Source organism: Oncorhynchus mykiss, chromosome 1 (assembly GCF_013265735.2).
Source record: "Oncorhynchus mykiss isolate Arlee chromosome 1, USDA_OmykA_1.1, whole genome shotgun sequence".
NCBI classification, from domain to species: domain Eukaryota; kingdom Metazoa; phylum Chordata; class Actinopteri; order Salmoniformes; family Salmonidae; genus Oncorhynchus; species Oncorhynchus mykiss.
In genome coordinates, this window is record NC_048565.1 from 26,713,510 (window position 1) to 27,001,867 (window position 288,358).

General features: G+C 45.3%; 3 protein-coding genes and 1 pseudogene across 6 annotated transcripts; 3 read left to right on the top strand and 1 right to left on the bottom strand.

Moving 5' to 3' along the window:
* Nucleotides 1-254: 254 nt before the first annotated feature.
* LOC110520060 (zinc finger protein 423) lies at nt 255-151,786 on the top strand. 2 transcript variants are annotated; one of them, XM_036974568.1, is made up of 9 exons: nt 255-1,201; nt 24,151-24,213; nt 34,759-34,965; nt 76,381-79,829; nt 80,544-80,628; nt 89,556-89,576; nt 134,166-134,297; nt 137,625-137,740; nt 150,977-151,786. In XM_036974568.1, the coding sequence occupies exons 1-9, from the start codon at nt 1,162-1,164 to the stop codon at nt 151,004-151,006; spliced, it is 4,143 nt and encodes a 1,380-aa protein (XP_036830463.1). In that variant the 5' UTR covers nt 255-1,161; the 3' UTR covers nt 151,007-151,786. The 2 variants fall into 2 exon arrangements, with proteins under 2 accessions (XP_036830463.1, XP_036830468.1); XM_036974573.1 differs by lacking the exon at nt 89,556-89,576 and having other exon boundaries at nt 258-1,201.
* Nucleotides 151,787-156,280: 4,494 nt separating this feature from the next.
* Nucleotides 156,281-187,047, top strand: LOC110532115 (annotated as a pseudogene).
* Nucleotides 187,048-212,788: 25,741 nt separating this feature from the next.
* On the bottom strand, nt 212,789-225,815 carry LOC110520062 (laminin subunit beta-1-like). 3 transcript variants are annotated; one of them, XM_036974585.1, is made up of 5 exons: nt 224,265-225,234; nt 223,556-224,145; nt 223,221-223,329; nt 222,045-222,222; nt 212,789-213,386 (listed from the first exon to the last, which is right to left on the bottom strand). In XM_036974585.1, exons 2-5 carry the CDS (start codon nt 223,654-223,656, stop codon nt 213,379-213,381), a joined length of 396 nt encoding a protein of 131 aa, XP_036830480.1. In that variant the 5' UTR covers nt 223,657-224,145; nt 224,265-225,234; the 3' UTR covers nt 212,789-213,378. The 3 variants fall into 3 exon arrangements, with proteins under 3 accessions (XP_036830480.1, XP_021452746.2, XP_036830471.1); XM_021597071.2 differs by lacking the exon at nt 212,789-213,386 and adding an exon at nt 225,552-225,815 and having other exon boundaries at nt 221,951-222,222; nt 224,265-225,004; XM_036974576.1 differs by lacking the exon at nt 212,789-213,386 and having other exon boundaries at nt 221,951-222,222.
* A 4,898-nt stretch (nt 225,816-230,713) lies between these two features.
* LOC110520069 (cerebellin-1) lies at nt 230,714-237,583 on the top strand. Its single transcript, XM_021597084.2, has 3 exons — nt 230,714-231,495; nt 232,208-232,327; nt 235,841-237,583. The coding sequence occupies exons 1-3, from the start codon at nt 231,244-231,246 to the stop codon at nt 236,036-236,038; spliced, it is 570 nt and encodes a 189-aa protein (XP_021452759.1). The 5' UTR covers nt 230,714-231,243; the 3' UTR covers nt 236,039-237,583.
* The last annotated feature ends 50,775 nt before the right edge of the window (nt 237,584-288,358 follow it).

Consider the following 288,358-nt stretch of genomic DNA (forward strand, 5'->3'; position numbering starts at 1 on the left):
TAATAAATATCGAAATTATGCATGGAAATAAACGGATGCGTTTCACGACCAGCTACTTTTAGAAAACGCATTTCAACATCACATGCAAACATTTAAGATTTAAAGGACTAAAACCAAATCCAGTCCGTATTTTTCATGCGCTCTTCAGAGTTCCTCTAAACTCCGTGTTTTTTCCCCAATCTGTGCTCAAAGTTAAGCTGCAGTTTCCATGGCTGACCATGGTTTGGTGCTGTTGGCTCGCTCTGTCTGCTCAACCCAGGCTGTGCAGTGCTCCCAGCGGGATCAGAGCGCTCCCCCGCCGGGACCCTACTCTCACATCCTCCTGCTGGGACACAGCTACATTTCCAGCCAAGCCTGGCTTTATTATGTGTGTCTGCGCTGCAGCCCCGCCAGTAGTCGGATCGGGAGGCGGAGGGAAGACCAGAGTCAGGACAAAGAAAAGGGGAGAAAGAGGCTAGCGACCGCAAACATTTCACTGGGTATATGAATGAAATTACAAAGGGAGATATTTGAACAAATCCCCAATGGAGAAAATGCTGGGTAAGGTTGCATTGCCCATGTCACCTTCTGAAAAATAACGGACGGACGGAGGAGGGAGGTTCGGTGTTCGCAAGATCAGGGAGAACGACTTAGTTCCGAGAACAACCTCAAGAAGCACAGGAGGAAAAATAAAACATGTAAAGCTTGTTTGAACAGAAATCTAGAATTGTGTAGTCAGGTAATCACATTATTTGGACGTAGTGGCTGGCACCTTTCTAACTGCCGATCAGGTGTTACCGCATCGCACGCCTGTCATTTGGCTTTGGCTGTCTCTTGAAACTCTACGGATAAAGTCGCGCTGTCGCCAACGAACATAAAAGGAACAAAAGATGCATTCTGTCGCTACGGACCCAGAGAGAAAGACAAGTTGTTCCGTCAATTCTACAGGTTGAGTCCAGCTGAAGAAGTTAAATTGCTAGAGTATCCGGGCAATGCGCCTCTCCACAGCTCTTAATTGCACCTACCTCATTTTAACTGGATTATAGGCTACTATCAGAGTCTGAAGTTGCCGCATTGCAACAGGCAAAGAAGTGAAAAACGCCAGCTAAAGTATCCATCTGTATGACTGTATTCGCAAAGCATTAGAGATCTACACGAGAAGAAAATACTATCAGCCCAGAGATGTCTAGACGAAAACAGGCTAAACCGCGTTCCGTAAAAGGTAAGTGTTTTGACATTTTATTTTATGGAGAGACTGGAGACATACTCACGAGTAGACGCATAACCAATAATAATATTTCATGGCATCATTTGCCGAATACTGTGAAATTCAAAGATTTAAATATAGTTTTAAATGTTGTCTTTATTATATATATTTTGCCAAACAATGCCTGAGCAACTAAAAGTAAAATAAATCATAGAAAATGTACCTGGTCTATCATAGACTACTCTCTGTACTGTTACAATAGTCACTCAGGCGTTCCCTGGTCCGCTAATTACTTGATCGATTGTAAAATGGGACCACATTCAATACCCGACTAGACTACAACGTGTTTGTTTCATTAGCTACTGCTCACCAGTATTGTTGATGTGTGCGTAATTATTGTCACCCGTGCCACGTGACCCGTTTGCTGCCCATGCATGCCCACATCTTGCACATGTTGTTTTCCCATCACCGTGATAAATGCATGGGCACATTGGTTTGTGTTTTACTTGATAGACCATTTTCTTGGTGACCCGTATTTTCTAGTAAAAGTTCATTTGGGCATTTGGCTCGTTTTGCCTCTGGCTGCGTTTACACAGGCAGCCCAAATATAATTTTTTTTGCCCAACATTGGCAAAAGATCTGATCTGAATGGTCAATTATTGGCAAAATATCCGAATTGAGCTGTCTGTGTAAACACAGCCTATGGAAACCAGATGGGCAATGGGGTAGCCATGTGGTCCAGAATTATTAGGTTACCCCTCCCCCAATTAGTCATTTTGTTCTATCTAATTGATGGCAACGATATGCAATGGTTATAGTGGAAGGATTATAAGGCCTACTACATTGTTTAAATTATTATATGTTTTAATGCATGCACTCTGTAAATGTAGTGACTGGTTCACCAAGACTAATGGCAAGTTGAAGCTGTGTTGATGACCACAGTGGCTGGTCTGGTTCTGAGTCACCAGAGATTGATGTCATGACCTCTCAGGATGCCTGTGTAAACGCAGCCAGAGGCAAAATGAGCCAAATGCCCAAATTAACTTTTACTAGAAAATACGGGTCACTTTATAATCTGTCTGTACTAAGGATCCACTGTTTCAAAGCATGAAAAAAGATAATGTAAGCTGAATGTGGGGAAAGAGATCACTTGATTATTTTAACCATTTCTTAAATTGATGAAGTACAATGATTACAAGTACATATTCCACGTCTGAAAGTAATCCTAATTTCCCTGCAGGGTAAAGAAGGCTAGTCTTTGTACTGTTTTGTATCCTAAGTGTGTTGAGCAGCTTCAGCTTGTGGCTTTGAATAAACAAAGCTTTTGCTTAGTCAGTGATGCACAGCAGCTCTATGTGTAACTAAGATGTGTTCTGTTGCTATCACCCCACAACACCTTTCCCACGGCCTGGCATGTTCTCAAATTATGAGTGAGCAGCAGAGTGGTTCAAGGCATTCACCGGGGATTATTCGTGTTTTTCATGTCCCGTTGTCTCTCACCTGCTCGCTCACTCAACTCCAAAGAGTGCCTGTCGATGCCAAAGCAGAAACAACACATTGAGAATCATATTTATTCCTAGTTTGCTACACACAGACAGTCAGACGTCCAAGATGAAAAAAGGATTGTGGAAACCACCAATCCTTGTTATTATCAGTGGTTTTTGTTGGGGGGATTTTCTATCCTAATTGTAGATGGCTAATTGAGGTTGTGTCAATATCTATGATTGGCTCTTTTATTAATGGGGAGGGATGGAGGAAAGAGGGGAGCGAGCGCTTCTTATCAAAATATTATTTATCCCCATTAATCCCTTTTTAATGTGTGTCTTTGCGTAGAGTGCCTGGCCGGGGCATTTCTGTTTCATATCTCCCCCATCCCCATGAGTATTTCATGCATTATGTAGTGATAATTACACATTAATAAATCCTCTTCATTTACAGGACATTAAGCGGGAATGAGTGCAGATGACAGGAAGGGAGGGAGAGAGCACTTATTTATTTTCCACAATGTTGTTTATAGTCAATCAAATCAAATTGGACCTTTAACCTGTGATGTGGGAGAAAGAGATGCTGGAACAAGGCTTGTCTAGGACTAGCTGAGAGAGTAGGGATCCAAGGCTAAAGGCATAATTTCCACTCCACCTCCCTTGTGCTTTTCCACCTCATTCCACATCAAATTCCACCAGTACTACTCTGTTTTCACAAGCTATCAATTCAACATTTTTCTAAATGGCAGTGAAATTTAAAAAAACATCTTAATCCATTGATAGCTTCACCTGGCCAAGACTTTAATGGCTGTCTCCCCTGGATTCGGTAGTTTAGATATTATTTTGTGTGTCCATTTTATGTTGACATAATAGTACTTAAATGTTGCAGTTGAGTTATGTCTCAATCTACATTATGGTTAGATTGTTAAATTACTTGTACACCTTTGTAGTAACAGTTAAATTACCTAAGTAACAACATTGTATTAACATGTGACATTGCACTTCAGTAATTGCAATTACATTTTATAGCAATAGTTGAGAGTTTATTTAATTATACAAGAAGAAAAAGGACTTATTTTATTGCATAGTTTGTAATAGCAAAAAGCTAAAGTCCATTACTACGCAATTACAAAGCAATTGACCACAATGTAACAACGATGTTGGTACTCAAATATACAGAATAAAAATATAAACGCAACATGTAAAGTGTTGGTCCCATGTTTCATGAGCTGAAATAAAACATCCCAGAAATGTTCCAGGTCCTCACAAGTGGCACAGCAGTCTAAGGCACTGCATCCCAGTGCTAGAGGCGTCACTACAGACCAGGGTTTGATCCCGGGCTGTATCACAACCAGCAGTGATCTGGAGTCCCATAGGGTGGCGCACAATTGGCCCAGCGTCATCCGGGTTAGGGGTGGGTTTGGCCGGGGGGGCTTTACTTGGCTCATCGCGCTCTAGCGACTCCTTGTCCGTTTGGCGGGTCATGTTTTGGAGGACTCATGACTCAAACTTTACCTCCTGATCCCGTTGGGGAGTTGCAGCAATGAGACAAGATCAAAATTAGGGAGAAAAAGTTCCATACGCACAAAAACCTTATTTCTCTCAAACTTTGTGCACAAATTTGTTTACATCCCTGTTAGTGAGCATTTCTCTTTTGCCAAGATTATCCATTGACCTGACAGGTGTGGCATATCAAGAAGATGATTAAACAGCATGATCATTACACAGATGCACCTTGTGCAGGCATTGTCACACAACACAATGCCACAGATGTCTCAAAGTTTTGAGGGAGTGTGCAATTGGCATGCTGACTGCTGGAATGTCCACCAGAACTGTTGCTAGAAAATGTAATGTTAATTTCTCTACCATAAGTTGCCTCGATTGTTGTTTTAGAGAATTTGGTAGTACGTCCAACTGGCCTCACCACCGCAGACCATGTGTATAGCGTTGTGTGGTCGAGCAGTTTGCTGATATCAACATTGTGAACAGAGTGCCCCATGGTGGTGGGGTTATGGTATGGACAGGCATAAGCTACGGATAATGAACACTATTGCATTTTATCAATGGCAATTTGAATGCACAGAGATACCATGTTGAGATCCTGAGGCCCATTGTCGGGCCATTCATCCACCGTCATCACCTCACGTTTCAGCATGATCATGTACGGCCCCATGTCGCAAGGATCTGTACACAATTCCTTGAAGCTGAAAATGTCCCAGTTATTCCATGGCTTGCATACTCACCAGACATGTCACCCATTGAGCATATATGGGATACTCTGGATCAACGTGTACGACAGCGTGTTCCAGTTCCCGCCAATATTCAGCTACTTTGAAGAGAACTGGGACAGCATTCCTCAAGTCATGATCAACAGCCTGATCAACTCTATGTGAAAGAGATGTGTCGCGCTGCATGAGGCAAATGGTGGTCACGTCAGATACTGACTGATTTTCTGATCCATGCCCCTACCTTGATCTGTGACCAACAGATGCATATCTGTATTTCCAGTCATGTGACATCCATAGATTAGGGCCTAAGTAATTTATTTAAATTGACTGGTTTCCTCATATGAATTCTTTCAGTAAAATCTTTGAAATTGTTGCATGTGTGTAAATATTTGTATTCATTATAATTACAGTGTTAATAATACACAGGTTAGCATCTTATTGCAAGTATTACTGCTGTATATTTTGTTTTGGATTGCTGTAGTTTAGTTTTTTTTTTAAACTATGTGTGCATGAAGCCTATCCCTGACATCCCTCTACCCTCTCTCTGCTGTCCTGAGACCATATGTTTTCAACATTCAATTGTTCTTTTATTGTCACCTAGGTTTTTGTCAGCATAGCCAAAGTTTCATTGGTCAATAGGCTGTTCTAAAACAGTGACGTGACGTGAATTACCACAGGACTGATTGAGTGTCGAGAGCCTGCTCCCCTGTCTTTATTCTGTGTGTGTGTGCGCACGTGCGTGTGTGTCTATGTGTAAGACAGGGAATGATACATAGTCTGGTCTGTCACTTTCACATTATGATATTATCATTGTGTGTTCTGTTAACTGGCAGCAGGCATGCATGTAATGTATTTTACCATTAATTGTTGCAATTTGTAAGTATAGAAGACTGTTGACCTGTGTTATTGGTAGGTGAACCTCAAAATAGATTTTTCTAAGCCTTTGTAAAATGTTCATTGACTGCACAGCAGGGAGAGCAATTTTGTCTAGTACTTTGTATTTTGATATGACAAAAAAAGTAATTGGTCATTGTTCAGCCACAGCGGTAGCCTTTTTTTTATAGAGCCTATTAGTTTGCCCAATATTATATGCATTTTGCACTTTTTCAAGAAGAGAAAGGGGATATTTTTAAAGGTACAGTGCACTCTACTTATAAGAGTCCTAGATATAGGAAATTTAATTAACCTGCTTATAGTGGTCCAAAATGTACAATAAACTTTGCTTGAGAATCAATCGCTTATTATCCTTCCTTCCTTCCTGTAATGTAGTGTAGTCTTGCTCTACAGCAGACCCTACTGGTGTAGAGATGTGCGCGTGCCCAGTTAGGGTGAGCTCCCTTGTGGCCAGTGTGTCTGCCAATGACAATTCCTTATCAGCAGCCTGCCTGCTAGTGTGTATGGAAGGATCTGTCTTAATGGACGGGCTCAGTCGTAGGCTGTGCCATTGTACCGGCTTAGCATCAGGGTTTATCAGCACTCTGGACTTACTGGGCCGGAACCGCCGCCGGCTCAGGACCCTCTCCGCTCTGTGCTTCCTTTCTAAAGAGCCAGCAACGCCAGGGTGACTTCTGTTATTAATTCTGTTTGTGTGGTTGGTTCCTGCTCCTCTGCTCCCCCCGACCCCCTCTACCCCTGGCCTGCCAACCACAGCTCCCCCACCAGTACCTCCCTGTGGAGTCTGTCCTCTCTGAGTTCCCTCGCTCTGAAACTCTGATTGTGCTGCTGCAGTGGGCGGATTAAAATGTGTTGGAACAATGCGTTCAGAAATATTTTTTTCAAATCTTCTCCTTCCTGTGCAAATTGTGTGTACAGGACCAGGGCATCACAACGGCCAATTCTCTCTACCCTATAAGCCAAATGTGAGATTAGATATGATTTCATATTTTGCTTAATGTAGTGAGCTGTTCTTTATTGTGCAATGTTAACCTGAGGACATTTGGAATGGCCCACCTGTTGTTTGATGTTGAACCAGGCTGATCTGTGGCAGACACCCAGAGTTAACCAGCCTAAACGCCTGAGCACGGTGCAGGCTCAGTAAATGGGATATGTCAAGCGCAGCCCTTTGTGAGCCAGTGAGTATGTGAGTGTAGTAATGGGTTTTGTGTGTAAATGTCAGTGCAGTGTCTCCAATGTGTACAGAGGGCTGTGACCCAGCTCTGCTCTGACCTCAGAGAGAGAGAAGGCCAAAACCATGAACCTTCTGGAGGGTAGCTGCAAGAGCCAGATCAGCACTAGCAGAAAACTGCTGTTTGTCTGATCCAACAGTGTAGGCAGAGGTCTTCATGTTCAGTTTTTCTTCCTATTTTGTCTCCTCCTCCTTTCATCCATTCCCATCTTCCTCACCTTGCTTCCCCGCTGCTCTCCTCTTTCCTCAGTCTGGTCTCAGAGCATGTTGTATAATTCTGCAAGTAAATCCGAGATACTCCATTTAGTATGATATGTTACGCTTCGTATGGTATGTTTTCATTTGTGGATGTCCATCACACATTTCGTATGATATGTTACGAATTACAATTCATATCATATGTTCCAAATTTGCAAAACGTACAATATGTTACGAATTTGCAAAAACATATATGTTACAAATTCTAGCTAGGTGGCTAACGTTAGCTAGCTCACTAATGTTAGCTAGGCTAGGAGTTAGGGTTAAGTTTATGGTTAGCGGAACGATTAGTTAAAAGGGTTAAGGTTAGGGCGAGGTGAAGGGTTATCTAACATGCTAAGTAGTTGGGCAGTAGCTAAAAAGTAGTAAGGAGTTGAAAAGTTGCTAATTAGCTAAAATGATAAAGTTGTGCGTGATTAGGTTCGAACTCGCAACCTTTGGGTTGCTAGATGTTTGCGTTATATGTGCACACATCCATCCCAACCTTTAGTTTTTGCCTTAATTAACAATCTGTCTTATGTAACCATACAAAATGTAGCATATCATACTAAATGGTGTTTCTCGGATTTACGTACAGAATAACATGAAATGCTCTGAGACCAGGTTGCTCTCCTTGGCCCTCCCTGATGTCAGTGAGGCTGTGTTCATGCTGCTTTCTCTAGGCAGCTGCTCCTCGACCCCACGGTGTCTCCGTAGGCTGTACATTAAACATAAGCAAAGGGGGCAATTAAGCACCTTCACCACACCTGGCTGATGCATATATTTATCGGGCAGCCTCCCCCTCGGAAGGCTCCTCGTCCCAGCTCTGATGATTAAAGGGTGGTTGTTGGGGAGGGGGGAGGAGAGGAGGAGGCCTGATGCTGAAGTCTAATGAAGAGCTTTGGTCCTGTGTTGACCCCTGCAGCCTGCCTTGAACTCTGGCCAGGGGGAGCTAGGCCTCCTGCTGGCCAGGCCCTTGCTCCTCCATCCTGTCTGAATCCGGACTGGTTCCAGGGCGTCTTCCAGGCTAGTTTGGGTCTCAAAGAGCTGCAGGAGCAGGTATCTGGAACAGTCCTGGGTCAGAGATGGGAGACTGACTGTGCCCACGCACGCACCAGGAAAAATCCTCCAAGAGCTTCCTTCGGCTCAACCTATTGATTCCACTGTGCCTGAAAACTTTCCCCTGAAAAACACACTGAGTTAAAAACATACAGAAATGACTCCAATGGATTGAGTGCCTTTGGCTGTGTGTATATATTAGCTGTGTTGGGTTGTTAAGGAGCTCTTTGAATCATTGAACATAAAGTACATTTAGGAAGAAGACAAAACAGAACAGCATTTCATAGTCTAGTCTTTTCAATGTTTTTCAGTGGTCCAAAATATATCTTGGTCCTGCTGCTTGGACTTTTAAGACAATGCTACCTGCTTGCATCCCCCAGCATGACAATGCTTGCTTCCACCATACCATGGACTTTGTTATTGTATAACCTGAAGTCATGGTTAAAAGGCTGTTGAACAAGGTTTCTTTGTCTTTTGAGCTTTAATAGAATTTACAAATGAGATTTGTGTTTTGAGAAAAGCGCTGCTCTGTGTTTTGCAGTATAGTGCTGTGATACAGCTTCTCATTAATCACAGTAAGAACCTTCTTCCTCTGTGTTTTGCAGTATAGTGCTGTGATACAGCTTCTCATTAATTACAGTAAGAACCTTCTTCCTTTGTGTTTTGCAGTATAGTGCTGTGATACAGCTTCTCATTAATCACAGTAAGAACCTTCTTCCTCTGTGTTTTGCAGTATAGTGCTGTGATACAGCTTCTCATTAATCACAGTAAGAACCTTCTTTCTCTGTGTTTTGCAGTATAGTGCTGTGATATAGCTTCTCATTCATCACAGTAAGAACCTTCTTTCTCTGTGTTTTGCAGTATAGTGCTGTGATACAGCTTCTCATTAATCACAGTAAGAACCTTCTTCCTCTGTGTTTTGCAGTATAGTGCTGTGATACAGCTTCTCATTAATCACAGTAAGAACCTTCTTCCTTTGTGTTTTGCAGTATAGTGCTGTGATATAGCTTCTCATTAATCACAGTAAGAACCTTCTTCCTCTGTGTTTTGCAGTATAGTGCTGTGATACAGCTTCTCATTAATCACAGTAAGAACCTTCTTCCTCTGTGTTTTGCAGTATAGTGCTGTGATACAGCTTCTCATTAATCACAGTAAGAACCTTCTTCCTCTGTGTTTTGCAGTATAGTGCTGTGATACAGCTTCTCATTAATTACAGTAAGAACCTCCTTCCTCTGTGTTTTGCAGTATAGTGCTGTGATACAGCTTCTCATTAATCACAGTAAGTACCTTCTTCCTCTGTGTTTTGCAGTATAGTGCTGTGATACAGCTTCTCATTAATCACAGTAAGAACCTTCTTCCTCTGTGTTTTGCAGTATAGTGCTGTGATACAGCTTCTCATTAATCACAGTAAGAACCTTCTTCCTCTGTGTTTTGCAGTATAGTGCTGTGATACAGCTTCTCATTAATCACAGTAAGAACCGTCTTCCTCTGTGTTTTGCAGTATAGTGCTGTGATACAGCTTCTCATTAATCACAGTAAGAACCTTCTTCCTCTGTGTTTTGCAGTATAGTGCTGTGATACAGCTTCTCTTCATCCCCACTTGAAACCTCGCACCACATAAAACTTTTAAGCTCAGACAGAATTATCCCTTATTGTATGGCCCTCCTTCATGCTGGCCTCTGTGAATGCCTAGTCCTTGATGTTAGTCAAGGACTCGTGTTTTTCTTATTTCTTTTCATTCAGTTCCTCTGTCAGAAGGCGAGAACCCCTTACAGAGCCCAGAAGAATTCACCTTGCAAACAGCAGGGTGAGGAGCTGGAAAGAAACGAGTCGCTCTTGATTTCACAAGTTGCTCTCAATTTCACAAGTCAATTGTAAATTACATTTACATCTGATAAGTTTTCATTTCCCTATTACAGTCTTGTCTATGGTGCATTCTCACTTAACACACATGCATTGTTGAATGGTGAGCTACTTACAGATGGTGTTCCCATGAGAGAAAGAGAGCGATTGTGGAAAGGTTCACTCTCTCTCTTTCCCTCCCCCACAATGTCACCCTCCTTTCTCACACAGAAATATTGAAAGTCAAATTAAATGATCTAAATGACGGTCTCGAAACATAGTGGGTGTGTGTGAATGGATGTGTTGATGGCCGGAAACAGGGAGGGCTTGAGTCCATATGTTTATGTGTGAAGATGAGGATGAGGCCTCTGCTCACAGCTCCGAGTCACAGCTCTTTGTTATTCTATCTCCAAGGCCATGAGTGACGGCAGGTCAGTTAAGGATAAGAAGTGGGTGGGAGAATGGGGTGCAGATGTGTGCGAGAGAGGTATCCAGGGGAGAGCTAGAGATGTTTGTGTTTAATAGGGCATGTTTAGTTGTAGTTTAATGTTGATTGAGCCAACCACGCAGCATCTATGAAGAGATGGCTGTTTAGCACTGTGCACTGGAACCATCTATCTGAGAATGTGCCACTCTGGGGCTGGCTTTGTATTGTCAGTGTCTCAGAGGCTTTTGAATCCATCACTCAGACTACACAAAGGTGTGTGAAGGAAGGAGTCAAAAGAGGAGAACATTCTAAAATCTGTTTTTTCTTGCTTGTTTTTCTTTCCCCTAATAAATGCTTAATGTCACCATCAAACAGGGGCTAAGAGATGGAGTGAGAGTCTGCAGAAAGAGACTAGGAGATAGCCGAGTGAGAGGACTGGGCTGTGGACTGTGGGCCCTGTGTGTTGGTTGATGGATCTTTGCTTTAAAAATGTAGAGTCTAGGCCTGTCTCAGCCTGCGGGTCCAGCCGTGTTGATGGGCAGTCCAGGGACCATCCTCTCCTCTTCCCAAAACATATAGTAGCAGTCTAAAGTTTGGACACACCTACTCATTCAAGGGTTTTTCTTTATTTTTTAAAACTATTTTCTACATTGTAGAATAATAGTGAAGACAACAGAACTATGAAATAACACATATGCAATCATGTAGTAACGGAAAAAGTGTTAAACAAATCAAAATATATTTTATGTTTGAGGTTCTTCAAAGTAGCCACCCTTTGCCCTGATGACAGCTTTGCACACTCTTGGCATTCTCTCAACCAGCTTCACCTGGAATGCTTTTCCAACATTCTTGAAGGAGTTCCCACATATGCTGTGCACTTGTTGGCTGCTTTTCCTTCACTCTGCAGTTCAACTCCTCCCAATCCATCTCAATTGTCAGGTGATTGTGGAGGCCAAGTCATCTGATGTAGCACTCCATCACTCTCCTTTTGGTCAAATAGCCCTTACTTGCTTTGCTGTGGCAATCCTCATGAGAGCCATTTTCATCATAGCGCTTGATGTTTTTTTCGACTGAAATTTTCCGTTTTGACTGACCTTCATGTCTTAAAGTAATGATGGACTGCCGTTTCTCTTTGCTTATTTGTGCTGTCCTTGCCATAATATGGACTTGATCTTTTACCAAATAGGGCTATCTTCTGTATAGCCCCCCTACCTTGTCACAACACAACTGATTGGTTCAAATGCATTAAGCAGAAAATAAATTCCACAAATGTACTTTTAACAAGGCACACCTGTTAATTGAAATGCATTCAAGGTGACTACCTCGTGAAGCTGGTTGAGAGAATGCTACTGAAGAGTAGTAGTTGGTAGTTATTAGGGTTTTGCATAGTTTCATGCACCTTTACCTCAACTTCACCTGTAAGCCTTTCCCTTTCTATGCATGGGCTATCTGGCTATACTTAGTGGCAGTGATTGAGGAGACTAGTGTTGGTGAACGTTGAATGTGTTTGTGTTTTGGGATAAGAGGAACCTTCCCATGCCACGCCAAGCATGCAGACCGGCAGCAGGCTGTGTGAGGAGTGTGAGGCGACGGGTCTCAGAAGGAGCGTGACTGCAGAGTTAATCTGTCCTCCAGTGATATGAGCGCCACAAAGCTCTTCCAGAAAGGGGCCTGCTGTAATGCCTAATCAAGTCTGTATCAAACTAAATAATGCCTTAGCGTGAAATTGGAATCTCAAGTCAAAAAGCACTCCCCAGCCTGTACTACAGGATAAGGCAATTAAGGGTCCCCATTCTGCCTCTCTCTCCCAAGCAGCCCCGGGTCCTCTGTGAGTCTGATGCCATTGTCATTGTGTGTTTCTGTGTGTGTGTATGCATCTCGGGGTCGGTGAATGTGTGTATCTCCCTAAGTACGTGTGTCTGTCTCTCTGCATGTCTGTGTTTCTCTGCATGTCTGTGTTTTTCTACATGTATGTATGTCTCTGCATGTCTGTGTGTCTCTGTGTGTCTGTTTCCCTCTACCTATGTGCATATGTCTCTCTGTGTGAATGTCTCTCCCTGTCTCTGTGCATGTCTTTATGAGTGTCGTCTGTCTCTCTGTCTGTAGGTGCAGCTGAGCAGTAGGGTACAGTATTGTTTGGTGTTGGTGTAACTCTGTGCAGCACATCTATTCCTGGAGGGTCTCATGAGGGTCTCTAATCCAGAGAGGCCTTCCTCCTCCTCCTCCTCCTCCTCCTCCTCCTCCTCCTCCTAGGTCACCAGTCAAATGCTGCCTTTTTGGATGGGGAGCTAGTGGGGGTGCAGGGACAGAATTCTCTTTTTCTTTGTCCCGTCCCCTTCTAACGGCATCATAGTGTAGTGTTTGGAACGTGAATACTTCGTCGCTCCCCCAGTGGGTTCTGTTGTGAACCCGTGTCGCATTCAATGACAGCGGGAGGCAGCCCTTGTGATTTAATCATGTCTGCTTTTGTCTTCACACGTTTTCCTATTCCTTCTTTCTACGCCCCTCTCCCTCCCTCCTTCATTCTCTCTTCCTCTCTCTCTGGTGTTTTATGTACATGCTGGAGGTATATTGAAACCATTTCACCCTCTGCTCTGACAGTTGAGAAAATAAACACATTTGAAGATCGAGAGGCCCTTTAATCTTCTCCGTTGCCTGCTCCCTAACATGACGGAGACGTGTTTATGTGAGTGCATGTCAGGGTGCCTGTGTGTGTGTGTGTGTGTGTGTGTGTGTGTGTGTGTGTAAATATAAAGTTGAGTGTGGCTCTCTTGGTGTTGAGAGGTGGATTTGTTGTCGGCTGATAAGCTCTTGGCGCTGTGTCTAAGGAGAAGTGTGTGGATTCCTTAGCTGCCTGAGACAAAGATGGTGCAGCCAGGCGCAGAGGGTACAGAATCAAAAGGAAGGGGGAGAGTTGACACTGCAACCAGGGCTTTCCTCAGGAAACGCCTGCTGGCGAGAAGAGCGAGAAACACGTCACAGCATAGCCAGGAGTGTGACATGTGTACAAAGGGAATGTGTGTGTGTGTGAAAATAAATACACAGGACCTATCCTGTGAGTGGAAACAACAGAATGGGCCTATCTAAAGGAAACCGTCTTCCATTTCCCTTTGGCCCTTTTCTCCCTTCCACTGAGTCACCAGTATCCCAGCTCTCACGTGACCGTGGTTTCAGACCCTGTACTAACAGAGCGTGTTTAGTGCACTTGTGTGTTTGTCTCTGTTTGAACCAGTGAACAGAGTGATCAGAGCCTTCCACACCTGACACCGCTCAGCTCTCCTGAGAGACCAGCCAGGTGGATCCTGTCCTGCTGTGGAACTCTGCTTTGTGGAGGAGTGTAGTAGGCATTCTGCTCCACCATTGACTCTCTCTGAGAAGAAAAGGCATAGGCCTGTATCTGGCAATTTGTGTCTGGGGTTGGTTCTGCCAGTGCTCCTCTAGTTGTAGAGCTGGGCCTAAGGCAGAGTCTTGGCGTGGGTGCTGCTGCTTGCGTGCTCCAGGCAAGAGAGAGAAAGTGAGTGAGTGATCAAGCCAGGGAGACGGCCTGCTCTTCACAGAGCTCTGCTTGGCTCCAACTAGCCAGGTTCTCCCCAGGGCATCAGCCAAGACCTGCCTGAGGAAACAGAACCTAAAACCCCACAACCGCTGCTAGTAGCCATCCACCCACACTTCCATCCTCAGCTCTTCCACCCCTATCCTCGCTTCCTCTCTCTCTACAGCTCTTTCCATTCTTGCTTGTCCTTCAGTTCTCTGGCATTCTCCAGCCTCTAGACCCATAAACCCTTGCTCCTGTAGAGAGGGGGTGTAGGGGTACAAGAGGGGGGGGGCTAGTGGGGGGTAGGGGGGTAGCAGCTGGACGGCTCAGCAGGATTTTGGAGCCGCAATGTCCTCTGTGAGAGAGACAGAGCTGTGGGCCCCGTCAGGATTTGTGTTCTTTCTCTGTGCTATCTAAGCTCTCTGCTGTTTTCCCCATTTACCCATTTGTGTTTTTTTGGCCAGTGGTGATGGTTTGTGTTTTTAGGGCTGTAGAGCAGTTTCAGTACTGATAAAAGAATTTGGTTAATCAGCTTCTGTCCCTGTCCCATGGCGGTGGCTTGGAGGACAGGCCATTGAAGTTAGAGCTCCGGACGGCTTGGGCTGCAGATTGGCATCACGCTTGGTCAGTGGTAACACAGTGCCCCACAGACCAGAGGGACACTACAGCCAGCCAATGAGAGATCCTCTCTCAGCCCGCCCTTGCGCAGGGGAGCACCCTGGGAATTGGCGTCCCTGCCATTGTGCCCATTTGATGGGGGTTTGGGGAGCAAGGAGAAGGTAGGGCTGACAATGTGGCCCTGCATGCGTTCTGGTGAAGCTGTCATACCGTGTTCGACCATGTTGGATCTTGCCTAGCCATCTTGTCTCAAGAGGACCACAATGGAAATAAGTCCCATACTTTATTGTGTTATCCTCCATGATTTTACTCATGTGCATATATGGCTTTTTCAAGTTGTACGCATGCTAGCTAAAACAAATGGTTGAATAATAAACTAAGCCACAGGCTGCTGCACACGTTTACATTTTAGTCATTCAGCAGACAGTCTTATGTACATTTTCATATTGTTCCCCCCTGGGAATCGAACCCACAACCCTGGCGTTTTAAGTGCCATGCTCTACCAACTGAGATACACAGAACCACATACAGCCATGGGCTGCCCTCTACTCTCCCATCACTGTGATTAATGACATTAGCTCTGTAAATATTCGTTTTGAATGGCATGTTTTCTCAGTTATGACTTCGTTGTTGTTGTCTTTCTGTTAGTGGTGAGTTGGTTTAGTCTTTCCCTGTGGAAATCACAACGTGCCAGTGGCTGCTGTCCTTCTAGTCAAGACTACAATGATGTTCAGCTCTCTTCACTGGCAGAGGAATCCTCTTTTATTCCAGTTGTGTGTGTTTGTGTGTCTCTCCGCACGATGCAGTGAGCCGCAAGAGTGAACACAGTCTAGCACCAAGCCCTAATCCCCAACTGTGTATGTATGTTACAGGATGAGAGAGGGTGAGACAGGCAGAGTGAATAAGTGTTTCATGAGTGAATGTCTGTGTAGGAGAATGGGAGAGCATTTGTGTGTGTGTGTGTGTGTGTTCAGTTAAGCAGCGCTGTGTGTGTGTGTCAGATCAGGTGAGCAGGGCTGTGTGTGTGTGTGTGTGTGTCAGGTCAGTTGAGCAGGGCTGTGTGTGTGTGTGTGTCAGATCAGGTGAGCAGGGCTGTCTGTGTGTGTGTGTGTGTGTGTGTGTGTGTGTGTGTATGTGTGTGTGTGTGTGTCAGATTAGGTGAGCAGAGCTGTGTGTGTGTGTATATGTATGTGTGTGTGTGTGTGTGTGTGTTTCAGATAAGGTGAGCAGGGCTGTGTGTGTGTGTGTGTGTCAGATCAGGTGAGTAGGGCTGTGTGTGTGTGTGTGTGTGTGTGTGTGTGTGTGTGTGTGTGTGTGTGTGTGTGTGTGTGTGTGTGTGTGTGTGTGTGTGTGTGTCAGATCAGGTGAGCAGGGCTGTGTGTGTGAGCAGATGTGTACAGTCAGTAGCATTGCTTGCTCCCTAGGGGAGTTTGGTCCATCAGATGCAGACTGCACTGTGCATGTCCACATCATTCTCCCAGCTATTAAAATCCATTAAGCCATGCAGAACAAGCCAGGCTTTTATCTTTTATTAATTATCTTGAAACCCAAGCCCTGCCGTCTTTCCCTCTGCCATGTCTATGGAAAAACTATATCTATAACTCAGTGCCGTGTGTGAGGACCAGTCATACAGGACCATTATGTTTGAGAAGACACAAGTGCACCATTAGTAAAAAGGACAGTAATCAGCCACACAAAATAGTCAGGCAGCCCTTAGATGTTAGTGTTCTGTCTGTCCTGGGTTTGTTCAGCTTGCATTATACCAGTCTGACCTGGTATGTGAGTTGAAGTGAAGTGAACACCCAAATGCTTTTAAAAGAGAACAGAGAACTTTCATGTTTCTGTCTTATGAGGATGAGGAGGGAGGCACTCTCTTTTTCTCTCTGTCTGTTTTACACATTTATAGTGATGGAGCTCCACCTTATGTGTGGAGATGAAACCGCCATCATTCAGGTACAATGGGATGGGGATTACAAATGGTGTGTGTGTGTGTGTGTGTGTATATGTGTGTGTGTATGTGTGTGTGTGTGTGTGTGTGTGTGTGTGTGTGTGTGTGTGTGTGTGTGTGTGTGTGTGTGTGTGTGTGTGTGTGTGTGTGTGTGCGTGCGTGCGTGTGTAGCTCTGTGGACAAGAGGCCTGATTGTGTGTGGACTGCACCATAGCTGCTTGTTGCGATGCTGTGTAGTGTGGTGGGTACGTGCTGTGGTAAGGTGGTGCAGGGCCTGGGTGGTGGGTCTGTGAATCCAGTGAGCGTCCATGTTAATGAAGGGATCTGACGGAGGCTCTAGCAGGGCTCTGCTCTGGACCACAACAAACTCCTGCTTCCTGTCGGGTAGGCTCCCAAGGTGTTGCGCGCAGTTTTGTTCTAAAAGAACCACGCATACACATTCTCTGGTACACACATACACACACGCAGGCCTGTATACTCACACACACTATCGGATGCATTGACATTCATACACTCACACATGCTCTGTACAACACACACACATCTGCAAATGGGGGGGCTGCTAATGGCTTCCAGTGGGAGAGGGGGAGAGCAGGATTTTATCCCTTAAGTGTAAAAGACAATCAGACAGAATGGCCGGGGGCCAGCAGCAGGGCTGTGCGGCCCTCCTCTCCTGGCCAGGGGAGCAACTCCACACACATTAGGTATTCTGTGTCTACCTCTCCTGCAGACGGCTGCAGTGGAGCTGGGCCCAGGTGAGACCACTTGCTCTCTCTCCCCCTCTACCACTCTCTCTCCAGTGCTCTCTTTCTCTCCATCAATCTCTCTCTCTGCTGCGCTCTCTCTCTGGTTCGGTCTGCAGCGCTCTCTCATCTAGCTCACACACTTACTGTTAGATTGTTCATTATCCGATCTGCATAATATAGCAGCCATTTATCTCTCTCCAGCCTGTCTTTCTGTCTGTGTCTAACACTATAGCACCGTACTCTGCAGTGTGCTAACAGAAGGACAAGGCTCTAGACTGAGGCTGCCTTACCTGCAGTCTCTTTGTTAATGAAAGGCCCTCCCCTGGGTAGACAGGAGCACAGTTGTGTGTGTGTTTGGGGTCGTATGAACAGGCTGTGGTAGGTTCTTTGTCTGATAGGGGGGTCTGGGTGTGTGCCCTGAGGTCCCTTGCACCCTGTTTGCTTTGTGTGGAGGTGCCATTCCTAGGGAAAAATTGAAGCTCTCATTTAGAAAGAGCACCCCCATGGGTACATGATCTTGTCGTGTAAATTCACGCTTTCTGTTTGTGATGTCGTCGAGAGTGACTCATTTGATCTCTACCCTCGCGCTATTCGCTGCTACGCTGATTTCTGTGTTGCCGACAGCAACGCTGCCATAGCTACATAATGTTGCAGCTTAACACTGTTTAACAGGGCCCAGAAATGCAAATAGCAGCACGCGCTCCAACCACCACAGCAGCAATTAACAGAAGAGGAATTTCAATAATATAGAAATAAATTGTATCAAGGATTGGGTTTGTGTGTTTGTGTGTGCCCCATGGGGGGGATCTGTGTTTTTTTCCTCCCTCCTCTTAAATAAAAGTTTAACGAGAGCAGGAGGGAGAGGTGCCTGCCCCTGCAATGTTGCTAAAGACAATGTGCTCTCTTTGGGAGCTAGGAGCTCGTTAACCCATCTATACCTGCCTCATATACTCAGCTCAACATTCAACATACAGGTGTTTCGAGAGGGGAGGGGACTGTTGAAGTGGAACAGTCTAGAGGAACCTGGTAGGAAGTTCTCATCAGCCTATACCAATATTGGGTACACCCAATCTAGAACTTAGGTTATGGTTTGTGGAAATGGTCCCAGTTGGTGAAAGAGGGGCTAAACCACACCTCAGTGGTGAGTTTCTGGTTGTTGAGTTATAGGTATCAGTTTCCCATTTCTCTCACAGCCTCGATGTGTGTTTTGGCAAAGGCTGGTCAGTGTGCGTAGGAAACCGAGGGTATCCAAGGTAACCAATTGAAACATGCTGGAGTCATTAAACCACCCGTTCCTCTCACAGGGCTGTTTTACTGTAGGTTAATGATGTCACAGAGTTTCTGAGGGAATTTAAAATCGGGGGAGGGACCTACTGTATAAAGTGGTCTGTATATACTTCCCCTGCCTTACATTCTCTCTCTGCCTCTGTCTAGCAGTCTCCCTCTCCACTCCTCTCCCACTCTCCCTACCTGCCGCTGGCTTCAGGGTTCACATGAACAGTGCTCGGTACTAGTGATGCACCGATATGACATTTTTGGCCGATACCGATATCCAATACTTTCCTTGCCAAAAAAACGATACCAATAACCGATATTAAGCATTTTAGTGGCCTTTTAAGCGCTCTAGGACAGTTAAATAGTTAACACACACACATGGACGCAGCACTCTAAGGCACCGCATCTCAGTGCAAGAGGCATCACTACAGTCCCTGGTTTGAATCCAGGCTGTATCACATCCGGCTGTGATTGGGAGTCCCATAGGGCGGCGCACAATTGGCCCAGTGTCGTCCGGGTTTGGCCGGGGTAGGCCGTCATTGTAAATAAGAATTTGTTCTTAACTGACTTTCCTAGTTAAATAAATGTTACACACACACACACACACACACACACACACCACACTGACCAAAAAGTTATTTTGTTGGAATTGACATATGTCCCCATTACCGGCAAAACATTATCAAAACCTTTTTATTTCACTTACTTGCTGTGCTGTTTTGTTGTTCATTTGTTCAGTCGTTTCATTCACAACCAGGATTTCTATGGAACGCTGTTTGGGTCTTTGTATGTCAAAAAAGAAACACGTCAAATAATACTGACTTGTCAAATAAGCTTGTTGACCAATCAGGACCTGAATATGACTGCACGTGACATAATAATTTAACGCGTTCATACATTTTTTACGTAGTTATTAGACATTGATTACAGTATCACACGTATTTTATATGTCACAATGATTTATCAATACGTATGCTATGATGCTGGTAAAGTTGTCTCGTGCACCTTCATTGCTGGTCATTTTAAAAAAGCTAGCTAGCTCATGGATGCAAACAATGTTCTTCCCCAAAAAGATATTAAAACTACATAATCTGTTTCAGTAGCTATAGTTAGCTAGCTAACTATATAGCTAGGTGTCATCATCTAAAATAACCCTAATTTATAAGACAGTTCTTATTTGATTAATGGAGGCCAGACCCATCTATGTGAAGCTATCCACAATAAGTATTAACCACAATAGTGGACTTTGCAGTTAGCCTTCAAAATAAAGGTATGCCATTGATAGTGATGCAAATTAATACAAATAGTAGAATTATGCCATAATTGAATAAGCCATGCTAAACCAGGTTAGAATGTTATATAAAAGACAGTCATTTGTTAATTTGACAAAATTCTGTTGAAATCACCCTGGATGTATTATACTTTAGAATTGCACTGGGGACATATTTATTTCACTGTACAGTCTGTCATTGATCCACAATCCATAGGTATCAGTCTACTCCGTGACACCCAGAGAATTAGTGTCGTAGCTCTTATTGCGGGACTCTGAAACATCTGTGAATTGAGCCACATGTATTATCAACCTATGTGTATTAAACACTATTCCAGAGGAAAACCAATACTGCGTGCATGTTTTGGAGTCTGATAACGCTAAGGACGTTGGGAAAAAATATATTGGGTATTGAGTAGACTGATACCCCATTTCATTGATTCCCAATTATTAGGTAAAACTGTACAGTGAAATATGCATGTCAATACACACAATAGGCTGACTGGGGGGTGATGTCACAGTCCCGCGATAAGAACTACAATGCTAATATTTACGTAAACTCTTCACAGTTGTGTTCTGTCGGTGTCACCGAGTAGACTAATACCTTGTTTAACCTTCAACCTTCTTTAACATTATCTAGTCTAAAAATGTCATGATTCCACTAATTGTAACCTTCTGCATCACTTTCAAATAGGTACTTTTATTTTGAAGGCAAACCGCAAATTCCACTATTGTGCCTAATCCTTATTGTGGCTATTTTCACAACACATAAGCTGGTACATCGAGCCTCACTAGCCAGATGAAGCTAGCTGGCTGCTTATAATGCTAGCTTTGGGCAACAGGGTTAAGTTGCTGACTAGCTATTTATTTTCATGAACTGAAGTTCAATTTCAATAGGCGAACAACAAGTGGCTATCTAGCTAATACTTACTCACAAGGATTCCTACATCTTTGCTAAGAATAATGAAAATTACTGTAGTTTCTACTGGTCATTGTTTTCAGGCTGGTTATATTGGTGCTAGCTAGGTACCAAACTAAAGCTAGCTAGCTACCCCAGAAGTTGTGGTCGAACAAATAATGCTTTATTACCAACGTGGTATTGTAAAGACATCGTTCGTGGCCGGTGTTTGCAGACTTTTCTTGTACAGCTTTGACCATGTTACGGATAGCAGTGGTGGTGCTTAGCTTGCATGTGCAAATTCAGAACACACAACATTCTATAATAGAACTGTGTTATCTGACGTGTCAAATTACAAGCTTATCTAACGCGTGTTAGCAGTGACGCAGTTACGCTATTACTGTGTAACTCCGGTAGGGCAACATAAATAGCGCACTTGGTAGTGTGTACTGGTGCTCGACCAGTCGGCAAAAGCCAACATCACCCATGACATAGAACGGTTGGTTGTCAAGGGCAATTAATTGTATTATCTTGACGTAAATGGATTTCGCCTTAGTTGTCTCTCTGAAATGTTCTTACTCTTTCAAATGACTGCTCAACTTGTTGACTGCTCAACCCACACAGAAGAAATTGTGGGTTAGGTTAGGAATGCTGTGTTGCACATCTACATTTTACGTGACATCATTTTTTTCATACGTTATATAGGTATGCACGTCAGCTTTGACATTGGTTTTGCATCTTCCGATTCCGATATGTTCACCGATATATCGTGCAGCCCTACTCGGTACACATGGGACAAAGGCAGGAGGAGGAAATCTGGAAATAAATAAATATATCCGCTCTGCTAATGAAGACGAGCATTTCCCCACAGTTAAATCACAAATATGATTTTATTAGAATGGTGTCTTTTATTAGAATGGAATCTCTTTCTAATGACCATTTTCTTTATCTTCCCCCTGCTTTTTCTGTCTGTTTCTCTTGCTTTGTTTGGCTGCCTGGTAATCGTGGTGTGAGGTCTGTATCCTCCACCGACTCTTTTCAGAATGTGTTCCTAGGAGTGTGGTGTTGGTCTCACCCAGGACCCATCGCTCCGGGAAACGTCTGTATCCCATCCTGTGGTCCACATCTTTAGGGCCAAGACCCAGAACTGGCCTTACCCTGCACCCCTCTCTACCACTCCCTTACCCTGCCTCTCCATAGCAACAATACTCAGTGTATGGCTGTTTGGTTGTATGATATCTTGTGTATGGCTGTTTGGTTGTATGTATGATATCTTGTGTATGGCTATTTGGTTGTATGATATCTTGTGTATGGCTGTTTGGTTGTATGATGTCTTGTGTATGGCTGTTTGGTTGTATGATATCTTGTGTATGGCTGTTTGGTTGTATGATGTCTTGTGTATGGCTGTTTGGTTGTATGATATCTTGTGTATAGCTGTTTGGTTGTATGATATCTTGTGTATGGCTGTTTGGTTGTATGATATCTTGTGTATGGCTATTTGTTTGTATGACAAGCTTGAAAAAATAACTTGTGTATTGAGTAGACTGATACCCCATTTAGTGTGAGTATCTGCATTTCCTCTGAACTCCACCCAATGACTGATTTATGCAATCTCAGTAAGGTAAAAACAAAAATATGGCAACATTTAGTGAGAAATAATTCCAAGAAAGCCCAGGCCGATCAATACATGTCTGTGTTTTCTCCACAATCTAATTGAGGTTTTAAAGTGGTTAAGGATCCTGTCCGGTTCCCATCAGAGATGGATAGTTTTGCTGTATTACTCCCAGTACACTGTAGCTCTGAGTGGGAGGCTGGGGTCTGGTAGTGCTCCGAGCTTCACTTGTTTTAGCTTGGGAGCTGTGTGGAGAGTTGTGTGCGTGTACGAGGTTGTTGTGTGCTGTTGCCTGCAGGTTAACTGAGCACAGTAGTACTGGGTAGTTGTGTTTCTATAAAGCACCATCCCACCTTCTCTCCTCTACCCTGCTCTGCTCTCCTCTCTGCCTGACTACACTCCACTATTTCCCCTCTAATGAAGCGCTAAATGGAAGATGAGTGGAGCCCTGATTGGGTGTAATTTAGCGGTTTTCTTCCTGCACTGGGAAAGCAGTGTCTTCAGGAATTAACAATTCCACTGCAGGCTAGACCTATTTAAAGAAGACCTCAGGTCAACTTTCTCTAGACTTCTACAGTCGTTGGTATTGGATGGCTTGACAAATTATATACTTTCTGAAAACACCTCAAGCTCAGTAACAGTCCTCTAGGAGGATCTAAGAGCAGGGTGGGCCCATACCACAGTCCTAATGGGACCATGATCCTGATCCAGCCCATAGTTTCCCACAAACATGCCTGAAGAGTTATCTCTCCTCAGAAACACCCAGACAGGTAACTCACTAACCTAGGATGGAAAAATAGAAATATGGCCTCTGAGTCTCCTGTACTATGGGAATACTCCATTAATGGTGAAAAGGTACTACTGAAAGACACTGTCGAGAGAGTGAGCTGCCAAATGGCAGTGCTTCAGCTTGAACAGAGTCCTGGCTACCTCAGGGAAGAGAATGAGAAATAGAGAGGATGGGAGCGATGGAGAGAGATGTTATGGAGCAGAGTTGACCCCGGTCTTCCCGGGGTTTGGAAGCCTGCTGGGTTTTTAGCTCTAGGCCATCAGCTCCAAGGTCAGTCCTCTCTGAATTTGGAGTCTGAACTAGGCCTTCTGGCCTACACACTGGTCCCAGCACTGGATCTCTGGATCGCACTCATGAAATGAACATGGGATGGTTGTAGAAAGGAAAACTGAGACTGTTGCCCTTGGCTTTGTAGGGGAGTCAAATCTGACCAACTCTGAGGAGGAGGGAGGGAGGGAGGAAGTCCTCATTGTGTCCTGACTACTGTCATTTCCTGTTTGTGTGCCAGCGGAGCTTCCTTCCTCTGCAGTGCCCAGGAAAACCTTCATCACACGTCACTGTTCTGATCTGGTTGTTGTTGTTACATACAGTGTATTTCACTTCTGAAATTAGTACACAAAAACAAAACACAGAGAGCGCATTTACAGGCACACAGTCACCTCAGGATAGACAGACAGACAGGGGAGCTTTGATGTTTTCTCCCACCCAATCACCGAGCTAATGATTGATTTGAACACTTACTTTGATGTCTACCTTTGTGTTTTTAAGGCATGGTCATATGTGGAGTCAGATAAACCAAATAACCAAAGGATTTAATCCTACAGATACTGTATGTATTTCTAAGCATCCTCTCTCTCTCTCTCTCTCTAGCGGTGGAAGAAGGCGAGTCGTCAGAGTTTGCAGGGAACTGGGATTCATCGTCCGCCCAAACAGGTATCATCTTTGTTATTGGAAGTGTGCAGCCAGGCAGGCAGGTCCGCCACCCGGATTAGATTCTATACTGTATGTCACATTCCAACTCTCCCACCATACAACCCACTGAATAGGAATCTATAATATCAATTCCACATGGCCCATAGTGTTCTGCTGGGAGGGGCGCAGGGAGAGGGGAATGAAAGAGGGATGTATGGAGCGAGGGAGAGAGAGCTTTTCACAAGACTCAGGAGGCTGATGTCCAGACCTGGCAGGCAGGGCTCTGGCGCTCCACTGGTCTCACATCCTGTTTGAGGTTTTGGTGGTAAAGTAGTTGCACTGAATCAACGTCCCTGTCCTCCCTCCCAGCCTGCTTCTCCAGCTATTCACATAGGGCCTACAGCACAGCAGTAAGATGGGTTCATGATGGGCCCAAATAGCCTCATGGTGAATGCAATCAAGATTATTTTGTTCAATTTAATTTAAGGGTCCCTTTGGTTAAAGCATGGCACCCACTTCAATGGTTTGACATGCAGTGCAGATCCACCGTAGCACCCTACATGGAGTCATTGGTATGGCTGTATCAGGGCCTACCTGGAGATAATGCCACAGACAAATGGTTCCATTGTACAGAACACTGTATGGTGTTGTATGGATGGTGGCTGCTTTTGGTGATGGTGACATGTTGGCCATACTCTAGTCTGAATCAGCCTGCAGTGTAACATTATGGAGGGGAATAGTACTTGTCTTATTGTAGATGTTCTATATGTAAACGGTGCTCTCTCTCTCTCTCTGCCCTCCCTCACTCTGTCAGTTCTTCTGGGAGGGGAAATGGAAAGTGAGGCCCTGGGGTGTGATGACGTGCCCCCCCAGACCCCAGCCCTTTGTTAACCCCCTCAGGGGGCAGGGGTTGTTGCTGCTGCGGGGGTGCTGACTGAGGTCCTAGGTGGCTGGAAAGTGCTGTGTGTGTGAGATACAGCAGGAAGCGGAGTCCCAGTGCTCTCACTCTAGCTCTGCTCTCTTCCTCCCTGCTATTTCTCTTCACCTCTTCCCCACACACACACGTTATCTATCTATCTATCTATCTATCTATCTATCTATCTATCTATCTATCTATCTATCTATCTATCTATCTATCTATCTGTCTGTCTGTCTGTCTGTCTGTCCCCCATCTCTCCTATTTCAATTCAAATTAAGGGCTTTATTGGCATGGGAAACACATGTTTACATTGCCAAAGCAAGTGAAATAGATAATAAACAAAAGTAAAATAAATCCCAAAAATTCACAGTAAAAATTACACTCACATTCGTTAAAAAATAATAGACATTTAAATTTCCTTTTTCTCTCGTTCTCTCTCTTTTCTCTATCACTTCTCTCGTGTGTGTTTGTGCTCCTGTGTTCAGGCTCAGGGGGGCTGCTCGCCATTTCTTATTTAAAAAGATAAAACATCTTCCTTCCCTTTATTCCCTAGGAGATGATGTCGACAAGGACACCGGCAGGCTTTTCTTGGTATTAAATTCAAATCTTTCCCCCTTCTCTGGAAAATGTGTGTTGAGTTTGGAAAGAGCAGCAGGGGGAGGTTGGGGGGGAGACCCATGGAAGAGCCAAACAGCCCCACCCCCCCTGCCTGCGTACCCCTAAGGACATCCAAAGGTCCCTTTGGTCCGTCCCACAGGGGTATTGGCCGGAGGTGCCTGCCCCCCCTCCACATCCATCCCTCCACCCCAGCCTCCCTGAGAGAGAAAAACAACCCGTCCCTCTCTGGCCCAGAGGGGAGAAAATGCAGAAAACGAGCCAGGACTGACACAGGAGGGAGGGAGGGAGGGAGGGAGGGAGGGAGGGAGGGAGGGAGGGAGGGGTGGAGAGGAAAGCAGGGAGAGGATGAGTGAGATGGAGTGAGAGAGAGGGAGGGGGGAAAGGGGGACAGAGGGTGAGTTTTTGGAGAGGGTTACAGACGTTTGTCATTTCTGTGGGTTGAGGAGAGGGAGGAGAAGGAGGAGGGGCCGTTAGTGGTGATGTTTTTAATAAGTGCCACCGGAGCTGTGAAGTTCAGCCTTGTTTTGCAGGCTTCCTGTTGGAAAGCCAGTCCTGCCTCGCTGTGTGTGCTTAGATTTCACACACACACACACACACACACACACACACACACACACACACACACACACACACACACACACACACACACACACACACACACACACAGATAGGAAACACCACGGTTACGCACATTCTACTGGCTGTCTTCTAGGCTGAATTTAGTGAGGCAAAGGTTTCTCTATGACCTCCCCTTACATACACAATCAAACAAGCACACTACACTCTGTCCATGTGGACTGTGATTCAGGGTGGAAAAAGACATCTCATATCCCTGAGCATAGGGCCGATAAGGGGCTGTAATGGAGCTGAATTAGATTTTTTTCTCCCTTAGCCTTTGGCTGGGTGTTGCATCAGCGACACCAATGAGAAGGGCTGTTTTTCCCGGCCCAGCCATCACACCACAGAGTTTCTAAACCCAGCGGCGCAACATCGTGAGATTTCTGGGAACGCTTGCAAAACAGACCAGGCTGGGGTTTGGGAAGTCATTGAGAGAAGTGAAAAGTTCTTCCTTACATTTTCAAGAAATCTAAAGGCACAACCTAGATTCGTAGTTAAACATGTTATTACGCCAACCTCGTCAAAAACATATTTATATCGAAGGAGGGCCTTTGATTTGGCCGGCCTGCACAGGCACAGTTCAGCGCAAGACGACCGTTAGACCCGATGACGGGTTTCTGCGCATGAGCTCAGCTAGCCAACGTTGCCATGACATCGCCTACAAGTGTGATCAGGGATTTTCTATTGGAGAAGCAGTTTCTGCCTATATTCATACTGTACTGTCTTTTGATTACACCATTGGGCTGTGGGTGTTGTAACCTCACTATTGAACCTCCACAGTATGGTGTCACCGCTATAGGAACAGTATGGTGTCACCGCTACAGGAACAGTATGGTGTCACCGCTATAGGAACAGTATGGTGTCACCGCGACAGGAACAGTATGGTGTCATCGTTACAGGAACAGTATGGTGTCATCGCTTTTGGAACAGTATGGTGTCATCACTATAGGAACAGGATGGTGTCATCGCTTTTGGAACAGTATGGTGTCATCACTATAGGAACAGTATGATGTCATCGCTTTTGGAACAGTATGGTGTCATCGCTTTTGGAACAGTATGGTGTCATCACTATAGGAACAGTATGGTGTCATCACTATAGGAACAGTATGGTGTCATCACTATAGGAACAGTATGGTGTCATCGCTTTTGGAACAGTATGGTGTCATCGCTTTTGGAACAGTATGGTGTCATCACTATAGGAACAGTATGGTGTCATCGCTTTTGGAACAGTATGGTGTCATCACTATAGGAACAGTATGGTGTCATCGCTTTTGGAACAGTATGGTGTCATCAATATAGGAACAGTATGGTGTCATCACTATAGGAACAGTATGATGTCATCGCTTTTGGAACAGTATGGTGTCATCGCTTTTGGAACAGTATGGTGTCATCACTATAGGAACAGTATGGTGTCATCACTATAGGAACAGTATGGTGTCATCAATATAGGAACAGTATGGTGTCATCAATATAGGAACAGTATGGTGTCATCACTATAGGAACAGTATGGTGTCATCGCTATAGGAACAGTATGGTGTCATCAATATAGGAACAGTATGGTGTCATCAATATAGGAACAGTATGGTGTCATCACTATAGGAACAGTATGGTGTCATCGCTATAGGAACAGTATGGTGTCATCGCTATAGGAACAGTATGGTGTCATCAATATAGGAACAGTATGGTGTCATCAATATAGGAACAGTATGGTGTCATCACTATAGGAACAGTATGATGTCATCGCTTTTGGAACAGTATGGTGTCATCGCTATAGGAACAGTATGGTGTCATCACTATAGGAACAGTATGGTGTCATCAATATAGGAACAGTATGGTGTCATCAATATAGGAACAGTATGATGTCATCGCTATAGGAACAGTATGGTGTCATCGCTATAGGAACAGTATGGTGTCATCGCTATAGGAACAGTATGGTGTCATCAATATAGGAACAGTATGGTGTCATCACTATAGGAACAGTATGGTGTCATCACTATAGGAACAGTATGGTGTCATCGCTTTTGGAACAGTATGGTGTCATCAATATAGGAACAGTATGGTGTCATCACTATAGGAACAGTATGGTGTCTTCGCTATAGGAACAGTATGGTGTCATCGCTATAGGAACAGTATGGTGTCATCGCTATAGGAACCGTATGGTGTCACCTCTATAGGAACAGTATGGTGTCATCACTATAGGAACAGTATGGTGTCATCGCTATAGGAACAGTATGGTGTCATCACTATAGGAACAGTATGGTGTCATCGCTATAGGAACAGTATGGTGTCATCACTATAGGAACAGTATGGTGTCATCACTATAGGAACAGTATGGTGTCATCACTATAGGAACAGTATGGTGTCATCACTATAGGAACAGTATGGTGTCATCGCTATAGGAACAATATGGTGTCATCGCTACAGGAACAGCATGTTGTCATCACTGTAGGAACAGTATGGTGTCATCGCTTTAGGAACAGTATGGTGTCATCGCTATAGGAACAGTATGGTGTCAATCGCTATAGGAACAGTATGGTGTCATCGCTGTAGGAACAGTATGGTGTCATCGCTATAGGAACAGTATGGTGTCAATCGCTATAGGAAAAGTATGATGTAAGGCAACGACAGGAAAACAGTTTTAATGTTTGAAGTGGAGGTACGTACCTGCGTGTGTGTGTGTGTGTGTTCGTGTGCGAAGCCACAGGCTGGAACAGGTGATGGCATTGGTGAGCAGCTGTCAGGCTGTTTGTGTGATTTAATTTGCTCTCTTCCTTCCATGACGCCTGTTGGTTTTCATCATCCTCTCTGGGTGAAGGCGATGGTGTTGGGTGCTGTGCTCCCCTGCCTCCCTGCCTCTCTGGGGGGGTGGGGGTTTGGGTAGAAACACAATCTGAGCCTGGTACACAGCCTCTGCTGGCTCCCTGGGGGGCACCCTTATTGTGAAAACACAGTTGCCAGAGGACAGTGTAGCTGTGGAGAGAGGCCTGCTTTAAATAGGTCCCCCTGTTTACTGGTAGAAGGAGAGGGCTCCCCAGAGAGATAGAGGCAATGCGGCCGCATCCAGCTGCACCTGCTCAGTGACCTTTTGTTAGTACCGATACTGTATGCACCTGACAGTGGACGTGAAGCCTTTTGGCCAGTTCAGTTGGTTTACAGATCCATACATTGTTCAAATGAACTTTTCTCACGCTGTAAACCCAGTAAATTGTCCACAGCGATTAGAGGTTGCTTTTTAAAGTGCACAAGGTGTTACGTGTTTTCCTTTACGGTGAGAGTCACTTGCCTTGGGCACACTGAATGTCCGTAACAAAAACATGTTGTTTTCACTCAGGAAATAGTCCTGACATTCTTTTTGAAATAATTTACCAGGCAGAGTGAATACAATGGTATGCACCTCAAACTTAATTCAGAATATCCCATAATATCTATCTGCTGTTGCCATTTATGCGCTGTAGCCTTCCTGACTCATGCTCTCAGTAAAGTGGTGCATTCCTTCTGAATCCCCTCTCAAACATACTCCAGCTAGAGCTATTTGCAGCCAATCCATGTTATACTTCACTTGGCTGCCTCTGGTTTCGTTTGAAGGTGTGTGTGTATAAGTGTGTGTGCTGTAGAGAGTTGAAAGGCAGCCTTGTACTCTAGTTGTTTTTTATAAAAACACTGGACTGGTGGAACTTGGAGCTCGTATTTTTCCAGCTCCCAGGCTGCAGGCTGGGCAGGGATGGCAGTGTGGTGGCATTCCGGCCATGTTTGGCTGACCCAGAGCCAGGTGTCCTTCAGATTTACGCCTCTCTCAGCGCGATCGTGTCCCAAACAGGCCTCCGTCTTGGCTCACAGCAACGCTCCAACATCTAGATCTGACTCAGGAGGGGGTTCTGTGCTAAAACTGCTAGGCCCATACAGTTTCTCGCTCGCTCTGGATCACTGAGGACTCCATTAAAGTGACTGTGTATTCCCCTTCCGTTTGCCTCCCTCTGTATTACTGTACTTCTGTTGCGTGCCCACTGTACTGTGTGAGTAATAGGATACTGCCTCCAGAGGTCAGGGCAGAGCAGAAGGCTGGGGCTGGATCTAGCCAGGGTGATCGTAACAAGTTTCACTTTAAATGTCAAAATTCAAAAGGCACTGTTGGTTTTGGTTCTGAGCAGGTTGAGTGGAGGGGAGGGAGCATCTATGAAAAATGCCCAACCATTTGACTGATATTTTAGTTGGGTATTTTTTCCAAAGTAGTGAGAATAGATTGCTTTACGTGCCCACTAATTCACTCTCCTCATTGTAACTCTAGGATGGTGATAGCTGGACTCTGATGGTGGAGTGAAAGAGATGAGGAGAGAAAATGAAGAAGACCGAAAGACACTCTTGGTCATTGCCATTGCCTTTGTCTTGTGGTGTCTCCCCCGTCGCATGCCTGGCGGTGTCCATTAAGCCCACATCGCTCAGCACCTAATTATTTCCCAGATCTCATGTTGGAGCTTTGCACCGTTAAAACAGGGGGACAAAAAACATATCAACCTAACGAGCGATAATTAGCGGGTCCCAGCAAGGCGGGGCCTCTCCTCGGCAACACCACTGCTCTGTGGATTCTGTTAATTCACTTGTCTTCATCTAATTACCCCACACAAACATGTCTGTTAGAGGGAGGGAGAGAGAGAGATGGGCATTATCTGCAAGCATTAGACACCATCCTCCCTCTCATAAACACACACACACACACACACACACACACACACACACACACACACACACACACACACACACACACACACACACACACACACACACACACACATAGATTTTTTCGCAAGTGTGTATTTGTGGATGTGTGTGTTTGGGTGCACGTTTTGTGAGTATCTTAATGTGTTTATAATATTACAATAATTTTGTGGGTGCTTATATTTGTCCTATTTCACACGTAGTGTGGGGTCACAGCCTGCGTCTGCCATTATCAACGGCTACCCTGGAACAAGTGCCGTGCTCAAGGGCACATTGGCAGATTTTTCACATTGTCAGCTCTGGGATTCAAACTAGAAACCGTTTGGTTACTGGCCCAACACTCTACCTGCCGTGTGTGTGTGTGTGTGTGTGTGTGTGTGTGTGTGTGTGTGTGTGTGTGTGTGTTTATCTGACTGTGCTTGTGAGTGTGTGATAGTATGTGTTTTTGTGAGAGAGTGTACGTTTGTGTCTGTTTTGGTCGGCCTCTTGGCGTGGGGACAGTCTGTGACTCAGAGATAATGGCACTCTGCAGAGTGGGGGACCGGAGCTCCAGCTGGCACAGGGAGACGTGACGTGTGCTGCTGGGACTGTTGCTGCCCGCCACACAGATCGTGCCAGTGTCCCTAGCGCTCCCCCAACGCCCCCCCCCCCACCTCTGGGAGCCCCAGGCCCTCATTAAGTGTTCCTACTCTGGACGGGAGACTGGGGAGGGGGTGCAGCTAGGAGTGGACTATAAATTAGTGATAAAACTACCATATGCAAGCAAAAGTAGAGAGCGAGGAATAGAGTGAGGAATTGAGAGAGGAGTATTGAAGAAGGTAATGGGGTCAGCTGAAACTGTCTTCATGAGACCACCAATGAGTTATCAGGTAGGTGTTTTTGTTGTTTTGAACCATGTTTGGTTCCAGGTAGAACCCTTATGGGTTCCATGAAGAACCCTCTCTGGAAAGGGTTTCTACATGGAACCCAAAAAGGTTCTACCTTGAACCAGAAATGGTTCTTCAAAGGGCTATGCTATGGGGATAACCGAAGAACCCTTTTAGGTTCTAGATAGCACCTTTTTTTCTAAGAGTGTTATTGACCTCACACATGCATGCAATTTTTGTTTGCTACATGAAATCTAGGAACACTGCTGTTTATTAGTGGCAGAGGAAAACTGAACCTTAGCAGTGTTGTCGTTGCATAAAATATTGACAGAACGCTGTGCATATTTGGCTCTCCAACCTATCAGACAGGTAGGAAGAAAGTAGGCTTTCTGGGTGAGAAATATGGGCTCTAAGAATATACCTGGGGGCATAAAGAGGCCTTGTTCTTCTGAATGGCCCTTTAGAAATCATTAATTCCCTTGGACACCACTTCCAACGTAAGCCCTCATTTCATTTCGGTTTCCTCCCCTCAAATTGAATTATGTTTGAAAACACTCTCAAACGACTCTGCAGAGCCTTATTAGTAATGACCTCAGCACACATTACGGCACATCTAGTTCTTTGTGTGTACGTGTGTGGCTGTAAGCATGTGCATGCTGACTGTGGTTGGGTGATTTTGTAGTGTATTTTTTGTCTTTGCCTCTGAGGGCAGTGTTGCTGTATGGATGATAACGTTAGACTATAGCTGCTCTGTATATTCATGGTGCCAAAATGTGTCTTTGCATCTGTGTCTGTAGTGTAGCTATAAACCCCTTGCCATGCATTGTGACTCATATTCCAGTGGTGTGGTCTAAACTTGGTAGAGAAACCAGCTCTCTTTGTTTACGTCAACTGGTATGTCACCTCTTCTGAAAACGAATCTCCTCCAATCAGGACCATTATCCTGCAGCGACATACACACACATATGTACATGTACACACACACCACCACCACCACATTCCCCCACCTGCTCCCCCCAGCCTCCCTCTCGTCTTCTCTCCTCCCTCCAGATAAATAGTGTGCTCTGTGTTTATCAGGGCCGCTGCTTGAGCTGCAGTGGGTACAGCTGGGGCGCGCGCCACAGCCGTATCAATCTTCCCCAGTAGCAGGCACATCCAGGGAGGCCTAATGACGGAGGCAGCAGCAGCACTGTGTAGCAGGCCTCTAAATGAAGTGTGCGCCGGACCCCCTCCTGAGACCCCCTCCTCCCTCAGAGATTGGAAACACTTACTGGAGGGGAGGGGGTATGCTGCAGAGCGGGGGTGACGGGGGGCTGGGGAGGGCGTGCTGGATGGCATGGGGCGCCCCCCTACACCAAACACCCTCCCAACCGTGCCAGGCACTCTCATCCTCTCCTCTTCCTCCTGCCGAGCCCCATCCATCTCCCTGAGCCCTGTGGAGTAGAGGGAAGGAGAAGGGGCAGAGCAAGGTCCCATCTGACTCCTCCCTCGTTGTCATGGTAGCAGGTTGTGCTGGCATGTACTGGAGTTGACAGTAGCCATACCTCTGGCATGAGGGCACCTGGGGGAATGAGGGTTTGTGTGTGTGTGTGTTTGTGTTTTTATTGTTTGATTGTGAATTAATTTGCGTGTGTTTGACTGCTAATATGAAATATTGTTTATTTAAGGCGCTTGGCAAACAACGTGCGTATGTTTATGTCTAGATGTGTAGTCTGTGTGTAAGGCGCCTGTGTCTCTGTAATAGCAGTGTAGACTGTGTCCGTGTAGCATCAGTTAGGGGCTACTCTCCTCCCTGTCCAGACGGTGCTTTCACCACTGGACAGATGGCCGTAACCCTCCCTCCCCCTCCTCTCCCCCCTAAACGCCCATCTATCCCTCCATCCACCCTCAACACCTCTCCCCGAGAGGACGAGTGTAGAATTGGAACACCTCCACCGCCAGTATCTATCTATTTGATCCAGACCAGACCCCCACATCTCTCTCTCTCCCCAACACCACCTACCTAACACCTAGGCTGTGCTGTGGGGCTTCAGTGTTGGGCTGCAGTTGGCTGGGGCCAGGCCTAACCCACCCGTGGGTCAGAGCCCATTACCAGAAGCAGAGTGGCAGGCAGAGTGCTGGGCAGTGGGCACTGCCAAATTAGAGCTGATCAGAGCTGTGGAGCGCAGGAATGGCCTCCTCCTACTCTCCTCTGATTGCACAAGTCCACCATGATTAGAGAGGATGTGGAGCCTTAGGGAGCCAGCCAGCAAAACCACACTCACTCCCTCTTTCCCTTTACCTCCCTCTTCTTCTGTACTCACGTTCCCTTCTTTCTTTCTCTCAATTCCTCTCTCGCTCTCTTCCCCCCCCTCCCTCTCCCCATCCCCTTCTCCCTCCCTCCCTCCTCAGTCTTCAGTGCAGTCCTTTTGGAACAGACCGTTAAATGTGATAATATGGTGTGAAAATGGAGCCACAATGGTGGAGGAAGGACTGCGGAGCAGATTTTACCACTGGTCCTCCTCAGTCCTCACTGTGTGCTATGAGTGGCAATGTGGGCACATAGGCTGTCATGAGCCTTGTCCCTCCAGAGTCCTAAGTCCTCGTACCTCCTTCAGGTGCCACCTCACATATACCCTCTATTAGAAGGTGCACACACAGATAATGTGAGCGAAGACATCTTTAGTATGAGATGAACCTGAAATAATGTTTGTCCGGGTCAATTCCTGGTACAAATTGACTCAATCAAAAACGAATCTATTACCTCAGATGGTTCTGCAGTAGATCAGTAATTCCAGCTGTCTGTGTTCCATGCTGATACTCAGTGTCTCTCTCTCTGCGTTGTTGTCCTAGATGTCCCTGCTGTAGCAGACCGAGAGGCGGAGAGGAAGGAGCGGCGTGCAGCCCTGGAGGACGGCGACCATAGTGTCACCAGCCATGACGATCGCATTGGGGACGATGACCTGGACGATGAGTCCATCTTCACCTGCGATAACTGCCAGCAGGACTTTGAGTGTCTTGCCGAGCTGACTGACCACCGCACCAACCACTGCCCCGCAGGTAAGACATTATACACACATTGAAATAAATCCACCACCCTGCAGGTAAGACATTATACACACATTGAAATAAATCCACCACCCTGCAGGTAAGACATTATACACACATTGAAATCAATCTTCCACCCTGCAGGTAAGACATTATACACACATTGAAATAAATCCACCACCCTGCAGGTAAGACATTATACACACATTGAAAAAAATCCACCACCCTGCAGGTAAGACATTATACACACATTGAAATAAATCCACCACCTTGCAGGTAAGACATTATACACACATTGAAATAAATCTTCCACCCTGCAGGTAAGACATTATACACACATTTAAATATTTCCACCACCCTGCAGGTAAGAGATCCACAGGGTGGGTTACATCTACAAACACAGGGTGGGCTACATCTATAAACACAGGGTGAGCTACATCTACAAACACAGGGTGGGCTACATCTACAAACACAGGGTGGGTTACATCTATAAACACAGGGTGGGTTACATCTGCAAACACAGGGTGGGCTACATCTATAAACACAGGGTGGGTTACATCTACAAACACAGGGTGGGGTACATCTACAAACACAAGGTGGGCTACATCTACAAACACGGGGTGAGCTACATCTACAAACACAGGGTGGGCTACATCTATAAACACAGGGTGAGCTACATCTACAAACACAGGGTGAGCTACACCTACAAACACAGGGTGGGCTACATCTACAAACACAGGGTGGGCTACGCCTACAAACACAGCGTGGGCTACATCTACAAACACAGGGTGGGCTACATCTACAAACACAGGGTGGGCTACATCTACAAACACAGGGTGGGCTACATCTACAAACACAGGGTGGGCTACATCTACAAACACAGGGTGAGCTACATCTACAAACACACGGTGAGCTACATCTACAAACACAGGGTGAGCTACATCTACAAACACAGGGTGGGCTACATCTACAAACACAGGGTGAGCTACATCCACAAACACAGGGTGAGCTACATCTACAAACACAGGGTGGGCTACATCTATAAACACAGGGTGGGCTACATCTACAAACACAGGGTGGGCTACATCTACAAACACAGGGTGGGCTACATCTACAAACACAGGGTGGGCTACATCTACAAACACAGGGTGGGCTACATCTACAAACACAGGGTGAGCTACATCTACAAACACAGGGTGGGCTACATCTACAAACACAGGGTGGGCTACGCCTACAAACACAGCGTGGGCTACATCTACAAACACAGGGTGGGCTACATCTACAAACACAGGGTGGGCTACATCTACAAACACAGGGTGGGCTACATCTACAAACACAGGGTGGGCTACATCTACAAACACAGGGTGGGCTACATCTACAAACACAGGGTGGGCTACACCTACAAACACAGGGTGGGCTACATCTACAAACACAGCGTGGGCTACATCTACAAACACAGGGTGGGCTACATCTACAAATACAGGGTGGGCTACATCTACAAACACAGGGTGGGCTACATCTACAAACACAGGGTGGGCTACATCTACAAACACAGGGTGAGCTACATCTACAAACACACAATGAGCTACATCTACAAACACAGGGTGGCCACATCTACAAACACAGGGTGGGCTACATCTACAAACACAGGGTGGGCTACATCTACAAACACAGGGTGGGCTACATCTACAAACACAGGGTGGGCTACATCTACAAACACAGGGTGAGCTACATCCACAAACACAGGGTGAGCTACATCTACAAACACAGGGTGGGCTACATCTATAAACACAGGGTGGGCTACATCTACAAACACAGGGTGGGCTACACCTACAAACACAGGGTGGGCTACATCTACAAACACAGGGTGAGCTACATCTACAAACACACGGTGAGCTACATCTACAAACACAGGGTGAGCTACATCTACAAACACAGGGTGGGCTACATCTACAAACACAGGGTGGGCTACGCCTACAAACACAGCGTGGGCTACATCTACAAACACAGGGTGGGCTACATCTACAAACACAGGGTGGGCTACATCTACAAACACAGGGTGGGCTACATCTACAAACACAGGGTGGGCTACATCTACAAACACAGGGTGAGCTACATCTACAAACACACGGTGAGCTACATCTACAAACACAGGGTGAGCTACATCTACAAACACAGGGTGGGCTACATCTACAAACACAGGGTGGGCTACATCTACAAACACAGGGTGAGCTACATCCACAAACACAGGGTGAGCTACATCTACAAACACAGGGTGGGCTACATCTATAAACACAGGGTGGGCTACATCTACAAACACAGGGTGGGCTACACCTACAAACACAGGGTGGGCTACATCTACAAACACAGGGTGGGCTACACCTACAAACACAGGGTGGGCTACATCTACAAACACAGGGTGGGCTACATCTACAAACACAGGGTAGGCTACATCTACAAACACAGGGTGAGCTACATCTACAAACACACAATGAGCTACATCTACAAACACAGGGTGGCCACATCTACAAACACAGGGTGGGCTACATCTACAAACACAGGGTGAGCTACATCTACAAACACAGGGTGGGCTACATCTACAAACACAGGGTGGGCTACATCTACAAACACAGGGTGGGCTACACCTACAAACACAGGGTGGGCTACATCTACAAAAACAGCGTGGGCTACATCTACAAACACAGGGTGGGCTACATCTACAAACACAGGGTGGGCTACATCTACAAACACAGGGTGGGCTACATCTACAAACACAGGGTGGGCTACATCTACAAACACAGGGTGAGCTACATCTACAAACACACAATGAGCTACATCTACAAACACAGGGTGGCCACATCTACAAACACAGGGTGGGCTACATCTACAAACACAGGGTGGGCTACATCTACAAACACAGGGTGGGCTACATCTACAAACACAGGGTGAGCTACATCTACAAACACAGGGTGGGCTACATCTACAAACACACGGTGAGCTCCATCTACAAACACAGGGTGAGCTACATCTACAAACACAGGGTGGGCTACATCTACAAACACAGGGTGAGCTACATCCACAAACACAGGGTGAGCTACATCTACAAACACAGGGTGGGCTACATCTATAAACACAGGGTGGGCTACATCTACAAACACAGGGTGGGCTACATCTACAAACACAGGGTGGGCTACATCTACAAACACAGGGTAGGCTACATCTACAAACACAGGGTGAGCTACATCTACAAACACAGGGTGGGCTACATCTACAAACACAGGGTGAGCTACATCTACAAACACAGGGTGGGCTACATCTACAAACACACGGTGGGCTACATCTACAAACACAGGGTGGGCTACATCTACAAACACAGGGTGGGCTACATCTACAAACACAGGGTGAGCTACATCTACAAACACAGGGTGGGCTACATCTACAAACACAGGGTGAGCTACATCTACAAACACAGGGTGGGCTACATCTACAAACACACGGTGGGCTACATCTATAAACACAGGGTGGGCTACATCTACAAACACAGGGTGGGCTACATCTACAAACACAGGGTGGGCTACATCTACAAACACAGGGTGAGCTACATCTACAAACACAGGGTGGGCTACATCTACAAACACAGGGTGGGCTACATCTACAAACACAGGGTGAGCTACATCTACAAACACAGGGTGGGCTACATCTACAAACACACGGTGGGCTACATCTATAAACACAGGGTGGGCTACATCTACAAACACAGGGTGGGCTACATCTACAAACACAGGGTGGGCTACATCTACAAACACAGGGTGGGCTACGCCTACAAACACAGCGTGGGCTACATCTACAAACACAGGGTGGGCTACATCTACAAACACAGGGTGGGCTACATCTACAAACACAGGGTGGGCTACATCTACAAACACAGGGTGGGCTACATCTACAAACACAGGGTGAGCTACATCTACAAACACACGGTGAGCTACATCTACAAACACAGGGTGAGCTACATCTACAAACACAGGGTGGGCTACATCTACAAACACAGGGTGGGCTACATCTACAAACACAGGGTGAGCTACATCCACAAACACAGGGTGAGCTACATCTACAAACACAGGGTGGGCTACATCTATAAACACAGGGTGGGCTACATCTACAAACACAGGGTGGGCTACACCTACAAACACAGGGTGGGCTACATCTACAAACACAGGGTGGGCTACACCTACAAACACAGGGTGGGCTACATCTACAAACACAGGGTGGGCTACATCTACAAACACAGGGTAGGCTACATCTACAAACACAGGGTGAGCTACATCTACAAACACAGGGTGGGCTACATCTACAAACACAGGGTGAGCTACATCTACAAACACAGGGTGGGCTACATCTACAAACACACGGTGGGCTACATCTACAAACACAGGGTGGGCTACATCTACAAACACAGGGTGGGCTACATCTACAAACACAGGGTGAGCTACATCTACAAACACAGGGTGGGCTACATCTACAAACACAGGGTGAGCTACATCTACAAACACAGGGTGGGCTACATCTACAAACACACGGTGGGCTACATCTACAAACACAGGGTGGGCTACATCTACAAACACAGGGTGGGCTACATCTACAAACACAGGGTGAGCTACATCTACAAACACAGGGTGGCTACATCTACAAACACAGGGTGGGCTACATCTACAAACACAGGGTGGGCTACACCTACAAACACAGGGTGGGCTACATCTACAAACACAGCGTGGGCTACATCTACAAACACAGGGTGGGCTACATCTACAAACACAGGGTGGGCTACATCTACAAACACAGGGTGGGCTACATCTACAAACACAGGGTGGGCTACATCTACAAACACAGGGTGAGCTACATCTACAAACACACAATGAGCTACATCTACAAACACAGGGTGGCCACATCTACAAACACAGGGTGGGCTACATCTACAAACACAGGGTGGGCTACATCTACAAACACAGGGTGGGCTACATCTACAAACACAGGGTGAGCTACATCTACAAACACAGGGTGGGCTACATCTACAAACACAGGGTGGGCTACATCTACAAACACACGGTGAGCTACATCTACAAACACAGGGTGAGCTACATCTACAAACACAGGGTGGGCTACATCTACAAACACAGGGTGAGCTACATCCACAAACACAGGGTGAGCTACATCTACAAACACAGGGTGGGCTACATCTATAAACACAGGGTGGGCTACATCTACAAACACAGGGTGGGCTACATCTACAAACACAGGGTGGGCTACATCTACAAACACAGGGTAGGCTACATCTACAAACACAGGGTGAGCTACATCTACAAACACAGGGTGGGCTACATCTACAAACACAGGGTGAGCTACATCTACAAACACAGGGTGGGCTACATCTACAAACACACGGTGGGCTACATCTACAAACACAGGGTGGGCTACATCTACAAACACACGGTGGGCTACATCTACAAACACAGGGTGAGCTACATCTACAAACACAGGGTGGGCTACATCTACAAACACAGGGTGAGCTACATCTACAAACACAGGGTGGGCTACATCTACAAACACACGGTGGGCTACATCTACAAACACAGGGTGGGCTACATCTACAAACACAGGGTGGGCTACATCTACAAACACAGGGTGGGCTACATCTACAAACACAGGGTGAGCTACATCTACAAACACAGGGTGGGCTACATCTACAAACACAGGGTGGGCTACATCTACAAACACAGGGTGGGCTACACCTACAAACACAGGGTGGGCTACATCTACAAACACAGGGTGGGCTACATCTACAAACACAGGGTGAGCTACATCTACAAACACAGGGTGAGCTACATCTACAAACACAGGGTGGGCTACATCTACAAACACAGGGTGAGCTACATCTACAAACACAGGGTGGGCTACATCTACAAACACACGGTGGGCTACATCTACAAACACAGGGTGGGCTACATCTACAAACACAGGGTGGGCTACATCTACAAACACAGGGTGAGCTACATCTACAAACACAGGGTGGGCTACATCTACAAACACACGGTGGGCTACATCTACAAACACAGGGTGGGCTACATCTACAAACACAGGATGCTTATGGGACATGGAGCTCCGGTCAATACAACTTTTCAAATCAATCAATATAATACTTTGTGCAGTGTTTAAAACAGTAGAATACCAATAACCCTTTTCCCATAGTCATTTGGTATTTTATTAGGATCCCCGTTAGCTGTTGCGAAAGCAGCCACTGCTCTTTCTGGGTCCCACAAAAAACATGAAACATGACTTAATATTGAACATTAATAGACAAGAACAGCTTAAGAACAGAATTACAGCCAATTTTAAAAATGCACAGTTATTATATTGTGGAATGGTGGGAAATATGTACAGTAAACACTAGGTGGACTCTCTAGCTTCGGAAATTAGCTTTAAAACAGCAACATTTTCTCTGTCTCATGGAAAAATGTGTAGAATAGTATGAGGTTAGCTATAAAACTACAATTGTGTTCTCTCTGCCCCATGGAACAATTTGTTGAATTGCTAGACGTTAGCAGTTTTCCAAAACAATACTGGCCTCATTAAACTGCGGGGGAGGGACTTTACTCGGTGAGGGCTGAGGAGGAGAAGTGACGAAGTTCCAAATGTGTATTCCGTACCAGTGACTGGCACAGGGAAAAGGGGATACCTAGTCAGTTCAACCTAAATGTATCTTCTGCATTTAACCCAAACCCTCTGCAGCGTGGTACGTGTCCATACTTTTATTTGAACTGAATACTGAAATAACAAAAATAACAACGAGAACGAACGAAACCGAAACAGTTCTGTCTGGTGCAGACACTAAAACAGAAAACAACTACTCACAAAACACAGGTGGGAAAAGGCTACCTAAGTATGGTTCTCAATCAGAGACAACGTTAGACAGCTGCCTCTGATTGAGAGCCACACCCGGCCAAACACACAGAAATAGAAAACATAGAACACAAAACATAGAATGCCCACCCCAACTCACGCCCTGACCAAACCAAAATAGAGACATAAAAAGGATCTTTAAGGTCAGGGCGTGACACCCTCTGAATCAGAGCGGTGCGGGGGCTGCCTTAAATGACATCCAAATCGTTGGCGCTTGGGGGGCAGTTGTTAGGGGTTAACTTCTTGCTCAAGGGTAGAACGGCAGATTTTTCCACCTTGCCGGCTCGGGGATTCATACCAGCAACATTTTGGTTCCTGGCCCAACGCTCTTAACCGCTAGGCTCGGTATGGCTGCCAAATGTGGCACAAAGAGCTAAATAACCTTTACAACAGTGTTGTACCCAGACAGATTATCCAAAGTAAGTTAGGTACATATACTATGATTTATTTTATTCAATATGTATTATTATTTTATATATATTTTAATTGCAGTGGTGGCAATGATTTTGCCGTGGCGATGCACCCCAGCTAAATAAATGCAGCGGAAGCACCGCTCCCATCACAGGTAGCTAGACGCCTGCAGTTTTCAGAATATGAAGGTGTGTGTATACATAAACATTACCGTGGTAGATGGAATATAGATCCAACCTGTGTCTGTGTCCTGGGTTGAGGTTGTTTTAGTATGTATATCCAGTCTTACCTTTTGGACCCGTCTCAGTTTCATTCCATTACACATTTCCAGTACTCTGAAGTCTGATACCAAACGACTGTGATATGCAACCACGTTTATATTGATTTCGCTTAAATTCCAGCCACATGATTGGTTCTAAGTGGCTAAGGGCCGCCCCCACCTCTCTGGACTCCTATTGCAGTTGGCTGTAGTCATATGCCACTAACGCCAGTGTTGTTATTGTTCCTAAGGGACAGACTTGTTTAAAGCTAACACAGGGCACACACGCACACAATAGGCGTTATTAGGAGCAGTGTAATTAATGAAATGCTCAAAGGCGCCCTGCAGGGGCATCTGTTTCCTAGCAGATTAATCAAGGCCTGCTCCCTAACGAGTGCAAAAACGATCGACAGAGCCACTCAAGCTCCTAACACAACAGCCCTTAGCGTGTGCTTTTTGTGTGTGTGTGTGTGTGTGTGTGTGTGTGTTTGTGTGTGGATGTGTCCACAAGAATAGCAAACAAACAAAGATTTGACCAACTTGGGACATTTTGTTGGTCCCAACAAGGTCAAATGCTATTTGTAGGGGATTTAGGATTAAGGTTAGAATTAGGGTTAGAAATAGGTTTAAGGTTAGGTTTTCAGGTTAGGGTTGGGTTCGGGGTTAGTGAAAATAGGATTTTGAATGGGACGGAATTCTGTGTCCCCACAAGGTTAGTTGTACGTGTGTGTGTGTGTGTGTGTGTGTTTGATGGGGGAGGGGGAGACAGGGTGGGGGCTAGGGGCTTTCAGACAGGGAGAGGGAGTATTGCCTGAACTGTAACACAGTGGAGAGGAGGGAAGGTGTATGATTATAAGTGACCCAGGGGTTGCCTGGACATTAGATACTGTGCATTTACATGGTGTCTACTCTAATGCTGATAGACAGAGGATGACCCAGAAGATGCGTCTCACACTGATGTTCCTCTTTGACGACTCCCTCCCTCCCTCTCCTCCCTCCATCCCTCTGCCTGTCAGATTGAAGGCTGGGAGATGTGATTTCAGCTCAGTCGAGGGAGAACTACATGTTGCTGAGCTGAGAAAGAGTGGAGGAAAAGAAACAAATGAAATGAAATGATAAAACATACGGTCCCCAGGGAGTGAGTGGCGGAGATTGCAGAATAATCCCAGGCTTGGACTGGGGGGGATGGCATTTCCCCCCGGACTTCAGCTTTATTATTATTATTGAAAAGAACAGTAAATTAAAAAACATTCACTGACGAATCCTTTTAAGTTCACTGTGGCACCCCTGGGAACCTGCCTTGTGGGGGACTGTGGCGCAGGATGCTGGCTCCCTCTATCTGTTGGGGATGAACACAGGCCACCAGTGTGTGTGTGTGCGTGCCTGTGTGTCTGCCTGTGTGTGTCTGTGTGTGTGCTCCAACATGCTCACTTGATTAAGGAACAACAGAATCGGAGGCCATCTTTGTATGAGTGGTAGTCAGAGCTGGGAGGCCATCTTGGTATGAGTGGTAGTCAGAGCTGGGAGGCCATCTTTGTATGTGTGGTAGTCAGAGCTGGGAGGCCATCTTGTGGGGATGACAGTAGACTAGAGGATGGGACCCAGGTGTTTAGACGAGTACCAGATAAATCAGGCTCATAACGTGGCTCCATTCATTTGATATTACTCTGATCACATGTGGGTCTGGGAGGCCATATTGACTGCAAGGGGACTGACCACAGGCACAATATGATGGAGTAATTCTATTCCACAGCTGACATAAACCAGTGTGACTGGTGAATTTCACCTGGAATCCTGTAATATCCCCCTGTGTGCTGCGTGTGGGTCTTGCGCCACAGTCCACACAGACCTGTCTGGGCATATCAGAAAGGGGCAGTAACTCTAGACTGTGTCTTTGTATCAGGGGGCTGTGCAGCTGTGTTGGTAGGGGCCTGGTGGGCCGGAGCTTTGTTTGGACAGCCTGTCGAGCCGAAGGCCTGCTCTGCTCCCTCCCCCGCCCGCCCTGCGCCTGCCTCTCACCCGCCCACCCGTCCACACCAGAACCCTGCGCCATGCGCCTCTTAACTCACCCAAGCCCCTTTTCAACACGTTGTTTTCCTGCCTGCCCCCTCCACCCTCTAAGCCCAAATGGGGTAATGGTCTCCTTTGCTCTGGCCCCACTCTCGCTCGCTCTCTTGCTCTCGCTCTACAGCCAGATATTTTTCTGCTAATAAAAGTCCCAACAGGCCACGTTAGATTTTGTTTTAGTTTTCACCCTTGAAATGTTTTTATGACCAATAGGCCACCCAGTGTACAGAAGCCCTGTGAGCAGCCAGACTGTGAGCTGCTCTGAGCAGACTGGCCGCCAAGCCACACCAGTCCAGTCCTGGACTGGGCGTTTATAGAGTAAAACACACTGCAGTACCTCTTTCCTCCTGCTGCTGTTGATTGTTCTGGAGCGGCCATGTTTGTTTTAGCTGAGTGGAAGCAGAAGGACAGTGTGTATGTGTTTATGTGTTAGAGAGGATGTCTTTATTTCCTTGCCACAAGACATAGGCCTATGCCATGTTTTTGGTGTTTAATGTTATCTGTAGTTTGAATTTTTGTTGTTGTCTATTTCTAATTCTGTCTGACACGGTGTGTGTGTGTGTGTGTGTGTGTGTGTGTGTGTGTGTGTGTGTGTGTGTCAGAGAGACAGATAGTGTAGGAAGAGTCTGGGGAGAGTCAACAGGAGGAGAAATCTGGAGCACTGGCTCCCTGAGGAGCGGTTGAAAAACCTTGAGATCAAATGGAGAACATTCGGTGCTCCGCTCCGCTGCCCAGCGACCGGCCAAGGTTTGACTCTGGCTGTGAGAACCCTCTCACCTCCCTCTGCATCCCCTTTCTCCCCTGCGGCTCTGCACAGCTGACCCCGCCCCCTGCCCCTCAGCCCCCTGCCTCCCCACAGCCTGTCAGGCCTGGGCTGGAGCCGAGTGCCCTGGAGGGGGCGGTGGGGTCAGGAGGGGCCCTGGGGTTAAGACACCATAGGCACCATCACAGAACCAGTGGATCAGTTTGAGCCAATGGGGCCATTCAGACTCCCCTCTCCCTGCGGCCAGTACCACCTCTCCTCCGCCCCATGCAGTCATCCTCCGTTTAGTTTGGCTGGTTTATATATAGCAGACTCCCCCCTCCCCTCTCCCATCACAAACACACTCCTCTCTTTAACCCATGTGGCATAGCAGCGGACAAGTGGGGGGTAGAGAGTTGGCACATTGACACACACACACACAGACGTGTCCAGGGTGATCTCTGGACTGCAGCTGAGCGTCATGCCAGAACTGAATGCATCAGCTCACAACCTTTTCACACCTGACCTCCATCACATTTCCATCTGCGACTGCAAAATCAACCCTGAGACAAACAGTAATGGACGTGTATCATACGTGTACTACACAATGTAGGCTGTGTTTGAATGACTAAACCGGAGACTAAAGAAGGTTGAAGGAAGCACAGTGTGAGGAATAGAGGGAGAGTGGGAGTGAATAGTAGAGGGAGAGAACAGGCGAGCGAGCGAGAGTTTCGAGGCAGGCAGTGACAGGGCTGCTGATGCTGAACAGCGGTGCTCTGTGGGTGGGTGAAAGAGCTGTCAGTCAGGAGAGGGGGTGTTGCCTCGGCCTGTCAGATACAAATAGAAGGTGAGCACTAATTAACCCACCTTCAGGAGACGGAGAGGAGCTGCTAGGAGCACAGACAAGGAGGGGGGAGCTTGTGTGTATATGGGTCTGTATGTGTGTGTGAGAGGGGGGCTATAGACTCGACAGTGAGAAAAGCACTGCACTGCACACACTATCTTTCACCTCAGAAAGAGCGAGGGAGGAAGACGGAAAGGGGAAAGTGGGGAGTGGGAGAATGACACTTTCTTTCAGCATCCTTCTAACAACACTGCAGTTGATGTGTAGTTTCCTCTCACACAGATACGCATTCAGTCTCATACATACAAATGTGTAACATGCATGCATTCTACGACATAAGACTAATGAAAGTGCTAGCGCAGGCTGTATTTGTTTGGTACAGGGTGTTGGGATATTTAAGTCGAGCTCTGGCCCTGTGCCCTGTGTCTGCCTGGTACCACCACTCATGACCCTGGTAATGAGACAGACTGGAATATGACACTCACTACGGCTCACTTTATCTCTCTCTCTCTCTATTTTACTCTACCTCTCTCTCTCTTCCTTCTTAAGATCATATAAACATTTACCCACGTCTCTCTCTATTTTACTCTACCTCTTTCTATCTCTCTGGGTGCAGCTGTGCCCTCTCCTCAGTACGACGGTATAGTGTTGGAGCCCCCAGCCTGCCAGGGAATCTTTCTTGAAAGAGAGGAGGGTTAGGAGAATGAAGACGCTAGTGTGTTTTTTTGAGGCGGTGGCCCCTGGGTGATTGGGCATCCCTAGGGTGCCCCGCCCCCCCCTCACCCCAGGTTCCCCAAGCCATGAATACATTTCCGTCCTCCCCCACCCTCTAGCAGCCCCCAGCCGCCCCCAGCAGCCCCGATCTCCTGCCTGTCGTCACGGCGGCAGCTGAATCCTGTGAGGCCAGGGCTCTTATTAAAGCCACAGATCACTTTCCTCCACTAAGAGGGAGGGAGATAAAGGGAAGGCGAGAGAGAGCGAAAGAAAAGGATAGAAAGAAAGGGAGGGAGAGCGAGAGAAGTGAGGGAGAGAGAGAAGAGCGAGTGGGAGGGAGGGGGGAGGGAAAGATACAGAAGGAGAGGTTGAAACAGAGAGAGAATAGTAAGAGGAGGTTGGGATGAGAGTCCTGCAACCTGAGCCAGAATCGCCATACGGCTCCTTTCTGTCTATACTGTGCATGTTCATGTGTCCGCGTGCATATGTGTGTACACACAAGTGTTTGTACTGTATGTGTGGGGTTTTTATGTGAGTGGTTTTGTCTATCTATTGAGTAAACACTATTTTGAGTGTGTTTGACAGAGTAAATGCGTTGGACTGTGGGTATCTTACTGGTGTTAGCTGGGTTTGGCTGCTTTCTCTTATCTCTCTCCCCCTGTCTCCTTCTCCCTCCCTCGCACGCTCCTTCCCTCCCTCTCTCTGCTCGGAGCCCGAGGGTGGCCTGAAGATTCCTCCACTAAGCCCTTGGCACAGATACAAATGCAGTCACAGCTGGTTGTAAACTCAGGTTTTCCAGGGAGAGCAAGAGATCTGCCTCCATAAGAGAGGGGAATTGGGGGAATGGAAGGGGGGCACAGCATGCAGGGGGAGGGAGAGAGGGCGAGAGGGAGAAGGGGGTGAGACGAAGGAGGGATGTTGTGAAGCACACTGGAAGTCATTTTTCATCACAGGGTTCATTTCTCAGTTCTCACTCCCTCTATTCCTCCCTCTCTTTCTCTCTTCCTTGTTCCCCTCTCGCGTTCTCCCTTAGTTTTTTCTATTCCTCTTTTCTATCGTTCTGTCCCTCTCTCGTTCTTCTTCCCTTTCTCTTTCTCTCTCTCCCCAGCCTACTTTCCTCTCCCTGTTATAAAATATGGATGGTACCAGTTTTGGGCACTGAGAGCTTTTCTGGCAGAGTGTGGTGCTCTGTCTCTGAAGAGACCCGCCTTGTGCACCTAAACACTTCACTGAGCAATCTGTCAACATGTCAGCAACACATGTTTTGTAAAAAAAATAATATATATATATATTTTTAAAAGCTTCCAGAGGGAGTAATGGCTCCCACCAGGGCTCCGAAAATGCTTTGAATTCAGCAGATTTCTATTGAGGGGGGAACTCCCCTGGAGTGCCTTTTTTACAATGCCTGCATTTCAGAAATTTGAGCCAAAGACCCCTGGGGGTGTCCTTTCATAATGCCTGAAATTGTAGGGTTATATTGTGTGCAGTTCCCCATGGGTCCTTTTATTAATACCTGAATTCTGAGGGACTGGAAATTACACAGGGGTTCAGCGGGGGCCCGCGCTCGCACCAGGAAGGGAGAAAAACCCTGTGGGGACGTTTTCTCTTCCCTTTCCTTCTCTTCTCCCTCTTAATTTTTTTGTACTTCATGCAAGAGTAAAAAATAAGAGTTTGCCAAAGGACACAAAAAGTGTGTGTGTGTGTGTTGGCGCTAACCTCCTTGTATTCAGCCTGTTTGCTCTCCCTCTCTTTTCTCCTTCCCTCTCCTTGTGTGCCGTCGTGTTCAGCTTGCAGTCTGAAGAGCAGAGAGTAAATATTTGTGTTGTCTGTGTGTGCCCAGAAAAGCCCAAATCCGTTTTTTTTTTTCAGGGTCTTAGGAGTGTGTGTGTGGGGGGGGTAGCGTGTTTCCATACATTCATTTGTTTTCCTGTACTACAGGGTTTTAGTGTATATTTATTTAATATTTACTCATGCAGCTTGTGAAAATATACACGTACAAGACATAGTAAATTACAATGTGTTTGAAGCCAATATATTGTTATGTTTGAATTCAGTGTAGTTTACTCTTTATTTGACACGCTGGTTCAATGTTCAGACTATGGGACTAGATGATTGTGTTTGTTGTCAGTAATTTACTGTAGGCTGTCATAGCAACAGGTATTCACAATAGCTGAGGATTTCAGGAAGAGAATGGGCCTATTATTTATTTGTCATTGTTCACAGCAGTGTATATGTATGTTTGGAGGCCTAATGTGTAAATATAGTTTGGGTCAGGTGTTTTTGTCCCCTAGCTGTTTAGATAGTAGTGTATGTCTGGTTGGTAGTGATTAGTGTGGTTGAAGTGTTTGTGGGAGAGTTGACCCCTGTGGGCCGTGCTAACCCTGTGACCTAGAGGGGGGCAGAACGGAGCCGTCACCAGGCCCCTCACAGGGAGCAAGGATAATGAGACACAGACTGTTTCCTTGGAATCTAGTACCCCTGTCGAGATGCTCCCCCACCCCCTGTCTCATACACCCTGTTGAGTCTGCCCCAAAGCTGCCCCTCTCACCCCCCTCTCCCCCTCTCCCAAGCACCCCGTTGAGTAAGCCCCAAAACTGCCCCTCTCTTTCCTACTCCCCCCCGCTCCTATGCACCCTATAGAGTCTGTCCCAAAACATGCCCCCCTCCCACCTCCCCCCATCTCTCCCTCCTCTCACCCTGTTGAGTCTGTCCCAAAACCAGGCCCCCTCCCACCTCCCCTCATCTCTCCCTCCTCTCACCCTGTTGAGTCTGTCCCAAAACAGGCCCAACTCCCGCCTCCCCTCATCTCTCCCTCCTCTCACCCTGTTGAGTCTGTCCCAAAACATGCCCCACTCCAACCTCTCAGCATCTCTCTCTCCTCTCACCCTGTTGAGTCTGCCCTAAAACCTGTCCCCCTCATCACTCTCTCCCTCTCTTATCCGTCCTGTAGTCTGCTCCAAACATGCCCTTCTCTCTCACTTCCTGCCTAACCCCTTTCCTAACATCACTAGCTTGTCTGACCTCTCTTGTCTGAGCATTACACCTGGGCCCAGTCTAGTCCCCATGGGCTGTAGGCCTGAGATGGATCCCTGTATGGAAGAATTTTCTCCTGCCTTGCGTCACTGTTCCTCCCCTGTTGGAATTGACATAGCAAGTTTCTGTGGAGGATCTCAAATTATAATGACTACTCCTGGCTAGCGGATGACTACTCCTGGCTAGCGTTTCCATCCCAGATGCAAGCACCAATTAGCTTGAAGCTAGCCCGGCCAGGGCTCCTGTGCTACCACCGAAGCATACTCCTGGGCTACAATATCGGCCTGCTAGCTACCTAGAGCTACTTGGAACCCTACTAATTCCACGACTGGTCTATCGACGTCACCGCACGAAGAGGCAAAAACAGACTTACCCCCAACGCGACGTCCCCCAAAAGGCTAACTTTCTAGCCCCTGCTATCTGCTAGCTTGCTAACCCGGTCTGCTAACTGCTAAACTGCCGGGCCCTGGTCTGCTAACTGCTAGCTTGCCTGACCGGTCTGCTAACTGCTAGCCCTTGCTAACTGCTTGCTTGCTAACCCGGTCTGCTAACTGCTAGCTTGCCCTGGTCTACTAACTGCTAGCCCATGCTAACTGCTTGCTTGCTAACCCGGCCTGCTAACTGCTAGCTTGCCCTGGTCTACTAGCTGCTAGCTTGTTTAGCTCCGGCCTACTAACTGTTAGCTTGTTAGTCTGCTAACTGTCTGAATCGCCGTGTCCCCAGCCAGCCCAACCACTCACTGGACCCATATGTTCACTTGGCTACGCATGCCTCTCTCTAATATCAATATGCCTTGTCCATTACTGTTCTGGTTAGTGATTACTGTCTTATTTCACTGTCGAGCCTCTAGCCCTGCTCAATATGCCTTAACCAACCATGTTGTTCCAACTCCTACATATGCGATGACATCACCTGGTTTAAACATCTCTAGAGACTATATCTCTCTCTTCATTACTCTATGCCTAGGTTTACCTCCAATGTACTCACATCCTACCTTACCTTTGTCTGTACACTATGCCTTGAATCTATGCTATCGTGCCCAGAAACCTGCTCCTTTTACTCTGTTCTGAACGTGCGAGACGGCCAGTTCGTATAGTCTTTAGCCGTACCTTTATCCTACTTGGACTCCTCTGTTACTTGAACTCCTCTGTTCCTCTGGTGATGTGGAGGTTAATCCAGGTCCTGCAGTGCCTAGCTCCACTCCCACCCCCCAGGTGCTCTCATTTGTTGACTTCTGTAAACGTAAAAGCCTTGGTTTCGTGCATGTTAACATTAGAAGCCTCCTCCCTAAGTTTGTTTTACTCACTGCTTTAGCACACTCTGCCAACCCAGATGTCTTAGCTGTGTCTGGATCCTGGCTTAGGAAAACCACCAAAAACCCTGAAATCTCCATTGCTAACTATAACGTTTTCCACCAAGATAGAACTGCCAAAGGGGGCGGTGTTGCAATCTACTGCAAAGATAGCCTGCAGAGTTCTGTATTACTATCTAAGTCTGTACCCAAACAATTTGAGCTTCTACTTCTAAAAAGTCACCTTTCCAGAAACAAGTCTCCCACTGTTGCCGCTTGATATAGACCTCCCTCTGCCCCCAGCTGTGCCCTCGATACCATATGTGAACTGATTGCCCCCCATCTATCTTCTGAGCTCGTGCTACTAGGTGACCTAAACTGGGACATGCTTAACACCCTGGCCATCCTACAAACTAAGCTTGATGCCCTCAATCTCACACAAATGATCAATGAACCTACCAGGTACAACCCCAAATCAGTGAACACGGGCACCCTCATAGATGTCATCCTAACTAATTCGCCCTCCAAATACACCTCTGCTGTTTTCAATCAAGATCTCAGCGATCACTGCCTCATTGCCTGCATCCGTAATGGGTCTGCGACCAAACAACCAGCCCTCATCACTGTCAAACTCTCAAACTCTGACTCTCCCGTCAGTAGATGATGCCTGGCTATTCTTTAAACGTGCCTTCCTCACCATCTTAAATAAGCATGCCCCTCTCAAAAAATGTAGAACTAAAAATAGATATAGTCCTTGGTTCACGCCAGACCTGTCTGCCCTTGACCAGCACAAAAACATCCTGTGGCGTTCTGCATTAGCATCGAATAGCCCCTGTGATATGCAACTTTTCAGGGAAGTTAGGAACAAATATACACAGGCAGTTAGAAAAGCTAAGGCAAGCTTTTTCAAACAGAAATTTGCATCCTGTAGTACTAACTCAAAAAAGTTCTGGGACACTGTAAAGTCCATGGAGAATAAGAGCACCTCCTCCCAGCTGCCCACTGCTCTGAGGCTAGGAAACATTGTCACCACCGATAAATCCACTATAATTGAGAATTTCAATAAGCATTTCTCTACGGCTGGTCATGCTTTCCACATGGCTTCCCCTACCCCGGTCAACTGCCCGGCACCCTCCACAGCTGCAAAATCTGGACCCCTACAAATCAGCCGGGCTAGACAATCTGGACCCTCTCTTTCTAAAATTACCTGCCGAAATTGTTGCAACCCCTAATACTAGCCTGTTCAACCTCTCTTTCGTATCGTCTGAGATTCCCAAAGATTGGAAAGCTGCCGCGGTCATCCGCGGTCAACCCAAGCTGCCGCGGTCAACCCAAGCTGCTACAGACCTATATCTATCCTATCCTGTCTTTCTAAGGTCTTTGAAAGCCAAGTTAACAAACAGATTACTGACCATTTCGAATCCCACCATACCTTCTCCGCTATGCAATCTGGTTTCAGAGCTGGTCATGGGTGCACCTCAGCCATGCTCAAGGTTCTAACCGACATCATAACCACCATCGATAAGAGACATCACTGTGCAGCCGTATTCATCGACCTGGCCAAGGCTTTCGACTCTGTCAATCACAACATTCTTATTGGCAGACTCAACAGCCTTGGTTTCTCAAATGATTGCCTCGCCTGGTTTACCAACTACTTCTCTGATAGAGTTCAGTGTGTCAAATCGGAGGGCCTGTTGTCCGGACCTCTGACAGTCTCTATGGGTGTGCCACAGGGTCCAATTCTTGGGCCGACTCTCCTTTCTGTATACATCAATGATGTTGCTCTTGCTGCTGGTGATTCTCTGATCCACCTCTACGCAGACGACACCATTCTGTATACTTCTGGCCACTCCTTGGACACTGTGTTAACTAACCTCCAGACGAGCTTCAATGCCACACAGCTCTCCTTCCGTGGCCTCCAACTGCTCTTAAACGCAAGTAAAACTAAATGCATGCTTTTCAATCGATCACTGCCCGCATCTGCTTGCCCGACCAGCAACACTACTCTGGACGGCTCTGACTTAGAATACGTGGACAACTACAAATACCTTGGTGTCTGGTTAGACTGTAAACTCTCCTTCCAGGCTCACATTAAGCATCTCCAATCCAAAATTAAATCTAGAATCGACTTCCTAAATCGCAACAAAGCATCCTTCACTCATGCTGCCAAACATACCCCCGTAAAACTGACCATCCTACCGATCCTCGACTTTGCCACCATGGCCTATTTATTTCCTTAACTTACCTCATTTGCACTCACTGTATATAGACTTTTTGTTTTCTTTTGTTCTACTGTATTATTGACTGTATGTTTTGTTTATTCCATGTGTAACTCTGTGTTGTTGTATGTGTCGAATTGCTATGCTTTATCTTGGCCAGGTCGCAGTTGCAAATGAGAACTTGTTCTCAACTAGTCTACCTGGTTAAATAAAGGTGCATTTTTTTATTTGTTTTAATAATGGCACAAACTGCAAAAAAAAAACTCTCGGTCATCAACAGCACACAGCCTCACACATATCTACAGTAAATACTCTTTCAAACACACCGCTGAAGACACACCAGCACATTAACACACACTCACACACACATACACAATCGTCCACACATATTTGCACACAAATCTTTTTTTATTGCTGCTCTTTAATTACTTGTTACTTTCATTTCTTATTCTTATCCATATTTTTTGAAACTGCATTGTTGGTTAGGGGCTCGTAAGTAAGCATTTCACTGTAAGGTCTACACATGTTGTATTCGGTGCATGTGACTAATAAAATTTGATTTGAGATATACACACACACACCAGGGCAAAGGCCAGTGTGCCAGGGGGGAAAGCTGTTATAATAGTTGTAACCCTGTGCACAGGTGTGGCTCGCCTTTGTCAAGTGAAATGTCAAGGAAAAGCAATGCCCCTGAGAGGCCCACACGAAGAGCGACAGAGAGAGCAAGGCTGTCTGCTCCACAGTCTTTTCAAAGACCAGAGACATGCCCCCTTTACTGCAAAACCATTAACTAGAGGCAGACACACACACCATCTCTCTCAATTCAATTCAAGGGGCTTTATTGGCATGGGAAACACATGTTAACTTTACTAAAGCAAGTGAAGTAGATAATAAACAAAAGTGAAATAAACAATAAAAATGAAGCGTAAACATTACACTCACAGAAGTTCCAAAATATTAAAGACATTTCAAACGTCATATTATGTCTATATACAGTGTTGTAACGATGTGCAAATAGTTAAAGTACAAAAGGGAAAATAACATGGCTTGTAATAACAAGGGTGCTTGTTCTTCACTGGTTGCCCTTTTCTTGTGGCAACAGGTCACACATCTTTCTGCTGTGATGGCACACTGTGGTATTTCACCCAATAGATATGGGAGTTTATCAAAATTGGGGTTGTTTTTGAATTCTTTGAGGGTCTATGTAATCTCTCTCACTCTCTCTCCTTCTAACGCCCCCAACGAGACACACACACATGCACACACACACACACACACACACACACACACACACACACACACACACACACACACACACACACACACACACACACACACACACACACACACACACACACACACATACATACACACTCATACACTGCACATTATGTTGATTTATACAGCTCTCTGTCAGACAGTTTGGCCATTTTTATGTGCTTTTTAGAGTGGACTGTTGTGAATCTGTAAGAGGGCGGCTTTGAGGTGTGTGTGTGTGTGTGTGTGTGTGTGTGTGTGTGTGTGTGTGGGTGTGTGTGTGGGTGTGTGTGTGTGTGTGTGTGTGTGTGTGTGTGTGTGTGCGTGCGTGCGTGCGTGCGTGCGTGCGTGGATGGAATCTGAGGCTGCAGGCTGGCAGTAAATGTGATGTTTTAATCGTGAGACAGGCGGTTCGTGTTTGGGTCAGGCTAGACCACTCAGCTGCCATAATGTTGGGGCACTGCACTAGGAAGTGGAACGACACTGAGAGAGAGGGAGGAAAAAGATCCACTGTGATATGCAGGGAGATGGCAGAGTGGACAGCGTAGTATATTTAGGAAGCAGCACTAGTACAGACAACGGACAACACTACAGTGAGGGTGGTGAGAGCAGCCAGCCACAGAGGAGGTTGGATGGGGGTTGGGGGAGGCTCTGTTCTCCAGTTCTTCCTGCATGAAGGGCTCCCCTGGGGGCCTGGACCAGCCTCTGGCATCTCTCTCATACACCCACTTACCCCCACCCCACCCCCTGACGTCAGCATGTGACTGGCTGCTCCCCTGGGTGCCTGGAGCAGCCTTTGTTTCCCCTCCTCCCCCTCCCTCCCCCCAGCTCTGCTCCACACTGTTCCTCTCCCTGTCCTTTGTCCCTGGCAATAGCCGGCCTGCTTAGTGCCTGATTGGAATTCGCTGCTCTTTGGCAGTCACTGGAGATGACGGGGTGAGGGGTGATGTTGTGGGGGTCCTTCCACACAGGGTGAAGTAGAGAGGAGGGGTTGGCTATGGTGTGGGCTCTGAGTGGAGTTTTTTTCTAGGGGAAAGAACAAAATGTTTCTAGGTGAGTGAGCATTGATTTGTCAGTAGTTGTGACATTGGAGCCTCCCCAGGGAGGTGGTACAGGGTAGGGGGTGAGGATCACTGTGGGGCCAGGCAGTGAGCTCAGAATTGGGGTTAAGGACCAAGAGAATCCTCCCTCTATTCCCTCTTCCCCACATCCCACGCACAGAGATGTTTTGAAATATTTAAATCTGCTTTTCATTTTCAAATATGATAGAAAACATACTCCTAAATAAGTAAGCAGAACCGCGGGGGATAGAATCAGACAAGCCTTCAAATACACAACAAAACACACAACAACAACCCCCCCAAAAAGCGGTCACGTTATTAGTCTTGCTGTGTCCTCGTCTTTTCAGAGGCAAGAAGTCTCTTTCCTTTCTTTCATTCTTCTTTCTTTCTTTCTCTTTCTTTTTTTCCTTCTTTTTTTTAATGAGAGCAGCTCCAGTGGAGCGCGGTGGGGACGTGGCGGGCCTGCACTCTGGCTCACTGGTGGGAGCCCCCTACTTGAGTAATGAATTCCCCCAGGACGCGGCACAGCAATGTGGGCCTGTTTCCATGTGCTGTTCCCAGGGAAGGCTGGGGTGGTGCTGCTGTTGATGTGGGGGGGTCGCTTTGGAGAGAGACTTGTCCCCCACACCCCCCTTCCGCCAAACTGTGCGGCCTGTGAGTGAGCAGATAAAGTGGAGGGGGAGGCTGGGTGGAGAGGCGGGGGGGGGGGGCTGACAGCTGTGAGGAGCTTGGGACTGACTGGTGAGGGGCTGATAAGGGTCGGTATGGATCGGAGGCATGGGGAGAACACTAATAATCCTCCAGCACAATGCCACTGTGTGAAAAAGTTTAGGAAAGCTACAGGGAGTGTAGAGACCAGCGGTGTGGGGTGATGTGTGTGTTGGGTGAGGAGGAGGCCGAAGCATAGCTTGTTCAGATAGTCAAAATACTATTAGTCCAATCACATCGAAGCAAACTGGAGGTTAGAGTTCAGTCACTGGTTTGTTATCCTCTTTACAGTCGGCCATCTTCCATTCTTGGGTCTCTGTATTGTTGTCCTGGTTTGGTAAGTCCACCTGGAGAGGAGAGGCCTGCTCCCCTCTTTGAAGCAGGCAGCATGAAGCAGAAAGAAGACGTCACTCCATATAAAGGCTTACTGTCTTTCATTTGGTTTAGTCTAAGTCACTCACCAGTGCATACTGTATGTGCTCCCTCTCACTGGTCATGTACAGTGGTTCGTCCTTTAAAAGTTGCAGCATACTGCAGCACAGCTTGCGCAGAATTCTATGGCACGTTATTTGTGCCAACCACTGGTACCGTTAATGCTAGTTATTTCTAGTTTGGCCACCAGGGGGCTTCTTTGAGAAGCATTTGATAGCCTTCAATAGTGGCTGTACTAAAACCCTCTGGGTTTTTGTTAGAATGTGATGGAAAATAGGGCGCTGTACAACGTGACGGTCAGGAGTAGGCTACAGTGCTCCACTATATAGCTAAAGAATCCCCGTGTCATGCAGGCACGCGGGAGACCAGGGTTCAATTCCCTGACGGAGAGGAAGGAGTAGGCTGTCCTTGTAAATAATGATTTGTTCTTACCTGATCTGTTCTTACCATGTGTTATTTCATAGTTGTGATGTATTCACTATTATTCTACAATGGCGAAAATAGTAAAGTAGGTGTGTCCAAACTTTTGAGTGGTACTTAATTCATTTGATTAATATTATGGTGTTTCTACTCCAAGAAAACAAAAAACCCTCTGGGTTTCGTCAGGATGGAACGGAAAATATGGCGCTGTATAACGTGACAGTCGGGAGTAGGCTACAGTGCTGGGCTATTTAGCTAAAGAATCCCTGTGTCGTGCGGGCACGTAGGAGAGCGGGTTTCAATTCCCCGACGGGGAGGAAGGAGTAGGCTGTCTGTAACGTCTGCGTCCAACTCACACTCCCAAACACTTACATACTCGGAACACAGCCCACTTTCCAGATCCCAATCACCGGAATTCTAATCACCTTTTTACACACCTGCATGTCATCATCCTACACTATTTAGTTCAGTTCCTTGCACCCCATCAGTGTGAGGTATTGTTTGTTTTTGAGACACACTTTTTCGGAGCTCTGTTTTTTCCCGTCCTTCTCGCCTCCCATGTATGATAGACCTACCGTGTATGACCTTCTGCCTGCCCCTGGACCCAACTACCTAACTCATCCTAAGGTTCCTTTCATTAAACACCTGCTGTGCTCTGCACTTGAAACCAGTTCTCTGTCTTCCCCGTGTTCATTACACTACCCTTTTGAATAAGAATTTGTTCTTAACTGATTCCATATGTGTTATTTCATAGTTGTGATGTCTTCAATATTATTCCACAATGTAGAAAATAGTAAAAATAAAGGAAAACCATGGAATGAGTAGGTGTGTCAACTACTGACTGGTACTTTCTTTATTAATTTGGTTAATATTATGGTGTTTCTATTCCAAGAATAATGAAAACCCTTATTTTTCACCATAATTTGCAAATAAATTCATTACAAATCCCACAATGTGATTTTCTGGATTTTTCCTCCCATTCTGTCCGCCATAGTTGAAGTGCACCCATGATGAAAACCACAGGCCTCTCCCATCTCCCCAAGCGGGAGAACTTGCACAATTGGTGGCCGACCAAAGCATCTATATCCACAGTTGAACGAGTCCTATATCAACATAACCTGAATGGCCGCTCAGCAAGGAAGAAGCCACTGCTCCAAAACCGCCATAAAAAAGCCAGACTACGGTTTGCAACTGCATTTGGGGACAAAGATTGTACTTTTTGGAGAAATGTCCTGTGGTCTGGTGAAACAAAAATAGAACTGTTTGGCCATAATGACCATCGTTATGTTCGGAGGAAAAAGGGGAAGGCTTGCAAGCCAAAGAACACCATCCCAACCGTGAAGCACAGGGGTGGCAGCATCATGTTGTGGGGGTGTTTTGCTGCAGGAGGGACTGGTGCACTTCACAAAATAGATGGCATCATGAGAAAGGAACAGTATGTGGATATATTGAAGCATCATCTCAAGACATCAGTCAAAAATGGAAGTTAAAGCTTGGTCGCAAATGGGTCTTCCAAATGGACAATGACCCCAAGCATACTTCTGAAGTTGTAGCAAAATATCTTAAGGACAACAAAGTCAAGGTATTGGAGTGGCCATCACAAAGCACTGACCTCAATCCTATAGAAAATGTGTTGGCAGAACTGAAAAAGCGTGTGCGAGCAAGGAGGCCTACATAATTGACTCTGTTACACCAGCTCTGTCAAGAGGAATGGGCCAAAATTCACACAGCTTATTGTGAGAAGCTTGTGGAAGGATACCCAAAACGTTTGAGTGTATGTAAACTTCTGACCCACTGGGAATGTGATGAACAAAATAAATGTTGAAATAAATCATTCTCTCTATTATTATAGTAGTGGTAGTTTACTTTGTTAGTGGCACTATAGCCCTAGTAAGCTTCACGGTCGTTTCTTTGTTTCTTGTTTTGTTGGCGACATTTATATAAATAAAGGATAATGTATGCTCACCACACTGCACCTTGGTCCGGTCATTTCCACCCTGACGACGTCCGTGACAGAACTACCCACCACCAAGGGACAAAGCAGCGTGGCCAGTAGAGGCAGCCCCCCCAAATATATTTTTTGGGGGGAGCCACACGGGACGGGGTTGTAACCAGAGCCAGTCGAGGAGAAGAAGGTGAACTTGGAGGGGAGTGAAGGGAGTTAAGCAGAGACAGTTAAGGAGTTGATGGGGAGATTGGAGGAGAGAGTTAGGAGAGAGCTGTTGTGTTGGTGCATGAGGCACGACATTCGCCCTACGGACCGTGTCCTCAGTTTAATGTCACCAGAGCCAGCTCTCCATACTCGTCTTGAGGTGTGTGCTAGCCGTCTGGTGAAGACTGTGCCAGCCCCACGCACCAGGCCTCCTGTGCGCCTCCCCAGCCCTGCACGTCCTGTGCCAGCTCTACGCTCCAGACCTCCAGTGCACCTCCACAGCCCGGTGAGTCCTGCGCCGGCTCTGCGCACTGTGTCTCCGGTGAACTGTGACAGCCTGGTTCGTCCCACTTTTAGTGGAGCAACCACTGTAGAAATGTCTGAACTTCAGTAGCTCTCCATTTTGCATCTCTGTAGTATTGATGGTGAAGACGTCTTTGTGGGACACAGAGTTGCAGTGTGCTGTTGTGTCTAGTTCTGTTGGGCAGTAGTAGCTACCTAGCATTATGGCTATAGTAAAACCCAACATAACATCTTACCTTCACCCCCCTTCCCCAACTCTTACCCCAGGCCTGACCCTGTAGTCCCTTCATAACCCTTAGGTATCAATCAATGTCAGAGCAGAGAGAGGATCAACAAGAAAACCCACATTAAATAAGACAAGAGGATTTTTTTTTTTCTAGATGTAATAATACCCACGTCTTTAATTATATATTTTTTTGTAATACATTTTCAGTAATGGCACGAAACACTAGTAAGTAATAAAACACTAGGGGGTTTGATTTAATTTAATTTTCATATTAATTTAATTTTGGGGCAGGCATGTGCTTTTAGTCTTGCCTGCCGTGGAGCTGAGTGTCAGAGATGAGAGGTGGAGGGGTGGTGGTGTGTAAAAGGAGAGATCTCTAACAGGTGGCAGGACTCTAACAGGTGTAGCAGACAGACAGGTTTGCATCCAGGTACATTTATATGCGTTTGGCAGCTTCTGTCTTTCCTGTCCTTATTCTCACTGGTGATGTTGAGTGATCATATATTTGATTAGAATCAATCAGTCAAATCCTTTTAATAAAATAAAGAGATGGAATGACATTTTCCCGTCCTGCCAGCCAATGACTATATAGTCTATGATTGTGAAATGGGAAAGGGAAACGGGGATACCTAGTCAGTTGTACAACTGAATGCATTCAACTGAAATGTGACTTCCGCATTTAACCCAAATGGAACGCAATATTACTGCATTAACCTACTGGCGCCAGTAATTCAGGTATTGTGCTGAGCCCAGGTGGTCATGTGATACTGTAGCCCAGGTGGTCATGTGGTACTGTAGCCCAGGTGGTCATGTGGTACTGTAGCCCAGGTGGTCATGTGATACTGTAGCCCAGGTGGTCATGTGCTACTGTAGCCCAGGTGGTCATGTGGTACTGTAGCCCAGGTGGTCATGTGGTACTGTAGCCCAGGTGGTCATGTGATACTGTAGCCCAGGTGGTCATGTGGTACTGTAGCCCAGGTGGTCATGTGATACTGTAGCCCAGGTGGTCATGTGGTACTGTAGCCCAGCTGGTCATGTGGTACTGTAGCCCAGGTGGTCATGTGGTACTGTAGCCCAGGTGGTCATGTGGTACTGTAGCCCAGGTGGTCATGTGGTACTGTAGCCCAGCTGGTCATGTGGTACTGTAGCCCAGCTGGTCATGTGGTACTGTAGCCCAGCTGGTCATGTGGTACTGTAGCCCAGGTGGTCATGTGGTACTGTAGCCCAGGTGGTCATGTGGTACTGTAGCCCAGGTGGTCATGTGATACTGTAGCCCAGGTGGTCATGTGGTACTGTAGCCCAGCTGGTCATGTGGTACTGTAGCCCAGGTGGTCATGTGGTACTGTAGCCCAGGTGGTCATGTGGTACTGTAGCCCAGGTGGGTGTATTATTATTATGTATTATTATTTTAGCTCAGGTGGGTGTGTATTTTAGTGTGGTCTAGGTGGGTGTATGATTGGTGTAGCATAGGTGGGTATATACAAGGCTTTTAAAAATATATAATTGGTAGCACTGGTGCTCCCAACTTACAATGTAGGAGCACCAGAATATATACATTTTTGTGTTGATTGAGATACAGTGCCTTCAGAAAGTATTCACAATTGTTTAAGGTTTTTTTGTGTCACTGACCTACCATACAGTACCCCATAATGTCAAAGTGGAGTTATGTTTATTTTAGTAATTTTAAATAATGAATTAGAAATGAAAAGCTGAAATGTCTTGAGTCAATAAGTATTCAGACCCTTTGTTATGGCAAGCCTAAATAAGTTCAGGGGTAAAAATGTGCTTAACAAGTCACATAGGAAGTTGCAGGGACTCACTCTGTGTGCAATAATAGTGTTTAACATGATTTTTTGAATGACTACCTCATCTCTGTACCCCACACATTATCTGTAAGGTCGAGCATTGAATTTCAAACACAGATTCAACCACAAAGACCAGGGAGGTTTTCCAATGCTTTGCAAAGAAGGGCACCTATTGGTAGATGGGTAAATATATATATATATCCCTTTGAGCATGGTGAAGTTATTAATTACACTTTGGATGGTGTATCAATACACCCAGTTGCTACAAAGAGGAAGTAAACCTCTCAGGGATTTCACCATGAGGCCAATGGTGACTTTAAAACAGATACAGAGTTTAATGGCTGTGGTAGGAGAAAACTGTACAAATTCTGGCTACTATTGAAGCACATGTTGTTCTCTAGAAATTAATATTTAACCCTGTAAAGACATTTTTTTTATTATAAAAAGCAAAAATGTAGATACAAAAACCTGTCATTGAAATTATAAACTCATTTGTGGAATGTTTCTTTGTGTAAAAGCACTAGCTGTATATATTATTATAGCTCAGGTGGGTGTGTGTTTTAGTGTGGTGTATGTTACTGCAAGACCTGGTGAGTGTGTGCTGTCTTTGAGACGTGCTGTGGTCTACTGTACCTTGAGTCTTGACAGTCTGACGGGCGGCCGGACAGGTTAGCTGTCATTACAATGCCAAGGGCAGGCAGCATCAAAAAGCTGGGTAGGCAGGGGGGTGAGGAGTCCATAGAAAGGCACGGAAGCACAATGAGTCAAAAGCCAAACTTGCTTTTTTTTATAACATGAACAATTTTCTGTTTTTGTGCTTTATTAAAAAGTAGATGTGGTAAGGTGTTTGGAGCCAGGATGGTGCTGTGCTTTATTAAAAAGTAGATGTGGTAAGGTGTTTGGAGTCAGGATGGTGCTGTGCTTTATTAAAAAGTAGATGTGGTAAGGCGTTTGGAGTCAGGATGTTGCTGTGCTTCATTAAAAAGTAGATGTGGTAAGGCGTTTGGAGTCAGGATGGTGCTGTGCTTTATTAAAAAGTAGATGTGGTAAGACGTTAGGAGTCAGGATGGTGCTGTGCTTTATTAAAAAGTACATGTGGTAAGGTGTTTGGAGTCAGGATGGTGCTGTGCTTTATTAAAAAGTAGATGTGGTAAGGTGTTTGGAGTCAGGGTGGTGCTGTGCTTTATTAAAAAGTAGATGTAGTAAGGTGTTTGGAGTCAGGATGTTGCTGTACTTTTTGTCTGGTCCCTCTGCAATCCTTTTTTCTGCTGTGGAGTCAAACCAGCCAGGGGTCATCATTGATCTATTCCTTTCGCCATGCATCCCCAAAACCCAACTGTGTGTGTGTGCATGAACGTGTGTGTCGGTGTGTATGTGTAAGCATTATGGTTTTGTGTTGATATTTATGTGTGGTTTTGTCCATGTTCTTGTGTGCGTTTTGTTGCGTGCATGTGTGTTTGCGTGCATGTGAAGGTCAGCTTGATTTCTCCTTCTCAGAGAACAGCCCCTGGGGCGATGCCAGAAGTTCCCAACAAAAGTTTTTTCTCTCTCTGTGGGGCAGTCACAGTGGACAGCCATCCCCCCGCAGGTCAGTGGGAGGACCCCTACGTGGATTGGGGCCTCGCTGGCGGGCAGGGGGGAAGGGGAGGGGGGCCAGGATGAGATCTGGCACTGTTTGTGGGTTTTTTTGGGAACCCCCAACCTCCCTCTCTCTCGCCCATGGTTTGGCGGATGTAGACCGTAATTACAGGACCCCCTGGCCTCTCATTCTCCCAGCCTCTCTCTTTGATCTGCTTCATGTCGGGCAGATATTTTTTTCCCACTAGCTCTACTTTTGTCTCGTCCTCTGTTTCTTTTCTCTGTGGCTCCTCCCTGTCCGTGCCCCCTTTGATGCAGACACTGTGCGTATCTGCACTGTTTAATACACAACGATCATTATTTTTTTCCCACCCATTTTGTTTTAAAGTTGGACCCTGTTTTGTTGACGACCACATTGAACTTGATATAGATTTTTTTCTCTCAACCTTGTAGTCAAAAGGAGAAAGCTCCTCTCTTAGGTCTGCTATTGTGTGAAAATGTGAAGCGGACCCACAAAGCTAATAACCATCCCCTGGTTGGGCCGGCCCTGACTGATTCCCAGACACATGCCCCTCCTAGTTCTAATACCACCTTGTCCCTCGTTCAAAGGTCCTATCTCTTGTTTGAATAGTAAACAATTATGAGGCACATGCATGATGAGTGTATGTGTGTAGGGGAGATAGCTTGGTGAGTGTATGTGTGTAGGAGAGATAGCTTGGTGAGTGTATGTGTGTAGGAGAGATAGCTTGGTGAGTGTATGTGTGTAGGAGAGATAGCTTGGTGAGTGTATGTGTGTAGGAGAGATAGCTTGGTGAGTGTATGTGTGTAGGAGAGATAGCTTGGTGAGTGTATGTGTGTAGGGGAGATAGCTTGGTGAGTGTATGTGTGTAGGAGAGATAGCTTGGTGAGTGTATGTGTGTAGGAGAGATAGCTTGGTGAATGTATGTGTGTAGGAGAGATATCTTGGTGAGTATATGTGTGTAGGAGAGATAGCTTGGTGAGTGTATGTGTGTAGGAGAGATAGCTTGGTGAGTGTATGTGTGTAGGAGAGATAGCTTGGTGAGTGTATGTGTGTAGGAGAGATAGCTTGGTGAGTATATGTGTGTAGGAGAGATAGCTTGGTGAGTGTATGTGTGTAGGAGAGATAGCTTGGTGAGTGTATGTGTGTAGGAGAGATAGCTTGGTGAGTGTATGTGTGTAGGAGAGATAGCTTGGTGAGTGTATGTGTGTAGGAGAGATAGCTTGGTGAGTATATGTGTGTAGGAGAGATAGCTTGGTGAGTGTATGTGTGTAGGAGAGATAGCTTGGTGAGTGTATGTGTGTAGGAGAGATAGCTTGGTGAGTGCCAGGAACTGTCAGGTAGAAAATAATAATGCAATTCTGAAAGTGGACATGCAGTAAACACGAAACCCCACCTGTTGTCTGTTTGTAGCTCTGTCAGAGGCATGTCCTGCCAGGCATTGATCCTGCCTTGCCAGGCCTGCCCTGGCTGTGGCTGTGTGGGTGGAGGCAGGGACAGGCATTGTGCTTGTTTGTAAGGTAATGACCAAGTTACAATAATGGCCCATTGATTCACCACCCTGTGTATTTGATATAGCCATTCTGGTCAGTTAATTGCAAGTGTGTATATACACACAGTTCATAGGCAGCTCAATCACATCAGTATTGTTAGCTACTACGAGGCAGTTCTACCTTGGCATATTCAGTACACGTCTCTAAACCATAATTGCAGTTGAATTGAGGTGGTGTACTAGTTCCATTGGACGGGAAATGAGTGGAGAGTATTGCAAGTGTATTTTGACAGGTGACTGGGCTTATTTTCTGATATGTACAAAGTGTGTGTGTGTGTGTGTGTGTGTGTGTGTGTGTGTGTGTGTGTGTGTGTGTGTGTGTGGGTGTGTGTGTGTGTGCGTGTATATATATATATAAAAGACACACAGCTCCTGGACATGGCTTTACTCCAATCAGCTGTCCCACTACCTTCCAGGAGAGGAGATACTCTGATAAAGGCAGAAGTTACAGCAACATCTCAATATTTGTGTAAGGAAATTATTGTGCTGCACAGTTCTACATCTCTCTATACAATCTATTTCTCTATTCCTCAACACCCCCCCCCCCCCCCCCCATGTGTCCTCTCTGTCTGTGTGACAGGTTGAGGTGGTGTAATGACAGTGTTGAGGTGGAGCTCTCTCTCTCTCCGTCCTCTCTGTCTGTGTGACAGGTTGAGGTGTGTAATGACAGTGTTGAGGTGGAGCTCTCTCTCTGTCCTCTCTGTCTGTGTGACAGGTTGAGGTGGTGTAATGACAGTGTTGAGGTGGAGCTCTCTCTCTGTCCTCTCTGTCTGTGTGACAGGTAGAGGTGGTGTAATGACAGTGTTGAGGTGGAGCTCTCTCTCTCTGTCCTCTCTGTCTGTGTGAGAGGTTGGGGTGGTGTAATGACAGTGTTGAGGTGGAGCTCTCTCTCTCTCTCTCCTCTCTGTCTGTGTGACAGGTAGAGGTGGTGTAATGACAGTGTTGAGGTGGAGCTCTCCTCTCTGTCCTCTCTGTCTGTGTGACAGGTAGAGGTGGTGTAATGACAGTGTTGAGGTGGAGCTCTCTCTCTCTCCTCTCTGTCTGTGTGACAGGTAGAGGTGGTGTAATGACAGTGTTGAGGTGGAGCTCTCTCTCTCTGTCCTCTCTGTCTGTGTGACAGGTTGAGGTGTGTAATGACAGTGTTGAGGTGGAGCTCTCCTCTCTGTCCTCTCTGTCCTCTCTGGCTGTGTGACAGGTAGAGGTGGTGTAATGACAGTGTTGAGGTGGAGCTCTCTCTCTCTCTCTCTCCTCTCTGTCTGTGTGACAGGTAGAGGTGGTGTAATGACAGTGTTGAGGTGGAGCTCTCCTCTCTGTCCTCTCTGTCCTCTCTGTCTGTGTGACAGGTAGAGGTGGTGTAATGACAGTGTTGAGGTGGAGCTCTCTCTCTCTCTCTCCTCTCTGTCTGTGTGACAGGTAGAGGTGGTGTAATGACAGTGTTGAGGTGGAGCTCTCCTCTCTGTCCTCTCTGTCCTCTCTGTCTGTGTGACAGGTAGAGGTGGTGTAATGACAGTGTTGAGGTGGAGCTCTCTCTCTCTCTCTCCTCTCTGTCTGTGTGACAGGTAGAGGTGGTGTAACGACAGTGTTGAGGTGGAGCTCTCTCTCTCTGTCCTCTCTGTCTGTGTGACAGGTTGAGGTGTGTAATGACAGTGTTGAGGTGGAGCTCTCCTCTCTGTCCTCTCTGTCCTCTCTGTCTGTATGACAGGTAGAGGTGGTGTAATGACAGTGTTGAGGTGGAGCTCTCTCTCTCTCTCTCCTCTCTGTCTGTGTGACAGGTAGAGGTGGTGTAATGACAGTGTTGAGGTGGATCTCTCCTCTCTGTCCTCTCTGTCTGTGTGACAGGTAGAGGTGGTGTAATGACAGTGTTGAGGTGGAACTCTCTCTCTGTCCTTGAACCACAGCTGGGTGTACTGGTGTCACCCTGGGGAGAGAGAGATTAATACAATGGGGATTATCCTGTCCTTGCTCACTATGCACAGTCACAGTACCAGGACCGTCCAGGTGTCTTCTTCACCTGCTCCCTCCCTCTCTCTATCGCTCGCTGTGTGTGTGTGTCTTGTGTGTGTGCATGTGTTTGTATCTCGCTGTGTGTACAGTAGGTGCCTGTGTGTGTCCGTGTATCTGTGTGTGTGTGTATCTACCAGTGTATGCGTGGGTCCCGCTCACCGTCTGTACTCTACTCCCTCAGTGTGTCACTAATGACAGGTGCAGGTGTTCCTCTCAGTGCCGCACCTCCCCAGGGGTGCCGGGGGCTCCCATGGTGTTGCAGTGGGCAGGAGGTACCTGCCTCTCTCTGCCTGTGCCGGGGGCCCCCTGGGCCCGCGCCTCCCAGGAGCATCAGCCCTAAACCCCATTTCTCAGCTCAGCCCAGGCAGCTGCCTGCCTCTCTGCCTCCGTCCTCTGAAACCACAGAACTCAGTCTACTGCTTCTGCTCAGCTCCAGCTGCCTGCAGGACTTATTTACATACCGTACTACACAAGGTTGGGGTTTGGGGGGCTACAAACATGAGGTAACCTCAGAGGAACAGAAAAACTGGCAGAATGACAACTAGCTCGGCTCCACTGGTGGAGGAACAGAGGAGTGTAGCCTGCTTGTAAACTCCCACAAACATGAGGACATTTTGTTTACAAGTCTGTTAATCGACAGCCAATATATAATAGTGTAATATCTCCCTGAATTTCCTCATCTCATTCAGTGGATATACGGGTGCATGGTTGTGGGCCTATACAGGATATGGGAGCCCTCTGGCTCCATCCACTGACCTATATTCTACCAGACAGACTGTAGGTGGCCTTGTCGCTAGTTGTTGGGTTAGCTCTTTTTTTGAAGCAGATTTTGTTTTGGTGTTTCTTGCCAGGCCTGGACTGTCTGCAAAGGGTTGTTTGTAGCATTTTCCATTAGTGTTTACTAAGGGGCCATATGTCTCTCGTTAGATGACGAAGTGGACATGGCTGTCATACTGCAGATAGATAGTAGGAGTGACATTACATAAGTAATGTCTCCTGGTAACTCCTCTATCCCATGGCCCCTCTTTCTGAGTACACACACTAACCCCTCCACTAAACTCCTTTTCTGAACCTGCTGCCGGCGATGCCAGCTATTTTTAACAATGATGTTTAGTTGATTGAGCTCCGTTGAATGATGGTGAAAGAAGAGAACAGCAGAGATCTAAGCTAGAGAATCTAGAAAAAGCATACACCTTAGTCACAGCACAGAGACCAACACACTGTACCTGACCAACTCCCAACCCTAAAGAACAGAACAACACCATAAGACATGAGTCACGGGGTGAGGGAGAGAGAGAGGGGCACGGGGAGAGAGAGAGAGGGGCACGGGGAGTGGGAGAGAGAGAGGGGCACGGGGTGAGGGAGAGAGAGAGAGGGGCACAGGGTGGGGGGGCGTAGGGTGAGAGAGAGGGGAACGGGCAGAGGGAGAGAGAGAAAGGGGCACGGGGAGAGGGGCACGGGGTGAGGGAGAGAGAGAGGGGCACGGGGAGAGGGAGAGAGAGAGAGGCGTAGGGTGAGAGAGAGGGGAGAGGGAGAGAGAGAGAGGGGCACAGGGAGAGGGAGAGAGAGAGAGGGGCACGGGGTGAGGGAGAGAGGTGTAGGGTGAGAGAGAGGGGCACGGGGAGAGAGAGGGGGGGCACGGGGTGAGGGAGAGAGAGAGGGGCACGGGTGAGGGAGAGAGAGGGAGGGGCACGGGGAGAGGGAGAGAGAGAGGGGCACGGGGTGAGGGAGAGAGAGAGAGGGGCACAGGGAGAGGGAGAGAGAGAAGGGCACGGGGAGAGGGAGAGAGAGAGAGGGGCACGGGGTGAGGGAGAGAGAGAGAGGGGCACGGGGTGAGGGAGGGAGAGAGAGGGGCACGGGGAGAGGGGGAGAGAGAGAGGGGCACGGGGTGAGGGAGAGAGAGAGAGGGCACGGGGTGAGGGAGAGAGAGAGAGGGGCACGGGTTTAGGGAGAGAGAGAGAGGGGCACGGGGAGAGGGAGAGAGAGAGAGGGGCACGGGGTGAGGAAGAGAGGCGTAGGGTGAGAGAGAGGGGCACGGGGAGAGGGAGAGAGAGAGTAGAGGTATAGAGTGCATGATAGAGTAGAGGAAAAGCGGGAGAAAGAGGAACCAGATGCCAGCCGTCTTCCTCCACATGGCCTCTGTAGCAAGGCTTGTTTTGGTACACTTCACATGTAATTAATGTGCAGCTGTTTAACAGTGCTGGCTCCTGCAGCTCTCACAGACTGAGGAAGACTGGAGTCAAACACATCTTATCCAGCCATGGTCCCTCTCTGCTGCACGCCAACTCTCGTATTCTTTCATTCTTTCTTTCATTCAATCTTTTTTTCTTCGTTTTTCTTTCTTTTTCTTTCTTATTTACATTCTTGGATCACTATTTGAGGTTGTGTTCTAGTTTCCTCTAGTTGTGTAGATATCCCCCTACATGCAAGGGACGATGGAGAAAGATCTGTGGCTCCAAGTTGTCTTTATAGGACCCAATGTCTCATATAGTGGTCAACCTCCCATGTTTGTCCCAGTTCCCCTCCTGTCACCTGGATGTCTCTGGGACGGAGGGGAGAGGAGAGGCCTGTCAGCTGTTGCCGCCCCATGCCCCCCTCACCCCTATGCCCCCTGCCCCTCACCTTCTGCCCTGGGAATGTGGCCGGCTGCTTGGGCTCTTTTGGGCGCCAAATGCTCCATATGAGCTTTGGGCAGCGTGTGAGTGTGTCCTCCAGTACTCAGGTCCCTGACAGACTGCCTCCACTCTGTGTCTGTGTGTCCTCCAGTACTCAGGTCCCTGACAGACTGCCTCCACTCTGACATCACCCACCCTGTGTCTGTGTGTCCTCCAGTACTCAGGTCCCTGACAGACTGCCTCCACTCTGACATCACCCACCCTGTGTCTGTGTGTCCTCCAGTACTCAGGTCCCTGACAGACTGCCTCCACTCTGACATCACCCACTCTGTGTCTGTGTGTCCTCCAGTACTCAGGTCCCTGACAGACTGCCTCCACTCTGACATCACCCACCCTGTGTCGGTGTGTCCTCCAGTACTCAGGTCCCTGATAGACTGCCTCCACTCTGACATCACCCACCCTGTGTCTGTGTGTCCTCCAGTACTCAGGTCCCTGACAGACTGCACCCACTATGACATCACCCACCCTGTGTCTGTGTGTCCTCCAGTACTCAGGTCCCTGACAGACTGCCTCCACTCTGTGTCTGTGTGTCCTCCAGTACTCAGGTCCCTGTCAGAATGCCTCCACTCTGTGTCTGTGTGTCCTCCAGTACTCAGGTCCCTGACAGACTGCCTCCACTCTGACATCACCCAACCTGTGTCTGTGTGTCCTCCAGTACTCAGGTCCCTGACAGACTGCCTCCACTCTGACATCACCCACCCTGTGTCTGTGTGTCCTCCAGTACTCAGGTCCCTGACAGACTGCCTCCACTCTGACATCACCCACCCTGTGTCTGTGTGTCCTCCAGTACTCAGGTCCCTGACAGACTGCCTCCACTCTGACATCACCCACCCTGTGTCGGTGTGTCCTCCAGTACTCAGGTCCCTGACAGACTGCCTCCACTCTGACATCACCCACCCTGTGTCTGTGTGTCCTCCAGTACTCAGGTCCCTGACAGACTGCAACCACTATGACATCACCCACCCTGTGTCTGTGTGTCCTCCAGTACTCAGGTCCCTGACAGACTGCCTCCACTCTGTGTCTGTGTGTCCTCCAGTACTCAGGTCCCTGTCAGAATGCCTCCACTCTGTGTCTGTGTGTCCTCCAGTACTCAGGTCCCTGACAGACTGCCTCCACTCTGACATCACCCAACCTGTGTCTGTGTCCTCCAGTACTCAGGTCCCTGACAGACTGCCTCCACTCTGACATCACCCACCCTGTGTCTGTGTGTCCTCCAGTACTCAGGTCCCTGACAGACTGCCTCCACTCTGACATCACCCACCCTGTGTCTGTGTGTCCTCCAGTACTCAGGTCCCTGACAGACTGCCTCCACTCTGACATCACCCACCCTGTGTCTGTGTGTCCTCCAGTACTCAGGTCCCTGACAGACTGCCTCCACTCTGACATCACCCACCCTGTGTCTGTGTGTCCTCCAGTACTCAGGTCCCTGACAGACTGCCTCCACTCTGACATCACCCACTCTGTGTCTGTGTGTCCTCCAGTACTCAGGTCCCTGGCAGAATGCCTCCACTCTGTGTCTGTGTGTCCTCCAGTACTCAGGTCCCTGGCAGACTGCCTACACTCTGACATCACCCACCCTGTGTCTGTGTGTCCTCCAGTACTCAGGTCCCTGACAGACTGCCTCCACTCTGACATCACCCACCCTGTGTCTGTGTGTCCTCCAGTACTCAGGTCCCTGACAGACTGCCTCCACTCTGACATCACCCACATCAGCCATGTCCAGGAGCTGTGTGTGTGTGTGTGTGTGTGTGTGTGTGTGTGTGTGTGTGCGCGTGCGTGCGTGCGTGCGTGTGTTTTATTTAGAGAGTAAACAGATTTTAACACAGCACTCATCTTGATGGTCACCAACAACACAAAATGGCTCCAGAACCCCTGAGTCTCCTCTCAGAAATCATTGTCTTGTGATGACTGCTCACTGAGGAGTAAGGAATGAGTTATAACATAGTATAACACAGGGTTTAGGTTGAGAATTTTACACCCAAAAAGAGGAGATAATTAGTAAAAGGAAAGGATGGATTGCTACTGAGAGTGAGGAAGAGTGGAGAGGAGGAGAGGTGAGAAGAAAGGACAGAGGGAACAGAGAGCTGAAAAGTGGAGAGAGGTTCTCCTCTTGAAAGCTCCATTCCCCCTGTCGGTCTGTCCGTTGCTCCAGGCTTGTCAGGCCTGCGTGCTGCGCTGCCATGTCAGAGACCTGGGTGGAAGTTGTTTTTCTGCCCCCTACGGTGCGTCTCTGCTGCCTGGGGCCATGGGAAGGGGGCCAAGGGGATGGGGTTGGAAGCCAGGCAGGGGGCTTGGTGGGAAAGGTGGAAGTTTGGGCAGGGAGCCAGACTGAAAGGTGGAAATGTTAGTTAGAGAGAAGGAGGGGTGTGAGTGGAGGGCAGGGGAATGTGACGAGGTGAACATGTATAATGAACACACACATATACTGTCAACCAGGGTGGCCTGCGTTTGTTTTTGTTTTTTGTTTTTTTGACATGAAACAACCAGCAAATCAGCTCCAAGTGATTTGGATTTGGAAATCTGTTACAATGTATTGCCATGTATAATAGGGAGATATACACTGGGTGTAGAAAACAAATGACATAGACTGACCAGGTGAATCCAGGTGAAAGCTATGATCCTTGATTGATGTCACTCGTTTAATCCACATTTCATCAGTGTTGATGAAGGGGCCGTGACAGGTTAAGGAAGGATGTTTCATCTTTGAGACATGGATTGTGTATGTGTGCCATTCAGAGGGCGAATGGGCAAGACAAAAGATTCAAGTGCCTTTGAACGAGGTATGGTAGTAGTTGAGAGGCGCACCAGTTTTGTGTCAAGAACTGCAACGCTGCTGGGATTTTGATGCTCAACAGTTTCCCGTGTGTATCAAGAATGGTCCACCACCCAAAGCACATCCAGCCAACTTGACACAACTGTGGGAAGCATTGGGGTCAACATGGGCCAGCAACCCTGTGGAATGCTTTCGACACCTTGTAGAGTCTATGCCCCAACAAAGAATTCAGGCTGTTCTAATCAATCGCTACGATTGATTAGCCATAGATAATGGTTACCCCCTTTTGTTTTTGTCCTGCTCCAAACCATATTGTGTGTTGTTGACTAGATGTAAAGTGCATATAATAGAGACACCACAGTTCTCCAAGGCATGGGTTCCAGACTGCTGTTTTCTCTAAACACCTAGAAACAGACCCCTGCTTCTAATCAAGTCTTAACAGAGAGATGATGTCAGCCCAGTCAAGCTGGCTGTTTGCTCTTGTTTTCCACCCGAGGGAGCACGTTGACACTGCAGATTATCTCCATATGCATATGGAACAGGTTTAGTGGCATTACAGTTGATATAACATATTATTAATGATCACATTGTTTTGGTGTCTTGAAAGCTAGTTGTAACCATTGATGGACATGAAGGAAGGAATTAGTCAGTCAGTCTGCCAGTGTTGTAGACATCATGTGGAAGCAGAGGGAGCTTATGTCATCATCAGTACTTGCCTCCTGGAGGTGTCCTGCTCTAATGAACAGCCTGGCTACTATCTGAGGCTGTTTCTACTCTACTTCAGAGGAGAAACCACAAAAGCAGGCGCTCTGGGTTGGCATGGGGAGACCGACCTCTGTCCTCGTGTCTGATGAGGGGAAGAGCGGGCGAGAGACTGGGGACGCCAGGCTGGGCGCGTCTTCATTACCACGTTTCCCCCACGCTCTGGCCTCTGCATGCCGGCTGGCTGGCCAGCCTATTAGACGGGGACAGGCGTCATCGGGCCGGCCCAGCCTGGATGGAGCATGGTGGTGGGGGGTGGTGCGGCATGGGGCCTCCTCTTGAACCTTACACCAAAGTGGTCATCCATGTTCCATCCACCATCACTCTGCTCAGGCTCGGGTAGAGCTGAGTTTGGGCCTTCTTCTTTGGCCATGTGTTTTCTTCGGCCGGTTCCAATTACTGGGCCCTAGTTGGAGGTGGGATGGCCGCTCTTCCTCTAAGAGTGTCTCCATCTGCCAGGCCCTTCCCTCCTCCCTGCCAGGCCCTTCCCTCCTGCCTGCCAGGCCCCACCCTTCCACATGGGCCAGGGCAGCAGAGGTGAAGGCCAGCGCCAAGGGCAGCCATGAATGCAGCCTGTTAATTCAGTAATGAGTCACAACATGAAAGACGTGGTGGACGGAGTGGGGAACGGACATGGAGAGTGAGATAAAGATGGAGAAACTGTCAGGGCTGCCTCGGGAATGCTGGAGCGAGGAGACATGGCAGCAGCGTGTGTTTGTGTGCCCATTCCAGTCTTTTCTCGCTTTTCTCTTGGCTTCCCCCTCGCCTCTCCCCCTCTTTCTTTTCGCTTTCTTTTCTAATTTAACTTTTCGTAGACGTTTCTTACCCTGTTTAGTGCTCTTGCCAAGTCCCCCGGCGGACGGATGACAAAAGCCCTCTAAAAGCCATGTGATCTTCCATTTTCCGACAGCCACACTTCTGAGGATTAAGGCTATTTAATGACTATAATCTCCTTCTTTCTCAAAAGTGATTTCTCACATTCTGTCTCAGTCAGAGGGATTGCATTAGCATTAATAGATTTATAATTTGCCTGAATGACCAAATGTGCCAGGATTTTTTTTTCTCATTCCCTCACCGTTCTTTCTCCCTCCTCCTCCCCTACTTCTTAGTTATCTTTTTTTCCCCTTCTACTTCTTCTTCATGCTCAAGCAAGTGTTCCTTTGTATGTGGTGTGCTGTGGGGCAGTACATGGCTGGGGCTCAGCAGGACGGCGTACCTGTCAGTCGTGAGCAGCTCTCCCCTCTGCTCTCTCACCTCCGCTCGGCTCACATCAGAGACCAACCTGTCAGGGGCCACACTTTCATTGTGTAGCCAAAGAATTCACCTCAGTTAAGGCCCTTTGGGCTTTTCTTCCCCTCACTTTCTTGGGGCTGCCGAGGGCTTCTCTCTCTCCTGTGTTGCCAGGGTTTAACTTGTGACAGGATGACTCTTATTCTGACATGGACACAAAGACATTAGAGAAGGACTGGGGGGAATGGCTACAGTAGGGAGGGGCTTGTCCAGACACACCAGCTGTGGAGACAGCGGTGTACAGGCCTTAACTGTAATCTGAGAAAAATAGTTGTTCCCCCTTCCATCACTCCGACACACACATATAAATACATCACACACACAATACAGGCGGCGGTACTTGGATCTCTATTCAAGCAATTCCAGTTACTACACGTCTGGGCTCAAAAATAACATTTATGTTTAGATGTAGGTTCTCAACAAAGCAGTGTGCTCCTGGTATGCGGTGTAGGAAAGAAATAAAACCATTTCAGTCATTGTTAGTGTCTCCTGAACAAATCCTCTTAAAATAGTTTTATTCACTATCTCTGTCCGTTCTCTTTCTTCTTGTTCATGCTCATTTCTTAATTTATCATTTTCTAATCCTGTAATATTCCTCTCTCCTGATATTGGCTGCTGGATGGCATCTCTCCTGTTGCCTTGATGGTCTATGTGATATCTCTATTTTATAGTCTTTTACAGCGGAGGATTCTTTCCTTGCTCCAAGCTAAATTCATAATTCATGTTTTTATAAAAATCTTACCCACAAACCCCCGTGGAGTTTTATTTGCTCCGCACACCACCTACATTTTCAAGTGTATCGATTCATCACATGAATTTATTTTCCACCAAATATGCTGTGCACACCTTTGTATAACACATACTGTAGGAGGGGTGGTGGGAGGGGGACATACTCACAGTTGCTTACAGGGAGAAGTCTGTACCAAGTGCTTTCAAGGTTAGGCTATTCTCTCTCAGAATTGGTTTTTGTTGTCAATATTTAAATATTCCTTGCCCCAATATGGGGCTCAGCAGGACGCCTTTTGTTTTGTTACATAATAACATTGAGAAGACAGTCATTTATTTGAGAGTGGTCATGCCAAAATACAAATTAGATTGAGTCACCTGCCATCCAGCTATATAGTCGTTTACAAAGGAGGGTTTTATAAGATGTAGTATGTGTGGATAGGGGAAAGGGGGAGGCTGTGTACTTATTGTAAACATTTGGTTATGTGTGATGAGGAATACCAGAGGCTTCTCTATTCATCCATTTAGAGCAAAGTGTAAAACGCAGTCAAATAAAGCAAACAAACAGGCTGAGCTGGAGAATTCTGGGTTTGTCTGAGCCACCGTGGGATCCAGGCTCGCAGCATTCCTGCTCAATAAATCATGAGGATTTCTCCTCTCCCATCCCCTCCTCTCCTCTCCTCTCTTCTTCTCTACTCTAGTTTAGATGCTAAATAGATGACGTGTGGGCTGTCAGGCCCCCTCAGAATGCACAAAGCAGGGCAGAATGAATATATGATCTGCTTTGTGTGTATTTATATCATGTATGCATTAATATACTTTTGTCTGAACTAAACTGGAGAAAAGCATGCATAATCCCATGTTTTATTTCATTCACTTTGTCATATAAGAATATCCTCATTATTTGAGTGTCTTCTAATAGGTTTTTGGAATTTCAATCTGGTCCCTATAATGAAAATATGATGAGGCAGATGTAATTCTAGAGGGGAGTGAGGGATGTTTTCTAAGGGATTATAAAGAGAGAGAAAATACACTTTGTCCTTATTTATTCAATCCTGTGGGAATACGTGTCTTTAATTCTTAGCTTCTATTTAGATTTTTTTTCTTGTCCTCTCTAACATTTGAATTCTGTCTGTGTTTTGCATTGCAGATGGTGATGATGACCCTGGGCTCTCCTGGGTAGCGTCCTCTCCCTCCAGCAAAGACGTGGCATCGCCGTCACAGATGCTGGGGGATGGCTGCTGTGATCTGGGCATGGGCACAGGGGAGGAAGAAGGGGGCGCGGGGCTGCCCTACCCCTGCCAGTTCTGCGACAAGTCCTTCAGCCGCCTCAGCTACCTGAAGCGCCACGAGCAGATCCACAGCGACAAGCTGCCCTTCAAGTGCACCTTCTGCAGCCGCCTGTTCAAGCACAAGCGCAGCCGCGACCGCCACGTCAAGCTCCACACCGGAGACAAGAAGTACAGCTGCCAGGAATGTGAGGCGGCTTTCTCCCGCAGCGACCATCTCAAGATCCACCTGAAGACCCACAGCTCCAGCAAGCCCTTTAAGTGCAGCGTGTGCAAGAGAGGCTTCTCCTCCACATCCTCTCTACAGAGTCACATGCAAGCTCACAGGAAGAACAAGGAGCACCTTGCCCTGCGTGCTGAAAAGGAAGGGGGGAAGCGTGGCAGCAATGCAGGCAGTGGAGGGGAGATGGACCAGGACCCATACATGTGTGACTACTGTGAGGAGACCTTCAGCCAGACAGACGAGCTGGAGAAGCACGTAGTGACCCGCCACCCCCAGCTGTCTGACCGCGTTGACTTACAGTGCATCCACTGCCCTGAGATCTTCAGCGACGAGGGCCCGCTGCTCTCCCACATCGAAAGGTCCCACGCCAACCGTAAACACAAGTGCCCTGTGTGCTTGGAGCAGTTCCCCTCTGTGGAGGACGTCTATTGCCACCTGGACAGCCACCGGCAGCCCGACTCCAGTAACCACAGTGCCAGCCCTGACCCAGTGCTGGGCAGCGTGGCATCCATGAGCAGCGCCACCCCAGACTCCAGTGCCTCTCTGGAGAGGGGTTCCACCCCTGACTCCACCCTGAAGCCCACCCAGAGCCGCCGCAAGCTGGCCCCCAACTCTGACCACGACGATGGGGGTCACTGGATGGCCAAGGTGACCTACAGCTGCCCCTACTGCTCCAAGAGAGACTTCAACAGCCTGGCCGTGCTGGAGATCCATCTGAAGACCATCCATGCAGACAAGCCCCAGCAGAACCACACCTGCCAGCTGTGTCTGGACACCCTGCCCACGCTCTACAACCTCAACGAGCACGTCCGCAAAGCCCACCGAAGCAGCGGGGGCGCCTCAGCGGCCTTCCCCCTGCTCCAGTTCACCAACGTCTCGGCCTTCCACTGCAACTACTGCCCAGACATGTTTGCAGACATCAACACCCTGCAAGAGCACATCCGCATGTCCCACTGCCTGCCTGGAGGAATGGTTGCAGGCTCCACCACCCTGGAGGGCAACCACGCCTTCTTCTGCAACCAGTGCTCCATGGGTTTCCTCACAGAGTCCTCTCTCACAGAGCACATCCAGCAGACCCACTGCAGCGGAGGAGGGGTTCCCAAGATGGAGTCCCCCGTTCTGCAGCCCTCCCAGTCCTTCATGGAGGTCTACTCCTGTCCCTACTGCACCAACTCACCCATCTTTGGCTCCCTGCTCAAGCTCACCAAGCACATCAAGGAGAACCACAAGAACATCCCACTGGCCAATAACAAGCGGCAAGCCAAGGTGGCTGACCTTAGCCCAGCTTCATCTGATGTTGAAATCTCCTCCCCCAAACGCCATAGGCTGGCTGGGGACTCTACCCTGGCAGGGTCCAATGGAGACTACCCCTGCAACCAGTGTGACCTACACTTCAGCAGCTTCGAGAGCTTCCAGGCCCATCTCAAGTCCCACCTGGAGATGCTGCTGAGGAGGCAGTCCTGCCCGCAGTGCAACAAAGAGGACTTTGACTCCCAGGAGTCTCTGCTGCAGCACCTGACAGTCCACTACACCACCACGTCCACACAGTACGTGTGTGAGAGTTGTGATAAGCAGTTCTCTTCTGTAGACGACCTGCAGAAGCACCTGCTGGACATGCACACCTTTGTGCTGTACCACTGCACGCTGTGCCAGGAGGTGTTTGACTCCAAGGTGTCCATCCAGGTCCACCTGGCTGTCAAGCACAGCAATGAGAAGAAGATGTTCCGCTGCACGGCCTGTGCCTGGGACTTCCGGAAGGAGAGTGACCTCCAGCTGCATGTCAAGCACAGCCACCTGGGACACCCCACTGGCCCTGCGGTCGCCGGCAAGGCCCGCAAGTGCATATTCTGTGGGGAGACGTTTGGCACCGAGGTGGAACTGCAGTGCCACATCACCACCCACAGTAAGAAGTTCAACTGCCGCTTTTGTGGTAAGGCCTTTCACGCTATTGTGCTGCTGGAGAGGCATCTGAGGGAGAAGCACTGTGTCTTCGACGGTGGCAATGGCACTGGGAATGGGGGCAGCCAGAATGGTACACCCAACGGGGTGACCCAGAGCTCCAAGCGTGGGGGAGGAGGCGAAAGATCGACAGTGACCACGGAGCAGGCAGACCTGCAGAGCATGCTGCTGAAGAATGCCAGCCAGGACGTAGCCAACAGCCATGAGGCCAGCGGAGGAGAGGAGGAGCTGGACAACTCAGAGCCCATGTACGCCTGTGACATCTGTGGAGCAGCCTACACCATGGAGAGTCTTCTGCAGAACCACCGGCTGAGGGACCACAACATCCAGCCCGGGGATGACGACGCCGGCACCCGCAAGAAGAAGGCCGACTTCATCAAGGGCAATCACAAGTGCAACGTGTGCTCACGGACCTTTTTTTCAGAGAATGGCCTGAGGGAGCACGCCCAGACCCATCGTGGCCCAGCCAAGCACTACATGTGCCCCATCTGTGGAGAGCGCTTCCCCTCCCTGCTCACGCTCACCGAACACAAGGTCACCCACAGCAAAAGCCTGGACACGGGCACCTGCCGCATCTGTAAGATGCCCCTGCAGAGCGAGGAGGACTTCATAGAGCACTGCCAGATGCACCCAGACTTGAGGAACTCTCTGACGGGCTTCCGCTGTGTGGTATGCATGCAGACCGTCACCTCCACCCTGGAGCTCAAGATCCACGGCACCTTCCACATGCAGAAGCTCTCGTCCGGTGGGGGCAGTGGGGGCGGGGGTGGATCGGCCTCCTCCTCCCCCAACGGCCAGCTGCAGCAACACAAGCACTACAAGTGTGCCCTGTGCCTCAAGGAGTTCAAGAACAAGCAGGAGCTGGTGAAGCTGGATGTGAACGGGCTGCCCTATGGGCTGTGTGCTGGCTGTATGAGCCGGGCTACCAACGGCCAGTCTCCCAGCGGGGGCACCACGCCCCAGGAGGCCGGGGGAGAGAAGGTTGCACCGGTGCTGCGATGCCCCGAGTGTGCTGTGAAGTTTGAGACCCTGGAGGACCTGGAGAGCCACGTTCAGGTGGACCACCCCGAGATGAGCCCGGAGACCAGTGGGGCCAAGAAGGTGACGGATGCCTCGCCTGTCCCTAAAGTAAGAACACTCTCACCATATTCTCCACTATGGCTCAGCATACAGATTTATATTAAGATCTACATACAATATGTGAAAATTCTAAGGTTAAGGTAACTGAGGTTTAATTTAGTAATTGATAAATCAATCACATAGTGAATACCCAACATTGTCCTCTGTGGTATAAAAGAAATAGAACACATTACCAATTCAACAAAAAGTTAAATGGCCCTGCATTTAGAAACATCTAGTGAATTGATTAAAACTTCAAAGCGAATTCATATTATTCAGTCATTCCTAATGCTTCAAGAGTGATCTGAAATGTTGTTCCCACTTTTTAAAATCCCTAATATTTTAGCAGTATTTTCTAGCAGTGTGTCTGTTCCCAGTGTGTAGTGTGTCAGTAGAAAGTCGTGCTCAGTTAGATGTGTGAATTCATGGCTGCGTTTCAGTGGGCCCTAGTGGTTCCTGCAGCTCAGCCCAGCTGAGGCATTGTACGGCCTGTTCGCTCTACTAGATATTGACAGTGAGGTCCCAGGGATGCTCAATCTTTACCTGTGCCTTTGTTTCAGTTCAATGCAACAGCAAGGAGAAACCTCATAACCCTCCTCTCCCCACCAGCACATTATTTTTGTGTCAGGAGAGCGCGTGTGTGGGTGCACGCTCTGGCTGTGAATGAAAAAGTAATTTGATAACCTCTCTAAAATTCTTGTCTACCTGTATGTTGCATTGCAGAAGAAGACGTACCAGTGCATCAAATGCCAAATGACCTTCGAGACAGAGCGAGAGATCCAGATCCACGTCGCCAATCACATGATCGGTGAGTCAGCCTCACCATTTCCTGTGTGTGTGTTTATCTTTGTGTCCGTCTCTTCTTTGGGTTTCCTCTCTGCACAGCCTTCTCTTTGGCCTAGCCCTCGCCCTCTCTCTCCCCGTTCTGCACAGCACACAGGTGTGAGACAGACCGGTGAAATGAACAGCTCTATTTCTGAAGCTGCCACCGCTCTCGACAGCTGTTCCATTGTTTAACACTTGACTGCACAGCTGAGGCCACAGTTGCAGGTCTGATTGTGTGGCAGGTAGCCTAGCGGTTAAGAGCATTCGGCCAGTAATTAAAAGGTTGCTGGTTCAAATCCCCAAGGTGCTCACCCTAATTGTTCCTGTAAGAAAATGTATTAGGTTGTGGAAAATGTTCTATGATAATAGACAGATTCCCAGAACATTAAAACTGCCCAGTTGTGCTGACATTCAGATAATGTTTTTGTTAGGTTCCACAGGAAATTCCTATAATGTTGTAAGAATGTTGACACAACACCTAGAACATCTAATTACGTTTTTGGAGTTGTTCTTTTGATATTTACATAGGTTGCACAGAACATTCCCACAATATTCCACAATTTCCAGATAAGTCTGTTTGTTTGACATTCAGAGCATATTTGTTTTAGGTTTAACATATTATTACAATTATGTTCACGCAATATACATTTTACCTTGTCTTGGAGGTCCTCAGAACATTTCAAAAACATTTAGACAATGTTATACTTAAGATTGACCTAATATTACCACAACATTCTCAGCATTAGAATGTATAGCTCCTTAAAGCATGATAATGCAGATTGGAGTACATCCCCATTATGTTTCTCACCAGATTTAATAGCAATTTGCATTTGAAGAGACACGTGGCATTTTAATTTAATTCATAGGACATACAAACGCATCCATATTTTGTACACTTCATATGTTGACAGTCTGCACATGTGGAGTTTGAACCTGCAATGTTTGGTCCCCAAGCCAGGTCTTTTATCCTCTGTGCCTCCAGCTCTCTTACATGTTCTTGTTTCAGTATATAGCAATGTCGGTATGGTCAATCAGGAATGTAAATCAGGAATTCCACGCTGGGTTGCGTTAAATGCGGAAGACTGACTAGGTATCCCCCTTTCCTTATCCTTTCTAGCATTCTTATACATAACTAACACAGGGAAATACAGGGACTGGGTTATTCACCATCACTTCCCCCATCCTCTTTATATGCTGTATACTTCTAGGCCCATATTTACAAGGTATCCAAGACTATGAGTGCTGGCTGATACAGGACCTTTTCAGATCATGAAAAATAAGAGGGGGGACCATATCAAGGGTCTCAAAGTAGGAATTATATCGTCTGCGTTTTTAAAAGTTGAACGGTCCATTTTTACAGCGTTTTATTTTTTACAGTTAGTCTAATTTCTGCATTTCTGACTGGATTCATACATCTGGACATGCTCTCTTAGTAGATTATATCGGAGCCTCAAATTATTTTTTACTTTTATTTTATGTGGGATTGAATCTGCAATCTTCAGCTTTGCAGTTAGATCATTAACCCACTGTGTCACCAAGGGATAGCTGTAGTACAGAGGTATTTTCTCCAGTCTAATATGGTCAATCGGGACATAAAACATCATTAAAATGTCCCCATCCTCTTCTCGTGCTGTTGTACATATAACACTGTATTTTATTTCATGTTCAATCTAAAACCAATATGCTATGAATGTCATAAAAACGGACTTATTTGGAAGTTATTTAACATTATGCAACATTGTGGGAATGTTTTGTGCAACCTTCGTGAATATCATTAAGGGCATGTCCTGTGCAACCTAACTTAAACATTAGGAAACCTACCTCTTAAAGATAGGAAACCTATCTCTTGTATCGTGTAATGTATCCACACTGTTCCCACAACCGAATGAAACATTCTGGGAAACTTTTTAAAGAACAGACTAAATGTGTCTGGGAACATTCTTGTAACATGAATGGAACATTTTATACAAACATTGTATAATCGTCAGCATGACTGGACAGTTTTTGTGTTATGAGAACGTTTGCCGCAACCTAACGAATGTTCTGGGAACTTTCACAGAACCAATTTTGGTTTGCTGGGAAAACATTACTGGTAACATTACTGAATATTACATTACCTGGAAACCTAATGAGAACTTTGGGAATATTCTGTGGTGGTTGTTACAGATGTTACAGATGTTGTTCACAACATTTAGTGAATGTTAGGAGAACATTCTAAGGGTATTTCATGAAACAATGTATAAAAAATGTTATCAAAACATTATATCATCTTAATGTTAGATAAAACATTAACTCAAATTTAATGGGAATCTTAGCTAATGTTCTGAGAATGTTCCCGGTTTGCTGGGATGTGCGTTTAACTGAAAAGTTCCTCTGTAGTTTTTACAGGCTTCCTCTGTGTTGTTATTCTGTGAAGTAATAATTGCTGCAGCAGCGTACTATAGTGTAGATTAACGAGCTTGGCCTGTGAGTAATTTGGGAGAACAAACGGCAGATCGCTGGGAGCCGCAGCGACTCCCTATCCTTCTCCAGGCCTGACAGCTGATACTAGAGTTGTGTATTTTCAGTGCGTGGGTCCTCCCGAGTCCTGCAGTAGTTGTGTCTTGAGAGAGAGGGCTGGTACAGAACCACAGCTATCGTATACAGGCCTACTGCCTGCACCAGCCCAGAGTCTGGCTGGGAACATACATTCTCCATTGGATTCATTCACCAGCCCAGTTTTCTTTCTTTCTTTTTCTCTCACTTCCACTGTTGACTTAATTTCCTCCGTTCCTCCTTCCCCAGCCTCACCCTGTGTTCATTTTCTCTCCGCTCTCTGATGAGGGTTGAAGACCCATCCAGGTTCCCATGCTCTCTCTCATCTCCATCTCCTCCACCCTGAAAATCCTCTCCTTTCAGAGTTCTCTCCCCCTAAAAGACTGTTCCGTGATGGGGTGATGGGGTGGCTGGAAGAGGGGCAGGGGGAGCGCTTTTAAATGCTTGGCTCTCTCTCTCAGCCGCCATGGAGGGAATTTTGGGTTAATTAACATCATAATTGTTACAAAAACTGGAGGAGATTAATTATGGAATTGAGGAAGATTATTTTAAGTACTGTTATTATTTTATTATTTCTTTCTAACCCCTCTTCAAAGATGGATGACGTCTTTTCAGCAGTAAAAAAGAGCAGTGTCTTAACCTTTATCTGGTGAGGCGTCTTTGGTGAGAAAATTGAAGAGATCACAGAAGAGGAGAGTTTTCTGCTCTCCCTGTCGCTACTCTCTTTCTTGGGCAGATTACGAAACAATCATTAAAAAGCTACACTATCTGTCAGGTTTGATATATGACTGTTGAGGTTTTCGCTGAGCTTTGATATTTACTCTCCACATTTCTCCTTATAGAAACCCTTCAGAATGCACAAGTATTAGTTCTCACGCGTTTAAAGCCCCAGTGAAGTAAAAAGTGTGATTTTGCTGTGTAATACTGCAACATTGTGAAAATGATGATAATGCCCCTTTAGTGTAAGAGCTGGTTGAAAAGACTGCCTGAAATGTCAGGGATGGAGTTTTGGTCTGCCTTGAGACATTAGTTAATATACAATTAGACAATTAGTTAATAGACCAATAAGAGTTCCTAATCTCTCTGCCAACAACAAGCTTTCAGTTTTCCCCTCCCCACTTAGACAGCAACCAGACAGTCTTAGCAAAGAACAATTTCTCAAGCAAGAATTTTGCTTAGAAGCTATTTATTTTTTAACCATTTTAATTGAAAACAATCACAGTAAGGTACTTCATTTTTACCCAGAAATGATTTGATATTGCGATAAAAACAGCTGCATTGGACCATCAACACATTTCTAACCTCCTAAAACATGTTGGGATTTTGTACTTTTTAATACTTGAAATCAGTTTGTTCACTAGAAGAGTAGCAACAGTCAACACATTCTTCATTCTAATCCATTGTTCACCGTTTGTAAGGTGATGGATACTGTCTTTATCTCCATTGTGGCAGAGAGGCTGTTTAGGAGAGAGGGATCTAAAACAAGATGACTCCAGTCAGTGTGTTTTCTGTACGCCACATCACTAATGACAAAGCACCAGCGATGTGGCCTGCCCTTCTGTCTAACCATTTGTCAGCTGGGGTAATCATGTCCACTTCATTTCTTCCTCTCCGCTACTTTGCAGGTGTTCTGACACTCACCTCCCATTTCCATAAATGTTATTGATGTTCGTCTGCCATCCCAGGTCTGTGTGTGGTAGAGGTGTGTGTGTTGTGGGTGCACTTTGGTGGGTGTCTTTTGTCATTTATGCTATCTCAGCCCCTCCCCTGATGTAACTGAGAAACCTGAAATAAACTAACTTGCAAACACACACACTTCCCCTCCCCAGTGTATGTTCCCTGCACTCTTCACATTTGCACAGTGAAGATGTGCAGAGAGACACCCCACATACCCACCCACCCTGCCCTGTTATCCACAGTGATGTTTGTGAAGGTATGATCGTACCACTGCTCTCCCCCTCACAGCTTTGTGTAGGAATGATCATTAACAAGGAGGTGACACTGCATATCATTCAGTTTACATCCTGAACACTCCAACATCTGCTGAATGCTGGCTGCTCCCAGCCCCTTCCTGTGTGAGCCCAGCCCACCCCACCCCACACGTGTGTGTAGGATCTATGTTTGACTTCCCAATTGTCACTTTTCCTCTTTCCTCATACACGTCCACCCCACAGAGCGTGTGGATGGGCAGCCCCCCCCCCCCCCCCACACACACACACACACTTGCTTAGCTTTGAAGATGTATTTAGCTGAAGTTGATGATTTCCTCAGATGGCTTGTTATTCATGCATCCTCACTAGCTGTGGTTTCATTTTTGTGTTGCTAGCCAAGCTCGAGTGCGGATGATAATCGATGAGACTGGGAGAAGTGGAGGTGCAGGCACGTTCTGCTGGAAGAGAGCTTAATCAAGCTGGAGAGAGGGGGTGTACAAAAGCGGGTGTTAATTAATCAGAGTGGTGCGCCAGGCAAACGCCATGCGAGCGGTGTTCTCCAGCAGGCAGTGGGCCTGGAGGAATGTGGGTTTATTTCTCCTGCTGCCTGTTGATTGAACTGCTCTGATTATTTAATGTAGACATACCACTGCTGTGTGCCTGGGTGGAGAGGAAACTGCTTAACAACACTGCTCAGACAGTGTCACACAGTGTCACGTATGATTACGCTAGCAGGATTATCATGATACACACGGCACACGCATACATACAGTATACACACACACACAGATAGATAGATAAACCTGTTTACTTGCGTTACAGCCTCACTCCCCCTGTTAAAGATCTTCCCTATCAGATTGGCCTGTCAGCCTGTCACTCAGTATCCAAGTCATTGACCTGTCAAGCGTCTCTCCACTGTGAGGTTAGACTGGAATGTGATTATACAGCAGCATCCTCAGGGCAGTGCCAGTGTTTTACTCTGTCCTGGAGGACAGGTGATTTGAAGGGAGGCAGAGAGACTTCCAACTGTATAATCTAATCCAGTAATGTGATAGAGTCCTCCAAATCTGCTCTAACTGCACACTGGGCAAAGTAGAGTGTAGTGTACCCATGGCCTCTTAAACCCCTGTCAGACGACATCAGCTGTAATGGGATGAACAGATGGAAACTGACTGAGAGAGAGGGAAACTGCTGTCTGTTCTTAAAAACGTCATTAATGTAAGGTATCGTTTTTATTTTTAATACTATGTTCCGTAATAGGACTAAATAACTTGATGAGTTCCTTGAAAGGAAGTAATTAATTTTACAAGATCTGTTTATACTTTTTTGAAAAGTATAAACATGTCCATGCTAACACCCACCAACCACTACATTTGTGTACACTCTCCACCCATGATAATTGTCTACACACTCCCATAGTTAAACAGCCAGCCACACAAAATCCCATTTCTCACACAGAGAAGAGGAGAGAGAGAAGACATTTTGGCCCGGGGTGATAACCTGCCTGTAGAGACACCCCAGTGTTCTGCTATTGTGTTGTAAAGCCCTGCGCCGTGCCTGCCGTGTGGGCTGTGACTGATCCCCATGTCTGCGTGCCTGCGCAAAGATGGAAATAATCACAATAATAATAGTCCACCCCTTCCAGGGCCACATGCTGAACAATAGGACTGGTGGACCAGAGCCTCTCATTTCCCAGGGAGAAAGAGTGTCAGAGGGCCAGATCATTTTCATTTCCTTTACCCAGATGGAGGGATATCACAGGCTGGTCTCATAAACTAGATGTAACATAGTAAACAAAAATATAGGACTATGAAATAAATAGGAAATGTTATGTTTGACTTGGCCACATAAGACAAAAGGTTACTTAAGTCAAAAACAAAGGGGGGGGGGGGGGGGGGGGGTGTAACACAAACGTCTAGCAGCCCAAAAGTTGTGTGTTCGAATCTAATTTTTGCTCATTAGAAATGTTGCAACTATTTACTACTTTTTAGCTAATTTGCAACTACTTAGCATGTTAGCTAACCATTCCCTTAATGTTAACCCTTTAACGTAACCTTAACCCTAACCTCTAGACTAGCTAACTTTAGCCACCTAGCTAACATTAGCGTTAGTCACTTAGCAACCTAGCTAACATTAGCCACAACAAATTGCAATTCGTAACATATCGTATGAATTGTAACTCATAACATTTGTAATATATCATAGGAAATGGATGATGGACATCCACAAATTAATACATACCATACCAAAAGTAACATATCATACTAATTTGAGCGTTACGGATTTTAATTTACTATGTTACGTATAACCCTGAGTCCAGGTTGGATACCAAGGAGACAATACATTGGGAAGGCTGAGGTGAGTAGGGAACAACTGAAACTAATATTTGAAAAAGTGTGTGGAGTCATTAGCAATGGCTGCTTTTTCAGTGTCTCAGCTGAGTGGTATTGTGGGCATGAAGACTAACTATTAATTAGTCTTGACAAAATTACTATTGAGATAAATTGTAAAATGCCTTTTTCATATTATTTTTGTTATGACATACGTCTTACACTTATGTGTATGATGTGGTAAAGCCTTCACATTTGAGACAAAAGCTCTCAGCAGTGTCGACGCCATCTTGTTTTCCTCATAGTGACAAGGGAATAGGGATGGAAGGACTGTTCTAAGAAACTGGATACAGTTCCGTGGTTCTGCATCTTCCCTATTTATAGGCTAGCCGTGCCATAGCGGGGTGTGAGGTTGGGGGGGGGGGTGCTGTGCACCACAGTGGGGCCACCCCCCAGGGCCCTAGGCTGGGGATCCCACCTGTGTGGTTAATCACAGTGCTCTATGCATTCAGAGCGTAATTTTAGCCCTGGTTTGGCAGGGCTCAGTGGTGCAACTGGCCCTGCACGTCGGCCTCCCCTGCTGACAGGGGTGGGAGAGTCAGGGGGGAGGGACAGAGAAGGGAGGCAGAGGGAAGGGGGGGGGGGGGGCAGCCTTACCACTCACACCTGCAGGGGGCTCCTCCATGGTTTGCAGCTGCACAGTGGAAAACAATAAAGCCTGCAAAAAAAAATGCCAGTGTGGTCCTCCTGAGAGACCCCAACACACAAAGAGAGGAGAGAAGTGAGGGAGAGAGAAAAGACAGAAAAGGGAATTCTAAGCAGGCAAAGACTGCCTTAGCAACTCAACCGACAGCAATAAACAAGGTAAAGAGATACAGATTGTGGTTGTCGATACCCAGCTATATCTTTCTCTTCTAAAAATACTCATGGTAGCTGATACAAATATTTGTGCGGTACAACTGCTACTACTACTGGTATTTGGTCAGAATATGCAAGCACCATTTTGTGCGTGTGGATGCATGTGCTGCTCTCAGTATTTGTGGGCTTACACACTTCAGGACAGGCTGAGATGGGAGAAATGAGGAGCTTACTCATTTCACCTCACATTACCCCCCCCCCCCCCCCCCCCCTCTCTCTCTCTCTCCAAATTCAAGGGGCTTTATTGGCATGGGAAACATATGTTAACATTGCCAAAGCAAGTGAAGTAGATAATGTACAAAAGTGAAATAAACAATAAAAATGAAGAGTAAACATTACACTCACTCTCTCTCTCACACACACACACACACACACACACACACACACACACACACACACGCACGCACGCGGCTCTGCTCTCCAACACATCCTGAGGAAAAGCATGCAGACACTAATGCCTCACTAATCACCGGCACCCAGAACTCACAGCATGCCCACTCTCCTCTCAATCGCCCTTAATCAGCCAACACATTTCAATTAGCATATTGTGTTTAACCTCACTTTCATCTGCTTTTATTAGTAGATTGAGCTGTACTCTCTCTCCCCCCCATTCAGCCCTCTCTCTCTCTCCACCTCGCTCTCGCTCCACCTCCCACCTCTCTCTCTCCACCTCTTTCTTTCTCTTTCTCTCTCCCTCTACCCCCGTCTCCTCTCTCTCCCCCTCCTTCCATCTCAAGGCTGGGTGTCTCTCTCTTCCCCACTCCAGTAACAGTACCCGTGGAAGAGAGCAGTGTAATAGATACATCTATTAAAGCATATACTGGAGTCAGACTGTTTCTCCCCTCAGCAAGGCCTAAACTAAGTCTGGATATACAATCGCATCAGTTGAGCACTTTAGTCTTATGACTCAGTTTCTTCATTGGTATTTCCATCATATTCATTTCCTGGTGGACATGAATTGTGATTTTAATCTTGGTCTTGTGACGACAGAGTAGAGTGAGTTGGTTTGATATTGAAGGATGAGCATCAGTCCGGATCTGGATAAAGAGAGAGTGTCAGGTGCATGGTATGGTAGCTGCTGCCCCACCATAACCCCCCATGTATGAACCCCCTAACCCCCATCTAATCATGGACCTACTGACTAACTGTCACCCTGCCTTCTCTTTCCACCCACCTTGCCTGTCGGACGCCTGTAGGAGAACCTGCCCAGCTGCAAGGTTTGTCCCCCTTCTCTCTCCATACCAAGCTGTGTGAATGGAGACCTGCCTCACTGCCTGTTGAGCACTGGGAAAGAGTAGGGAGGGGGACCAGCCCATATGGCTAAATAGGGCTACAGGCAGGACACTGCATGATGCACACAATAGATAATATTGTACAATACTCCAAATAAAAAATAGCAGAATGCTCAATTGGCACTGCAACCGTGTCAAGAGGAGCTGTAGCCCCACTCTCAATGCAAACCCTCTCATATTATTTGCACACCAACATAAAGGTTCACCCCCACCCCTGATGATGGCTGTGTATGCATGATGAACCCCCCCCCCCCCCCCCCCCCCCCCCAGCCAGGCCCAGGGTACAGCCAATCACCTGAATCTAAGTGCCCCTGGGGGAGCCCAGCTAATGATGCATCTCATTCATGATTCTCACTTATTCATTTCAATGAACTTAGCGAGCTAGCGCCCCGAGCATGAACCCAGTTGAGCAGAGTGGCGGAAAGGCATCCCGGCTGATCCCTTTAACCCAGAAGTGATCTCACAATACAGTAGTGTAGTCATGTTATTCCTCTCCTCCTCTGGCTCAGACCTGACCTCTCACTGGTAAATCAGTCCCTACTATAAGGTCAATGCTCCCAACTATAGTCCTGCTGTCTTGGACTTGAAGTCATATGTTAGCCTTAATGCATGAGTGATGTTTAACGTACTATCTATCCTTTAGAGACATCATGAGACTAACCCTTTATACTGAGGCCAGACCTGTACTCTGTTCTCTTCCTGTGACAACCCAGCTATCTGCCTCTAGTGATGTCTGTCTGTGCTGCAGTTGGGCAGTGCTTGAGCAAACTCCTCGTAGTGTGTGTGTGTGTCGGTGTGTGTGTGTGAGGTGTTGAGAGAGCAAGGGAGAGAGACTGGTGAGAGAGACCTGGTGTGGGCTCTGTGTCACTGAAGACTTAATGAGGCAGCACACAAGAAGCTTTAGGAGTCCATGGATGTGGATAATGTGGATGATGGCTCACTCCACTGGGTGCATGAGTGTGTGTGTTCGTCGTGTGCCAGCCTGATAGCCATAGGGCAATGTTTTTGACAGATGAAAGCCGCTCTCTGCGTTCAGTCCAGGCTCATTACACCATTGCTCATGAGTAAGGTTAATTAATTATTGTATCATACATGATCCTCATTCAAATAGTCACCATCTCAAATATGCCTCTATATCTGCCCTTCCCTTGACTGTAGAACATGATAGTGTTAATGAGGTGTGTTGGAGGATGTTGGTTGTCTACTGGTCTCCACTGAACACACAGTAACACACTGTGGTGATGCTATGAACATGGGAACAGATGACAGGCCCCTCATGCATATCCCTCACCACCTGGAGCCAGCCAGCCAGAACACCAGAGGGGAGTGAGGGAGGGAGGATGTAGGGGAGAGAGGGTATCAGGGAGGGAGGGAGGGAGGGAGGTTATCATGGAAGAAGGGAGGGAGGGAGGGTATCATGGAAGGAGGGAGAGAGGGTATCATGAAAGGAGGGAGGGAGGGTATCATGAAAGGAGGGAGGGAGGGTATCATGAAAGGAGGGAGGGTATCATGGAGTGGGGGAGGATGAAGGAAGGCAGGAGGGCATGTATATTTGGTATTTCTCCTTTAAGGACCTTCTTGACTGCTTCATTGCGATTGGATATGAGGGAAGTCGATTGTTTAGCAGAATGTCAGCTGACCTCTCGTCATACAGACAACATTAAGTAACAGGAACACGGGTGTGCACATGGTCGTATGCTGCCAGCCAGACTGAAGTGCTTATGAGTCAGAGAGCCTCCCACAGAATCTAGGTAGCAACTAACCCAATAACAGTAACTACTTCACGGCCATTGTGTTCCTGTCATTCTTTCTTTCTCCCTTTCTTTCTCCCTCTCTTTCTCCCTTTCTTTCTCCCTTTCTTTCTCCCTTTCTTTCTCTGCCGCTCTCTTCTGTGTTTCTCTAGTTCCCCCCCCACTGAGTATGACATGTTTGTAAGTTTTAAAAAAGCAGGAGGAGAAATAGCTCAGATGTTGGTGAAGTGTTTGTTTGCAAGGCTGAGTGCTGTTTGATCCCCCTGAGAGCTCATTTTTCCACGTTTGCGCTTGATTTGCTTCTTATGCTGTCTATTAAAAGTAATTACAAGCTGTTTGGAGATCTATAAGAGAACTGCTCAGGGGGAGCTCCTCCAAAACGTATGGGAACAGAATGGAAAATTGCCACACTTGTGTGTGTGTGTGCGTGTGCGTGCGCGTGTGCGTGCGTCTGTGTATCGGCATCTCAGATCCTGATGAGGGGGGGTGCATGAGAATAATGATGAGAAATTAAGAGGGGCTACATGTAATCCATTTTTCCGTGTGTGTTTTATACAAAGGTAAATGTAATTTGTGTCTACAACCACTAATGCCAGCCCTTGATGTCTGTGTTATACAGTAGTAGAGAGTGTATTTGCGTCTCATACCTTAAGTCGGCCTGTGCTTGTTTTAGTGATGTCAGAGGTGCACCTGCCCTTCTCTCCCCCTTGCTCCGCCCGGCTCTCACACCCGCCCAGGTGTGGCTGAGCCAGCTGCTGGGAAGAATGGGACAATTAAACTCCCTCCTCCCCCTCCCTGCCTCCTCTCCCTGCTTTGTCTGGTAATTGTTAAAAGACAAACAAGCCGCTTGCCTTTCTGCGCATGATAAACACGGGCCAGCCACAATTAGCTCCTCGCTTAATTCGTTAAGTATTCTGAATTTATTTTCTCGAGTGACGGCGACATCTGTCGAAGCCGGTGAGGAAGGTTCTGGGTACAGTGGTGAGAGGCGGTGCGGGGGGTGTGGGAGGTGTGGGGAGGGTGCAGGAGAGCAGAGCATCACACACCATAATAAATCACATTGACCTGAGTGTGTGAGCTCACAGCGGAGGACAGAGTACATAGGAGAGATGGAGGGAGGAGAGATGGAGGGAGGAGAGATGGAGGGACAAGAGATTGAGAGATGGAGGGAGGAGAGATGGAGGAAAGGATGAGGCAGTCATGGACGGGGAGGAGAGTAATAGAGACAAGTTCATCAACAGAGAATAAATCAGTTGATCTTTGACCTCCAGGGTTCTCTAATGGTCTCTGTTAAGGCTCCTAATGACCTGCTATCTCATAGTTAATTTAGAATGGAAGATGTGCAGATTGGGTTTTAGATCAGTCTTTCTGATGAAGTCAGATAAAATGCTACGTTTCTAACTCCTCTGCGCTAATTAGCGTCTCCTGTCTGTCGGAAGTGATTTGAGTCTGATACGTCAGCGGGGAGCCAGGTGGGAGGCATGAGAGGATGTCACAGATCATCTTTCTCCAGATCAAGCAGAATGTCAGCTAGAGATGATTGGGGGAAAGTTTCCCCAACGCCCCCTTCCTTTTAGCTGCTGAGTGCCGGGGGTGGAGATCCCAGCGCGGCACAGGCCCCCCACCTGCTATTAGCTTCTCCGTATGTGCCTCTGTGTTTGTGTACGCTTGTGTGTGTTTGCACTTGTTTGTGTGTGTGTATGTCTGGGTGGGAGAGGCAGGTGCTCGACCTCTGTATTCAAAGCCCCACTCCCAGGATGCAATGCGTGGCTCCCAGAAAGGTGACAGGCTGACCGATACATGCAACTTTGATACAGGGTTTTAGTGAGCATCACACGGTTAAATAGGAGTGGGGAGTCGGGATGCAACAGGAGGGAAAAGGTACAGCTGGCAACCTGATGTGATTTAGCACTCAAGCTACCATGGGTTTTCTGGGGTTTCACTTTTTAGGGAAAATATTTGTTACAAACTTTTTTATTATACTTTATATTACACCCCATGTAATATAATTACTCCCGAATTCAAATGAAGAAGGTATGGCAACTTTGTGGTTACATTATGCTTTAATTGGTCTAACTGGAGTAAAAACAGACAGAAGCAGGGAGGATGGAAAGAGTGTGAAAGAGATTATTAGGGCAATGGAGAGATGGAGAGCGAGAAGTGGGAGTTGGCAGGAAGATAGAGGGAGAGATGGAAAGAGGGAGATGAAGAGGGATCAGTTGGACGGTGGGGAATGAAGGGAATTTGGCAGTGAGAGGGAGTGAGAGAGAAGAGGTGGAAAGTAGTGGAGGACTGCATGAGCAGTGTTTTTGATGGTGAAGAGGTGGAGGGAGGGCAGAATGTACACTAGGCCACTGGCAGGGGGAGGCCACTGACAGGGGGAGGCTGACCTTCCAAGCCAGGGAGAGGTTGAGGACAGGGGGTTGATGGAGAGAGGGATAAGGGACAGACACAGGGATGGGAGGATAGAGAGGGGAGAGGAGAGGGGTGGGGGTGTGAGGAGAGTGATAGCTGCCTGACAGGGGCTCTTCCTGTTTTTGGCATGCGCGGTGAGCAGCTGGACTTCATTAGGCGCTGGTGTTAATTACTGGGACCAGACTGGAGCAGCGCGAGGAAAACACTCGCCTCAATTCAGCCAGGGTCACCTTGAAATCGTTTAGCATCACAGAGAGAGAGAGGGATGGAGAGACAGGGAGAAGTGGGCGCATGTGGGAGAGTGAGGCACCCATTCTTTTGTTTGTAGTGAGTAGCGCACTGATTCATGGTTGTGATTCAGGCTGTAATAAGACGCAGTGTTGGTTCATTAGTGATTAGTGATCACTGATTGCTGTTGACGGCGTTTACAAATGACCATTAAATGATGCAGCTGCTGCTGATGTGGAGGGTGGTGGAAAATGGAAGCAGATCAAAACAGGATCATGCATACAGAATACAGCTCTGGGTGGATATGGACTAGACACACTGCATTTCACTGATCTAATGTTGCTGTCCGGTCAGTGGCAGGGTAGTAAGGCTAGTTGTAGGACACAGCGTATGAAGACATTGGATACACTCAGGCATGTTCTGTACACACACTGAGCGGTTTTAGCAGTGAAGTGTGCAAGGTTTATCTTGGCTGTGTTTTCCTGATTACAAAGTATGATGACAGGAAGAGACTGAAATGAAAGGAAGAGAGGGCAGAGGAGAAATGCTGAAGCAATAGTATTCCGTTCTTATCTTCTCCCTATTAAACAGTTGTGTAAAATGGTGTTCTCTTGATGCTGCTCCCTATTATAATACAAAGGTATCCTACAATTTCCTCCCTAATACTCAACCATGACTGTTTTTCAAGGCTTTTTTTGACTTTGAATGCTTTCTTCTCCCCAGCGAAAATCAATGCATTCTGATTCAATAATTTCCCAAAGTGCATTGCTCTGGGCTCCCTGTGCTGAGAGAGGTGACAAATCCCACCATGGCGGCGTGAACCTTTCCCCCTCTTTCTCCTTCGTCTTCCTCCATTTCCTCCCTGCTTTTGGTTTTCTTTCTCTCATCTCCCTTTCATCTCTCTCTCTTTCTCTCCCAACACTGTGTTGCGACATAGCTCCAGAATTCATTGGAATTTCACAGCCTTCCCGGGCTCTCGTGAAAAACACTCATTTGTGACGGTGCCAACCTGTTAATGGCGGATGGCGGGGTCTTGCCGAATCCCACCTCCGCTCCCCGGTGCTCGTTATGGTGCGCTTGGCGCCGCGTGCTGCCTCCCATACATCTGCCAAACTCAGCTGCCAGGGAGTGGCGTAATTATCCCGTCGGAGCAAGCGACGCCTTCATATCGCCACAACTGGGGTTTCATTAGAGACCTGCACCTGTGGAGATGCTATGGTGCCCCCAATGTGTGAGGGTGTGTGTGTTATGCATATTGCGGGGCATGAAGCTGTGGGTGTTAGGGCCGTCTGTGTGAATTAGTTTGAGGTTGTTTTTTTCTCCTGTAACAGAATGATTTCTCACCATGGTGTTTGGGAGTTGAGTTTAGAGGCTGTCTGCGCTCAGAGCTCCATACTGGGTTAGTACAGTTCTGATCTTACACAGTTGTCTTAGTTCACAACTATTTTAGTCTCTAGACTGCATGTCGGATCAGTATTTTATTTTGTTCCCTCTCCCCTTTACTTCAGCAGACCTGTGCGTATCCCTGATATTGTAATTGTAGTGCCGTGTTCGGCAGGCCTAGTGCATAGTGAGGCAGTAACTGCAGTGCTGTCTGGGGCTGGGACGGCTGGGAGGGTTCGAGAGGGGAAAGGTGTCGCTGGCGGTAAGTGCAGGGTCATTAGCATCTCCTGACTGAGCTGAGACCTGAGAGCACAAATTCTGCTCCTTGCCTGGGCCGTCACACACACCAGCTGTGGCTGACTACATTTCAGTGCATGAGGTCATGTGTAGAGACTTAGTAGTCTACTTAGTAGACTGTGCCGGAAAGTCTTCCGGGTTAGTTCAAAACATGTGTTTGAGTGGTTACGCTAGGTTTACCAGCAGAGCTCTTTACTGAGCGATGTGTCTTTTTACAGCTATATGTAGTTTCATGGATGTATCCTCTCCCTCCAGCTAGAACCCCCCCCCCTGACAACTAGTATGTATCCCAGTGAGGGCCCAGGCACAGGTAGTGCTCTGATTTCCCCTGCACCCTCCCAAACAGGAGTATCTTCATCTATTACTGCTGCAGGAGACAGGAGAGACGGGGGAGGTGAGGAGAGGGGAATTGGGGGTGCAGGGGATTTATGTGGGGGTCACTATGGAGAGAACAGAGAGGGCAGTTAGAAGGCTAGGGGGCAATGGAGTGTTCCTTTTTCTCTCTGTGAGTACTTGCAGACCTCTGTTTACAGTCAAGCTATGACGACGCCTGGTCCACAGCAAATCTGCCCACTAGCAGAAGTAAAGCCATGGCAAGGGAGTTAAATCAGTTTGTGTTACTGTGTGTTTGTGTGTTTGCGTGCATGTGCGCATACATGTGTATGTGTTGGCTCTGGGCGGTATTATTCCGATTTTCCCTAATAGGTGGACCATGGAGGAATCATAAACCCCTTCTAAAGAGCCTCATAGACCCACTGGACTCACAGACTTCCTCTTATACATGCCAATCTAAGCACAGGGTGATTCACACTTAATGGTACAACTGCAGGAAATGTGAAAATGAGACACTGTGTGTGAGGCAGAGAGCAGGCTGAACAGACATTTCATGTCTAGATCACTGATGTGAACACTGGTGTAATAAAATGTCAGTACTACTATAGGTTTAGTCCAGTTTAGTGTGGAGCAGAGTGGTGGATGGGTTTCAGACGACTCTATCTAGCCCTGTTCATCTTGAACATGAGATCTCAAGGGTTAAAGATGAGGTGTCGAAGTGTCTTGCAACATTGTCTGGTTTACACATTTAATTGCTCAACCCTCTTGAACAAATAAATCTACATTTTCTCTGCAAGACTGAGGGGATTTGGCGGGAGAGAAAAGAGAGGGAGCGTGAGGGACTGAGTGAGGGAGGGAGGGGTCTGGTGGTTGGTCCATCAGTCACATTAAAACACGCTGACAGCCTTCGGTTCCACACTAAACTTTGGACAAATAGCTTTCAGATCGATAGTTTCCCAACAGCAATATTTGGTATCAATGCATGTCCTTCTCATTACACCATGTGGCGGCCGTCTCCACGGGCGTGAATAATTTATCCGCCCGACGTGAACTGACTGCTAAAAGAGGGGAGGCCGCTCTCTCTCTCTCCCCCTCTCTCTCTCCCCCCCCCCCCCCCCTCTCTCTCTCTCTCTCTCTCTCCCTCCCTCTCTCACTCGCTCTCTCTCTCTCTCTCCCTCTCTCTCTCTCTCTCCCTCCCTCCCTCTCTCTCCCTCTCTCACTCCCTCTCTCCCTCTCTCTCTCTCTGTCTCTGCCTCTCTCTCTCTCTCTCTCTCCCTCCCTCCCCCTCTCTCTCTCTCTCTCTCTCTCTCTCTCTCTCTCTCTCTCTCTCTCTCTCTCTCTCACTCCCTCTCTATCTCCCTCTCTCTCTCCCACTCTCCCTCTCTCTCTCTCTCTCTCTCTCTCTCTCTCTCTCTCTCTCTCTCTCTCTCTCTCTCTCTCTCTCTCTCTCTCTCTCTCTCTCTCTCTCTCTCCCTCTCTCTCCTCAGCCCAGGGCAGAGGATGAAGGACCTAATAACTACACTATTTCTCTACATTTTGAACCTACCTACCTCCTTCTCTCTTGCTTACTCATGCAAACTCACTTCCTTCCGCAATTTATTCCCTCACTTTTTCCCCCTGCAATCTGCACTCTGTAATTGTGTTGGTGTTACATGTTGGCATTTTTAGTTTGTCGCCGATATTAGTTCACTTTGACCTGATCTGATGTTCAGGTTGTACTAATATTGACTTCAGTAATCATTACTTTTAATGAGTCTTTGTGTTTTCATTGAGTCTTAAGCTATTTCAGATAGCTCACTACACACTGAGGCTACAACTAAGACATTAAAGCATTTCCCTGCTTTTTCTCAGGTAGATGGGGAGGCTGGGGGTTTCACCCCCTCTTCCTGTACCAGTAGTGTGACAGCCCTGGAAGGGTGGGCTAAGGTCAGTCCTGCCCACTGCAACGCATCAGAGCTGAGGATAACGTAGGTCCTGAGACAGACAGGGCTAAAGCAAGCGAGACCCCCCCAGCCTCCCTCCTCGAGCCTTCCCCCTTTGTCTTTCCGCCCCACGCGATGCTCATCGCTAAGTATTATAAATGTTAGCTCAGACGCTGCAATAATCTTCCCCCATAATAATAAAGTTTTATTGCCGTGTTCCTATTAGCGAGTTAATGTTGTCTGCTGATGGCGTGTAATTGTGCTTCTTCTCTGCTTTGCGAGTCCCACATTCCCTCATGCCCAATCAGCTCCGCACGGGGAGAGGAAATAAATAGCCTAATGCTGTTTTAATTACAGAAAACATAAAGCTGGCAGCCCACGCCCTAACTTCAGCTCTCTTCTCGCCCTGTATACCTGCAGATCACTACACCACCCCCCACAACCCTACATACAAGGGGGGGGGGGGGGGGGGGGGGGGGGGGGGGAACTGACAGGTAGCCCTCAGGGCTGAGCAGGGCTGATCAGGGCTGAGCAGGACTGAGCGGGCGGGCGGACGGACGGACGGACGGACGGACGGACGGACGGACAGACAGGAGAGCAAACACTGGTTCAAATGGGTCACAGGTTGAGCCAGTGACAGTGCTGTATGTGTGACATACTTGGCCAAATTGTTGTATGTTGGGTTTATTGACAGCGCATTGATTGGTATTGGCCAACTAATACCGAGCCGGAGCCTTCTAACGCATAAATGCAGAATGTCATAATACGAATACACACACAAACGTGGGCAAACAAGAACAAAGGCATCTTCTCTCACACACATACATTCTTCATATCTTACACATACTGTAGACATATTACACATATTACACATATCTTACACTGACTATATACATATTACACATATTACACATATCTTACACTGACTGTACACATATTACACATATTACACATATCTTACACTGACTATATACATATTACACATATTACACATATCTTACACTGACTATATACATATTACACATATTACACATATCTTACACTGACTATATACATATTACACATATTACACATATCTTACACTGACTATATACATATTACACATATTACACATATTACACATATCTTACACTGACTATATACATATTACACATATTACACATATCTTACACTGACTATATACATATTACACATATTACACATATCTTACACTGACTATATACATATTACACATATTACACATATCTTACACTGACTATATACATATTACACATATTACACATATCTTACACTGACTGTATACATATTACACATATTACACATATCTTACACTGACTATATACATATTACACATATTACACATATCTTACACTGACTATATACATATTACACATATTACACATATCTTACACTGACTATATACATATTACACATATTACACATATCTTACACTGACTATATACATATTACACATATTACACATATCTTACACTGACTATATACATATTACACATATTACACATATCTTACACTGACTGTACACATATTACACATATTACACATATTACACATATTACACATATCTTACACTGACTATATACATATTACACATATTACACATATTACACATATTACACATATCTTACACTGACTATATACATATTACACATATTACACATATCTTACACTGACTATATACATATTACACATATTACACATATCTTACACTGACTGTACACATATTACACATATTACACATATCTTACACTGACTATATACATATTACACATATTACACATATTACACATATCTTACACTGACTATATACATATTACACATATTACACATATCTTACACTGACTATATACATATTACACATATTACACATATCTTACACTGACTATATACATATTACACATATTACACATATCTTACACTGACTATATACATATTACACATATTACACATATCTTACACTGACTGTATACATATTACACATATTACACATATCTTACACTGACTATATACATATTACACATATTACACATATCTTACACTGACTATATACATATTACACATATTACACATATCTTACACTGACTATATACATATTACACATATTACACATATCTTACACTGACTATATACATATTACACATATTACACATATCTTACACTGACTATATACATATTACACATATTACACATATCTTACACTGACTGTACACATATTACACATATTACACATATTACACATATTACACATATCTTACACTGACTATATACATATTACACATATTACACATATTACACATATTACACATATCTTACACTGACTATATACATATTACACATATTACACATATCTTACACTGACTATATACATATTACACATATTACACATATCTTACACTGACTGTACACATATTACACATATTACACATATCTTACACTGACTATATACATATTACACATATTACACATATCTTACACTGACTGTACACATATTACACATATTACACATATCTTACACTGACTGTATACATATTACACATATTACACATATTACACATATCTTACACTGACTATATACATATTACACATATTACACATATCTTACACTGACTATATACATATTACACATATTACACATATCTTACACTGACTGTACACATATTACACATATTACACATATCTTACACTGACTATATACATATTACACATATTACACATATCTTACACTGACTATATACATATTACACATATTACACATATCTTACACTGACTGTATACATATTACACATATTACACATATTACACATATCTTACACTGACTATATACATATTACACATATTACACATATCTTACACTGACTATATACATATTACACATATTACACATATCTTACACTGACTATATACATATTACACATATTACACATATCTTACACTGACTATATACATATTACACATATTACACATATCTTACACTGACTATATACATATTACACATATTACACATATCTTACACTGACTGTACACATATTACACATATTACACATATTACACATATTACACATATCTTACACTGACTATATACATATTACACATATTACACATATTACACATATTACACATATCTTACACTGACTATATACATATTACACATATTACACATATTACACATATTACACATATCTTACACTGACTATATACATATTACACATATTACACATATTACACATATTACACATATCTTACACTGACTATATACATATTACACATATTACACATATTACACATATTACACATATCTTACACTGACTGTACACATATTACACATATTACACATATCTTACACTGACTATATACATATTACACATATTACACATATCTTACACTGACTATATACATATTACACATATTACACATATCTTACACTGACTGTATACATATTACACATATTACACATATTACACATATCTTACACTGACTGTATACACACATAGCAGCACGCATGCTCACCTAGCCTCTCACTCCCACACGGCTCCAGAGGGAATATATTGTTCAGTCCACCCTATATGGGCTAAAAAGAAAATACTTTCTGGACATTTCTGACGAGTTATAAATAGCTATCTAAGGTCTGTAATGACTGACATGACAAGAGGAACTGATGATGCAATACCCAATTAAAAAATTGCACCTTGTACATTCTACTATTACCCCGCGCCTCCCCTGCCGACCCGCGCACCACACAGTTTGGAAAGCACTGTTCTAGACTCTCATCCTGCCCATGTCACACAGACACGCTGTTCCAGACGCCCGCCACTGTTCTTATTTTATCCCACACTTTGGCCCCTCTGAGAGGCGACGGAGCACGCTCCTCAATAGGCCTGACACTCGACCAGATGTTAAGAGCACTCCTGCTGTAATTAATCTGATGAGAGAGAGAGAGAGAGAGAGAGTTTCCATCTCTGGAGGGCACAGGGCTGGATTGAGTGGGCCGCTCATCAACATATTTAACAAAAACTAGGGCCCCTTAAATTTAAGGCCTGCCTCTGTCATTAGAGGTAGTGTCAACCCTGGTGGACCGTGAAGGCACAGGGTTAAGTGTTATTTTCTGTGTGTGAGAAGGAGGCTGCTCTTCTCTTTAGTATGTGTGTGGGGGCCAGGCTCAGAGGGCTTGTATGCAGATGAGAGAGAGAGGGATGGAGGGTTTGATTGAAGGCGCTGGGGCTCATGCCCTGAGGCCTTGGTCCTGTGTGGCTGGCTAACGGGAAGCAGAGCGCTTGCCCGCCCCCACCCTCTCCCCTGGATCGATATGGCCTGCGTGTGCACTGCTCGTTAATGCATGGCAGAGGGGAGCCAGGGGCTCTCGGAGGCCCTGTCCGGGGAACACAGCAGTCCCAGCACCTGGACAGAACACGCACTGAGCAGAGCTGAGAGCACAGCACAGACAGGTAGGATCAAGACGGACACAAAGAGACAGACCATGCTGGATTACACACTTTCTGTCCACAAAAAGAACAGACAGACAGACAGACAGACAGACAGACAGACAGACAGACAGACAGACAGACAGACAGACAGACAGACAGACAGACAGACAGACAGACAGACAGACAGGAGAGCAAACACTGGTTCAAATGGGTCACAGGTTGAGGCAGTGACAGTGCTGTATGTGTGACATACTTGACCAAATTGTTGTATGTTGGGTTTATTGACAGAGCAGGGATTGGTATTGGCCAACTAATACCGACGCAAGATACTAAAGTAAGACAAAGAGAAAGTGACAGAGCGTTTAGGTGTGATTGTGAAGGAGTTGTTACATTTGTCACGTTAGTCTGGATGTGCTCATACAAAGCCACAGTCACACATAGAACATCTAATAATAACAGTTGTTAGATACCAGTGTGTCCTCCTAACACATTCACCCAGGCATTAGCACCCCCAATCAGATCTGGACAGAGCTCATCTGTGTGCGCCAAAACGATACCTTACAATTGACCCTGGTGTGTGCATGCATGTGTGTGTGGAAACAATGGGTGGTCTTTCGAGCAGAGCTGTTGAAGTGGAAGGGTCCATGAGTGTGGAAAGCTGTTCATCTTACAGTCAAGGACACCTCTAATTACAGCAGCAGGGGGTTGTGGGAAGAGGGTGGGGATGCGGGCCGGGATTCCAACAGCACTGGCTTATGGGTAGAATGGGGGTATTTGTCATTTTTAGGCTTTTTGTGTTGTGTTTATGAGCCCAATATGTAATGTTTATGTTCATTAATGTAATGTGGCTGTATCTGCTGTGTCTGTCTGTGGGCGGTGGCCTGTAGGGGCAGTGCTACAGGAGGCAGGAAATGAACTAGCGGGACTAGAGTGATGCCGAGAGGATAGAGGTGTAGGGTAGTGTGGTGAGGGGCAGTGATAGCTGTGGTGAGGGGCAGAGATGTGGTGTAAGGGGGTTAGTGTGTTTTTCACATTTTGAGAGTCTGGTCTCCTCACCTCTACGGAGTGCTGCTGACGAGGTGCCGAAACACTAATGGCCTCTGCTCTCCCCTCTTCCTCCAACCTCTCACTCACTTCCTTCTCCTTCTCAGTTCTCCTCTCATTCTCGGCTCTAATGTGACGATTAGGACGTTTACCTGTTAATGAAGCCCCTGGCTCGACATGGCCAGGATGGGTGCTGATTGGGCTGGGTGGGGGGGGGGGGGTGTCTGTTCCCCTCTGATCACATCTACTTTCCACACACAGAACTGTAGAATGTCTCGCGCCTCTGCCCTCTAGTGATTTTGTGATTAGAGGTGAGTGTTAGCACATCATTAGTAAAGGATTTTGCAAAAATAACCCCTAGTCGGAAAAGAACAAGCTGAAGGACTTGATTAATGAATTTATGTTGTTGCCGCAGAAACAACAAGATTCAGAATCCTGATCTTGCGTTGTGTGTCCTCAGCAGACCATCGTTATTAGCATAATAATAGTTTCCATTGTTTACAAGAAAGAAATGTTTCAATTGTATGCTTTGGTAGTATTACAAGCTCTGCTCTTGATTAGAGAGTAATGACTCAGGGTGAGGTGAATGTTAGGTCAATGGCCTAGGACTGTCTCAAAGCACAGACACACAACCTCTGGTCTTTCAATCTCCCCTATCCCCACTTTCCCCACTCTCTCCCATCCCCCCTATCCCCACTCTCCCCACTCTCCCATATCCCCACTCTCCCCCATCCCCCCTATCCCCACTCTCCCCACTCTCCCCCATCCCCCCTATCCCCTCTCTCCCATATCCCCACTCTCCCCACTCTCCCCCCTATCCCCACTCTCCCATATCCCCACTCTCCCCACTCTCCCCCATCCCCCCTATCCCCACTCTCCCCCATCCCCCCTATCCCCACTCTCCCCCATCCCCCCTATCCCCACTCTCCCCTATCCCCACTCTCCCCACTCTCCCCCATCCCCCCTATCCCCACTCTCCCCCATCCCCCCTATCCCCACTCTCCCATATCCCCACTCTCCCCCTATCCCCACTCTCCCCACTCTCCCATATCCCCACTCTCCCCACTCTCCCCCATCCCCCCTATACCCACTCTCCCCTATCACCCCTATCCCCACTCTTCCCCATCCCCCCTATCCCCACTCTCCTGCCCTCATCCCTCACTCCCTCCCTCTACATAGCTCCAGCACTCAGCATTGTGCACCCGGGGGCATCAGGGTTTGGCCTGCAAAGACTTAACTCCCTCCTCCCATTCTGAGGGCTGAGACAGGGGTTGGAGGTTTTAGGAGTTGGCAGGCAGACTGGTGAAAAGGGGACACCCAGGGGGACCATTGCAGAATAGGAGGTGGGTATTGAGTATGGATCTGTAAGAGAACTGGACTGTAGCTGTTTATATTTGGCAGGTGATTGGTTGTCCGTGAGATAGTATATGTACGTTGGTGTGTCCGTGAGATAGCGTATGTACGTTGGTGTGTCTGTGTTGAACCTCGTCAGTATAAAAGCTTGGTGTTGTTGCCGAGCTGTTAGTCTCTGCTGTTTATCCCTCTCACGCTGGCTTGTGAAACGCCAGATAAATGCGGATCTTCTGTCACCACGGAGCTCCCACTAATTACGGCAGCTTAAGTGCTTTAACCACTGTTATCACAAACTGTTCAATCCTGAGACCTTGTCAAAATACCCTCACCCCCTCCCCTCCACTGTTCGGGTGTGTGAGTGTGCGTGCCCGTGTGCTCGTGTGCGTGCGTCTGTGTGTGTGTTTATGCTCAGAGACCATGAAAGACAACTTCCAGCCAGTGCAGCAGAGTGTCTCTGTGTGTTCGACAGATCCTGTGTGTGAAGAAAAGTAGAACGTGGTGGCACTTGACGAGCTGTTGAACACAGATTTTACCGTGCATCATTTTAAAGTTTCCTCCTGTTATTGTATCCTGCCATTCAGTGATTTTACCTCAGTGACTGCCCCACACACACCCGGCTGCCTGTGGTCTGCCTATTAGCAGCAGCGTTGCCGAGGCCATACCGCTTCATTTATTTCATGTGAGAGAGCCCAGAGAGGAGAAGGTTTGGGCACACTAATGTATTTTTCTGCATCTTTTTTTCCCCTTTTGTCTTGTTCTCTTTATCTCCCTCCATGCCGCTCGCTCTCCTCCCGTTTAATTAGTTGGGTTCCTGGGAAGAATGAACAACACCAAGTTTCAAAAGGAAAAAGTGTCAGGAGAGAAAGGGAAAGAGTAGACGGTGTGCAGTAGCAGGCAATGCCTCAGAGTTTGGTGTCTTTTTGTCTCTGGTGGAGGGGGAAGGTGTAAACCCACCAGGGTAACACCGAGCAAGGAGGAGGAGCTAGCTGGATCTTAATGGCGTGTCGGGCGTGTGTTTATCTGTTCCCTAGTCACTGTTTATCACCCAGTCATGTGGAACTAATTTACTAATTGAGTTTGAGGCTGGGAACAACGTGGCAAGAGGGGGTCCACGTGGGGCAAGAGGGGTCTGCCGAGGGTCCACGTGGGGCAAGAGGGGTCTGCCGAGGGTCCACGTGGGGCAAGAGGGGTCTGCCGAGGGTCCACGTGGGGCAAGAGGGGTCTGCCGAGGGTCCACGTGGGGCAATGTGGGCCGCCACTGCTCCCTCTACAACTGTCTGTGTGCGTGTGTGCAGTGTGTGCAGTGTGTGCAGTGCACACGTGTGTGTGCATGGTAGTGCATGTGTGTATGCATGTAATGTTTAAGTGGACTGGGCAAGTGATGGACTCCCCAATCTGTGAGTGACAGCTGGGCAGTTTGGGAAGTGCCATGGGAGTCATAAAGGGCTGAATTAAACTCTGCTGTGCCGGGCCGCTGCCAACAGACTCCGCCATTTTAGGAAAGACACTTCTCCCGCTCTCTCTACCTCTTTTTCACTCTCTTTCTTGTTTCTCCTTGTCCCTCCCTTCTCAGTTGACCTTGTTAGTGGGTGATTTGACCTGGGATTTTAACGAGGGGTAGTGGGGTGCAATGGTCAGCAGTTGGCTGTGGCCCTGGTGGGTGTCAGGAACAGGAGACAGGGAGGGGGGTGACCAGGGGGGGTCCTCTATATCTGACATTCTACCACTGATCTCTCCTGTCTGATCACATACAGGGGTCCATTCTGGTCACAGAGGAAGCGGGGAAATGACCATAATAAACCAACCGTGAAAATGTTCTGGGTTAGAATCAGCTTTGATCTTATTAGTAGCTGGCAGACTTGTGGTCTGGTGCGGTGGCCATGTTGCATTGGCAAACATTCTGTAGGAAAATGGAAGGCGGGAACATGAATAGCAGAGGAGAAAGACAGAATGGGCACCAAGAAGAGAGAAGGAGAGGGAGCGCGTGGGGTGCAGGCAGGCAGTGCTGAAAGGGTTACTGGGGGTTGAGCAGGCGAGCAGACTCTTTTGGGCTAACTTACAGCAGCTGCAGAGCCCCGCTGGTAGATTAAAAGCGGCTCCCGGGCCCCGAATGAAGTACATCGGCGCCCCCACCGGGCCGGGGCCGGAAGCCGGGAGGGGCCCAACACAGCTGTCACCCAGGTCAAACTTTCCCAGCAGCCCCGGGAGCACAGAATGGCCAGGCCCCAAAGAACCAAGCCGCCACCCCCAGATTTGGGCTTCAGAGGGGCAAGCCTGGGGGTGGAGAGTTGGAAGGGTAGTTGGTGGCTAATCGTTTGTTTACAGAGGATCATGGGGCATATGCGAGGAGGGTGGGGTTGAATATATGGGCGTGTTGGGGTGCAGGTGGAATTTAGGAGAGGAGAATGTCTTGTGCTGTTGTTCTGTGTTTTACCGCATGCTTTACAATGGTAATGTGGCTTAAACCCTGGGCAAATGGTTGATTTAGAGTTAACAGGCTCTCCACAATACCTCTCCAGTCTGTCACTAAGGTCCAGTGGTCAGTGTTGAACCCGGCCTTCGTCACAGCTCAGTGGTACAATAGTGATCCACAGAGGCCAGACTGGAGGGAGGAACAGCAGCGAGATCAGCCACATGCAACGAGTGTGACACATAGCAAACAGATGCTGCTCACATCATATTGTCTTGTCAGATTTGTTTTTGTTTTTGTGTGTGAAGTATTCTCTTGTACATTGACATACAGGCACACACACACTGACAGGCTCATGTCATGAGGGACTGGGGCTTGCTGAGGAGGCTGGAGTCAGTGGGTCTCTGTGGGCTGGGCATGAGGGACTGGGGCTTGCTGAGGAGGCTGTAGTCAGTGGGGCTCTGTGGGCTGGGCATGAGGGACTGGGGCTTGCTGAGGAGGCTGGAGTCAGTGGGGCTCGGTGGGCTGGGCATGAGGGACTGGGGCTTGCTGAGGAGGCTGGAGTCAGTGGGGCTCTGTGGGCTGGGCATGAGGGACTGGGGCTTGCTGAGGAGGCTGGAGTCAGTGGGGCTCGGTGGGCTGGGCATGAGGGACTGGGGCTTGCTGAGGAGGCTGGAGTCAGTGGGTCTCTGTGGGCTGGGCATGAGGGACTGGGGCTTGCTGAGGAGGCTGGAGTCAGTGGGGCTCTGTGGGCTGGGCATGGGGGACTGGGGCTTGCTGAGGAGGTTGGAGTCAGTGGGGCTCTGTGGGCTGGGCATGAGGGACTGGGGCTTGCTGAGGAGGCTGGAGTCAGTGGGGCTCGGTGGTCTGGGCATGAGGGACTGGGGCTTGCTGTGGAGGCTGGAGTCAGTGGGTCTCTGTGGGCTGGGCATGAGGGACTAGGGCTTGCTGAGGAGGCTGGAGTCAGTGGGTCTCTGTGGGCTGGGCATGAGGGACTGGGGCTTGCTGAGGAGGCTGGAGTCAGTGGGTCTCTGTGGGCTGGGCATGAGGGACTGGGGCTTGCTGAGGAGGCTGGAGTCAGTGGGGCTCTGTGGGCTGGGCATGAGGGACTGGGGCTTGCTGAGGAGGCTGGAGTCAGTGGGGCTCTGTGGGCTGGGCATGAGGGACTGGGGCTTGCTGAGGAGGCTGGAGTCAGTGGGGCTCGGTGGGCTGGGCATGAGGGAATGGGGCTTTCTGAGGAGGCTGGAGTCAGTGGGGCTCGGTAGGCTGGGCATGAGGGACTGGGGCTTGCTGAGGAGGCTGGAGTCAGTGGGTCTCTGTGGGCTGGGCATGAGGGACTGGGGCTTGCTGAGGAGGCTGGAGTCAGTGGGGCTCTGTGGGCTGGGCATGAGGGACTGGGGATTGCTGAGGAGGCTGGAGTCAGTGGGGCTCTGTGGGCTGGGCAGGTGGGACTCCTGTCACACACACACATGCCCTCACCCATGAAAACAGAACAATGACACAGGAGCTCAGCTCATAAACAAACCATGCACATGTCTCTTGCCTATTCTAAAACTGCAGCACCACTAGAATACTAACCCTGGTGAGAGTACCCTCCTTCTGTTGATGCTGTGTGGTGTGGGGAGGTTGTGTGTAGTGTAGTGTTGTGTGTGTGTGTGTTTGTTGTGTGTGTGTGTGTGTGTGTGTGTGTGTGTGTGTGTGTGTGTGTGTGTGTGTGTGTGTGTGTGTGTGTGTGTGTGTGTGTGTGTGTGCGTGTGTTTGTGTGTGTCTGTGTCTGTGTCTGTCTCGGCATCTCAGATCCTGATGAAAGCGTGCGGGCGGTGCCAGAGTCCTGTCCTATGGATGAATGGGGGTCGACCTGTCCGGCCACCCTGGACTCAGTTGGCCCTGCCACGCTGTGGCCCCTCCCCTCCTGGTCTCTGCACGCTGCCCGGCAGGACAGCCAGACCAATCGAAGGGCTGACAAGAGAGCCTTTTGATTTGTGGGGAAAGGCTCTGTCCAGCTGGGAGGGAGAGAGTGGGGGGGTGGGACGACACGCTGCTCACCAGTGTGGGCATACAGCCCTACTAAGGGAAGGAGGGGAAGGGGAGGAGAAGAGGACATTAATTTGGCGGCACACAGACCTGGTCTCTCCATAATATGGTGGATTTAAGCCATTCAACCCACATCCCTTTTCTGTTGATCTCATCCACTGTGGAGGCATGCTAGAGCTTTATTCCTCTGGTTTAAGACATGCTAGAGCTTTATTCCTCTGATTTAAGACATGCTAGATCTTTATTCCTCTGGTTTAAGACATGCTAGAGCTTTATTCCTCTGGTTTAAGACATGCTAGAGCTTTATTCCTCTGGTTTAAGGCATGCTAGAGCTTTATTCCTCTGGTTTAAGACATGCTAGATCTTTATTCCTCTGGTTTAAGACATGCTAGAGCTTTATTCCTCTGGTTTAAGACATGCTAGAGCTTTATTCCTCTGGTTTAAGGCATGCTAGAGCTTTATTCCTCTCGTTTAAGACATGCTAGAGCTTTATTCCTCTGGTTTAAGGCATGCTAGAGCTTTATTCCTCTGGTTTAAGACATGCTAGAGCTTTATTCCTCTGGTTTAAGACATGCTAGAGCTTTATTCTTCTGGTTTAAGACATGCTAGAGCTTTATTCCTCTGGTTTAAGACATGCTAGAGCTTTATTCCTCTGGTTTAAGACATGCTAGAGCTTTATTCCTCTGGTTTAAGATATGTTAGACCTCCATTCTTCTGGTTTAATACATTCTAGAGCTCCATTCTTCTGGTTTAATACATTCTAGAGCTCCATTCTTCTGGTTTAATACATTCTAGAGTTCCATTCTTCTGGTTTAATACCATCTAGAGCTCCATTCCTCTGGTTTAATACATTCTAGAGCTCCATTCCTCTGGTTTAATACATTCTAGACCTCCATTATTCTGGTTTAATACATTCTAGAGCTCCATTCTTCTGGTTTAATACATTCTAGAGCCCCATTCCTCTGGTTTAATACATTCTAGAGCTCCATTCCTCTGGTTTAATACATTCTAGAGCTCATTCCTCTGGTTTAATACATTATAGAGCTCCATTCCTCTGGTTTAATACATTCTAGAGCTCTATTCCTCTGGTTTAAGACATTCTAGAGCTCCATTCCTCTGGTTTAAGACATTATAGAGCTTAATTCCGCTGGTTTAATACATTCTAGAGCTCATTCCTCTGGTTTAAGACATTATAGAGCTTAATTCCTCTGGTTTAAGACATTATAGATCTCCATTCCTCTGGTTTAAGACATTCTAGAGCTTAATTCCTCTGGGCTAAGACATTCTAGAGCTCCATTCCTCTGGTTGATACATTCTAGAGCTTCATTACCTTGGTTTAATACATTCTAGAGCTTCATTACCCTGGTTTAATACATTCTAGAGCTCCATTCCTGTGGTTGAAAGGCTCTCTAGTATGTGTGCTTGGTAATAGTGCAGACAGTTTCAGTCGATCAATTCCTGCCTCAGATAAATATTGACCTAAAGCAAGTGGTCTAACCTTCCTAAGACCCTAACCCAACCTAGAGAATGGCGAGCAGTTCATACTATCTGCCAAATATGACTCCTATTGTCCACGGCTTCCTTCTTTTTTTTAATGGCATCCATTTTATCTCAGTCCCTATCTCTCTCTCTCTCTCCCAATGCTGTTTTCGACTCCTGCCTCTCTTCTTCTCCAGCCTCCCTCCATCTCTCTACCTCCCTTGGAGAGTAAATCCCTCTCTTCGGAGGAGTGTTTGGAGGAGTGTTGGGGCTTAGATGTGACTTCCCGCTTGGTTTCTTCATGAGCCCTCCTCCTGTCCACCCCCTCCTCCTCCACCCCCGTACCCCCCAACCCTTTCTGCTTTAATCCAGAAGCAGCACAGGCTGCTTTTTGTGTTTTTGAGGGGGGAGGGTTATTAGGATTTATTTGTCTCTTTCGCTCTGTTCATTTGAACTTGCTCTCCCAGCTCTGGGCTGAGTCTGTATGTCTGTTTGTCTCAGGGAAGTGTAGTGTGCTTGGCTATGGAGAGATGGGGGAAGAGGAGCAGACAGAAAGGATGAGAAGGAGAGGTCTCTGTCTTTTTGTGATAGGCCTGTCTAATGTATTTGGAGTGTGTGTGTGTCTCCTGTACTGTGGTGATACTGGGTATGAGCCAGTGTAGTGTGGCAGGCCCAGGCCCTATCCACATGTCTGAGACCTCAGACTATCAGGATATCTGTACCGCCATGGTCGGGAAGCTGTCCCAGTGTACGGCTATTACCCCAGTAACCCTGTATAACTTTGGGAAGCAGGCAAACTGTGGCAGACAGTGAAGCACAGGCCCGAGGCCTGATCATAGAGGGGAAGGATGTCTTTGATGGTGTGGGGTTATTTTCATCAGGCTCTACCTCTGTGTAGGTGTTGAAGTAGGGGGGAGGAGGGCACCCTGACCCTGGAGGGCTGAAAGTGTTTGTCCCCTCCATTCCCTCGTAGTACCAGAGCTGGTGAAAAATACCCACTCTCCCACTGTGAGGTACTTATGGATTAGCTCAGGTGTGACAGGCAGAGCTCCCCTGGCTGGTGCGTGGATGTGGATTTGAGATGTGTGTGTGTGCATGTGTGGATGTGTGTGTAGGGCCTTATTAGCATGCTGTGGGAGGTGTGTTGTAGAGCCGGGCCTGGCAGGGATTAAAGAGACTTTACTGTCACCATCCCCAGGAGAGTGAGCAGAGAGCACACACTGACACAGGCATACAGGAGCCAGATTAGAGCTCAGCTCCCCACAAACACAGAGGGATAAACACACACACACACAACCTCGCACACATGGGCACACACACGTCCCCGCACAATCTACAGAGGCCAGATTAGAGCAGAGCCCCCCGCAATCAGAAATGGATAAACACACATGAGCACAGGCTCACACACGTATACACACACTGTGTTCCTCCATACCCCACCCCAGCTCCCAGATGCCCCCCTGATTGGCCCATCTCCTGGAGCAGACTTTGGCATGAGGAGGAGGAGGACGAGGGGGTGAGAGTGCCAGGGGAGAGGGGGTGGGAGAGAACAGAGAGAAGCTGAAAGAATGTACCCCTCACTGTGGATCACGCCAGCCTGCTCCAGGCCCCCAGGGGCCCCCTCCCTCAACCCTCACCCCTTCCCCCCTCCCTCTTTCTCGGGTCTCTCTCGCTCCCTCTCTCCCCCTGGTGTTTGGACAGCTGTGGGCAGAGATCGGGTTACTGGTGGCGCTGGTACTTCCTCTGCGCTGGCAGGCAGGCAAGCAGGCCTCTCACTGAGTTGGGCGTCTGGTTGCCATTACCGCCGTGGCTCCACAGGAAGCCAGACCAGCTCTTCTCTTCTCTTCCTGTGCTACATGGAGGTAGTGAGGCAGTGTGGCCACTGCTGCTGTGGCATGGCTGTACATCAGGGAACAGACCCTGCTGGGCGGCAAGGAAAACCCTGTCCTCTCCAAACTCGGTCTCAGTCTGTCTCAGGACAATGTGCTGGCTGGGAGAGGAATTGACAGGCTTCTGGACCACTCACTGGCTCCAGTAAGGGATGATGCTAATTTACCCAATACTAATAAATAGTTATTGTTTGTTTCATTAATATCCCCATAAAAGCAAACCATTTAGGTTAGTAATCTTAACTAATCTAACATTTGTAAGGATTTTAGTTATTTGCAAGTAAGTAACCCATTGGCTTGGCCTAGATATCAGACTTCTGTGGAGGGAATCAGTACTGACACACAGACACGGGTCTGAAGAGTCTCCTCTTTTTAGTGTGTATTTATTAACACCTTCTCTGTATGCCCAAGAGCTATACCTGTTAATGAGGTCTCCCAGCACCATGTGGCCCAGTGATGACACTGAGACGGCATGGCCCCTCGCTGACTGGGACCCTTGTGTGCGTGAGTGGGCTTTTAGTTTGCTCTTTTCCTCCCTCTTCCCCTTTTTCTCTCCCTCCCTGTCCTCCTTTCTCCCTGCCTTTTTCTCACACGTCCTCACCATCTCTCCCTCCTCTCCTCCCTCCGCTATCACTCCATCTCATCACTCCGTCTCTACTATCTGTCTCTATTTTATGAATGAATTCCCCCTCTAATGGGCTGCAGCTGGGGAGCAAGGCAGAACGTCACCCTGATGGTGTAGGGGCTATTGGTCAAGGTATTACTATAAATGATGAATAGAAGGATAACATAAGGATAATTCATATGTGTTGTGAATTGGGGAACCAATCCATTATTGGACGAAATAGTATTCTAGGAAGACCTTACGCATGTGTTATCTTAACAAAGACACTAGAAGACAAACATAGTAATAATTGATTCATCTGAAGGTATACCTGATGAGCCTAATATCAGATTTGTGAACTCGTACTGTTTTCTACAGCTTGTTTTGTATCAGAGAAACACACAACAACAAGTCAAATACAAAAATGTCAATAATAATAAAAAAAGTCAGATGAATCAATGGTTACAGGGTGAGTGATAATGGCATATGATCAATACATCAATGGTTACAGGATGAGTGATAATGGCATATGATCAATACATCAATGGTTACAGGATGAGTGATAATGGCATATGATCAATACATCAATGGTTACAGGGTGAGTGATAATGGCATATGATCAATACATCAATGGTTACAGGATGAGTGATAATGGCATATGATCAATACATCAATGGTTACAGGATGAGTGATAATGGCATATGATCAATACATCAATGGTTACAGGATGAGTGATAATGGCATATGATCAATACATCAATGGTTACAGGATGAGTGATAATGGCATATGATCAATACATCAATGGTTACAGGATGAGTGATAATGGCATATGATCAATACATCAATGGTTACAGGATGAGTGATAATGGCATATGATCAATACAGTGGGAAATGATTCATTCAATAGGTTGTTGAACAGCAAATTGTTTGAGGATGATATTCTCAATTTGGATACAGCAACATGTACCCACTCAAGACGATACTTAACAGATCACGCGGGTGCATACTGCCAAAAGAGTATGGTCTATGAATTGTGAATGGAGGAAGCAACTTCAAAGGTGTTCAGTTCTAGTGTTAAAGTTATGAGGTTGTTTACCGTCAACCTAAAAAACTCCACATTACACATCATGCCAATGCAAGAGAGAGAAAAAGGCAATTAGCTGTATAGTTCTCATCAACGGAGCTGTAGTGGATCAGGTTGAGAGCTTCAAGTTCCTTGGTGTCCACGTCACCAACAAACTAACATGGTCCAACCTCACCAAGACAGTCGTGAAGAGAGCACGACAAAACCTATTCCCCCTCAGGAGACTGAAATGATTTGGCATGGGTCCTCAGGTCCTCAAAAGGTTCTACAGCTGCACCATCGAGAGCATCCTGACTGGTTGCATCACTGCCTGGTATGGCAACTGCTCAACCTCCGACCGCAAGGAACTACAGAGGGTAGTGCATACAGCCCAGTACATCACTGGGGCCAAGCTTCCTGCCACCCAGGACCTCTATACCAGGCGGTGTCAGAGGAAGGCCCTAAAAATTGTCAAAGACTCCATCCACCCTAGTCTGCTTCCGAACGGAAAGCAGTACCGGAGCGTCTAGGTCCAAGAGGCTTCTAAACAGATTCTACCCCAGAGCCATAAGACTCCTGAACATCTAATCAAATGTTTTTTTACACCGCTGCTACTCTCTGTTGTTATTATCTATGCATAGTCACTTTAATAACTCTACCTACATGTACATATTACCTCGACTAACCTGTGCCCCCGCACATTGACCCTGTACCGGTATCCCCCTGTGTATAGTATCGCTATTGTTATTGTACTGCTGCTCTTTAATTATTTGTCACTTTTATTTCTTATTCTTATTCATATTATTTTTCAACTGCATTGTCGGTTAGGGGCTCGTAAGTAAGCCTCGCCTGGGGTTGGCATGTTTGTGCCAATTGGAGAAATGAGGGATTGATCCATAAGTGTCCAGAACATGTTCTTCATGTACTGTACTCTCACAGAAATGGTCAAATAGGGAATGAAATGAAGTTTGCACTCTGTAAGCACCAACATGCCTTGGTTAGGTTACATGTTGTGTGGCTACTTGTAGTAAGCATATTATACCTTGTAATAGCATAGGCAAAACAGAATAATATCACACAGCATACTTTACACTAACCCCAACATTTGATGAGTCCTCCATTTTTGATCTGCTGTTAGGAAAGGTGTTTTAGATGACATCTTGGTCCATTGTTGAATGAGTAGGCCTATTTTCATAGAAAAGGGTTGACACTTTCTGTGTTCAAGAGGAGGTATGTGGATCTGGACTTTATTGCCCTGTCGTGTACTGGAGCAAAAAGCATTCCAGCGTGGACGTTTCTGCTTTGTTTCGAATACGTGATACAGCAGGCTGATTGGGGCCATATCCAGGCCCTGCTGGTTAAACGTGGCACTTCAAAAGGGACTTCTTCTGGCCAGTGGGGTCAACCAGGGTTCCTGGTCTGAAGGGGGTTGATGGGCCCCTGTCCGGTAGAACTTGTTTGTGCTGATCTTACGTGAGGGTCCACTCCTACAATAGAATGTTTATACGCTGTGTAATCACCCCTGCCTTTGTCCCGGCCCGTTCATAATAGATGGAGTGAGGGGGACAATGTGTTGTCATCATTAAGGAAGTGCATTCCTAGCTATTCATCACACAAGGAGCATTTGAGTGATAGACTCAAGTATACCACTGTCTGTATGGGTCTCTCTGTGTGATCATGTGTGCGGGTTCCCATGTGGGAGTGAGTTAATGGGCTTCATTGAGTGTGTGGTGTGTGGTAATTGTGTCAGGTTGCTGTCAGTGGAGTCGGATTTCAGTGGCACAAAAGATGATCAATATCAAATAATCAAATCAAACTTTATTTGCCACATGCGACGAATACAACAGGTGTAGATTTTATCGCGAAATGCTTACTTTACAAGCCCTTAACCCATAGTGGGTTCATGAAGTAGAACACATTTATCAAGTAGGCTAAAATAAAAAGTAACACAATAAGAATAACAATAACAAGGCTATATACAGGGGGCACCATTACTGAGTCAGTGTGCGGGGGTACAATATGTTTTACTAAATCATGCTAAGATCAATATTCAGATTATTCAGAATTCCTCATACACACAGACATGTTTTGTAGTCTGATTATGCACAGTAAAAAATATCATGAGACAAATGGCACAACACATCCATGCTGCAGACACAATATGTTAGACACAATGGACACTACGGACACAATGAACACTACGTACACAATGTACACTGCGGACACAATGGACACTACGGACACAATGGACACTACGGACACAATGGACACTACGGACACAATGGACACTACGGACACAATGGACACTACGGACACAATGGACACAATGGACACTACGGACACAATGGACACTACGGACACAATGGACACTACGGACACAATGTACACTACGGACACAATGGACACTACGGACACAATGGACACTACGGACACAATGGACACTACGGACACAATGTACACTACGGACACAATGGACACTACGGACACAATGGACACTACGTACACAATGGACACTACGGACACAATGGACACTACGGACACAATGGACACTACGGACACAATGGACACTACGGACACAATGGACACTACGTACACAATGGACACTACGGACACAATGGACACTACGGACACAATGTACACTACGGACACAATGTACACTACGGACACAATGTACACTACGCACTACGGACACAATGGACACTACGGACACAATGGACACTACGGACACAATGTACACTACGGACACAATGGACACTACGTACACAATGGACACTACGGACACAATGGACACTACGGACACAATGGACACTACGGACACAATGGACACTACGGACACAATGGACACTACGGACACAATGGACACTACGGACACAATGTACACTACGTACTCATGACACTCACAATGTACACAATATACAATTGACCACACACATACAACAGACACAATTCTATAACTTACAACTACATAGCAAACACAACACATAACACAAGAGACACAACAAATGGCACACAACATAGCTGCCAACACACAACAGCCTGTGCAAGCTAGGCAGGGAGGGAGACAGGGAGGCAGGCGGGCGGGCCGGCGGCCCCTGGGAAGTGGGGAGAGTTGCTGTTTGATGTTGGCAGCTGATTAATGAGATGTGAGGAGTGAGCTCTTGACGGGCGCTCTCTGGGCGCCTGTTTCAGGATTCGGGTTGGGGGGTGGAACCAAGGATGGGAGAGGATGGGGGGGGACTCTGCACCCCCGCTGGATACCCTTGAGCACTCTGTGGAGGTGTTGACGCGCCCCGTGCTCTGCTGGCTCATGAGGGTGCTGTCGCAATTAAACCAGCACAGCAGAGCTCCTACAGGAGAGGAGAGCCTCCTCTCCACACGCAGCCTGGCCCCACCGCCGGGAGGGAGGGAGGAAGGGAGGGAGGGAGATGCATAAAGAGGGAAGGGAAAAAGTATGGAGCTAGAGAGAGAAAGGCATACATAGAGGAATTGAGACAGAGAGAGAGAGAGGGGAGAGAGAGAGAGAGAGAGAGAGAGAGAGAGAGAGAGAGAGAAGAAAGAAAGAAAGAAAGAAAGAAAGAAAGAAAGAAAGAAAGAAAGAAAGAAAGAAAGAAAGAAAGAAAGAAAGAAAGAAAGAGAGGGAGGGAGGAGAGACAGAGAGAGAGGGAAGAGAGACAGAGATAGAGAGACAGCGAGAGAGAGGGAGGAGAGACAGAGATAGAGAGACAGAGAGAGAGGGAGGAGAGCATGATTGAGAGAGTAATGAATGGGGGAGTGCAGATGGAGTGAGTGAATGGGAGATTGACAGCGGGAGGGAAATGAGAGTATAGATAGAGAGGACAGGAAGAAGCAGAGGTTACGGAGAGGTGAAGAGGAAGAGACAGTCAGTCCCTGAGTTGCCTTTGGTTTACCTACCCTGTGTTATACATTAGTCCTAAGCCTGTGTTCTGTTCTGACGCATCAGGCCTGGTTGGCAGTGAGGGCTCATACTGGGACCAGCTCTTTAATTAGATCCTGATGAGGACCTTCAGCAAAAGAACCAGGTGATTGGACTTCTTATCCAAATAATTACCTCAATTAAGTCATTAAGACCCTGGGCATAGCCTAGCCCAGAACTGCCTCCTCTGTGCCACAGCAGGTATCCATCCCTGATCTCCCTCTCTCACTCTGCAAGGGCTGCCTGCAATCTCTGTTCACCAGTAGGTGTGTGTGTACTAAAGGAAGCCTATTATGTTTTTGTTTCCTGCAAGATAGTGAGATACTGAAATCTCATGCACACACACAAACACACACACACACAGATAGGTAAGTTAATTACCTTCAGCATCTGGATGTCTGTATGTGTGCTAGCCCCTAGCTGTTGCATGGGTCTTTGTGGTTCTGAAAGTGCCCTGGTGTATCATGGGGGATTAGGCTGGGGCTGCTGTGTGTGGGGATTGGAGAGGAGAACAGGCAGGCCAACTCTCCCTCCTTTTGAGTCCCACCTCACCTCACCCAACACTGCATAGCGAGAGAGCGAGAGAGAGAGAGAGCAAGCGGGAGAGAGGGAGAGATGGAAACTAAACTGCACTTTCTAATCTCCTGCCAAATTTATGACCATATTAGAGACACATTTTCCCCTCAGATTGCCAAGACCGACCCACAAATAAAATTTAAAAAATATCACATTTTGATAAACTCCCATATATATTAGGTGACAACAGTGTGCCATCATAGCAGCAATATTTATGACCTGGAAAGGACAACCAGTGAAGCACGAACACCATTGTAAACATATTTATGTTTATTTATCTTCCCTTTTGCACATCAACTATTTTCACATTGTTACAACACTGTACCTGGCATTATAGAACATTTGAAATGTCTCTATTATTTTAAAACTTTTGTGAGTGTAATATTCCTGTTCATTTCTAATTGTTTATTTCACTTTTGTTTGAACTATTTCACTTGCTTTGGCAATCTTAACATATGTTTCCCAATGCCAATAAAGCCCTTTTAATTGAATTGAGAGGGAGAGATCTGTGTCCCATCAACATCCTGCAATCAGCATACACCTTGCAGAAAACCACCAGCTCACCAACCCATGCACACACACACACACACACACAAACACACACACACACACACACACACACACACACACACACACACACACACACACACACACACACACACACACACACACACACACACACACACACACACACACACACACACACAAACACACACACACAAACATACGCAATCTATTTGTCACGTTCACCTTCCATGAAATACCAAGCTCCTCTCCCATGTATTTGGTTAATTGTGTGTGTTGAGTATTTTGTTGTTGTTTTAGAGGGGGGTGAGGGTGTAGTTCCCCCCTCGTTGTGTCTGGCTGCTGACGGTGTCCAGGTGGGCGTTAGGCTGCAGAGGATGGAAACACACATCTGGATGAGGTTGAGCGCTCTGTACCCAGATGTGCTCTGACAAACACACACACAAAGCTCCCTTTTTGGGCAGTGGAGCAGGGGGGTGACATCAGCTGCCTGTCAGGTGTCTGTATGATGCGAACAGATGTTATTTTGACGAGGGACTGAGAGGCAGGGGAGAGAGACAAAGAACAAAGCAACGACATGTTCTGAACTCAGCCGTGACAATTGTTGAACCATCCGATGGCGTTTAAAGAGTAATCATACACACTGGGATGGATGAACAGGCTCCCTCTCTGCCCTCACGTTAACTGCAGATCCAGCTGTTGTCTGTGCATAATGTGTTTGTGGTCATGTGTGTGTAATGTATGTTAATGTGTGTCAGTTGTGAAATGCACACACTGTTGGACAGACACACCAAAGACGTTTTTTATACAGGTCCTTTCTGTCACGGTTGTGTCTGTACCAGTCAAGTTGTTCCTCTCTTCACTTGCCAGGTCGTCAGAAGGTCAAGTGAGCAGCTTCTGTAGGTACACCATGGCAACTGTAATCCAGGCATTTTTCAAGGAACCTCTGTCACTCCAGTCCAAAGTCCCAGAATCCAACAGAACAGGATGGAGGCTTTCAGATGGGATTTGGTGCCAGTGACACTGATTCCCTCAGTCACAATTAAAAGACTCCAAATCCCTTCTGCCATTTTCCAGCCCACTTACTCTCCTCTCTCCCTGTCTGCAGTCACTGTGCAGCTGTGAAGACAGACCCAGACAGACCCAGTAGAACAGAGGCAAGTAGAGGAAGAAAGTAGGAGGATGAGGAGGATAGGAACCTCTCCGCCCACGGCCTCCCTACCTCTACCTGGCATCAGCCACAGTGTGTAGGTGATAGACCACATTTGCCCTGACGGGAGAGCCTTTGATTTGACTGAGGGACTCCTAGCTGGGACAGATGAGCTTGCTTAGGGGGATAAACAGCCTCCTCCTCCTCCCTCCTTCTATGGGGAGAGAGAGGGGGGCAAAGTTAAGATGAAAAAGCGTCCTCTAAACAGGGTTGCTGACATCTCGTCCTTTGTTGTGGATGTGTGTGCATTAATATTGATTTATTTTGACTGCGGGTCTTTCAACATCTTGTTTGGTGTCAGCCCCAGGGAGAGGCCTCCCTCCACACATGCCCAGTCATCTTTAATAACTCCCATCCTTCACACACTGATATTAATATTAGTGTGTTGCTTTACCCCTGCTAACCTTCAAACAGCCCTGGCATTGGATTAGGAGGCCCTGTCTGGCGGCTAAGTGGTGCCGTTAGTACACAGCGCCTGGCGAGGCATGCTGGGGGGCTGGGTAGTAAGCTGTGTGTGGATCACTGGTGCAGTCTCATTCTGTGGCCCGTGTGTGGATTCTGCCGACCGAGGTTGCAATATCTCTGCAGAGTGATGGCCTTTGTTCTGTTCTGTCCTCCCCCGCTCCACACTGAAGCTAGTTAGGCTTTAATTATCTCGTCTTGTATCAGTGGGGAATCCCAGCATCATTTGTGAATTCTGGTCACGATGAGGCCCTTTTAAAAGTCTCTACTGCCCTACACTTACTCACAAACAAATCTCCCAACATATGTGTATTTGATTCCTGCCTCGGAATAATGAATGGGGAAGTTGTTATTTATTTGTTTGTATTTCAATGTGGTGGTAGCAGCAGGGGGTGGGGCTTGAGGGCTCATGGCAATTCCTCTCTGTGCAGTCTCTTTCTCTGACCCAACCAGGGACAGAGTGGCATAGTAGTGGCGCATATAGGGACAGTGAGGACTACGCTACTGTAGAAGTCAATGCGGCATTCTAGCAGAGAGAGACCCAATGTAGACTGAAGAATTCTGGTAGAATGAGTTCCAGAGGAGTACGAAAGATGCCTCAAGGGAAGGGTGTGGGGGCCCTTAGCACAGCCCTGAGTCTCTCTCTCCTCTCTCTTCTCTCTCTCCTCTCTCCCTCCCTCTCCTCTCTCTCTCTCTGTCTCTCCTCTCTCTCTATGTCTCTCCTCTCTCTCCCTCTCTCTCCTCTCTCTCTGTCTCTCCTCTCTCTCTCTGTTTCTCCTCTATCTCTCCTCTCTCTCCTCTCTCCTCTCTCTCCTCTCGCGCTCTCTGTCTCTCCTCTCTCTCCTCTCTCTCCTCTCTCTCTGTCTCTCCTCTCTCCCTCTCTCTCTTCTCTCTCCTCTCTCTCCTCTCCTCTCCTCTCTTTCCTCTCTCCTCTCTCTCTCCTCTCTCCTCTCTCTCCTCTCTCTGCTCTATCTCTCCTCTCTCTCCTCTATCTCTCCTCTCTCTCCTCTCTCCTCCCTCTCTCCTCTCTCTCCTCTCTCTCCTCTCTCCTCTGTCCTCTTTCCTCTCTCTCTCCTCTCTCTCCTCTCTCCTCTGTCCTCTGTCCTCTCTCCTCTCTCTCCTCTCTCTCTCCTCCTCTCTCTCCTCTCTCTCTCCTCTCTCTCATCTCTTCTCTCTCTCTCCTTTCTCTCTACTCTCTCTCTCCTCTCTCCCCTCTCTCCTCTCTCCTCTCTCCTCTCTCTCTCTCTCCTCTCTCGCCTCTCTCTCTCCTCTCTCTCTCCACTCTCTCCTCTCTCTCTCCTCTCTCCTCTCTCCTCTCTCTTCTCTCTTCTCTCTCCTCTCTCTCCTCTCTCTCCACTCTCCTCTCTCCTCTCTATTTCCTCTCTCTCTCTCCTCTCTCTCTCCCCTCTCTCTCCTCTCTCCTCTCTCTTCTCTCTCTCTCTCTCCTCTCTCTCCTCTATCTCTCCTCTCTCTCTGTCTCTCCTCTCTCTCTCTGTCTCTCCTCTATCTCTCCTCTCTCTCCTCTCTCCTCTCTCTCCTCTCTCTCCTCTCGCGCTCTCTGTCTCTCCTCTCTCTCCTCTCTCTCTCTGTCTCTCCTCTCTCCCTCTCTCTCTTCTCTCTCCCCTCTCTCTCCTCTCTCGCACCTCTCTCTCCTCTCCTCTCCTCTCTTTCCTCTCTCCTCTCTCTCTCCTCTCTCCTCTCTCTCCTCTCTCTGCTATATCTCTCCTCTCTCTCCTCTATCTCTCCTCCCTCTCTCCTCCCTCTCCTCTCTCTCCTCTGTCCTCTGTCCTCTCTCCTCTCTCTCCTCTCTCTCTCCTCCTCTCTCCTCTCTCTCTCCTCTCTCTCCTCTCTTCTCTCTCTCTCCTTTCTCTCTCCTCTCTCTCTCCTCTCTCCTCTCTCTCCTCTCTCCTCTCTCCTCTCTCTCTCTCTCTCCTCTCTCTCGTCTCTCTCTCCTCTCTCTCTCCACTCTCTCCTCTCTCTCTCCTCTCTCCTCTCTCTTCTCTCTTCTCTCTCCTCTCTCTCCTCTCTCTCCACTCTCCTCTCTCCTCTCTATTTCCTCTCTCTCTCCTCTCTCTCTCCCCTCTCTCTCCTCTCTCCTCTCTCTTCTCTCTCTCTCTCTCCTCTCTCTCTCCTCTCTCTCCTCTCTCTCCTCTCTCCTCTATCTCTCCTCTTTCTCCTCTCTCTACTCTCTCTCTCTCTCCTCTCTCTCTCTCCTCTCTCTCCTCTCTCTCTACAGATGGGCACATTTGCAGGTTCACTTGAACAACTGGAGGTGCATTATTAGCATCCTGCTGCTTCCTCATATTTTATTCTCCCTTGGTGGCCAGATAATTCTCAACCAGCCGACCAAAGACTGGGTTGGTGTTCTAATGAATAAGGAACAACACAATGGGAAGAGCAGGGCAGCAGGCACACACGACCCTGGCTGCCGACCCCTAGCTACAAAGTAGGGTGGGATGTCTTTTGCATATCTGTGTGATCGCTCAAATCTTCTGCCGCTGGGGTTGTTGTTTGTGATTATTTCCCCTCACAGCTGAGAGAGGGGGGCAGTTGGGCTGGGGGACAGGAAATGAAGTCCCAGGAATCTGCCCTCTCCCTTAGGGAAGAAATGACAATGAGTAATTGTTGTGGAATGGTTCGTGGAGATTGGCTTTTTAGATGCATTTGGGAGTTGTACCGTGGATAAACCCCCCCCCAGTGCACCCAGGGGCGTAGGATTAGACATTCACATGCATACACACATGTATACAGATGAACACACACACACACACAGATATACCACAGCAGGGTAGGATGAGATATTCACACATAAAAGCACAGAAAAGCTCAAACGTGGACGCACACACCCCAGTACACACACACATACAGTTGTTGGCTGTGTTGTGTGCTCTGTTGTATTGAAGGGAAACATATATTGAAGGGAAACATTCTATCAGATCAAGCCGTCATGCCTGTCTTCAGTGTAATGATGGTCAACCACCACTGTGTTAATGATCAACAGTGTTCCAACACAGAGTCTCCTCTCACGTCCTTTCCCTGGTCTGTCTCTTTGTGCAAGTGTGTTTGCATTACTGTATTACTACTGACTATCTCTGGCAGCTAGTGAGGGTAGTGGAGCGCCCCTGTGTCTTGTGAAGGTTGATGACCAGTCTGTGAGGTTGGGTTGTGAGTCCGGCCAGGTGCCTTGCTGCTCCAGCAGCCCACAGCGCCAGGCCTCAGATTCAATAAGGCTCTATCAGACCAAGGCTGTCCAGAAACACAGGCCAGCAGCAGCCAGGCAGCAGCCTAGACCTCCATTTACAACACACCTAATTACACTATCTTCATTATCTACATGATCTTCAATCACCTCAATTAGCAATCTGGGATGGGTGTCTGTGTGTTTGTGTGTGTGTGTGTGTGTGTGTTTCTGTGTGTGTGTGTGTGTGTGTGTTTGCACCTATTAAAAGTTATGTATTGGGCATGGAATAAGTGCTGTGTTTCACCTTGAGGTCTGTGGGCAACTGGTTAGGTCAGCGGTTGAATGTTAGGCTGCAGTGCATTTTGCATGACCAATATCAGTGAGCAAAATAACCATCATATTTGGCTTGGTTTACTTGGTTTAGTAATTGTCTTCTTATTTCAGATTATTAGTAATGGCTTTGCAGTGTTCTGGCACAGATCTATGCTGAAAACCTTGTCCCTCAATCTCAGAAACAGCTGTGTTTGTCAGCAAGGGCCAGAGAAAGCTCCAGTCACACAGATGCCGATCAGAAGAACTCATTATTCACACCAGCCTTGATTACAGGTTATAGTCAATTGCTGTTGCCGTGGTGATTAGCCCTAGATACAGAACAGAAGTGCTTGGTAACCTAGTTGGATGGGTGGTGATGATGTATGAGTTGCTCTTGTGGGAACTACCACAGACTCACAATGCCTTCCACTGGAGAGAGTGACAATAGTCGGCTAATGTCAATTAGAGCATATGTTCCCACATAGAACCTTTAATTATTACTGAAGCGTTTTGTAGGGCCTGTGTGTGAGTGTCTCGTAATGTGGCCTATCGGCAACCTTTATGGACAGCACACGGCCTGCTAATGTGGGCTGTAAGACAGAGGCATATGGAAACATATGGATGGAGTCAGTGAGAGGCAGAGGGGGGAAGATGTAGAACAACACTTGAAGTAAATGGAGGCCCTGGGAGTGACTGCCACTTATAAAGACTTATCATGTGGTGGTTTTATTGGTGCACTGATTACAGCTATTCCCACATGGGCACTTTAGAGCATTCCATTAACATTCAAAACACAAATACCATGCATACATTATACTCCCTCACACTCTCCCTCTCACAATCCATGTGTGTGTGTGTGTGTGTGTGTGTGTGTGTGTGTGTGTGTGTGTGTGTGTGTGTGTGTGTGTGTGTGTGTGTGTGTGACCAAGCTCCGAGATATTTATTTTTTGACCCTGAGATTTAAATGCACATATAATTTCCTTTTTGATTTCCTTTTCATATGGCTGCCATTATTATAGAGTGTACTCAAGATGCCTAAACATAAACATCTTGTTTCCATCTGCATATAGGCTGCTCGGTGTAAGCCGAGGACACGCAGCACATGCAAGCTTATGTCGTTGATTATTTCCCATTTCTCTGGTGTTGGCTGGGGGGCCCCTGCCTGTGTCTCTGTGTGCTGCCTCTTTATCTGCGTGTGTGTGGAGGAAATGAGAAGCAGCTCTCCCAGGGAGAGAGGCCTGGATGGACAGCGGGCGGCCAGGGCCAGACAGGGCTGCTGGGCGGGGGCGCGGGCCTACTGCCTAACCCTGATTTGGTGGAGCCCAGGTGTTGTGAAGGAAGGAGGAAATGTGATTGGTGGAAGGTGGGGAGTTGTTGTGAGGTAGTTCAGTAGAATAGGACTAAAAGGATTACGGAGGACCTCGTCAGATATAAGGGTGGTCTTTGACATGAGGGATTCCAGTCTCAGAGGCCTTAGTACCATCAGTGGTGTAAAGTAAAAATACTTTAAAGTACTACTTAAGTAGTTTTTGGGGTATCTGTACAGTACTTTACTATTTATATTTTTTGACATCTTTTACTTCACTACATTCCTAAAGAAAATATTGTAATTTTTAGTCCATACATTTTTCCTGGCAACCAAAAGTAATTGTTACATTTTGAATGCTTAGCAGGACCAGAAAATGGTGAAATGCACACACTTATCAAGAGAACACGTGGTCATCCCTACTGTCTGTGGTCTGGCGGACTCACTAAACACCAATGCATATTTTGTAAATAATATCTGAGTGTTGGAATGTGCCCCTGGCTATCCGTACATTTTTTAAATAAGAAAATGGCTTTGCTTAATATAAGGATTTTGAAAAATAATTGATACTTTTACTTCTACTTCTGATACTTTTAGCAATTACAGTATACTTTAGCAATTACATTTACTTTTGAAACTTAAGTATATTTAAAACCAAATACTTTTAGATTTTTACTCAAGTAGTATTTTACTGGGAGCCTTTCACTTTTACTTGAGTGACTTTCTATTATTTGAAGGTATCTATACTTTTACTCAAGTTTGAGTTTGACAATTGGGTACTTTTTCTACCACTGAGTACCATGGCTTCATCATGGCTCCTGCAGTTCAGAGTGGCCAATTTGGGCCATTGACCTTGCAGTGTGTCAACAGACCCAATAAGAATGGAGAACCTTGGTAATCAGACCTGAAGACTGGTCAGTGGACACCAGTCCTTAGGTCAAAAGCCCACATAAAGTACAGTTGAAGTCAAAAGTTTACATACACCTTAGCCAAATACATTTAAAAGCAGTTTTTCACAATTCCTGACATTTAATCAGAGTAAAAATTCCCTGTCTTAGGTCAGTTAGGATCACCGTTTTATTTTAAGAATGTGAAATGTCAGAATTATATTAGAGATAATGATTTATTTCAGCTTTTATGTCTTTCATCACATTCCTAGTGGGTCAGAAGTTTACATACACTTAATTAGTATTTGGTAGCATTGCCTTTAAATGGTTTAACTTGGGTCAAACGTTTCGGGTAGCCTTCCACAAGCTTCCCACAATAATTTGGGTGAGTTTTGGCCCATTCCTCTTGACAGAGCTGGTGTAACTGAGTCAGGTTTGTAGGCCTCCTTGCCTGCACACGTTTTTTCAGTTCTGCCCACAAATATTCTATGGGATTGAGGTCAGGGCTTTGTGATGGCCACTCAAATACCTTGACTTTGTTGTGTTAAGCTATATTTCCACAACTTTGGAAGTATGCTTGGGGTCATTGTCCATTTGGAAGACCCATTTGCGACCAAGCTTTAACTTGCTGACGGATGTCTTGATATGTTGCTTCAATAAGTGCACCAGTCCCTCCTGCAGCAAAGCACCCCCACAACATGATGCTGCCACCCCCGTTCTTCACGGTTGGGATGGTGTTCTTCAGCTTGCAAGCCTCCCCCTTTGTCCTCCAAACATAACGATGGTCATTATGGCCAAACAGTTCTATTTTTGTTTCCTCAGACCAGAGGACATTTCTCCTAAAGGAGAATCTTTGTCCCCATGTGCAGTTGCAAACTGAGCGGCCTTTAGTATGTCTACTCGTTTTACTGTGGATATAGATACTTTTGTACCTGTTTCCCCCACAAGGTCCTTTGCTTTTGTTCTGGGATTGATTTGTACATTCATCTCTTGGAGACAGAACGCGTCTCCTTTCTGAGTGGTATGACGGCTGCATGGTCCCGTGGTGTGTATATACTTGCCTACTACTGTTTGTATAGATGAACGTGGTACCTTCAGGCATTTGGAAATTCCTCCCAAGGATGAACCAGACTTGTGGAGGTCTACAAAAAAAAAATTCTGAGGTCTTGGCTGATTTCTTTTGATTTTCCCATTATGTCAAGCAAAGAGGCACTGAGTTTGAAGGTCGGCCTGGAAATACATCCACAGGTACACCTCCAATTGACTCACATGATGTCAATTAGCCTATCAGAAGCTTCTAAAGCCATGACATTTTCTGGAATTTTCCAAGCTGTTTAAAGGCACAGTCGACTTCTTACCCACTGGAAAGGTGATACAGGAGGATCCAGGTGATACAGGAGGAGGATTGTATTTTACCACAGGAGGGGGTAGAGGGTGGAAGGTATGGAGAGACAGAGGGAGATGGAGGAGTAGAGAAGGAGAGGGTGGAAAGGTGAAGAATGTAACAGGGTCCGTGTATTAGCAGCTCTGCTATTTTATGGGTGAGATGTTATTATATGTATGTGAAAGGGCAGAAATGTGTTGGGGCCTGCGGCTCGAGTGGACCATGTGTTCAAATTGTCTCTATGTTTGTGTATGTTAATGTCGGTCAGACACTGAAGCACCTTGACTGCCCTCCACCTGTCCCCCCTCCCCACCTGTGAAGCAGACGGGACACTTGAAGGTGCCGCCCATGCCCTCGAAGCTATGCTGGAAACTTCTGACCAACTGGAATTGTGAAACAGTGAATTATAAGTGAAATAATCTGTCTGTAAACAATTGTTGGTAAAATGTATTGTGTCATGCACAAAGTAGATGTCCTAACTGACTTGCCAAAACTATAGTTTGTTAACAAGAAATGTGTGGAGTGGTTGAAAAAAGAGTTTTAATAACTCTAACCTAAGAGTATGTAAACTTCCGACTTCAACTGTATGTCAGGAAAGAGTAGATGGGTGTTTTTTTATAGAAATGACTGCGATGGAGGGAGTTGGGGAGAAGGAGGGAAATGGAGCGACGAGTGGCTAGTGTGCTTTGGAAGGACAGTTTGTTTGTGTGTTTGCATGAAGGTCGGTTTCTACGGGGTGGAGAGATCCAGCATCCTACTGTTATGTAATCTGATAGGAGATTCCAAGCTGGTCAGCTCCATATGCCGTCCACGTCTGCCAAAAATATCTGGAGCCGGAGACTCCATCACGCTTGGCCCGACGGAGAGTGCGCTCCGGAAATATTTACTGCAGATAATAGGAAACGTGTGAACCAGAGCCGTGGCCAGGAGAGAGGGAGAAGGAGAGGAAAGAAAGAGGGAGTTGAAGGGAGAGAAGGATGGTCCCAGGCAGAGTCAGTAAACTGGTGGATGAAGAGTAGTGAATAGCTATGACAGAGAAGTGGCATACAAAGAGTTTGTGTCAGAGATAGATTGAGTGAAGGCAAGTGAAAGTCTGTGTATGTGTGGGTGTTAGGAGCTCCAGGGTTCATCTCAGCATTGCAGCTGTGTGTGTGTGTGTTTACGTGTTTGTTTGTGTGTTTGTGTGTGTGTGTTTGTGTGTGTGTGTGTGTGTGTGTGTGTGTGTGTGTGTGTGTGTGTGTGTATACGGGTGTGTGTGTCTGAAAGGGAAAGCAGAGGTGGAGAGCTCTTGGGACGCCTCCAGCTCTGCAGCAGGGTGCGTGTGTGTGTGTGTATGTGTGTGTGTGTATACTCTGGCCCACATTGCCGCCCCCACTACCATGGGTCAAGCTCAGCATGCCTCAATTTCTCCCTCCTCTCTCTGTGTGTTTCCATGGCAACACACCTTGAGCTATCCCCCTAGAGGAGCCCAGCACCTCCACCCCCTTTTGCCCCCTCAACCACAGAGTCACCCCCACCCCCCCACCCCCCCCTTCTGCTCTCCCCTTGTATCTCTCCCGCCATCCTTGCCATCAATCGCCAGGCCAGGCTTTAGGCCGCAGGGCGAGGGGTGGGGGCCTGGGGCCCTGGGGAAGCCCAGCTCACAACCAAGGAGCTCATTTATGTGCCAGTGCACACTGCAGGGGGTTGTGGGGAGAGAAGCTGGAGTGGGAGGAAGGGTGCGCCTGTGTTGACAGGGCTGTCCCCGGGGAGGGCTGCGAGCGAGGGCTCCACCTGACTCCCCCTGGTCAATTAGCTGGAAGCACATTGGCTAAGCAGCAACAGAGGCAGCCGCCCCGTTGTACCGCAGCAGTGTTTGTACAGGATAAGACTCCTGTTCAGTCGGTGGAATAACAGTTTAGGAATAATATATAAATAGTTTTTTATTTCCTTCACTTGGCGTCTTTCCTCTCCATCACTGCAAGGCCTTCCATCTCTCCACCCACCTTAGACTGTAGTCCTTTACCTGCTTTCTTTCAGTGCATCCCTCTCTTTCTTCTAGGGCTGGGAATTGCCATGGACCTCACAACACAATATCAGCATGATACTTAGATGCCAATATGATATGTATTGCGATTCTCAGATTCAATGTTCCAAACACATTGCTCACCATATGTCTGCTGCAGAGGGACAAGAGAGAGCCGTGAGAAAACGAGTTTTGACCAGTCATGGAAATAAGTGCTGAAAACAAATTGGCTCCCTATTTAAAAAGAAGATGGAGAACAAGCTATGAAGGAAAAATACTGGAGTTTTGGTGCAGCTACAGCCAACTAGCACAAAAATAATTTTGCGATATGATATATCGTTAGAAATAATATCTTGTTATGTAATTGTACCGATTTTTTTTGTCTCGCATCACTTCCTCTTCCTCACTCTCGCTTCCCCCTGCTTTCTCTCACACTGTCTCTCTTCCCCCTGCTTTCTCTAAGACTGTCTCTCTTCCCCCTGCTTTCTCTAAGACTGTCTCTCTTCCCCCTGCTTTCTCTCACACTGTCTCTCTTCCCCCTGCTTTCTCTCACACTGTCTCTCTTCCCCCTGCTTTCTCTCACACTGTCTCTCTTCCCCCTGCTTTCTCTCACACTGTCTCTCTTCCCCTGCTTTCTCTCACACTGTCTCTCTTCCCCCTGCGTTCTCTCACACTGTCTCTCTTCCCCCTTGCTTTCTCTCACACTGTCTCTCTTCCCCCTGCTTTCTCTCACACTGTCTCTCTTCCCCCTGCTTTCTCTCACACTGTCTCTCTTCCCCTGCTTTCTCTCACACTGTCTCTCTTCCCCCTGCTTTCTCTCACACTGTCTCTCTTCCCCCTGCTTTCTCTCACACTGTCTCTCTTCCCCTGCTTTCTCTCACACTGTCTCTCTTCCCCCTGCTTTCTCTCACACTGTCTCTCTTCCCCCTGCTTTCTCTCACACTGTCTCTCTTCCCCCTGCTTTCTCTCACACTGTCTCTCTTCCCCCTGCTTTCTCTCACACTGTCTCTCTTCCCCCTGCTTTCTCTCACACTGTCTCTCTTCCCCCTGCGTTCTCTCACACTGTCTCTCTTCCCCCTTGCTTTCTCTCACACTGTCTCTCTTCCCCCTGCTTTCTCTCACACTGTCTCTCTTCCCCCTGCTTTCTCTCACACTGTCTCTCTTCCCCTGCTTTCTCTCACACTGTCTCTCTTCCCCCTGCTTTCTCTCACACTGTCTCTCTTCCCCCTGCTTTCTCTCACACTGTCTCTCTTCCCCTGCTTTCTCTCACACTGTCTCTCTTCCCCCTGCTTTCTCTCACACTGTCTCTCTTCCCCCTGCTTTCTCTCACACTGTCTCTCTTCCCCCTGCTTTCTCTCACACTGTCTCTCTTCCCCCTGCTTTCTCTCACACTGTCTCTCTTCCCCCTGCTTTCTCTCACACTGTCTCGCTTCCCCCTGCTTTCTCTCACACTGTCTCTCTCCTCCTTGCTTTCTCTCACACTGTCTCGCTTCCCCCTGCTTTCTCTCTCTCCCTCTCTCTCTTTCCCATTAGTGTCCTGGCAAGCCCTCATCAGTAATTCTGCGTATGTTTGACGGCATCATGCTGTTTCTCAATTAAGATTGTGCATACCTTAGGAGGTGGGGAAGGTTTTTCCCTCTCAATCACTTAAATATTCTCTTTCTCTCACTGTCTTCCTCCCGCTCTCGCTCTCGCTCCCTTTCTTCACTCTGCATACCGATCAAGCCTCTTAACAGATCGGTCTGTTTGTCCTTCTCTTTTTTCCTGTTGTCCGTGTCTGATCTGTGGTGCAGATAGCTGAAGTGAGGCCTTTAAAGGATGAGATGTGTTGTAGCTATTTAACCTCTCTCTGCTGCCATGCTAATGACTCTTCTATGGGCTGCTTGTACAAAACATCCATACACTCATCTAACAGGCCAAGTCCGCGACCACTTACTTGTGATGAATGAATCCTTTATTGTAATTGTAATGGTCATGTAGTGAGAAAAGAAAAGAGGTGACACACTAATAGGGATTATGTTTATTCATGATTGTCTGCATCAGTGATTTGTATAGCAGTACAGTATATACTCTTAATATGTCATAGCGTAATTAGTATGCTATAAACTCTGTACAAGTTGAGTACAGTTTGGCTTTGTGTGCTAGTTTAGTGAAACTCCCAGGACTCACCTTCACCAAACCTCTGCTCTCCCTCCCTGCCCCAGTGCGGGTCTCCCAGAGTAGGAGCTGTGTGGCTGTGTGGCTGCCTCACGGATCAAATGCTCTCTCAGACACAAAGCTGGCCGGCAGGACGTTCCAGGGTCCTGTCATCTCGCCATGGTTCCCCCACACACACACAGCCCGCCCGACCCAGCCCGCTTTGTGTCTGATAGAGCTCAGCCCACCAGCCCTCCCTCTGTGCGCTGAAAGGGAGGACAGACAGAGTGCACTCCCCACTCACTGATCAAAACAACTGTATTTGTATAGAAAATACATCACTTTCATAGGACCCACACATACAAATGCTCTGGGCCCCCTCGCTCTGCGCCCTTGGACTGGCGGACAGCCCAATTAACCCCCTGCTCTCTGTTCTCCCTCTCTCTCTCTCTCTCTCTCTCTCTGTCTCTCTCTGTCTCTGTCTCTCTCTGTCTCTCTCTGTCTCTCTCTGTCTCTGTCTCTCTCTGTCTCTCTCTGTCTCTGTCTCTCTCTGTCGCTCTCTGTCTCTCTCTGTCTGTCTCTGTCTCTGTCTCTCTCTGTCTCTGTCTCTCTCTCTCTCTCTCTCTCTCATAGTTTGACAGAATTCTCCCAATGTTTAACTCATACATAACCCTCATTTCACCTTATTTTCACTTTTGGACCCGTATGCAGTATGCTAGATCTATTGTCAGTTTATGTTTGTAGATCAGTATTCTATGGGTCAGTTGGTGCTGTTGGTCGTGTTGTGGTTATCGCTGTAGGGTTTATTCTCTCTCTTCTCTCTCTCTCTCTCTGTGTCTCTGGGTTCATGGGAAGTTCCACCTGCTGCTTCAATCTTGCCACAATTTAATATTTTAAATGGTAATCAACCACCATTTCAGGGTGGTTTGGGACAGAAAGGCATCCCACCCAAACACGATGTCTTTGAGGAAGCAGCAGCGGGGAGGGGCAGACCAAAGGAGTACCCTCGCCAATGCCTCTAAGCCCCGTCCGCACCCAGCTCCACACCCCCCTCCTTCCCGTAGCCATTCAGACAGGGATTAAGGCACCCTTGTGCAGGCCTTTGAGACGGAGAGGAGATTGGAGTCAGTGGATGTGGTTTTGGTATGGGGGGTGTTGGTGGGGTGAGGTGGGGAGGTCAGGGGGGTGTTAGGGATGTTTGATTGAAGACTTTATTAACTCTGCGTGCCACTGTTGCTGAGCAGCGGGACACCTCGGGGCATGGGGGACACTGTCTGCGGTGGGACAGCGGGGTAGGCGGGAGGTTGCCTTGAGGGGGGACAGGGACCGGCAGCGGTGTCTTCCACGGTTCGGGGCTTGGCGAGAGGCTGCGATTGGGGCGCAGTGGAGGTAATCTGATGGCACGGGGACGGGCGCGGCTCGGTCCTGTGTGGCGCTCGGCCGATAAGACAGGAGCGGAGGCGCCCAGCCAGGACCCAACGCCCACCTTTCATCTGTCCCACGGCGGAGGGGGCCGCTGATGTCATTCATGCAGGCTTAAAATAGAGCGGCGAGCAGGGGGAGGGCACATAGCCCAGACCACTGGGGGTGGCAGGCAATTACCGGCCGGGAGAGAAGAGGCACTGGGAGAAGGGGAGGGGGGAGCGGCTGGTCACACAGGCCAGTTCTGAGAGAGAGAGAGAGAGAGACAGAGAGAGAGAGAGAGAGAGAGAGAGAGAAGCGGATGGACATCCCTTTCTCAGTAGTATTCAGACTGGACATGTCTCCCTCTCTGGGCATATGGGAGAGAGGCAATGATGGAATTGAACCGCTATACTTTAGTACACACACACCTGTACATGAGCTGACGCTTTTAATTGTGTGTGTTTGATAATAATGTATGTGTATAATGTGTTTCCCCTGCCTTCACCCTCTGACCCTCCTTGTTGTATGGTGTGTTCTTCTTTTGCAGAGGAAGGCATCAATCACGAGTGCAAGCTGTGTAACCAGATGTTTGACTCTCCGGCCAAGCTCCTGTGTCACCTGATCGAGCATAGCTTCGAGGGCATGGGCGGCACCTTCAAGTGTCCCGTCTGCTTCACAGGTGGGGAGGGGGGACAGGTGGAGGGCAGTCAAGGTGCTTCAGTGTCTGACCGACATTAACATACACAAACATAGAGACAATTTGAACACATGGTCCACTCGAGCCGCAGGCCCCAACACATTTTTGCCCTTTCACATACATATAATAACATCTCACCCATAAAATAGCAGAGCTGCTAATACACGGACCCTGTTACATTCTTCACCTTTCCACCCTCTCCTTCTCTACTCCTCCATCTCCCTCTGTCTCTCCATACCTTCCACCCTCTACCCCCTCCTGTGGTAAAATACAATCCTCCTCCTGTATTACCTGGATCCTCCTGTATCACATTTCCAGTGGGTAAGAAGTTTACATAAACTAAGTCGACTGTGCCTTTAAATGGCTTGGAAAATTCCAGAAAATGTCATGGCTTTAGAAGCTTCTGATAGGCTAATTGACATAATTTGAGTCAATTGGACGTGTACCCGTGGATGTATTTCAGGGCCGACCTTCAAACTCAGTGCCTCTTTGCTTGACATAATGGGAAAATCAAAAAAAACTTGTAGACCTCCACAAGTCTGCTTCATCCTTGGGAGCAATTTCCAAATGCCTGAAGGTACCATGTTCATCTGTACAAACAATAGTAGGCAAGTATAAACACCATGGGACCACGCAGCCGTCATACCGCTCAGGAAGGAGATGCGTTCTGTCTCCTAGAGATGAACGTACTTTGGTGAACAACAGCAAAGGACCTTGTGAATATGCTGGTACAAAAGGTATCTATATCCACAGTAAAACGAGTCCTATATCAACATAACCTGAAAGGCCGCTCAGCAAGGAAGAAGACACTGCTCCAAAACCGCCATAAAAAAGCCAGACTACGGTTTGCAACTGCACATGGGGACAAAGATTGTACTTTTTGGAGAAATGTCCTCTGGTCTGATGAAACAAAAATAGAACTGTTTGGCCATAATGACCATCAATATGTTTGCAGGCAAAAGGGGGAGGCTTGCAAGCCGAAGAACACCAACCCAACCGTGAAGCACAGGGGTGGCAGCATAATGTTGTAGGGGTGCTTTGCTGCAGGAGGGACTGGTGCACTTCACAAAATAGATGGCATCATCAGGCAGGAAAATGATGTGGATACATTGAAGCAACATCTCAAGACATCAGTCAGGAAGTTAAAGCTTGGTCGCAAATGGGTCTTCCAAATGGACAATGCCCCAAGCATACTACCAAAGTTGTAGCAAAATGTCTTTAAGGACAACAAAGTCAAGGTATTGGAGTGGCCATCACAAAGCCCTGACCTCAATCCCATATAACATTTGAGGGCAGAACTGAAAAAGTGTGTGCGAGCAAGGAGGCCTACAAACCTGACTCCGTTACACCAGCTCTGTCAAGAGGAATGGGCCAAAATTCACCCAACTTATTGTGAGAAGCTTGTGGAAGGCTACTCTAAACATTTGACCCAAGTTAAACAATTTAAAGGCAATGCTACCAAATACTAATTGAGTGTATGTAAACTTCTGACCCACTGGGAATGTGAGGAAAGAAATAAAAGCTGAAATTAATCACTCTCTACTAATATTCTGACATTTCACATTCTTAAAATAAAGTGGTGATCCTAACTGACCTAAAACAGGGATTTTTTACTCTGATTAAATGTCAGGAATTGTGAAAAACTGAGTTTAAATGTATTTGGCTAAGGTGTATTTAAACTTCCAACTTCAACTGTAAATCCATATAGTAAAGAATGACCTAAATAGGAAAAAACTCACTCCACACATCAGAGTCAGGGTGCGAGATAGTGAAAATATTATGATAAATACCCAAGCTGCAGTTGACCGAGCAGAGCCAGTCCACAGAGGTCAACTCTGTGCTTCTGAGTAGGAGAACTCCGGTCCTTCAAGAGTCCTGCCGTGCTGATGGGAACGTTAATTAGAGCTGATTTACCCATGGTGCAACCTGGTCAGACGTCCCCCCTGAGTGGCTGAGACACACACAGTCCACTCTTTTCAGTCACAGTCACAGCCACAGAGTTAAGCACAGGGCCAAGGCCGGCCAGGCGTAGCACAGAGACTAGCCCAGCCACTATCAGCTTGATAATGGCACATGCACAGTCACAGGGCTGGACAGGTGCAACACAGAGACTAGCCCAGCCACTATCAGCTTGATAATGGCACATGCACAGTCACAGGGCTTGACAGGTGTAACACTGAGACTAGCCGAGACTAGCAGGCCGAGCAGAATGGCTCAAGGTCCTTCAGGCTTGGCCGTGGTCCCCTGTGTCTGCTGTGCCCCAGATCATAAAGGCCCTGAGAGGTCAGAGAATAAAGAGCAGTTTGAAAGAGGAGGGCAGCTAATCCTCTGTGGCCGTCCGGATGGTTTAGGGGCCCGCTGTACGTGTCCTCAGAGTTAAGCAGCCAGGGCTCTACAGGCAGCAGGCTGAAAGTCACATTGGACCTCCGGCTCCCCTCTAAGAATCAGAAATATTATTTCCACTGAAATACAGATATGGTTGACCGCAGCTGAGATGCCATTTTGTGTCCTTCTTTATCCATTGTCATCTTTCTGTTTGTCTTTCAGTATTTTTTTGTTGTCTGTTTTTAGTTTCTCTCTATCTATCTGTTTCTCTAGTAATTGGACATCCCAATCCCTCCCTGTCTGTCTAAGAATCTACCTGTTTGTCTGTCTGCATCAGAAGACTTACTGTAAGCTCAGACCATGTAGCAGCCGCCCTTCTCTCTCTCTCTCTCTCTCTCTGTTCCTCTCAGTAGATGTGTGTCCCCCTTCCCCCACAGGTACACAGCACTCTTTTAAAGTTTAACTCTATTCCTGTGCGGGTTATGAATAAATTAGGGGTGCTGCTCCTTTGGGGAGGGTTAATAATTCAGACTTTCCACACACACAGCAAACTTAAGTTTACTGAAACAAAACAGAAGAAAAAAAACAAAGGAGTGAAAATTAAAAAAACAGGAATGGAGGATAATTTATTGATAAATATCACAAGGTTTGTAGGGGATAGTGTAGTCTGCTTGCTGTCTCCCCCATCTCTCCATCTCTCCTCTCATTCCCGTAACGGCTCTGATGGAGCTTCATCCACTAATGCTCATGTGAGAGGGGTCCTTTTCCCTTTATTTGTATTGACGCTGTTGAAGTTGTTGTTTTAGTTGAACTAGTATGACTTTGTCTCTAGCCTCAGGATTTGCAATCAGGGAGAGTGAGACTTGAAACCTTTCCCTTTTCCCTCGCATAATTGTATTCAAAAATCTAGTTCTCTAGCTAGCATAACTTATCACCAGTCTGACCAATCATCTAACCTATCCTCCTACTTCTCCCCTCCCCCAGCCTTTGTCCAGGCCAATAAGCTGCAGCAGCACATCTTTGCCGTCCACGGTCAGGAGGACAAGATCTACGACTGCTCCCAGTGTCCACAGAAGTTCTTCTTCCAGACTGAGCTCCAGGTCAGTACACTAACACTAATTTCAAAACAACAGAGTGATGGCATCTCTCAGTACCATACAGCATCTTTTGCTGGCCAATATAATCCAAAATCATAAGATATGACTTCAATATGAATTGCTTCTAATGGACTCCTGAGTATCTTAGCAGAATTTTTGATAAACCAATATTTTTGTCCACCTCAGTTTATGGTCTTCACTACCAGGATTCAATTCCAGTCTTAAACAGGCTGTTATGACAGGGTATAGTTAAATGTCTTCTGTGGAATGATTGATAATTAATAAGGAAATTATCAGCAGAGTAAATGAGTAGCTTCCTTTTGGGCAGTAACGGTTAGACTCCAGTCCATTGAGCTAATCAATCAGCTCTCCTGCTGGGCTCTCTGGTGCGCACACACACACACACACACACACACACACACACACACACACACACACACACACATACTACCCCTGACACAAGCACACACACTCCTCCTCTCATTCATACATACTCTTACAGGAATCCATTTGATTATCATAGTGAGAGGCCATCATTTAACTGGGCTACCGCTACCACATACACAAACAAAAGTATGTGGACACCTGCTTGTCGAACATCTCATTCCAATATCATGGGCATTAATATTGAGTTGGTCCCCCCGTTGCTGCTATAAAGCCTCCACTCTTCTGGGAAGGTTTTCCGCTGGATGCTGGAATATTGCTGTGGGGACTTGCTTCCATTCAGCCACGAGCATTAGTGAGGTTGGACACTGATGTTGGGCGTTTAGGCCTGGCTCGCATTCGCCGTTCCAATTCATCACAAAGGTGTTGGATGGGGTTGAGGTCTGTGCAGGCCAGTCAAGTTCTTCCACACCAATCTCAACAAATCATTTCTGTATGGACCTCGCTTTACGCAAAGGGGCATTGTCATGCTGAAACAGGAAAGGGCCTTCCCCAAACTGTTGCCACAAAGTTGGAAGCACAGAATAGTCTAGAATGTCACTGTATGCTGTAGCATTAAGATTTCCCTTCACTGGAACTAAGAGGCCTAGTCCAAACCATGGATAACAGACCCAGACAATAATTCCTCCTCCACCAAACTTTACATTTGGCATTATACATTCGGGCAGGCAGCATTCTCCTGGCATCTGCCAAACCCAGATTTGTCTGTCAGACTGCCAGATGGTGAAACGTGATTCATCACTCCAGAGAACACGTTTTCACTGCTCCAGACTCCAATGGTGGTGAGCTTTACACCACTCTAGCTGATGCTTGGCATTGCGCATGGTGATCTTAAGCTTGTGTGCGATTGCTCAGCCATGAAACCCATTTCATGAATCTCCAGACGAACAGTTCTTGTGCTGACATTGCTTCTAGAGGCAGTTTGGAACTTGATCGGTGCTTCAGCACTTGGCAGTCCTGTTCTGTGAGCTTGTGTGGCCTACCATTTCGCGGCTGAACCATTGTTGCTTCTAGACGTTTGGTGACACATGGTGCCACGTTGAACGTCTCTGAGCTCTTCAGCAAGACCATTCTACTGCCAATGTGTTGCTATGGAGATTGCACGGCTGTGTGCTCAATTTTATACACCTGTCAGCAAAGGGTATGGCTGAAATAGCCGAATCCATTAATTTGAAGGGGAGTCCACATACTTTTGTATATATAGTGTACTACTTGTAGTACGACCACACCTACATATACTTATACACACTGTTTTAACCACTGAAGACGCTGACACACTGTACATGTACATGCAGACGCAAAGACATGTGGATCTAGCCACCCCTTCCCTCCACCAGGTTTACTTTCCTCCATCCGTCCACTCCTCCCTCCCTGTCTCCCCCCACCCTGTCCTGGCAGGGTTCAGGCTGGGTCGGGTCATTAGGGTCCAGACAGATCGTGGAGGGCCAGGCTCTGTATAACTCACTCCAGAGTGGGTCCAGTGGGCAGCTGGGATCAGTGTTATTCTGCCCTGCCCCTGGCTGGATCCATCATCCTGAGCTATCGGTCTAGTACTACCAAAAACCCTCCCTCTCCCCCTCTCTTCCTCATGTGTTCTCCCTCCTTCTCTCCCTCGTCCTCATGTGTTCTCCCTCCTTCTCTCCCTCATGTCCTCATGTGTTCTCCCTCCTTCTCTCCCTCTTGTCCTCATGTGTTCTCCCTCCTTCTCTCCCTCTTGTCCTCATGTGTTCTCCCTCCCTCTCTCCCTCTTTTTCTCATGTGTTCTCCCTCCCTCTCTCCCTCTTGTCCTCATGTGTTCTCCCTCTCTCTCTCCCTCTTGTCCTCATGTGTTCTCCCTCCCTCTCTCCCTCTTTTTCTCATGTGTTCTCCCTCCCTCTCTCCCTCTTGTCCTCATGTGTTCTCCCTCCCTCTCTCCCTCTCTTGCTCATGTGTTCTCCCTCCCTCTCTCCCTCTTGTCCTCATGTGTTCTCACCTCCCTCTCTCCCTCTTGTCCTCATGTGTTCTCCCTCCTTCTCTCCCTCTTGTCCTCATGTGTTCTCCCTCCCTCTCTCCCTCTTGTCCTCATGTGTTCTCCCTCCCTCTCTCCCTCTTTTTTGCATGTGTTCTCCCTCCCTCTCCCTCTCTTCCTTATGTGTTCTCTCTCCCTCTCTCCCTATTTTTCTCATGTGTTCTCCCTCCCTCTCTCCCTCTTTTTCTCATGTGTTCTCCCTCCCTCTCTCCCTCTTGTCCTCACGTGTTCTCCCTCCCTCCCTCCCTCCCTCTTTTTCTCATGTGTTCTCCCTCCCTCTCTCCCTCTTGTCCTCATGTGTTCTCCCTCCTTCCCTCCCTCTCTCCCTCTTTTTCTCATGTGTTCTCCCTCCCTCTCTCCCTCTTGTCCTCATGTGTTCTCCCTCCCTCTCCACTCTGGTAGTTGGTAGAGGAGTGGGTGGGTATGCTAGCCCTAGGAGTGAGCTGCCTGTGAGCATAATGGACAAATAATATCCATGGCTCCATTTGGGGCTGTAACCTAAATCTCCTGACCATCCCACAGAGCCCCCCCCCCCTCCTCTAGCCCCGGACCCGGCCCCCCCACCCTGACGTGACAGTGATGTAGGGCTGATGGGGGTGGGCATATGGCCAGTCAGTCCATTTAGCAGCAGGAGGAGCGCTGAAACCTGTCTGTCACTGTCTGCCTCACTCCGATTCCAGGCGACCGAGAGATAAACACCAACTGATCGCACAGTGTGGCATGGCCCCATCTCACGTCTCTCCACTTTTCCACACTCCTCCATTTTTCCTCAATTCATTCCATCCTATATGGCCACACCTCTCCCTCCTGACCGGGTCACGCTCTCTAAAAGAGGTGATGTTCCTCTCTGAGCTCGTCTAGGTAGGACCACTCGCTCCATCACCAAGCTATAGGAACGCCACACTCACATGGCCACAGCAGCATCCTCTGATGGGCTTGAGTGTGTGTCCTTCTTCACTTTTACTGGCCCTGTTCCATGTTTGGACATTGCCTCACCCATCCCGCCCACAAGCTCCCCAGCCCACCCCTGTGCTTTGCTCCAGGAGGAACAGTTGGGGATATGCAGTGGTCTGAGTGCGGAGATGAACTGGGCTGGTCGTGGAGGTTAGTGGTGGGGCTGGTTGTTTGGGTGTTTGTGTTAATGAGGTCTGAATGGATGGAGGATGGAGGAGGCGGCCTGACCTGTCTGGGCTGTGCCCTGCTCCGGGCTCCCTACCCCAGCCCTCTGAGGGCCCAGGCAGGGCCACCCTCCGTTAATCTTTCAGCTGGCCCTTGGGCCTGTGGGGGGACACGTCACTGCATCATCCCTTCTCCCTCATGGCCACCTACTCCACGCTCCTCACTTTTCAAAACTCTCTCTCATGCCCCCTCTCTCTCTCGCTTTCTCTCTCTCCTTGTCCCATATGTACCAGCCCCCATTCATATTTTAGCCCATCTCAGCTCCTCTCGTCTCTTCTCTCCTCATCTGTGCCTCTCCCCAATGCCCCATAAATAGTGCAGACGTAAGCTGGTAAATAAGTGATGCTTCGCCCCTGATCAGCGCTGTTAGACCCAGCCTGCCGGATCTGGATTCCTTTACTGGAAACTTCAGAGACTTGGATGTTTTTTGTGTGTTGTTGTTTGTCTCCCCCAGGTGCCGCAGAGTGCCCCCCCCCCCCCCCCCCCCCCACACTCACCAACCCTCACCCCTCCGTGGTCTGCTGTCATTCGCTGACAGCATGGCTGATCTTTACACTATTTAATTTAACCCTCGGGGGAGGGGGGGGGGGGGGTGCGCCACCCAGCACTCCCCCTCTGTTCGCACGTGTGTACACTATTTCCTTTAGCACTAGTAAATATTTAACTCCAGTCAGCAGTTTGGAATGAGAGGAGGGAGGGGTCTCTGTCCTCCGGCTTGTTTGTTTTTTGATTCCTCCTCCTCCCTCCCGCTACATCCAGAAAGTGTTGAATATTGGAGGGCAGCGCATTCTCATCCACAGCTATGCTGCTATGACAGTACTGTAGGAGCTGGGGTTTGGGTCTTAGAGCAGAGATACAGAGAGCCGGGAACATGGGCTGCAGCGTTTACACAGGCAGTCCAATTCTGATCTTTTTCTCACTAATTGGTCTTTTGACCAGTCATATCAGATCTTTTCACATCAGATCATTTTCAGAGCTAATCCGATTGGTCAGAAGACCAATTAGTGAAAGAAAGTTCCAAATTGTAAATGCAGCCATGGAGGCACACCACTAACATACAGTGTGTGATCTGTGTCTGCTGTGTTTGATTAGCCTCATGTACATTCACGTTAGCAAAGGTATTGCCTTAGTTAGTCCTTGTCTATGTTCTCTGCTGTAGCTATGCTACGGTGTGTGAATATTGTAGTGTTTGTCTGTCTGTGTGTGTGTGTGTGTGTGTGTGTGTGTGTGTGTGTGTGTGTGTGTGTGTGTGTGTGTGTGTGTGTGTGTGTGTGTGTGTGTGTGTGTGTGTGTGTGTGTGTGTGTGTGTGTGTGTGTGTGTGTGGGTTACTGGGGAGTTCTTAGTTTGCTCATTATGGCGTGCCACGGTGTGGAGGCAGGATTTGATCTAGGTGTCCCAGTGACAGTCTCTGGTTGTGTCCCCGCTGCCCCACTGTGCAGAGTGGCGCTCCATGTTATTAGAATGGGGACCAAGAGATCTCTCTGCAGACCTCCCCACCCCAGCCCCCCGCCCCTTCCCAAAACCTCCTTACAAAATCATGGCCAGCTCAGAGCGTTGCAGTCTGGGGACTGCATGCACCACATGCAGGATGCATACAGCTGTCTGGCATACCTGGGTCTGTTTGAGCTGCACCACAGAACACTATGGTCCACTGTGGTAGCCTACACGGCTCTAGTTGTCAGGCAGCGGTGTGAAGCTGTGGTCACGGTATCAATGGTGTAGTCTTACACAGCTCGATAAACATATTGTACAAAAACGACACTTGAGATGAGAACCAGGATTTTGGTTCAGTCTTTGTGTATAGCATAGCAAATGTATCAACTTCTGAGGAGATGGAGCGTGGAACATACTAGAGGTTGACCGATTAATCGGAATGGCCGATTAATTAGGGCCGATTTCAAGTCTTCATAACAATCGGAAATCTGTATTTTTGGAAGCCGATTTGCCGATTTTTTTATGTATATATTTTTTTACACCTTTATTTAATCTGTATTTAACTAGGCAAGTCAGTTAAGAACACATTCTTATTTTCAATGACGGCCTAGGAACGGTGGGTTAACTGCCTCGTTCAGGGGCAGAAAGACAGATTTTCACCTTGTCAGCTCGGGGGATCCAATCTTGCATCCTTACAGTTAACTAGTCCAACGCAATAACGACCTGCCTCTCTCTCGTTGCACTCCACAAGGAGACTGCCTGTTATGCAAATGCAGTAAGCCAAGGTAAGTTGCTAGCTAGCATTAAACTTATCTTATAAAAAACAATCAATCATAATCACTAGTTAACTACACATGGTTGATGATATTACTAGATATTATCTAACGTGTCCTGTGTTGCATATAATCTGACTGAGCATACAAGCATACAAGTATCTAAGTAACTGACTGAGCAGTGGTAGGCAGAAGCAGGCGCGTAAACATTCATTCAAACAGCACTTTCGTGCGTTTTGCCAGCAGCTCTTCGTTGTGCGTCAAGCATTGCGCTGTTAATGACTTCAAACCTATCAACTCCCGAGATGAGGCTTGTGTAACCGAAGTGAAATGGCTGGCTAGTTAGCGCGCGCTAATAGAGTTTCAAACTTCACTCGCTCTGAGCCTTGGGGTGGTTGTTTCCCTTGCTCTGCATGGGTACCGCTTCGATGTGGTGGCTGTTGTCGTTGTGTTGCTGTTTCGAGCCCAGGGAGGAGCGAGGAGAGGGATGGAAGCTATACTGTTACACTGGCAATACTAAAGTGCCTATAAGAACATCCAATAGTCAAAGGTTAATGAAATCCAAATGGTATAGAGAGAAATAGTCCTATAATAACTACAACCTAAAACTTCTTACCTGGGAATATTAAAGACTCATGTTAAAAGGAACCACCAGCTTTCATATGTTCTCATGTTCTGAGCAAGGAACTAAAATGTTAGCTTTCTTACATAGCACATATTGCACTTTTACTTTCTTCTCCAACACTTTGTTTTTGCATTATTTAAACCAAGTTGAACATGTTTCATTATCTACTTGAGGCTAAATAGATTTTATTGATGTATTATATTAAGTTAAAATAAGTGTTAATTCAGTATTGTTGTAATTGTCATTATTACAAATACATTTGATTTTTTAATCATCCGATTAATCGTTATCGGCTTTTTGGTCCTCCAATAATCGGTATCGGCCTTTTGGTCCTCCAATAATCGGTATCGGCGTTGAAAAATCATAATCTGTCGACCTCTAGAACATACTATGGTCCCTCACTACCTCAGCCCCAGGACCTGTTTAAGTTGTTCACCTGTTTTTCTGTGTTTTGTTTTCGTTCTCATCCTGCACTGCGAAAGAAACTCAGACAAATTTGAGTGTGGTGAATTCAAATGAAAAACGCTCTACATGGGGTAAGCTAATCTTCTGAGAAAATCAAGACATTCACATCCTGTCATTTTACCATGTTGTGTGTGCACGTTATTTCCTACAAGTCTCTGAAAGGGGCAATGACACCCTGTATAATACCCACACACACATTCCCCATAGAGATTCTGTCACAAACCTTCCCCTCGTGAAATTACCCTCCCTAAGTGACAGTGTGGAATGAAGAGAGAAGGAGGGAGGCCATGGCTGCCCTGACTCCCAGAGAGATGAGGTGTCTGGGAGAAATTGGGGGCCAGCGTGGAGGTGGGAGAGGAACCCTGGGACAAAGAGGAGGAAAGATCCACAGGGATAGTCAGCTATTCTATGTCTCTGTTCTTCACTCTCCATCCTTTCCCTTTATCTGTCTGTTGCATTCCATTATATGTATACTATCAAACACATAGAGCTGGAGAGGGAGATGGAGGGAGAGGGGAAGGAAAGAAAGAGCGAGAGATGGAGAGAGAGGGGAAGGGAAGAAAGAGAGAGAGATGGAGAGGGAGATGGAGGGAGAGGGGAAGGGAAGAAAGAGAGAGAGAGATGGAGAGAGAGAGGAAGGGAGAGGGGAAGGAAAGAAAGAGAGAGAGAGGAAGGGAAGAAAGAGAGAGAGAGATGGAGAGGGAGATGGAGGGAGGGGAAGGGAAGAAAGAGAGAGAGAGATGGAGAAAGAGAGGAAGGGAAGGGGGGCAGTTCTCTCTTCCTGGACCCTGTCTCTGTTTCAGTGTGTCTGCCTCCACAGAGCAAAGCGACGTCCCTAGTCAGATATAACAGTTCAAAATAATCAAATCAAATTTTATTTGTCACATGCGCCGAATACAACAGGTTACAACACCTTACAATTAAATGCTTACTGCTTATATGCTTACTTACATAACCAACAATGCAGTTTTAAGAAAAATAAGAGTTAAATGTTTTTAACTAAATAAACTAAAGTAAAAAATAAAAGAGCAACAATAAAATAACAAGGCTTTTACATGTGGTAGTGGTACAGAGTCAATGTGCGGGGGTACAGGTTAGTAATGAGGCTATATACATGTGGTAGTGGTACAGAGTCAATGTGCGGGGGTACAGGTTAGTAATGTGGTAGTGGTACAGAGTCAATGTGCGGGGGTACAGGTTAGTAATGAGGCTATATACATGTGGTAGTGGTACAGGCCAGTCCAGATCATTGAGGTAATATGTACAACTGAGATGTGTTGTTGCGGTACAGGACAAGCGCTGCGTGCTGTGGTTCCACTCGTTGCCAAAACAGGACTGTCATGGCTTTGACAGTGACATATGAGCTGGGGGTATTGTCTATGAGTGGGTTCTCCTGGCACTGAACAGTGTAGAGACGTGGTTGCACTGTGATCTGATCAACCACAGTAGAGATGTGGGCTCGATCACTAGATCAACGTCATACATCACACCACTCACCACACTGAGGGTGTGGTAACGACATGGAGGTGATACTCTATGTGGGGTCTCTGTCTTTCTCTCTCACTTGGTCTGTATGTCTCTCATTCTCTCTCTTTTCCTCTTTCTCTCTCTCCATCATAGAGAACACACAGGACGGGGTCTTTTACACCCTGATGTTCTCCATTCAGCAGCTGGAGGCTGACACAAACACACTATAAATCACACACCACTGACAGCTCTACTAGGGAGAGAAGCTCACAGTCACACCATCAAACCTCCTCTTGAATATTCCCATCCCTTTCTCTTTCGCTCTACTCCTGTCTCTCTCTCCATTTCCCTCTCTCTCTCTCTTCCCTCTGGGTGGTCATTTTGTTGTGACACCACAAAGCGCAGCCGACTACATCAAACCCCTCCACTCACCTCTCTCTATATGCTTTGTTCGCTGCTCTTACCTTTTTTTGTTTTTTTGTTTAGGGTGCGTTGTAATCAAATAAGCGGGGTCCCCGGGGACCTGTGGGGATTGGGTGTGTTATGACAGTGACACGGAAAGGGAATGGGAGTGTGCTCTGGTGATCTGGCCCGGAAGAGCGAATGGGAGAGCAGCGCTGCATGTCTCTCTGTACTCTGTCACCCATGGCACAGTCCGTCTGGGGCCCCTGAGCTCATCTGGCCCTCAACACTCCTCTACGCCCCATAGAGTCTGTACGGATCTCACTGCTGTGCCTCAGGCCCCCTCTCTGTTCTCTCTCTGGGTGTGCACGTGCATAGTATGTGAGTGCACATGTTTATATCATATTGTATATAGCTAACCCCATGTTATATTCCACAGGATATACTTACACCACTTTGTGTCCCATTCTATAGTTGGAACAGGATGTCTTGGTAGGTGTGTTATTGTGTGATATAGGGAAGATGAGGGACTGAACCCCATAGCTGTAAGGCCAAGGAGGGATTCATTAGTTACACCAGCTGTATCAGGACAGGACCTGTAATACTGTATATCTACAGCCATTTCAGTGAGTGTGTGTTATGTTTAAATAAGTCTAACCAGGTTAGTGTGTTTCTGTGTGGTTGTGTGTTATGGCTAGCCAGTTCTATGGGTTTGTGTGCGTGTGAGTCTTTTGGATGTGTTAATGTCTCTGAGTCTGAGCTTGGCTTAGCAACAGGGGAGGGGAAGTCCCTCTTGGGTGAGAGGGTGGCAGCCGGCAGGATCATGACGAAACAGTACATGGCTGGAGAACGGGCACATTTATTTGGTGGGGTGGTGGGGTTAGGAGAAGGAAAGAGGGAGTGCGGGGGGGTTATTTGTAGCGCACTCCCCAGTGAGTTTCCTGTCTCTCGGAGGTGAAAACCTGGGAACATATGAAGCTTTAAGACAGCCCATCTGTTAGTCTCCGGCCCTTGGAAGACTGTCAACGGTCTAAAAATAAGCCACACTAAAGTGAACCAGGCGGCAAAGGTGATTTTTCATTTTGTGTTAAAAACAGAGCAGAGCAGAGAGGGACATGCTAGCGCCAAAAGCAGTATTTCCTCTTCCTGTGGCTGTTTGAGATCGGGCCATATAGGCTAATCAGAGTATGCTAGACTTGCTCAGCGATGCTACTACAGTAGATCATGTCGGTATGTTATATCACCACAGACAAGATTTAACGCCCTAGCTGTTCAAGTGTTCCCAAATAGTGGACACGTCTGTTAAGGCTGCTGCTATTCTGCAAAAGCAAAAAAATTGGTGTGAAAGTTGTTGTTCTAGTACATTGATGTGCAGAGCAGAGGACTGTTTGTTAGAGGATTCCTGGTGAACTGACATGTTTAAGTCTCACCACCCCTGCCTGCTCCCCAGAGGACTGTGTTTGTTAGAGGATTCCTGGTGAACTGACATGTTTAAGTCTCACCACCCCTGCCTGCTCCCCAGAGGATGCCACAGAGCCTGGAGCCGTGAGGTGCCGGGGGGCCAGGGGGCCCTGCGGCGGCGCCTCAGACGCCTGATTGAAAGTGACATGATGGCAGCTCTGTCTAGGTCCTCGCGCGTTGTAACACAGTTAATAAAGTGTGTGTGTTGGAAACGTAGATTTCATTTTCCTTTATCTTTATCTCCTGCCTCCCCTCTCGCTCCCCCTCTGCTCTCCCCTTTCCCTCCTCCCTCTTCCTCCCCCCAGTGTGTGCAGCAGTCTCACAGTCTCTGCATTAGTAATGCGACTGGGCCATATTTCCCATGAGCCCACAGCTCGGCAGGATTTAGCCTCTCTTTTATAACCAGTTTAGGAAAACAATGACAGCCTAGATATTGACTGAGCAGTGAGGGGCTGTTCTGCCCACTGCACAGCCTGCCTGTGTAGAGGGGCGCTGTTCCATCCATCACACAGTGTCCCCCTGCTACACTGTGACATGCAAGCATGCTCTCTCTGTTTAGTTTGATGGTACAATACAAAGGAATAACACTGTCTGTGATGTTCTACCTTTGTTAGTACAGTGGTTATCTTGTCGACTTGATGTCTTTTGTCTTGGCAGTGAGGGAGTTGAAATGTGATGTTTTCTATTTAGATATGTGTAATGTGGAGTTGTTAGCCATTGATGTTGTGCAGTCTGATGGGAGGAGGAGGTTGTTTCAGGATCAACTCTTTGCTAGTTCTTCAGGTTGAAGGGGTGTAATAGTAATAGTGTTTGTCAGGTATTGGGTGATGTGTGTGTTCTCTGTCCGATGACAGGGTGTGTTTGTGGTCTCAGTCTCCGGTCTCCTCCTGCTTAAAGAGTGAAAGCAGAGCCCTCGATCTCCTCATCCTGGAGAATATATCAATTATAGCTGCATAGGACTGATGTCACACTGAGAGTCATTATCAGATTCAGAGACACACACCATTCGCCCCATCGATCGCATACGGCTTGATCAATACCCCAGCCCCTGACGACGCTCTTAAATGAAGAGAGCTGAGACTAGCATCACAGTGTGTATGACTGTCTGTGTGTGTTCACACTGATTAACACATTTAACAAGAGCTACTTTTCCATTACACCAACCCAATATTGCAGGCTCTAATGTGTGTGTGTGTGTGTGTGTGTGTGTGTGTGTGTGTGTGTGTGTGTGTGTGTGCGTGCGTGCGTGCGTGCGTGCATGGGTTCTCTTCTAGTTTGAGTTGTATGGTAAATATCCATCCTGTGGAATGTGCAGCAGTGTAGGTGAGGGTGTTTGTGCGGCTCCTTCCTCCTCTCCTCTCCTCCCCCTATCTGTGCTGTTTCCATCAGGCCGCTGCAGTGCTGGTGTAACCCAGGACCCCAGGGACTCAGGGAGCAGCCACTGCCTCTCAATCCCCTCTTTCTGCAAATCAATACACACCAACAAAACCCTGGAAACCTGGGGGAAAACATGCACGCACACACACTCCCTCTCTCTCTCTCCCTCTCTAACACACACATACACAAACACATTCACGCACAAAGATGGGGCAAGGCTACGTCCCAAAAATGATATTTTCTGTCACATAAGGAGACAATAGACTCAAAGGAAGCACACATGAAACTGACATATGCCTATACATGATGATGATGAAATCAAGATCTAATATTCTGTTTTGTGTAAAATGTTCTGCCTCTCTTCTGGCTGGAACTCTCCTGTCTGCTGTGGCCTGAGAAACAAGAGAAGCAGGCAGATGGAGAGCCAATCCTGACCTCTGCTGGAGGGTTGTGGAACTGCAGGTGTCGTGGATCAGAGAGAGAGAGAAGTGGTTTTCTCTCATAATGGGGTCAGTGGCTCCCAGTGAGAGACGGCTCCTCGCTGAAGAGCCCTCGGTGTGCTCGTTCCCACTCGCATACGCAGGGGAGGGGTGCAGGAAAAGAGGGAGATGGAGAGAATGAGCGAGAGACAGAAAGAGGAAAAGAAAGACTGACCCTGAATGGCTGCAATCAGCCAGTCTAGAGCTTTAAGACCCGGGCGCTTGGCCTCCTCTGCTGAACTAGTGCAGCCTGGCTCTGCCAACAGTCGTGTGCAAAATATGTGCACCAAGATAAGGCCCAAAGAATAAGTATTTATCAACGGAAAACCATGTTTAATCCTTCAGATTTTTTCCCCTTTCCTTTTTTCATAGTGGTGCACAGAACCATGGGCCTATCTGTGAGAGATTAATCTTGGAAAGCAGCTTTTAGCGGGAAGAGGGGGATGATTGCTGAGCTTTCCCTGGGAATTGGGTTTATAGTCCCGGGGAGAGCGCAGACGAACCAGCCAGCCTACCAGAATTCTCCCTAACACAGGCCTCTGGGAGCCCCATATCTGCTGTGATTGATAGTTTAACTCTTCACATCTATTTGATCTGGTATGAAGTTATATACCCTCTGGTTGAGGTGTGCAGAGAAACCAGGCTCCTGCAGTTGTTGATGGTGGTGTCGTGGATGTAATTTTGATAAAGGTGTTTTGTGTGTTATTATGAATTCATGTGTTGCGCTCAAGTGCTGTTGGAATGTGGGCCTCATAAGGTATTGATATGGTGTTTTCAAATATTTATAAGAATATCAAAAGGGATGCGAGCCTCATAAATCTGAATAAACAAATCATTGTTTCATGTTGCCATGGATAAGGAAGACCGCAAAGCAAAGACACAATGAATATAATATGACGTTTGGGTTTATCTGAAGCTCGATATATGATATATAATGGGTGTGTGTGGGTAGAGCAGGTAGTCCGTGTTACAGGAGGCTAGGGTCCTCTGATGGACACACAGACATGACTGTTGTGTATAAAGAGAGGTGTAGGGATGTGGGGTAGGTGGCTGTGGGGGCTCGGAGGTGTGGGCACGTAGCTTATTATTTCTCTCCTCATGTGTTCTCCTCTCTTCCCTTCCAGAACCACACACTGAGCCAGCACGCGCAGTGAGACTGGGCCCGGCAGGACTCCTGGCTCAGCCCAGAACCCCGACCCAGGCCCGGTGGGGGAGGACCATTTCAACATCACAGCCAATCAAAGTGTCATTTGCTACTCACATGTAAAACTCTAACGATTCCGCCACCAGGCACAGCTATTACGAGCAGTGGGGAATGAATATTAATGGGATATGCTATTAAAAAAGAAAAGGATATTTAAAAAAAAGGAGATGGAGAGAAAAGGTATTGTACGTGCAGTATTTTTTATCGTCCCTGCTACCCGGTTGTGCGTTTTTTTAACAAAAGAAAAAATTGTACAAAAAAGAAACGCCCTTTAGTCTCTGATTTTAGTCTCTAGAAATGCATAATTTACCTTGTCCTCTGTTGCTTCTTGTATCAAACTTCATAGGTGCCAATTCTTTTCAATTTGTTTTGCATATGTTTTTACTCTTTCGTTATTGTACCTTTTTATTTCTTGCAGTAACTAGGTACTTGTGCTGTATTGTGATTGTTTGTCGTAATATTTCTGAGTTTTCCTCCTTTTTATGATTATTGTTATATATTTTCTTTTTTGTAATTACAAAATAAAAAGACAAACAAAATAAAGTTAAGAAAAACATAATGGTGTGATTGGATTTTCCAGTCTATGGACCTAATGGTTATTGTAAAAATGAATATCATCAATTTCAGGGCAACTGGATGATGTCTGCTTTTTAAATGTGAATTAACCAGATTGCAATAACTAGTACAGTCAATAAAAAAATGCTAATAAATCATGAAGAAAAGGAATGTGTGTGTGTGTGTTGTGAGTCTTGTTTTTCTCATGAAAACCAGTGGCAACCAGGAGAGAATAACATACCTTCACTACAGCAGCTTTCAATGTAAGCCAGAGGTTGGAACCTCTTCAGCGAACAGAACTGAAAACCATAAAATAATGAAAATATTAGAGGAACAGAATCAGAACCGGGAACAAAAGAGATCTTTACTGTTCCATTATTTTAAAAGCATGGGAACCGGTTAATAACTGACTGCTATGCCCTCACTCTGTCACCCAGAAACATATTCCAGCGTCTGCCTGCCAGCTGGAAATCTTTACCAGTGGGTGTGTGTGTGTGTCGGCTACCTTCCCCTCCCCCTCCGAAGCATAGGTTACTGTAGCCTACTGAAGACGATACAAGCATCATTCAGAAATTGGGAGCAATTTATTATTTTTATGTTTTTATATTGTTTTTTTATTAGTGAAGAATTAATTAACTTTTTATATGCTAGCTAAGGATATTATAGTTCACATAAGTTTTATTAACTACAAAAAGGTTAGATGTGTTTTTAACTCTAGTGCTTCTTTGGTCCAATGTTAAGTCAACTCTCAGAAGCTCAGACATTCAAAGTTCTCCATAGAAGCCACTCCTCCGTAGGTATAATTCCGTGGGCCTAATTCAGATAATGCATGTCATAAGATGCCCAGTGCTTCAAGAGAAGCCGCCTCCACCCTCTCTCGCTCTCTCCCCACCTGAAAAATGTCAGTAGCATTTTGCATCCCTTCTTGTCTGTCCAGACATAACATGGTAAACCTAACCCACTCCAATTAGTAAGATATGTTATGTATTCATTTGTGGATGTCTGTCCAATTCATGTATGTTACAAATTAGATTTTTTTTGTAACCTTTATTTAACTAGGCAATTCTGTTAAGAACAAATTCTAATTCACAATGACGGCCTAGGAACAGTTTTTCAGGGGGAGAACGACAGATTTTTACCTTGGCGGCTCAGGGATTCGATCAGCAACCTTTCGGTTACTGGCCCAACGATCTAACCACTAGGCTACCTGCCGCCCCAGGTAGCCTAGCCAATACATATGATATGTCACATATTACAATTTGTAAGATATGTTATGAATTACAATTCGTACAATACTTTATGAATTTGCTAAAAGTGTTACAAAATCCAATTTGTTGTGGCTAATGTTTGCTAGGTGGCTAATGCTAAAGTTAGCTAGGTGGCTAACATTAGTTAGGGGTTAAGGTTAGCTAACATGCTAAGTAGTTGCAGAGTAGCTCAAAAGTAGTAAGTAGTTTCAAAGTTGCTAATTAGCTAAAATGCTACAGTTGTTCGTGATGAGATTCAAACACGCAACATTTGCATTGCTAACATGCCCATCCACCCTGACCAACCACCCTACTTTTGTTTTGCCTGAATTATCACATAACATATCATCCTAATTTTAGTGTCTTGGATTTATATTTACTATGTTAAGTCTAGTCTATGAGATCAGGCTGCATCAGTGACTCTTCAGGGGAGATATTTTTCTATATTAAAATTGATCATAACACATTTATGAAATGCAATATGCAAAGACATGACTTTTGTTTCTCAGAACACTTAGGGAAAAGAGATGTTTGTGGACATGATCATAAACTAATAGTGGATCTTGTTTATGATTCCCCCCCCCCCCCCGCCCGCTTTTAGATAATTACGTAGGGCATTATATAATGTATATAACTGCAACAATGTATGTACTATTTATAAAACATTTATAATCTTTAAGTGGAAATGAAATGCCTAGTATAGCAGGATACAAATATTTACTCCACAAATCGTTCACTCATGATTGAATGGACTTATCTATAATACATGTAATATCATATTTCCCTAAATCCTACAACAGTTATTGTTTATCATATCAGACAAACTTAGTTTCAATATATGACATTGACATCTGGATTATACTAAATATAACCGAGCAAAATATACTTTCACATCATCTAAAAACAGGCATCTAAACCTCTCCTCTCTATGAATAATAGACTATTGGTTTGACGACCATACGGCCTTCTGCTTTAATTGCATCCATGTGTTTAAGCAGCTGTTTCAGCCGTTGAATCTCATGGTTCTTCTGGACAGAAGGTCGGTACCGTTCCCAGAAATCAGTCATCGGAACACATTGATATACCACAGTGCCCTGGGAGCAGTTGAACTTCTCTGTTTATGGGCGAGAGTCAACTTGCCATATTACTTATTTTTTAACTAGACTACAACTGACAAGTCCATGTGTATCTTTTAATATTGTCTAACTTTCCTTGAGAAGTTAAGGGAAATGTTTTAATAATTTACTATTTTCGTTTTACAATTCAAAAGGCTATTTTTTGAGCCCAAAATTAATCATAATCAAAATGTATATTTGGTAGATGTTAGAAAATATGTATCATAAAGACAATGCGATGGTTATAGCAGGTTATAAACAATCAGCCTATGCTTAATGATATTTGATGGACTGCGTGATGGTACTGTTCATTGGACCATGAGAGGTCAGCAGAACACATTGGGGCTCCTGCCAGCACACACAACCGGTGCAATTGGAAACGATTTTTAGGCCAGGAATGGGCAACTTTGATGGGGCTGGGGGCCACAAAAAAATCGGAACTTATCAAGAAGGGCCGAAGTGGCTTGTGGGTCTGTGTACCCACATCCATACCCCTAGCCTTTTGGGGGCCCTAAGCTAGACTAACTTACCAATGGAAAAGCATGTAGCTGACATGGGCTAATTGAGTGACTGTCAGGGAATGACATAACAAAATAAAAACCGCTGATGCACAACCACATTTCAAAACTTCACCTTGTGTATTATATTATTGTAACTCTCAACATTAAATTGAGACCACAACTGAGTTTTCGTTTTTTTGGTGTGGGTGGGGGGGGGTTGAGGGCCTACAAAAGGGGGTAGCGGGCCACAAATTGCCCATCCCTGATTTAGGCCATTTTTGGTCACTTTGTCAGAATTAGCCAACAGAAAGTTATCGCTATCATGTTGTCCGTTTTGTTCATTAAACCTAGATGAGAAATTGAGATATTGAAATTAAGGAAACAATATATAATTTGTAACATTACATTTCAACAATTCTGCATGAGAAAGTCAGATGCTGAGGAGAGGAATCATCAGTGTAATTAAGGTTACAGGAAAGAGAATAGTCTACTAACCATTCCAACCAGCTTGAGTTTAAAAACGTGGCTAAAATGTAATTGAATAAGCTTTGTAAAGAAATAGAGACTATACAGTGTCATATTTTAATCATTAAAGTTTCTGAAATAGCAACAGGTCTTATTTTTGTCCTGCACTGTTGGATCTGTGCCAGCGGGCGAGAGCGCGTCAATGGCATCGCACCACAGCGTGTATCAGCTCAAACCATGGCACACTGTTGCGCCAGGACGTTAGGGATCCTCAATATTTTACAGCAGCATTTTCAAAGTGTTAGAGGAAAGGAAAGTGTGAGATCTAGACACTCAGAGGCGTTCGCTCTGATGCCAGGTATTTACGGCGGTGGTTTTGTCATTCTCAGAGGAAAGACATATTTGTTCTACCTATTTAAGTAGTTTCCATTAACAATATTAGCTATTGTTGCCCATGGAGAAAATAAATTGCATTTTTGTAGAGGTTTTGGATAAATGCTGAAAATATGTTCTGTAGTAAACACAGGCTTAGGACATGTTATACATTTTGATCTATGAGATATCAGCTAACTTCACTTTTGGTGAATTTTGAAGCATGTAATAATGAAAAACACATGAAACACATTGAGATTTCATAATTCATAAAGGTCATATTAACTGACTGATATTATCTCATAGAACAAAACATATAAGATCTCCTAAGCCTGTGTTAACCTCAGACCTTATTTTCGGGGTTTATTCCAAAACCCTATTCATTCCCAATTCATTTTTCCCATAGGGATGGTTTAACGAACCAGAGGTAACTCATTTCCATGTTTTAGGTCTACGAGCTAACGAGTTCTATAAGGAGCCCTCCACATTGTTACAACATTTGAGAGGCGCAAGGCGATGCGGTATGTGGCTTGATTTGGCCTCTGCAAGCCTCCAGAGGCTCCGCAATTGAGACATACCCTCTGTACAGAACCTCCGGACCACATTGCCAGATCAAGCATAAATCGGCTTTAAGAAAAGAGAGATTAAAAAAACTAGTTTTAATAATTAGCAGAACATGAAAGCGCCACTCTAAAACTCGCCAGTTGTACGATATTTACATAAACACCATGCTGTTTGTTGTCTTTGAAGAATGAAATAAACAGTTGGATCAATCTGACGAAAGGAAAACAGTAGCTGCCGTTGTATAGTTCTGTGTGTCAGAGGCGTAGTTCCGGGTTTTATTGGTTAGCTCCGGTGCCGAAAGCATCACTCCACCACACTGACATAAACATTCACTATCAAATAACTGGCATCGTTTAAAATAAAATAAAATAAACATGATTTAAGCATTTTAGTTGAAACCGGGGGAATGGAAGGGAGGATTGAGTTGGAAGTAGCAGTACTACTGTTTAAGAGAGAGATCCAACATCGGTCTATGGAAGAAGAGGATCCTAACGGGCAGCATGGCGTCTCGCTGGGGACCGCAGCACGCCCCGGGGCCCAACAACTTGCCAAACTGTACTCTCCTGGTAAGACAATGTGCTGAGTAGACACTAAACCTCGCTAAGATTAGGACTGTCACCCGACCACGTGCACCGAGCTACTGATTTTTTATCTATTTATTTATTTCACCTTTATTTAACCAGGTAGGCCAGTTGAGAACCAGTTCTCATTTGCAACTGCGACCTGGCCAAGATAAAGCGTAGCAATTCGACACATACAACAACACAGAGTTACACATGGAATAAACCAAACATACAGTCAATAATACAAAAGAAAACAAAAAGTCTATATACAGTGAGTGCAAATGAGGTAAGTTAAGGAGATAAATAGGCCATGGTGGCGAAGTAATTACAATATAGCAATTAAACACTGGAATGGTAGATGGGCAGAAGATGAATGTGCAGGTAGAGATACTGGGGTGCAAAGGAGCAAAATAAATAAATAAATAAATACCAGTATGGGGATGAGGTAGATAGATAGATGGGCTGTTTACAGATGGGCTATGTACAGGTGCAGTGATCTGTAAGCTGCTCTGACAGCTGGTGCTTAAAGCTAGTGAGGTAGATGTGAGTCTCCAGCTTCAGAGATTTTTGCAATTCGTTCCAGTCATGGGCAGCAGAGAACTGTAAGGAAAGACGACCAAAGGAGGAATTGGCTTTGGGGGTGACCAGTGAGATATACCTGCTGGAGCGCGTGCTACGAGTGGATTCTGCTATGGTGACCAGTGAGCTGAGATGTGAGCTGATGATGCACCGAAGCTGTAATAGGCAGTGAGGGATGACATAAACACCGGTTATTGTACAGATGAAGTAGCCTAGCCATAACAATGTTTAACAATTGGGTGAAAGGGTAATATATTTTTGTCATAGAAGGAAGAGACAGCCATTTCCCTGAGTGTGTTTGTCTATTGTCAGGCAATAAACAAAGTATTTTAGACATATGCTGCTGCTACTGACAAATATTATGAATTACTGTAAAAGTGTGTATAGATGGATGGAGTGATGAGTGCATGATTAATAAGATAATGTAGTAATTAATGCAAGTTCTTTTTAATGGGGGATTGGAGATGGCCTTGTATTTTCTTTGGGCCAGATGTGATGCTGGTTCTCAGTTTATAACTCATCTCTTACTCTGCTTAGTATAGAAATGTGAGACAGCATTACTGAGAGAGGGAAGTGGAAATCTATTAGTATGTGACATTAGACCACACATTGGCCTGGAAGTAACAAATAACCACATCTCAGTACCCTACATCATCGCAGGTGTTCACAAGAACATTGATTCCATTCCATGATCTCCTTTAATGGTCTCTGAGAGGTTACTACTGTATCCATCTGTAGTGTTAATGAACTGACAGGGTAGACTGATGTTATTGTTACAGCACAGTGATGAAAGGGACATGATCTTGTAAAACCAGAGTCGCATGTTTGACTCTTTGAGTCCATGATTATGAATAATTATTATGAGGATTGTCCATACATTTAGGATCCAGAGATTTGGGCTCCAGGCTCCCAAGTGGCGCAGCACTCTAAGGCACCTCAGTGCTAGAGGAGTCACTACAGACTCTGGTTTGATTCCAAGCAGTATCACAACCAGCTGTGATTTGGAGACCCATAGGGCAGCGCACAATTGGCTCAGCGTTGTCCGGGTTTGGCTGGGGTAGGCCATCATTATAAATAAGAATTTGTTCTTAACTGACTTGCCTAGTTAAATAAAAATACAAAATAAATAATAAATCAATTATCCAAGTCACTAAATGGTTGGGTGGGTGAGTGAGCCATATACAGTGAGACAGAGTGAGAGAGAGACTGGGACAGTAGTAGAAGGAGGAGAGGTATGTCAGAGGTTTGTGGTCCATGGCAGCAGACCTAGCAGATGTGTTGAGGTGTAGGTGAAGAGTGATCGGAATGAGAGGGCTGTGTTTGTGGACATGTTGAGGCTTAGCGACAGGAAGGGACTGATGATGCTTTGGTAGGCTCAATGGAGGCTAAGGCTCATTACAGCAACCCCAGGGCAGGCAAACAGCTGGACGTATCTCTCTGCCATTTGTAGGTTTGACACGCACGGCTGACTGCTCTTTGAGCTTTTTATCCCACTTTACGGATTCTCCAGTAAGTAAAAAGGATTTTCGTATAATTTCTGTTTTCCTGATTACTTTCTCCAGTCGTGTTGGTCTGGACACAAGGGCACTGCCTTCAAGTGTGTGTGTGTGTGTGTGTTCTCACATTATTCCTGGTCATTTCCATGTAAAAGGACCAATGAGCACCAACATGTGAAATTCATAGGAACATGTCAAATTGGGTGTCAAATGAAAGCTAAGAGTCTATATTTGAATGGAAATTAGGGCATTTACATTTTTCACCAATCTTAAAAAATAGACCTATCAAATAGTCATAGTGGTTTTACTGATATCAAATGTATTGATTAATTATTAGGTGGTTAAAACTCGAAATTCCTTCAGAACCCACAGTTGGGTTCATACAGTATGTTTGGACAGTACAGTAAAGAGGAGTATAGTTCAGTACAATAGAGTTTTTTTGTTTATTATTTATTACTCCTTTTTCTCCTCAATTGGTAGTTACAGTCTTGTCCCATCCGGATTCGGGAGAGGCTAAGGTCAAGAGCCATGCATCCTCCGAAACACGACCCCACCAAGCCACACTGCACACCTGTTTGCTTAACCAGGAAGCCAGCCACACTAATGTGTCAGAGAAAACGCTGTACAGCTGGTGACTGAAGCCAGTGTGCATGCACCTGGCCACCACAAGGAGTTGCTAGACATGGACATCTCAGTTGACCAAACCCTCCCCTAACCCAGACGACACTGGGCTAATTGTTCACCTCTTCATAAGTCTGCTGGTCACAGCCAGCTGCGACACAGCCCAGGATCGAACCCGGATCTGTAATGACACCTCTAGCACCGATCAGTGCTTTAGACCGCTGCACCACTCGGGAGGCCCAGAAAAGCACACTAGATTTAAGTCAACTATAATGTACTATATTCTACTCTGTACTGCACTATTGTGAGGGAAAAATGTGTTCACCTTATTTCTTGGATATCTAACTTAACAAACAGTAAGATATTTCTGTCCTGCTAATGCTGTGTTTTAAGGTCTCCACTCTAGCACTCCTGCAGCTAGTCTGGGTGTTGAGGACATGGGTTCTACTAGAAATAGTTTTAAGCTGACAATTGATTTGTGTTGGTGATAAAAACCTAAAAGCTAGCATTCTATAGACAAGATGTGGTGTGTGTGACTCGAGATAGAGAGAGCCTGGAAGAGTTGAGAACAATGCCTTATTGTCTCATCTTGGGATGAGGAAACTAAGCAAAAGACCATCTGTGTAGACAACCAAGGTGGATTATGGGAAGGTTAGAAATAACTGACTAAGCAATCTTGGTATCAGCTATAGAAAAACTGTGCATCGTCAGTAAAGGCTAGACTCTCAGCCTAACAGTCAATCAAGACTGGTGGGCTGACGGTCTCATTATTTCAATAATTCATCGATATTAAATAAAGAGGATTGTTTGAAGAAAAGACCAAGTCTCTCTCAGTACTGAATTTCCACGACACTATATTCTACATTACCGTACTGTACTGTACTCTACTTTACTGAACTCTGCTGTACCGTACTGAACTCTACTCTACTGAGCTCTACTGTGCTGTAATTTGATGGCCAAACTTGTGAAACGTAGACGTCTATGATTGGTTCAGATTTGGTCCGGACCAAATACATTTGGTCTTGTTTGGGGGCAGAGCTCCCATAACAGTGTAAGCCCTATCTAAGCTATATGGAATTGTTTTAAGAAGGTCATACCAAGGATAATTTAGCTATTTGATTTTGAGTTTTAAGACCTCTTGAAGTATGAAAAAAAATATTAAAAAAATATTTTGGGCCTTACTGCTATTAGCCCATACAAATGCATTGAATAACAGATTCACTACATAGAACAACAGATAGTCCCCCCCAAAACTCTAAGGAAGTTTGTTCTGAAGTGTCTGTCCTACACAAAATATACATAATTATGTGGACTCTTGAGCAGTAAAAAACACGTTCTCTGGAGTGATGAATCACGCTTCACCATCTGGCAGTCCGACAGACGGATCTGGGTTTGGTGGATGCCAGGAGAACGCTACCTGCCTGATTGCATAGTGCCAAATGTAAAGTTTGGTGGAAGAGGAATAATGGTCTGGGGCTGTTTTTCATGGTTTGGGCTAGGCCCCTTAGTTCCCCTTAGCCCCTTAGCCCCTTAATCTTAATTCAGAGCAGATATTTTACATATAAAACTGAGGGAGATTTTACTGAAATTCTGCCGCTAGCATGGAATTGCCCTCCTCGAGATCTAGTTTCCCTCGTTGTAAGTGGTCTAGACTGTGATAGTAATCTTTTCCCTTGTCCACGTCTGAGGCCTGTTCCTGTGACTCACTTCTTCAACTTCTTCCATTTATAGATACTAAAGGTGTGGTTACAGTCAGATAGACTGACCAACAAGCCACTACACATAGTTCACACGGGCTCCCGAGTGGCGCAGCAGTCTAACGCACTGCATTTCAGTGCTACAGACCCTGGTTCGATCCCAGGCTGTATCACAACCGGCCGGGATCGGAAGTCACATACGGCGGCGCACAATTGGCTCAGCGTTGTCTGGGTTAGGGGAGGGTTTGGCCGGGGTAGGCTGTCATTGTAAAATAAGAATTAGTTTTTGCCTAGTTAAATAAAGGTTCAATAAAAAAAAAAGACAAAATAAAGTAGGTTAGATAGAAGGACCTCATTTGAAATGTGGAAGGGGCTCTCAGAGAATTCATGGTTAGACACTGAATTGCCTGAGAGTCACAGGATTGTGATAGAGCTGATATAATTAAAGATGGACTTTGATAACTAACTCTGACTTGTGTTGTGGTTTGCTCCCATGATTTGGTAAATAGAGGAAATTTCCACCACACTACCTATTCTTATCCCTCACATGTTTTCGTGTAACAGACAGTTAGATGGACACGTTAAGTACAGTAACCACGTAGCTATCACTGAACTGACCCTCTGTAAAGGTAAATCTATAAGAGTAAATCTCATATTCTCTTACTGTCCTGTAGGTCAGTTTGTCAGCATGCAGTTGACCTCTGGACATTGGAGGAAGATCCAGCCCACCCGAGACAGTGAAGAAAAATAATCTTATCGTCAACAGAAAATTTTCATAACAAGTCTGGTCGTGACTTTGTTACCAAAACAACATCAGAAATGTCTCTCATCAAGGATTTATGAAGGTGACCTGAGGTGACTTGGATTCCATAAAGATAAAATACAAGAGCTCTTTCTACACTAGCGAAGAGCTCTATTAGCGAAGCACATACACACTTATTATAAACCTTTATAAAAAAAATACTCTGACCTAAGACTTATAGACAGCTGTGAGACTGAGAAAAAGAGCTGTGGAGGGTGAGGACAGAGAGTGTGTTATCCAGTGCCTCTCCATAGCTGGCACAGGGCCATGCGTTTGTGTTGCAGCTCAGGAGTCAAATCAAATCAAATCAAATGTATTTATACAGCCCTTCGTACATCAGCTGATATCTCAAAGTGCTGTACAGAAACCCAGCCTAAAACCCCAAACAGCAAGCAATGCAGGTGTAGAAGCACGGTGGCTAGGAAAAACTCCCTAGAAAAGCCAAAACCTAGGAAGAAACCTAGAGAGGAAGCAGGCTATGTGGGGTGGCCAGTCCTCTTCTGGCTGTGCCGGGTGGAGATTATAACAGAACATGGCCAAGATGTTCAAATGTTCATAAATGACCAGCATGGTCAAATAATAATAAGGCAGAACAGTTGAAACTGGAGCAGCAGCACGGCCAGGTGGACTGGGGACAGCAAGGAGTCATCATGTCAGGTAGTCCTGAGGCATGGTCCTAGGGCTAAGGTCCTCTGAGAGAGAGAAAGAAAGAGATAAAGAGAGAATTAGAGAGAGCACACTTAAATTCACACAGGACACCGAATAGGACAGGAGAAGTACTCCAGATATAACAAACTGACCCCAGCCCCCCGACACATAAACGACTGCAGCATAAATACTGGAGGCTGAGACAGGAGGGGTTAGAAGACACTGTGGCCCCATCCGAGGACACCCCCAGACAGGGCCAAACAGGAAGGATATAACCCCACCCACTTTGCCAAAGCACAGCCCCCACACACTAGAGGGATATCTTCAACCACCAACTTACCATCCTGAGACAAGGCTGAGTATAGCCCACAAAGATCTCCACCACGGCAAAACCCAAGGGGGGGGGGGGGAGATCACATCAATGACTCAACCCACTCAGGTGACGCACCCTTCCCAGGGACGGTATGAGGGAGCCCCAGTAAGCCAGTGACTCAGCCCCTGTAATAGGGTTAGAGGCAGAGAATCCCAGTGGAAAGAGGGGAACCGGCCAGGCAGAGACAGCAAGGGCGGTTCGTTGCTCCAGAGCCTTTCCGTTCACCTTCCCACTCCTGGGCCATACTACACTCAATCATATGACCCACTGAAGAGATGAGTCTTCAGTAAAGACTTAAAGGTTGAGACTGAGTTTGCGTCTCTGACATGGGTAGGCAGACCGTTCCATAAAAATGGAGCTCTATAGGAGAAAGCCCTGCCTCCAGCTGTTTGCTTAGAAATTCTAGGGACAATTAGGAGGCCTGCGTCTTGTGACCGTGTAGGTATGTACGGCAGGACCAAATCAGAGAGATAGGTAGGAGCAAGCCCATGTAATGCTTTGTAGGTTAGCAGTAAAACCTTGAAATCAGCCCTTGCTTTGACAGGAAGCCAGTGTAGGGAGGCTAGCACTGGAGTAATATGATCACATTTTTTGGTTCTAGTCAGGATTCTAGCAGCCGTATTTAGCACTAACTGAAGTTTATTTAGTGCTTTATCCGGGTAGCCGGAAAGTAGAGCATTGCAGTAGTCTAACCTAGAAGTGACAAAAGCATGGATTAATTTTTCAGCATCATTTCTGGACAGAAAGTTTCTGATTTTTGCAATGTTACGTAGATGGAAAAAAGCTGTCCTTGAAATGGTCTTGATATGTTCTTCAAAAGAGAGATCAGGGTCCAGAGTAACGCAGAGGTCCTTCACAGTTTTATTTGAGACGACTGTACAACCATTAAGATTAATTGTCAGATTCAACAGAAGATCTCTTTGTTTCTTGGGACCTAGAACAAGCATCTCTGTTTTGTCCGAGTTTAAAAGTAGAAAGTTTGCAGCCATCCACTTCCTTATGTCTGAAACACATGCTTCTAGCGAGGGCAATTTTGGGGCTTCACCATGTTTCATTGAAACCAGACTGAAGCATTTTGTATACATTGTTTGTCTTCAGGAAGGCAGTGAGTTGCTGCGCAACAGCCTTTTCTAAAATTTTTGAGAGGAATGGAAGATTCGATATAGGCCGATAGTTTTTTTATATTTTCTGGGTCAAGGTTTGGCTTTTTCAAGAAAGGCTTTATTACTGCCACTTTTAGTGAGTTTGGTACACATCCGGTGGATAGAGAGCCGTTTATTATGTTCAATATAAAAGGGCCAAGCACAGGAAGCAGCTCTTTCAGTAGTTTAGTTGGAATAGGGTCCAGTATGCAGCTTGAAGGTTTAGAGGCCATGATTATTTTCATCATTGTGTCAAGAGATATAGTACTAAAACACTTGAGCGTCTCTCTTGATCCTAGGTCCTGGCAGAGTTGTGCAGACTCAGGACAACTGAGCTTTGAAGGAATACGCAGATCTAAAGAGGAGTCCGTAATTTGCTTTCTAATAATCATGATCTTTTCCTCAAAGAAGTTCATGAATTTATCACTGCTAAAGTGAAAGCCATCCTCTCTTGGGGAATGCTGCTTTTTAGTTAGCTTTGCGACAGTATCAAAAAGGAATTTCGGACTGTTCTTATTTTCCTCAATTAAGTTAGAAAAATAGGATGATCGAGCAGCAGTAAGGGCTCTTCGGTACTGCACGGTACTGTCTTTCCAAGCTAGTCGGAAGACTTTCAGTTTGGTGTGGCGCCATTTCCGTTCGAATTTTCTGGAAGCTTGCTTCAGAGCTCGGGTATTTTCTGTGTACCAGGGAGCTAGTTTCTTATGAGAAATGTTTTTAGTTTTTAGGGGTGCAACTGCATCTAGGGTATTGCGCAAGGTTAAATTGAGTTCCTCAGTTAGGTGGTTAATTGATTTTTGTCCTCTGGCGTCCTTGGGTAGACAGAGGGAATCTGGAAGGACATCAAGGAATCTTTGTGTTGTCTGTGAATTTATAGCACGACTTTTGATTTTCCTTGGTTGTGGTCTGAGCAGATTATTTGTTGCAATTGCAAACGTAATAAAATGGTGGTCCGATAGTCCAGGATTATGAGGAAAAACATTAAGATCCACAACATTTATTCCATGGGACAAAACTAGGTCCAGAGTATGACTGTGACAGTGAGTGGGTCCAGAGACATGTTGGACAAAACCCACTGAGTCGATGATGGCTCCGAAAGCCTTTTGGAGTGGGTCTGTGGACTTTTCCATGTGAATATTAAAGTCACCTAAGATTAGAATATTACAGTGCCTTGCGAAAGTATTCGGCCCCCTTGAACTTTGCGACCTTTTGCCACATTTCAGGCTTCAAACATAAAGATATAAAACTGTATTTTTCTATGAAGAATCAACAACAAGTGGGACACAATCATGAAGTGGAACGACATTTATTGGATACTTCAAACTTTTTTAACAAATCAAAAACTGAAAAATTGGGCGTGCAAAATTATTCAGCCCCTTTACTTTCAGTGCAGCAAACTCTCTCCAGAAGTTCAGTGAGGATCTCTGAATGATCCAATGTTGACCTAAATGACTAATGATGATAAATACAATCCACCTGTGTGTAATCAAGTCTCCGTATAAATGCACCTGCACTGTGATAGTCTCAGAGGTCCGTTAAAAGCGCAGAGAGCATCATGAAGAACAAGGAACACACCAGGCAGGTCCGAGATACTGTTGTGAAGAAGTTTAAAGCCGGATTTGGATACAAAAAGATTTCCCAAGCTTTAAACATCCCAAGGAGCACTGTGCAAGCGATAATATTGAAATGGAAGGAGTATCAGACCACTGCAAATCTACCAAGACCTGGCCGTCCCTCTAAACTTTCAGCTCATACAAGGAGAAGACTGATCAGAGATGCAGCCAAGAGGCCCATGATCACTCTGGATGAACTGCAGAGATCTACAGCTGAGGTGGGAGACTCTGTCCATAGGACAACAATCAGTCATATATTGCACAAATCTGGCCTTTATGGAAGAGTGGCAAGAAGAAAGCCATTTCTTAAAGATATCCATAAAAAAGTGTTGTTTAAAGTTTGCCACAAGCCACCTGGGAGACACACCAAACATGTGGAAGAAGGTGCTCTGGTCAGATGAAACCAAAATTGAACTTTTTGGCAACAATGCAAAACGTTATGTTTGGCGTAAAAGCAACACAGCTCATCACCCTGAACCCACTGTCAAACATGGTGGTGGCAGCATCATGGTTTGGGCCTGCTTTTCTTCAGCAGGGACAGGGAAGATTGTTAAAATTGATGGGAAGATGGATGGAGCCAAATACAGGACCATTCTGGAAGAAAACCTGATGGAGTCTGCAAAAGACCTGAGACTGGGACGGAGATTTGTCTTCCAACAAGACAATGATCCAAAACATAAAGCAAAATCTACAATGGAATGGTTCAAAAATAAACATATCCAGGTGTTAGAATGGCCAAGTCAAAGTCCAGACCTGAATCCAATCGAGAATCTGTGGAAAGAACTGAAAACTGCTGTTCACAAATGCTCTCCATCCAACCTCACTGAGCTCGAGCTGTTTTGCAAGGAGGAATGGGAAAAAATGTCAGTCTCTCGATGTGCAAAACTGATAGAGACATACCCCAAGCGACTTACAGCTGTATTCGCAGCAAAATGTGGCGCTACAAAATATTAACTTAAGGGGGCTGAATAATTTTGCACGCCCAATATTTCAGTTTTTGATTTGTTAAAAAAGTTTGAAATATCCAATAAATGTCGTTCCACTTCATGATTGTGTCCCACTTGTTGTTGATTCTTCACAAAAAAATACAGTTTTATATCTTTATGTTTGAAGCCTGAAATGTGGCAAAAGGTCTCAAAGTTCAAGGGGGCCGAATACTTTCGCAAGGCACTGTATCTGCTATGACTACAAGGTCTACGACTAAACAGTAGCTATAAAAAGTGATTGAGTAGGCTGCATAGATTTCATGACTAGAAGCTCAAAAGACGAAAACGTCTTTTTTTTTTTGTAAATTGAAATTTGCTATTGTAAATGTTAGCAACACCTCCGCCTTTGCGGGATGCACGGGGGATATGGTCACTAGTGTAGCCAGGAGGTGAAGCCTCATTTAACACAGTAAATTCATCAGGCTTAAGCCATGTTTCAGTCAGGCCAATCACATCAAGATTATGCTCAGTGATTAGTTCATTGACTATAATTGCCTTTGAAGTAAGGGATCTAACATTAAGTAGCCCTATTTTGAGATGTGAGGTATCATGATCTCTTTCAATAATGACAGGAATGGAGGAGGTCTTTATCCTAGTGAGATTGCTAAGGCGAACACCGCCATGTTTAGTTCTGCCCAACCTAGGTCGAGGCACAGACACGGTCTCAATGGTGATAGCTGAGCTGACTACACTGACTGTGCTAGTGGCAGACTCCACTATGCTGGCAGGCTGGCTAACAGCCTGCTGCCTGGCCTGCACCCTATTTCATTGTAGGTCACAACTCACAGGGGTCACAACTCACAGGGGTCACAACTCACAGGCTGCTCTATGGCTGCTCTACGGCATTACACCAGACACTGCCCTCCCACTTCATTCTGACTGAACCTAACACCCTGCCAACCTGAATCACAGAACCTTACACTAGCTCAACCCAGCCCAGCAATACAGAACCTTACACTAGCCCAACCCAACCCAGCCCAGCAATACAGAACCTTACACTAGCCCAACCCAACCCAGCCCAGCAATACATAACCTTACACTAGCCCAACCCAACCCAGCCCAGGAATACCACACCTCAATAGCAACACATAATTTGACACCGTCCTACCACAGCCCAGTTCAGCCCAGCATCACAGAACCTTACCCAGCCCAGCCATGTGGAACCGCAGACTGAATGAGGCAGAGCCCACTAGCCCAGTGCTGCCCCCTGTCTGTGAGCAGAGCTCATCCTCACCCGGAGCTCCTCCCTCCACCTCCATCACCTCCATTAGAGAGATGAACCTGCTTTACTCTGGCAGAGGTGCTGAATTATTGAAGCCCCTCACCAGACACACTCTGTCAGGCTGACCTCACCCCAGGTGTCGAATGGCTCTGAACTCCTGACCGCAAGGTCATGAAAGCGGATTTCAGTGCGCTGGCCGTGACTCACCCGAACTCTGTGTCTGACCCGGGTCGGCCTGGGCCAGCCCGGGCCTGTGGACCAACGGTTTCAGGCAGTCGGAAGAAGACAGGAGACATGCATTAAACAAGACCAGGCCATTTGTTAGAGGCTGTGTGCTACTGTAAACCTGACTACACTCGCATTCCTGCATGTGCACTGGCTGCTGTAAAAGCCAAGTAGACCTGTGGTGGGAGAGATAGAGAGAGGCCGAGAGACAGGAATATATAAGCAGAGAGAGAGAGAGAGAGAGAGAGAGAGAGAGAGAGAGAGAGAGAGAGAGAGAGAGAGAGAGGAGAGCAAAGAGGATAAGAAATAGGCTACCTGCCATTGCCCCTGCTGAGCTCCTCAATTATACACACACCAGGGCAGCTAAATACATTAGGCTGAATGCACAGTCGCAAACACACACACACACACACACACACACACACACACACACACACACACACACACACACACACACACACACACACACACACACACACACACACACACACACACACACACACACACACACACACACAGGTTCTGCCAAATACATTAGGGCAAAGCCTGTTATTAATATTTGATAGAACTCTCCTTCGGTCCCCTGTATTGTCTGGTGACTTTGCTATAGTAAGGATGGAGGCAGTGGGAACCTGGTCTAATTACTGTTATTAAATATAATATTTCCCTCCCCAGGAGTAACTCAATCAGTATGCAGCTGAACTTGGAAATGGGTTGGGAATGTTAGAATTTTTATAGCTCAGTCTACTCAGATAACTCATAGAATTGAGTTAATGTAAATGCAGTCTTAAAGACCTTCTCTATAGAGCTCATCGTTCAAGTGAGGAGCAATAGAGAATTATTTTCAAAATCCTCTCATCATAGAGCCAAACGATCTGAAATTAGTATAGAGCACACTTTCCATCTAGCAATATGTATGAATGTGTGTGCATCCGTGTGTGTGTGTGTGTGTGTGTGTGTGTGTGTGTGTGTGTGTGTGTGTGTGTGTGTGTGTGTGTGTGTGTGTGTGTGTGTGTGTGTGTGTGTGTGTGTGTGTGTGTACTGTGTGTGCTGTGTGTGTGTGTGTACTGTCTGTGTGTGTGTGTGTGTGTGTGCGTGTGTGTGTGTGTGTGTGTGTGTGTGTGTGTGTGTGTACTGTGTGTACTGTGTGTACTGTGTGTGTGTGCATGTGTATTGTGTGTGTGTCTGTACTATGTGTGTGTGTGTACTGTCTATGTTTGTGTGTGTACTGTGTGTGTGTGTGTGTTTGTGTGTGTGCTGTGTGTGGGTGCATGTGTATTGTGTGTGTGTGCGTGTGTGTCTGTACTATATGTGTGTGTGTACTGTCTGTGTTTGTGTGTGTACTGTGTGTGTGTGTGTACTGTGTGTATCTGTGTACTGTGTGTGTGTACTGTCTGTGTTTGTGTGTGTATGTGTGTGTGTGTGTGCGACATTGTATTGTATCTCTCGGGCATCCTACTCATCTGCGGCCCTCATCAGGATCTGTCGACATCCCCCACACACCGCGGGATCTGTCCATCCTCCTTTCTCTCCATGTCCACTGGGGAAAGAGGATGGAGCCTGGAGCCAGGCCTAGATACCGCTCACTTCGGGCCGTGTGTGTGTGTGTGTGCGTGTGCACGTGTATGTTCGTTCATTGGTGTTTGTTTCATTCATTCGTTTCGTTCCATTGTGTTGGTGTGCAGTCATTGAATCTGTCTCATTTGTCCCATTCATTTCTTTGTTGCAGTTCTGTCCATGGGGTAATGTATGTATTAAGTTTGTCTGGCAGGATTGGATTCTCTGTGTTTGGTGCTTAGTGTGTGTATGTAGTGCTTAGAGAGTGTGTGTGTGTGTGTGTGTGTGTGTGTGTGTGTGTGTGTGTGTGTGTGTGTGTGTGTGTGTGTGTGTGTGTGTGTGTGTGTGGTGTGTTGTGTGTTTGTGTATGTGGTGTGTGTGTGTGTGTGTGTGTGTATGTGGTGTGTTGTGTGTTCATGTATGTGGTGTGTGTGTGTGTGTGTTTCGTGTCCCAGGATCAGACGTCTACTGAGAACAGATGAAAGGAACGAGGCCTGTGACTGATCTGTTGGTCCTGATCAGGGGAATTCTACCTCACTCTTTTTCTCTTTCTCTGCTTCTCTCAGTCTCTCCCACTCTAAGCATGTGACCCACTTTTACTACATCCCCCTCCACCCCTCCCAAAGTCCCATCTGAAGATAGGCCTACAGAGAACTGGCCAAGGGACAGAGAGACAGAGAGCAAGAAAGAATAGCAGAGAGGTGTCTATTCATAAAGAGAATTATGCATCTATCTACACTATTGTATGTCTAATGTTTTAGTAATTACCATGAATAAATGTTTGTAATTGTATTGTGAATGTGTGTGTGCGAACTTGCGTGTGTGTGTGTGTGCGTGTGTGTGTGCGTGTGTATGTTTGCGTTTGTGTCTGCGTGTGTGTGTGTGTGTGTTTGTGTGTGTGTGTGTCTGTGTGTGTGTGTGTGTGGGAGAGATAGGGAGAGAGAGAGAGAATGATGCTGTCATGGTATGTTGGCACCACAGACTCTGTCTTTGTGCTGTGAAAGGCAGCCATTCTGGGTGTGAGTTAGTTTTTGTCTGTGACTCTGGAGGAGGTGAGAGGCTGTCTTTCAAAGGGACTCTGTTCTGAGAACACAAGGCCTCAGAGTTTGGGACAACACGCTCAGGCGAGAGGGAAGAAAATATCCTTTTGTCCAGACCAGATAGAGGTGGAATACTGGGCAAGCTTTGAAGTGCTGTACAGAAAGCATGCAAATCATGAATCTATTTACACAGGACTTTGACTTACATAGGACAAGCAAGATGTTGACTACTTTGATAAGTAACTCGGGCTCTGCTCAATATTCACACAACGGCATAGTACATTCTTGCAGATTCACTGAAGACATCTGTACAGTAGACTGGGCCATGTACACGGAGGGCCTGTCATGGAAGAGGCAGATCACAACCACACCCAATTAGACCCACGTATCAGCAAGAATTATATCAAACCTGGTTTCCTGGTTCATGTATCTCCCAAAACATAATTGCACAGAGATCCATGTCACAAGCTACTCATAGTGCAAGATTCCTTGACTTGAGATGCTTAGAAATCCCTTCCTATGTCTGTGTGATGCGTCACTATGGCAGGAGAGATGGGGCCCGTTCTGCTGCTGCACTGTAAAGCGGAGCGGGAGGTAAACGGGTGAGATGGAGCGAGGGAGAGAGGAGAAGGCCATTAGCATTCACAGGGTGTTGTTTGGTGCTGGCGCCGTCCCTCTGCGCCGAATCAGGCGTCGTTGATTAATTTCAGCCTATTAGCACCCCCCCTTTCCTCATCTTCCGCCCCTCCCAGGTTAATTCCATGCCAGCGTGCAGAGTCGGGGGCTGCTGGTGTGAGCGATGGTAGAGGGGTTGCCAGGGAGCGTGTTGTTGTCAGGACTGTATTAATGAGCACACCACTCTGGTCCTATGGACAGGGGGACTGTGTTTCTGGCTGCGCGCAGTTGCTCTGTCGAGGCCTGGCCTAGTTTCTCCTCTCACCAGGGAGCAGGAGGATCCAAGGACTGACGCAGATCACCTGACAGCGGCCCCACTGCGCAACCCTGTGTGTGTGTGTGTGTGTGTGTGTGTGTGTGTGTGTGTGTGTGTGTGTGTGTGTGTGTGTGTGTGTGTGTGTGTGTGTGTGTGTGTGTGTGTGTGTGTGTGTGTGTGTGTAGTTAGGGGGTGTGTGATTGCTTGTGTTGATATGAAAGTGTGCTTGAGAGTGAATTTTTGTGCAGTGAATCTCTGGTGTCTGTCTCTCCTGTGTTATGACAGAGTGGTAGAAATGGTGTCATATTTAGTGTGGAGACAACAAAACGATGGTGTAACAGTTAACCTTGCTGTAAATGCTATGTCTAAAAATAGTCTGAGGCCAAAGTTTGTGTTACATAGAGTTGTCATTGGTCACTGCAATCAAAGAGGTACTCAGTGATTTATGTTCTGTATTATTAGATTACACCCCCCCCCCCTTGATAAAAGGTAGCATCTCTTACATTTTGAATCACATTCTGCAAGAATTACAGACCTTTGACAGGATCTTGCACACAGAGGAATTTCGTTAGCATGTGTTTGTATCAGTGGCTAGTAAGAAGTGAAGTCAGACAGTCGCTAAGTGGTAGAGGCCTGTCAGTCTCTGAGGTCATTCCTCTGCAGGAGCCTCTGCTGCCCCACACCTGTCCTCCACAGCTGGCACACCTGGCCTCGCTGCCATACAGAGCGTGCACACCTGGATGCTTCTCACTTGATTCATTTGTTTCATTTAAAGCAGCTCATAACAGCTAAGAGCACTCCAGTCTCCTCAATCAACACTACATGGCTAGGCTAGTACAGCGTAAACAGGTGCTGTGTGAGAGATGAGGGCGGCAGTACACAGGTGAAGGGTTGTGTGTGAACTCTCCTGTGATGATTGAGGACCAGTTCTATGTATTATGAGAGGGAGGTGTATTGGAATGGTTGGTTAACTTGCTTTAGTTGGGCCTGAGAGACCCTATTAAAACTTTCATCAATACCCCATAACCTCCTGGCACTCCAATCTACTCCTTTGGAAAAATCTAATGTCATTAAACTTTCAGATGGCTTGACTTCACTGTGGCACATGACGCCTTGCATCTGCAGAAAGGGAGATAGAAAGAAAAAAAGAAGAAGATCTGAATAGGGAGGAGAGAAAGAGATGTGGAAAGAGAGACACAAAGGTTAAAAGAAGGAAAAGAAGGGAAATAGAGAGGTAGAGTGAGAAGGAGAGGGTGAAGCAGAGGGGATCAGGCTGGTCTCAGTGGATGTGGTGATGACGTACTGTACAGTACAGTACAGTAGTGGCTGGCTCTAACTTAAGCAGCTCTGCACCGCTCCGTAGCCTGCTGAATTATTCACTAGCCCTCTAATCGGCTCTGTGCCTGCAGGGGCAGAGTGGCGACACGGTGGTCCTCCCGCCCGCCCGCCCATGTCCGGCCCACCGTCTCTCTCTTTCATCTGTCACAGCTGAACTGTGAGTTTAGAGCTGTGTCAGCGGTGCTCTGCACATGAGGGGTCACGACCCCAGTCTCGGCATACACTTGTCTTCATCGAACCGATTACCACTTAACATTGTGGATGATGGTTCGCACACACACTGTGACGGACACCCACAGATGTGGCGGCGCCCCCAGCATTTGACCCAATGACCCTACAGAGCTGAGAGTGGACGTTCTCCTGCTACCAGGGCTGACCTCACTCTGCTCATTAACACAGAAGATCACAGGTTACTCTACACTCTCTTCAGAATGTGGTCCTCAGCACTATTGTACAGTACAGAGGAAAGTGCAAATGTACGGTAGCTTTATTACTTTACCTGTGTCTCTGTAACTGTGTGACTCATATCGTGTGATCTGCTGTTTTCCTCAGGTAAGCGACTGCAGGAGTGGATCAGTGTGGTTCTGTGAGTCTCTCTCTTCATTATCAACCTCTCCTTCCTCCTCCTCAACTTCACCACTGTGCACATCTATCAAAATCACATCTATCAAAATCATAGTTATCCTCAAACATTTTCAGTTAACTGTTTGTAATGACCTTGAAATAGTTACAGGATGTCTCCCCCGAAAAATCTGTCCGATGTAATGGTAAAAGATTTGTGTCTTCTGTTTCCTCCTCTCTTCCATGCTCCCCACTCCAGTAATGGGGATAGTGATGGCAGACTTTGCCTCTGGTATGGTGCACTGGGGAGCAGACACCTGGAGCTCTGTGGACATCCACAGAAGGTAAGGGACAGAGTTTCGAGTTCAAGGTCCTTTCCAGACCTCAGACTCATCCTTTGACTCTTGAGAAGTATTCCAAATGACTACATATCAGTCATATGAGGGATTGTTAGGCAAAACAGAGGCTAAACCTAATACCATCCCATTCCCCAATGAGTTATATCAGTGAAGTCACACCCAGACTGTCTGTATACCTCTGCTTAGGACTGTGACGGTCTTGGAATTTTGGATGACGGTTATTTGTTTGTTATAATCGTTCTAATAGCATACTTTTTGTTTAAATCTTGTTTGCTACAACACCTTGCTGAAACAAGGAGCAACAAAGTTTCATCACGTTGTAAAGAGTCCATGTTGCCGCGGAAACAGACTCAACCGCACATAACGTGTCATCTGTTTTGAATGCCCAGCCGTCCAGTCGTCAGTCAGCTGTTCGTTCCAAAAAAACAAAATGAGTTTTGTCTCTCCTTATATTGTCTGTTAAATGTAAACCAGGCTTACTTTAACCTTGCTGCTTTTGGGTAAAGTACTGTATGTCTACCTGAACATGAAGGAGATTTTTAAAGTAGATAAATGAAGGCGGTTATTTTATTTCACAACGGTCTTCATCCATAACCGCGCCAGTGCTACTCTGTGGTTTTACAATCCACCACCCTGTACACCCAGTACACCCAGTACACCCAGTACACCCAGTACACCCACCATCCTGCTCCTGCGCTGAGCAGGCCACATCCAGCCACTCTCCCGCAGTCCTGTCCCACCTACATCCCAGTCGTGTGAAGGGCACAGCCATCCAGGGTTATTACCAATATAGTAGCACTGGGCTTTATTGGTCTGTAGTGGTTAATGCTCCCATGGCTACCCCAAGCAAAACGTCATTCTCTTCCCCAGGACATACCACTCCCTCACTGCCTGGACACCGTCAGCCAGCACCACAGCCACACCAGGCCACCCCCCACACTTTGCCCACCCCTGTGGGACCTGGGTTACAGCATCTGGGCTCCATATTTATGCATAAGCACAAATTGGTCATGCTACCCTCATCCAATTAGAGAAAAGGCAACTCTCACCTGTTCAATTAAATGGGCAGCTGGTGGATGTGATCATCTTTGAGTTGATGAATTGCTGGGTCTGTGTGTATTTCTGCTAATGATGGGCCTATTGTTCTGTTGTCAGGGATTAGGGGTCAGGGGGAGGAGATGGTGGGGAAGGGAGGGGGTCAGGTGGGATTGTGTATCAATAGGTGTCATAACATCAGTGATCGTCACAATGACTTCTGTTATGCATAATACATCATCTGAAGTATGGTTCTTGACTCAGTACTTGACTCAGTATCTAACTCAGTATTTGGTCTGCATTCAGACTTACAATTTCTATGACCTATGCACAGCTGTGTGGTGAAGCCAGGTGTAGTACTGAGACAGTACCACATTAGACTACACATGGACCATAGTCACTAGGAATATCCAAAAATATTGTAAAATAATATACAGTACCAGTCAAAAGTTTGGATACACCTACGTATTCAAGGCTTTTTCTTTATTTTTTATAATTTTCTACATTGTAGAATAATAGTGAAGACATGAAAACTGTGAAATAACACATGTGTTTTTCAACAGGACTCAACATACCTCCAGGCTTTGTAAGGGCTATTTCACCAAGAAGTAGAGTGATGGGGTGCTGCATCAGATGACCTGGCCTCCACAATCACCCGACTTCAACCCAGTTGAGATGGTTTGGGATGGGTTGGACCACAGAGTGAAGGAAAAGCAGCCAACAAGTGCTCAGCATATGTGGGAACTCCTTCAAGACTGTTGGAAAAGGATTCCAGGTGAAGCTGGTTGAGATAATGCCAAGAGTGTGCAAAGCTGTCATCAAGGCAAAGGGTGGATACTTTTAAGAATCTCAAATCTCAAATATATTACATTTGTTTAACACTTTTTTGGTTATTACATTATTCCATATGTGTTTTTTCACAGTTTTCATGTCTTTACTATTATTCTGCAATGCAGAAAATAGTTTTTAAAAAGAAAGAAAATCTTGAATGAGTTGGTGTGTCCAAACTTTTGACTGGTACTGTACATTCTGAACACCTGGATCATGGGTGTTGAAAGGGTTCACTGAAACAAAAAGGAATTGGGAAATAGCCCAAATGTTGGACAGTGGTCTACATGTTGGCTGCTGTATGTTACTGTACTGCAACAAATGCCTTGTGTTCTCCTCCTGTAGTATATCCTTCATACATACCTGTGCCCTGGTGAGGGGGCCATTCTACTGTACCAGAGCAGCGTGCCTGCCCCCTGTGACTCCAGTCAAGGGGCCCAGGCCTGCTGCCTTCTTTCATCAGCAGCCTGTCTGGTCGGAGCTTCAGAGCGGCCCAGCCTGCCACACGCTGCGCAGTGGTTACTGCTCTGACTCTGCAACATATCTGCTACTCGCTGTCAATCCTATTGCTGTCTTGCATAATTAGGATTTGCCACCTTGGGACGATCAGGCTTCAAAAAGAGCGGGGTAACTGACAGACATCTTGAAAGGAGTGTTTTAAGACCCTTAACCAGCAGATTAAAGGATACAATTAGCGGATAGATACGCCATTTTGTACCGAGGTTCAAACAGAAGATGTTCACTTGAGGGAGAATTATTATTGAGACTAATTAGAGGAGAAAACTCTAATTGAACATCTTAAACCTGTTCAGTCCGTAGTCGAGGGTGAAGGGAGAGGAAATGTCCTTTCGATGGCGGGTTTGCCAGGACGATGGTAGATGTGATTCTTGATTAATGAAAGGCGGGCAAGGCAGGCCGTTAAACGATGTGGGATTAGTGTTGATGTGGCTTGGGGCGGCTGCAGTGTGCAGAGGAGTCCACACACCCGCTCTGTGTGCCATCTGGGGCTTAGTGCTCCTTTAATCTAGCTGACAGACCGGGAGAAGAGAACTAGAGGAACGGAAAGGAAGATAATTGTCTAAATATAAACAGATAGTTTCCCTTGCTCCAGCAGAGCATCTCCATGCGTCCTCAGATATACATGTGATTGAGTTCTTCCCACAAACACAGGATAATGACTTTTTACCGTCAGTGACACGCTATGGTAATGTAGTGCCAAACGATTCCTCTTTCTATATGGGAAATAAATTACCTTCCTTGTGTATTTTCTCTTTGTGATTATGCGATTCTCTCGCTCAGTCCCTTTCATTTGTGACACCCGCGCCGTCACAGGCAGGTGTCTGTCTCAGCGCAGGCGGGTTGTGAATGACGAGCACCGCTGTTCCAAGGTTTATTATGATGCTGGATCAGAGCCGTGGGGCCGTGCGGTTTTATGGCAGGTTATCTATCTGTTCTTTAATGTGTTGTGTGATGGAGAGATTTCTCCTCCAGCTATCATGTACGCTCCTCTATGGGGCCATGGATCATGAGTTAAACTGCGAGACCAACTCCAACCTCTCACCCTTTGGAGGTGGAACACATGTTATCATGCATGTCTTGCTGCAGGGTTGTCAGGAAGTTCAGAATCCAGTTGCAGAGGAAGGTGTTCAGTCCCAGGTTCCTGAGCTACAGACCAGGTCAGAGATAGGTTGTAAATGTAAGTGAAGACACTTGCCAGCTGGTCAGCACCTGGTATTCCCTGGCACACGTCCAAGTATTCTGTCTGGCCCCGTGAATGTTAACTTGTTTAAAGTTGACTCACACCGGAACAGCTGGTGCTCTCATGCATGGTTCAGTGTTGCTTTCCTTGAAGTGAGCATAGAAGACATTTAGCTTGTTTGGTAGGCTCGCGGCTGGGTTTCCCTCTGTAATCTGTGATAGTTTACAAGCTCTTCCATATCGTCGAGTGTCATTGATGCATTCCTGATTTGATGGCACGTCAGAGGTTGCAATGGGATTTTTCATAAGCGTCCAGATTAATGTCCCTATCCTTGAAAGTGGCAGCTCTACACAGCTCTAACTCAGTGCGGATGTTGTCTGTAATCCATGGCTTCTGGTTGGGGTACTTACAGTCACAGTGGGGACGACTTTGTCATGCACTTCATAAAAAAAGCCGATGACTGATGTGGTAAACTCCTTAATGTTATTGGATGAATCCTGGAACATATTCCAGTCTGTGCTAGCGAAACAGTCTTGTAGTTTAGCAACCGCTTTGTCAAACCACTTTCGTATTGAGTGTGTCACTGGTACATCCTGATTGAGTTTTTGTTTGTAAGCATGAATCAGGAGGATAGAGTTATGGTCTGATTTGCCAAAGGGAGGGCGATGGAGGGCGTTTCTGTGTGTGGAGTAGGGGTGGTCAAGAGTCTTGTGTGGAGAGAAATTATCATTAAATGATCATAATGATATTCCTCCTCTAACTACCTCCCCTCCTCTTCTACATTGTTTTATTTTTCTCCAGCCATTCATACGTCCTTTCCGGGAAAACCACATTGACCCCACAGCCATCACGCGACACAACTTCATTGAGACCAATGGGAACAACTGCATGCTCACAATACTGCCTCTGGCACATATGGCCTACAAGTTCCTGACGTACCAGCGAGGTGAGAGAGGGGATAGACTCACACAAACACACACACACACATACACTCGTGCATTACAATCTGAACAAGGTCTCATCCATAAATGATGTGTGTGTGACAACGCGGAGAGGAGCTGTAGACAGAGAGACACGGGCGCTCTCAGGCCATGACAGGGTGATGCATTTTACCAGAGACATGATGTCAGGGCTTCAGGGTGGCTCGGAGCAAACCAGAGATCACTGACCCTGTCATGAGTCGTGTCACAGTAAGAGGAGACAGGGAGGAGAGCGAAGGGCAGCGAAGCCTGGCGGGGTGACGGTGACATCCACACCTGTCATGTCTGTTGCTCGCTGAGGGTCAGGGGTTCAGGGTGAGAGTGGAGAGGGGAACATGGGCATAGCGTGAGAGTGGAGCCAAGCAGAAACCAGACCACAGCTATCTAGGTTGTCTAGTCAATCTCACCAACACTGGTTCTCCAAAATACTGTATGCTGACAATGCTGTACTGTTTCATACTTGCAAGTGAATATCTTAAATAAAGTAGTTTTTTACTCACTGTCGTGAAGTGAAGATGCTTCAGACGTATACTGGAAAACATTGAAACTACCTTGTCATTTACAATGAAAGTCACATTTATCTCTCTGAACAACAACTGCCTCTCTTCCCTCTTTCTCTTTCATCTCTCTCTCCACCCCTTCTATTTCTCTCCCTCTCTCTTTCTCTCTTCCCCTCTTTCTCTCTCACTCTCTCTTTCTCTCTCTCGCTACCTTGCGTCCTCTCTTCATCTCTCTCTCTCTCTCTCTCTCTCTCTCTCTCTCTCTCTCTCTCTCTCTCTCTCGCTCTCTCCCTCTCTCTCTCTCTCTCTATCACTCTCTCTCTCTCTCTCTCTCTCTCTCTCTGGAGTGCTTTGTGTTTGCGCTGGCAGTCTGTCACATTGACCAATCAGATCTATAAGTGGTCTCACTCCGACTTTGGTCTTCCCTGCTGGGTGATGCTACTGCAGGACTGTCACCTGGTGTTATCCCAGAAACACCACCGCCTCCACCAGACTTACTACTGCATCACAACAGGTACTATATGCTATTGTGCTGATGTATACCACTCACTGCTCTCACTTCAGGTACTATACACTACTCTATATATTATCTAAGAGGTACTATAAACTTACTCTATATATTACCTAAGAGGTATTATACACTACCCTGTATATTATCTAAGAGGTACTATACACTACTCTGTATATTACCTGAGGTATTATACACTACCCTGTATTTTACATAAGAGGTACTATACACTACCCTGTATATTACCTAAGAGATATTATACACTACCATGTATAGTACCTAAGAGGTATTATACACTACCCTGTATATTACCTAAGAGGTATTATACACTACCCTGTATATTACCTAAGAGGTATTATACACTACCCTGTATATTACCTAAGAGGTACCATACACTACCCTGTATATTACCTAAGAGTTATTATACACTACCCTGTATTTTACATAAGAGGTACTATACACTACCCTGTATATTATCTAAGAGGTATTATACACTACCCTGTATATTACGATAGAGGTACTATACACTACCCTGTATATTATCTAAGAGGTACTATACACTACCCTGTATATTACGTAAGAGGTACTATACACTACTCTATATATTATCTAAGAGGTACTATACACTACCCTGTATATTATCTAAAAGGTACTATACACTACCCTGTATACTACGTAAGAGGTACTATACACTACTCTATATATTATCTAAGAGGTACTATACACTAACCTGTATATTATCTAAGAGGTATTATACACTACCCTGTATATTATCTAAGAGGTACTATACACTACTCTGTATATTACCTAAGAGGTATTATACACTACCCTGTATATTACCTAAGAGGTACCATACACTACCCTGTATATTACCTAAGAGGTACCATACACTACCCTGTATATTACCTAAGTGTCACACCCTGGTCAAAGTATTTTGTGTTTATCTTTATTTATTTTACTTCCGGTTACTAGTCCAACGCTCTAACCACTAGGCTACCCTGCCGCCCCAATGAGGAATTAGGATAGTTTTCTTTTTAGACCAGAGGAAAGAGTTCCTCATACTGGCCCATTAACATCACGTCCAGCAGCATCTGATCCCCCATCCAGGGACCTAGCTAAGTCTATGGCTGTCTGAAGTGGTTCTCAATCAGAGGCAGGTGTTTATCGTTGTCTCTGATTGGGAACCATATTTAGGCAGCCATATTCTTTGAGTTTGTCGTGGGTGATTGTCCTTAGTGTCCTGATGTCATTGTTCTGTGTTAGGTTACACAAGTATAGGCTGTTTTGGTTTTCGTTAAGTTTATTGTTTTGATAGTGTTTGTGTTTAGTGTGTTACTTCATTAAACATGGATTGCAATAGACACGCCGCATTTTGGTCCGACTCTCCTTCTCATCAAGAATACCGTTACAGAATCACCCACCACAAAGGGACCAAGCAGCGTGTCAACAGGCAAGAACAGCCCAAAGTGGAGTACAGTATGGACTATACTTCTTGGGAGGAGATAGACAGGTGGGCGGTCGACCCAGGGAGAGTGCCGGAGCCCGCCTGGGATTCGATGGAGCAGTGCGCGGAAGGATATAGGAGAATGGAGTTTGCGAAGCAAGCAAGGCGGCGCGGACGGAGGCCCCATAGTCAGCCCCAAAAATTTCTTGGGGGGGGGGGCTCAGGGAGAGTGTGGCAGAGTCAGGAGCCAGACCTGAGCCAACTCTCCCTGTTTATCGTGAGGAGCCAAGGAGGAGACCAGAGCCGGTGTTGGAGGTGAGCGAAACAGAGACTGTGAAGGAGTTAATGGGGAAATTGGAGGAGAGAGAAATGAGGGAGTTGCTGTGTTGGTGTTTTAAACATGGAATTCGCCCGACGGAGCGTGTCGGGGATTTGATGGCACCTGGGTCAGCGCTCCATACTCGTCCTGAGGTGCGTGTTAGTCGGCTGGTGAAGATGGTGCCAGTCTCACGTACCAGGCCTCCTGTGCACCTCCCTAGCCTTGCACGTCCTGTGCCAGCACCGCTCTCAAGATCTCCAGTACGCCTTCACGGTCTAACCCATCCTGTGCCACCTCCACACCCCAGCCCTCCGGTAGCAGCTCCCCGCACCAGGCTTCCTGTGCGTGTCCTCGGCCCAGTGCCAGCACCACGCATCAGGCCTACAGTGCGCCTTGCCTGTCCAGCGCTGTCGGAGCCCTCCTCCTCTCCAGCGCTGTCGGAGTCTCCCGCCTGTTTAGCGCTGTTAGAGCCTTCCTTCTCTACAGCGCTGCCGGAGTCTCCCGCCTGTTCAGAACTGCCAGTTAGCATAGAGCTGCCAGTCTGCAAGGAGCTGCCAGTCTGCAAGGAGCTGCCAGTCTGCAAGGAGATGCTAGTCTGCATAGAGCTGCCAGTCTGCATAGAGCTGCCAGTCTGCAAGGAGCTGCCAGTCTGCAAGGAGCCGCCAGAGCTGCCAGTCTGCAAGGAGCCGCCAGAGCTGCCAGTCTGCATGGAGCAGCCAGGGCCGCCAGTCAGCATGGAGCAGCCAGGGCCGCCAGTCAGCATGGAGCAGCCAGGGCCGCCAGTCAGCATGGAGCAGCCAGGGCCGCCAGTCAGCATGGAGCAGCCAGGGCCGCCAGCCAGCATGGAGCAGCCAGGGCCGCCAGCCAGCATGGAGCAGCCAGGGCCGCCAGCCAGCATGGAGCAGCCAGGGCCGCCAGTCAGCATGGAGCAGCCAGTCAGCATGGAGCAGCCAGTCAGCATGGAGCAGCCAGAGCAGCCAGTCAGCATGGAGCAGCCAGAGCTGCCAGTCAGCATGGAGCAGCCAGTCAGCATGGAGCAGCCAGAGCTGCCAGTCAGCATGGAGCAGCCAGTCAGCATGGAGCAGCCAGAGCTGCCAGTCAGCATGGAGCAGCCAGTCAGCATGGAGCAGCCAGAGCTGCCAGTCAGCATGGAGCAGCCAGAGCTGTCAGTCAGCATGGAGCAGCCAGTCAGCATGGAGCAGCCAGAGCTGCCAGTCGACCAGACTCTTCCAGATCTGCCAGTCGACCAGACTCTTCCAGATCTGCCAGTCGACCAGACTCTTCCAGATCTGCCAGTCGACCAGACTCTTCCAGATCTGCCAGTCGACCAGACTCTTCCAGATCTGCCAGTCGACCAGACTCTTCCAGATCTGCCAGTCGACCAGACTCTTCCAGATCTGCCAGTCGACCAGGATCTGCCAGTCGACCAGGATCTGCCAGTCGACCAGGATCTGCCAGTCAGCCAGGATCTGCCGAAACCACCAGCCAGCCAGGATCTGGTAGATTCATCAACCTGCCTGAGCTTCCTCTCACTCCTGAGCTTTCCCTCAGTCCTGAGCTTTCCCTCAGTCCTGAGCTTTCCCTCAGTCCCGAGCTGCCCCTCAGTCCCGAGCTGCCCCTCAGTCCCGAGCTGCCCCTCAGTCCCGAGCTGCCCCTCAGTCCCGATCTGCTCCTCAGTCCAGTGGGGTTCTGGGTGAGGACTACTAGGCCATGGTCGGCGGCGAGGGTGGACTATCCAGGGACGCGAGGAGAAGGGACTAAGACATTGATTGAGTGGGGTCCACGTCCCGCGCCGGAGCCGCCACCATGGACAGACGCCCACCCGGACCCTCCCTATTGTTTTGAGGTGCGTTCGGGAGTCCGCACCTTAGGGGGGGGGGGGGTTCTGTCACACCCTCGTCAAAGTATTTTGTGTTTATCTTTATTTATTTGGTCAGGCCAGGGTGTGGCATGGGTTTTTGTATGTGGTGTGTATGTATGGGGATTGTAGCTAGTGGGGTGTTCTAGCTAAGTCTATGGCTGTCTGAAGTGGTTCTCAATCAGAGGCAGGTGTTTATCGTTGTCTCTGATTGGGAACCATATTTAGGCAGCCATATTCTTTGAGTTTGTCGTGGGTGATTGTCCTTAGTGTCCTGATGTCATTGTTCTGTGTTAGGTTACACAAGTATAGGCTGTTTCGGTTTTCGTTAAGTTTATTGTTTTGATAGTGTTTGTGTTTAGTGTGTTACTTCATTAAACATGGATTGCAATAGACACGCTGCATTTTGGTCCGACTCTCCTTCTCATCAAGAATACCGTTACACTAAGAGGTACCATACACTACCCTGTATATTACCTAAGAGGTACCATACACTACCCTATTACACTACCTTATTTAATTTGTATTAGTTATACTATTCTACATATTCATTACTGCGCTGTTGGGTAGAGCTTGCAAATTAAGCATTTCGCTGTGCCTGGTACAATAAAACTTGAACTTGAACTATTACTATTGCATAGCCACAGGTAAAACAGTACTGGAATGTTCTGAACTTTACTGACATACTGCCTCACGACAGGTACTGCACAGACTTCGTACGGTAACACATTACTGACATACTGTAGCCCCTGCTACTAACAGTAAGCACCTTTTGCAGAGGTCTTGTCACTGGTCACTCATTAGTGACATGTACATCAGTGCAATGTTGAACTGCATAAAGGTCTATTGGAAGGATCCACCAACCAAGATCATGCACCATTTCATAGAAGCTTTTTATTTGTTTTACCTGGTAAGTTGACTGAGAACACATTCTCATTACCAGTGACGACCTTGGGAATAGGTACAGGAGAGATGAATGAGCCAATTGTAAACTGGGGATGTTTAGGTGGCCATGACAGCGTAAAGGTCAGATTTGGAATATAGCCAGGACACCAGGGTTAACACCCCTACTCTTAAGATAAGTGCCCATGGGATCTTTAGTGACCACAGAGAGTCAGGACACCCTTTTAAAGTCACCCTACACAGGGCCATGTGCCCAATCACTGCAATTTTTTTTTTTTTTTTTTTTTTTTTTTATTTAACTAGGCAAGTCAGTTAAGAACAAATTCTTATTTTCAATGACGGCCTAGGAACAGTGGGTTAACTGCCTGTTCAGGGGCAGAACGACAGATTTGTACCTTGTCAGCTCGGGGGTTTGAACTTGCAACCTTCCGGTTACTAGTCCAACGCTCTAACCACTAGGCCTAAAAACCCTGCCGCCCCAATGAGGAATTAGGATAGTTTTCTTTTTAGACCAGAGGAAAGAGTTCCTCATACTGGCCCATTAACATCACGTCCAGCAGCATCTGATCCCCCATCCAGGGACCGACAAAGACCAAACTTGCTTAGCTTCAGAAGCAAGCCAGCAGTGGGTTGCAGGATGGTAAGCTATCCCCCTGAGACCAACCACTATGAAAAACATACAGGTTTATATGACAATGTACCAACCACGGCTGAGCTAACAGCCATGATTATAGAAACAGAGAAATCACATCAAGAAGAACCACTATGAAAAACATACAGGTTTATATGACAATGTACCAACCACGGCTGAGCTAACAGCCATGATTATAGAAACAGAGAAATCACATCAAGAAGAACCACTATGAAAAACATACAGGTTTATATGACAATGTACCAACCACGGCTGAGCTAACAGCCATGATTATAGAAACAGAGAAATCACATCAAGAAGAACCACTATGAAAAACATACAGGTTTATATGACAATGTACCAACCACGGCTGAGCTAACAGCCATGATTATAGAAACAGAGAAATCACATCAAGAAGAATTCAAATAATATCTTCCACTGAAAGGTCCATCCAAGGTGGCTGATACAATATAAATAACCTGCAAAGGCAATCTATTTGTGTGTGTGTGTGTGTGTGTTTGTGTGTGCTGGCATTAGGCCCCAGTAAGAGATCACATTGGGTATTCAGTGTGTGTCTGAGAGGGTGCACTGGAAAGAGGTTACTTGTGTGTCACCCTGTTCCCCTATGGGCACCAGATGTGCGTGTTTGTGAAGACAGGAGTGTGTGTGTGCATGTTTGTGTGAGCGTGTGTGTGTGTGCACTGTCTTTCTGACCCTCCCTCCTTTTCCTGGTCCCTAACCTTAGTGGGGGCTGTGATGAGTAGAGTGGAGACGGAAGCTGCCACAGGGGAGCGCCACAGCTCTGTCCCCAGTCCTCCACCCTCCCTGCCTGTGTCCCCGGAGCCCGCCGCCTGCCTTTGTGTGTGCCAGTGGCTGGAAATATCCATGTATATTTAATGCTAACCTGCTGTCAGTGCTAACAAATAGGCCTGCATGGGGAGAGAGAGGGAGCGGGACAGAGAGCAGAAATCAAACAAACAAGCAGAGCTGCTCTCCTCCTGCAGAGAGGGTGTCACCTGAGGGACAGGGGGACTGCAGACATACTGCAGTCACAACACAACACACTCTGCTCTGTGGGTGTACAGACCTACGTAAACAAATGCATGCACACACTGTAAGCACTCGCAGCATGTGGATGCACAGGTAACTGCCAAAATAAAGGAAACACCAACGTAGTGTCCTAATAGAGTTTTCGGTATCTTGTTACAAAATACATTGGAGTGTAGTTCAGCCTAGCGTAATACAAATGACAAAATAAGAGAAGTAATTGAAATACATGACACAAATGTTGCCCATCTCTGCCCATTAGTGTTCAATTGGGTTGAGATCTGGTGGCTGAGACACACACACACGTTAAACCCTATATGCTTCTTTGAGACCCCTCTTTCAAGGTCTGAGATATCTTCTAGCCATGATGGCCAAAATAATTAACTCAGCAAACTCACCTGTGTGGAAGCACCTGCTTTCAATATATTTTGTGTCTGTCATTTGCTCAAGTGTTTAATTTATTTGGGCAGATACCTGTATGTATTGTATGCCTATATTTAATGTGAGTATGCACAGTGCTTATATATAGTGAATGCCTTAATGTGTATGTGTATTTAAAAAGAAATACTGTAGAGATATGGTTATGTGCAATTCCTCCAATATGTCTAGTATCTTTGTGGATAGAAATAAAGTATTAATATGTGGGTGTGTGTGTGTGTGTCTTTGAGTTCATACAGGGGTGAAGGTTCACCAGTTCTAAAATCTCTGGAGAGACCTGTAAATAGCTGTGCAGAAACGCTCCCCATTCAACCTGGCAGAGCTCGAGAGGATCCGCAGAGAAGAATGGTAAAAACTCCCCAAATACAGGTGTGTCAAGCTTGCAGCGTCATACCCAATAATACTTGTGGCTGTAATCGCTGCCAAAGGTGCTTCAAATAAGAACTGAGTAAAGAGTCTGAATACTTAGGAAAATGTGATATTTCCGTTTGTCATTTGTAATAAAATGTGCAAAGAAATATAAAAACCTGTTTTTGCTTTGTCATTATGGGGTATTGTGTGTAGATTGATGAGGATTTTTTTCGTTGATTCATTTCAGAATAAGGCTGCTATGTAATTATTATTAAGTCAAGGGGTCTGAATACTTTACGAATGCACTGTACATGTGTTTTCGTGCATGTACGACCACCTACGTTCGCTCCCTTCCTTCCTGTCTATGTGTAATACTAAAACATCGTTGATGTACAACCCTCCTAGGAATGGGTATCCGATTCTATAGCATGGATACGAGTGGATGGTGAATGTGAGGTATTTGAGTTCAGCAGTCCTTGTGTGATGTATGGTATGTGGAGATACAGTACATATTTATAAATGTAAGTGTGTGCATTACTCTGGTGCCGAAGCCAGATCTCTTTCCTCTCCCCTGGCAGCAGAGATCCTCTGAGAGCTGATGTATCTACTACCACTGCTACCTGGAGCACAGTGCTGTGTGTGGGATGTGTGCATGTTTCATTTGATGTCTTCCTGTTAACGTGCCTCATGTATTTCTTCCTATTCCCATTCCCCTCACTCTCTCTTTTTATTTTTATTCCATCCCCCTCTCTCTCAGGGTGGTCGAACTACCCTCTGGACAAGATGAGCTTCTGGCGGAGGATGGAGAGGTTGATAGAGAGAATGACGGGTCACAAGCCTCAGAGTGATGACATGGAATGGACCAAGAAAATGAAGTGAAGGGCTCTGGCACGCTTGCCATGTTCACGTGCTAGTCGCAACTAGGAAACTCTGAAATGTCCCACTTGCTAACTGGTTGTATACGGCATGTCTATAACTACAACCAGTTAGCAAGTGGGACATTTCAGAGCTCCGACGAGCACGTCAACACAGCAGCTCTCTGTATCAGCAGGACAGTGGGGTGTGGGTTTGTGGCTGGAGGACAGAGGGTGGGGTGTGTTTCTCTGCTTTTCACCCTCTTCCTCCATATCTCTCCCTTACCCCTTATACTATAACACGCCAACATACTTCCTCGTCAGAGCACAGCACCTCAGCAATGACACTGGTAATGTGGCCTTCTAGATATTTGCAAGATCCAACCATTCTTTACTTTTGTGTGCTGTTTGCTTTTTTTGTGTTGCAAGAGAAGCAGTCAACAGTTTTAAAGACTATTTGAACCTAAAGGTCCAGTGGCAGACTAGAGGTTGGCCTTTGAGATGAAAACTGGCTTTTGTGTCCTATTTCTGAACCCATTAATGTCAACTGCTCATCCTTCCATCCAATGGGCTTGCATCTTCTTACGTCTCTTAACCAATGAGCTTTAATTTTATTGTGTCAGTGTAAGAGGTTTCTGGAGGATGGGCTCTCCAAGAAACAAACCATGTTGCCTTCTCAGGCATTGTCTTACATGACACAGAGAATGAGGCTGTCAGATCTGGATCCCAAGTTCAGCTTGATGAAAGAAGGCCATTACGTTGCTCCATACTTGGGGCGAAACAACCAAAAACAACACATAACCTCAAAACATGGTACAAACTATAATTTTGATGTCATGGATGGTCAGTCCTTGCATCCATAGTTCTGTCTATGAATTTGAGATTTCTCTAGCCCCATCCCTCAGCTTTTTACAGAAACAGTGGCAGGGAGTCTGTTTTGTTGTTTCAACTGCTGATTGTCGCTGGGTCATGCCAACATTTATAAAACCTCAAAATTCCAGGACGAGGCCTTCCGGGTGGCGCAGTTGTCTAGGGCGACCGGGAGGTCCATGGGGCGACGCACAATTGGCCTAGCATTGTCTGGGTTAGGGAGGGTTTGGCCGGTAGGGATATCCTTGTCTCATCGCGCACCAGCGACTCCTGTGGCGCTAACCAGGTCGCCAGGTGCACAGTGTTTCCTCCAACACGTTGGTGCGGCTGGCTTCCGGGTTGGATGCACACTGTGTTAAGAAGCAGTGCGGTTTGGTTGGGTTGTGTTTCGGAGGAAGCATGGCTTTTGACCTTCGTCTCTCCCAAGCCCGTACGGGAGCTGTAGCGATGAGGCAAGTTACTGACAATTGGATACCACGAAATTGGGGAGAAAAGGGGGTAAAATTTTAAAAAATAAATAAATAATCCAGGACGATAGGATAGAGCCTAAAGACGATAGGATAGAGCCTAAAGACAATAGGATAGAGCCTAAAGCCAGAGGGACAAGAGTATGGACAAGAGTATGGTTGTAATCATTCACAATCTCTTGAGTAAACAGGTATTTTAGATTAAATGCTTAATCTTATGTGATACATGGTTCCGAACACATGTTCTCTGTCTTCTGTAGGTTGTGATTATTTCAGTGGATGAACCATCCAGACAGGTTTTGTCTAGATGCAATACAGCTTTTGTAAAAATGTACTTTTCGTAGCAGGTTAGGATCATTAATGCAGCAGGTTAGGATCATTAATGCAGCAGGTTAGGATAATTAATGTAGTAGTTTACAGACAGACAGGTGATCCTGAACCCACTCTGCTGCTTCACCAGCTCCCTCTAGTGGCCTTATGAAAACACTGCACATTCTGATGTCATATTTTGCCATCCACTTCCAAGTTAGGTTATTTTTCCATGACATGACTGAATGTTTTTGTTAATTAATTTTGCTACCTTTATTTTAGACACAAAGCACACACAAAAAATAAGTCGTTTCTAGTATTTTGTTTTTGAAGATAAAGTACAGATCACAGTTTTCAGTTAAGAACAAATAGATATATAATATCTTATTTTCAATGATGGCCTAGGAACAGTGGGTTAACTGCCTTGTTCAGGGGCAGAACAACAGATTTGTACCTTGTCAGCTTGGGGGTTTGCAACCTTTCGGTTATTAGTCCAACGCTCTAACCACTTGGCCTCCCTGCCGCCCCAAGGCTATATGTATTTATCATGTATATTTAGTGCTAAATACGGCTGCTAGAATCCTGACTAGAACCCCAAAATTGTATCATATTACTCCAGTGCTAGCCTCCCTACACTGGCTTCCTGTCAAGGCAAGGGCTGATTTCAAGGTTTTACTGCTAACCTACAAAGCATTACATGGGCTTGCTCCTACCTATCTCTCTGATTTGGTCCTGCTGTACATACCTACACGTATGCTACGGTCACAAGACGCAGGCCTCCTAATTGTCCCTAGAATTTCTAAGCAAACAGCTGGAGGCAGGGCTTTCTCCTATAGAGCTCCATTTTTATGGAATGGTCTGCCTACCCATGTGAGAGACGCAAACTCGGTCTCAACCTTTAAGTCTTTACTGAAGACTCATCTCTTCAGTGGGTCATATGATTGAGTGTAGTCTGGCCCAGGAGTAGGAAGGTGAACGGAAAGGCTCTGGAGCAACGAACCGCCCTTGCTGTCTCTGCCTGGCCGGTTCCCCTCTTTCCACTGGGATTCTCTGCCTCTAACCCTATTACAGAGTCACTGGCTTACTGGGGGCTCTTTCATACCGTCCCTATGAGGGGTGCGTCACTTGAGTGGGTTGAGTCACTGATGTGATCTTCCTGTCTGGGTTGGTGCCCCCCCTTGGGTTGTGCCGTGGTGGAGATCTTTGTGGGCTATACTCGGCCTTGTCTCAGGATGGTAAGTTGGTGGTTGAAGATATCCCTCTAGTGGTGTGGGGCCTGTGCTTTGGCAAAGTGGGTGGGGTTATATCCTTCCTGTTTGGCCCTGTCCGGGGGTGTCCTCGGATGGGGCCACAGTGTCTCCTGACCCCTCCTGTCTCAGCCTCCAGTATTTATGCTGCAGTAGTTTATGTGTCGGGGGGCTAGGGTCAGTTTGTTATATCTGGAGTACTTCTCCTGTCCTATTCAGTCCTGTGTGAATTTAAGTATGCTCTCTCTAATTCTCTCTTTCTTTCTCTCTCTCGGAGGACCTGAGCCCTAGGACCATGCCTCAGGACTACCTGACATGATGACTCCTTGCTGTCCCCAGTCCACCTGGCCGTGCTGTTGCTCCAGTTTCAACTGTTCTGCCTGTGATTATTATTATTTGACCATGCTGGTCATTTATGAACATTTGAACATCTTGGCCATGTTCTGTTATAATCTCCACCCGGCACAGCCAGAAGAGGACTGGCCACCCCACATAGCCTGGTTCCTCTCTAGGTTTCTTCCTAGGTTTTGGCCTTTCTAGGGAGTTTTTCCTAGCCATCGTTCTTCTACACCTGCATTGCTTGCTGTTTGGGGTTTTAGGCTGGGTTTCTGTACAGCACTTTGAGATATCAGCTGATGTACGAAGGGCTATATAAATAAATTTGATTTGATTTGTATATCATGTATATGTGGAGGGGGAGAGTCCTTGAACAGCTTGCTGATGTCAATAGCAGAGTCTTTCATATGAGAGTGGATGTCAATACTGATTACCTGCGTCCTTACACTGCTGGAGCAGAGTGTGGATGTTGCTCTCAGTACTTGTACACACACACACACACACACACACACACACACACACACACACACACACACACACACACACACACACACACACACACACACACACACACACACACACACAGACACAATGCATTATGTACTGCAGCAGTCATTACAAAATGCAACTGTTGCACTGTAATCAGTGCCAGTCAGCTTACAATATGTATTCCAACCACTTTATCAGTGATTGAATTTAATATTTTGGTACAGCCTGAAGGCTGCTGTATAAAGTATTTTGTGTAGGATTTGTGTACACCTGCAGCGCAGGGCCTCCAGGGGGCGCAGTGTTTCTCCTGTCTCTCCTGCTCAGTGTTTCGTTCTACCGACACATGTACTTCAGTGTACTAACCTCTGTGGCTGGGTCATGGGGAGGGGGCAGAAGTGCTCTGGGGGGTCCTGAACAGAGGGCTGTTGAGGGAGCAGGAGGAGCAGTCATCTTGGCTGGACTACTCACAGTATATTACCACACGCCATATTACCTGGAATAATGTTTGGCTTTTGAAAGTAGGAGAAATGCTAGCTAGTCTCCTCAGGTTCTTTTAGACCCTCCTCTCCTTCTGTAGCCAGCATCTCTTGTGGAGACTCTCCATACTGCTGAGGGCCTGGTTCAGCTTCTTCAACTGACAGAGACACATACTGTACCAGGAAGTATATCCTCCCTCTGACACATATTGATTAACCAGCGGAGGCTGCTGAGGGTAGAATGGCTCATAATAATGGCTGGAATGGAGAGAATGGAATCGCATCAAACACATGGAAGCCATGTTCTCCCCAATGAAGGTGCCACCAACCTCCTGTGTGAGTAACACCCCTTTGCACACACCATTACATAGGCCTATGCACTACTTGAACCACCTAGTTCTTTCAAACCTTTGACTTTATTATCTCACTCCGGGGGCGGTAGTATCCTAACCCTGAAAGGGTCTTTGTGGCTGGCTACTCTGAGTAGGTCGACATGTCACTCTCTTTGGGGTGGACATTGTCCTCACTGCAGTTTGGTCTGAGCATCCAAGGCTGTGGGAAGCTCATATGACAGGGATGTAGTACCAAGCAGATTTGTTTCTCTAGCCACAGAATGTTGAGCAACACAAGGTTTCCTCAACTTTGTGATGTCAATGAGAATTCTATGGATGTTCAGCTATCTATGATGCATTGAAAGAGACGTGCCATCCTCCCTCCTACAAATAAAAAAACGGGTGAGAGTCTGGTCACTCTCTACGTCATGGTATTGTTGAGACCTTCATTCCTAAACTCCTTTAGTCATAACTATTCACTCTTGGTAATTGTATCAGCTTATGAAACATCTGATTATTATATGAAAGGTGTGATGAGAGTATGATGACCTGAGTAACGATGTGAAGGTGAGGTCACACTTGTCAAAAAGCACGCTGTCTATCTCACTCTATCTACAGTGTATATATCTGCTTCTCAGCTGAAGTGATTAAGGAAACAGAGAAAGTAAATGATTAAGTCATACAGGGAGACACCAGCAGAAAGACTGAGCGTTTCAGAGAGACAGTACAGTACTGCTGGAGTCTGTGATGGTTGGTGTTTGTGTGTTCCTCGTTGGTATATTGATGTTGGTGTGGGCAAGGGGGTCAGTGGTACACAGATACTGGTGTGGCCAGGCGTGGAGGCAGGGAGCAGGGGGTATTGGGAGACCCAGAGATGAATTGCTGACATAGGGATTTGGGGACCTGTCACATCACTCACACAATGGGAGGGACACTATGGGAATGCAAATCACACAGAGGGGGGTGTCAGTGTGTGTGTGTTTGGGGGAGGGGGATCCCAAACTTGGTGAAACCCAAACCACTGCCTCGCCCCTATCAAGTTGCTCAGAGGTCCCTCTGTTGTCAAGTAGTTGACGAAACTCAGAGGGTGACTTCCAGAGAGCGATGAGGGGATCAGTAAACCCATCAACTTCAGGACACACTCATGACTTGAATAAGGCAATCCATGTTCCACTTTTAAATAATAAAACAAGCATTACATTCAAATTAACATTTGTCATTTTACAAAATCTAAACCTCAGTAACAGTTCCACATTTAATTGAATCTTTTACATGTGTCAAGTCTTGTCATCAGACATAAACAAACACACGTGTCATATAATTAGGCACTCTTTTCCATTATTTTCTGTGAAATTGCAGAAACTCAAAAATAATGCGGTGCCTTATGGGATTCCACTTCGCTATGAAGCCGGCAATGTGGCAGGCTAAGACAAAGTGCCTACTGGCTAATCAGCCCCTATACCCCTCTTGTGCAAGTGGTGAAGGTGCACGTGAACGCGCAAATGGAGGGGTGAGCGCAAAGGGGAAGGGGGGCATTTGAGATTAAGCCAGAGTTATGCAAAAATGGCCTCTCACTCCCCTCCAGTCCATTAGATGGCAGTGTTGCACCTTAACTTTGGCCCAGACTAGACAGTGTATTTGAATACACTGTGGCCGTTATTTGCTCTTAGCATTGGCAGTGTGTGTTGCTGATGGGGCTGAATATGAATCCACAGTACAGAGAGCGAGAGAGAGAGAGAGACAGAGAGACGGAGACAAAGAGAGAGACAGAGAGAAAGAGAGAGAGAGAGAGAGAGAGAGAGAGAGAGAGAGAGAGAGAGAGAGAGAGAGAGAGAGAGAGAGAGGGGACAGGCTGGTGGGTGGAAGCAGTGCTCTGGGTCCGTATGTTTTTATCCATCTCTGTGTGGGCCTCAGCCTCTATCTGTCATTCACTCTGGAACACACATTTGGTTTACCACAGCACTGTGTGGTGGGTGTGTGTGTGTGTGTGTGTGTGTGTGTGTGTGTGTGTGTGTGTGTGTGTGTGTGTGTGTGTGTATATGTGTGTGTGTGTGTGTGTGTGTGTGTGTGTGTGTGTCTGTGTGTGTGTGTGTGTATGTGTGTGTGTGTGTGTGTGTGTGTGTGTGTGTGTGTGTGTGTGTGTGTGTGTGTGTGTGTGTGTGTGTGTGTGTGTGTGTGTGTGTGTGTGTGTGTTGTCTGACACAGAGCCTATAGAGTGTACGAGGTAGTAGGTGTGTTCTGACCGTAAGGTACTCTTAGAAAAAGAGGTGCCATCTAGAACCTAAAAGGGTTATTTGTCTGTCGCCATGAGAGAACTCTTTGGTTCCAGGTAGAGCCCTTTCCCCAGAGGGTTCTACATGGAACCCAAAAGAGTTATATCTGGAACCAAAAAGGGTTCTACCTCAAAATCAAAAGGGTTATCCTTTTTTCTAACAGTGTAGTGAGTGAGTAAGAAAGTGAGTGTGTGGGATTGATTAACTCAGTCTACCCGCTGCACCTGAGCTCAAGGCCTGATTATGTGTCTAATCAAAGCATGATTAAGTTTCCTATTCAGAGGTCCAGTCGGCCAAGCTGAGACACTGGGCGACCGCACTGCCGTGCTGCTGACAGGTCTCTGGGGCTCCGAAGTGATTTGGTTTTAATTTGCTAGTCAAGGGTCGGGACACAGAGTGTGTTGGCTCAGCGCAGCCTTGTCTTAACCAACGTGTTTGTTCTGGTATTGATCCCTGATCTGCAAACTAAGGTCAGCCTGTCCTCAGCAGCAGGGGGGTTGGAGAGGAATGGAGTTGATCTGGAGGCAATAACGCAGGTTCAGGTCTGCAGGGCCGGCTAGCAGACAATAGGAATATCAATCCAATGGACTTTAACTGGTGGCCTCTCGTTGCTAAACACATCACTCCTGATGGGAAGGGGGACTGCTGTATCGGGTGTGGACAGGGGGAGGGGAGAATGGGAAAAGTGGGAAGGGGGGTATGACATAGATCAGAGAGCAATGTCTGTTCTCCTCTCCCAACATTGTTAGAGACCTTTGATCAACTTCAACACTCAGTGACACTTAGTGTGACAGTCACATGATCACACACATCCCTACAGGTGTCGGTGTCATTAGACTGCCCCAGGAGGCTGACCTTTCTGAGACAGACAGACAGACAAACAGCATATTGGTTTCAGCATGCAAAGCCTTTGTAAACACTTACACCACATACTTAGCACTTTGCTTGTCGATTTAGCTACCCTCACTCCCTAAAACTCACTTCCAAAAGCCACCAACATTTGAAATTAAGTTTCAAGGCTTCAAAGCTATGAATCCAAATAAATGTTGGTATTGAATGTTTTTAGATTGATGCCAGGAATTGATAATGTGTCATAGAGCTGCTGTTTGTTGTCAGTGGTGTTAAGGGATGTGGTAAACCTCAGTCCGATTGGGTGGCTGTACCCCCTGGCGCTGGCTCTTATCAGCTCCAACACAGGGACAGCCAGGGACAGACACACAGCAGACAGCAGCTAGCTGCAGGTCCCCTCCCTGACTGCACTAATCCAGCTAGCCCACCCCTGGCAGCATGTTGTCTGTCTTGTCTTGTGTTCAGCTGCCTGCCTGCCAGCCTGCCAGCCTGCCAGCCTGCCTGCCTGCCTGCCTGCCTGCCTGCCTGCCTGCCTGCCTGCCTGCCTGCCTGCCTGCCTGCCTGCCTACCTGCCTGCCTGCCTGCCTGCCGTCACACGTGACTGAGCGAGAGGAGCTGCTGTAACTAGAGCTGCAATGTCTGAGGTTGATGATGTCGTCATGGGCATGCTCTGATGAGCTCATGGTCAGGGGCCTCTGTCATCTCCAATGTCTTAAGGGAGCCCACATCATTTCTCTCTCTTTTTCTCTGCTCTATCTGTGTTTGAACTGTGTGTGTGTTGCTGTATTCCATGCGGAGCACTAGGGAACACTGAGAAAGGAGAAAGACAGATGACAGGCCCTGAGTAAGGTGACAGCACATTCCTCCTCTCATCAGCCCAGCACCTCTGGAGACACACAACGATGCGCACTACCTGGGCCATCAAGGCCGCATGTACTCCTCTACAATACTTCATCTTCATCTCCCTCCTCCCTTCCTCCTGTTCCTCCCTCCTCTGCTCAAATTTCCTTGTTTCGTCCAGTTCATACATCGTTATTTATTCATGTCCATATTTTCTTATTTGGAGGTACAGGCTGCTTTCAGCTCCCCAGCATCTCTCTGGGGAACTATTTGGGAGATGCGCCTGGTCTGCATTCCTGCAGTGCCACAACACTTCAGTAGACCAGCAAATGAACTTAAATGGAGAGCATGCAGGTGGCGTGAAGGCTACAAAGCAGATGTGTTTTGGTCTAGCTACCTACCACACACCTTTGAACTGTAAGATATAGTCATTGATTTTATGTTCATATGTAAATGTACTCCTGATTTAGAGGTAACTCAATAACCCGCCCAGTGCCATGGTGAGTAGATTTCAGTCAGTGAGTCCCTTATCCCCTTTTCCCTAGCAGTTAGAGGGCTGCAGTAGAGTGGTGATCAGACAGACAATACAGACAGTGTCACACTGACAGTCTGTACATACTGTAGTCAGCTGAGTCACAACAAAGATCTTTGGCCCCAACCTGCAAGCTACAGTTCCTCTATTATACAGGTGGACATGGCAGTTTCAACCACTTCCACAAGGTGGCAGTATATACATGACTCACTCGAGACTGGCTTTCCCAGGGTCATTGAGTTCCATCAAGTGCATGGGACTATGGCCCGTGATGTGAGCGGGCAGAATCTGTGAGGGAGGAGCGCCCTTCTCAAATGGAACAGTAATCTGCGCCACCCAGTCATGATGTCAACAAGGCAGCAAGATGCATCGTTCAGAAACATACATACATCTCTTTTCCATTTCAAAATGTTCAAACTAGTTTTCATTGGAAAGGCAGATTAAGCTTTTTTTTAAAATCAAAAGCCATCTCTTTTGCATGGGACAACACTGAATCCAGCTCATTACTCATTACTCCACATGCTTAACCTATGCCACCTATGTCACCTGACATCGCAGTCGGCCAAAATGTGGCACCTGGCTTGGTTCCAAAACTGAGGCAGCTTGCCAAAACTAATGCAATCAACACTAACCCACTTCACCCAGGGCATGCCAGGGGCATGAACAGAACTACCTCATTTACAAAAACCCTTGAATGAGTAGGTGTGTCCAAACTTTTGACTGGTACTGACTCTCCAACATACACACTCACACACACAAAACACACACACACACATGCATATTGACGCCACATATACACACACACTCACACATAGACACACTTTCACATTCTTTCACACTCTTCACATATACTGCTGCTACTCTGTTTATTATCTATCCCAATTGCCAAGTCACTTTAACCCCTACCATGTACAAATGACCTCAACTAACTCGTACCCTTGCATATTGACTCGGTACCGGTACTTCTTGTACTGTATATTGTTGGGAAAGGGCTCGTAAGTAAGCATTTCACTGTAAACTCCACACCTGTTGTATTCGGCACAATAAAATGGGATTTGATTTGATAAAACCGGAGAGCAACATCTGTCCTGTTTAAGTCCACAAAGAAAATACTGCATGTAACAAACAGTTACATGACCTACACAGCATGGTCAAATGCAAGGTAAAGTTAGTTGGCAAAGTTCATTTCTCCATCAGCTTGCTCAAGTTGTAATAACATCCTTACTAAAAATGTTCAACTTTGACATGTTGCAGACTAACTATAGGGAGAAACCCCGAAATTAAGGATGTGAACCTGTGGTAACCCCAAGATGTGCATTAAAACAGCACACTCTAACTACTGATTCAGGACCACGGAGAGTTAACAGAGAGCGGCCTCCCGCCTCCGCTATTTGCCAGCACCACCAGCTGGACAGTGCCTCTCTGGCAGAGGCAAGATCTCAACGAGCACATTCCCACTGACTCATCACAATAATATATGCAACTTTGAATAAACCTGTGCAGTATAGACTGGGTATACAAAACATTAGGAACACCTGCTCTTCCATGACACAGACTGACCAGGGGAATCCAGGTGAAAGCTATGATCCCTTACTGAAATCCACTTCAATCATGAAAAGGAGGAGACAGGTTAAAGAATGATTTTTAAGCCTTGAGACAATTTGGACACATTGTGTATGTGTGCCATGTGTGCCATTTAGAGGTTAAATGAGAAAGTCAGTGTAATTTGTAACACAGTCATCGTTATCTGTCAAGGGGGCCTGGGACATCAGCGTTGTCCCAGCGATTGAATCAGCGCTCAGAGCCATCCCAGCCATCTTTTCCGTCGGTCATCTTCCCTTCCAACAGTCTGGACAGTGACACTTCTGAAAGCGTTCAATGCATTCAGTGTACTATCAAGCCGTGCACATGGATGTCTTAAGTCACGAAATTTCCTCTGTAGGGCCTGAAACAGTCCAAAAATAAACCGTTTCTGTTTCAGAGCCCTGCTCTGGTTGATTCATTTGCTATGTCAGCCGTTCAAAAACAATGTCCAATGATCTCTGGCCTTCATGTACAGAATGCACTGCTCTACTTTTGAAGTTCCAACGAGTGGGACAACCTCCCAGCACCTGAATGGCGTTGTCAATCTCAGTAAGATGGCTGTCTTTTTGAATGACCAGATAAAAACATTCAGAAAACTGTAAATGGATGCAAAGAACCTGTACGTCTTGAATCTTGCTTGTCCCCTGTGCTAAAACCAAGTTTAGTTTGTTGGCTTAACAATCAACAGGGCATATTGACAGTGCGTTTTCATGAGCGCCTGAATCCCACCTCGCTGCCCACTCATGCAGCTTGCCCCATCGTAAGTCTGGCAGATGAGTTTGGCTGCTGGGTTGTATTTGCCGATAGTTTGCATTACAACAGCAGGGATCACCTCAACGTTTCTATCTGCGCTTACATCGGAAAACCCCAGAGGTTTCTCACAACACCTTTATCGTTGATACAGGGAACTATGATTGATAACGGACATTTGCAGTGTTTGTATCTGTGGTGTCATCCACCTGGACTGCTATGAAAGGGGCTGAACTGATCTCACTGTCCAGCTCACTTTGCGACCCACTGGGCACAGACGTCAGTTCAACGTCACATTTGTATTTAGATTTGGTTGAGTTGTCAACTAACTTGAATTCAACGTGAAATCAAAAAAACAAATCAACATGACATTGGATTTATTAGATTAAAGTTTGGGTGAAAAAAATATGAAATTCCCTTAGGTTGATGAATTTTTGCAAATCCAATTAGATTTCCACATTCATTCAACATCATCGCATTTACCTTTTTAATATAAATAATGTGAAAACAATGTTGATTCAACCCATGTTGTCTTCCAGTGGGGATGCTCTGAATGATGCCATTCTTTATGGTGTTTGACATACCAGTAAATATGGTGCATGTCCCACGGTGTTCGTTCAGCAATGGCAGTATCGGATTCCACAAATGCATTGACAAGTTCCACAAAATTACATTTACATTTAGCATTTTAGTCATTTAGCAGACGCTCTTATCCAGAGCAATTTACAGTTAGTGCATTCATCTTAAGCTAGCTAGGTGGGACAACCACATATCACAGGCATAGTAAGGGGGGGGGGGATTATAAAAGATACTATTTGAAGAGGTAGGGTTGCAGGTGCTTTCGGAAGATGGGCAGGGACTCTGTCCTAGCTTAAAGAGAAAGCTTGTTCCACTATTGGGTGCCAGGACAGAAAATAGCTTGGACTGAGCTGAGCGGGAGGGCCAAGAGACCAGAGGTGGCAGAACAGAGTGCTCAGGTTGCGGTGTAGGGTTTGAGCATAGGCTGAACTGGAAGCCAGACTTGAAGCCAGTGGAGTGTGCAGAAGAGCGGGGTGACATGGGGAGAACTTGGGAAGGTGGAAAACCAAGCGGGCTGCAGCGTTCTGGATTAGTTGCAGGGGTTTGATGGCACAAGCGGAAAGCCCAGCAAACAGCGAGTTGCAGTCGTACAGACAGGAGATGACAAGTGCCTGGATTAAGACCTGTGCAGCTTCCTGTGTGAGGTAGGGTCGTACTCTCAGATGTTGTATAGCATGAATCTGCAGGAGTGATTCAGTGCTTTGATGTTTGCAGAGAATGACAGGGTGTTGTCCAGGGTCACGCAAAGGTTCTTTGCACTCTAGGAGGGCGACACTGTGTAGTTGTCAACCGTGATGGAGAGGTCTTTGAGTTGGGCAGGTCCTGCACGGGAGGAAGAGAATCTCCGTCTTGTCTAGGTTGGTGGTGGGCCGACATCCAAGCTGAGATATCTCCCAAGCATGCAGAGTTGCGTGTCACCACCTGAGTGTCAGAAGGGGAAGGAGAAAAGTAGTTGAGTGTCATCCACATAGCAATGTTTAGGCTTGTTGCTGACTCGTAGCGCCCCCTGAAGGCTTGCTCCTGTCGTCCCAGGTGCATTACTGCGATGACCAGTTTCTTCAGAATATCTATTTTTTGGGGTGAGTGCCGAAGAAGGCATATATCAATGTTCTCAGGACCTAATTCAAAATGTATTTCTAGGACTCTGGCTGGCATAGAGTCCTCGATCATTCTCTATGGTAGTGACTATAGATTTACTCCTTGCCCACAGATTGCTACTGTGATACTTTGGCCTGTCTATCAACATTGTTTGTGTAAATGCGTGTGTGTGTGTGTGTGCTTGTGTGTTTGTGTGTGTGTGTGTGTGTGTGTGTGTGTGTGTGTGTGTGTGTGTGTGTGCTTGTGTGTGTGTTGTGTGTGTGAATGTCACTCAGTCAGGCAGTCAGTGATGGCATTAAGGCCCAGGCAGGTAGTCTGTCTGTCTCTGTCTCAGTGTTCAGGGCATTGTGTTTTTCTGCCTGTCTGCTGGATGCTCTGACAGCAATGCTGAAGACCTGTCATCAGTGACCTTTCTCCAGTAGCACCATACTGCCTCTTACTGTCTGCACAGTGGGCCACCAAGACAGAGAGAGGGAGAGTGAGATGGGATTGATTTCTCTGATCTGGAAGAGGTGTGCAGAAACCTCCCATTTCCCTGTTGTCTGTTTCCTTGCCCCCAGAAACCTCCAATTTCCCTGAAATATTTTTCCTTGCCCTCAGAAACCTCCCATTTCCCTGTTGTCGGTTTCCTTGCCCTCAGAAACCTCCCATTTCCCAGTTGTCTGTTTCCTTGCCCCCAGAAACCTCCCATTTCCCTGTTGTCTGTTTCCTTGCCCCCAGAAACCTCCCATTTCCCTGATGTATGTTTCCTTGCCCTCAAAAACCTCCCATTTCCCTGTTGTCTGTTTCTCTGATCCTCCAGGTCTGGGTTATATAGTATGTTCACAATCCCAGGTGTTGTGTCTGAGCGCTATGTGTCATGTGTGTTGTGTGTGGGGGACGGCGAGCGGGTGTGTGTGTGCATGCATGTGTGTGCGATACAACCACACAGACCATACACATCCTCACTGAGACAGAGAAATTGTAACCAGGGCAAATGTCACTGTCCAGATGAGAGCTGTCTGTGCTTTGTGAGTGTCATGACAGAGGGAGGTAAAGGTTCAAACACATGCTACTTCCTAATGTGACTGGAGGTTTCACTTCTTCCCTTTCTTCTCCTTTCAGCTGATGTGTCACACAAAAAAACTAAGGAATGGAGACAGCTGAGCCTTTTGAGGGGACAGCTACTGAGAGAGAAGTAGTTCGGAAGAATCAATCGATGTCAGGTCAGAATATGGGAATTTCTCTCTCACATCTCTTCCCCTCTGCCCCACATATCGCTCTCTCTGTTTCTCAGCTGACTTGTCCCCCTCATCTGTCCATCTGTCCAGTGGTGAGTAGTGACCCACACTGGAAAGCTAGCAGAGCTGGAGCTCTCAGTTGTGCTTTTAAATAGCTATGATGTATAAATTTGCCAAAAAAATGTTTTCATGGTTTGTTTCAGGTCAGCCCTGATTGCTTTATCTGTGTTGGGTTGACTTGGTTCAGTGACCGTGCTGGAATATTAAGACCTAATGACCCCTAAAGTTTAACGTTCTACCTTCATCAGATAACATGAGCTGATTCCCAATGACTAGAGCTACAGAAATAAGACAAGCACACTGACAACGTCCTAGACCAGTGGTCCATCAGAGCACAGAAACCTCAGGTTAGAGGGACAGGAGGACAGTTGGATGGGGACAGAGAGAGAGGAACACCAAGAGTTTGGTTTCTAATGTCCCTCAGATTGCTTTGGCCAGTCAGTGCATGTGTGTGCATGCACAAAACAAAGCATTTGGCATGTAATGTATGCATGTGTGCGTTTTCATGTGTACTCTATGTGTACACTTGTGCATGCATCCATAGAGTCTAACTTATGGTTGCCTGTGTATCCTGGTCCGCAGGGCCTGTTCAGGTGACAGTGGAGATGACAGTTGCTCGTCAGAGTGAGTGACATGGAGGTAATAGTGATGGAGGAGAGTGAGGAGACAGTGACTCACTATGGGCCTGTTATTACAGGAGAGGATTGGCCTGTCTCCCCTCACTGGGATGCCAGCTATTGATCCTCAACGTCAACACTTCACTTCTCCTCTGTTTACTGAGGATGTCCAAGACCCAGCTCGCCTCTGCACACACACACACACACACACACACACACACACACACACACACACACACACACACACGCGCACACACTCGCACGCTCACACAAGCACGCACGCACGCACACACACATGCGCACACACACAGAGGCAAATACATGTGCTAACGCAAACACAATCATCATCACTCCACATGTGGTATCCTTAAATGCCTATAGTATTTTCTTGGATCTCTGGAGTAAAGTGAGAATATCCTGTTTTGTCACTACTAAGCACGGTGCAGTTATTCTTATTTTGCTCCAGAGCTCCGAGATATACTATAGGTTTTTAAGGATACCACATGTGGGGTAAACTGCAGAGTAAACCACACAGCACAGAGCACAGCAGTGCACATTCACCCAGAAAAATGCATCCAAACACACCCTCACTCACACACGCAGTGGATTTGTTAATTATCCCCAGACACTGTGGTTGTGTTTTCCCTCTCAGACGTGTGCTTTGAGGGTGTTTGTGTGGTTAATAATTAACATCTACAGTAACTTCAAAGGAGTGCCAACAATCTGCCTCTTTTCCACTGATAAATCATGCTCCACTACAGAGTAAAGAATTCCTCTCCTACAAAGTACCCCTTCCACACATAATACTCACAGTATGCTATTATTGTCACGCCCTGATCCGTTTCACCTGTCCTTGTGATTGTCTACACCCCCTCCAGGTGTCGCTTATTTTCCCCAGTGTATTCATCCCTGTGTTTCCCTGTCTCTCTGTGCCAGTTCGTCTTGTATGTTCAAGTCTACCAACATGGTTTTCCCATGCGCCTACTTTTCTATGATCTTTTACTAGTCCTCCCGGTTTTGACCTTTGCCTGTTTTTCTGGACTCCATTCCCACCTGCCTGACCATTCTGCCTGCGTTGACCTCAAGCCTGCTGGCCATTCTGTACCTCTGGAACTCTGAACTGGTTTTGACCTTTTGCCTGTCCACAACCATTCTCTTGCCTACCCCTTTTGGATTGTTAATAAAACATCTTGGGCTCTAACCATCTGCCCCCTGTGTCTGCATCTGGGTCTCGCCTTGTGCCCTTATAATTATAGAGGCTACTCTACCATTCGACGTGCTTCGGCTAGAATATGGGTTTTTATTTTCATTGTGGATTTAGTCATTTCAATTATAACAATATATAATCGGATATGGCACTGTTATCCCAGGTAACAAAAAAAGTTCCCACAACTTTAGAGAACGTTCCCTTTAGAGTCTCATTAGGTCATTAACTAAGGTTTTCATAGGAATGTTCCTGTGATGTGCAAGGAATGTTTCCAAGAAACCATTCCTTTAATGTCAAATAGAATTACCCAGAATGTGGTTACCAAGTTCTCAGAATTTTATTTATTAACGTTCTAGACACGTTTCATGGGAATGTTACAAGAACATTCATGTGTCCAATTTTCTGTGGGTAATGTGAATATTCCATCAACGTCCCACGAAACATACACAGAACACGGTTACCACGTTCTCAGAACATACAGTAAGATATGAATGTTCTTAACATGTTTCATGGGAATGTGCCAAACACATTAGTGTCCAGTTTTCTGTGGGTTAGGAGAATATTCCATCAACGTCCCACCAAACACACACAGAACATGGTTGCCATGTTCTCAGAATATAAGACATTAATGTTTTATTTGACATAAATGATTGCATTGTACATTTTCATAATGGTTATTACTCAACATGTCCTCACCTGGGATTTGAACACACAACCTATTGGTTCTCAGTACTCCGATCTTCCTGCTACTCCACCATGTCCGTGTCAGGTATCAGTTAATCTGACTATTCTCTCACCATTGGTTTTATTTCCTTATTTCAGCAATTGAAGAGCGTTCTTTATAGTTGTCTAATGTTGGTGGGGCATACAGTATTAACCTGTTTTAATGTAAGAGTAGGGCAACTCCCTTAGTCTCAAACCCAGTCCACCTGTACCAATGATGAATGCTCTAACCACTGTCCCAATAAGGGATATCTCTAAAGCATGTGCTTATTGGGTGAGTATAGTTAGGCCCTGTCCAGAAGAAACCCTAAACCCTCCTCTCTAGGCACTTGTGTAGACCTGAAACAACTTGATAGTAGTAATTCAGGAGTATCATTAAAAAAGGTTATCAAATAAAAATAAATGTGCCACATGCTTTGTAAACCACAGGTGTAAACTAAACAGTGAAATGTTTACTTACGGGCCCTTCCCAACAATGCAGAGAGAAAGAAAATAGAGAAATAATAGAAAACTAAAACACACAATAATAAAAGGAGGAATAAATACACAATGAGTAACGAGAACTTGGCTAAATAGACAGGGAACCAGTATCGAGTTGTGCAGAGGTATGAGGTAATTGAGGTAGATACACTATATACACAAAGTATGTGGGCACCCCTTCAAATTAGTCGATTTGGCTATTTCAGACACACCAGTTACTGACAAGTGTATAAAATCGAGCACACAGCCATGCAATCTCCATAGACAAACATTGGCAGTAGAATGGCCTTACTGAAGAGCTCAGTGACGTTCAGCGTAGCACCGTTATAGGATGCCACCTTTCCAACAAGTCAGTTCGTCAGATTTCTGCCCTGCTAGAGCTGCGCCGATCAACTGTAAGTGTTGTTATTGTGAAGTGGAAAGGTCTAGGAGAAAAAACGTCTCAGCAGTGAAGTGGTAGGCCACTCAACCTCACAGATCTGGATCGCTGAGTGCTGAAGCTCGTAGCACGTAAAAATCGCCTGTCCTCGGTTGCAACACTCACTACCGAGTTCCAAACTGCCTATGGAAGCAACACAAGCACAAGAACAGTTCGTATGGAGCTTAATGAAATGGGTTTCCATGGTGCAGCAGCCGCACACAAGGCTAGGATCACCATGTGTAGTGCCAAGCGTCGGTTGGAGTGATGTAAAGCTCGCTGCCAAGTGGAAACGCATTCTCTGGAGTGATGAATCATGCTTCACCATCTGGCAGTCCAACGGACAGACAAATCTGTGTTTGGTGGATGCCAGGAGAACGCTACCTGCCCGAATGCATAGTAAAGTTTAGTGGAGAAGGAATAATGGTCTGGAGATTTTTTTCATGGTTCGGGCTAAGCCCATTAGTTCCAATGAAGGGAATTTTAGAATTCTTGGGGGGGAAGGCTCTTTTTATGGCTCCCGAGTGGCGCAGTGGTTTAAGGCACTGCATCTCCGTGCTAGAGGCGTCACTACAGACCCTGGTTTGATCTTGACCTGTATCACAACCATCTGTGATTAGGAGTCTCATAGGGCGGTGCACAATTGGCATAGCGTCATCCGGGTCAGGGGAGGGTTTGGCCGGGGTAGGTCGTCATTGTAAATAAGAATTTGTTCTTAACTGACTTGCCTAGTTAAATAAAGGTTAAATAAAAATGTCCTGTCTCAGCATGACAATGCCCTTTGCATAAAGCGAGTTCCATACAGAAATGGTTTGTCGAGATCGATGTAAGAACTTCACTGGCCTACACAAAGCCCTGACCTCAACCCCATCGAACACCTTTGGGATGAATTGGAACGCCGACTGCAAGCCAGCCCTAATCGCCCAACATCAGTGCCCAATCTCACTAATGCTCTTGTGGCTGAATGGAAGTCCCTGCAGCAATATTCCAACATCAAGTGGAAAGCCTTCCCAGATGAGTGGAGGCTGATATAGCAGCAAAGGGGAGACCAACTCCATATTAATACCCGTGATTTTGGAATGAGATGTTCAACGAGCAGGTGCCCAAGGGCATCGTTAAGGGGAAAAAACATGAATGATTCATAGGGCCCTAGCCTGGTAAGGGCCTCTAAATGTTTAGAAAATTATTTGTTTATAATTTAAAAAATGTTAGACAAAAAATCTGTTATGAAAATTAAAACGTATAACCATAATCAGATCAGGCATCTCTAACCAACCATCCAGTTCGGGGAAAATAAAATACCACTGATCTGACAGTTGCTCCTATGTCCCCTTCAAAAAACGAAATCGGGTTTCCAGAAAAGGAAAGAATGGAAACAGAGACAGATACAGCAAAATTCTGGAAAAAAATTACTCAATACGTTTTTTTCCCAGAATTTTTTTGGGGGGAGAATTTGAGTGGTAAGTCAGTGTAGACGGCCTGCCAAACTGAGTAGCCTAGCTAGCCAATATAGCTAGCTTGATAGCTTGCTAGCTACACGTCTACCGTGGACTCACTCGGCTCGGTCAGAGCAGTAATTATTAACATGATGATGATGAGCTACCACTACCAGCTATGGCTAGCTAATTAGCTATTATTTAGATATTATTATAACTGTATTCCCCAATATTTGCGTGATATTTATTAGCTAGCTATACTGTAGATGCTACTACTACTACTCCTGCTGTAGACAAAGATCCCAACGTGTGTCTACTACAAGAAGTTGAAACAGCGGACTTTGGTGGTGAGGAAGTTGTTTTGTAGCAGCAGCAGCATACCTAGACCATTTTTAAATTGTAAAGTTAGGCACACGATGACTTAGACACACTTAAATATGTATTATATTTGATATATATGTATACTATTAAAACTTTTTTTTCCAGTTGTAGATTTTTAGTATGGTAACCTTTGTAGGAGCGAACATTAAATCTAAAATTCCCTTTGTTTACTCACCTCCTAGTGCCTAGAGAGCCCCAGATAGGCAGGATCTCAGCAAAAAGCTGTCAGACAGACGGAGGAGGAAGAGGAGTTAGAGTAGCAGCAGTGCCAGTGAAGGAGTGACAGAAGAGATTGAACAAGCAAGTAATAAGGGAAAGGAATAGTATGGACAGATTTAAAGTGAGGAAGATGAGGTTTTAGATGATCCACCATTGTGGCCAGAGAAAGTACAAGACCATGAAAGATAAGCTATTGTTCACAGACGTGCCAACAGGTGTGGTGATGAGACAGAACTGTATAAAATCATGCCCCAAGACTCAGAAGGCAAGCCATTCCCCAACTATTTACAGTACAGTAAGTCAGCAAACAAAAGAGAAAAGATGCAGAGAGACCGGTTTATTTATAGTAAGAGTGTGAAGGCATTATATTACATTCCATGTGTTATTTTTTCTCATGAGCAAAGTAAACCATCACCCAGTTATCTGAATAGTAAGGATGGCTATAAGATATCACCAGTGAAATGGTGGAGAATGTATGACAAACTACCAGAGCAAGAGGATGGTGTGTCTCACAAGAACTGTGAGTGGAAATGGACAAATCTGCAGCATAGCGTAACAACTACAGGTATAGACAGACAAACAAATCCAGTCAGAAATGTATAAAAACAGAGCACTTCTAGAAAGGATTTTGGTTGTGACACTGTACTTAGCATCTAGGAATCTGCCATTCCGGGGGGAAATCATTCAATCTTGATGATGTGCATAATTGACATTGCCTAGGCTTACTTGAACTGTTGTCAAATTATGACCAGCTATTACGTGAGCACTTACAGAAAATCAGGGACAAAAAGAAAGGAGCACGACTGACTCATTACCTCAGCCCTGAGAGCCAAAACGAGATCATAGGAATATATGGTCTAAGGGTTTTCAAAACAATACTTTATGAAAGAGAAGATGTAATCTATCACTTGGTTGTTTGTGATCCAACTCCAGACATTTCCCATACTGAGCAAAATGTATAATTGGTGAGATATGTACACAAAGATAAAGTTCAGGGAACAGGTGAAACAGGGGAAATAATTGAACGTTTTCTTGAAGTTAAAGACTTTGCTAGAAAGACAGGCAGTGAAATTTCTGAAATTATTTTGAGTGCATTGGAAGGGCCCGGTATTGACATAGCAGATTGCCGGGGTAAAGGCTATGATAATGGTGCAAATATGTCAGGGAAAGTGAAGGAGTTCAAACACACATACTGCAAAAGAATCCACTGGCCACATACTCACCTTGTGCCTCCCATACTATTAATCTTGTGGGTGTACATGAAGCTCTGCCGTGCCCAGAAGTATCAACCTTTTCGGCTGTGGGAATCGTCTTTACAATCTTTTCAGTTCCAGCCCAGAGCGATGGGCCATTCTCAAGGAAAAGACTGGCTGCTGTCTTAACCGCCTTTCAGACACGCGATGGAGTGCACGTGTTGCTGTGGTCCGACCAGTGGCAACTCATTTACTATCTATCATCAAGGTCCTAGACATGCTTCTTGCTACCTGCAGCCTGACAAACAAAGCCAAATCTGAGGCAAAAGGTTTGAAAAGCTACTTCATGTCTTTCAAGGCAATCTTCCTGCTCACTTTCTGGGTATTGAGAAAAGAATTCTAATTCTTCAGTCAGGAAATATTTTTCTGGACACTGAATCAGCTCACTTTTAGGCACTACAGGAAGAAATACAGGCTCTGTGTAATCAATGGGACGCTCTTCTGACAGAAGCCTCCATGGTGGCAAATGAAATGGGTGTAACTACTCAGTTTCTCAGTGAAGAGAGGAACCGCCAGACAGAAAGAAAACGTTTCCCTGATGAGACTGAAGATGACATAGCAAATGAACAGAAGTCAGACACTGGATTTCGCAACACAGTGTTTTATGTGGCTCTGGATAGTATAATCAGTCATTTGGACATGCGGTTCCACACGGTTGCAGCTATATGTGAAGAGTTTTCACCAATACTTACATTTAGGAAAATGACTGAAAAGCAAATTTGTGTATCTTGCCACAAATTGAGAAACAAGTACAGCAAAGATCTCACAGATGGAAAATGAAAATGAAGTGTGACATCTAAAGACGATATATGGTGTCACTTCTTCAGATGGTCTTTCTCCTGTAGAGATCCTTAATGCCATCCACAAGATGCAGCTATAGAGCATTTTTTGAGAGGTGTGCATTGCACTACGAATCTTCTGTACAATGCCTGTAACAGTTTCTGGAGGTGAACGTGGCTTCAGTAAGCTGAAACTTATAAAGAACTATCTAGGATCCACAATGTGCCAAGACAGGTTCAACAGCCTTGCCATCCTTTCAATTGAAAACCAGTTAGCTAGAAAATGTAACTTTAAATACATTAGAAATGAGTTTGCTCACAGGAATGCTTGACTCTGGGCTCTTGGTGCAGTGTATCCTCTTGAGTTTTGTTTACAGGGAACAAACACAAGGAAAAATGTCTTAACCGGTTCTACCCAAGCCTGCCCGGGTTGGACAAAAATTCTGTATGTTCTGCTATGGTTTATCTCCTGTTGAACTTACTCAGGAATGCCCACATAATGTCTTGACACTACAGTTGCAGTTTCACAGATGCTTCTTCTTTGTAAGTACCACATTTATGCCTGCAGTCCACATAGTTCAGGATATTATTGTAGTTTAGTTCATTATTATAGGATAGTTCAGGACATGTTATTTAGGCATATATTTAGGAATGATGCATAGGGCAGAAGAGGGTTGGTAATCAATTATTTAATCAGAAACATGGATCATTAGTAATTTCTTCATTAAAACGGTCTACAATACCATATATTACAAAATATGTCACCAATTGTGTAGTTATTTATATTAAAGCATCATAGAAATCTCATGACAGAGACAGCTTTTGTTAAAACATTAGGAATCAAAAATGTTTGCTATACTGTTTATATAGGCAAAGGATGAAGGTGGAAACTAGTATCTGCATAATTGTAATATAGTGCAGCAGAAGCTTCTAGTTAGTACATTTAATAACACATATTGTTCAGTATGTTATTTTAATCTGAAACACTCTGATTTCTATGTTAGGGGCCCGGGAGTTTTTTTCATTTTTTTTCAATGCTCCTGCAGGTGTCCACATACTTTTGGTCATGTAGTGTATGTAACTATATAGGAATAAAGTGACATATAATTAACAGTAGCAGCAGTGTATGTGAAAAAAGTTAGTGCAAGAAACGTCAATGCAGATAGTCTGGGTAGCTACAGTGCCTTGCGAAAGTATTCGGCCCCCTTGAACTTTGCGACCTTTTGCCACATTTCAGGCTTCAAACATAAAGATATAAAACTGTATTTTTTGTGAGGAATCAACAACAAGTGGGACACAATCATGAAGTGGAACGACATTTATTGGATATTTCAAACTTTTTTTAACAAATCAAAAACTGAAAAATTGGGCGTGCAAAATTATTCAGCCCCTTTTACTTTCAGTGCAGCAAACTCTCTCCAGAAGTTCAGTGAGGATCTCTGAATGATCCAATGTTGACCTAAATGACTAATGATGATAAATACAATCCACCTGTGTGTAATCAAGTCTCTGTATAAATGCACCTGCACTGTGATAGTCTCAGAGGTCCGTTAAAAGCGCAGAGAGCATCATGAAGAACAAGGAACACACCAGGCAGGTCCGAGATACTGTTGTGAAGAAGTTTAAAGCCAGATTTTGTTTAAAGTTTGCCACAAGCCACCTGGGAGACACACCAAATATGTGGAAGAAGGTGCTCTGGTCAGATGAAACCAAAATTGAACTTTTTGGCAACAATGCAAAACGTTTTGTTTGGCGTAAAAGCAACACAGCTCATCACCCTGACCACACCATCCCCACTGTCAAACATGGTGGTGGCAGCATCATGGTTTGGGCCTGCTTTTCTTCAGCAGGGACAGGGAAGATGGTTGAAATTTATGGGAAGATGGATGGAGCCAAATACAGGACCATTCTGGAAGAAAACCTGATGGAGTCTGCAAAAGACCTGAGACTGGGACGGAGATTTGTCTTCCAACAAGACAATGATCCAAAACATAAAGCAAAATCTACAATGGAATGGTTCAAAAATAAATATATCCAGGTGTTAGAATGGCCAAGTCAAAGTCCAGACCTGAATCCAATCGAGAATCTGTGGAAAGAACTGAAAACTGCTGTTCACAAATGCTCTCCATCCAACCTCACTGAGCTCGAGCTGTTTTGCAAGGAGGAATGAGAAAAAAATGTCAGTCTCTCGATGTGCAAAACTGATAGAGACATACCCCAAGCGACTTACAGCTGTAATCGCAGCAAAAGGTGGCGCTACAAAGTATTAACTTAAGGGGGCTGAATAATTTTGCACGCCCAATTTTTCAGTTTTTGATTTGTTAGAAAAGTTTGAAATATCCAATAAATGTCGTTCCACTTCATGATTGTGTCCCACTTGTTGTTGATTCTTCACAAAAAAAATACAGTTTTATATTTTTTATGTTTGAAGCCTGAAATGTGGCAAACGGTCGCAAAGTTCAAGGGGGCCGAATACTTTCGCAAGGCACTGTATTTGGTTAACAATTTAACAAACTATTTATGGCTTGGGTGTAGAAGCTGTTCAGGCTCCTGTTGGTTCCAGACTTGGTTCATTGGTACCGCTTGTCATGTGGTAGCAGAGAAAACAGTCAATGACTTGGGTGTAAGGAGTCTTTGACAATTTGTATGGCTTTCCTCCGACACCACCCGGTATAGAGGTCCTGGATGGCAAGGAGCTCAGCCCCAGTTATGTCCTGGGCCATAGGCACTACCCTCTGTAGCGCCTTGCAGTCGGATCACCAAGCGGTGATGCAGCCAGTCAAGGTGCTCTCAGTGGTGCAGCTGTAAAACATTTAGAAGATCTGAGGACCCATGCAAAATCTTTTCAGCCTCCTGAGGGGGTAGAGGCCTTGTCGTGCCTTCTTCCTGACTATGTTGGTGTGTGTGGACCATGATAAATCCTTAGTTATGTGGACACCGAGGAACTTGAAGCTCTCGACCTGCTCCATTACAGCCCCGTCGTTGTGAATGCGGGCATGCCCGGCCCTCCGTTTCCTGTAGTCCACGAACAGCTCCTTTGTCTTGCTGATGTTGAGGGAGAGGTTGTTGTCCTGGCACCACACTGCCAAGTCTCTGACCTCCTCCCTATAGGCTGTCTCATCATCGTCGGTGATCCACTGTCGTGTCGTCGGCAAACTTAATATGCCCCACGAACGTTAGACAACTATACAGAAAAGCCCTTTAATTGTTAAAATAAGTAAATCAAATCAATGATGAGAGAATAGTCAAATAGCAGGAAGATCTGAATACTGTGAACCAGGATGTTGTGAGTTCAAATCCCAGGTGAGGACATGTTGCATAATAATTACTGTATAAATGAACATGCACAATGTCATCATTTATGTCCAAGTGTGTCAAATATGTACGTAGAAAGCAACGAGTATTTCTAAACTTCCCAACAGACAAAAAGAGCTGTAAATGGATCAGTTGTTCACCATTAATATCTTATATTCTGTCATGTTCTGTGTATGTTTGGTGGGACGTTGATGGAATATTCTCCTAACTCACAGAAAAGTGGACACAAGAATGTTCTTGTAACGTTCTCATTTAATGTGTCTAGAACGTTAATGTTGTATATTCTGAGAACATGGCAACAATGCTCTGTGCATGTTTGGTGGAACGTTGATGGAATATTCTCTTAACCCTTAACAAACTAGACTCATATGTTCCTGCAACACCCCGTAAAACCGTCTAGAACAGTAATGTTGTATATTCTGAGAACATTGTAACCACGTTCTAGATTAGTTCTGCTTGACATTAAGGGAATGTTCTCCTAACTTTAACACCAAAACATTCTAAAAAGGTTTTCAGAAGGTTTTTACTAACATAATGTTCCCCTAACTTATGGAAGACTGGAGACTCAAACATTAGGGGAGCATTATGGGTAATGTTACCAAAAGGCCCCCCCCCCCCTCTAGAATTGTTAGCAGGGATGCTTCCTTGTTTGTTCATACTAGAGAAACAACCATGTATATTTATGAGGCAGTTTTTCCCCCTAGTACACTGATGGCTGCACTGTGTGGGAAATGGACATGGTGTCTTAAAAAGCATCAGATCAGATGCCACTCAGAGCAGAGTACATGTATACTGTTACTATCTCATGAGGAGTCTTGATTTGGCTGTGACACTTGTGGCAGATATCAAAATATTCTGCATTTTACATGGAGAATTTATAAAACATTGCACACTCCTCCTTGTCAAAGCTGTCAGGAGTGTGTGTCTGTGTGTTTGTGTGGGTTTGTGTGCGTGCTTGCATGTGGCTGTATACACACTAATTGTTTTTGCCTTGATTTACAGTTTCACTTCCGTGTTGTCTTAAAGTAAATATTCCATCAAACACTGCCAATGATATCTTTGTGTTTCTCGTGTCTCTGACACATCTTCTTAAAAGTGTCCACACTCACTCGCACTTCGCCTCACCTTTCCAACCCTTGTGTTCCTCTACTCCCTCCCTCCCTCTGCTTCTCACTGTCTCTTTCCATTACCGAACGTCTCAGTCTCTCACTCTGTCCTCAGAAACCTCAAAAATGAAGAGAGGAAAGAGAGCATTGAAAAAGGCAGAAAGTGATGACAGGTTATTTTTCACCTCCCCTCTCCTGACAGTACAATGCTATTTCCTCCTCTCCTCTGACACACAATATTTAATCTAGCCATCTCAGGGTGGCCCTTCCGCTGCTGTAACTAAATAAAAAACATTATTACAGATGTTACACAGGGATGGGGAGGGAGGGGCCTGCCTCTGCAACAAAAGACCAGAGCAGCACTTTCACAAGACTCAGCAATGTGTGTGTGTGTGATTATGTTTGTTTGTGTGTCTGTGTGTGCCCATGTGGTAGCTCCCATCACAATAGTAAAGGCAACTGGGGTTTTGGTGAAGTGAATACTTGATTGTTTTAATGCTAGTTGAAGAGGCTTATTGTTCACTAGGCAGTATAGGTACACTGGAGACACAGTAAACCATGAAATGAAAAGCCCACTGAAGAGTCTTCTGCTGCTCTAAATTGTTATTTCAGAATCATCCCCTCTCTTCTAATTTAAGTGGACTACCCATCCTCCTCTTTACTTAACTGGAGAGAGGCAGAGAGAGGGAAACTCATCTTATAGACTTGGAGAGGGTCCAGGGTATATCCTCCTCTTCTACGACATGATTCATATTGGGTTATGGGATTTATTATGATTTGTAACTTGGGTGTAATAGAGAATGATTGTACAGGCGATGTTTGGATTATTGAGGTTAGTGTATAGTCACCTGAGATAAAGCATGTAGACTGTGAAACTATAATTTGATGTATAGCGATGAGGGGAAATTTTAGTTAAAGTTTAAAATGTAAAGTTTTATTAGTAATATGTACGGGATACGGATGGTGTACATTGTCCAATGAAATGCTTGCTTGCAGGTTCCTTCTCAACAATGCAACAACAATAAGAAATAAAAAATGATAAGAATACGAACATAAAGTACACTATATATATAAAGGTGTAAGGACACCCCTTCAAATTAGTGGACCTGCTATTTCAGCCACACCCGTTGCTGACAGTTGCATAAAATCGAGCACACAGCCATGCAATATCCATAGACAAACATTGGCACTACCGAGTTCCAAACTGTCTCTGGAAGCAACGTCAGCACAATAACTGTTCGTCGGGAGCTTCATGAAATGGATTTCCATGGCCGAGCAGAAGCACACAAGCCTAAGATCACCATGCGCAGTGCCAAGCGTCGGCTGGAGTGGTGTAATTTCGCACCAAATAGAAATTGTGCGAGCTATAATAGGACCAAAGCATAGTTTCGATTTGTTTTAAATGAAAGAATATATCAGTAAAAACCACCTCTTCCAGGGCAATAGGAGACATCATACATCTCTCTAAACTCAGCCAAGGGGAGGATGAATCATGTCGCAATCAATTTAGGATGGGGCAAAATGCAAGTGCCTGGAAATCCAGTTTGGTACGGATAGTTCTCCTATATCTACACCTCTATGTAAGTTTGCTAATTTTATCCGGGATTGCTTACCTTGCCAAATAAAGCGAAAACAGGTTTTAAGATATTTTTTGCAAATGTATTAAAAATAAAAAACAGAAATACCTTGAAATTGAGCTCAGGTGTATCCTGTTCCCATTGATCATCCTTGAGATGTTTCTACAACTTGATTGGAGTCCACCTGTGTTAAATTCTATTGATTGGACATGATTTGGAAAGGCACACACCTGTCTACATAAGGTCCCACAAGTCCCACACAGCAAAAACCAAGCCATGAGGTTGAAAGAATTGTCCGTTGAGCTCCGAGACAGGATTGTGTCGAGGCACATATCTGGGGAAGGGTACCAAAAAATGTCTGCAGCATTGAAGGTCCCCAAGAACATAGTGGCCTCCTTCATTCTTAAATGGAAGAAGTTTGGAACCACCAAGACTCTTCCTAGAGCTGTCCGCCCAGCCAAACTGAGCAATCGGGGGAGAAGGACCTTGGTCAGGGAGGTGACCAAGAACCTGATGGTCACTCTGATAGAGCTCTAGAGATCCTCTATGGAGATGGGAGAACCTTCCATTCCAAGCTTGTAGCGTGATACCCCAGAAGACTTGATGCTGTAATCGCTGCCAATGGTGCTTCAAGAAAGTACTGAGTAAAGCGTCTGAATACCTATGTAAATGTGATTTATTAAAATAAAATAAAAACATGTTTATTCTTCTTTTTTTTTATTAAATTTTTTATAAATGTGCAAACATTCAAAAAACCTGCTTTGGCTTTGGCATTATTGGGTATTGTGTGTAGATTGATGAGGGGGAAAAAAGGCTTTAATACATTTTAGAATAAGGCTGTAACATAACAAAATGTGGAAAAAGTAAATGGGTCTGAATACTTTCTGAAGGCACTGTAGTAGTTCAATCATATTAATGAAATTGGGGTCAATTCCCATATGATTCAAGACATACCAGAGATATGACCATTATAATCAACCTGATATTGTGACCTATATCCTTAAAGAAAGGACAGATACGCAGAATGTTTCTCTAAATGTACCCTTTTGACATGTTTTGAAGTAATTTGACACAGTAGCATGGATCATTTCCAGTAAATTGATTATGTTACCTGCTTAGTTGTGTGCATCCAGCCATTACTGTATGTGTGTAGATCAACAGTAGACATTTTGTCCCTGTCGCTTTAAGAGACAAGCCAGTCCTATATCGCTGCATGCAATATTGATAGTATCTGGGAGTAGGGTTTCAGAGGCTCACCGGGCTGAGTGCTTCAACACCAGCATGAACAAGAGGCCAGGGGCAATCATGCCCTTTACAAACATATTTCATATCTGAAGTAAAATACGTATGTGATAGGCCTACACCAAAAATATGTATAGCCCATAGCAATTAGACCATTCAAGGCCATTTGAGACTTCCTAGACAAAAACGGTTGACTCGACTGCGCTCTGGGACCAAGACTCTCCTGGTTACAGAGATTCTATGTAATTGATAAAATCTTCCTATAAAAACTATTTGAATAAGATGCAGGCCCACTGAATCCTAGAGAGTTTTCTCTTTCTCCTGCTGCTACATAAAGATGAGTATTCTTCTAGACTAGTGGATGGGTGACCCTGTGTAACCCTTCTTGGCCCTGCCTGCCCCCCTTTCCTCTTACCCTTGTGCTGTGTACTTCACATTCCCAATCAGCCAGCCATATGCCAACCCCTGTTTTACCACATAATCACAGCACCTACAGGACACAAACTATATTCCTGACAAACCACCGTCAGTTCTCCTGTGATGATGATCTAATGTGATTTGTTGAATTACATTTGTAGTGCTTTACATATACCTGATTAGATTATTTCCTGCAAATTGCTGGACACGATGATACGCTGATTAAGTTAATCTCGCAGCCCTCTCCAAAAACCTGTCTATAAATAATGAGCAAATGTTTAATTAAGACAAGAGCTAACTCAACATAATTACATTTACTGTATATTATTCTGCCTGCAAGGCACCATGTGACGTGAACCCTTTTCTGTGTTAGAATTCTGAGTGAGTGGGCCCGCCCATTTCTTGCATTTTCTACTCCTATTTAATTTGCTGCATGAGTTTGTCCCTATGGTGATTTTTGAATAATGACCCTAAATGTCTTCATGTGCTGTAAATAGATCTAGTGTGTTAATGTAGACAGTCTAATTTTACACACAGAGATACAGACAGACAGGCTTATGCATGATCCTCTCTCAGCCACAGACAGAACAGGGTCCAGATTCACAAAACACTTCTTATGCAAAAACTTAAGAAGCTTCTTAAGAAGAAAAAATAAGAGATTCATAAAATAGTTTGTGAGTGCAATTTCTCAACAATATATATGTCTTCTTACTAACTTCCTAAATATCTACTTAAGATGATTGCTACTAGACAACCAATCTAGCTATACTGTATCTAGCTAGCAATGGCAGTTATGTTAGCATATTTCTTACGGAGATTACTGTTCTAAAACATGTTCTTGGGTTTAAAATAATCAATACTGAAACTTTCAGTTTAAGTTTTTTAGTGACTTAAACACGCTAAATTGCTTTCATTATCTTATTCTCTTGCTGCCCTGAGTTCAAGACAAGGTTTTTGCTATCTTGGAATTAATAACATTTCAAAGAAGTATTCCAATAACTTAATTTTCAAGAATCTAATTCCTTCTTAACTTTTTGCTTAAAGGAGAAATATAAAAAATGAAGTAAGAACTTTTTGAAGAATAGCAACTTTACATAAGTTTCTTCATAAGTATATAGTTAAGGGAAAAAATTGCAGTTAAGGAGAAATTGTTTCTCAAGAAGGTTTTGGAAATCTGGGCCCTGGTCTCCAGTCAATTTGTGTCCTTGTCTTGCTTAAACTGTGGCAGCTCTTTAGCAGCTCACTCCAGTTCACTCCTCTTCGACAAATTTCACGGGAATCCTGACGCTCATGACTGGCTAGTCTGTCACTGCGACACCCTCACTGCACCTTTATGAGGCTCTGTAGTCCATTGCACGCTAAATGGAGCTGTCGAGTAAGATGAAACATCATTCAGCAAACAAACACTGAGTTTAGAGAGAGGAGGATGGGTCCTGCGAGCAGCTGAGTGTCAAGAGTGCACAGACCAGTTGGGAGCGCAGAATGTGGTCAAGAGAGCAGGCAGAGAGGCCAGTCGAGAGAGCAGGTGGACAAGCCAAACTTGAGAGCTTGCAAGTGTGATTTTGGGCGAGCAGAACATCATTGCAGCAGATCAAAAGGAAAAATGTCTGAATCAAAAAATATAAACATTCAAAGGGTACATTTGAAAGCATCAAATTGTCAACCAACAATAGTCACATCTTCGTCAAATTTTCACTCTTATTTTCTCAAGTCTTGGCACCTTTGGGTTTGAGTAAAAAAAAATTCTCAGTTGGATTTAGGCTGGTGGGGGCGGGATTAAAGGTGGGCTAAAAAAAATCTGTTGTTCAGCCCCTGAACAAGGCAGTTAACCCACTGTTCCCCGGGCGCCCGAAGACGTGGATGTCGATTATGGCAGACATTATGGCAACCCCTCTGATTCAGAGGGGTTGGGTTAAATGCAGATGACACATTTCAGTTGTATGCATTCAGTTGTACAACTGACCCCTTTCCCTTTCCTTTAACTGGACTGATGGACAAAACAAGAACAAATGATCAAATGATTTTGTCTTTGCAGCAAAACCTGCAGAGCTGAGATTGTTGTATGTACCATATATACATTTGTATTTAATCCCTGAAATGTACCCCTTGTTGGATCTGATTTTAATAACAATAATTTTGATGGCCATAAAAAGATATGTAGACAGCAGACAGCCTTGTTTTACTCTTCTTGACAGTTCAATATTCTCTGAGAAGTAACCATTATTTACTAATTTACACTTGGGGATGTTATACAGTGGGGAGAACAAGTATTTGAAACACTGCCGATTTTGCAGGTTTTCCTACTTACAAAGCATGTAGAGGTCTGTAATTTTTTATCATAGGTACACTTCAACTGTGAGAGACGGAATCTAAAACAAAAATCCAGAAAATCACATTCTATGATTTGTATGTAATTAATTTGCATTTTATTGCATGACATAAGTATTTGATACATCAGAGAAGCAGAACTTAATATTTGGTACAAAAACCTTTGTTTGCAATTACAGAGATCATACTTTTCCTGTAGTTCTTGACCAGGTTTGCACACACTGCAGCAGGGATTTTGGCCCACTCCTCCATACAGACCTTCTCCAGATCCTTCATGTTTCGGGGCTGTCGCTGGGCAATACGGACTTTCAGCTCCCTCCAAAGATTTTCTATTGGGTTCAGCTCTGGAGACTGGCTAGGCCACTTCAGGACCTTGAGATGCTTCTTACGGAGCCACTCCTTAGTTGCCCTGGCTGTGTGTTTCGGGTCGTTGTCATGCTGGAAGACCCAGCCACAACCCATCTTCAATGCTCTTACTGAGGGAAGGAGGTTGTTGGCCAAGATCTCTGGCTTGAGCAGGGGGACCTTGCGTGCGCTGCAGGATTTTAATCCATGACGGCGTAGTGTGTTACTAATGGTTTTCTTTGAGACTGTGGTCCCAGCTCTCTTCAGGTCATTAACCAGGTCCAACATCACTGCTCTAGAGGAGATCTGCATGGAGGAATGGGCCAAAATTCCAGCAACAGTGTGTGAAAACCTTGTGAAGACTTACAGAAAACGTTTGACTTCTGTCATTGCCAACAAAGGGTATATAACAAAGTATTGAGATAAACTTTTGTTATTGACCAAATACTTATTTTCCACCATCATTTTCAAATAAATTAATTAAAAATCCTACAATGTGATTTTCTGGATTTTTTTCTTCAAATTTTGTCTGTCATAGTTGAAGTGTACCTATGAATTACAGGCCTCTCTCATCTTTTTAAATGGGAGAACTTGCACAATTGGTGGCTGACTAAATACTTTTTTGCCCCACTGTATATATATGTCCCCCCGTGTGGTTCTGGGATTTTTGCTCACCGTTCTTGTGATCATTTTGTCCCCATGGGGTGAGATCTTGCGTGGAGCCCCAGATCGAGGGAGATTATCAGTGGTCTTGTATGTCTTCCATTTCCTAATAATTGCTCCCACAGTTGATTTCTTCAAACCAAGCTGCTTACCTATTGCAGATTCAGTCTTCCCAGCCTGGTGCAGGTCTACAATTTTGTTTCTGGTGTCCTTTGACAGCTCTTTGGTCTTGGCCATAGTGGAGTTTGGAGTGTGACTGTATGAGGTTGTGGACAGGTGTCTTTTATACCGATAACAAGTTCAAACAGGTGCCATTAATACAGGTAACGAGTGGAGGACAGAGAAGCCTCTTAAAGAAGAAGTTACAGGTCAAATAAATACATAAAAAAATCCCACAATGTGATTTTCTGGAATTTTTTTCTAATTTTGTCTATCATAGTTGAAGTGTACCTATGATGAAAATTACAGGCCTCTCTCATCTTTTTAAGTGGGAGAACTTGCACAATTGGTGGCTGACTAAATACATTTTGCCCCACTGTATGCCATATATACCATATATACCACAGCTCAAAACGTTGGTTCTAAAATTATTGCTTTCCTTTTTCAGGTACCTTGTGTATATAGCCAAGTTAAGAGTGTATAAACACCCCCATTATTACATGTTTTACTTTTCTATTTTTTTCTCTCTTCTCTTTCTCTCTGCATTTCCCTATTAGTCTACACCTGTTGTTTACAAAGCATGTTACAAATAAAATTAGATTTTATTTAAGGACAGAGCAATGACTGGAGCTCTGTCCCAATTAATCTCGGCCTAACTTCTCAATTCCTCTCTATTCACATCCTTCTCAAAACTCATTGGAGGTCTGAGGGCAGGAACCTTGGGTCCTCTCCTCGGATGAGGTTTTAGAGAGAGAAACGGAAAAAGTAAAATAAAATTACACAGAGCTTTTGCATGTTTGGACCGATGTCATGTGGGATTGAGTTTATGTGTACAATTCACATTCGTCAGTATTATGGAGCCATAAGAAACATTACTTTGACCTTTAGTTACAAAACACATAAAAGAGCATACAGTGCATTCGGAAAGTATACAGGCCCCTTGACTTTTTGCACATTTTATTACATTTGAGGCTTGTTCTGAAATGGCTTGATATGTTTTTGTTTCCTCATCTATCTACATGCAATACCCCATAATGACAAAGCAAAAATATGTTTTTATACATTTTTGCACATTTGTTAAAAATAAAAAACGGAAATATCACATTAACATAAGTATTCATACCAGTACTTTGTTGAAGCACCTTTGGCAGCGATTACAACCTCGAGTCTTCTTGGGTATGATGCTACAAGCTTGGCACGCCTGTATTTGGGGAGGTTCTCCCCTTCTTCTCCGCAGATCCTCTCAGGCTCTGTCAGGTTGGATGGGGAGAGTCGCTGCACAGCTATTTTCAGGTCTCTCCAGAGATGTTCGATTAGGTTCAATTCCGGGCTCTGGCTGGGCCACTCAAGGACATTCAGAGACTTGTCCCGAAGCCACTCCTGAGTTTTCTTGGCTGTGTGCTTAAGGTAGTTGTCCTGTTGGAAGGTGAACCTTCGCTCCAGTCTGAGGTCCTGAGCACTCTGGAGCAAGTTTTCATCAAGGTTCTCTCTGTACTTTGCTCTGTTCATCTTTCCGTTCATCCTTACTAGTCTCCCAGTCCCTACCGCTGAAAAACATCCCCACAGCATGATGCTTCTACCACTATGCTTCACCGTAGGGATGGTGACAGGTTTACTCCAGACATGACGCTTGACATTTAGGCCAAAGAGTTCAATCTTGGTTTCATCAGACCAGAGAATCTTGTTTCTCTTGGTTTGAGAGTCCTTTAAGTGCCTTTGGCACACTCCAAATGGGCTATCAAGGATGATGAATGTAAACAGGATGCACCGAAGCTCAATTTCGAGTCTCATAGCAAATGGTCTGAATATTTATGTAAATAAGTGATTTCTGTTTTTTTTTTAATACATTTGCAAACATTACTAAAAACCTGTTTTTGTTTTGTCTTTATGGGTTATTGTTTGTAGATTGCTAAGGAAAATATAATTAAATTCATTTTAGAATAAGGCTGTAACATAACAAAATGTGGAAAAGGGAAATGCTCTGCACAAGTATGTTTAATGATATTTAAGCAGTAATACATGACTGTTGTGAGTGTGGTGCCATACCTTTAGATCCCGGGTGCAGCAGAGCTGAAACGCTAAAGATGTTTTTGCTGAAGATGTCAGTGGAAGCGATCTTGACCACGCTCTGGTTGTTCTCCAGACAGCGGTAATGCTGGAATGTATCCCAGGCACTGTTGGTGGCCACTTCACCTCCCTCAAAACCAGTGAAGATCTCCAGGTTCTTACAGTGGGGCATCAGCACATTCAGCACAATCAGCACAATGCATGATATTTACAAAAGTCTCAGTTGTGTCTAAGTGTTTAACAGTGTGTGTGGGGGGGAACTAGAACAGCACGACTACTCAAAATTGCAATATTGGCATTTGCAATATCCATATCGCAAGAGGATGCCATATTTTGAAACGCCACTTAGCCATCTATAATGCCCTTTTTTTACTTTTGATTTATTGCTTGAGTTGACGGAGTTCTCTCTCCGTCTCTCCTCCAGTGGTCGCTTTCCAATCCAAAATACACCAGGCCCTGTCACTCAAGCAGGCACTTCCTCGTGCTTGAGATTCATTCTGCATGCACTGACCAAACAGCAAGCAGTCAACAAATTTTTCCAAACAAGAACAACGCAGCTTTCCACTTTTCTTCTTAATTAATATAAATCTACATTTTCTGTACTATACTATTTGTTTGTGTAACTTGCTCTCGGAAGAATGCTAGTTAGTTGATTTTAGCAAGCAGCAAATGTGCCTAAAATATGTGGGTTAGCCCTTAATACTAATCGCTAGCTAGCTAATCCACAGAGATAGGACAAAACTTGTAACCAAACGTTTGCTCTAATACAGGCCATTAACAGTGGTGGAGTAAATCAGCATTGTTTGTGCAACAGCTTGTTCTTAATCAGAGAGAATATTCTAAAATCTTTGTCTGAATGTACCCATCTATTTAAATCTAATTAGGGTCCCATGGGAAACACTGACCAACACTTTGGCTCCTACTCTGTCACAACCATCCCTCCCTTACATTTTCATTCCTTGTCACAAAACTGCATTCCAAGTGCCCACTCTATTCCAACTATAAAATCATAATAATCATTCCATTTCTATGATTCCAACAGTTGAACAAAATGTTTTGATCTGTAATCACAAGTAACATCACAATCACAATATTTGGTAGAAAAATCTCAATTAAATTATTTTCCCATATCGTTCAGCCCTTCTGGGAACTAACCAAGTCGATGAGTGTGTATGGGGACTGGACATCACTAAGTGCAGAGTAGAGGGGCAAGCTCAGGCGAACAGTGTAGTTCATTCCTGCCTCAATGCTGGTCTTGGGATATCTGAGCAGACGAGAGAGAGATGGATGTCACAAAACACTACACTAAATCACACACAAGAAAAGGGTGTGCAAACAAAAATAGGCATAATTACAGGGTGTATACAGTCTCAGTCCCATATACACAAAACGTACATCACATACTACACACACAGTGGCACACACTTGCATTACTTACTCTCTCACACACAACAGACATACACAGAGAGAGAAACTAGGTGTGTGTTTACTGTGATCCAGGGTGGAAGAATATCATTTCGTTGTCATCTTCAGGCATGGTGTTGGCACAGCGGCTGTTTGTTGAGATCACACTGGGACGCATCACTGTCATCGACACCTCCTCCCACTGGTCCTGTCATATGTGTGCATACTGGTAGCGACGTCAGGTGCAGGAGAGCAGAGATTTGTGAACAGGCGCACACTTTATTTAGGCAAAAGTGCAAAATTCGCAAAACAGTCACAAGAATTATGTTTAACAATAAACATCTTTGTGAAAAATAACACGGAAAAAACAATCCAGTCTGGCGCGTCAACAATACACACATAACACAAACAATCATACACAAAGACATGATGGGGAACAGAGGAATAAATACATGTAGATTGATTGGGGAATGAAAACCAGGTGTGCAGGGAACAAGACAAAACAAATGGATACATGAAATATGGCGATGTCTGGAAAGCCGGTGATGTCAACCGCCAAACGTAGCCCGAACAAGGAGAGGAGCCAACTTCGGCGGAAGTTGTGACAGGTCCGGTAACTACGCCAACACAACAGGTTCATAGACATTGGAGTTTGATACCCCTGGTCAGGACTTCCCTGTGAAAGGTGGAAGGAAACATATTTGCTGATTTGTGTAAGGCACAAGATGAGTTAGGGAACACCCATGACCCCAAAATCCTTGGAAGAAAGTTATGTCAAGGTCAAAGGTGACTCACAGGTCCAAACTCGGCATCCTCTGCCTCATAGGTGTAGTGATCCAGGGCAATGAACTAGACTAGACCTTGTCAGACATGTTTTCTACACACACCCTGATCTGTCTCCTGGGAAAACAACTGCAGTGAGAGACAGTAAAAATATGATGTCAGGAAATGACACATTTTAACATGTTAGTATTGCATTCAAGGTAACAGTCCATTTAAAGACTGCTGCTGTATCAAAAGAGGCAACTATGGATAATAATTTAGCCAAATAAGTGATAACATACTATGCCGGATTGAGGCGAGCTGTACGAATCCATGTCACTCGTCAGTCAGTATGGTTCAGTATTTAACAGCTTGCTGTCAATTAATACCCAACCCTCGTCGTAGAGAGCTATCCTCCTGTAGGTTTTCACTTCATCCCTTACCTAACCTACTTCTACACATTCAGTGTTGGTCCATCCTCTGTATAGAACCATATTTCTAACCAAATAAACAACGGTTAGACAAAGTCAATAACATGTCATCCTCTCTGCTTGATAAATGTCACAATAACTATGCCTCCATACAGCAACAAAGCAATTAGAGGAACTCTCAATACCACTAATGACTAAGTTACGGGGTGATTGATAGAAATCATGGTTACCTGCAGAAAGTGCGTAGAGAGCCAGGGTACATGGAACAGAGTGGACTCCTGTACCTCCTATTTATGTGAGACAAGCAGAGAACAACTTCCCCACCACATACTACAAGTGGGCCTGCATGGAGAGAGAGATGGAGAGAGAGAAGATGGTTGGAGGTCATTCTCATACATTGTAACTGCAACAAAAATGCCTGATTAAAAGTAATCAAATGTGTATTTCAAATAGACTGTATCTCAAAGTATGCAATTAGACCTTTACAATGTTGGCTGTTTAGTTCGGAGTTTGATCTCTCACGGCTCCCTCTCACCCCTTCTCAATCAAGGGCCTCTTCCCCAGTGAGGGTCTTCCCTGTCTGTTCTCCCCTGCCTCTCCCTCCCCCACCACTCCCTCCCAATCATGCTAGTCTTCCAATACCTCCTTCTCTACTAACCCCTTGTTGACTTAGCCAGGTAGCTACAATAATCTTGGTTAAACCAAAGATACTGGGAACTTTTATATGTGGGTAAACATTAGATAGATAACTAGCTAACTAGCTAGCTGCTACAGTAGCTTACTTAACCTACATAGCTTGCCTAATGAATAACCTGCTTTTGATTAGGCATGATAGGTTAGTTGATTAGTTGGTTGATTAGGTTCTTTACTGAAAAACTATTGAGCATACCTTTTTATCATTGGTCATCATCCCTACTTCACCACCATCACCTTGCATTTCACAGTCAAAATCCTGTAGATAACACAGCCACAAAGTCAAAATTGTCTGCATCATAAAAATTTGGGAAAACAAAAATGTGCTTGTTGGTCTTAATTTAATGTTAGGGAAAGGCATACGGATAGCAGTGTGGTTAAGGTTAGGGTTAGGTTTAAAACCAGAGTTTAAGAAGATAAAAAGTTTAAATACAGTGCCTTGCGAAAGTATTTGGCCCCCTTGAACTTTGCAACCTTTTTCCACATTTCAGGCTTCAAACATAAAGATATAAAACTGTATTTTTTTGTGAAGAATCAACAACAAGTGGGACACAATCATGAAGTGGAACGACATTTATTGGATATTTCAAACTTTTTTAACAAATCAAAAACTGAAAAATTGGGCGTGCAAAATTATTCAGCCCCTTTACTTTCAGTGCAGCAAACTCTCTCCAGAAGTTCAGTGAGGATCTCTGAATGATCCAATGTTGACCTAAATGACTAATGATGATAAATACAATCCACCTGTGTGTAATCAAGTCTCCGTATAAATGCACCTGCACTGCGATAGTCTCAGAGGTCCGTTAAAAGCGCAGAGAGCATCATGAAGAACAAGGAACACACCAGGCAGGTCCGAGATACTGTTGTGAAGAAGTTTAAAGCCGGATTTGGATACAAAAAGATTTCCCAAGCTTTAAACATCCCAAGGAGCACTGTGCAAGCGATAATATTGAAATGGAAGGAGTATCAGACCACTGCAAATCTACCAAGACCTGGCCGTCCCTCTAAACTTTCAGCTCATACAAGGAGAAGACTGATCAGAGATGCAGCCAAGAGGCCCATGATCACTCTGGGTGAACTGCAGAGATCTACAGCTGAGGTGGGAGACTCTGTCCATAGGACAACAATCAGTCGTATATTGCACAAATCTGGCCTTTATGGAAGAGTGGCAAGAAAAAAGCAATTTCTTAAAGATATCCATAAAAAGTGTTGTTTAAAGTTTGCCACAAGCCACCTGGGAGACACACCAAACATGTGGAAGAAGGTGCTCTGGTCAGATGAAACCAAAATTGAACTTTTTGGCAACAATGCAAGACGTTATGTTTGGCGTAAAAGCAACACAGCTCATCACCCTGAACACACCATCCCCACTGTCAAACATGGTGGTGGCAGCATCATGGTTTGGGCCTGCTTTTCTTCAGCAGGGACAGGGAAGATGGTTAAAATTGATGGGAAGATGGATGGAGCCAAATACAGGACCATTCTGGAAGAAAACCTGATGGAGTCTGCAAAAGACCTGAGACTGGGACGGAGATTTGTCTTCCAACAAGACAATGATCCAAAACATAAAGCAAAATCTACAATGGAATGGTTCAAAAATAAACATATCCAGGTGTTAGAATGGCCAAGTCAAAGTCCAGACCTGAATCCAATCGAGAATCTGTGGAAAGAACTGAAAACTGCTGTTCACAAATGCTCTCCATCCAACCTCACTGAGCTCGAGCTGTTTTTCAAGGAGGAATGGGAAAAAATTTCAGTCTCTCGATGTGCAAAACTGATAGAGACATACCCCAAGCGACTTACAGCTGTAATCGCAGCAAAAGGTGGCGCTACAAAGTATTAACTTAAGGGGGCTGAATAATTTTGCACGCCCAATTTTTCAGTTTTTGATTTGTTAAAAAAGTTTGAAATATCCAACAAATGTCGTTCCACTTCATCATTGTGTCCCACTTGTTGTTGATTCTTCACAAAAAAATACAGTTTTATATCTTTATGTTTCAAGCCTGAAATGTGGCAAAAGGTCGCAAAGTTCAAGGGGGCCGAATACTTTCGCAAGGCACTGTTGGTGGGGTTTAGCCATAATAATTCTGACTTTGTGCAAAATAAAACAAAATCTCTGCTTTTGAATTAATATTTTGCTTGCCGCAATGATATTCTGCTTTCTCAAAGTCACAATGCAACTCTAGTTTAATCTGCATGCCCCTGCTGCCTGTGTGCTTGCAGGACCCATCCTCTGCTCGCTCGGCAACATTCTGCGCTCCCGACTGGTCTGTGCACTCATGGTACTCATCCTCTGCTTGCGGGAACCATCCTCTGCGATCTTGACTCAGTGTTTGCTTGCTCAATGATGTTTCATCTTGATCGACAGCGCCATCTCATACGCTGATTTGATGCCATACACCTTGGTGGTACATGCACTTTCTCACTGTCTCACTGTCTCACTGCGTGTGTGTGTGTGTGTGTGTGTGTGTGTGTGTGTGCGTGCGTGCGTGCGTGCGTGCGTATTATGGAAAACTGCAGTCTGTAAAAGAGCTTCTTTGTGTGGGTGGGTCTAGTTTTGCAGGAAACAGTGCATGAGATTTCTCTGGTGAAATGTTCCTGATCAAATCAAATCCAATTTATTTATATAGCCCTTCTTACATCAGCTAATATATCAAAGTGCTGTACAGAAACTGAGCCTAAAACCCCAAACAGCAAGCAATGCAGGTGTAGAAGCACAGGGGCTAGGAAAGGCCAAAACCTAGGAAGAAACCTAGAGAGGAACCAGGATATGCGGGGTGGCCATTCCTCTTTTGGCTGTGCCAGGTGGAGATTATAACAGAACATGGCCAAGATGTCCAAATGTTCATAAATTACCAGCATGGTCAAATAATAATAATCACAGTAGTTGTCGAGGGTGCAACAAGTCAGCACCTCAGAAGTAAATGTCAGTTGGCTTTTCATAGCCGATCATTGAGAGGATTTCTACCGCTCCTGCTGTCTCTAGAGAGTTGAAAACAGCAGGTCTGGGGCAGGTAGCACGTCCGGTGAACAGGTCAGGGTTCCATAGCCGCAGGCAGAACAGTTGAAACTGGAGCAGCAGCACGGCCAGGTGGACTGGGGACAGCAAGGAGTCATCGTGCCAGGTAGCCCTGAGGCATTGTCCTAGGGCTCAGGTCCTCCGAGACAGAGAAAGAAAGAAAGAAAGAAAGAAAGAAAGAAAGAAAGAAAGAAAGAAAGAAAGAAAGAAAGAAAGAAAGAAAGAAAGAAAAGGAGAGAATTAGAGAGAGCATACTTAAATTCACACAGGATAAGACAGGAGAAATACTACAGATATAACAGACTGACCCTAGCCCCCCGACACATAAAATACTTATCACTTTCCCTGAGTCTTCCTACCTTCTCCACCTGACCTCCATACCTTTATGCATCCCCAAAGGAGGAAAGGGACAATTATCCTCTCACAAGATTGCAGAACTTCAAACTAACACGTGATAAGGGGATGGGATGTTGGGAAAAAAAGAGCTTTGGGAGAGGTTTCCATTCAGGGTATGTGTGTTCACTTTGACATGCCTTGCTTGTTAGTTCAATAGAACTGCTGGAGGTTTTGAAACTCCTACTTGTGCTTTTACTGAAGCAGAGTCCTGTGGCAACAGAATCTTGTCTCAAATCAAATAAAATCTAATTGTTTTAGTCACATGTGCCGAATACAACACAGTGACATTACAGTGAAATGCTTACTTACGAGCCCCCAACCAACAGTGCCGTTTCAAAAAATACGGACAAGAATAAGAGATAAAAGTAACAAGTAATTAAAGAGCAGCAGTAAAAAATAACAATGTATACAGGGGAGTGCCGGTAATGAGTCAATGTGCTAGTTGAGGTAGTATGTACATGTAGGTAGAGTTAATTAAAGTGACTATGCATAGATTACATCAGAGAGTGGCAGTGGGGTGGAGGGGGGGGGGGGGGGGGGGGGGGGTGCAAATAGTCTGGATATTAATTTGACTAGATGTTCAGGAGTCTTATGGCTTGGGGTAGGAACTGTTTAGAAGCCTCTTGGACCTAGACTTGGCGCTCCGATACCGCTTTCCGTGTGGTAACAGTGAGAACAGTCTATGAATAAGGTGGCTGGAGTCTTTGACAATTTTTAGGGCCTTCCTCTGACACCGCCTGGTATAGAAGTCCTGAATGGCAGGAAGCTTGGCCCCAGTGACGTACTGGGCCATTCGCATTACCCTCAGTAGTGCCTTGCGGTCAGAGGCCGAGCAGTTGCCATACCAGGCAGTGTTGGTGCGATGGTGCAGCATCTCATCTAAGTGATACTTATTGCATTGTAGGCTGACTTGCACAATGTTTTCGTTTGCTTGTCATGACAGGAGCTGTCCTTTTTTCTGGTGCTGAAAAGCATTCACTGGTGCCTTTGAGAGTGCCATTCAACTTTCAGTCATTCGTCTCAGAACACTATATAAACTTTCGTTAAAATTGTGTTTGATATCATCATGTTATATTAGTCGCTTTACTTATGTAGTAAATAAATGTTAGTTGTTGTTATTTCACTCATTTTTTCTTCGTGTGGTTTTGTTTGTCTCTCCACCTCAAAGGAACAAAGTGATCTAATTTATTAAATATCATGTAGCCATTGCGCTGGCGCAGACAGAGCGAGCCTAGTCAAATGCGACTTGGACAGGGCCCTCCGCAGGCAACGATAGCCTTCATAACATTACATACACAGAACAGAAAGATGCCAGGCTGATTCCGTAATCATGTTTAAACTGCAGGCGAAGACTCATGTGAAACAATACAATAAGCCAAGTCATCTTCCCTGGTTTAACATTCGCTTTTCCCTTGTACCCCCATGAGAGGTAGAGAAAAATATAAAATAGTTTATTTCCCCTATGAGTTTTATCTACAGCTGTGTTTATATTTTTATATTGTCCCTCAATCGTTCTCATAATCAATGCAATACTCCTTCTGTCGTTGACGAGTCGTACAATTTCTTGATCAATATAGCATTTCAGAACGTCCTCTCTTATCTCTCTTCATGCATGATCGATATCCCTAAACAAAATACTCAGGCTTTCACGTGAGGGTAAGAAACTTGCATTGCGCCTCTGCCGTGGTTCTTTGAATCCAGATGTTCGATTTTCGTCCTGTTATTATTCCTTCTTCATTGGCAATTCTTCACAGCGTCCAAAATCTAAGTAATGCTGATAAAATAATTGGTGGTCCGTGTAGGTTCTCCTCTCGAACATTGGGGCGTCATCCGCGCCGGTGTCTACTCGAGCCGAGTCCACCTGTAAAACACCTCCGGAGCGTGAAAACTACTCTGCCACGGTCACATGGTGGGGAGGCAGCCTCGAGTGCGACGATTGGAAATCTGGAGATACGTTCATCTGTGATTGGGGCCCGGAGGGAGGAGTCTGCTGAAAAGGAGCGGGCGGGAGCATAGCGCGTCCGAGCCTTTGTGTTTCAGCTCTAATATCTCACATATCAATAATTCAACGCGCAAGAAGAAGACCCCGCGCTATGTATTCATCTGCGCTTCAACTCGACAAGGGCCTCGTACCGCTCTCGACTGGTTATTCGATTACGGAGTGACAAGAAGGCGCGGGGAGGCTTGAGCCGAGAGGGGGGAAAAAAGTTAACAGTGGGAACGACTGTGTAAAGGGGGACTCTTCATTAAAAAATAAAAAATAAACAGGTAAACCAAATCTGTCTTTGACCTTTTCCAATACTTAGAGAAACACACAAGAGGTTTAATTCAAGAAGCGAAAAGGATTTGGTCATTTTAATTGGCTGAATTTTGCGGAAGAGAAGAAGTACTATATTATCTATCGGATAAATCAGAAAAGTATCCCTTTATTTGTGCGGGATACAGCAACGAAGTGCATAGGGAAATTGCCGTAATGTTGACGCTCCTACTGGGTGCAGTGTGGCTAGTGACTCTAGTGAACGCTCAAAACGAGACGGAACCCATCGTACTCGAGGGGAAATGTCTGGTTGTTTGCGATTCCAACCCAACTTCGGATCCCACCGGGACTGCGCTCGGGATATCGGTGCGCTCCGGGAGCGCCAAAGTGGCTTTTTCCGCGGTGAGAAACACAAACCACGAGCCCTCGGAGATGAGTAACCGGACTATGGTCATCTACTTTGACCAGGTAACTTTCACTGAACTGTCTGTCTGCTATATCATACTGTATCTGTACCTTGGTCATGGAGAGCGAGTGTCTGGAGGGGATTGGATGACTGTTGTAAATCTATTAAAAAAAAAGCTCACTGGCTATTCTATTCGTGAGGTGGAGAATGGAGGCTCGCTGTTTTAGATATATATATATATATATATATATATATATATATATATATATATATATATATATATATATATATTAGATGTATAGATAAAGACAGTTGAAAGTAGTAAGCCTTTGAATATTTAAGTTCATTTTGATGATATGAAATGAAGTCTGACATCTCTCCAAATAATGTAATACCATGTCATGAGGGTGAAGTATTAATCCATGCTACTCCATATCTCAAAAGGTTAATCGCCGCCAAATGGCTATTCAATTAAATTAAATGTTTCTGCTTGGGCGGATTTGGATCTCACAAAATGAGTCATTTGAGCCTCAAAACTTAATCGATGGATTAATTCCAAAAATGATTAACTTGGTTTCTGTAATTGTTTTAATTTGAAACTAACAAAGTTATAGTCAAATGCCATCTGAGCTACAACATATCAGGCTGCATTCCGTGATTTCCTTTTAATTTTGTAATTGAAAGACATTATAAAGCATTTATACTATGACAACGACGAGTGTCTTTGATGTTGTTGTGTCTTTTCCCTTTTTACATTCTTTCTCTCTTCCCCAGATACTTGTAAACGTTGGTAAGAATTTCGACGAGGAAAGGAGCAATTTCATCGCCCCGCGCAAAGGGATTTACAGTTTTAATTTCCACGTGGTGAAAGTGTATAATCGCCAAACGATCCAGGTCAGTCCACTGTAAGCCTACAAATAATGAATACTTTATTTAATATGTGCGTGCGTGTGTGTGTGCGTCACGCACGCACACCCGCTGGTAGACCTCATAAAAGTTGAATACACTAGCACATTCAAAAACGATTCCCCTATAAATATTTTGTAGATTTGTGAGATGTCATTCCCCAGAGAAAATGGTAGTTTGCAGATGAAAGTCAGCCACTGCATCATAATTAATCGATAAACGTATGGAGCCATTTTGGCGCAGGAACAGCCAGTTAGCCAGTACAGTAGCTGCGGGTGCGGTTTCTGGACCTTGGACAGCGGCAGCGTAGAACTCCCTCTGTCCTGCTGCGTGACTTGGCGTCTGCATTTGACAGCAGGTGAAAAGTCTAAACAGGTCCAAATAGACCAAACCCAAACAGTTTCACATACACATAAACATATTTTGCCGCGCAAATCCATCGAGCAGCGACTCACAACTCATGTTCCCCATGCAAGAACTACAAATGGAGAAGCCTAATCCTTTGGTGCGCTAAATAAGCGAATACACTTGATCAGATGTAACCCTCTTTAAATAACATTTAACACAGACAACGTGGCTTTTAAAACCAGCCCCTCTTAATTAGATTGCATATTTCACTAATTAAACCCTGGTCTAATTATGCAGTGAAATCCACAGGGCTACAGTATTACATTCTCATATTCATCTCATATTGGAAGCTAAATTAATTAATTGAACACAAACCAGGCAAGCAAAAAGAAAAGGAAAAGCCCTGTAAAACCATATTCATCCATTATGTCATCGAGTCCAACTAACCATAAACAGAGGTACAAATTACAGACACCTGACTCATGCAACTAACTACAGTACACTAAAACATTTTTCACTGTTCATTATTTTGTCACAAAAGATATAATGACTTTAAGATAACAAATGTAGCATCCTCCATATATCTGGAAATCAAATAACAAAAAGGAGACGATTCACAGCGCAGTTCACTAGTCCAACAGCCACAACTGCTGTGTTAAAAACTCACACTGTTTGATTGCCTTAGAACCGTTTGTCATGTGGATACAGAGGGAGGGAAGAAGAGAGGGAGGGAAGACGAGAGGGAGGGAAGAAGAGAGGGAGGGAAGAAGAGAGAGAGAGAGAGAGAGAGAGAAAAATATATTTACATTGGTTGAGATAGAGATTGAAAATGTTCCAGTTTCTTTCTAGAAGGATGTGGACACAGGAGTGTCTTACAACTCCAGTGTTTTGCTATTGAAGGGGGAATACAGGCATTACCATCTTGAAACATCCATAAATATCTCACCTCCTCATAAGCATACACCATGGTCATTGAGTGTTACATATGAGCCCCAACTACAAAGTACTAAACCCTGAAAAAATCTATTACCCAACTAATCAATAACAGTAGTTTAGTATGAGTCCCTATACTAGTGATGGAATTTCAGGATTTGGGGCACTGGCCAGAGGGGCATGTAGACCACAGTTTTTACTAGCCTTGGTCCAAAATCTGTGCTAGTTGGGCACATTTTCTACTAGCCCAGTCTTAAAGGTACTTGGCTCGTGCTTGCAGACTTTAGCGGGCTAGCTTCATTTCATTTATGTAAGAGTAGGCAAACAGCCATTCAAACTGAGAGTGAGATATGAAGGCTACAGAACCTCACACTATACGGGATGGGGGCTCTTGAGACCATCCTCCACATGCATTAAAGGGAAATTTCACAATTCTTCAACTTCATATTAATAATCTCCAGCATGACCCCAACATCAACATCTGTGAAAATGGCACGTTTCTATGTTTTGTAGTAAAAAAAAAAGGCAGAAGAAGATAAGTGTTTCCATGACATCATCAACCAATTAGTAGACAGTTAGTAGGCAATTGGTAGGCAATGCCTACTCACAATTGGTCAAACTCACACGATGCACACCGATGATGTCATTGGAAACACTTATCTTCCTCAATCTTTTTTTACTACAAAACATAGAAACGTGCCATTTTCACAGATGTTGATGTTGGGGTGATGCTGGAGATTATTAATATGAAGTAGAAGTCTCCCTTTAAAAGAGAAGCTGATGTGAAGATTGCATAAGGTATTGAAATCATGTGAGCACATGAGTGTTTATTATGAGCCACCCTAACCGCTGTAAAAAAGATGTGCATTTCTTTAGCACTTTTCTCCAATAGTCTCCCTTATGCAACTTTGATCAAGTAAAAAAAAAAAACTTTTTGAAGTGCACCATACTTTTAAAGATGACTTCTCTAAAAAAAAATGACATTTCTAAATATATCCTTGCTGTCAACTGGCCAGTCATTGTGTTTCCCTTCACCGAGTAGAGAGAAAGTGGTCTGTTGTCACGTCACTGCTGTCATCTGTCTGTTTGGACAGGAAATTATGTGTCATGAGAGGACAATGTCTTCTTTTTCATTACAGCTAAGTGCTGCATTAAACTGTGGGCGGAAACACACTCACCAAATATATATCTAAACCTTCTCTCTCTGGGCTTAATTGGGTGCTTACGCGTTAATGAATTCAGCAGCTCAATGGAATGCTGACACCATGCACCAGCCATTATGCCATTTACACATTACACTGTAATTTGCAGTGGCTGGCGTGATTGAGTGGTGGTGTTTTTGGGGAAGGGGTGGTGATTATCAGACTCACAGAGAACACTGAACAGGGCTCAGTCAGGCTGTGAGTTGGTACACGTGGTCTGTGTTCCTCACCCTCTCACCCTTTTTCCTAGCTTCCCCCTCATTACTCTGCTGAGAACAGGACCATCCTGCCACTGTTCTGTCACTAGTTCATTAGTTCCATACATCACTGCCACAGAAGAGGGATTTCCCCCAGTTTGACCATCCAGCTGATCGAGGTTCCCTCTCCCCTTCTCAGTGTGGGTGGGATGGTGCTGGGTGGGAGCTGAATGAGTCTTCCCTGGGCCCTGGCTGGGTGGGAGTGATGAATGTAGAGGCTTGGGCTTCCTCCAGTCCACCTCCCTGCTCACTGTGGTTTCATTTAGCACACTGAACAGAGGCTGCTCTGTCCTGCCTCTCTTAGATGACATCTCTCTTGCTCTATCTCGCTCTATCTCGCTCTAAAACCTAGCACGTCTTAATCTTTCAGGCCTAAGATGAGTGTTTGGATCTCTTTAATGCACTCTTATTCATGATTTAGATGGTGTCTATTTGAATGTTAAGGGCATGTATCAGACAATGGGTGTTTTTACTCTTCTCTCTTAAACTCGGCACAAGGAGGGTGAACCGTGCATGAGTCTGAATGAGTGAAATTATGTAATGTTCATGTCTGTGTCCTCTGTGTTCTAGTATTGTGTGTGTGTGTGTGTGTGTGTGTGTGTGTGTGTGTGTGTGTGTGTGTGTGTGTGTGTGTGTGTGTGTGTGTGTGTGTGTGTGTGTGTGTGTGTGTGTGTGTGCGTGCGTGCGTGCGTGCGTGCGTGTGTGTGGAGCTGTGGGTGTATTTAACCATCTGTAACTGTAGTATATGTCCTCTCCTGTAGGTAAGCCTGATGCATAATGGATGGCCTGTGATCTCAGCCTTCGCTGGGGACCAGGATGTGACTCGCGAGGCTGCCAGTAACGGAGTGCTGATCCAAATGGAGAAGGGGGACCGAGCCTACCTCAAACTAGAGAGAGGAAACCTCATGGGGGGCTGGAAGTACTCCACATTCTCTGGGTTCCTGGTCTTCCCCATGTAGAAGAGAGGAGACTGGAGGGACTAATTCTTCTGAGCTCGGCTGCTTGGGAGACTGGAGACAGAGAGAGAGAGATGATGAAAGATATAGAAAGAGGGAGAAGAGGAGAGAAAAATATATGGGAGAGGAAGTTAAAGAGATGAGTAGGGTATAATTAGTTGGGCAGGCTCTCCAACACACTCACTCACTCCGCTGCCTGACTACAGCTCTGGACAGCCAAAACTTTTTTATCCTCAGAAATACTATCATTTAAAAACATTAAAGAGAGTAAAACCTAGAGGCCAAGTCCACCCCTTCCCCCGCTTCATCTCTTTCTGCATCTGCTTTGAGGAATGTGTCTATATTACCTACAGTGTCAGAGAGCTGCATCGACCATATTTCCACATTCTGTATGTCCATCCATCCCCATCCATTTTCTGTGACTCCATTTTTATTTGTTTTATGTCTGTGTACAATACATTTTCTACATCCCATCCACTTCTGTCATTTCAAGTCCAGACAGATACAGTACTGTACCATCAAGTCCTCATCACTCCCCACCCCATTTATTTATGTTTATTGATCCCCTGTTCAATATTCCTTCTCTCCTTTACTCCTCTCATGTTCTTTTATCCTCCCCTCTGCTGCTCTTCTTTCTAGCCTTCTCCACCCAGTAAGGATTGGTTTGTCATGATTGCTTTGTCATGATTGGATGATTGCTGAAACTCTAAAGACTCTTGCTGTATACTGGACATATATAAAATCTGAAAGTTTCTATATGATATAATATGTGATTAACAGAATCTGGTTGAATATCTGTGTTTCCGTATTTTAATGTTAAAACGTAGTGATTGTGTGTGGATTATGAGGCTGCCCTTAACTACTGATGCTTCTTGTTCTTGTTTCGGTCGAAATGTGGCTAAACTGAAACTATACCAGAAAAACTATAAAGGAATTTTATTCTGATTATTAACTGTAAAATACATGTGGATATTTAGAAGAGACATATCCTCCCTTTTATTTACCAATCAATCAATTTATCTATTGTTTTTTATTTGCATTTATCCAATAAAATATACGTGGTACTTTTATTTTTCTTAAACCTAATCCGAAACTCTCGATTAATTTGCTGAAACCTAGTTGGCATAACATATATGACCGTCTCTCTATCCATCTTCCAATGAATTCCAAAAATTTGGCTGGAGTAAGTGATGATCAAGATCTAATGTGTGTGCGTGCTCTTGAGAACCAAAGAACCACGTTGATGTTCTTTATGTGTGTATGGCGGTGTGTGTTGTTCCCAGTGACGTGCTGCCTGCCTGGCCCAAGATCCGTTGTAGAGAGAGAGATTCAGTCTGATGATTGGGGGCTTCCACCACTCTTCTCTTACTGCTGCTCACTCTCAAGACTTTAATGAGCTCCTGGGGGGAAAATTAGTGCTGGTATAATAAGCTCTACTGCTTTATTCAAAGATCATGTTGTGTTCATTTCTCCCATTTTCTCTTTTGCTCTCTTCATTCCCCTTTTCTCACACTTTCTACTTCCTAATGATAAACATTTAAAGAGAAGGGAATGGAATCTTGTCCATGTGGTTTGTTTTATGTCTTAATGATTACATAATCTTGTTTATCTAGGTATTTATGGGTAACCTTTTATTGTGACCTTTAAAAAAAATCTTTATCACCTATTAGTTTATGAATTTAGCTTGTGCGTACAGGGCTTTTGTTGCTGGGCGGTCAATCCAAGGTCTACTTCCTCTAACATAATTTGATTGAGGGAGATGGACTGAAATGAAATTGTCTACAGCATGTCACAGCCTAGCAAGCAGGGTGGTGGGGAGACAGCCAGGCTGGCACCCACCCTACCTCACCCTCTGCCCTCCCTCATCCTTTATCTCAATGTCAGGGAAACAGCTGACAGGGAAAATGAGGCCCATGTATGGAAATGTACCCAGATTTCCTGCTGGCCTCCACACTTTTCACGTAGTAATCTCATATCACAAGACAGGGGCAATGGAAGAAGAGATTCCGCCCTGCTTCATACACCCTACTCACCACATGACACTTACCCCCTCTCACCATGAGCCAGTTCACCCTTTTGCTTTCATATGTTTCACACGTGTATGTATGTATAGGCCTACCGTATGTGCTGTGCATTGTAAAAAATATATATATTTCATGGTGCAAAGTGGGTGAGGAAAGATTGTCATCAGAGATCTAGAATAGAGTGATCCATGGAGCGAGCTGAGAGGAGGGGAGGGGTGCATAACCTTTGGCTGTTTGGAAAGTTGATATTATTCTGACATGACTGACTGAATGTGCCATATGCACTGATTTTACTAGGCTGGTGGAGCGAGATGAACTGAGCAATGAGAGATAGGGTTAGAAAACTAGCTTCATTCGTTTACACGTAACTTATTCATTGCTTCATGTATAAATATTTCAGTGGATGTTCTGATTCTGTAACATGTAGTTTCAGTGTTGGCAGTGAAGCGTCAAAGAGGGCAGAAAAAGAGTGGAGAGTGGCAACCAGAGTGGCAGCCGTATCTAGTGGTAATAGTCTGGGAAGTGTGGTGGTAGTAGTCTGGGAAGTGTGGTGGTAGTAGTCTGGGCAGTGTGGTGGTAGTAGTCTGGGCAGTGTGGTGGTAGTAGTCTGGGCAGTGTGGTGGTAGTAGTCTGGGCAGTGTGGTGGTAGTAGTCTGGGCAGTGTGGTGGTAGTAGTCTGGGAAGTGTGGTGGTAGTAGTCTGGGCAGTGTGGTGGTAGTAGTCTGGGCAGTGTGGTGGTAGTAGTCTGGGCAGTGTGGTGGTAGTAGTCTGGGCAGTGTGGTGGTAGTAGTCTGGGCAGTGTGGTGGTAGTAGTCTGGGCAGGGAGGGAGGGAGATGCTCCTTTTCTGTTCGACCTACCATGGAACAGGTGGGGCTCACAGGGATAAAGTGATATGACATTTTTGTGTGGCAGAGACATTTGTGTGGTGTAAACTACATTTGTAGAGGTTAAGGAGATGCTTGTGATGGAGCTGTTGGTAAGGCCTGTAGTGGAGGTTAGGTCTACCAGAACTAGGGAAAGATCCTGTCCAGGTGCTGAATTACATTTTAAATTTTGTATAATATGTGTATTTACTCCTCCCACTCACTCTCTGTGTGTGTGTGTGTGTGTGTGTGTGTGTGTGTGTGTGTGTGTGTGTGTGTGTGTGTGTGTGTGTGTGTGTGTGTGTGTGTGTGTGTGTGTGTGTGTGTGTGTGTGTGTGTGTGTGTGTGTGTGTGTGTGTGTGTGTGTGTGTGAGGGTCAGTGATAGAGTAGCCAAGGTGCTGTCTGAGGATATGGGCTAATGATTATTTATCGTTTCGCATACACCAGCAGATGGGCACATTCCCGGTCCATTGACTGGAGTGATTCATGCGATCCATCTTTTCTGCTCTTGCAAAGTTCGAACGCGGCCCTAGAACGACGTCGGGGAAGAGCAGAGCCTTAAAGTAACAGGGATAGAACAGCCATACCGTAGCTCTCCTGTCCGTAGCTCTCGTCATTTGGAGAGCTACCGTATGGCCGTTCAGCTAATGATCAATAGATGGGATAGGCCTACATACACGTCTACACACACGCAAATGCACTATTGTACACACATACACACTCACTACCTCATTTTACTACTACCTCAATTTGAGCTTTTATTTTTCGATGACAGCACTTCTTATGCAATATTATAACAAGCCATATAGATTTACAAATATGTTTAAAGAACACTTACATATGTGCGTTATTAGCCTACTTTGCCTATAATGCAAAACACTATATTCCAATACTGGCATTGAAAGGTGGATCATATTCAAAGATATTGATGGTTTGAGTCCAAGGAAAATCCGGCATGGGAAGGTATCCACATAGACGTGACCTCCAGAACACTCTGATCAGGCTTCAGACAGTGTAGACTACAGTAGGTTATTTCAAACTCCACTCATAATTGCTGAGCCATGAATCGACACCCGACATGCCATGTCATATTGTGGCTAATTGGCAAAAACACACTGTTGCTGTACACGCAAATAAAAGCACTGTTAAAGGAGAGGAAATACAATTACTGGAGAAACATGTCAGGCTCATTTTAGTGTAGTCTACATAAGTGGCTCCGTGCATTGAATATGAATTGCATTGAGTAATTGTAAATACTGGTATAGAGGAATGTTTTCTCTAGAGAGCTGCACTTTGGTCCCAGCTCCCTGAAGGATTAGGCACGAAGAAATGTTGCTCTAGAGTATGTTGAGTTAATAGCAGAGACACTGAAATCACATTTGAAGTAATAGTTGTATAAAATATGGCCACTTGCAAAGTTATACATAGGCCGAGCTATTATATTGCTGTCATAGTAGGCCACACTAAGATACAGACCAGGGCTATGTGAGTTATGGTTTGAATCTTGATTCATAATGTGAATCTAATAAATGATCACATGAAAGGTTTGCAGCTCATCCAATTAATTTGATAAATACATTTTGTGGAATATAATCGAGAGGCAGTGGACTAACAAATAGTCTACTTAAAATGAATAGCCTAATATGATACTCTACAGGCCTACTAACAACTACATGAATCTATTCATTTTGCAGGTCCAAAATCCACAACTGATCGATTAAATTGATTAGAGGGAATACGACAAGCAGTTGTTTAGAGGGCATATCAGTCTTCCCCAAAAATCCTTCCCCCAAATTGCTCAGTGAGCACATCAATAGAGTTTCCCTCTCCTCTCACAATCCTAGCACGCTGAGGGGAGGCGCAGTCACTCTCCCGGTCCATCATAGCCAATTTTACACTAAATTAGTCTCCAAGCAAACTCAATAAAGACAGACTAGAGTTGGCAACCCGTGTGAGTGTAAACATGATTGTTTCTAGGAAGTGGCTTCAAATTTGGGGACAGTGACAAGCAATTATAGGCCAAGTTAACAGTGTAATTCTTCAAATGCTGTGGTTAAAAGATAGACGGAGAGCAAGTGCCGTCATTAAAAGGGAAAGTGGCGAGACACCACAGATTGAATCTTAATTGCCGTATGCGGGACCATATTAAGGATGTTTACTTTTACTGTGATGCTCGGGCGAGATGGGAGTAATTATACCGGTTCTGAAATTAAGTTAACAGCCCGCTGGATTTGATCTGTTTACTGCTGTAGGGATTGTTATTCGGGATTGTAGGGATTGTGAGCGTATGGTCGTGGTTTTGACACCACTCTCAATTTTCTGAGGTTATTTGAAAACCTAACCGGCAGAGACAATTACGCACGCTTTCGGCACTCAGACAAGATTGTTTTGAACGTGCCCATGATTGTTCCGTTTTCCATATTTACCTTATCAAATCCGTACACTATAGTATGGTGGGGTTCATGTAGATGTATCTTTTCTGGCTTTTACACAGGTTCATTGGTAAATACATGCGTATTATCCTACGCATCGATTCGTTGGAACTACGCGTAACAACGAGATGTTAATCGCCTGCCACGTCCCGCATTGGTAAACACTCTTAATTCGCAGAATCAACTAAATTAGATTATCTTCTAAATGTATTCGTTTCACTGTGGCTTTTTAATATACCGTGCTCTATGTGGAGAATAACGGCTGATACATAGAAGACCGGACCGCCAGGTAACACGTTTTGATTTTGTGATAAACCACGCTGTTTCGTGCGTAAAGGGTGCTGTCGGAATTATGGAATCTGCTTCAGGGCGCAGTGCCAAATACAGTTATGACATGATTAACCTATTGTCATCCATGTAGCATTATAGTTGTGTTTTTAAAAAAAAATCGTAATAGACCCTCTTCTTTGAATGGTGGAGATGGAGTGTCTCGCCCCGGTTCAGGTGGCCTTTAGCCCATTCTCTTGCGCACGTACTTCTGATCAAATTCCAAATGATTGCTTCTTTATTTCTATTTTTCCTTATTCCAGGCCCCTATCATCACAATCACGACGCCAGTGCTACAGAAAATAATGAAAACTCCGCTGAGATCAGGTAAAATGATGAAAACATTGGGAGGAAGAGACGCTTGAGGGGATTCCCATCACTTCTCAACTTGGCAGTGTGTCACCTGTGTCTCGAGACACGTTGTTGCCTTTATTTATAAGAAAGGACACCATTTCGGTTTCACTACTCCTACTGCACCTGTTCATGTCGCTTACCAGCTTTATAACAACGGTTTAGGCCTAAGTGTAGCCTAGTTCATCTATGCTAACTGGAAACCAAACACGATCACAATCGAGGCGATGCATAACAAGCATCATCAAAGAAGGATAAACTTGCTTTCTTGTGAGCCTCGGCACTAAAATAATGTGCCCCAGGCGTGCCTTTCCTCGGGGAAATAAAGCGGCAAACCACGGGGATTATTAACATGATTTACAAAATGATCGAACACAACACTATAAACTGCTAGAAAACCTGGAGAATCGATGTTTCTGTGGACTGTCTCCTGATAAGTTTCGATGTATTTCCTCTCATTTCTTCCCGAGAAGTATAGGCTGTGGATCCAGCGTAAATATGGTGGTCATTTTGGAATAGATGGTGTTAATTTGTACCCAAAAATCTTATTTTAGTTTAACAATAAGCAGTGTAACAGGTGTTACTGATATGTGACAAGCTCGCCACAGAACACTCCTTCCTACCGATGAGTCCAGATCAGGAAGAGACTAATTGTGTTCCTTTTCTCACATTACTCCGTCACAAACGTATAGCATCACAGCCATTACCAAAAAATGTGGGATTTACAGATGTCACCAACTTCTCGAATGTTCTTGCTTCTTGTGTTGGTCTCTTCCATTTAAATGGTGTTTTCCAATTGCCTAGTGATAGAACATGAGACAGCTGCAGTCCACTGCCTGCCCTGTGGTGCTGAACGTTAGGTCTCGGGAAATCCTTACTGGGCTTATGTCAATGGTATTGAAATCTCAGACCGCCTCTTTACATTGGGCCTTCTGTGTGTGTTTGTGTGTGTGAGTGAGTGTGTGTGTGCGTGCGTGTGCGTGAGAGCATGGGTGTGCATGTAAATATGTGAAAGAGTGTGAGAGCACATTTGCTGAGTGGTTCAGTAATTTGGAGGAATAGGGTTATTTTAAATGAAGCTAAACACATAGACCATTATAATATTACATGTATTGCCCTGCGATTCCTCCTAGAGCTCTTAAGGAGCTGTAAAACTGTCTCTGCGCCTCAATTTGTCATTGCTATAAAGGCCTGCAAATCTATAAGTCATAAAATATGGATAGAGGTAAATAGATGAGCATCTGCACACAGAACAGAGAGCAATGATATGACTTATTATGACTGAATATGTAGTCTTTATATAATGACTATGAAGACATAGAGAGAAAGTGTGGGTGGGTGGGGAGGAAAGGATTCAGATGTGGCTTAGTTGACTGTTTGGAATCTTTGCTATTGTTTTTTTTATCACTATGTTTCCATCCTCATACAGCCCTGTGACAAATTGATTAATAAGATAATCAGAAATTAATATATTTCCGACAGATGGTCATTAGGAGTAATATTCAAAATGATAACACATTATAATCCTCTACTTTTTCTAACATTTAATCAAGCTCTACATCCATAATGCTTATTCCGTGGCCATAATTCATTATCAGAATTGCATGTCAAATTCCTTATAATGTATTATTATCATCAGACAAAGATCATCTGCCATTTAGAGTTTAGAAAAATTGTCACATATGAAGACGTAACATATTGTATTATGATTTCATTATTAAACATCAAAAGGGCTCAAAATGCTTACACCAATTATAATCTATTATAACTGTGGCTTTAATAAAGAGTTACCCAATCTACAATATCATATACGTTTAACATATGAATAATGCTGGTTAAACTATGTTTCATACTGTTTAAGGTCTTGACCATGTTTTCAGTGATAAGAGGGGCTCTCACCCCATGAATAAAGTTATCACATGCTGTGAATGAACTTCTACAGAACGGTATGTGCAGATTGAAGAAGCTTCAGTTTCTATGGATGTGTCCTTGAGGCAGAGTCGTAGACAAAGTCATCACTAGATGGTGTGCCTACTGGAGTGGCTGACTCCCTCCCACGGCAGGGAGGAGAGGATGGTCATGTATAGCAGCACGTTTCTGAACACACTGACCCTGCTCCCCATCACCCCTCACACACGCAGCCCATCTAAGAAGAGAGACAGCACCATTGAAGATGATGAAAACTCACCATCTGACATTTAGTAACCTTTCAATAAAGAGAAATGGAGATGTAAGAGTGAGGGAGTAGAAAGGATAGAGAGAAACAGAGGGGAGGGGAAGGGGAGATCTGTATGTGGCATTCTTATTTCCTCTCTCCTGGCCGGCCTTGTTTCCGCCCCTCTCCTTGGTGGTGGACTATAGAAAGGAAGCCATTCAACGCATTCGGTGTGTGTGTCTGTGTGAGTGTGTGTGTTCATCTTGACACATACAATAAAATATCATTCATTTTAGCAGAGTTACAGTCACTTCAGCAGTTTACTGTCATTTCAGCAGAATTTACATTAATTTCAGAAGAGTGTACAGTAATTTCAGCAGTTTACTGTCATTTCAGCAGAGTTTACAGTCATTTCAGCAGTTTGCAGTTCACATTATTCTCTCTCCAAACTATTTAGAATCACATCACATGGAGATGCCTAATAAAGTGATCTGAAATTAAAGTAAAATGTTTGTCTTTTTTTCTCTTCCACAGTGGCTGATGATCATATTGTCTTTTTGCTAGAGTGTGTGTAGTGATGTGCTGCATGCTGATTACTGATGTTTCACTTTAGAGACCAGCTCGTTAATACTTGTGCCAGCACACAGTTGATCAGCTGAGGGGGTAGGGAGGAGAGAGAGAGAGAGGGAGGGAGGTTAGAGAGAGTGGGTCTGTGTACATAAGCGAGAGGAGGATGGATAGAGAGATATCCTAGATTGATCATTTATTACTTTTCATGTATGTATATTTGCATGCATAACATGATTCCAAATGACCCTAGTATACACATAACATGAGTAATTTGGCTTGGACTTTCAGGTACACCAAGGTACACCGAAAATATCATCAAGGACAACAACCACCTGAGCCACTGCCTGTTCACCCCGCTATCATCCAGAAGGCGAGGTCAGTACAGGCTCATCAAAGCTGGGACCGAGAGACTGAAAAACAGCTTCTATCTCAAGGCCATCGACTGTTAAATAGCCATCACTAACATAGAGTGGCTGCTGCCAACATACAGACCCAAATCTCTGGCCACTTTAATACATTTAATAAATGTCCCTTTAAATAACGACACTTTAATAATGTCTACATATCCTACATTACTCATATGTATGTACTGTATTCTATACCATCTACTGCATCTTGCCTATGCCGCACGACCATCGCTCATCCCTATATTTATATGTACATATTCTTATTCATCCCTTTACATTTGTGCGTATAAGGTAGTTGTTGTTAATTTTTTAGATTACATGTTAGATGTTACTGCACTGTCGGAACTAGAAGCACAACCATTTCGTTACACTCGCAGTAGCATCTGCAAACCATGTGTTTGTGACCAATAAAATTTTATTTGATTTGAAATGTAGGCTATTTCTACATTTGTCAGTCTATGTCAGTGGAGGCTCCTCGGAGGAGGAAGTGGAAGACCATCCTCTTCAGTGAATTTCATAAAACTTTAAATGTTAAAACATTTAAAAAAGTTATCCTTTTAAGATAAAACAATACTAAATATAACCACGTCACCAAATAACTGATTAAAACACTATTTTGCAAAGAAGGTCTACAGTACCCACTCTGTAGGGTAGTACCATTGTGTAGCCAGATGACAACTAGCTTCTGTCCTCCTCTGGGTACATTGACTTCAATACAAAACCTTGGAGGCTCATTGTTCTCACCCCCTTCCATAGACTTACGCAGTAATAATGACAACTTCCGGAGGATGTCCTCCAGGCTATCAGAGCTCTTGCAGCATGAACTGACATGTTGTCCACCCAGTCAAATGATCAGAGAATTAATCTAGTACTGAAATCATAAACTACAGTTAGCTAACACTTTAGTGTATAAAATGTGATGAGTAGTTTTCTCAAAGAGAGATAAAGCCAATAGTTTAACAGTTTGAACAAATTAATTTCTTCCAACATGAAGGAGAAGCAAGAGAGAAATAGAGAGAAAGATTTCATAATTTTTCTCACTTTCAATTTCACTTACTTAGCTAGCAAATGCAGCTAGCTAGTTTAGCCTACTGAATCACCCTGCTCATACAGAGGGATGCTATGTTAGCTAGGTGACTATGAATTTCCAACACAACAGTGGTACTCTTCCAAGTCAAGGTAAGCTTTTGGTATTACTAATGTATTGCCACCAGGGCCCACTGGTGTAACTGCTTACTGACAGTACAGTAACGTTACTGCATGATTGTAACGGGTTTACTAACGCGTTAGTTCTATTACCTATGCTGAATATGACTTACTTTAGCTAATATGGTGTAGGTTGTGTGTTATCGGTTTGGCTTAGCAAGGTTTTTTTGCCTGGTCACGTACAGCTGATGTGTTGTACATTAATGTCCACAAGCGAAGGGAAGGAAGAGAAGGAATACAACATGGCTGTTATGAAAGTGAACTCTGTATACGCATAATCAGGGGTGTATTCATTTCTCCGAATCTGTTGAAAAACGTTTCTTACCCGGAAGCAAACATAACAAAACGGGGATAAACATAGCTGAATTTGTCCAATAGAAATTCTCGTTACCAACTGTTGGACTAATGATTACACCCTATATCAACTAGATGCAGGCAAGGGTGTGCAAGGAATTGTCTCTCGACCTGTGTGCACCTACGTTGTAAACCTTTATTCATAGGCTAGGTTGTTGCAACCTCATGATGGTAGAGAAAATTAGAGTATCATGTAGTAGCCTAACCTATCGTTGTTACGTTGAACTGGACGAATGAATATGAATGAAAGTAATCCAATATGCTATAATAGAAATAAGGCCATTGTCATGGGAAAAAATCATCCTCCTCATCTTAAACGGCACTGACCACCACTGTTCTATGTAGTTTATTTCCACATCTTTATATTCTTGCCTGCTGCCTTGAAGCGAGAGAGAAAGAAATAAAAAAATGCTTTTAGTCTCAATCCCTATGCTGACACTTGAAGTGGTTGTGTTGGATATCTCAGTGACTACACCCTCAACTGTGAGTTTACAACTAACAACCCAAACTAGCCTTGCTGAAATGTCCTGCATTGCCCTGTTGTTGTCTGTGACCCTGCAGACTCTGTGGGCTATGCCTGGGGAGAGGGCCTGAGAGATGCTATGTCACCGACTGCTGACCCCAGATTAGTGCAGCTGTGGGGCCAGATAAAGCCCACCTGCAGAGGGATGAATGGGAGCCAGATAGAGGAGAGGAGATGGTTGAGAGGTGGACTGGGAGGATCCAGCTGGGACTTACACTTAAACACTCAAACCATAGGGCAGGCAGGAAAGATACTACCACTTAGCTGTCATCCTAGCCCTCCATTTTCCCCCCTGACACGTTTCATGGTCTTTTCCTAGGGCTCGATTCAATCAGATCCGCTTTAGCCAACATCCTCATAGCGGTTGTTTTGGTGGTGTCGAAGGTGGAACTGGATTAGCACTGTCAAATCCAAATGGGTCCCGGCATTACACCTAAAGCAGACATTGCCATTGGCTGCACGGAGTCGCGTTAACAGAAATCCCATGCAGCCTTGTTTACAAATTCGAACACTGCAATGTGAGATGTAATCTATAGCCCGTTTAGGATAATAGAAATCCTCAACATTCTGTTGAATGATTTTTCAATTTGAACATAATTATTTCTATATTGCCTGCCCTTTCTCTTTCTGAACATCTAACTCGATTGGCCTGGGTGTGGTTTCGTGACAATGCAGCTGCTCACCTCTTTGACGGCTCGCCTCTGACACTGCCATCACAGGTTAGCCCTTGATCTGATTTAATACAGGCCCTTGTACCTTTTTATCTCAATATAATCCCATCTCTCAAATAAAAAAACTAAACTCCCAACAGCCATACCTTTATGAAACAGTTCAAAAACAACGTTTTTTTCTTATGAACTGAGAGAAAGATATGTCAGACTATAGGGTGAAATATGCATGAGTGTGTCACTTTTTGATAGATGGCTATGTACACAATCAAAATCAGTCGACCCCTACTCAAGTGCTGTTTATTTCAATGAATTAAGGTCTTATGTACATTGTACATTTTTATGATGAAGCAACCCACTGGGCAGAGATGTCAATTCAACATCCATTCCATTTTGGTTCAACGTAATTTCATTGAAATTACATAGAAACAACGTTGATTCAACCAGTGTGTGCCCAGTGTGAAGTGGATAATTTATTATGCAGTGCATGCTAATACCCCTAAAACAACATCAAGCTGTTACTTTTGCTAAAGCGTGACTTTAAGTTGTAGTAGGACACTTAAGTAGATGAACTGAGACTCTATTTTCTCATTAGAAATACATTAGTGTCCCAACTCACCTGACACTTGTTTTGAAATCACCAATAAGGCTTTGTAGTGGCTTATACTGTAGATAACAGACGTTGTGTTTTTACAGTGTGGTGTCAATGACTTTATACCACTCTCTCCATGCTATTGGGAAATGTATTTGGGGACATTCCAAGCTCTTTGTGAAAATCTAACTAAAGGAGTCTGCACAGCTTTTACCTGATCTGGAAAGACGTCTATTATCTACCAGCTCTCACTGTCTCGCGTCAGAATTAGACGTTCATCCATGTTTCTACCAGCTCTCACTGTCTCGCGTCAGAATTAGACGTTCATCCATGTTTCTACCAGCTCTCACTGTCTCGCGTCAGAATTAGACGTTCATCCATGTTTCTACCAGCTCTCACTGTCTCGCGTCAGAATTAGACGTTCATCCATGTTTCTACCAGCTCTCACTGTCTCGCGTCAGAATTAGACGTTCATCCATGTTTCTACCAGCTCTCACTGTCTCGCGTCAGAATTAGACGTTCATCCATGTTTCTACCAGCTCTCACTGTCTCGCGTCAGAATTAGACGTTCATCCATGTTTCTACCAGCTCTCACTGTCTCGCGTCAGAATTAGACGTTCATCCATGTTTCTACCAGCTCTCACTGTCTCGCGTCAGAATTAGACGTTCATCCATGTTTCTACCAGCTCTCACTGTCTCGCGTCAGAATTAGACGTTCATCCATGTTTCTACCAGCTCTCACTGTCTCGCGTCAGAATTAGACGTTCATCCATGTTTCTCAAAGTTGTTTGAAGTTGTTCCAAATGTAAAATCCCAAAGTGTTTAAGGTTAAGTTTAGATAATACATTTCAAGGATACAGTTAATTTCAGGCATTAACTCCAAATTCTTAAGAAATTAGGCATTAACTCCGAATGGTTAAGGTAAGGGTTAAGGGCTTAAAATAGGCTTAAAATAAAAATATCAAAAACAACTTTCTATCGCTGAATTGGAACTTGTAACCTTTAGAATCAGAGGCAGATGCTTACGCCCATCTACCATCCCCGTCCACAATAAGCCTACCAAAACAGTGCTCACTGATGCCCCTAGTAGCTGGTTTCCACGTCATCTCCTGACGTCCTCAGACGGATGGATTTCCAATACTGACTTGTATCACGGGTGACCTGGCTGCTATTCCTAAATTCTGTCCCCTTTTATACATTGTGCCTCTTTTTCCTATCTTCCGTTTCAACATATAATACCATTCAAAAGTTTGGGGTTACTTAGAAATGTCCTTGTTTTTTTCCGTTTAAATAAACTCAACTTGATCAGAAATACAGTGTAGACATGGTTAATGTTGTAAATGACTATTGTAGCTGGAAACTACTGATTTTTAATGGAATATCTACATAGGCGTACAGAGGCCCATTATCAGCAACCATCACTCCTGTATTCCAATGGCACGTTGTGTTAGCTAATCCAAGTTCATCATTTTAAAAGCTAATTGATCATTAGGAAACCCTTTTTCAATTTTGTTAGCACAGCTGAAAACTGGTTTCCTGATTAAAGAAGCAATAAAACTGGCCTTCTTTAGACTAGTTGAGTATCTGGATCATCAGCATTTGTGGGTTCGATTAAAGGCTCAAAATGGCCAAAAACATAAACATAAACCTTAAACTCGTCAGGCTATTCTTGTTCCGAGAAATTCATGTGAGAAATTGCCAAGAAACTGAAGATCAAGGACAATGCTGTGTAATACTCCCTTCACAGAACAGTGTAAACTGGCTCTAACCAGAATGGGAAAAGGAGTGGGAGGCCCCGGTGCACAACTGAGCAAGAGGACAAGTAAATTAGAGTGTTTAGATACAGGTGTGCCTATGTAGATATTCCATAAAAACATTTCAGCTACAATAGTCATTTACAACATTAACAATGTCTACACTGTATTTCTGATCAATATGATGTAATTTTAATGGACAAAAAATGTGCTTTTCTTTCAAAAACAAGGACATTTCTAAGTGATCCCAAACAAATATGTTGTTCTGCCCCTGAGCAAGGCAGTTAACCACTGTTCCACGGGCGCCGAAGACGTGGATGTCGATTAAGGCAGCCCCCGCACCTCTCTGATTCAGAGGGGTTGGGTTAAATGCGGAAGACACATTTCAGTTGAAGGCATTCAGTTGTACAACTGACTAGGTATCCCCCTTTCCCTTTCCCTTTTAACATGTATGTATTTTAAAATGCATTCAAATTGATTAAAGGACCCTGTATGAATCTGATTTTCATAAAATATCAAATCTGTATACAAGAATTGTATTTCAAAACACTTTTAATACCTATTCATTTTAACACCAACAGCTAGATTGTTCAATTATAATTGACAGAATGACAGCCTAACCATTCTAGCGCAAGGTATACAGTGGTTTTCTTGATTTTCAGCAGGTCACACCTAAGAAACCTGACCACACACACTACAGTGATGTCCCACCAACCTTTTTTTTTCATCCACAGAACACATGCAGCCACACTATTAGCATTTGTTGTTATTGTTTTACACAATTACCATAGTTCAGTACCCTCAAACACAAATGTTATACTACACCTGATGTCCTACTAATGCTGACTTCACCCTATTGAAAATAAATACATTGGGAATCGAGATCTATTCTGCTCTAGGGGTACATATTCATTATTAACATATTCATTTTAAGAGAGGAATGCATTTTTTTCTCTCCAGAAGTATATTTCTCACTGTGTTGAGATGGTGTTGGGTAAATAACCTGTTTTAAAAGTGACAGCAACCGTGAGTTACAATATGGAGGCCTATCTGGAAATTGAGGAAAAGGGTGATGATAGTTCAAGTATTTGCAAATATTTGTTTGATATAAATCTGTAATAATAGACAATGTATCTACACGCTGAATGTTTAAACAAGCATTAGCTGCACTCCTCTGGTTGTTTTTTTAATAATACTTTTTAATGAGCTTGTCTCTCAGCTATTCCCTTTTGGAAGCAGCTCAATTAATGGCTCGTTCCATATCTCCACATCTCGAGGACTGAATCCCCCCCTGGGTCTGCCTCCCTACCACCCAGCCCAAAGACTTCCCTCTGAGTCAAAGAGGGATATTTTGTTGATTTTCAAATTAATTCCAGCCTTTTGTGGAGTCTCCCAGTTGCATCTGTACTAGTAGAGAAAGAGATTTAAAAGCACTATAAACATCCTTCTCTGCTAGCTGTAGTGATGTGCTGAGAGACCAGACAGACACACTCTTGAGGTTTGATCTGATCATTCACCAGAAACCAGGCTGCCAGCCAGGACCTACTATAAATAATATAAATACTGGGTAAGGTCACAGTCTGTGAGTGTGTATGTGTGTGTGTGTGTGTGTTAGTGTCTGTGTGCATGTGTGTAATGCATTTATTTGATGATAAACTACAGTGTTTAAAAAGAGGGTAATGAAAATACCTATGGATCACGTTGTGACATTTTGTCCCAGATTACCTTTTGAATGTTACTATTCCTTGTGTCATCTGTTTATTGATCAAACACATGGCTCTCTCTTTCATCAAGTGTCTGGATGGGGCCAACTCAATCAGCTCCTGATATTTGTCCTGCCTCATCTCTGTGCCCAGGGTCATGGCTGGACTTCATTGCCAGGAATGAGCTCAGAGACAGAGGGACCCCGCTGAACACAGTGTGTCAGTTTACAAAACAGCATGGCGTAAAATTGGACACCCTTGTAAAACATTCATCCCCACAGCTAGAGAGCATGTTATTTTCTGGCTATACATCATCCTATAATTGTATACATTCAGAGTGTTGGCTTATGCAGGTCTTATGCAGCAAGTATCTGTACGTCAGATCCATGTGAGGAATACTCTCCCCAGCAGGTAGTCATGTCAGAATAAACAGACACTATCTGGGTCTGGCTCTCTGTGAGGACGAGTGGTCCCTGAGCCATTCAGCACACTGCACGCCGCACCACTGTGGGATAACACCAGTAGTGTGTGTGCCCCTCCTCTCTTTCCCTCTCCACCTGCATTGCAGCAAAAGGTGCATCCAGCACACAGTATCTGCTGTAAGCCCACCATACACTGCAATGCATGGCATAATGCAACAGCTAAAAACAACACACAAACAGCACATAGTAAAGGTCACAACCAGTATAACAGAGAATCATTGGAACTGTAAATCATACATATTTATACAGAATCATTTAAATAATAATCTGAGTATAGCTCCATTTAGGGCCAATATTTGTTTTGTCCCTTTAACCTTGTTATTTCCTTTTTTCCAGCCTCAATCTCTAACTCCAGTGGTCTCTTGTCGTCTCCCTCTACATGTACTGTATGTACCTATACTTTATATCTCTCCTGCATCTCCATGGTACAAACCACTGCCAGTAGAGCAGGAGGGAACCCATGCATCTACTGTACAAAACCACTGCATGATATATATTTAAGTATGGAAACAGGATCCAGGATGCCAGGGTGATCTGAGCTGCAGACATGGCTTTCCCCAGTCTACTGCTGAGCCAGTGATAACAGCAGGAGATAGCAGGGCCCATCACAGATTACAGGCAGGTGAGAGAGGGTCCTTTGTGTGCTGTCTCTAGTTCCGTTTCTATAGGAGAGATAACAGGCTCCAAACAGCCCGGTGATATACTGCCCCCTAGCCTGGGGCAGGACACATACTGAATGGATACTGTACAATGAAACAAATGAAAGCTGCATCCTCTGATACCCTCAATTCCACAAGATTCCGTGAAACAACCTCTTGTGTGTCTTATAGTGTAGTGGCTCAGAGGTATAGATTATTTGAGGAAAGGTTGCCTTCATCTACAGTAGAACCTTGAGGGACCTTGTCTGTTCTGTCCCTAATCCATAGATCATACAATAACTCAATTCAATCTATTGAACCACCCAACACCAACCATATTATATAATTTAGTGACTGACAGCATTGAGGTGATAATCCTTTTTATTTGTTAGAAGGTAACAACAAAAGGTACTGTCATGTACTTGATCAAAGGTAATGTCAGTAGTTCAAGGCATGATGCCATGACAATGACAAATTGGTTGTTCTTTCAGATAGGCCAGTCACCTTTATATCAGTTTGTTACATCAAGTTGCAAGGAATTGCATTATTTTGAAGTGAAACGTTTTAGCTTTTGTGATTACAATAGTTGTTATTAGTGAGCGTCTCCATGCCCCATGCAGATATCTTTCAAGGCTCCTCGTTTGAGTGCACTGTTAGCAGTTTTTGTCATTTTATCACTGACATGCTGTATTTATCAACAGTATGACACTGTATAAACTGAATATAGTATATTACCGTAGAATGCACAGTAAAATACTGTACATTTGTTTTAAAGCCCACTGTAAGACCTTTCTGTAAAACACTGTAGAATGCACAGTAAAATACCATGAATGTGTTTTACATGATTAATTATGGTGCATTGTGGGAAAATGTTATGGGCGGGGATTTACTCTAATTCAGAATACAGTACCATATTTTTTAAGCGTGTGTGGTGTTGTTGTTTCTAACTCATTAACATGTTCGAGACAAGTCTTGCAAGAGGCTATATTTGTTGCACTCATTAGTGAAGAGTGTTGTACCAATTTGAGTGCTATGTGGTTGTAGTTCCATAACAACTACATTTATATAGGGGACAGTTCATCATGGCAGCAAGTCTCAAAACTTTCATGCTTGATTGGCTAGCCCTGTCCTTTTGATCTGTTTTGTTCTGTAGTCAGTCTAGAAGCCCTTGTTAAGTGCAAGTGATATAAAACCCCAAAAATCAGATGGTATGCTGTAATATATAATTAAATATTAATTACAAAAATTGCTGAGCTTAGTTTCAATACAATTCACCAATCCAGTACTGTATTGCTGTTTTGCTATATATTTACTGCAGCATAATGTAAATCACGGTGCATTGTTGAGAAATATAGTGGGAGGAGAAAGAAGTGCTGTCTCATTAACATATTTTAAGGTGTGCTTTGTAAGTGTCTATATTTGTGGCACCCATTAATGAGAGTCCTGCACCAATTTAAGTGATATATGGTAGTCGTTCTCAAACGATTAAATGTATATAGGGGACAGAACAGAGCGGTAGTGGATCTTGCACCTTTTATTGGTGGAATATTTACCCACGTACCATGTCCATTTTGCACTGTAATCATGGCCAGTTTGGAAGCCTTTCTTTACGCCCCTAGAAGTGCAAGCAATATAAAACACCTAGTATTAATTAATATTACGTAATATGCAAATGACTACAGCCAACCTGCTTGCTCTAATCCCTTGTAATTACAGTAAAATACTGTAGAACTCATTTTATTACAGTTCAAAAGTCTCTTTTACTGTGTAGTGTAATGTATTTCATTGCTTTGGCATCAAGTTGTCATAAGATATCTTGTAAATATAATTATTTTGAAGACCAGGGTATCCTTATGTACAACCACATTTTCAGTAACGGTTCCAGACACATTTCACTGTGATGTGTTTTTTTTTTTATCAACCTTGGTGGAATGCACTGACTGCAAGAGCATCATCATATAATATATAGAGAAAAGAGTTGGCCCGAGAGTTGAACCCTGTGGCACCCCCATAGAGACTGCCAGAGGTCCGGACAACAGGCCCTCCGATTTGACACACTGAACTCTATCTGAGAAGTAGTTGGGGAACCAGGCGAGGCAGTCATTTGAGAAACCAAGGCTATTGAGTCTGCCGATAAGAATGCAGTGATTGACAGAGTCGAAAGCCTTGGCCAGGTCGATGAAGATGGCTGCACAGTACTGGGGGGGGGCTTGGGAAAGTTGCTGCAGGGGGTGCTGAGCTGTTGGCCGGGGAATGGGTATTCAGGTGGAAAGCATGGCCAGCTGTAGAAAAATGCTTATTGAAATCATCGATTATTGTAGATGTATCAGTGTTGACAGTGTTTCTTAGCCTCAGTGCAGTGGGCAGCTGGGAGGAGGTGCTCTTATTCTCCATGCACTTTACAGTGTCACAAAACTTTTTGGAATTAGTGAAAATTTTTGTTTGAAAAAGCTAGCCTTAGCTTTCCTAACTGACTGAGTATTTTGGTTCCTGACTTCCCTGAAAAGTTGCATATTGAGGGGACTATTCGATGCTAGTACAGAACACCACAGGATGTTTTTGTGCTGGTCAAGGGCAGTGAAGTCTGGGGTGAACCAAGGGCTATATCTGTTCTTAGTTCTACGTTTTTTGAATGGGCATGCTTATTTAAGATGGCAAGGAAAGCACTGACGGGATGAGGTCAATATGCTTCCAGGATTCTCGGGCCAGGTTGATTAGAAAGGCCGCTCACTGAAGTGTTTTAGGGAGCGTTTGACCATCATGCATGCAGGCAATGAGGCAGTGATCGCTGAGATCCTGGTTGAAGACAGCAGAGGTGCATTTAGAGTTTAAGTTGGTCAGGATGATATCTAAGAGGGTGCCCATGGTTACGGATTTAGGGTTGTACCTGGTAGGTTCCTTGATAATTTGTGTGAGATTGAGGGCATCTAGCTTAGATTGTAAGACGGCCGGGGTGTTAAGCATATCCCAGTTTAGGTCACTATCTCTGCAGTAGATTTCAACTCCGCCCCCTTTGGCAGTTCTATCTTTTCAGAAAATATTATAGTCAGGGATGATTCAGACACGGCTAGGACATCAGGGTTGGCGGAGTGTGCTAAAGCAGTGAATAAAACAAACTTAGGGAGGAGGCTTCTAAAGTTAACATGCATGAAACCAAGGCTTTTACGGCTACAGAAGTCAACAAATGAGAGCGCCTGGGGAATGGGAGTGGTGCTGGGGGCTGCAGGGCCTGGGTTAACCTCTACATCACCAGAGGAACAGAGGAGGAGGCTGGTAACTTTCTGGAGTAGGATCAGGGTACGGCTAAAGGCTATAAGAACTGGACATCTAATTATTTCGGAACAGAGAGTAGAAGGAGCAGATTTCTGGGAGTGGAAGAATAGATTCAAGGTATAACGTACAGACAAGGTTATGGTAGGATGTGAGTACAGTGGGGGTAAACCTAAGCATGGAGTGACGATGAGAGAGTTTTTGTCTCTAGAGGCACCAGTTAAGCCAGGTGAGGTCACCGCATGTGTGTGGGGTGGAACAAAAGGCATATTGGGCAGGGCTAGGGGCTCTACAGTGAAATAAGACAATAATCACTAACCAAAACAGCAATAGACAAGGCATATTGACATTAGGGAGAGGCATGTGTAGCCGAGTGATCATAGGGTCCAATGGGTAGCACTAGATGAGTCAGGGAGCCAAATTCCGTAGTCGCTGCTATGCTAGGCGAGCTGGAGACACAGTGATTCAGACAGCTAGCGGTCCGGGGCTAGCAGATGGGCATCCGGCGATGTCTCAACGGAAGAGCCTGTTGAGACCACTTTGGGCCGTTATGTCGGCAGACCAGTCGTAATGGATCGGCGGGGCTCCGTGTCGGCAGTAAAGGGTCCAGGCCAATTGGCCAAATAGGTATTGTAGCCCAATAGTTGGCTGGCGGACCTCTTTGGCTAGCCGGGAGATGGAACTAGCTTGAGGCTAGCTCCAGGCTAACTGGTGCTTGCTTTGGGACAGAGACGTTAGCCAGGAGTAGCCACTCGGATAACAGCTGACTAGCTGCGATGATCCGGTGTAAAGGTTCAGAGCTTGCGGTAGGAACCCGGAGGTGTGGTAGAGAAAAAGCAGTCCAATATGCTCTGGGTTGATATCGCGCTGTGCAGTCTGGCAGGAAATATTCAATAAATGCCGTTCCACTTCATGATTGTGTCCCACTTGTTGTTGATTCTTCACAAAAAAATACAGTTTTATATCTTTATGTTTGAAGCCTGAAATGTGGCAAAAGGTCGCAAAGTTCAAGGGGGCCGAATACTTTCGCAAGGCACTGTATACATGGGACAGGACAGGACAAGACGAAGATACACGTCCGACTGCTAAGCCATCTTGGAGTTTGTAAGATCAAGATCATAAGATCATATTTCATGATCTGAAACTTAATTGAATAGATTTTGCATTCTGTTTTAAAATAACTTGAAATATTTTTGAATATTCAAATTCATTGTTTATATATTCAGTTTCAATATTGTAGATATTGCATTCATTGTCTGTGTATCAAGTTTCCAAACTATAATTTCAGTTCTCTAAATTAAGATTTAAAACCAGAGACAACATCTTGGTACTTTGCCAGCCAGTAAAGGTAAAGAAGAACATCTACAGTACTGTAGAATCAAAAGCTCACTGTGGTAACAGACATTTCTGAAGGCAATGTGGCATTTTTAATATATTTTCCTCCAATGACTTAGGCTCCACCATTTTAACCGTTTTGACAATGAGCTATTATGACCTCATTCCTGAAAGATAAGACTCTCTGGAGCATCGCCTTCTGGTCGACTATTTGTACTTCCCTTGATTAGGGATCCCCTTCCTGGGGTCCAAACACATTAAGGCATCCCACATTAAACAAAAGATAAAACAGTACATAATATAACATTAATACACCACTACATACAGTATCTACAGTCCAAAATGTATAATACCACCATACAACAATATTAAATGTACGTGTGTATAGAGTGTGTGTGCTAGCATTTGTGCGCATATGTGTGTCTCTTACACCATATGGTGTATTTTTATCTGTTTTTTAATCTTATTCTACTGCTTGCATCAGTTACCTGATGTGGAATAGAGTTCCATGTAGTCATGGCTCTATGTAGAACTGTGCGCCTCCCTTAGTCTGCTCTGCACTTGGGGATTGTGAAGAAACCCCTGGTGGCATCTCTTGTGGTATATGCATGGGTGTCCGAGCTGCAGTTGAAGTCAGAAGTTTACATACACCTCAGCCAAACACACTTAACCTCAGTTTATCACATTTAATCCTAATAAAAATTCCCTGTCTCAGGTCAGTTAGGATCACCAGTTTATTTTAAGAATGTGAAATGTCAGAATAATTGTAGAGAGAATGATTTATCTCATCTTTTATTTATTTCATCACATTCCCGGTGGGTCAAAAGTAACCATTCCTCCTGACAGAGCTGGTGTAACTGAGTCAGGTTTGTAGGCCTCCTTGCTCGCACACGTTTTTTCAGTTCTGCCCATGAATTTTCTATGGGATTGGGTCAGGGCTTTGTGATGGCCACTCCAATACCTTGACTTCTTTGTTGTCCTTAAGCCATTTTGCCACAACTTTTGAAGGTATGTTTGGGGTCCTTGTCCATTTGGAAGACCCATTTGCGACCAAGCTTTAACTTTCTGACTGATGTCTTGAGATGTTGCTTCAAAATATCCACATAACTTTCCTACCTCATGATGCAATCTATTTTGAGAAGTGCACCAGTCCCTCCTGCAGCAAAGCACCCCCACAACATGATGCTGCCACCCACATGCTTCACGGTTGGGATGGTGTTCTTCGGCTTGCAAGCCTCCCCCTTTTTACTCCTAACGTAACGATGGTCATTATGGCCAAACAGTTCTATTTTTGTTTCATCAGACTAGAGGACATTTCTCCAAAAAGTATGATATTTGTCCCCATGTGTAGTTGCAGAACTTAGTCTACTCTTTTTTATGGCGGTTTTGGAGCAGTGGCTTCTTCCTTGCTGAGTGGCCTTCAGGTTATTTCGATATAGAGCTTGTTTTACTGTGGATATAGATACTTTTGTACCTGTTTCTTCCAGCATCTTCACAAGGTCCTTTGCTGTTGTTCTGGGATTGATTTGCACTTTTCGCACAAAAGTACGTTCATCTCTAGGTGACAAAAAATGTCTCCTTCCTGAGCGGTATGACGACTGCGTGGTCCCATGGCGTTTATACTTGCGTACTATTGTTTGTACAGATGAACGTCGTACCTTCAGGCATTTGCAAATTGCTCCCAAGGATTCAAAGGTACACCTCCAATTGACTCAAATTATGTCAATTAGCCTATCAGAAGCTTCTAAATTTTATAGAATTTTCCAAGCTGTTTAAAGGCACAGTCAACTTAGTGTATGTAAACTTCTGACCCACTGGAATTGTGATACAGTGAATTATAAGCAAAATAATCTGTCTGTAAATAATTGTTAGAAAAATGACTTGTGTCATGCACATGTGTCATGCACAACCGACTTGCCAAAACTACAGCTTGTTACCAAGACATTTGTGGAGTGGTTGAAAAACAAGTTTTAATGACTCCAACCTAAGTGTATGTAAACTTCCGACTTCAACTCTATGAGTAGTTTAAACAGACAGCTCGGTGCATTCAGCTTGTCAACACTTCTTATAAAAATAAGTATAGATGAAGTCAATCTCTCCTCCACCTTCAGCCATGAGACATTGACATGCATGTTATTAATGTTAACTCTCCACGTACATTTAAGGGCCAGTTGTGCTCCCCGACTGAACAGTAGTCCAGGTGTGACAAAACTAGGACCTGTTGGACCTGCCTTGTTGGTAGTGTTGTTAACAAAGAGCTGCAGTTAGTTTCAGAATGGGTGGCAAGGAAAAAGTTAGTCCTAAACATTTCCAAAAAACATTGTATTTGGGACAAATCATTCACCTAACCATAAACCTCAACTAAATCTTGTAATGAATAATGTGGAAATTGAGCAAGTTAAGGGGACTAAACTACTTGGAGTATCCCTGGATTGTAAATTGTCATGGTCAAAACATTAATACAACAGTAGCTAAGGTGGGGAGAAGTCTGTCTGTAATAAAGCGCAGCTCTGCTTTTGGTGTCCCATCATTTCCCAGGACATTTCCCAGGACATATCAGATATCAGATATTGGCAGAAAGCTTAAATTCTTGTTAATCTAACTGCACTGTCCAATTTACAGTAGCTATTACAGTGAAATAATACCATGCTATTGTTTGAGGAGAGTGCACAATTTTGAACATGAAAAGTTTTTAATGAACAAATTAGGCACATTTGGGCAGTCTTGATACAACATTTTGAACATAAATGCAAGGGTTCATTGGACCAGTCTAAAACTTTACACACACACTGCTGCCATCTAGTGGCCAGAATCTAAATTGCACCTGGGCTGGAATAATACATTATGGCCTTTCTCTTGCATATCAAAAATGACAAAATAATGGTTGGTTTTTTCTTTTACCAGATCTACTGTGTTGTATTCTCTTACATTAATGTCACATTTCCACAACCTTCAAAGTCTTTCCTTTCAAATGGTACCAAGAATATGCATATCCTTGCTTCAGGTCCTGAGCTACACACAGTTAGATTTGGGTATGTTATTTTAAAAAGGGGCGGATCCTTAAGAGGTTAATTGAAATGCATTCCAGGTGACTATCTCATGAAGCTGGTTGAGAGAATGCCAAGAGTGTGCAAAGATGGCATCAAGGCAAATGGTGGCTATTTGAAGAATCTCAAATATTAAATATATTTGATTTGTTTAACACTATTTTGGTTACTATATGATTCAATATGTGCTATTTCATAGTTTTGATGTCTTCATTGTTATTCTACAATGTAGAAAATAGTAAAAATAAAGAAAAACCTTTGAATGAGTAGGTGTTCTAAAACTTTTGACCAGTAGTGTACATACACATATACACACAGATGCACATGTATAAGGCCATTTCCAATCCCATCAGTATCTTTGAAGTCAAGGAATCTCATAAAAATCATGGAACTTTGAGACACAAATACATACATCAATTTAATCTATACATAATACATCTGGTCACCATTATTAACAGGTGTGCCTTCGTAAAAGTTAATTTGTGCAATTTATTCCTTCTTAATGCATTTGAGACAATCAGTTGTTTTTGACTAGGTGGGGGGGGGGGGGGGGGTAGCCCTATTTGGTAAAAGACCAAGTCCATATCATGGCAAGAACAGCTCAAATAAGCAAAGAGAAATGACAGTCCATCATTACTTTAAGACATGAAGGTTAGCCAATACGGAATATTTCAAGAACTTTGAAAGTTTTTTCAAGTGCAGTTGCAAACCATCAAGTGCTATGATGAAACTAGCTCTCATGAGGACCGACACAGGAATCGAAGACCCAGAGTTACCTCTGCTGCAGAGGACAAGTTCATTAGAGTTACCAGCCTCAGAAATTGCAGCCCAAATAAATGCTTCACAGAATTCAAGGAACAGACACATCTCAACATCAACATTTTCAGAGGAGACTGTGTGAATCAGGCCTTGCTGCAAGGAAACCACTACGAAAGGACACCAACAAGAAGAACAGACTTGCTTGGGCCAAGAAACACGACCAAGAAACACGAGCAATGAGACGCGGTGTGGGTGAACGGACGATCTCCGCATGTGTATTTCCCACCATAAAGCATGGAGGAGGAGGTGTTATGGTGTCCCGGTGATTTGTTGGTGACACTGTCTGTGATTTATTTAGAATTCAATGCACACTTAACCATTATGGCTACCACAGCATTCTGCAGTGATACGCCATCCCATCGGTTTGGGCTTAGTGGGACTATCATTTGTTTTTCAACAGGACAATGACCCAAAACACACATCCTGTTACGGTTTTCTTTAGGTGAAAGACTAGCAGCTCTGGCGGCTCCTTGCAGACTGGCAGCTCTGGCGGCTCCTTGCAGACTGGCAGCTCTGGCAGCTCCTTGCAGACTGGCAGCTCTGGCAGCTCCTTGCAGACTGGCAGCTCCTTGCAGACTGGCAGCTCCTTGCAGACTGGCGGTTCTATGCAGACTGGCGGTTCTATGCAGACTGGCGGTTCTATGCAGACTGGCAGTTCTATGCAGACTGGCAGTTCTATGCAGACTGGCAGTTCTGAACAGGCGGGAGACTCCGGCAGCGCTGTAGAGGCGGAAGGCTCTGGCAGCGCTAAACAGGGGGAGACTCCGACAGCGCTGGAGAGGAGGAAGGCTCTGACTGCGCTGAACAGGCGAGGTGCAATGTAGGCCTGATGCGTGGTGCTGGCACTGGTGGTACTGGGCCGAGAACACGCACAGGAAGCCTGGTGCGGGGAGCTGCCACCGGAGGGCTGATGCGTGGAGGTGGTACTGGATAGACCGGAACGTGCAGGCGCACTGGAGCACTTGAGCACCGAGCCTGCCCAACCTTACCTGGCTCGATGCCCACTCTAGCCCGGCCGATACGAGGAGCTGGTATGTACCGCACCGGGCTATGCACCCGCACTGGAGACACCGTGCGCACCACAGCATAACACGGTGCCTGCCCGGTCTCTCTAGCCCCCCGGTAAGCACAGGAAGTTAGCGTAGGTCTCCTACCTGGCATAGCCATACTCCCCATAGCCATACTCCCTGTGGCATAGCCATACTCCCCCCCCCCCCCCCCCACCCCCACCCCAAATACATTTTTGGGGCTGACTCTCGGGCTTCCATCCGTGTCGCCGTGCTGCCTCCTCATACCAGCGCCTCTCCGCTTTCGCCGCCTCCAGTTCTTCTGGACTTCTGGACTTCTGGCGATATTCTCCAGGCTGTGCCCAGGGTCCTTTTCCGTCCAATATCTCCTCCCAAGTCCAGAAGTCCTGTGATCGCTGCTCCTCCTGCCGCTGCCTGTCACCACGCCGCTTGGTCCTGTTGTGGTGGGTGATTCTGTTACGGTTTTCTTTAGGTGAGAGAGAGTCGGACCAAAATGCAGCGTGGTATTCTTGATACATGTTTTAATAACGAAGAAAAACGAACAATACAAAAACAACAAACGTAACGTGAAAACCTATACAGCCTATCTGGTGCAAACAAACACAGAGACAGGAACAATCACCCATGAAACACTCAAAGAATATGGCTGCCTAAATATGGTTCCCAATCAGAGACAACGATAAACACCTGCCTCTGATTGGGAACCACTCCAGACAGCCGTAGACTTTGCTAGAGAACCCCACTAAACCACAATCTTAATACCTACGAAAAGACAAAACACACCACATAAATAAACCCATGTCACACCCTGGCCTGACCAAAATAATAAAGAAAACACAAAATATTAAGACCAGGGCGTGACACCTCCAGGCTGTGTAAAGGCTATTTCACCATGAAGGAGAGTGATGGAGTGCTGCATCAGATGACCTGGTCTCCACAATCCCTTGACCTCAACCAAATTGAGATGGTTTGGGATGAGTCGGACTGCAGAGTGAAGGAAAAGCAGCCAACAAATGCTCAGCATATGTGGGAACTCCTTCAAGACTGTTGTAAAAGCATTCCAGGTGAAGCTGGTTGAGAGAATGCCAAGAGTGTGCAAAGATGTCATCAAGGCAAAGGGTGGCACAAATGAAGAATCTTAAATCTTAAATATATTTTGATTTGTTTAACACTTTTTTGCTTACTACATGATTCCATATGTGTTATTTCATAGTTTTGATGTCTTCACTATTATTCTACAATGTAGAAAATAGCAAAAATAAAGAAAAACCTTTGAATGAGTAGGTGTTCTAAAACTTATGTGAGTGATTGCCAATGTGCATGCTCATGTATGTGTGTGCTTGTGTGTGTGCGCATGTGTGTGCGGCCCGGTGGATGAATAAGAATCCCTCATTTCTCCAATTAGATGGGTCCAGCACTGCAGGGAACCCAGGGATAAATAATAAAACGTGCCACGGAGTCAGCGACTTTAACCTTTTTCTAGCTCTTTAAAGCGTCACTTTCAATAAATCTGTACCTCCATCACTTAGTGTTGTGCAAGAGGAGGAGGAGAGAGAGAATGAGAGACACAAAGATGTGCCGCTCTCCAGAAGGTCAAAGCTGGAGATCTCGTTTCCTTGTCATCCAAACCCTGCAATAGAAAAATGAAGTGAGGGAAACAAGGAAAACAATATAAAAAGGGAAAACATAACCCTGGACCACAAAACAGATGTAGGAGACAGGTTCCTAATGGAGGAGAATGAGAGAGGAGGAAGAAGGGAAAGAAGAGGAGGAGTCAGACAAGTTTGATGGCTTGATTCAAATGGTTCTGCGTGACCTTGGGGATGATGGGGGAAAAAATGAGGGACTCTTGTTAGTGTCCCTGAGAGTAGAAAACATCAAGGTCATTGTGGTTCTGATTACATTGTAATGGTGTTTTTAAATATTGTCATTCCTGTGTGTCCTGTTATCAGTAACAGTCAAATCAAATCAAATCCATTTTTATTTGTCACATACACATGGTTAGCAGATGTTAATGCGAGTGTAGCGAAATGCTTGTGCTTCTAGTTCCGACAATGCAGTAATAACCAACAAGTAATCTAACTAACAATTCCAAAACTACTGTCTTATACACAGTGTAAGGGGATAAAGAAAAAAAGAACAAAGAAGATGAGGAGTCAGGCAAGTTTGATGGCTTGATTCAGATGGTTCTGCGTGACCTTGGGGATGATGGGGGAAAAAATGAGGGACTCTTGTTAGTGTCCCTGAAAGTAGAAAACATCAAGGTCATTGTGGGGTCTCTGATTACATTGTAATGGTGTTTTTAAATATTGTCCTTCCTGTGTGTCCTGTTCTCAGTAACAGTCATAATGCAATGGGGTTGGTTACCATCTCATAAAACTACTTCAATAATGACATGCAATAACATGGTGAACAAAGAGGAGTGACTAGATGGTCTGGAATTTGGCTCTGCAAAGCCTGATACGGAAGAGAGAAAGAGAAACACAAAAATGTACACAAATAAGGCACATACTATGGAGCGATTTCAGTGCCAACAGAAATTGAAATGTATAGTTTTTCATTTGTATTAGGATATTTACTTTGATTGTAATAGTTTTTGCTTAATGCACAAGTTGAATCATTGAATTCATACATTTTACCTGTATTCCATGATTTGAAACTGAATTGAAAGAATATTGGATTCACTTTTTTTTAAATTCATTTAATTGAATATTCAAATTCAACATTTATATATTCCGTTTCAATGTGGTATATAATGCGTTCATTATATGTGTATCATGTTTGCAAACCATCAATTCAAGTAAAACAACATTTCATATATTCAACTTCTCAGATGGATTCAGATTCAGTTTTCAAATTAAGTTCTCTAAAATCAGATTTAATACCAGAGAAAACCTACTGGTACTTTGCCAGTCAGGAAAGGTAGAGGAGAACAGAAATAATCAAATGGTCTCTGTGGTAAACAGAAGCTTCTGACTGTTTCTGAAGTCAATGTGACATGTTTAATTTATTTTCTTCCTAATGAATTTGGCTCTAGCGTTTGAACCGCTTTGGCTATAAACTGTTATGACCCCATGTCTGAAAGCTAATACTCTCTGGAGCATAATGATCACAATAAAAGGGAGTGTCACAAAATAATTTGGCCACACATGAATATAGTTGAATAGCCCTGTCATAGCCCTTCTAAGAATTGAAAGAATTCTCGCTCTTGTGACTGACTGGGTTCGCTCTTGTGACTGACTGGCTTGTGACTGACTGGGTTCGAACCAGGTCTCCTGCATGTCACAAGACTGTGTTAACCCATAGGGATTATTTCAGGAAGCTAACTGAAGTCTTCAAGTCTCCAGCAAGGTTAATCGAACCACATTGGTTACATTTCACCCCTCTTTGACCTCATACTCAGAGATCACAGCACCAATATAGCTGACTGGGTTTGAAATCAGGCCTACTGCACAACAACAATACTTTCTGGGGCAAAGAGAAGCAGAAGGATCTGTCTACCCATTTAATGAGCGTGCAAGAGCGGTGGTTTGATCATGGACTACAGAAAGCGGAGGGGCCAAGCACACCCCCATTCACATCAACAGGTTTGTAGTGGAGCGTGTCGAGTGCTTCAAGATCCTTGGTGTCCACATCACTAAGGACCTATCATGGTTCAAACACACCAACACAGTCATGAAGAGGGCACAACACTCTTTCCCTTCAGGAAGCTGAAAAGATTTAGCATTTAGAGAATATTGACTGGCTGCATCACTGCTTGGTACGACAACCGCTTGGCATCTGACCACAAGGCACTAAAGAGGGTAGTGCATACAGCCCAGTACATCACTGGGGCTGAGCTCCCTGCTATCCAGGACCTCTATACTAGGCGGTGTTAAAGGAAGGCCCTAAAAATTGTCAAAGGCTTCAGGCACCCGAGTCATAGGCTGCTCTCTTTGCTACTACAAGTGGTACCGGAGCACCAAGTGGGAGACCAAAAGGTTCCTGAACAGCTTCTAGCCCCAAGCCAAAAAACTGCTGAACAGTTAATCAAAAAGCTACCCAGACTATTTGCCCAGAGGTTGGAACCAAAATTATTTTCCAATCGTTTAGGTCTAAACAGAACCGTTTGTTTTTTTCCCACTCTGTTCCACTGTTCCGACCAGCAAAATAAAGTTCTGAACAAGTTCAAACCCAAAAAACGACCAGTTTAGATTGATAACTTCAAATCAGTGCAGATAGAACAGCTTGCTGTGGAGCGTGTAAGCAATTTAATCTGTATAGAAAAGTTAAGAGCAAATTGTATTTTGCAGTAACAGTTGGTTCAATCATAATGAAAGACAAACACACAGTCGGTGTTGTCAGTCACAGTGTAGGGCACGAGATGCAACTCAAATGTTGAGGGTGAGAAGAGAGTGAAAGAGGATGGAAGAAACATCCTGTAATGAACACGATGGGAAACAGAGAGCTGGTTTCAAGCGCAGGGCACAGCAGGTGTTTATTTGCAAAGGACCACAGGCAGGTAGCTGGGTCCAGGGGCAGGCAGAAGGTCAAACAGGCAACAGTACAGGCAGGGAAAAGGCTAGTAACGTTGTCCGGGAGATCAGGCAATAGGTTGATAACAGGAAATCCTAAAGTACAGGCAGGGAATAGGAAAAAGGTGTCATTAGTGAGACAGGCAAAAACTATCATACGCAGGATAATTAACTCACGGGACCAACAGCGCTCCAACTAGAAGTGTGTCACAAAACAAACAATACCTCACAATGATGGGGTGCAAAGAACTGAACTACATAGCGTGTGATAATGACATACAGGTGTGTGAACATGTGATCAGAATTCAGGTGATTGGGATCTGGAGAGTGAGCTGCGTTCAGGGGATGTATGTGTTTGAGAGTGTGAACTGGAAAGTGGGCTGGAAAGTAAGCTGCGTTCAGGGGATCTACGTGTTTGAGAGTGTGAGTTGGAAGCAGACGTTACACTTCACTTGAAGCACTGGGCATCTTATGACATGCATTATCTGAATTAGGCCCACAGAATTATACCTGCGGAGGAGTGGCTTCTGTCTTTGAACTTCTAAGTTGTATTAACATTGGACCAGAGCAAACGTTATCTATCTAGCTAACAAGCTTGTGTGTGCAGAGCAGAACTAGAAATAAAAGCATGTCTTAACTTTCCGTACTTAATAAATCCAATGGGAAATGTGACAACTACAGTATCCTTAACTAGCATTGAAAAAGGAAAATCATTCTTCTCTAATAAATGTTTTTTCTGAATTATGCTTGTGTTGTCTTCAGTAGGCTACAGTAACCTCCGCTTCAGAGGGGAGGAGCAGGTAGCTGACACACACACACACCCACTGGTAAAGATTTCCAGCTGGCAGGCAGACGCTGGCATATGTTTCTGAGTGATATAGTGAGGGTTTGCATAGGTGCTTTGTTGTGATTTTTGTGGGACTGGAAAACAATGCCCAGGATGTAAAATAACATTATTAACCGGTTCCCATGCTTTTAAAATAATGGCTCTGTGCAGAACAGTGTAGATCACTTTCGTTATTGGTTCGGGTTCTGTTCCTCAAATAATGTAGTTATTTGACGTTTTTGGGTTATTTTCCCTGAACCGGTCCCAAACCTTGAACCCCTTTTTATTTGCACTGTCTCTCTTGTACCGGCTCTATGTTCACTCACTAGACTATACCCACAGACTCACACATACTACACTGACACTCCAACACACACATACACACACATAGACTACATACATCTACATACGCTCACACACACAATACACACACACACACACATGCATATCGACGCTACACACACACTCACACATAGACACACTTTCACACTCTTCACATACGCTGCTGCTACTCTGTTTATTATCTATCCTGATTGCCTAGTCACTTTTACCCCTACCTACATGTACATATTACCTAAATTACTTCATACCCCTGCACATTGGCTCAGACTGGTACTCCGTGTATATAGTCTCGCTATTGTTATTTTATTGTGTTGCTATTTCATTTTTAATTTTTTGCAAATAATTCTTACTATTTAACTCTGCATTGTTGGTAAAGGGCTCGTAAGTAATAATTTGACAGTAAAATTGATACCAGTTGTATTCGACGCATGTGACAAACAAAATTTGATAATACAATTTTTTTGATCCATTCATGTAATAAGTACAGTAGCCTAGTAATTACCAGACCGATTACCGCATGTAGCGAACCACTCATGCAAGCTTGTGGGATCAGGCCGCTCGTAACGCTATGTGATGAGCAACCTTGGCTGAGACATGAAGACGTGTTAGTTTGACTGATGGGATTTTAACCCAGGTCTCCTGTGCATCAGACAATGCAGCTTTTCAGGTCTCAGAGAAGTTACTCATCACGTGAGCGTGGTCAACAAACCACCTGCATTAACACTTCAGCCCATCCATTGTCACAGGAGCAATGCATAGGCTTTAGCTTAACAGGCTAACACATTCTTAACCCAGCCAGTCAAATATTAACCTGAAAACGAACTACCCTTGCCGGAGACTTGAAACGAGGGGCGGACTGGGACCAAAAATCATCCCTGGCATTTCTAACCCACCGAACCATTATTTTCCTTGAGGCTCCCACACCGGCCCATTCTTTTCCTCCAGGGCCTCACACTGGCCCATTATTTTCCTTGAGGCCCCCATTATTAGCCAGATAATTATAATTTTGTGCAAAAAAACCCTAGTTCGACAAGCCCACTGGGCAAAAATCTGGCAACTCTCCGAAATGCCAGATGGTCAGTCCACCCCTGCTTGAAACTAGACTATATCTAACACAAACTAACATGTCTTCAGGTCTCATGCAAGGTTCTCATCACATAAGCATGGATCATCAAACCAAGCGAGTAACCTTGCTGGATCTTGAAAACTTGTATTAGTGTAGCATATGGGGATCTGTAAAACTCACTCAGCCTGAAGTTTTGCGCTTTGTGGAATTGAAGAAGGCCTTTGTTAATAGCACGATGGTTTAGAATGCTTGAAGAGGTCGGTTACGTGTGTTTTTGAGGCACAAGTCCTGAGTTCAAGTCTCCATATGAGATAAATCAGGGGGAAGTGGTACTCATTAAGCAAGCAGCGTGTCATCCTCTACATGAACTTCCTGAACTTATCCCTATAGATAAGTGGGCTAACACAGTCTTGTGGCATGCAGGAGACCTGGTTCGAACCCAGTAAGTTGCAATAGCAAGATTAAATAGGTAGTGGAAAGGATATCCTTAGACAGGGCATTTCAACAATATTTTTATTGCGGGCAATTTTTGTTGTTGTTGACATTCCCTTCCTGTGATCATCATAGATTTTTTTAATTGGCAATATTAACAAATGTATGCATGACATACCAGCAACAAACATAGACACTACACATCCAAGCATAACTGACCAAATTCTGAAAGACAAGAATTGTAATTTTGAATTCCGTAAAGTGAGTTTGGAAAAGGTGAAAAAATGATTGTTGTCTATCAACAATGGCAAGCCACCTGGGTCTGACAACTTGGATGGACAATTCCTATTTGCCATATTTTCAATCTCAGCCCACTAGAAAGTGTGTGCCCTCTGGCCTGGAGGGAAGCAAAAGTCATTCCGCTACCCAAGAATAATAAAGCCCTCTTTACTGGTTAAAATAGCCGACCAATCAGCCTGTTACCAACCCTTGGTAAACTTAAAAATAAAAAAAATGTCGACCAGATACAATGCTATTTTACTGTAAACAAATTAACAACAGACTTTCAGCACTCTTATAGGGAAGGACATTCAACAAGCACAGCACAAATGACTGATGATTAGCTGAGATAAATTGATGATAAAAAGATTGTGGGGGCTGTTCTGTTAGACTTTTGACATTATCAATCATAGTCTGCTGTTGGAAAAACCAATGTGTTATGGCTTTACACCCCCTGCCATACTGTGGATAAAAAGTTACCTGTCTAACAGAGCACAGAGGGTGTTCTTTAATGGAAGCCTCTCCAACATAATCCCGGTAGAATCAGGAATTCCCCAGGGCAGCTGTCTAGGCGTGTTACTTTTTTCAATCTTTACTAAAGATTTTTGGCTGTGTATGTGGATGACTCAACACTATACACGTCAGCTACTACAGCAACTAAAATGACTGCAACACTTAAAGGTGTGTTAATTACAGGCAGGAAATACACAGCTTAACTTCTTTCGGATCATTGGGACGCTAGCGTTCTCGACAACATCGACAACATCCGGTGCAGTACGCAAAATTCAAAAAACAAAAGTAGTAATATTAAACATTCATAAAAATACAGGTGTTATACACCATTCTTTAGCTTAGAATCTTGGTAATTGAACCGCTTTGTCCGATTTACAATAGGCTTTACGGCGAAAGCATAGCATTTGATCGTCTGAGGACAGCGCCTCACCCACTTCCTGCATTAACATGAACTCATAATCTGCACAGGTGTCACAAAACTCAAAAATAGCGATAAAATAAATCACTTACCTTTGAAGAACTTCATCTTTCTGCAATCCGAAGAGTCCCAGTTACACAACGAATGGTTGTTTTGTTCGAAAAAGTCCTTCTTTATATCCCAAAAATGTCCATTTATTTGGCGCGTTTGATTCAAAAATCCACCTGTTCCAACTCGCCCAACATGCCTACAAAGGAATCTAAAAAGTTACCATTAAACTTCGTCCAAACAAATCAAACAACGTTTCTAATCCAACCTCAGGTACCCTAATATGTAAGTAATCAATAAAATTTACGACAGATAAACTGTGTTCAATACCGGAGAAAAAGAACGAGGAGCGTGCACTCAATCACGCGCGCCAAAAGAGTCCTTCTGAGGGATACTTTGAAAGAATATGAATACTTCTTCATTTTTCAAAAAAACAGCTAAATACTGTTGACATCTAGCAGAAGCCATAGGAACTTCAATCTGGGTCCTAATTATTAGGCTTTCCCATAGAAAAGCATTTAAAAGACCAATGACCTCAAAAAAAAACTGGATGGATTGTCCTCGGGATTTCGCCTGCCAAATCAGTTCTGTTATACTCACAGACATTATTTTAACAGTTTTAGAAACGTCAGAGTGCTTTCTATCCAATACTAGCATGCATATGCATATCCTAGCTTCTGGGCTTGAGTAACAGACAGTTTACTTTGGGCACCTCAGTCATCCAAACTTCTGAATACTGCCCCCTAGCCTTAAAAGGTTACCAGAATGAAGCAACATTCTGTAATAAAGAGATCTCCAACCCTGGTCCTGGACAATGATGGGAAAAGTACCCAATTATCATACTTGAGTAAAAGTAAAGATACCTTAATAGAAAATGACTGAAATAAATGTAAATGTCACCCAGTAAAATTCTACCTGAGTGAAAGTCAGTGTTATTGCTAAAATATACTTCAGTATCAAAAGTGAAAGTACAAATATAAGTAATTTCAAATTCGTTATATTAAGCAAACCAGACTGCATAATTTTCTTTATTTAATTTATTTACAGATAGCCAGGGGCATGCTCCAACACAGACATAATTTACAAACAATGCATGTGTTGAGTGAGTCTGCCAGATCAGAGACAGAAGGGATGACCAGGGATGTTCTCTTGATAAGTGTGTGAATTAGACAATTTTCCTGTTCTGCTAAGCATTCAAAATGTAACAAGTACTTTTGGGTGTCAGGGAATATGTGTAGAGTAAAAAGTGCATCATTTTCTTTAGGAATGTAGTGAAGTAAAAGCAAAAGTTACAGAAAATATAAATTGTAAAGTAAATACCTGAAAAAACTACATATGTAGTACTAGTATTTTTACTTAAGTACTTTACACCACTGCTCCTGGAGAGCTACCATCCTCCAACCATAGTTGTAACTAGCCTGATTCAGCTGATCAATCATCTAATTATTAGAATCAGGTGCGCTAGATCAGGGTTGGAGCGAAAGCCTACAGGACGGTATCTCTCCAGGAACAGGGTTTGTCGCCCTGCTGTAATATAACAACGTTCTTTAGATATTAGTCTGATCCCAAATGACCAGATAAAAAGATGATATTATCTGTATGTTTTATTGCCTTTTGACATGGATATTATTGCTTTCATCTTATTAAGAGGGAGGCTTTGAGATGGCCTTTCTCCTTTAGATATAAGCTGTGTTTTATTTATCCACCTCTCCCAGTTGCATCCTCTTCAGTCATCTTTCAAACATGTACACTGCTTTGACAGATATCATATAATATTCCTGTTTGATTGACAGGGCTCTTCTACTGCCTCTTACTAAAAGCTGTCTGCTCTACATCTGTGATGCATATGAGAGAGAGAGTATGTGTGTGTGTGTGTGTGTGTGTGTGTGTGTGTGTGTGTGTGTGTGTGTGTGTGTGTGCGTGCGTGCATGCGTGTGTCTGTGTGTGTGTGTGTGTGTGTGTGTGTGTGTGTGTGTGTGTGTGTGGGTGTGTGTGGGGGGGGGTGGGGGGCTGCGTGTGCGTTTGTGTACTGTGCAACTTTGCATCAAAAGAGAGAAAAAAATCCTATTTCTAAAACAAATCGTAGCTCGGCCTTTTTCTGTAGGACGCTAACTTTAAAGTCTATATGTTTTTGAACTGTGATATCTTGTTGTCTATTACTTTCTCCTGCCAACAGCCTGTCAATTTGGTTCAATTGAAATGTGTGCTCTTTTGTGAGTTGTCAGAGGCACTAACAGTGAAGCGGCATCACAGATGTAGAGCTCCTTTAGTCCTGTAACGAGACGCACCGCCAGGGCTTTGAGTTTCCCCTCTCAGTATGACCTGCTTTATGAGGGCCTATCAATATCATTGAGCATAGTAGTTCATGCAGCCACTTTCCCCCTATCCTGGTTTAGTGCCACACTCCGTCTCCCAGCCATGTGATTGTGCAATTATTATTCCTAATAGACGGCGATTTATGATGGCTGGGGTGCTAACGTTTTTATAATTGACTTCAGATCTGGCAGATCCGTACGGTGGAGGGATGACAGATGCTACAACTCATTGTGTCATGTTGCAGCTCCTACCACTGATGATTTGGAATCCTTCCTGCACCGTATGGAGTGTTCTGAAGTGCAGGCTAGAATATGCGAGTTCTATGATGCTCTCTCTGACCATTCCTCTCCATAGACCATCTCTAGGCCAGGCTCTAAAGATTTCTAAAGAACAATGTTTATTCTGTACTATCAATGTTGTTTATTAGTACATACTGGACAGGGAAGATGTTTGGGTAGAATAGGGACATTGTCAGTCATTATCCACTCAATGTGACATTATTATGGTGATGTTGACCTTCATCCTATGACCCTATACAGGTTTTCTATTTTCACTCTACCCAACAGCTTGTTGTACAGTGGGAGCAGTACATATATGTTCTCACTGTGCCTCTATTCCATTTACATTCAGGAGTACACCATACTATAGTGGTTTGAGAACAGTGGGTTGTATTCCAATAGGACGATGGGGGAATATAGAGAAGCTTCTAATTAGCCACATCTGCAGAGTCAACCATTCATTATTACTATCACACAGTCAATTAAACTGCCACAATTGCTTGTTTGTTTCCATCTGTTTGTTTGTCTGTATATGTCAGTTTGTGCATGTGTGAGTGAGTGTGTTCATGTGCATGTTTGGCTGTGTTCATTTAGTGTTTCCTTGCCTAAATCTGTTCTGCTCTGTTGATATTAAGTCCAAAACACAGCTGAAGAGCTTTGTGGTAGAACTGGTACATGACTAATATCCCAGACAAAAGACATCACCAAAGATGCTGTTAATTTGTTTTCCATCCCGCAATCTGTGTTCCTTCTCCTTCTGCTTTCATCTTCTCAATACAATATGGGTTTTAATAAAAAAATAAAAATATTGCTTATGAACCTCAAAGCTATAATGTAATTCACCACCAGTCCCTGACTTCATTAGTATTGACTGTCTCAGGCCTATGATGTCACAGGTGGTTGCTGACCAATCCCCAGCCAGTCTGTGGGGTGGATACATACTGTGTATGAAGGTTTAGGATGGAGGTCAGGGAGGCGCTGTCAGCGGACATAACTTCATAACGAACAGACTGCAGGGGCCACAACAACCCATGGAGGGCTGGGTGGTAGTCTGCTGCCTATTGTTTTATTGTTAAAGTAAGCTCTGTAGTGTTGTGCTGATTGAGTGGCTGATCTGAATTGAGGGCGAGCACATTGCTTCCTCACTTGTTATTCCCGGTCAGTTAGCTGGAGCCTGGAGCCTGGAGCCTGGAGCCTGGAGCCTGCAGTAACTGCAAGCAGAGCAGGCAGAGCAGGCAGGCAGGCAGGCAGGCAGGCAGGCAGACAGACAGACAGACAGACAGACAGACAGACAGACAGACAGACAGACAGACAGACAGACAGACAGACAGACAGACAGACAGACAGACAGACAGACTCAGGTTATTGACTAACACTGGTGGAATGCCACAGAGACATACCACAGAGTGGACAAAGACACATCTAATTGAGTCTCAGTCATTTGGTATTCCTATCTCTCCAGCCTGGTCTCATAGACTAGTCATAACATACTAAATGTAAATCCGGGACACTCAAATTAGTATGATACAGTATGTTACGTTTGGTATGGTTACATAAGACAGATGGTTACTTAAAGCAAAAGCAAAAGTAGGGTGGTTGGTTGGTTGAGGTTGATGTGTGGGCGTATAATGCGAACATCTAGCAACCCAAAGGTTGTGAGTTAAAATCTCATCACAGACAACTTCAGAAATGTACCTAATTAGCAACTTTTCAATTACATGCTACTTTTTAGCTACTTTGCACCTACTTGGCATGTTAGCTAACCCTTCCCCTAACCCTAATCACTATCCTAGCTAACGTTAGCCAACTAGATAATGTTAGCCACCTATTTGTTTTTTTTTATTTAAACTTTATTTAACTAGGAAACATATCATACATTTTGCAAATTCATAACATACTGTAGGTTTTTCAAATTCGTAACAAATATTACTATTGTTTATTTTTTCACCTTTATGTAACCAGGAAGGCCAGTTCAGAACAAGTTCTAATTTACAACTGTGACTATCCAAGATAAAGCAAAACAGTGCGAAAAAAAACAACAACACAAAATTACACATGGGTTTAACAAATGTACAGTCAATAACACAATAGAAAAATCTGTATACAGTGTATGCAAATGCAGTAAGGAGGTAAGGCAATAAATAGGCCGTAGTGGCAAAGTAATTACAATTTAGCAATTAACACTGGAGTGATATATGTGCAGATGAGGATGTGCAAGTAGAAATACTGGTGTGCAAAAGAGCAGAAAAACAAAAACAAATATTGTTGGTTGGATGGGCTATTTACAGATGAGTTGTGTACAGCTGCAGTGATCGGTAAGCTGCTCTGACAGCTGATGCTTAAATTTAGTGAGAGAGATGTAAGTCTCCAACTTCAGTGATTTTTGCAATTTGTTCCAGTCATTGGCAGCAGAGAACTGGTGTTGGCTTTAGGGATGACCAGTGAAAAATATCTGCTGGAGCGCATGCTATGGGTGGGTGTTGCTATGGTGACCAGTGAGCTGAGATAAGGTGGAGTTTTGCCTAGCAAAGACTTAGAGATGACCTGGTGCCAGTGTGTTTGGCGATGGATATGTAGCGAGGACCAGCCAACGAGAGCATACAGGTCGAAGTGGTGGGTAGTATATAGGGTTTTGGTGACAAAACGGGTTGCACAGTGATAGACTGCATTCAATTTGCAGAGTAGAGTGTTGGAGGCTATTTTGTAAATGACATCGCCGAAGTCAAGGATCGGTAGGATAGTCCGTTTTACGAGGGTATGTTTGGCAGCATGAGTGAAGGAGGCTTTGTTGAGAAATAGGAAGTTGATTCTAGATTTCATTTTGGATTGGAGATGCTTAATATGAGTCTGGAAGGAGAGTTTACAGTCTAGCCAGACACCTAGGCATTTATAGTTGTCCACATATTCTAAGTCAGAACCGTCCAGAGTAGTGATGCTAGTCGGGCAGGCGGGTGCGGGCAGCGATCTGTTGAAGAGCATGCATTTAGTTTTACTTGTATTTAAGAGCAGTTGGAGGCCATGGAAGGAGTGTTGTATGGCATTGAAGCTCATTTGGAGGTTTGAAAACACAGTGTCTAGAGAAGGGCCAGATGTATACAGAATGGTGTCGTCTGCGTAGAGGTGGATCAGAGAATCACCAGCAGCAAGAGCGACATCACTGAAATATACAGAGAAAAGAGTCAGCCCAAGAATTGAACCCTGTGGCACCCCCATAGAGACTGCCAGAGGTCCGGACAACAGGCCCTCCAATTTGACACACTGAACTCTATCTGAGAAGTAGTTGGTGAGGCAGTCATTTGAGAAACCAAGGCTATTGAGTCTGCCGATAAGAATGCGGTGATTGACAGAGTCGAAAGCCTTGGCTAGGTCGATGAAGACGGCTGCACAGTACTGTCTTTTATCTATGGCGGTTATGGTATTGTTTAGGACCTTGAGTGTGGATGAGGTGCACCCGTGACCAGCTCGGAAACCGGATTACATAGCAGAGAAGGTACGGTGGGATTCGAAATGGTCGGTGATCTGTTTGTTCACTTGGCTTTTGAAGACTTTAGAAAGGCAGGGCAGGATAGATATAGGTCTGTAACAGTTTGGGTCTAGAGTGTCTCCCCCTTTGAAGCGGGGGATGACCGGAGCTGCTTTCCAGTCTTTAAGAATCTCAGACGATACGAAAGAGAGGTTGAACAGACTAGTAATTGGAGTTGCAAGAATGGCGGCAGATAATTTTAGGAAGAGAGGGTCCAGATTGTCTAGCCCAGCTGATTTTTAGGGATCCAGATTTTGCAGCTCTATCAGAACATCAGCTGTCTGGATTTGGGTGAAGGAGAAGCGGGGGGGATTGGGCCAGTTGCTGTGGGGGGTGCAGAACTGTTGCTTGGGGTAGCCACGAGGAAAGCATGGCCAACCGTAGAGAAATGCTTATTGAAATTCTCGATTATCGTGAATTTATCAGGTGTGACAGTATTTCCTAGCCTCAGTGCAGTGGGCAGCTGGGAGGAGGTGCTATTATTCTCCATTAACTTTACAGTGTCCCAAAACGTTTTGGAATTAGTGCTGCAAGATGCACATTTCGGTTTGAAAAAGCTTTCCTAACTGACTGTGTATATTGGTTCCTGTCTTCCCTGAAAAGTTGCATATTGCTGGGACCACTGCCTGTTCACCCCGCTATCATCCAGAAGGCGAGGTCAGTACAGGTGCATCAAAGCTGGGACCGAGAGACTGAAAAACAGCTTCTATCTCAAGGCCATCAGACTGTTAAACAGACACCACTAACATTGAGTGGATGCTGCCAACACACTGACTCAACTCCAGCCACTTTAATAATGGGAATTGATGGAAATTGATGTAAAATATATCACTAGCCACTTTAAACAATGCTACTTAATATAATGTTTACATACCCTACATTATTCATCTCATATTTATATGTATATACTGTACTCTTATCATCTACTGCATCTTTATGTAATACATGTATCACTAGCCACTTTAAACTATGCCACTTTACTCATCTCATATGTACAGTGCCTTGCGAAAGTATTCGGCCCCCTTGAACTTTGCGACCTTTTGCCACATTTCAGGCTTCAAACATAAAGATATAAAACTGTATTTTTTTGTGAAGAATCAACAACAAGTGGGACACAATCATGAAGTGGAACGACATTTATTGGATATTTCAAACTTTTTTAACAAATCAAAAACTGAAAAATTGGGCGTTAATTGAAAATTGAAAGTTAATACTTTGTAGCGCCACCTTTTGCTGCGATTACAGCTGTAAGTCTCTTGGGGTATGTCTCTATCAGTTTTGCACATCGAGAGACTGACATTTTTTCCCATTCCTCCTTGCAAAACAGCTCGAGCTCCGTGAGGTTGGATGGAGAGCATTTGTGAACAGCAGTTTTCAGTTCTTTCCACAGATTCTCGATTGGATTCAGGTCTGGACTTTGACTTGGCCATTCTAACACCTGGATATGTTTATTTTTGAACCATTCCATTGTAGATTTTACTTTATGTTTTGGATCATTGTCTTGTTGGAAGACAAATCTCCGTCCCAGTCTCAGGTCTTTTGCAGACTCCATCAGGTTTTCTTCCAGAATGGTCCTGTATTTGGCTCCATCCATCTTCCCATCAATTTTAACCATCTTCCCTGTCCCTGCTGAAGAAAAGCAGGCCCAAACCATGATGCTGCCACTACCATGTTTGACAGTGGGGATGGTGTGTTCAGCTGTGTTGCTTTTACGCCAAACATAACGTTTTGCATTGTTGCCAAAAAGTTCAATTTTGGTTTCATCTGACCAGAGCACCATCTTCCACATGTTTGGTGTGTCTCCCAGGTGGCTTGTGGCAAACTTTAAACAACACTTTTTATGGATATCTTTAAGAAATGGCTTTCTTCTTGCCACTCTTCCATAAAGACCAGATTTGTGCAATATACGACTGATTGTTGTCCTATGGACAGAGTCTCCCACCTCAGCTGTAGATCTCTGCAGTTCATCCAGACTGATCATGGGCCTCTTGGCTGCATCTCTGATCAGTCTTCTCCTTGTATGAGCTGAAAGTTTAGAGGGACGGCCAGGTCTTGGTAGATTTGCAGTGGTCTGATACTCCTTCCATTTCAATATTATCGCTTGCACAGTGCTCCTTGGTATGTTTAAAGCTTGGGAAATCTTTTTGTATCCAAATCCGGCTTTAAACTTCTTCACAACAGTATCTCGGACCTGCCTGGTGTGTTCCTTGTTCTTCATGATGCTCTCTGCGCTTTTAACGGACCTCTGAGACTATCACAGTGCAGGTGCATTTATACGGAGACTTGATTACACACAGGTGGATTGTATTTATCATCATTAATCATTTAGGTCAACATTGGATCATTCAGAGATCCTCACTGAACTTCTGGAGAGAGTTTGCTGCACTGAAAGTAAAGGGGCTGAATAATTTTGCACGCCCAATTTTTCAGTTTTTGATTTGTTAAAAAAGTTTGAAATATCCAATAAATGTCGTTCCACTTCATGATTGTGTCCCACTTGTTGTTGATTCTTCACAAAAAAATACAGTTTTATATCTTTATGTTTGAAGCCTGAAATGTGGCAAAAGGTCGCAAATTTCAAGGGGGCCGAATACTTTCGCAAGGCACTGTATATACTGTACTCGATACCATATACTGCATCTTGCCTATGCCGTTCTGTACCATCACTCATTCATATATCTTTATGTACATATTCTTTATCCCTTTAAACTTGTGTGTATAAGGTAGTAGTTGTGGAATTGTTAGGTTAGATTACTCGTTGGTTATTACTGCATTGTCGGAACTAGAAGCACAAGCATTTCGCTACACTCACATTAACATCTGCTAACCATGTGTATGTGACAAATACATTTGATTTGATTTGGACAATTCGAAGCTAGTGCAGTACGCCACAGGATGTTTATTTGCTGGTCAAGGGCAGTCAAGTTTGGAGTGTTCTTAATTCTAATTTTTTTAATGAATTGTATGAATTGTAATTTGTAACATAACATACGAAATGGGTGATGGACATAAACAAATGAATATGTACTCTACCATACAAAACATGTCATACATATCATAAATGGAGCATCCCAGTTTCACGTACAGAATCATACAAAATGCTTTGAGACAAGGTTGATCTCTCTCTTCAGCTAAAGCTACTATCTTCTGTATCTGTATGGAACAGGCTGACATTAAGTTTTTCACACACTTTATCAACAGATGTTCAGGCAACAGAAAATATTTAATTGAACGTTTTTAAAAACACCTGTATGTGTTGAAATCAGACGTGGAAGACAGGTGGAGGAGTCTGTAGAGATACTGTAGAAAAAAGTCAGGAATCATTTGCTTTGATCTGTCAGCTGTGTGTGTGTGCTGCTTGCATATTTGTGTGTGTGCGTACATGTGTGTGTGTGCTCAAATATCTGTGTGCGCGTGCATGCATCCATGTGTGTGTGTGGGTGTGGGTGGGTGCGGGTGTGTGTCCACCCTGCCGGTGTACTACGTGAGCGCTTAAATACCAGTCAGCTGCAGTTTGTTTCTGAATCCCTGGATGAGTATTCACAGGGCAGTCTGCCCTTTCCACTGGAGCTGTCTCTACTCAGCCTCATCTGTCTGTCCCAGGGAGAATCACACCACCATTATCTGCCATGAGACATGCTGGGGCTGGGCCTGGGCCTGCACTGATGGATTTTGAATTGAAAGGGACACATAGCATCCTGGACCTAGGAACCACTGGATACAGTAATATTGTTGCATTGCATGAGAAGGAAGTCCAGCTTACTATATGGCACTGGGATCTTCCTAAGATATGGCCGTGTTATAACATAGTCACAATATGTGTGGACATATTTTGTGTGGACAATATGTCTTAGTGAGCTTGTGGGGTGCTGGCTGACATACCTTACATTACTGCAGTGATGAATGTATGCAATATGTGTTCGTGCCAGAGGGGCTCTATCATCATTGTTTGAAGGGAATCTTCACTGTGATTCATTAGAGAGGGATGGAGACGGGGGGGGGGGGGGGGGGGGGGGGGGGGGGTTAGGGGGAGTGGGGGAGGGGTAAAGAGGTGGGGGGGTGGAGGGGGAAGGAGGAGTTTAGATGTGAGAAAGTGGGTTGAGATACAGTGGAAGGAAAAAGAAAGGAAGTGAGAATAAGAGCGGGAGAAAAGAGAGGGAAACAGAAGTGTGTCAGTGGTGGGAGAGAGAGAGAGAGAGAGAGAGAGAGAGAGAGAGAGAGAGAGAAAGAGAGAGAACACATCTGCTTTAGTGTCGCTCAGCTGGGAGTCAGTGTGATTGGAATTTGAAGCACTATTCTAAAAATGTCTTCGTTTTTAAGGCAATTTGTTGAAGAAATCTTCTAGCAGCTCGAGTGATACCACTGAGCGGTTAGCCAATAAATTACATGCCTTTTAAAACGACTCTATCAGAATCGGATCCAGTGGGACCATGGGGGGGAGGGGGGGGGGCCCTCTCAGCAGAATGAAAGTGAACATCAGAGAGCGAGGCGAGGGGCTAGGGGGATGTGATTGAGGGTCTCCCTCCGCCGGTGCCGGGTGGCCATGATCAGGTTTTGAATCTGAATTTGAAAACTGAATCTGAATGCATCTTAGAAGATGACTATATGAAACTTTGATTACCTTGAAATTATGGTTTGTTAACTTGATACATAGACAATGAAGGCAATATCTACCACAGGAGGTTGGTGGCACATTAATTGGGGAGGACGGGCTCATGGTAATGGCTGGAATGGAATAGCTGGAATGGTATTGATCTCATCAAACGCATGGTTTCCATGTATTTGATACCATTCCATTCACTCTATTCCAGCCATTATTATGATCTGTCCTCCACTCAGCAGCCCTCTGTGATATTGTTAAGGTTTTCTTTCTCCTCTTCCTCTGAAGAGGAGGTGTATCAGGGATCGGACCAAAATGCAGCTTGGTTATTTTGATTCATCTTTAATAAAAGATAAACACGAACAATACAAAACAAGAAACGTGCCGTGAAAACCTAAACAGCCTTATCTGGTGCAAACAAACACAGAGACAGGAACAATCACCCACGAAACACTCAAAGAATATGGCTGCCTAAATATGGTTCCCAATCAGAGACAACGATAAACACCTGCCTCTGATTGAGAACCACTCCAGGCAGCCATAGACTATTCTAGACAACCCCACTAACCACAATCCCATGACCTACAAAAACCCCAAGACAAAACACACCACATAAAATAACCCATGTCACACCCTGGCCTGACCAAAATAATAAAGAAAACACAAAATACTAAGACCAGGGCGTGACAGAACCCCCCCCCCCCCAAGGTGCGGACTCCCGGCCGCACACCTAAACCCATAGGGGAGGGTCCGGGTGGGCGTCTGGCCACGGTGGCGGCTCCGGCGCGGGACGTGAACCCCACTTCAAAAAAGTCTTAGTCCGCTTAATACGCGTCCTTAGATATGCGACCCTCGCCATCGACCTTGGCCTAGTAACCCTCACCAAGGGCCCCACTGGACTGAGGGGCAGCTCGGAACTGAGGTAGCTCGGGACTGAGGGGTAGCTCGGGACTGAGGGGTAGCTCGGGACTGAGGGGTAGCTCGGGACTGAGCGGAAGCTCGGGACTGAGCGGAAGCTCGGGACTGAGAGGAAGCTCAGGCAGGTTGATGGCTCTGGCAGATCCTGGCTGGCTGGTGGTTCTGGCCGATCCTGGCAGACTGGCGGATCTGGCTGCTCCATGCTGACTGGCGGCTCTGGCTGCTCCATGCTGACTGGCGGCTCTGGCTGCTCCATGCAGACTGGCGGCTCTGGCTGCTCCATGCAGACTGGCGGCTCTGCCTGCTCCATGCTGACTGGCGGCTCTTCCTGCTCCATGCTGACTGGCGGCTCTGGCTGCTCCATGCTGACTGGCGGCTCTGGCTGCTCCATGCTGACTGGCGGCTCTGGCGGCTCCATGCTGACCGGCGGCTCTGGCAGCTCCATGCTGACCGGCAGCTCTGGCGGCTCCTTGCAGACCGGCAGCTCTGGCAGCTCCTTGCAGACTGGCAGCTCCTTGCAGACTGGCAGCTCCCTGCAGACTGGCAGCTCTGGGGGCTCCTTGCAGACTGACAGCTCTGGCTGCTCCTTGCAGACTGGCAGCTCTGGGGGCTCCTTGCAGACTGACAGCTCTGGCTGCTCCTTGCAGACTGGCAGCTCTGGCGGCTCCTTGCAGACTGGCAGCTCTGGCGGCTCCTTGCAGACTGGCAGATCTGGCGGCTCCTTGCAGACTGGCAGCTCTGGCGGCTCCTTGCAGACTGGCAGATCTGGCTGCTCCATGCAGACTGGCGGCTCTGGCTGCTCCATGCAGACTGGCGGCTCTGCCTGCTCCATGCTGACTGGCGGCTCTTCCTGCTCCATGCTGACTGGCGGCTCTGGCTGCTCCATGCTGACTGGCGGCTCTGGCTGCTCCATGCTGACTGGCGGCTCTGGCGGCTCCATGCTGACCGGCGGCTCTGGCAGCTCCATGCTGACCGGCAGCTCTGGCGGCTCCTTGCAGACCGGCAGCTCTGGCAGCTCCTTGCAGACTGGCAGCTCCCTGCAGACTGGCAGCTCTGGGGGCTCCTTGCAGACTGACAGCTCTGGCTGCTCCTTGCAGACTGGCAGCTCTGGGGGCTCCTTGCAGACTGACAGCTCTGGCTGCTCCTTGCAGACTGGCAGCTCTGGCGGCTCCTTGCAGACTGGCAGCTCTGGCGGCTCCTTGCAGACTGGCAGATCTGGCGGCTCCTTGCAGACTGGCAGCTCTGGCGGCTCCTTGCAGACTGGCAGATCTGGCGGCTCCTTGCAGACTGGCAGCTCTGGCTGCTCCTTGCAGACTGGCAGCTCTGTCTGCTCCTTGCAGACTGGCAGCTCTGGCAGGGCTGGACAGGCGGGAGACTCCGGCAGCGCTGAACAGGCGGGAGACTCCGGCAGCGCTGAACAGGCGGGAGACTCCGGCAGCGCTGAACAGGCGGGAGACTCTGGCAGCGCTGAACAGGCGGGAGACTCCGGCAGCGCTGAACAGGCGCGAGACTCCGGCAGCGCTGAACAGGCGCGAGACTCCGGCTGCACTGGACAGGCGGGAGACTCCGGCAGCGCTGGAGAGGAGGAAGGCTCTGGCAGCGCTGGACAGGCGAAGTGCACTGTAGGCCTGATGCGTGGTGCTGGCACTGGTGGTACTGGGCCGAGGACACGCACAGGAAGCCTGGAGCTGCCACCGGAGGGCTGGTGCGTGGAGGTGGTACTGGATAGACCGGCCCGTGCAGGCGCACTGGAGCTCTTGAGCACCGAGCCTGCCCAACCTTCCCTGGTTGAATGCTCCCGGTCGCCCTGCCAGTGCGGCGAGGTGGAATAGCCCGCACTGGGCTATGCAGGCGAACCGGTGACACCGTGCGCAAGGCTGGTGCCATGTAAGCCGGCCCAAGGAGACGCACCGGAGACCAGATGCGTAGAGCCTGCTTCAGGACACTTGGCTCGATGCCCACTCTTGCCCGGCCGATACAAGGAGCTGGTATGTACCGCACCGGGCTATGCACCCGCACTGGAGACACCGTGTGCACCACAGCATAACACAATGCCTGCCCGGTCTCTCTAGCCCCCCGTTAAGCACAGGAAGTTGGCGCAGGTCTCCTACCTGACTTCGCCATACTCCCTGTATGAAGCAATTTTTGGGGCTGACTCTCGGGCTTCCATCCGCGCCGCCGTGTTCGTCTCTCCAACTCCATTCTCCTATAACCTTCTTCACACTGCTCCAGCGAATCCCAGGCGGGCTCTGGCACTCTCTCTGGGTTGACCGCCCACCTGTCTATTTCCTCCCAAGTCGTATATTCCATACTTCGCTGCTCCTGCTGCCGCTGCCTGTCACCACGCCGCTTGGTCCTGTTGTGGTGGGTGATTCTGTTAAGGTTTTCTTTCTCCTCTTCCTCTGAAGAGGAGGTGTAGCAGGGATCGGACCAAAATGCAGCGTGGTTATTTTGATTCATCTTTAATAAAAGATAAACACGAACAATACAAAACAAGAAACGTGCCGTGAAAACCTAAACAGCCTTATCTGGTGCAAACAAACACAGAGACAGGAACAATCACCCATGAAACACTCAAAGAATATGGCTGCCTAAATATGGTTCCCAATCAGAGACAACGATAAACACCTGCCTCTGATTGAGAACCACTCCAGGCAGCCATAGACTATTCTAGACAACACCACTAACCACGATCCCATGACCTACTAAAACCCCAAGACAAAACACACCAGATAAAATAACCCATGTCACACCCTGGCCTGACCAAAATAATAAAGAAAACACAAAATACTAAGACCAGGGCGTGACAGATATCTACCATATTGAAACTGAATATATTAATTCAGTTCTGTTTCCAAATCATGAAATACAAGTTCAATTTATGAATTGAATTATTAAATTTGTGCATTAAACATTCAAAAATATTTTTTTTAATGAAATATCATAATACAAATTCAAAATGATAAGATTCAAAAGCAATTTCTGTTGGCACTGAAATCGCTCCATAGTATGTGCCTTATTTGTGTACATTTTTGTGTTTCTCTTTCTCTCTTCAGTATCAGGCTTTGCAGAGCCAAATTCCAGACCATCTAGTCACTCCTCTTTGTTCACCATGTTATTGCATGTCATTATTGAAGTAGTTGGATGAGATGGTAACCAAACCCATTGCATTATGACTGTTACTGAGAACAGGACACACAGGAAGGACAATATTTAAAAACACCATTACAATGTAATCAGAGACCCCACAATGACCTTGATGTTTTCTACTCTCAGGGACACAATTTTTTTTTCCCCCATCATCCCCAAGGTCACGCAGAACCATCTGAATCAAGCCATCAAACTTGTCTGACTCCTCCTCTTCTTTCCCTTCTTCCTCCTCTCTCATTCTCCTCCATTAGGAACCTGTCTCCTACATCTGTTTTGTGGTCCAGGGTTATGTTTTCCCTTTTTATATTGTTTTCCTTGTTTCCCTCACTTCATTTTTCTATTGCAGGGTTTGGATGACAAGGAAAGTGCAAGGAAATGAGATCTCCAGCTTTGACGTTCTGGAGAACAACACATCTCTGCAGAATGAAAGTGACCATCAGACATCAAAGAGAGAAGCAACGGCCAATGTGGATGTGACTTTAGGGTCTCCCTCTACCGGGTGGCCGTGACATCACAGATGGATTCTCACCCCATGCACACAAAAAAATTAGGGTTCTTCAAGGGTTCTTTGGGAAGGATGATGGTTCTATGTGGAACCATACTGACCTAAAGACCCCTTTGAGCCCTTCAATGCTTTTTTGCAGTTAAAAAAAAGGTTATTTCTTCTTTTAGTAATAATACAAATTGAGTGGATGGCTAATTTGAATATTTTGGGGTGTGGTTTGCTCACCTATTTTTGTGCAACCAGTGTCGTTGCAGTTTATCTCACCTGTTCTGTTATGCTAGTACATGTGGTACATGTCTATTATTATGACCAGGGAAGGTGTCTTATGAAAGACTGTATGTCCTTGTGTCAATTGAGAATGTTTGACGAAGTCAGTAGTTGTCAATTCTCTCCTCGGGGACCAGCAGTTGTTTCAGAGCTAACCTAATTCATCTGTTTTATTACACACAATAATAGAGCCTATGGAATTTTAACAATATAGTATGGCTATTAAACCAAAATAAATGTAAAACCTGTATGGTTCTACAAAGAATCTTTGAGATTGAGATTGAGAAATGTTCTTTATTGAACCATTCTCCATAAAGGCTTGTAACCATAGCGGAACCCTTTTTTGGTGCTAAATAGAACCATATAAATGGGTTATTTAGTAAAGGGTTATTTATAGCACCATACTGTTTCCATTTAGAACCTTATGAGCATGTTTTTATCGAACCTTTAAAAAAGGTTGCTCATAGCACCAAAAGGGTTCCTCTATGGCTACAAGCCAAATAACCCTTATCTAGCATGATATAGAACCATTTGTTTTTAGTGTGTAATGCTCGCGTATCACAGGGGTGCGAGCATCTCGACAGACAGTATTAATCTGTTCCTGTAAATGATCTGACAGGCACTACCCCTCTGCTCTAAATGCAGCCACACTCCGCAGATATGGCCCTGCTCACAGGGAGGTGGTAGGCCCCACAATGAGCCCCATTAACAGCTTGTCACACGGCCTCATGTCTCAGTTGCCATGGAAGAGGAAGACTACTGTGCTGCAGCTCCCCTGCATGAGACCACACACCAAACTGGTGCAGCACTCTAGAAGTCATACTACATAGTGTAGAGTATGGTCCTACAGTACATTCAAGACATTATGTGAAATGGGCAAATCCACCAATTATCGGCAAACATATGGTTTAGCAGAAGAGCACACACACATACACACACTCACACTCCCTCCCCATGGTGAAGTCTGTGGCTGGCTCTTGGCTGGGAGACTGGGGGCTGCTCTCCATCATGTCTGCTGTGAAATAGGGTTGCAGAGCTCTCAGGTCTGATTGGTTTATGCAGAAGGTGACTGCTACTCGGTTAGCCAGTGTTCGGTGGGCTCCCTGAGGTTTGATGCGAGGAGGCTCATCATTCCAGAATGCATTAGCCAGTCCATTAACACAGATATGCCATGTAAAGCACTTCAACTGGCTCAGGGATGCCTAGATTGCTAATGCTGTCGATTAATTCCTGACGTAACTCCCACTGCCACTTTCTTCTGACTCCCTGACCCCCTGCCTGCTCCTCCTGTGTGTGTCTGAGTGCAGCAAGTGTGTCTGAAGAAATAAATATTGTGTTTTTAAGAAATGTCTCTCATTCTATGCTGATATATAAAGCTAAAAGTGACTAACAGTGTTAAATGAAATTATTCCCTAGATTAGTTTGTCTTACATGGCGTTCAGGCTGTGCAATGCCAATTGTAATTCTTTAAGGAGAGAGGGGAACGACAGAAAGACATAGCAGCCATGTCTTCTGCATGTTACCTGAAACTGTGACCCAGGTCACTAGGGTGGGACTGAAGAAATTCTGAAAATAGAGACACAGGCGTCTCTGAGATGTGCTAACTATTCCCAGCTTTTTCTCTCAGTTCAGTGCTACCCACTGTACAATCGCTCAGCTCCTCCCCCCTCACAGCACTAGTCCTGCTGCTGCTGCTGAGTCTCAATACAACGGCAAGCCAATTATCTCTCCCAAGGACGACTTCCATGTTTTCATACTGGTCACGAGACTCAAGGGTA

What these genes read in the sequence shown, in the direction of transcription:
- LOC110520060 (XM_036974568.1), top strand. Translation starts at nt 1,162, where the DNA reads ATGTCTAGACGAAAACAGGCTAAACCGCGTTCCGTAAAAG. An exon ending in AGAACCTGCCCAGCTGCAAG is followed by an intron (nt 89,577 to 134,165) that starts GTTTGTCCCCCT and finishes CTTCTTTTGCAG; the next exon opens with AGGAAGGCATCAATCACGAG. An exon ending in GTGTCCCGTCTGCTTCACAG is followed by an intron (nt 134,298 to 137,624) that starts GTGGGGAGGGGG and finishes CCCCTCCCCCAG; the next exon opens with CCTTTGTCCAGGCCAATAAG.
- LOC110520062 (XM_021597071.2), bottom strand. Translation starts at nt 223,656, where the DNA reads ATGACAGTGATGCGTCCCAGTGTGATCTCAACAAACAGCCGCTGTGCC. An exon ending in TTCTTCCACCCTGGATCACA is followed by an intron (nt 223,330 to 223,555) that starts GTAAACACACAC and finishes TCGTCTGCTCAG; the next exon opens with ATATCCCAAGACCAGCATTG. An exon ending in CATACACACTCATCGACTTG is followed by an intron (nt 222,223 to 223,220) that starts GTTAGTTCCCAG and finishes CCCCACTGTAAG; the next exon opens with AACCTGGAGATCTTCACTGG.
- LOC110520069 (XM_021597084.2), top strand. Translation starts at nt 231,244, where the DNA reads ATGTTGACGCTCCTACTGGGTGCAGTGTGGCTAGTGACTCTAGTGAAC. An exon ending in TGGTCATCTACTTTGACCAG is followed by an intron (nt 231,496 to 232,207) that starts GTAACTTTCACT and finishes TCTCTTCCCCAG; the next exon opens with ATACTTGTAAACGTTGGTAA. An exon ending in ATAATCGCCAAACGATCCAG is followed by an intron (nt 232,328 to 235,840) that starts GTCAGTCCACTG and finishes CCTCTCCTGTAG; the next exon opens with GTAAGCCTGATGCATAATGG.